Source organism: Chelon labrosus (assembly GCF_963514085.1).
Source record: "Chelon labrosus genome assembly, chromosome: 13".
In the NCBI taxonomy this organism is placed as follows: domain Eukaryota; kingdom Metazoa; phylum Chordata; class Actinopteri; order Mugiliformes; family Mugilidae; genus Chelon; species Chelon labrosus.
The window spans coordinates 23,733,534-23,966,500 of NC_140346.1; the positions used below are offsets into that span (position 1 = coordinate 23,733,534).

General features: G+C 40.8%; 10 protein-coding genes across 14 annotated transcripts in view; 7 read left to right on the plus strand and 3 right to left on the minus strand.

Moving 5' to 3' along the window:
- LOC311498231 (rho guanine nucleotide exchange factor TIAM1-like) overlaps positions 1-11,541 on the plus strand; it is a 21,872-nt gene extending 10,331 nt beyond the window's left edge. Inside the window, exons 15-26 of one of the 2 annotated variants that reach the window (XM_084558740.1) lie at positions 4,549-4,734; positions 5,707-5,775; positions 6,130-6,255; positions 6,348-6,456; positions 7,036-7,215; positions 7,318-7,436; positions 7,526-7,634; positions 8,554-8,612; positions 8,754-8,859; positions 8,977-9,064; positions 9,191-9,363; positions 9,767-11,541. In XM_084558740.1, the coding sequence (XP_084414866.1) occupies positions 4,549-4,734; positions 5,707-5,775; positions 6,130-6,255; positions 6,348-6,456; positions 7,036-7,215; positions 7,318-7,436; positions 7,526-7,634; positions 8,554-8,612; positions 8,754-8,859; positions 8,977-9,064; positions 9,191-9,363; positions 9,767-10,320 (1,878 nt within the window). In that variant the 3' untranslated portion in view covers positions 10,321-11,541. Of the gene's footprint in view, positions 1-4,548; positions 4,735-5,706; positions 5,776-6,129; positions 6,256-6,347; positions 6,457-7,035; positions 7,437-7,525; positions 7,635-8,553; positions 8,613-8,753; positions 8,860-8,976; positions 9,065-9,190; positions 9,364-9,766 lie in introns of both variants that reach the window. The other variant, XM_084558739.1, reaches the window with a different exon arrangement.
- A 3,199-nt stretch (positions 11,542-14,740) lies between these two features.
- LOC311498368 (claudin-17-like) lies at positions 14,741-16,209 on the plus strand. Its single transcript, XM_084558913.1, has one exon. The coding sequence runs from the start codon at positions 15,219-15,221 to the stop codon at positions 15,906-15,908; it is 690 nt and encodes a 229-aa protein (XP_084415039.1). The 5' UTR covers positions 14,741-15,218; the 3' UTR covers positions 15,909-16,209.
- Positions 16,210-18,829: 2,620 nt separating this feature from the next.
- Positions 18,830-20,197, plus strand: cldn8.2 (claudin 8.2). Its single transcript, XM_084558912.1, has one exon. It carries the CDS (start codon positions 18,893-18,895, stop codon positions 19,766-19,768), a length of 876 nt encoding a protein of 291 aa, XP_084415038.1. The 5' UTR covers positions 18,830-18,892; the 3' UTR covers positions 19,769-20,197.
- Positions 20,198-20,735: 538 nt separating this feature from the next.
- Positions 20,736-23,250, plus strand: cldn8.1 (claudin 8.1). Its single transcript, XM_084558437.1, has one exon. It carries the CDS (start codon positions 21,019-21,021, stop codon positions 21,796-21,798), a length of 780 nt encoding a protein of 259 aa, XP_084414563.1. The 5' UTR covers positions 20,736-21,018; the 3' UTR covers positions 21,799-23,250.
- A 127-nt stretch (positions 23,251-23,377) lies between these two features.
- On the plus strand, positions 23,378-24,750 carry LOC311498024 (claudin-8-like). Its single transcript, XM_084558457.1, has one exon. The coding sequence runs from the start codon at positions 23,601-23,603 to the stop codon at positions 24,687-24,689; it is 1,089 nt and encodes a 362-aa protein (XP_084414583.1). The 5' UTR covers positions 23,378-23,600; the 3' UTR covers positions 24,690-24,750.
- A 1,671-nt stretch (positions 24,751-26,421) lies between these two features.
- On the plus strand, positions 26,422-49,082 carry LOC311498171 (glutamate receptor ionotropic, kainate 1). Of its 2 annotated transcripts, XM_084558639.1 has the most exons (16): positions 26,422-26,938; positions 35,680-35,847; positions 35,943-36,200; positions 39,027-39,208; positions 39,763-39,816; positions 40,163-40,336; positions 40,997-41,140; positions 44,999-45,106; positions 45,695-45,736; positions 46,095-46,208; positions 46,290-46,493; positions 46,589-46,812; positions 47,320-47,438; positions 47,579-47,796; positions 48,256-48,481; positions 48,566-49,082. In XM_084558639.1, exons 1-16 carry the CDS (start codon positions 26,848-26,850, stop codon positions 48,853-48,855), a joined length of 2,616 nt encoding a protein of 871 aa, XP_084414765.1. In that variant the 5' UTR covers positions 26,422-26,847; the 3' UTR covers positions 48,856-49,082. The 2 variants fall into 2 exon arrangements, with proteins under 2 accessions (XP_084414765.1, XP_084414766.1); XM_084558640.1 differs by lacking the exon at positions 45,695-45,736.
- Positions 49,083-52,841: 3,759 nt separating this feature from the next.
- LOC311498457 (transcription regulator protein BACH1-like) lies at positions 52,842-59,342 on the minus strand. 2 transcript variants are annotated; one of them, XM_084559058.1, is made up of 6 exons: positions 59,237-59,342; positions 57,717-57,974; positions 56,209-57,375; positions 55,913-56,119; positions 55,408-55,629; positions 52,842-55,232 (listed from the first exon to the last, which is right to left on the minus strand). In XM_084559058.1, exons 2-6 carry the CDS (start codon positions 57,954-57,956, stop codon positions 55,206-55,208), a joined length of 1,863 nt encoding a protein of 620 aa, XP_084415184.1. In that variant the 5' UTR covers positions 57,957-57,974; positions 59,237-59,342; the 3' UTR covers positions 52,842-55,205. The 2 variants fall into 2 exon arrangements, with proteins under 2 accessions (XP_084415184.1, XP_084415183.1); XM_084559057.1 differs by having other exon boundaries at positions 52,842-55,629.
- An 84-nt stretch (positions 59,343-59,426) lies between these two features.
- usp16 (ubiquitin specific peptidase 16) lies at positions 59,427-64,189 on the minus strand. 2 transcript variants are annotated; one of them, XM_084559055.1, is made up of 18 exons: positions 64,001-64,189; positions 63,738-63,804; positions 63,460-63,653; positions 63,270-63,373; positions 63,061-63,173; positions 62,711-62,958; positions 62,539-62,634; positions 62,318-62,448; positions 62,126-62,213; positions 61,970-62,051; positions 61,749-61,840; positions 61,609-61,662; positions 61,352-61,519; positions 60,577-61,258; positions 60,344-60,438; positions 60,153-60,239; positions 59,912-60,059; positions 59,427-59,823 (listed from the first exon to the last, which is right to left on the minus strand). In XM_084559055.1, the coding sequence occupies exons 2-18, from the start codon at positions 63,796-63,798 to the stop codon at positions 59,705-59,707; spliced, it is 2,562 nt and encodes an 853-aa protein (XP_084415181.1). In that variant the 5' UTR covers positions 63,799-63,804; positions 64,001-64,189; the 3' UTR covers positions 59,427-59,704. The 2 variants fall into 2 exon arrangements, with proteins under 2 accessions (XP_084415181.1, XP_084415182.1); XM_084559056.1 differs by lacking the exons at positions 63,270-63,373; positions 63,460-63,653; positions 63,738-63,804; positions 64,001-64,189 and having other exon boundaries at positions 63,044-63,173.
- Positions 64,190-64,297: 108 nt separating this feature from the next.
- Positions 64,298-67,798, plus strand: rwdd2b (RWD domain containing 2B). Its single transcript, XM_084559059.1, has 4 exons — positions 64,298-64,789; positions 64,895-64,962; positions 65,683-66,051; positions 66,146-67,798. Exons 1-4 carry the CDS (start codon positions 64,577-64,579, stop codon positions 66,396-66,398), a joined length of 903 nt encoding a protein of 300 aa, XP_084415185.1. The 5' UTR covers positions 64,298-64,576; the 3' UTR covers positions 66,399-67,798.
- An 11,894-nt stretch (positions 67,799-79,692) lies between these two features.
- Positions 79,693-216,665, minus strand: cadm2b (cell adhesion molecule 2b). Its single transcript, XM_084559346.1, has 9 exons — positions 216,330-216,665; positions 108,179-108,328; positions 96,868-97,020; positions 96,075-96,212; positions 89,494-89,652; positions 89,108-89,198; positions 88,786-88,964; positions 81,744-81,866; positions 79,693-81,629 (listed from the first exon to the last, which is right to left on the minus strand). Exons 1-9 carry the CDS (start codon positions 216,388-216,390, stop codon positions 81,511-81,513), a joined length of 1,173 nt encoding a protein of 390 aa, XP_084415472.1. The 5' UTR covers positions 216,391-216,665; the 3' UTR covers positions 79,693-81,510.
- Positions 216,666-232,967: the final 16,302 nt, after the last annotated feature.

Here is a 232,967-nt window from a genome sequence, read left to right on the forward strand (position 1 = left end):
GAACATGGACACGAATTATAAAAGGAAACACAGAGGATGAAGTAAAGCAACATGAAAAAAATCAATCAATAACAAGATGGCTAAAAAAAAACAAAATCAGTGATGATTAAGGCAAGGCAAGGCAAGGCAAGTTTATTTGTATAGCACAATTCGTACACGAGGCAATTCAAAGTGCTTTACAGAAGGAAGCAGTCTTTAGTCTTCCTTCTCTAAGTGGCTTCAAAAAGACCACTGGGCTCCTGCTAATGGAATACTGAACGAATGCATGATATGTTCTTTTAGATTAGTGTATCTCTTTGGACAACGCTTGATTAATTCATTATTTCTCATTGCACTAACTTAAATTAAGGGCCCATTGGAAGTGCTCCAGAGATCAGTGTGAGATCCTCAGTCATCCCACTTGCCCTTCAGATTCCAGACGGGTCACATTACTACTTGTTTATCTGTTCTCTCTTTAATCTCTAACTCAATGGGCAGCGATTAATCAAATGTTGTAACAATTCTAGTTAATTGCTTGTGTAATTATTAATGACATGCGCCGGCTATATAATGGTAATGAGAGAAATAAGGTTATAGATGTAGGGTGTGATTAAAGGTGAAAAAGTTGTGAAGCATTGTATCACAGTGGCAGTTCAGTGCTTTGTCTTGATAAATAATTTCTTCTTTGTTGAATTTTAGTTGGTTTTGTGTACGACTGAAGGTTTTTGGTGAATCATTGTAGAAAGAGTAAAGACACGTGGTCAGGTGTACAGATTTGCTCCAGGTAATTGGTCACTAACCGATTTGCATTTTGTTTCTGCTCGACAAGAGACTTCCATTGTAGCAGAAGCTCCTGCAATCAGTGGAAACTTGAAGCAACACCGGCAATACATTGGTAGAATTTCTCATTTTTTTTTTAATTTTAGGCTTTGGCTAGCAACACTTCTACCTTGGTGGGAAACAGCTCGTTGTAACATAGTCTCCTTTCCTCAATTTCTGGTTCCCTTGGGCATATTTTGATGATGGTGTGTAGTTGTCAGGCTTTACTACCCACTACATTCACAGCAGGGTCTTTGATACTGACCATCTACAATGGAAACTTCATCACGGTAATGCAGCTGCGAGACATTTTGTGTTTGACTGATTAACAGTCACTATTTTGAGTGAAAGAAGACCCACTAGAAAAGTAAGCCATGGGATTCAGGCGTTAAATAAGTCCCAGAGTTTCCTCACAGATGGAGGACATCTAAATGTGTGATAGCATCACCAATACTGAGACATTTCTGGGCTTGTGGCCTAGTCACAGGAACCAATACCTCATTGATTTGTTTTACTTGTTGTTAAATACATTTTGGCATGCCTAAAAAAAAAAAATAATCTCCCACTCTGCATTTTCATCCTGCATTTTCCATCCTCCCGTAGTAGTTTGTTCTGTGTTCACCCTCCCTCTGTAGCCGGCTCCATTGCAGCTCTCCTCTCCCCGTTTCCTGGAATACTGCATTTATATTCTACTGCGGTGTCGCTTACACAGCCAATCCAGCTCCTACCGCAACCTTGAGGTGGAGACTCTTTTTACCCCCTGCTCATTTGCTTTCTCTCCGGTCTGGAGGATTATCAAGACTCATTTACAATGCTGCTAGAGTTGGCCAGATCTTCACCCTCGCGCCGTGTGGCTGAGTTTACCCAGCCTGTAGAGAGGAGAGAAGGGCAGGGAGAGAAAGCAGCAGAATAGCAGTGACAGAGCTGCAGCAGACTGTGAAGGCGCAAAGGAAGGAGAGTTGGAAGGCTGTAAGTGCTGGTGGGCGGAGAGGAGGAGGCTGAGCAGCTCCACTCGTCCTTTATCACAAGCACCACAGCACCTTCTCCTTTTTATTTTTTTTCTTTTACAAAAAGGGAAGACAAAAGGGCTGAGAAATGTGTTTGAGAGGCGCAGTGTAGACTTTCTTTCCAAAGCCAGGAGTCTCTTTCTCTCCGGCACTTAAACTGACGCCGACTGTCCACCTGCACTTGGCTATGTCCGTCCTGAAGTGGAGCAAAAACAGGAAGCGCTCCTCAGACTCCATCTATGACATGCTGCATCTGGTGAGATTCCTCCCGTGATTTCTTTTCTTTACGTGGATTGCTCTCGTTGCTGCTGCAGCGGTCGCGGTTGTCTTATCTATGTAAACGAGATAAAAGACCTTTGTTTCACGCCTCTTCTTGGCTGCTTCAGACAGACAACAGGAAGCTGTGAGTCACCGTCGTGTCGCAGAGTTGCCCCATAATCACTGGAGATGCCAAAATAAAACGCAGCATGTCGGAGCTCGGGTCTCTGCAGGTCTGACCCTGGACGACTTGGACTTTGCGTGACTTTGACACTCCACCGTGAGCGTTGTTGCGGTGATTGACTGTTGGGGAGTTTTCCCTCTTGGCACCTCGAGCTGTGATCTCAAGCTTATGTCAGTTTCAGAGGACAGGCATGCAATCTTCTCCCCACTCCATCAGCGGGTTCATGCTTTGAAAACGTATTTAATCTATATTTCATTGCAGAGGGAAGTGATCGTCTCTGGCATATCACAATTTTACACATGACAGCCGCGTCTCTGATTTACATAATGTTAATTTAATGTGATGCTGAAGGCTTTGATCCCCCCTTGTCTGTTCTTTCTCTCTACCATGTCATGACTGCCCATGCACCAGAAGCTGCTAAGGTGTTAATTAGCCTAGATGGTGAAGACTATGACTGGAGTGTGACTGTCTTACTGGGCTCAATTAATCTACGTGAGCTCAGGAAAGAATCGGGTTTCTTAGATTATTATTATTTGCAGTACACGCCAATCATGCCTATCTGTTTTTCTAACTTCATTGCATTTCTATGCATAAATTGCATGTATAGTATCCCATGACATCTACTAAAATTCTGCAGGGAAAGATGGGAAGTACTCATAGCAAAGAGGAAAACTTAAGCCGTGTGACATCTCGCATGTTCTTGTGGATGCTAAAGGAGCAGCTATCAACTGATCTCTCATCCGTATAATCAGCAGTAAACTAATAAACTAAAAAAAAGGGATGGTTTGGGTTGACCATACACATTTGTCCGGGTAACTTCACTTTCTAAAACTCTCGACATCCAATTGGCTTAGTTTGATTTTTGATCAGCAGAGACATCTTCAAATTTGACAAATCGCCGTATGTTCCGCCTACGGATTAAGCAGAAATCGCACCACCTGCTTTGGTGCAAAATGCTTTTGTGACATTAAATTTACAGACATTACAGCACTTCCTAGCTCATCTGTTGATCTGGGAGCTGCCTGATTATTTTGGGAACATTGTCAAGGGGGACAAATGGCTGTCGTGCCTCACATATGAATGCCAGTTTGATTAGATAACGAGGCTGATAACCACTGTCATTTGCGAGGCCGCATGAGAAGAGCTGTGGCTGCCATTTGGGTAACGAGACATTCTTGTTATATTTTGCACTAGGTTTAGTTTCTTCGTCGTGTTTTAGTGAATGATGGAAAAGAACATCAAAGCTGTGGCCATTTCTGTCATCTATTGGGGTGAATTTAGCGTTTCCAAAGAAATTAACTATGAAATTTTGTTTGTGCATTTCTTTTTATGCTTTCATATTAAAAAAAAAATAAAAGTTGTTTTGATGCCGTGTGCAGACTGACAGTGGCCCATATCATAATTAAGGAGGAGATCTTAAAATGATAGCGTTCCAACCTCTTGCAGCTGTGGGGAGGGTACAGGGGCCCAAAGGCGTGACTGAATAAGTTGTTTCTGTGTTGCTCATAAAAGTCCTTATATTGCAAACTTTGTTATTCACTCAGTGATGTCTATATCTGCAAGGGGTCACCGTTATTGTACTGTATGTGGCCATAACTGTTTGTTTTGTGTAAGTTTCTCGGTTGTGTCATGTACTTAAAAGATTTCTTACGGCACAAGATTTTGATGAATATGAATAGAGCTCTTTGTGCTTCCCGTCTGTATTGATCTAAAAAGCCAAAATGTCATTTCAGTTTTTTATCGCTGGTGAAGCCGCTTGCCTGTTGTGAGCAAAGTAACTGTATTAGTTGAGCTGTGTACGCGGTCTCTGAGTGGGGGTCTATTTTGGTCCAAAATGATAGTCCTAATGCACATCAGGGCCGGTCGCCATGGCAACCCATACTGTATGTGGACAGGCACCGTTGTGTGTATATTTTGATTCTGTGAAAGAGATGAATCATTACACCACCGATCCGTCGGTAGGAGGAAAACACCAGGGAAAAGAGGGATGTGAGTGAAAAAGAAGGAGGTGGGAAGTCATTGTTATGGCAGTCACTGAAAATAGACCAAATTAGTGCAAATGATTTTTTTTTTTTTTTTTTTTTAGAGCTCCCTCTCTGCCTCTTTCCAGGCTCACTCTGTGCACAGTCATGACTCTGTGCACATCAGGAAGGTAGCAAGTGGCATCCGCGTGATAACATTTGAGGTGCCGCTTGTGTTCCTGTTGATATTTGATTATTGCTTTTTATGACTTCAGGTTGGAGCCACAAGACTTCATCGGATTTAAACTTATCCTGCCTCGTGTCACTTTTTCTTTTGCAGAGTACGGAGCAGGTCGCCGCTTTCTGCCGCAGTCTCCATGATATGAATCCCTTGGAGTGCGTGTCCTCTTCGCCGAGCCCGGACTCACCCTTCCCGCCTCCCGCAACTCCCCGGCAGCTCTCCGACGCCGACAAGCTCCGCAAAGTCATCTGTGAACTCGTGGAGACTGAACGCACCTATGTCAAAGTCAGTATCATTCATCTTACTTGTTAGAAGCAGATGGTGTTTGTGAGTGCGTGTGTTCTCCCGTCTATCGATCAGTGTTTACGGCCCTTCTCGGGCTGCGTTAGCTCTACGCATTACCTATTCCACATGACCAATCCATATTTATATCGGCGTCCCGGGAGATATGAGGGGGACACAGCTGTGCCCTTGCCTGGATATTGCCTAATCTTTTTCTGCCTGGTATAAATACGACTCAGTGGAATAACTGGGTTAGAGATGGTATGTAATGGGATAATGTCGAGGCTATCTAAAATGTTATACCTCATTTCAGGGGGCACGGCTGTACTTGTAAGAGAAATCTTATTATGCAAGAATGATGGTGGGGTTTTGTGCAACCTTCAAAGGGAGTTTGATTTTTCGTGGGCGATTTGTTCTAATTACCCAGAGTTCACCAGACATGTGGGTGCATTTTATGTGTCTTTGTGTGCTGTAGTGGGATTTGCTGTTCAATTGCTAATGAAATAAGGCACAGGCAAAATGCTGAACTTTGACTAACTTTAACTATTGAAAGATAAATGCTGCAATGCTTAGTCATGCTGATTAGTATACTTGTTAACCCCACCTGGCCAAATATTGGAAGAACTGTTCTAACATTACTATTTACTAATGTATTTTTTTCATGCCAGTTTAGGCACAGACACTTCAGGATCTTTAAGCCAGTCATTTGTAATGTTTGTATGATTAAAGCAGCCACCATCATTTACTTAATTGGTAATTGCGCCTTCCTTTAAAATACATGCTGAAAGGCATCCATCATCTGGCTTTGATTGTGGATGTACTATTTTTTCCGCCGTCTGCTCTCGCACCTCGCCCCTGTGCATTTGCAACAAATGTGTAATCCTTACGTAAAAGAGTGTATTTTTCCATGTCTGTATTTCACACAATGACACGGGGGCAGGCCCGAATCAAACACGATTCGCTCTTATCTTGCAGGATCTTAATTGTCTCATTGGAAGATATTTAACCCCGCTGCAGAAGGAGACCTTCCTCACTCAGGATGAGGTATGTCAAACATTAGCCCGTGAGCCTTCGAGACGCAGTTTGTCTGTTAAATGCCAGCACTGTTGAAATGTTCCGAGAAAAGTGGGTTACATAATCACACGAAGAGTAGCTGTGTATGAGGGGTGGATGATGAGAGAGAGAGAGAGAGGGGAGGGGAGGTTTGCAAAGTGAAGAGATGTTTTACATGCACTTGCAATAATGAAATTCATTTGGTTGTATTATAATTTGGGAATTTTCATGTTTCAACTTGAGTAAGGCAAGTAACACGAGTAATACAGTATATTGATCCATTATAGAATGTATAGAAAGTGGTGAAGGTTTTGTTTGACATTGCTCAATCACCTTTTCCTCCAGCTGGACGTACTGTTTGGAAACTTGCCAGAAATGGTGGAGTTCCAAGTTGAGTTTCTCAAGACCCTTGAAGACGGGACCAGGCTGGTTCCAGATCTGGAGAAGTTGGAGAGAGTGGATCAGTTTAAGGTACAAGGTTCAAAAGATACAACCAGCAAAAAGCATGTGAAACACCTGTGAACACATTATAACTATGGGTTGTGCAACTCTTTTTTTCACAGAAAATCCTCTTCTCCCTGGGAGGCTCCTTCTTGTACTATGCAGACCGTTTTAAAATCTACAGCGCTTTCTGTGCCAGCCACACCAAAGTCCCTAAGGTCCTTGTAAAGGGTGAGTAAATGTCCGCCTGGGTCCGACATTCCTCCGAGGCTCAAAGGAGAGGATGTATTTATCCACCAGCCATCTGCCATAAACGGCACGGCTCCATAAATCTGCTCTGCGTAGTTGTCGGCCGCACTGTTTGACCATCTGACCCCTGCATACTTTCAAGCTGGAGGCTAAAGCTGTGCAACTTTGTGTGATGTATAATGAGCAGGGTTGAACAGTCTGTCCTCTGGCTAGTACACCCACTCCCCTTAAGACTTGAGTGGATGGCATTGTTTGCTGTATTTACATTCAGTGAGTCAACTGGTTATCTGCTATACACAGTTTGGTGAGGAGCTGTTTGTTTGTTTAAAGCAGTAAACAGATTTTTTTTCTGCCCACTGGTGATTCCCTGCTCTTAGATAAAATTACTCATCTAGAAAGACAATCCAGTCCTTTTGATGTGGCTCCAAGTCATTTCCATGGCAAGCTATGATTATTTGAAGAAACTACATAGTGCGTGCACACATATCAATTACACAAAGGACACATTTACAAAAAGCTGTGTGGATGAGTTGTATTAAGTGTTATTATTGGTCATTCCAGCCAAAACTGACCCTGACTTCAAGGCCTTCCTGGATGAGCGGAACCCCAAGCAACAGCACTCTTCAACCTTGGAATCGTACCTAATCAAACCCATACAGAGGGTGCTGAAGTATCCCCTCCTCCTGAAGGAGCTGTATTCACTCACGGACCCAGACAGCGAGGAGCACTACCACCTGGACGGTAAGATCTCTCGTCACGTGGCTCCGGCGGAGGGCAACATAGGCGGATCCGTGTACAGTCGACAACCATTCATCTCCACGTTGTTTTCTACTTCACTCGCAGTTGCCATGAAAGCCATGAACAAGGTCGCCAGTCACATCAATGAGATGCAGAAGATCCACGAGGAGTTTGGAGCGGTGTTTGATCAGCTCATCACCGAGCAGAGCAGTGAAAAGAAAGAGGTACGTTGCGAAAAAAAGGCAGCATTTTCTCTGTTCTCTCACCGAAAGAGTACACATGGAGTGACTGTTGAACTTTTGTCAATTAACAGGTTGCCGATCTGTCAATGGGTGACCTGCTACTGCACAACAGCGTGACTTGGATCAACCCACCCGCCTCCTTGGGAAAATGGAAGAAAGAACCCCAGTTGGCAACGTTTGGTATGTCAGGGATCATGACAATTATGCAATCAGTATGAGGGGGTGTGTGAAAAGAGGCCTTTCAACCTCTATGATCTGAATCAATTCGCTTCTGCTAAAACATTTTTAACATTTACGGAACAAAAAAAGTGAAATTAACTGTCGTAGCACGGCATCCGTCAGGTGTACTGCAGGACTAATCTTGCAGTTCATCTTCAAAAAAAAGGCAACCGTATGGGCTTATTTTGGATTTAATAACTTAGTAATTAGATGTGCGAGACAAAGGTATTACGTGAATCAGACTGACTAGTGGAGCTGAGCACTGAACGAAGAGACATTAACAAACAAGACCAGATGAGCAACACACAATCCAGCACTTTATAAAGCATGGAACATACAGTATGTTATTGTATATATCCTCATATATGACATACGACATTACGTTTTTGTCCATCCATGTGTACGTTGTTCTGAATGTACGTCCGTTCTTGTAAAAAGTACTATCCCAACAATTTCTTTGGCTAGTTGGAACTGGGTGGTCGGAGGTCATAGGATCTCTCAAAACACATTTTTTGCCCATAACTCAAGAATTCATACGCCCAGACATGACAAAATTTCACATAAATGTCTAATAAGTCAAGCGACGCGCTAATACTTTTTACAACCAAAAGGTCAGTGATAAAATTCCTTCAGAGTCTTTGCTAAATGAGTCTTGACAGTATTATGAGTCCAACGAGACGTGGATGTCCGCCCACTTGACAAGTTGCCAGATGCGTATAACCACAAGGTCGTCATTTTAGTTAATTTGATGCTGAACCAAATCGGGATGCCAAACCTTTCTTGGATTCGACCGCCAATTATTCACACAGTGTATTAAATTGACGAGCCATCTGAAGTCTTCAGTAATAACTGATGTTTTCTTTTCCTCCGATGATTTTAGTGTTCAAAACGGCAGTGGTCTTTGTGTGCAAGGAGGGCTCCAAACAGAAGAAGAAAATGGTAGGCTTTCACACAAGCAAAGAGCCTTCGGCAGTACTCTTTTGTTACAGCATTGTAAAAGCAACGTTAAGGGTAAAGCTCATTTGACAGGGATAGTTTTGTAGGAAAAATAACCGTAATTTCTTTGTTGACTGATTGAAGGGTGGCTCCCACCGAGCCTCAGTATCCTCAGAGGAAAAAGACCCCTTCCGGTTCCGTCACATGATTCCAACCGATGCTCTTCAAGTCAGATCTTTGGCTAATGCAGGTAATATTGAAACGCTGATGTTTTATTACTCTTTAATCCAGAAATTATGTATCAGATAATGTAACCACCTTGCTTTGTACAGGAGATAATATGTGGGTGTTGATCTGTCTCTCTCAGATGGTGAGTGCTCTGCTGTGTGTGAAATTGTCCACACAAAGTCAGAGTCAGAGGGCAGGCCAGAGAGGACGTTTCACCTGTGCTGTAGGTGAGGATCTCTTCTGTTGATTGGACCGAATTCTGCCACGGATTGGAGCTTGCGTGCCACTGATACAGTTCTGTCTGCTATCTAACTGAGTGACAAACCGATAACATGCCCTGCTATCTCCTCCAGCTCTCCAGAGAGCAGAAAAGATTTTCTGAAGACAGTCCATTCCATCCTGAGGGAAAAGCACCGCCGGCAGCTCCTGAAAACAGAGAGTTTACCCCTCAACCAGCAGTACGTGCCCTTTGGAGGAAAGAGACTCTGTGCCCTGAAGGGAGCCCGCCCCGCCATAAATAGAGCAGGTAAATGCCAGTCCGGTTGCATTCAGCCTGCAGCTCCAAGTGTCCCAATTCCTTCTTTACTGACACAGATAGAATCCTTTGGTTGAATCTGAGCTCATCATTTATGGTTCAATCAAATTGAAATAATAATAATGTAGGCATGGGGATACACTACATCCAAACTATGAAGAGAATATACTGCAAGTGCCGGGCAGTTACTGTGCTTGGTCACAATTTAGGAGGATATTCATTGAATCGTTTAAACTGATAATAACCAACAATATCGTAATAACAGACAAGATAAATTTAGTTATAACCTGTACCGCCCATGTTTGGTAAATCAGTTGGGATTATTATTCATCTAATAAAATATGAACAATTCACTTAATAATTTCTATCATTTATGATCTTCTGGTTTTTGCAGCATCTGCCCCAACCAGGACCCTAGGCAGAAGGAAGTTAGTGCGCAACCGTTTCACTATAGACACCGACATTGTTTTTGACGGAGAGCCGGAGCAGCAGGACCTCTCTTCACCACAGGATCCCGATGCAAAACGGCCACAACAAGAGCACGAGCCAGATCAACTACATCAGCCTGAGTTAGCAGGCGACACAGACCGCTGGGTGGAGGAACAGTTCGACCTGGAAGAATACGAAGACCAAGAAGAGATGAAGGAGACGGACATCCTCAGTGACGACGACGACGGCGACTTCTGCCAGACGCCAAGAGCTCCGTCCGCCGAGACTGACCTGGAGGCCCCCGTGATGGCTTTGTCTTTGGAGAGTGCAGAAACAGAAGACAGCAAAAGCTTCAAGTCCCCAACAGTCAGCGAGACGCCCGACGACGTGAAACTGTCTGATGCGGAGCAGCAGAGCGCCGCAGTCAACGACGGCGCAGACGATCAAAATCAATCGGAGAAGGATGAGATCTGGATACGAAGAGAGCAATCCAGCCCATCCCCAGACTGTGCCACGTAAACGAGAACGCACTGCGCATATCTTAGGCAACTTTACGTTGGCTCCATAAAGATAAGTTATCACGAACAATGCATGAGCATTGATGTATCATCGCACAGCTCGTAGAAGATGTATCCTCCTTTACCTTACTTATGCTGAATGCTTTTTGTACAGGCAAGATCATTAGTGGAGCAATACAAGAATCCAGAATAAGGGAGCTTCATCCCAAATCAAATGCTGTTACATAAAAGTCAAGTGTAAGCTTTGAGAGATGAACTAACGGTACAATCATGGAATCTAATCAGTCACGTTGATTGGAACGGTTTGCACATTTGGGCGGCGCTCTATAGTCCTGCCTGCTGTTGCCAAATTTGGGTATTGTGAGAACATTAATTTTTGTTTTGTCTGCGTGACCCAGATATATTATCATAGTAAAGGGCTGTATATTATTTGTCCTTGAAAAATAGAATAATGAATTGCAAAAGGACAGTCTCGTCTTGCATAGTTTACTGTACATTTTTCACATGAATATACACTGACATGTTTCGGGAACAGATTTCCTTATTAGGTGTAATGTATCATTTTGATCTCTTGTTTTACAGATATAGTTTTTAGCCTGGAAGATATTTTCTCTCGTTACACTTAACAGCAGAATTATGAAATAGCCCCATTGTCACAGAGGCGAGGGGGATTTTAATTTAATTTAACACAATCCTGTTTTACTTGAATCTGTATTTGCTGTTCCATGTGTCTTTGTTTACTGTGAAACCCTTTTGTTGAGTTTTACATTTTCGCTCCTCAGTATTGCCACATTCATTTATAACACTTCCCATGCACACTCCGTATTGTAGATAATTTACACATCAGCTTCTTAAGTGTTCAAAAAAAAGATTGTTCAAAGCAATGTTTTTATTTATTCTATGTAAAATTACTTTGTTAGCAACCACCAACACGAGTAAACATATTTTTCACTAAGAAAGTCCAAATTTGCTAAGGCAATCAAGGGGAAAGACTTCCAGTGCGCCTGAACATTTAGAGAAAGTCACAACTCATTGTGCTACTAAGACTGCATTTTTATTACTGTGTGTATATAGAAAATGTATTGATATCATAATAAATACAGTTGTTTCCTACTTATAATTCCAAACCCTCTCTGCGGTGAATCATTGGTTTGTGGGCTTTTATTCAAAAGACTAATTCACTACCTGCAGCTCTGCAAAACTATTTTATGATGTCGGGGAAAGAAAACACAAATGTGCAATGTGCTCAGACATGCCTGGGAACGACAGAACTAAGCAGCTGCACAACAAAGGGGAAAAACTGATATATTCTATTACAGAAAGGATAACTTAAGATAATCAGTCCTTTTCAGTCTGCTGTATTTAAGCCTGTTCACAACCGTACACGGATATATGAAACGAGCAAAAAAAATCCTAACCCTTCAATGAATTAAAGCAAAACTGTGGGCCGGTTTAGGCCGACTTTTGAGTATCAACTCAAAACGAGATCAGAATCTAAACACCAAACTGGTATTCACTGGAGGGCTATTGTGTTTTTAAAGTACTTCTTTTATATTTTCCACCCACTCACTTTTCTGAACAGCACTGCACTTTCTGACAATCCAACAGCTGATACCTCGCCTAGGAAGTAGGTGGTACAACCAGGACTTAGCAACTGTACTGTGTGTTAACAACAATTTTCTTTAAAAAAAAGTTCTCACACACTGTCGGTGATTAATAGCCTTTTTTTTCCCATTCACAAATCACATGCTAAGACAACAATTCGACAATAATGAGATAGCATCTCACCAGTCTTCTAATTAAAATTCAGTTTTGCGCATCATAATTACAAGTTAAGGGACAATTCACTAGTGTTTAGTGTAGGTTTTCCTCATTCTCTTGTGGCCAAATTCAGTCGAGTCAGTTCTCTATCTACAATATGCTAACACTTGTAATAAAAAACATGGCTGAAAATGTGGAGCTTAGCCTTAAAGGGGAACTACTGTTTTTTTTTTTTTTACAACCTGGACCTTATTTCTGGCATAAAATACAATCGTTTACTCACCCATATAACTTTGGTGTAATTTGTAGTCCTTCGGGAGATATTTAGATCTGTGTATATCCATATACTGGGAGTAACTGGGGCACCGAAACGCAGCCTCTAAATAACGCATTATCTGCTGCGAAACTCGTTCATTTCACCAATATTTTGTTATCGTACGCTAGTGCTGTTCACGTTGAGTCCGGAGTTACCCGTTATCATCATCCAGGGTCTGTAGGTTGACCTACTAACCTCTGACCTGGATGATGTCATCTCTGAGCGCCGTGTAATTTGCTACCGCTAGTTTTTTGCAACATGGCTGAATATTTTTCTGATTCTGAGGTTGTGGACGAACCATAGCAGTAGCAAATTACAGGTAAACAAGCCGACCGTCGTGGGTGCGCGCAGCGCTCAGAGATGACATCATCATCCAGGTCAGAAGACATCTACTGCTATGGTTCGTCCATAACCTCAGAATCGGAAAAATATTCAGCCAGTCAGTTGCAAAAAACTAGCAGTAGCAAATTACAGGTAAACACGGTGCGCGTGGCGCTCAGAGATGACATCATCCAGGTCGGAGGTTAGTAGGTCAATCTACAGACTCCGGATGATGATGACAGGTTACTCTGGACTCAACGTGAACAGCACTAGCGTACGATAACAAAATATTGGTGAAATGAACGAGTTTCGCAGCAGATATTGCGTTATTTAGAGGCTGCGTTGCGGGGCCCTAGTTACTCCCACTATATGGATATACGCGGATCTAAATATCTGATGGACTACAAATTACACAAAAGTTATATCGGTGAGTAAACGATCGTATTTTATGCCAGAAATAAGGTTCCCCTTTAAAGGTTAGTCTAAGATACGCTGTAACGCAAACCCATCTAAAAGTAGCAAACAACCTTGTCTCCCCCCCACAAACACATTTTTTGCCACCCAGTGCTGCTGCTTTGGAAAACAAGCATCTATTATGAGTAGCTAAAATCCATCCTCCTCATGCTTCCAGCTGCTGGCAAAGACTAATTACATCAGCAGTTCCAAGCCGACATGGGACCCTAGACACTATAATCAATGGTTCTCACAGCCTTATCTTCCGAACTCTGTGGACATCCAGTCACCCACCACAGCCGCCACCCTCTCATTCTTGTCAATCACCGCCCCCACCACAAAAGCTCAAGCGCCCTTTCAGATAAAGGGGAAAGATCACTTCAGACTTGATGCTATCGCACGCGAGGCAATACGACACAGATCTGGATGACGGACGGCTGCTATGGGCTAATGTCCTTGCTTTTGGAGTCACAGGCGGATATCTTGCTAGAGATAAAATGTCACAAACTTGATTTGTGGGATTCACTCTCCCTGAATAGATGTATCTCCTGAATCTTAAACCTGAAAATAAACACTGAAGGAGAATGAAATGAGAATCGAATTTAATTATCTTTCTCTGTACAATAATAATAATGCAGTATATCAGTGTTATTGTGGCACAAGAATGTGTAATCCTACTTGCATACAGCAGGTGGCACACACAGTGTTGGTGGTGTGACACAGGAAAAACCTACAAGTATTTTACATGAAAACTGCTCTGACTATCCACTACTGTGTGAACAAATGGATTAATCAAAAAGCAGGAACATAATTTCCCCTTGTGGCATTAATCAGAATCAGAATCAGAATACTTTATTAATCCTTCAAGGAAATTGTAATGCGGTATAAATTACTAATTATTTATTATTAACTGTCCCTTTACCGTGCGTTTAGTTACATACACCATGTCACATTTTCTGCTTAATAAGATATATTTTAACAAAACTTTAACTGTGCAAATTAAGACAATAGATTCACATCACAGTCTCGACACATTTGACTTCACTGCTCTGTGTTTCTCACCTTGAGTGTATCGGTTTACATTCAAAGCAGCAGAAGACGAGGCGATGGTATCACCCAGCAAACTTGTTCAACAGGCTTCCCGGTTTCTGTTCCTGTTAAGTGAACTTTAGTGTTGCTGTACCTTTCTCTCTGGTGCTCCTTCTATTTTTGTCTCATCTATTTCTCGGTAACAGAATGACCAGCAGGGGGTTTTCAGTGAAAGAGTGGTTGTGTTTAAGAACCACAACTTCCCAGATTATTCTGAAACATTTCTCTGTCTGAAATTGAAATTCGGTCATGTTTGTCGTCTTAAAGCAAGTTGAAATTGTTATTTTCAGAAAAGCTACCGTATGGTCTGTCAGACCAAAATAAACAAATGGATTATAGAGACAAAAAGAAGGAGCCAGACTTTGCAAATCGGGGAGGAAACCGTTACAAAACAACTGCTGACTCTGGGCAATAGGACTAAGAATTATCCTGACCTGTATGTAGGCTTGCTTAGAAAACGCTGAGCACACGTTGACCTCAAGAAAGACCATACAAGCAGTTTTGATGTAAGACAAATACTTATGAAAAAAAAGAAAAGACATGATTTGTCTTCATATTTTAATCTTCTCAACTTTCTGTAGGTGAACTTTGCCATTTGTTCTGTTTACATCAGGTGTAGATTGGGTACAATTAAGAAATACTGAACTTACATTTCAAAGACACCAAAACAGAAACAGCATTTTCATACTCTTGTCACGTGCGTGTCATGCATGACCAGCAACGATGACAAATGCTTAACGCCTCTTTGGTTCTCGGAGACAAATGACAGACAAATGTGTAGTTTTTTGAGCTGCAAACACTGGTGGAGATTAAGGTCAAGTCTAACCAAACCAGTAGGATGACATTACAGACAGGGTCATATGATTTAGAGCATTCTTAAACCGAATAGGTGAGTGGCTTTTTTATCAGACGAGCGAACGAGAGGACAAGAGACGAGACTGCACTTCTCCCTCTTAACCATGGAAGCAAAGTTGGAGATCTTAGCAATGATCCTGGGTTTCATCAGCCTGTTAGGGACAATAGCAGTCACAGCCATGCCCACCTGGAAGGTGTCTGCCTACATCGGCGCCAATCTGATCGTCATGGAGGATCTTTGGGAGGGCTTGTGGATGGCCTGCTACAGACAAGCCAACATCAGGATGCAGTGCAAGGAGTACGACTCGCTGCTGAGCCTCCCACCAGAGATACAGGCGGGCAGGGGGCTCATGTGCACCTCCATAGCCCTGGTGGTCATCGCGTTGCTCATCACGGCATGCGGGATGCAGAGGAGCACCTGTTACGGCGATAATATGAAGAGCAAGAACATCACGATGGCCTTAGGGGGGTGTTTCTTTCTGCTGTCCTTTCTGACCACGCTCATCCCCGTCAGCTGGGTGGGACACACCGTCATCAGAAACTTCTACAACCCGACACTGGTAGATGCTGAGAAACGAGAGCTGGGGCAGGCCCTTTTCATTGGCTGGGCCATATCTGGTATTTTGCTGGTCACCGGGATCATCGTCCTGCTCAGCTTCAACAAACGTAGAACAAATGAAGAAGTTGCCTACAGTGACGTATATCTTGTGGCTGAAAGGAAGGTACAAAATGAAGACAAAGTTAACCTGTCGAGGACGCCATCCAGCTTTCATAAGCATCAAGAATATGTGTAAATAAATGTACCGTACCACAATGTGCAAATTGCTCTTTACCTATCCTAAAACTTTAAAGATGGTGTGTCAGGAGGGTCCAAAGCAGGCGCCTAGGAGTGCAAATTCTGTCTAAATATATGTCTTTAACAAATGGTAGCTGTTTAAATGATTCATGCAATACTTTGTATTGTATTACAAATGTGCAAATCCCCTACACCTGCTACAAAATATTGTAATGGTATGTGTACATGAATCCTGACCATGAGAATGTCATCAGTGTTTTATGCAGTTGTTTTTTTTTGCAATATTGCATTGTCATGCCGTTTTTAACTGTGCCTTCATATGAACGAGTTTCTCAATGGTTAGCTGTCAACTCAACTATTCTTATTCATGATTTTGGTATTCATGGCCAAGCAGTCAACAGACTTAAGTAAATAAAAGGTTGGATTCTGTTTGCCTGCATGATTGCATTTTTTTCCTAGTACTTAATGCTTTCTGCAAACAAAAAAATGAAATACACCAACTATGATTCATACTTTAGGCCACAGGTGTCAAACATACGGCCCATGGGCCAAAACTGGCCCTTTGGGCCCGCCAGAGGGTCTAATCGGCCCAAAGCGTGGATTTGAAAATTTACATAGAACACTGCAATTTTTTTTAATGAAAATAACTGCTAGCCCTAATTTGTCCACTGTTTTAGTAAGAGAAATGGACAGAACACAGCACAGAGACCGAGGACGAAACAGTAGATGCCATTGGGCTCAAATTGCACTTATTTTTCTTACAAAATTAAAATTTTTTGAAGGGTAGTTAATTAAATGTAAACATTCTCCTAATTTATTTGATCTTCTTTGCACTAAAACAAATAACTCATAGGTTATTATTAGGGGTGGGAAAAAAAATCGATTCTCCGATTTATTTCGATTCTATCCTGAACGATTCTGTCTCGATTCAAATAAGTTCATAATCGGAATTTTAAAATTAAAAATTTTAATTAGTTCGCCCGCTGCAATATTCTGTGCGCCTGCTGCGGAGCTCAACAGAAAACTCTCCTCTCTGGCCTGCTGATTCTCTGCTATACGCGCATGCGCACACACGTGAGAGTTGTTTACATGCGGCGATAAAATGGCTGCAACAGCGAGCGGTAGACCCACCTAATTTGAGTACGTGAGGGCGTTCACACTGAAAATTCCAACGAGACGAAGTGCACTGCAAGTACCCGGATGGTGTACTCATAACGGTCAAAAAGCTGTGTGGAACGCTGCACACTTTCCACCCTAAACGGTAGCCATCTTGACTACGAAGCGGAAGGGGAGGGACTATCAACCCAATTCAAACTTGCGATAGTGGCGGCTGATATCGGCGGCAGTGATTTGGAAGCGGTGGTGGAGCAGTTTTACAGGTCCATACAGATGTAAGTTATAATATGACATTTAATGAAAATGATCTATATTGCTGTTTTACACGTAGTACTATTAAATTGCTGCTCGATATACGCTCGCGGTCAAAATCAAAATACGGCGTTAGTCATTCGTCATTTCCGGTAAGTATAGGCGTAGCACCCGATTTGAGACGATACTACCTTTTTGAAAATTACGCACTACGGACGTAAGTGCATAGTGCTCATAGTGCATGATATCGAAGTGTACTGACGAAAGTACGCCATTTGAGACACAGTCATAAGACTTGCACCGGCTTCTTTAAAAGCTGACGTATGGCAGCATTTTGGATTTTTTGAGGATGGAGGAAAGATCGACAAGACTTTCACCGTTTGTAAGGTAAATTCTAAAAAAAATTAGAGAAGGTAATTCATCTATTTTTCTTTCTCTAATGATCAACACAATAGTAGGAAATGATTTGCAAATTCTGAGTAGCAAACTCATATTTAAGAATCTGACCAAACTAAAATATGTGTGTGTGTGTATATATATATATATATATATCACAAAATTTAAAGTCACGCATGGAAATGTACATATAAAAAAAAATAAAAATAAAAAATAATAATCGATTAATCGAAAATCGATTAATCGATAATCGTTTTAGAATCGTATCGTTGACCTCTGAATCGGAATCGAATCGAATCGTGAGGTGCCAAGAGATTCCCACCCCTAGTTATTATGCTATTATCTTACTGGACCCGCCCGCTTTAGATCAAATTGGGCTGTATGTGGTCCCCGAACTTAAATGAGTTTGACACGAGTTTGTGCATAAATTCAGTTTAAGTACAGTTTATGAACAAGCACACTGTTTGCATTTAAGGAGACAGAAACCCCTCCCTGAGGCAGCGACAAGGTGAGAACTGCTGGCGAGTGGACGGTTCTGAAATCAATCCTCCTCAGGTTTCTGTGCTCAACGCCTTTTAATCAGCTCACTTTACGAACACAGGAGAGTCAGTCTGACGTCTGACCATCCTATCAACTTTCAGCTTGTGAAACCACAGATTCATTACCCACACCCATTGCTGTAGTTACATGACATGACATAAATGGACATATACGGAAACAACAATGCAGTTTGTGTTTCACATAATAAAGTTAATCCAAGCAATTCTTTTTAAAATGTTACCAATTGTTTCACAATTGTTTTAAGAAAGGACATGTATTTAATTTGATCTTAAAGTTTGAACTAGGTATAGCAATTTTATTTAAAATATTTTCAAGTTTAAAGTACATTTTCTGAAATATAAGACACTTTGATCCACTGTGACTTTACACAGTGATTTAAAGTGTCCTTAATTAAGTGTGATTGCGTTCCACATCAAAAAAAACACGACTGATTGCCACTAACAACAGTTTCTTTCAAATTCAAAACAAGCAGCACCCATTGGTGTGGCCCAATTATCTGATGGCTTTAAAGCAGCTAAACCAGTATGGCTGCATTGCATCGTTAGCATTTTTTTTGTGGGTGTAAAAGTCTCTTGACTCGGTCCTCACCTCAGATTTGCTTCTAAAGTTGTAAGAGTGCAGTCAGAGCTCCATCTTTGGCTCTCTGCGTTAGCCACGATGGCCTCTTACACTGCCTACAGCGGCTACGGCAAGCCGGTTCCATCCTACACAGGCTCTTACTATCCCGAGAAGCAGGTCCAGGCCTACGAAGATTACCAAGACTCTGTGTACGAGGAGAAAAAGAGAATTGAAAGGAAGGACCTTCGGGAAGCCATCTGCTGTGAGGTAGTGGCCCTTGTGATCGGTTTTATTGGACTAATCGGAGTGGCAGCCGTGACAGGCCTGCCGATGTGGAAGGTAACTGCTTTCATTGGGGCCGACATAATTGTGATGGAAACCCGCTGGGAGGGATTGTGGATGAACTGCTACAGACAAGCCAACATCAGAATGCAGTGCAAGGTGTACGACTCCCTGCTGTTCCTGCCTCCGGACCTCCAGGCTGCCAGGGGTTTGATGTGCAGCGCCGTGGCTCTGGCCAGCTTTGCCCTCGTCGTCTCAGCAGTGGGAATGAAGTGCACCAAAGTGGTGGACCATCGGGCCCGCACCAAGCATATTGTTCTTGTGGCTGGTGGCTGCCTGTTCCTCATGGCCTGTGTCACTACCCTAATCCCCGTGTCCTGGACTGGCCATGTTATCATCAGGGATTTCTACAACCCTCTGCTGATCGATGCCCAGCGCAGGGAGCTCGGGGAGGCTCTTTACATCGGCTGGGTGACGTCAGCTCTGCTTTTCACTGCCGGAGTGATCCTGCTGTGCCGCCACGCTCCCCGTACGCAGGACCCAGAAGAGAGGATTGTCATCAACCCAGCAGGGAGTATATACCAACCTCCATATACATACCAGCCTTACACATACCAGCCAGGGTACACCTACCAGCCTCCGTACTCGGCACCGCCGCCAGGATCTGTAGTGTACACACCCAGTCAGTACTAGACAATGTTGGACTTGTTCATTATACTTCTATCTATTGACTAGTGAGCCTAAATGTGGTCACTGGAAGTGGCCAGACACTTCCATATTTTCTCAAAAGGGGCCAAGTGTATTGCAGAAATTGAAAATCATACTGATCCAATTGTGTTTTGATCGTGTATTTTGTGTATGCTGAATGACTTTATGCTTTGTTCGCTTCCATATATTTTATATGCACCAAATTATATCTAGACAGTGCATTTTAAATCTGTAATAATACAATAGTGATGTGTTGATCTCACTGGTTTTACAGCCTCTGCTGTCATGCTCTTTTGACAAAACATTATAAGCCTTTTTCACATGATTTGTGTTCACTAGTGTTTTTTTTTTGTTTTTTTTATGTAAATGTACATGCCTTTTTCACTGATGTAATAAAGATAAAAATAATTTAAATTTTTTTTGTATAGTCTAATTAAAATAGATAAAGCTGACCGTGAAGTAAAAGCTTTCGAGTTTGTCTGAAATTTTCCGAAACTCAGCTGTTTAGCATGCAAATGCTACGTGGTTATCTTGTCTCCATTGTCCTCAGAGGAAATGCACCTGAACTGGTAAAACAGGCTGTTCACACAGTCCCACCCACAATACAAACATTACAGGAAACTTAATTTCCACAAAGCCAAAGCTACAACTACCAGTTTCCTCCTGAACACATAGAGACTGACACAAAAGACTCGTATAGTAAAAACAATACTGACATTACTCTAGTTTGTTTCTCCATTACCAAGTTAAGGCCCAGAGCTGATGGATGTCTATGATATCTGTAGTTGTAACTGGTAATACATTAACCAATTTATTTTTATGTGCACACAGCTAGTAATAAATTGGCCAACACTAAAAATTCTCCCTTGTTAATAAATACTTAATTTAAAAGAAAAAGTTTCGCTGTAAAATGAGATCTGAGAACGTAAGCCGAGACTTCTGAATAAACAAAGCGGCAGCTTAAAGCAGCTCCTGGTGTTGGTGTACAAAGAAGAAAAAAAAAAAAGACGCCTGGGGAGTCTGTTTCTTAGTAACAGGTCGCAATTCCCATCCCCTCCCATTCTAGTTTAGTGACCACAGGGAGTAGGCTGTACAGGTGAACATCCACCCGTTCCTCCTCCTGGATCTGGATGCAAAGCCATTCCATACAAGATATCCACTGCTTCCCCTCTGTAGTCACATTGTGTCCGTACACCGTTGTACCTATGAGCTTGGATAAGTAAGAGGAGGACGGGATGGCCAACTCAGCACTGGAGATAGTGGGTCTTTTATTAACCCTGATTGGGTTGGTAGGGACAGCAGCGAGCACTGGGATGCCGATGTGGCGGGTCACAGCCTTCATCGGAGAGAATATCATCGTGTTCGAGACCCGCTATGAGGGTCTGTGGATGAACTGCTTCAGGCAGGCCGACATCCGGATGCAGTGCAAGGTGTACGACTCTCTCCTGGCTCTGAGCCCTGATCTTCAGGCAGCGAGGGGGCTAATGTGCTGCGCTCTGGCACTGGCCGGCCTCGGCGTGCTGATAAGTTTGATCGGGCTGCAGTGCACATCGTGTATTCAAAACAACGATCGGGCTAAGCGACTGGTCCTCATCATCGCAGGCAGCATGATCATAATGGCTTGCATCTGCGTCCTCATCCCCGTGTCCTGGACGGGTCATGTCATCATCACCGACTTCTACAACCCCCTTCTGATCGACGCTCAGCGCCGGGAGCTTGGGGAGGCTCTTTACATCGGATGGGTGTCCGCCGCTTTCTTGTTCGCAGGAGGATGCATGTTTACTTGCTGTAACATACAGTCAGAAGAGAAAGATTCACGGAGGTATCTGTACTCCAGAAATTCAGACTACACGGCATATCCTCCTCCGCAGCAGCTACAGCCTCAGCAGCTGGTTTTTCTCCCACAACCACAACCACAACCACAACCTCAGCCAATGTTGTCAAGACAAGCATCAACTATCTACAGTTACCAAAGCAGATACCCCTCCGTACGCAGCGGGGTCGCTTATCTCTAAACGCTTGAAGTAAGGATGATATTTTAATGTAAGTGGGCATGGCAGTACAATCATTTCAAGTTAAATAAATGAATACATGCACTGTGAATGCAAATGATTCAGATTATTTCAAATAACTCTCTTTATACATAATTTGAGGGGTATTTAATATATGGTTTAAAAGATATCAGCCCAAAAATAAAATTTTGCCTGTGTGAACCAATACATAATTTCCTTTGCTTTTTTTTTTGTGTGTGAATCAAATTTTATACTGACAACCTTATTTTTTTGTAAGTATAGTACGCAACTTTGTATATGTATGTTGTATATATGGATTTATGCAACCTTTAACCAGTGAGAAATATGACATTGTACTTATGTGCCAGAAACAAATTGCGTTGTAGACATAAGACAGATCTGCGTAGTTCCCAACAGTGGTTAACGGTCATTTCAACCCAATTTTATTCAACATTAGCTGTGTGCTCAAACATGTTTCCAAGAATTATGGATCTACGGGGAAAATAACCTCTCAAAGGCACATTTATCTCCTTGGTTTTAACCGGTTTTAACCGGTTTTGCCTTCTATTAGACACACAATACACTAGCAGGTGTGTTACAAGGAGGATATCCCCATCCCAAATACGTATGCAGAGAAAAAAAACCGCAAGAAACCCAAGGAAGAACAATTGAGGAGGGGTCAAGATACCTGAATATTGTGCAGGGGAAAAGGCAACATGGTACATTTACAATATGGAATAATTGTGTGTGTAAAGTTCAAAACATTGTGTTTGTCACAACTTAGAAGAAAGAAGAATTTGAGTTTTGCATGTCATCATGTCCCGACGAAACTGAGCAGATGGCTAAATAAACAGGAACTGTTGGTTTAAGACTGCTCTTAAAGTTGTCGGACTCCATCCTAGTGTTTACGTAGAAGGCAGAGAGACAACCTGACAGCATCGTCATGTGATCCAAATTTGGAAGTTGCTTTGACTGGAAGCGCAGAGAATTTTAGGCCAAAAAAAACCCCCCTGTGGTTCATTTCCGTGTTGGCCTCCATTCAATTTCTTCGAGCAACAAAACAACATTTCTGTCTCTAGGTCACGTCATTTCTTACTTTCAGTATGATTAAAATCAAACTGTGGGTCAAATCACAAATGTAACTTCCGTTCACAACACTTTGAAAGCAATTATATACAAAAAGCCATTCTGTCTTGTAATAGCAATGGTGTCTTTGCTGGAACAGTATATAGAATTTGAACTTAGATCCAGTAAACTATTATACATGTTGTACTCAACAAACTGTAATTAATGACATAAGCTTCCTCTTGTTTCATAACTATTAAGGTCATCTATGCTCCCTTGTGGACAATACAAGAACTGCAGAAGCTATATAGTGCTTCACTGTAAAATATATTCATGTTTCCTTGTTGATTTGTATAGAGAATAAAACCATGGAAAATAATAAAAACATCCTGAAACTGCGAGCCGTTTGTCTTGTGTTGCCTTGTTTTTTTGTGTCAACTGCTGATACCACTGATATGCCACTATTGCCCAAGGAACCATAAACACAAAATAAGCACCGGTCCTCTTTACCTCCATCTCTTTGAGCCAATCAGCTGACCGCAAAGCACTTTTCCCACAACAAGCTGCCTGTAACAGAAAACAAACTGCGTCAAGATCAGAACCTCACTGCCTGGACATGTCGCCGACTCTAACTCCAGGTTTCTTTCACTAAAATTTTGGACTAACGGATCAGAATTTGTTGTGGACGTGAGTAAATCTAATCTGGATTTAGACACAGCTGGACCGTTGGATACTTAACAATGGTTCAAGGTGTTACTGAGATTGCCGCAATGTGCATTGGCCTGATTGGGCTGATAGGCGCGGCGGCTACTACAGGTATGCCCATGTGGAAGGTGACGGCTTTCATCGGAGCGGATATAATTGTGATGGAAACCCGCTGGGAGGGCCTGTGGATGAACTGCTACCGACAGGCTAACATCAGGATGCAGTGCAAGGTGTACGACTCCCTGCTGTTTTTGCCCCCGGAGCTGCAGGCTGCCAGGGGTCTCATGTGCTGCTCTCTGGCCTTGTGTGGACTCGGGCTCCTTGTGGGTCTGGCAGGGATGCGGTGCGTTTCCTGTTTTCGGGGTAATGACTGGGCTAAGACTATTATCTTGATGGTCGCAGGTGGTATGCAGTTCTTGGCCTGCATCTGTGTCTTTATCCCCGTGTCGTGGACAGGTCACGTAATCATTAGGGATTTCTACAATCCTTTGCTGATTGATGCTCAGAAGAGGGAGCTAGGAGAGGCTCTCTACATTGGTTGGGTGACGGGCGCCTTCCTTTTTGCCTCAGCCTTGTTGTTTCTCTGCCGCCGTATGCCCTCGGACAAAGGCTCATTTGACGTGTACCCCCAGGCTAACTTACTCAGCTACAAGCCAGTACAAAATACACAAACTCTGATGAGGTATCATCCCATCTCAACGGTTTCCAGCATTCGATCAACTTCATACCAGAATTCTCTGCAGAACAACGGCTCTGTTGGACAACTGTCAATGCCTCTGCAAAATGTTCCACAACTGATGACAAACGACGGGACACTATTCAACCCGCCTGTTATTTATAACTCAGGCCCTCCGGAAAATACATCGCTGCTATATCAAGGTAGCATGGCTCGCCAAGCCTCGATGCAGAGCTCTAACCCCGCTGGAAGCCTGTACACTTCAGGAAACTCCTTGTACATGAGCCAGAACCCCACACTTTATTCACTGCCTTATACCGGCAATCCCACTGCATCCTATCAGTCCAGCTTTCATCCAGTTCCACACAGTCCTATTTTCATAGGATATAAAGCATCTTTGGCTCATCCAGACTCTCACAATGGAAGCAATCGTGGCGTTTATATATAAAGAAAAATGCAGAGTGAGTTTTTGCAGCTAATCGACTTTTACAAACACAAAGCACTGCGCTTTTATACTCACGCTAATTATGAAGATGAAATTGAGTTCAACTTCTTTCTCCTATTCTTATTTGCATTGTGAAAAAAAATGCTTGTGTAACTAACAAGTGCTGTTGTTAGTATAAACAAAGGCTAACCCTGACATGAGTGTACTCTCCCACAGCCTTACATTTTGTATATTTGTAATGATCTCTTCAGTACATTTCTACAGTTATTGTAGCATGTTTTTCCCAAAATGTTTTTTTTTTTTATGTCCTTTATTATCAAGATGTCTCTGTCCAGTTGGCTCATGTGATCAAATAAATTTCTCGATATTAGTGATTTTTGTTGTCTGGATTGGTCTGGAGGATGGGTTTTACAGTTTACTCTGCAATTTTGTGTGCAAGGAATTGCTGCATTTCCCACAGATGAGGGCTACTAAACTAGACTCGTAAATATACTTTGGATCAGCTACAGCGGTGACTTTATGAACAGAAATACCTGCACAGACGCCGGTCTTTACACTAACATAATGGAGGCTTGAACCAATTACTGGCGCTGCCATTTGTCACCACTAGATGGCACCAGAGGACGTGAAGAGTGTCTTCAGGCCTGCAGAGGCTAAAGGTCAGAGGAATAAAACCCTCTTCCCATTGCGTTTCGTGTGCCAACACTTTCTTCAGATAAAAGCTTTGTATGAAACTAAATTTCATATTTGTAAATAAAAACATGAAAATTTGCATGGTGAATTTTCATTAACACCAGATGCAGGAACGGAAAATTGTACAAAACCTTAATATTGTCTCTGATGAAATGCCACTTGAGGCTATTCACTGTGTGATTGAAGAAATCATTCTTAACTATAATAGCCTCTAATTTAGCTAATCTCAAATAATAGCAAGATAATAGCAAGATTAAACTAATCTCAAGAAACCTAGGGGACAGTCCACTTACTGCTAGGAGAGGTGAGCTTTGGAGCATCAGTGCTTGTTGCCGATTCACGCAACTTAGCAGGGAAATCTTAACTTTCACACCGTTCTGCTTCAAGGAATAAAAGTAAAATGGGTTATGGTAACATTGACCACATTTTATTTAACTACAAGACTGTATCAGATAAACGGTCTGAGGTAGTTAATCTTCAAGGGAGCGTCACCGACCAGTTTGAAGATTAGATTTGCGTTTCCATCAGGACTGGAGCAAAGATTTAATCATTCCTCGGTGTACCAAAGCAAAGACGTTGTCGAGGTCGAATGTTGCCAGATTTGAAGTTAATCTCCAGGACGTATCCATGTTTGCGGATCAGCGGCTCGGCTGTGCCCTCAATTGAGCGCTTGTATGGGAGGGATGCTCGGCTGCGTTAAGTCAACCACAGGCAGAGGGAGTGATAACGGAAACAAAGCAAGCTTGGTTTCAGAATAAAAGCATTCACGTAATGGGTAATTTGTCTCCCCGCGGCTGTAAAATGATTCATTTAAACAGAATATTTGCGTGAATTATAAAATTATAAGCAATGCACACTGGGTTGAATATGGAAATTAGCTGCATCTATGAATACACTGTATACAAACTATTAGGATATACCAATGAAAAAGAAATGCACACACAACTACGACTACCTGTGTTGGCACTTTGTATGATTTATTTTAAATACATTAAAAATGTCTAAAATACATGACATAGTCTTCATTCATTGTTGATGTCCACGTACATCTGCTATCTCATGTTTTATTTTGAAAGTCTTAACCAGAAACAGTTTTCTATTTTTGCAAGCTTGACAACAGGAGCACAGTGCACGGTCCTCCTCCTCAGTTGCAGCCTACAATTCAAGTGTGCACCGGGAAAAACATGAGGAAGAAGGATGTCTGTTTTGTCTGAATATGGGAAGCAAAATCTCACTGGCACATGAAGGATCTTAGAATGGGAAAACTGGCGGTCTTTTGATCGGCGACAACCGCAAGTGGAGTGTGTGTTTTTGTTTGTTTTTCCCTCATCACAATGTGTGAGGGATGGATGTGGGTCGGATGCCAGTTTATTTTCGATACGGATACAAGAACTGGCAAGTTGTCGGCATGAACCACTGAGGAAGGCCAGGGAAATTTACCTCAAATGTTAAATTCGACTCTGGAGGAATGACCATGGTGAAAGGGAAGGGACTGTTATTTCCGCTGCTGTACTTTATGGCAGAGTTTTGGCTCACTTCGCAGCAGGTCCTGAGAATTGGTAAGTGGCAAGAGTGTCCGATTTCTCGTGTCAATGCAAGTATCTGATACTGTAGAGGCTGCTAGCGTGCACACATCAGCTTTTTTTGACGTCTGACCCACTGATTATGTAGACGGATCTTATTCCCCACTGGGATTAACATTATTGTGCATGTTTGGTTTAAAAGGATTACAAAATAAAAGCATCAATAAATAACCATTAAATTTAATTAAAGACAGCCGTGGTAATAGCCTAAATGTGGATTTGTTCAGCTCAACTGCTTCAGGTAAGTCGACGGTTAAAGAGAAAAACTTCAACGCTCGATATCGGCAACAAAATGTGCTTTTAAATTCCTTCAGTGTTACAACAGAGACTCAATAAAGTGTATAGTCAGCACCCAAAGCATAGGTTTTTGTGTTAAATGCTGTATCGTTGCTCTGGTGTACAATATCTATTATGAAAAAATATGCACCTCTTGTGATGTTTGCACGGTTTCCTTATAAGTTCCATTATTTCATTTTTTTCCCCATCAGGGGTCCACTGAGGACAGAGTGGTGTTTTGCTCAAATGAAACAACAGAATTGCTTCTTTTTTTTTAATCAACATCCTGTTAATCCACTTTGGTTGGCCAACACCGAGTCTCTCTCTCTCTCTCCCTCTCTTCCTTCCATGTTAAGAGCACAGACCAGAAGGAGATGGGTGATTAAGTTGGTCTACTGCGGTTTGCGTGTTGGCATAATGGTGTCTCTGGCAGACGGCAATGTGAAATGAATATAGCGCTAAAGAATAAAAAAAGCGGTCAAATATCTGGCTCCTTTCCGTCCTTACGTTCGCGCTGACGGCCAGCGACATCTGCGAATATGGACCCGAGTCCAAAGCTGTCCGCGAGGCCTTTGTGATTTGACGAGAACTTTGCTTTCAACTTCCCCCGTGCACTCGTAATTAAACAAACGGGAGATCTTGCTTCAACTCTTTGATCTCTGATGTAACTCTGTAACAATGAGTTGGTGTTTGGGAGCAAATTAATGCTTTGTGGCTCCCCGCTCCTCTCCCATTGGTTATCCACTGCTCCTCTCGTGAGTTACGAGATTGCATCACAAAAATGACTTTTTAAATTCAGGCCTCGGGACTCTTCTCAATACCCAAGGCAGTTCGGTGTTATTCTGAATTTCCTTTAATTGTGAAGACTTGAAAGATTTTAATAAATGTGGCGTTGCATAACTTTGTAGGCTAATAGGCCGCTGTAACCGCCCCGGTTTCAACGGTCCCGATCTGCGCTCTGTATTGTTAATCTCTCTCAATCATCTATCACTCTCAAAGGCCACCTAATCTTTGTCATTCTCTTCATGACCCGCACACATCCTAATCCCTCCCATATGGTGCATGGCTTGGCTCAATTAACATTTCTCCGGCTTGGCAAAGTGTTGGCCTCAGATTGTGAGACTGGCTTCCACTCGTTTCACTGGGGTTGGTAATAATGGTAAATCTTCTCCCCCAAGTCCTTAAACAACTAACACTAATCTTCTTTATGCAGAAAGTCTTTTCCCCAAATATGGTACTCAAGCAGCGACCAAGACTCATTATTGGGGAGAGGACAGAAGCAACAGCTTGTGACTTGGCTTTCACTAAAATTTCCTTTTTGTTAAAGTCCCTCTTGCTTGCATACTTTTTTTGCACCAAGTAATGAGAAATCGGCCACTGGAATATAGTTTGATGTCATCTTTCTCCTTGTTTAACATCCAGTGGGTCCTTTTTTACAATTAGCCGGACCTCCCTGGTGTGTATTACATAGATTTTTATTCAGTTTAAATGTTAAAGGTTGTGGGTTGCAAGCAGCTATCCAATAAACAGAGAAACCTCAGTGCCCCACATCAAACGAACATAGTAGACTGGTTAGGACCTCCTCATTCATTCACAGTCTGGCATGGGCCCAGGATGGAGTGGTGCTGTTGGGGAGGGGGGAGGGAGGTCTCATTGGGTACTGGCCCAGGATGAGGAGAGGGGAGAAGGCACAACACTACGTCATTGTGTTGCTCTGCCTTAAAAGACTCCCCTTCATGTGATAATTGCAGAGAAGTCCCACAAAAACAGAATGAAAATCTCGATCTAAAGACCAGTTTCTTCGTGTTAACTTTTAGGTTTCTGGATTTAAAACAAGGTCCATTCAGTTGCCTAAACCTGAACAGTGGTATTCTTCTTGCTCTGTGCACTGAAGTGAGGAACAGAAGTCTATAAAAAGCACAGCCTAAGGGTTTTGCCTGCAGCACGAGCAGAATCTTTTGTTTTTGTGACCTGCTAGCATGCATCACCCCACAGCATTGTCTGGCCTATTAAAGAGGAGAAGGAAGTTCACTGATCCTGAAAATTACATTGGAAATTAATTAATGGTAAATATAGCGACGTTTTTTTTTTATTTTTCCTTTCTCAATGACATTAATCAGAAAGCTGAAATATCAATTAAGGAAGGAAAATGAAGACTGGGTTGTGCAACAGGTACTCATAAATGGGTTATTTAAATGCATAAACAAGGTGCTCAAACGAAAATCTCTGACGTTCTGTCTTCATCTCTACGTTACAATTACTTTAAGTGGCAATCTTTAAGAATTTAATTTAAAAAACTGTTAATTTAATATCTATTGCCGCATGAGGGAACATAAGGATGACTGAGCATATGTCCATCTAATGAAATTATCGCAGTATTTATAGATTTTGACACACTGGGCGCCGTGGTGTCATTCCCGGGAAAAATGCTGAATTGAGTTACTGGTAATGCAATCTCTAAGAAAAACTAAAAAAACAACAGATATCTGGCTATGAAAGCAGAATTCTACACCATCATCAGATGATGATAGTCAGCGGCATCAGAGATTACTCCTGACAAATTGTCCGACTTCTTTATTACAATGACTTTTTTTTTTTCCCGTGGCCTTAAATTGTATAACCAAATAAAGCAGGAGTGAAATGTTCGTGCCACTTTAAGTATAAATTATACTCAACACCTCATACCTTCCTTGCCAATAGTCTATTGAAGGAGTGTCATCTGCAAACAGACACTCACAGATGCTTTTTCACCATTTCATTCGCTGAAAATGTGTCGGCCACTGACGGTGTTGTCCATTTCTAATCCATGAAATGTATATAAAGATGCACTGAGCCCTGATCCCATGACCTGATTTTGGAAATGAACTCAAAAAGCAACCGCACAGAACGGCTCAAAGGTTTAAGTCTGGGCAAGTTTGTTTACAGGCTGCAGAGTTTGCAGGTTTCCATAATTCTTAGACCATTCTTAGACTAATGACCCCCTCTTGACATCTCAGCAGACCACAGCTTTTAGGGTCTGGGTGAGAGAAGAATAGTTAGTAGTAGTTAATAGTCAATTAAATAGGCCTGCATTTTTTGTCGTATGTCTATAAGCTCATCTAAAACCAATTTTTCCAAAAACTGAGTGCCGTTGGTGTTTCACTCTAGATGTGCGGAAATAATAAATAATATTCTCTAGTAGCTCTAGTACTCCTCTGCACAATAGCCAGCAACCAGACTGATCGGCCATTTCCTGATCCAGAGTACAGCCGCCTCATAATGTGTTCATAATGTGCATTTTCCAGACAGCCCAGCTACTTAAACATTATAAACATTTACCCGTCATGTTTTGCAGATGTGGACCGGTATCGATCGTTTTTCTTTTACCAGCGCTCCTAATGCTAAACTGCAGACGAAAAAAAAAACAAGCCCTTCACAATGAATCCTCTGGGACCAACTCTGGAAATCAAGAAACTCATTATCCTTTAAAAAAACAACTCAGACAACTTTCATCTCAGGTGGAAATGAAGACAGAGAGATAATGTGTTATATGTCACTGTGCTGTGATTCAAATATGAATAAAATAGATATTACGTATGTCTTTTGCCAACAACGAAAGCCGTGTCTTGTAGTATTATTCATTTTAAATATAAAAGCTTTACCAAATTCTAGTTTGGACGCAGTTCACACGTTACCGACATGTGAGTGGGTGTTGTTACTGTCTGAGAGCTGCTAATAGAGGAGTTTTTATTTATGACTGGGGCTTTAGAGACCTAACGTATCAATGGGGTTACATTCAGTTGTGGCTGGAAGAGGCAGTCAATTATATAAACTGAGCTAAACTGGTATATAATTAAGAAGCTACAGATGAATTGCGAATTTCTAAGCTAACCATTTCATTGTATGGGGCAGTATAGAGCCCTTATCGTTTGTATTTACCCTTCAGCTACATTTTGAGCGCTTGCATTAGAATGTGATTAGGCGCTTAATTAGAGGTCAACTTCAAAAAAATGGAAATCAGGAAATCAGCAGCTATTTTTTGCCTCTTGCACAAAAAAAAAAAAGAAAAAAAAAAAAAGGGGACCATCTATTTTCAAAGGCTTGTTTGAACGTGAGAAAAACAAAATCGCTGATTGGAAAAGCCACCGTGCCACCGCTTGGGCCGTTTTGTTGCCGAATCCTTAATAGATCCGGTGACATTTGCCGCAGCCTCTGGACTTTAAGCAAACAAACCTCAAGACCAGCTGGAGTAAACTCGTGTTTATTTCCCGTTTTTATGGCAAAAAACTCCTCGACAGAAAAGCTCACATCACAGACTGTGAGACGAAATGCATTTTCTTGACAAATTTGGGAGATGGTTATTATATTTTTGTGAATTTTACATTCCAGTGGCTAGATTTAAGGACTTTAACAGGTCTCAGCAGCTGCTCACTGAGGCTCGGTAACCATAATTAGGATTGGCACTTTCCAGCATGCTTTTAGTGACCAGGGAGTCCAGACAAGGCTCTCTCAGTTTGGGGTTTGAGGCTATGCTACACCAAAGAAAAAGGTCATTCACAATCAAGGTCTCAAGGGGGAGCTTTTTAAAGGCCTTTTCTCCCCCCCCACCCACCCCTCCAAATCAATCACAATTTCACAGGCAATTCTTCAAAGACTGTTAGAGAGTGCAATGACCTATTGCCATCTGTAGCCTCAGTGTTGAAGTGAGGTCATTCGCAAACTTGCGTGCAGCGTCTAAATGGCATGTTTCTAATTTGCTTTCATGGTTAATATAAACATCGATTAACATATTTCAAAATGGCAGAGCTTTTAAAATGCCTTGTTGTAAGAACTTCCAAACACTTAACATTTGGCTTACTCTAACTGTACCACGTGCCCGTCGACAGTTGTGAATGTCAGCGCAGTGACAGCAAACATTTAACCCTGAGTGCATTACTGCAGAAATCCTATCGGTGGAGGCGATGTTTTAAATGATTTACATTTCAAAGGCCCGAGTGAAACCGTCACAAGCCGGGCCATTTACAGCTGGGATAAAGACACTGAAACTCACACGAGTCTCCCTGACCGCCCTAGATGCAGGTAGTGACAATCATCTGGTGACAATCCAGCATTTGTTTCTGGCCTTAATCCTTGCGCTTTATGTAACTGAAGTTATAAACGCACATTCGCAGCATTTGTGCCCGGCTGGACTAATATATATGTCCATATTGCCAGCTGTGGCATGCTAGACTCGCCGTCTTTCTGGAGCAGCATGATGGATTAAGAGTTGGATGGTTTTCAGTATGATCTTCTCAACTCTGAAACAACCACCCTCCCTCTCTCCCTCATTTCCACAAATAACCACTGTAGCTGAAAGTCACTGAATTTTAAAGAGTCACAGTCTTGGTTTAAAGGCACTTGTCAATGTTTACAGTAGGGAGAAACAAGAACACACACAAAGACGTGGAAAAGGCTGCACAAAAGTTCAGTGTTGCACGCTGGTCTATATTAAATGCACGTCTATTATTCTTCTCAGCATTAGGATACTAGCTGACGTCTGTCCAATTACTGTGAAATTTGTCGAGGTAGGGGAAAACAAATCGATACGACATAGTATTGCAATATTTTGCTGGGCAATATTGTATCGATACACAGAGGCCAAGTATTGATCTTTTATTTTGACTTTTTGGCCTTAGAAATCAAATAGTTCTTCAGATGAGGGGAGGAAGGAGTGAAAATAAAAAGGTGGAGAAATTGGTGAAAGAAAGCCAACATCTCTGTTAGCATTTCAGTTAAAACTCATTTCAGCCGTTTGAAACAAAGGAAGGGAAGGAGGAGACGTTTATCAAACATGGGATTGGAAATACTTTGGTAAAACTATGAGCATGAGGCTTAACTGTTCACGTAATACACAGCTGTGTTAAAAAAAAAAATCACATTATTTAGATTAGAATTAGATTTTTTATTTCTATTTTTCGGAAAATCTGAAATGATTAATTATGATTACTTCATTATTAAGGTCAAATGTAAACATATCTACAGTCTTACATGGAGAAAGTTGTTTCAGGTAACTGTAGGGTGCAGAAGTCTGCAGAGGAGCGAACATGCACAACTCCAAAAAAAACTCAACAGTGCGTCATACGGACCTGAGTAGCAAGCAAGCCGATTTCATTCCTGAATAGGATGTAGATTCAAAACTTGAAAACGAGTGGAAACGTCCCGCGTGACAAAATATTTGCAAAGATGTTCTGGGCCAATCAAATAGTTTGGACGGGCTTTATGTGGTTATGGATAGAAGAGTCAAACCAACGTCGGCATGCACGCAATCCGAGGGGCATCAAGTTAATTTGTTTACAACAAACGGCTCTGATTGGTCATAGGACTCCGATTGTGAGGAGAACACTTTTTTTTTTTTCCTCAGTATCGGTAGAAGAATGTTCCTTGATCAAATCCAAAGGGCATAGGCTACATCCTACAATCATGTATAAAATGAGCTACTATGTAAACACAGCAAAGCAACCCTTACACAGCTGAGTCACTGATTCGTCAAAATAACAGTTTGACAATATGTTAACTTCAAGAACTTTACCACTTTGTCCTAGCTTTTGAAATGTCAGCATAACCTTACCTAACCTTCCTACCTGGAAAATTTAAACTGGAATTTCTCAAAAGAAATTTTATCTAACAAACTAAAAAGGATGGAAACTACAGGAAGGCAAAGATGGTGGTCTCTCTGACCATCACAAGACGCATACAGTATATTGTTTAACTCTCAGACTAGCAAGCGAGTAACAACACAACTGCAACACCAGCACAGCCTGGCTCGCTTACACAGACACACATAATTGATAACAGTGTGTAGAGCATACACCCACCAGTGACCAGACTGAGTGATGTGCCTTCAGTCCACTGTTGTTGTGTATTAAATTCACTTTAAAGCACTAAAAACTTTTCTAGTTTCAGGTGCAATTGTGCAGTTAAATTACTACAAAGACAGACCAGATGATTAATAATTAAACATTCAACCATTTAAAATGAATCCACAACAGCATCACTTTGCTTTTGAGAGTCTTCCCTCTGTTCCAGTGCAGCATGAAGGAACATTTAACTATCACTGCAGATTTTGAGGTCACCCACGTGCTGTGATTTTTACATACTGTATTTTACACTTTTGCACAGAATGGACAGAAATAATACAATAAAACAGTTCTTTGCAGGAGAAAAGAGCTTTGCTGTATCTCAGATTAACGGGTGCTTGTGAAGGGTTAATGGCATAGACTGTATATAAATATGAACAATGCGTCCCCACTTCCCCACTTCCTTGAACGTCCGAGAGTGGAGCGTGGATTTTTGTTTAATTAATACTGCGCTCTGCTCTACCACCACCAATTACAAAAACTTTACTCTGTACTATTTATTTTTTTTCCCTTACATGGTACTACGGGATCGCTTTACGGAGCGGTTGGCATAGCAACTGGTATTCACCATGAGGTCACATCCTGTTTCTATAACGTGAAGTAACTAACTAAAATGAAACTTATCAGAAAAATGGACACTTGAACGTGCATCAACATTATGTTAACTACCCAAAATGACTGAAGCTATGCTTGAAAAAAATAATTGACATGTGTTCTAGAGTTTTAGTTTGGTTCAAGTCCCGCCCACTAACATGGAGGAGGTGGAGCTTATGACCTATACTGCAGCCAGCCACCAGGGGGAGCTCTACTTGCTTTGGCTTCACTTTTGAGGAGCTGTTCCACCGTCCATCTTCATAAAGTCTACGGTTAATGGCCCAAAACACCAACAACACCTATGCTGTGTTACTACTAAGGCGTGGTTGCCTTAAGAAAGACAGTCACTAAGAAAGCAGCAGGTATTAGTTTGCCTGTTTAAATGTAAGACAGGCTTTCACAGCGTGGCGGCAGCCTGAAGCAGAAACTCTCCAGTAGATGACATGATGTTTTTGATAATGTCATACTATAAATAAAACACCTGCTTGCTGCCTATTTAAGTGTAATTTCTTTGTAGGTGACAGTTGTCAAGTGCAGAAAATAAGCGTGTGAGGTGAACGAGTGCAGCCGTGTGTCTCAGCAAATGTAATGAATTATTGTTCGAGGGGAAAAGAGATTGGATGCTTTTAAACGGCTGCCTCGATAACGTATTGTTGAACACGTTAACCTGCTATGATTGAAGTGAACTTCTTAACTGAATCATCCCAAACTTTAATAAAAAAAAAACTTTCAGAACAGCTTGTGGAATCCAGGCCATGTAAATAGACTGATGTCAGTAAAGGACAAGCGTTTATCTGAATGAGATTAAATCCTGTCATCTCAACCAGGTCTCTCAGTGGCATTATGCGAGAAGCACAGAAGAAATTGGGCCGCATTATGCAACTGTGAGACTTCAGTTGTGCTGTCAAACTTGGAATAAACTGGATGTTGAATATCCGTGTGAAGTCGTCCCTCTTTCTTCTCTTCTTACAGGCGGCATCTTTGAGACGCTTGAAAATGAGCCCATCAGCGTTGAAGAACTGGCCTTTAAATTCGCCGTAACCAACATAAACAGGAACCGGACCCTAATGCCAAACACCACACTGACCTATGACATCCAGAGAATAAATCTATTTGACAGCTTTGAGGCGTCAAGAAGAGGTAAAGATCATCTAATTTAAATGTTAGATGCTGTTGACTAGATCGTCTCTCCTCATTTGTGTTTTTCTCCCCAACTTCCTGTCTCACTACTTCAGCCTGCGACCAGTTGGCCCTGGGCGTCGGGGCCGTGTTTGGCCCCTCTCACAGCTCGTCCGTCAGCGCGGTCCAGTCTATTTGCAACGCCCTGGAAGTCCCTCACATCCAGACACGCTGGAAACATCCCTCGGTGGACAACAAAGACAGCTTCTACATTAACCTCTACCCCGAATATGCCTCGATCAGCAGAGCCGTGTTGGACATAGTGCAGTTCTACAAGTGGAAGACGGTCACTGTGGTCTACGAGGACGCAACGGGTGAGTCAAGATACAAAATGAATGTGCATTCAAACTGCAGAATGAGTTGATTTCATGTAGTTTTTAAAAAGTTAAAAGAATGAGGTGATTGAATGAAACAATACTACTAGTACAGTACTACTGTAGCTTAAAATATGGTCAGAAAAATCTCAGAGGCAGCAGTAAAGGGAATAGAGGCAGCTGGAAACAGAGGCTACACTGAATGGAAGGGATGACTGTTCAGAAATAAAAATGCAAAATCAAATTCACTATCAAACTTCCTCGAATTACACCTTCTCTGCAAAGCAATGTTTGAAATATTTCCAGAAACAGTTTTACTTCTCTTGGTTTTCGCTTTCTTGGTTCCTCCTGTGTTTGTGTAGTTAAAGGTCCGAGGTGATTTAGCTTTGATTTAATATTGATGTTTACTTTTAAAGTATAGTTTTTAACTGCATGCATTTTCTTTTTTTATGTCCTAATCTTTTTTTTCCTGATTAAAATAGTATCATAATATGAATTTAACCAGAGATTAATTGATCAAATGCTGCAGCTATTTGACAATTAATCATATAATCAATACGGAAACTGAATCTTCAACCAATGCTCTGAGAAACTTGCAGATATTTTCTAAATATTTACTAAATGTTGTGCACTGGTTGGATTCTTTAAAATTTTAAAATAAAATATCTTAATCCTAGTTCAAAACATTTGGTTCTTTATCGGCAAAAGAGCAGAAAAATGAAAAATACTGCAGCCTGACTCAAAGACTCCAGGAGTCTCCAATCAAATCCCTATGGTTTACACTATAGATTTACTTGAAAACAGTATGGGATGGTTAAGCAACAGTATCACAAGGTGCTAAATAATACAACGTACAAGTTGTGTGTTAACTTGAGCAGACATAGACAACCTTGCAGCCTCCTGCAAGGACTACAACTTCAACAGCAACACATACAGGTCGTCAAACAGCAATCACAACACCCACTGAGGACCACAACACGAACCGCACAATGACAATGGAGGGGCGTCGATCCAGACAAACCACACCACACAGCAGAGAAGTAAAGGGTCCTTACCTGGAGAAGAACTTCTTCTTTGGCCTTTTAGTTGCAAAACTCACCTGCGATTCTTCTCACCTGGTCAGACAGCTGCACCTGCCCTGGGTCATTCAGTCTCCTCGTGGTTGCTGGTCCATTTCGAAGTAATCCTGCTGCGTCAAAAAAAATAAATAATAATAAATCACAAATTGTTGCATTGCAATGTCAAAAATCCCGCAATTCAGTCTGCAGATCATGGCTTCAATACGTTTAGATCACATGACAAACCTGACGCACCCCTACTACCGTCTTTTAGCGCGGCGTTGCAGTAAAATGCGCACGTGGCCCCAAACCGCCGCCTAATTGGCACCTTTTATTTTGAAAGTTTCCCGGAAATTATACTGTGCTGTCGCACTGACGTTATTTTGACCAAAATATGTATGCGATTACGTTGTGGCCACTAGAGGGCTCTAAATATGATGAGTATTATTATTATTATTTGTATATCTGGGAGATAAATAACAGTAAGCAGAGAAGAGAACATGCAGATTAATATAGATGAAAACAGGTTAAGTCAGGATATTAAGCGTTATTATCAGCCCTCTGTAAATCAGATTAAACCACTGAATGTACTCCGCCGTAAAGTGGTGGAAATTATGACTGACCTAATTTATGAACCTGCGTTATGTCGACCTCCAGTGGCCATACTTATGAACTGCACTTGTAAATGACTCAAGTTATAACTATGACCGTAAATCATTCTAAAGCCGCTAGAAACCAAAAGAAAGTAAATTCAATACTCCTATTAATCTTTCGTTTATGGTTGTTTGCAAGTGTATTATGTTCACGTGGCCAAATTAAGGTTTGGTTGCGCTTACAAGAAACAAATGTTTATATTTTTTAATTGAAAAATATTTAGTAATATTATAGAAATATAGGTTCTGCATCAGCAATATATAATGCAGCTTATTTATTATGTAAAGAGACAGTTTGTCTTAACATAGCCAAGTATCCTATATTTTATGATTGTTATTACCCTCTAGTGGTCATAATGATGAACTGCAACCTCTAATTCGTAAACACCGTCACCGCAGACACAACAGCTTCCGGCAAATACTTTCAAAATAATAATGACTGAACTGAATCAGAAACGAGCAACTCTTTTTTTTTTTTTTTTTTTTTTTAATTAAATCGTGTTGCCCATTCTTCACGGTTTGTTTCTAGTATATTTTGACTCCTACAATGCAATGTACAGTTAGTTGTTTTTAAGAAAGTCGAGCGTCGTAAAGGGGAACCAATGCTATGTAGCTAGCTAGCATCTCTTCCCTAGCGTAAGCTAACCTAAGTTAGCTTGTTTTGCTAGTTGGTGAAAAGCTGAAACATTTGCTTTTCATTTTCGGTCCACTTTACACATACATAGTTATGAAATAAAGTCAAAGTAAAAGATGAGTCCCTCTATATTTCATTGAAGATAAAAGCAATAATTTATTTGCATATATGCAAAATGGGCACCGTGAAACTGAGTGTGCCATTAGCTAGATGTTGTGCTTTTGTGGAATATAAATAAATAAATAAATGTGAAAATGGGAAGTTATTACATGCAAAGATGATGACATTCAGTTATTTAAGCATTTTTGAAAACTCAATAAAGTCAAATATCTCAAAACACATCCAAAAACTGTGGGAAATCTTTTAATTACAGACTTTAACACTTTGCACCAAAATAATCTTTTAAATAGAATAACACCAGAAGGTAGGTTTCTTGTAAACACTTGAGTCTAAGGATGGTTTCCTTGTCTTTAAATTGAAGGACTGATCCGTTTGCAAGAGTTGATCAAAGCTCCATCCAGATACAGCATTAAAATCAAGATCCGGCAGCTGCCAACAGGAAGTAAAGACGCCCGTCCTCTGCTGAAAGAGATGAAGAAAGGGAAGGAGTTCTACGTCATCTTTGACTGCTCTTACCAAACGTCAGCTGATGTCCTCAAGCAGGTGAAAAACACATAGTAATACTGGGCACAAGGTCACTGTCCTTAGGATTTCATTCATAACATGACACCTAAAATGCAATGTTCTGTCAGAAATCCAATTTGGATTATACAATGGAGAATTGACTCTGTGTTGCTTTGACTTTTCTGCATTGGTCGTTTGGTTTAATATTCACTACGTGCGAGATTAGTCAAATTCTATCCCCCTCAGAAATCCTATGTTCATTTCCAAATCCAGGCAGAGCCTATTTCTGAGCCAGACATACACATTTAGAACCAAAAGCTGCACACGAGATTAATTGGAGACACTACGCTAACATGAGCAAATGGTGACATATACTCTCTCTGTTACTTGTTAATGCAAACCAAGGCATACAATGAAAAATGAAGTAATTCAGGAAATAGATGGAGTGCATAATTTGCAAGAGCCTCAGGGTAGGGGTTGTAGATATGGTTGGTTGGTTTTAGAGGAGATTAGTTATTCTGGCTGGAACAAAACTCCAATGTACATTTGGAAGTAAAACTCTGACATACTGTGTTTTCTCTCATCCCGCATAGATCTTGTCCATGGGAATGATGACTGAATATTACCACTTTTTCTTCACCACACTGGTAAGAAGATCATTTCTCGAAATGTCTTTATGAAAAAACATACGAAAGATGCTGCTTTCCCTCACCACACTTTTCCATTACTTTAATTAAGTGTGATTTTATCCTATATAGGTTTAGCTTAACCTAGATATATTTCAGCAAAGATTATGCAGATGAACTGTTTTGTCTTATAATTAGATTGCTGGATGTTTTCGGTGTCCTTGGCATTATTCCATGACATCACACTGTATAATGTTCATCTGTTTTAATCAAGTCTACAAGTAACATCCACAATTAGTTATTTTTAAGAGGAATCTCATTAATGCTCCACTGATGATAATGATGATGATGCTGTTGTTCTTGACAGGACCTCTTCGCCCTGGACCTGGAGCCGTACCGTTACAGTGGGGTCAACATGACGGGGTTCAGGCTGCTCAACATAGACAATCCTCGGGTGGCCTCGGTGGTGGAGAGGTGGGCCATGGAGCGACTCCAAGCTCCCTCCAAAGCTGAGACTGGGATGATGGAGGGGATGATGACAGTGAGTTTACATCTTTCTTTCGTTTCAAAACGTCAGAGGGGCCCTCCGTCATCATCCATCCAAGAAGTCCATTCATTATTTTTTATCTTACTCCAATAGCTTAGATGGGAATTGTCTCGAGGGACTTCATATTGATGATATTATCCAACACCATCTAGTGTACTGTGATTCCGTTTCTATTTCTACATAAACCTGTATGGTAAAGTAAATCCACATCTTCCAGGAAAGGAGATTTGAAAACAGTTTACATAAATCAAAGCAAATTACAATCTGACATTTTTGCACATTGTTAACTTTGCCTGTCAAAATCTCTAAAAAATAGGTGAATATTTAAGAACGAGGCTATTTTAGGGAAGACAGATTTAATTGGCTCTCATTGCATGCGCTTGAGTCAGAATACACAATCTACTGTGTCATTTCCTCGTTGTGTGCACAATCAGAAAGCCACTTTCCATAAAAATTGCTCAGCATATTGTTCTCACTGCGGTTGATTGTGGTTCGCTTGTCTGATTGCTCTCCGTGAATTTTTGTAAAACATTTTTTTTTGTTATTTCATTTTTGGGTCTGCTTTGAGAAACCACGTCGTGCAGGGCAGGTGCATTAACAGGCCAGATGTGATAAGCACATGCAATATGACGATGGCCGCATTTCCCTTTTCAGACTGAAGCTGCTCTGATGTACGATGCCGTGTACATGGTGGCCGCGGCCTCGCAACGCACCTCCCAGATCACTGTCAGCTCCCTGCAGTGCCACCGGCACAAGCCTTGGCGCTTCGGATCACGCTTCATGAACATGCTCAAAGACGTGAGTTTGGTTTTTGAATATGCGAACACCTGGCGCCCTTCCTCCCATCCATCCATCCATTCATCTGTCCATCCATGGATCCATCCATTTGTTTCAAAACCTGCTGCCTCTGTTTCCTTTCCTACGGTGCAAGAGCAGAAACAAAAGAGTCAGGAGCTCAAATCTGGTTTCTCTCTCAGGAGATAGCAATTGACGTCACGTGAAGCATCCTCCTTAGATCAGTGGGTTGTCAAATGTCCACTGATGAGTGCTGTCCACCTAGAGATGCTGCTTTTTGTGTAAATATTTAATGCAGACAGATAAAAAAGACAATTACTTAAAGCTGAATACCGAAATAAAATTTTATTCAATCAAAAATTTGCTCTTGATCCTCAAAGTTGTTCGAAGTCTTAAAGATGTCATACCAAATGTCATGTAGAGTAGTGTTTGGTCCACTGAAAACTAAAAAGATATATATATTTCTGCATGAATTATTGATCTAACAGCAGATGAGACAAAAGAATAACGACACAAGCACTGCCAGTTTGAACACGCTGTCTGTCCTTTGGTAATTATCTCCACTTTAATTGTGTAAGCAGACTTTCCCATCTGCTAAGATATATTAATTTGAATTTAATAGGCTCTCTTGTTATATTGCACTCTCTAATTAGATATTTCTTTGACCAGGGAGCATTTCAATTGCGAGTGGGGGACAGAATATTGACAGACACCGGCAAAGCCAAAGAGCAGCGTGTGAATAAATGAGCTTTTCAGCTGCACAGCCTCTGCAGAGTTTGCCTGTAATTAGACTTGTGATCAGTATTTTTACATAAACACTGTGGGGTTTTGGAAATTACGGTTTTCTCACCTGTGCGTTATCAACACTTCATTGCTCTGCATTCTGTCTCCTGCTCCGTAGACATGACACCCTATACGTACTCGAGAGTTGTTCTTATTAAAGTGCAATGATTTAAAAGGGAAGTTTTTCCCACATTTAGCTCATTTACAACCAATAATGTATACATCATGCCACCAGACAATATTTCTATTCCCATACCAAATAATATTTAAATTAGCCATCAGCGGAAACAGGATGCCCACAGGGTCTTAACTGATGGGAGGTTAGAGAGCAGGCAGGCAACATATTAAACCTAAAACCACAAAAAGCAGTGTCCAACTTTAACTTTGTCCACTTTTAATCACCCTGCGTCATTGCTGTTGTTTTACGTCTCTCATTATTTCTATTTCCACTGATGCATGTATTTGTCAGGAACAGTCTTTGTTGATCAGCAGAAAAAATTACTTAACTCTGGGCTAATTTTCATCCGTTGTCCCTGGCCAATTCTTAAAACCTGAAAGTAGAATCAAATCATTTACCACTAACAGATAATACTGTACTAGGCTTATACCCGAGGGAATTAAAACGTACACCCACCACACGAGCAGAGCAGGGGAGCTACATGCGGCTTGTTAGCGCTGCATTACTGCATGGTAATTGACAGTAATCGAATCAGACACGCCGAACGTGGAGGTGGATCACGTATAGCGAGTCATTAAATAGTTTCTGTGAATTTGATAGGGGTGGCTTGCATGAAGGGATGGAAAACACATCTGGAAATCAACACAGGTTCGAGGTAGACTTTTAGAAGATTAGCACCAGTAGCATAGTACAGAATTTAAGACAAGTGATGCAGGGGTATGGTCCTTTAAGACTGTATGCTAAATCAATAGTCATAAACTTACAGTGTTATCTGAAGTGCCCTTGAGCAAGATGCTGAATCCAGGGGGCTGATCTGTAGCTGTAGCTGCACTCTGCTCTCAAGGGGCTGAGAAAATGGAATGACAAATTTGCCTGCGGGAGTCAATGCCGTGTCACATATATAATGTGGAAAGTGGAGTTCTGTAAAAAGAAATTTGAAAAAAAATAAAAATGAAAATTAGGAGAACTTTGACTTCCTGTAAAACTTTCAGCTGGACGTGCTGAACATGTGCTCCCCCTGAGGGAGGAGTGGAAATAAATCTTTTCTCACAATTTTCCTCTCTCATGTCCACGGACATTCAGGGGTGAGTTTAAGTCTCATCCCTACCCTTCACATCGTCCGAGGTCTCCAATCCGAGAAGATCCCTGTCATCGGTGCATGTACAGTAATGACTCCGACACATGGTCCAGACAGAGACACTTTTGATTGGTGAGGATTTAAAAGAAAAAGAGAGACTTAATGACAAGAATAAATCTGGATTTAGGGGCCGAGTAGATCTCGCAGATGTGAGCAATAAGGCCGTGTGAAGCGGTCTAATCAAAGGGCGACACCAGCTGATACCCTGCAACCTTCTATAGACGTTAAAGATCTTTGCATTCGTCCCCCACGATGTGATCAAGTCTAATCTTGCGTTTGCATTCGCTTTCCTCCTCTTAGTATACTTCCCTCTCTAATATGCATTTTTCTTTGCCAACGTATAAAGCCGGCGAAGCACTGCAGAATGATGACAGTAGATTAAATTCTCTCTTAATCTTGTTTTGTTTATTGCTTGTTGCACATATTAATGGCTCAGGATGCATTTGGCTCCAGTAGACGGAGAGGAATTATTTTCACCTGCAAACTCACTGATGCAACTTTCTGTCTAAAGGCTGAAAGAACAAGGTGATGAAACACTAAGGTACCTCTTATTTCACCTGTCACACGTGACACTAAATTACTAGTTAAATTAATAGGTTCTGTAAGATTTCTGTATGTTTTTGCTCTGGCAGCATTTGGGTTTGCGTCCCTCCAAATGCCCCCAATAGTTCCCATCTCCGACTGGCTCTACCTCACACTGTGAGGAGCGCCAGTGTCAAGCTTCAACGGGCTTTTAAAAATAAACAAGTCACACTGCACACTCACACTTTATTTCCCATACTTCACCCTTATATTAATTTTCCGTTCCCTGGAAAAACAGCAATGTTCCATTGCCGCTTCACTCACTCACTGACTCACCCACAGTAATTATTATGATCTGAGTGTGGCGGAAAACAGCAGCCAAACTGTTTTCTGTTGTGCAGAAGGAATGAACCGTTCACTGCGACTTGTATGGATCCTCATAAGTAACCCAGTTTTTCCTGTGATAATATGTAAATGAGGAGCGGCGCGCTTTTGTTTGAAGCCTTTCATGAATGCGAAATTGGCCGATTTCTCATTTAGATCTAATGCAGATGACTCAAATATCAGTGTGGTTGTGTTTTAAGTCCATTTGGTTCTGAGAAGACTTAATTTGGAGGTCAGCTGCATTTAATTATCCTTCCAGTACAGTTTTATTTACAGCCGGAAAAACATAAAATCACAAAATTCAACTTGCTGGACAGGATGTCTGCACATTTACAGTGGATGTATTGATTTGTCGCTGTGCCATCTTCCCCTAAAGACACTGGCTTGACAGCTTCCTCTGTCAGCGCAGAATTGAGATGCAGCTCATTTCCCGGAGCCCTCTGCAGCAGTCGAGACTCAACTTGACTGTTATTTAGCTGAGCTCACTTCATTATCAGCTGATTTTAAATATCAGTGCCCACCCGCCGCTCTCTCCTCTCGGGCGGAGGCCATGCCTGCCTGCCTGCTCCATTTACATCGCCATCCACTATGTCACAAACCCAGAGACACTTAATATTTCCACTGAGGATCCAGCCAATGCAAAAAACGTCCATTCAGATTCAGTTAGCCTTTGTCAGTGTGCTTTGCTTAATGGAGGACTTCATCAATTATTCATTTTTGTCTTTTTTTTTTTTTTTTTAGACAACTCTTTTCATTTTTTTCCAGGCCTCTGCTTAATTTTGCATTCATGTGTACGACAGCAAAAAAAACTGAAGGATTCATTGGTTGTGTTTTCTGCCTTCTCTCTTTGCTACAGGCACAATGGAACGGCTTAACGGGACAAATAATTATAAACAAGACAGACGGCCTGCGGAAAGAATTTGATTTAGATGTCATCAGCCTAAAGGAGGACGGCTTGGAGAAGGTGAACTATCTGACCCGCGTCTGCGCTGCCAGTAGAGGCTGTTAAAACAGTTCAAACAAAGCTGAGCGGAGCAGGAAGAGTAGAAGTAGACAAAGAAATAAAGCAGCCGCTGTTCACCGGAACTTGTTTTTTTTTTTTCTTCCTGAAGTTGCAGAGAGCCTGGCTCGTCTTTAAAACAATATACAGTTTTACACACTGGCAAAATACAGTCTCGACACACGGCGCCCTAATTATGCCTCAGAGAAGGAACTTTGAAATGTTTTGACGCGTTGCTCTTTCAAATAAGCTGTAACTGTCTTTTTAACCCTCACAAGTTTGCTGGTGTTCCTTTTCATCACGTTGACATTGCCGCTCTCAGCTTAGGCAGATCGTTAAGAATCCTGTGATCTGATAATGCTTTCATCGCTACAAAGAAATTAAACTAAAGTTGACACAGTTGGAAGTAAATATATATATATATAAATTAAATAAGAGCAGTTACCAGAGGAGTCATTTTCCATATTTACCCTAAAGCTAGAATTCTCCCTCACCGCTGTACTTTGGGGCTCTGTGATTCTTAAAATGCTTTCTCTTTATTATTTTTGCAAGACAATCGCGGGCAACAACCGCCTGAATAAAGTGTGGAAAAAGGTCTGTACTTTAGCTGTCTCGGCAGACTAAAGGAATATTGCCACTGATTATACTCCTACCCGATACTCTCTGTGGTGTCTCCCCTTTTCGTACAAAACAAAGTTCAGGTGCTGATGTGAAGAAATGCTCAACATTTCTGTGCTGGATATGGCATTTCAAGCTTTATAAGATATTGTGTCTCTTGTTTCTTTTCCCTCTCATCTCTGTTTACTCTTTCATTGTGGTTTGTCCGGATCCTAGTTTTTGTTTCTGTTCCCTATCCTTCCCTCTCCTTGATTGTGCTTAGATCACTTTTTCTAATAGATCTTTTAATGTCCAGTTGTTTTTATGACTATTTTGGATATTTCATTCATTACAGATTGGTGTGTGGAACTCCCAGACGGGCCTTAATTTAACAGATCTCAACAAGGACTCGTCCACAAATGTCACAGACTCCATGGCCAACAGGACTCTAATTGTCACTACTATTTTGGTATGAAAAGAAGTAAAATCATATCGTTTGACCAGACATGCCTTAATACTTAGAAGCTAAACTAATTATTTTTTTGGGCAGGAAAATCCTTATGTCATGTACAAGAAATCCGATAAGCCGCTGTATGGGAATGACCGCTTTGAGGGCTATTGCCTCGACCTGCTCAAGGAGCTCTCCAACATTTTGGGCTTCTCCTACGAGGTGAAGCTGGTGTCGGACGGCAAGTACGGCGCTCAGAACGACAAGGGGGAGTGGAACGGCATGGTGCGAGAACTCATTGATCATGTGAGTGCCGATCAATGGGTCCTGCTTTTAAAGGGAATGCCGTTCGTTCATAGTGACCCACTGTTGGGGCTGAATGTGGTTTTGTTCTGCTCCAGGTGGCCGACCTCGCCGTGGCCCCTCTGACCATCACGTATGTGAGGGAAAAGGTGATAGATTTCTCGAAGCCATTCATGACGCTGGGCATCAGCATCCTCTACCACAAGCCCAACGGCACCAATCCAGGAGTGTTTTCCTTCCTCAACCCGCTCTCTCCCGATATCTGGATGTATGTGTTGCTGGCATGCCTCGGTGTCAGCTGTGTACTGTTTGTCATTGCCAGGTAAACCTCTAAGGGAATGGAAAAAGACTTGGTCACTAAGCAGAAAAAATAGCTTTCCATTTACAATGTTAGGATATAATTCTGCTTTTTTAATATAAAAAAATCTATAAAGCCAATGCCAGTAAATATGCTTGTGAAGGTGGTTGCAGATGAAGTGGACCTGCATGCAAAAGACATTTGGATTTATGAATAGTCACCAATCTGTCTGCTACAAGCATCAATAGATTTATCCCACAACACTGTAGTAACTTGCCGCTGTGTCCTTAAGTTAGAAGGACTACAGTAGAGATAAACACAAATGACATGCTGCAAAGTTCGGACTGGCTGGGACTTGGGTGGATGGATTTTGACCACAGGGCTGCTGCAAGTCAGAATGACTTTTGATCGTGTTGTATTACATCATTAACCTTTACAAGAACTGAACAAAAATAGGGTAAACTCACATTTTAAATCAGGTTGCCACAGACCAGAGTGCATTCTGACATTTGTTTAACTCATCACCTTCAGGTTTACCCCCTATGAGTGGTACAACCCCCACCCCTGCAACCCAGACTCAGACGTGGTTGAAAACAACTTCACTCTAATAAACAGTGTCTGGTTTGGAGTTGGAGCACTTATGCAGCAAGGTACATTTTTATTTTTATGTTGTTTTCACACCTAAAGTTACTAAAGTTAGATGGCTGATTTTTTTTTTTATTGCCTACTGCACACATGGTTGTCTCTTGATATATTTGATTCAACAGTTATAACAAACTTTGTGCTACAGGATCTGAACTGATGCCCAAGGCCCTCTCTACGAGGATAGTCGGTGGGATATGGTGGTTCTTCACGCTGATCATAATCTCCTCATACACTGCCAACTTGGCCGCCTTCCTCACCGTGGAGAGGATGGACTCGCCGATTGATTCTGCCGACGACTTGGCCAAGCAAACCAAAATAGAGTACGGCGCTGTGAGGGATGGCTCCACCATGACATTTTTTAAGGTAAGCTTCTTGTTTTACAGTAAACAGAAAGGTCATGGTGCAAGAGTTGAGGGAGGGATGCAAACAAGAACACCACTTTTGAGCCATCAGTCGGTTATGTATGTGCAGCCTGGTGGGCTGGCAGGAGATTGAGTTGGGTTAAAAACAAATGTCAGTGTCTTAGAAGCTTGCTCGTACATCAGTTTAACAAGAACCTGGTGGCAATTGTTCCATAAAGATTTCAAAGATTCATTGTTGTGCCCGAAGCACATGCAGCCATTTATCCACTATCTAGACCATTTGGGATGGCTTGTCACATCCCATCCCCTGCCATGCATCAGAACAATTGCTCCGGTCAACACTGTAAACACCATTTCGCTTTAAAACATTATCTATTTCATCTAAAAAGTCTGTGTTGTGGTTTGTTGTGTGGCTCATTGAGACGTATTTTAATCTTTCATGAATTCTGATTCTCAACAGAAATCTAAGATCTCGACATATGAGAAAATGTGGGCTTTCATGAGCAGCAGGAAAAACACAGCTCTGGTGAAAAACAACCGGGAGGGGATCCAGAGGGTCCTCACCACGGATTACGCCCTTCTGATGGAGTCGACCAGCATTGAGTACATCAGCCAGCGCAACTGCAACCTCACACAGATTGGAGGCTTGATAGATTCAAAGGGCTACGGTGTGGGAACCCCAATTGGTAAGAGAGACGAATAATACGGCTTCCTATGTATCTACGAAACCACAAATGCTATATCATCTTAGTTCTGTTTTCCTGCTGCAGGCTCCCCCTACAGAGACAAGATCACCATCGCCATCTTGCAGCTTCAAGAGGAAGGGAAGCTGCACATGATGAAGGAGAAGTGGTGGAGAGGGAACGGCTGCCCAGAAGAGGACAGCAAAGAGGCCAGCGCCCTGGGCGTGGAGAACATAGGGGGAATCTTTATTGTGTTGGCAGCCGGACTAGTCCTCTCAGTTTTTGTAGCTATTGGAGAGTTTATTTACAAATCCAGAAAAAACCTGGACATTGAGGAGGTGAGTGTCGGCCAGTGCGAATGGCACAACAAGTATTAACACTCTAGCGGACTCGGTCGGAGACTGTTATGAACCCGCTGCGCGTTTGTGTCGTCATTGTCTTCACGGGACTACAGTAACCACTGGGCCGATAAAAGTCTGAATGTGTCGAACTGCATTGTTACAATCAAAGCTGTTTTTAACGCAGAGTTTTGTGTTTTCAGTAGTTTTTATGTAGAGCACACAAACATTTTAGTCTGGATCGGAGGAATACATTAGAAACCCTTTTTAACGGTGACAGATCTTTGTTGACTTCTGACATCACAACACTTGACCATCTTGGCCTTGCTGGTTTTTTTTTGGCAAAAAAAACAAACATTATAACATCGTTGTGTGAAAGAAATGTCATCGTCATGCCATGATATTGTAGGTAAGTAGTGGTATCTTCACATGAATGATTGCCATGTTAATTCCAACTTGCAATAGGTCTGAGTGGATTCTGTTATGAAGTGTTTGCCATTTTCATAATTACGGCGCGCGCAAACTTTGACATAACTGCACTCCTTGCCACTTTTGTGTGCAGTCACGCATTTCAGAACGAGCAAACAAAAAAAAATATCTTGATTTATTCAATGGCAGTTGTTTCCAATTTGTTTTTGAGTGAGTGCTCCCTCGAGGTTTTACTTATCAAGTCGCTTAATGTCTGTATTTTTTGTCGCTTTTTTTGTATCATACGAAGTATATGAACATGCATGTATAAGTTTTGTCATGTTGGAATTGTTTCAGAACGACTAAAGTTATGTGAGAACAATGCGTCTAATTTTAGTTTGTTTGGGGGGTTTGATCGCTGCTGTATCCGCACGCACAGCGTTTTCCTTTATTGAGCCGCGGCGTCACACTTTTGAGTTTGCCCATAAATCTTTGGGATCTGATGTCTTTGAAAAATAGTATGTCTCTTTCACAATTGTTTGCAATCCTTCCCTTTCAAACATTCTTTTTTTCATGCAACACTTGTCATCATAGAACAGAGGTTGTAAGTGCCGGTTTTCTTGGTGGTTTTGCATGTTGCCTGCATTTTTAAGTATTTCAGTCAAACAAACTGTTGTTATTTTTGGAACTCACTTAGCCCAAATTAATTAACCACTGGTGTAAAGAAATGCATGATCCTTTAACTAAAACCCTCAGTTAAAACGGACAACTGGGTAAAGATACGAGCCCTGGTTTCAGTGTTAAACTGGTTGATGACCTTTATCTGTGGTGGTGACACATCTCACAGGCTTCATCGGTGGCCTCTCACATCCCTGAATAACCTCACTCTCCGCCTGCTTTCCGCTCCCACCAGTCCTGTACTCACCTCACTCGGGCTTAGCTTTTTTTTTTTTTAACAATAACATCCTCATTAGGTAGTGGATTATAAACATATTACACAGTCCTGGTTTGAAATTGTCGGGGCGCTGTCACACAGATTAGAAAATCCTGCAGACGTAATGAAATTCTTTTCGCCACCAAATCTGACAGGTAGCGCTGAGCCTCGCTTGGTTTGTCTCCTCGTTGGGGGATTTGAATCGCATTCAGGATGATTCGAGCGAATTTCAGGACTGAAATAATAAGGACAAGTCGGTCCTTACCTCACCTGTTAAATAAACTCTACACTGAAACACCAGCGCCAGACTTAGCTTGGTTCTTAGCTTTTCATCAGGTTGTATACAGCTAAAATACTACAAGAGATTACAGTTTACATTTTTCAAGTGTGAAGTTTGAAATAGTTTCAAATTGCGCACAGTTGTGTGTTACTTTTTTCTAACCAGACTGTTTTAACAGCTTTATCCAGTATTTCCCCCCCCCCCCCCCCCCAACAGCTGTTTTTAGTAATTTAGTGCTGCCATTGAGGACCTGGCATGTCTTATAAATGTCACATGACAATGAAGAGAATAATCCAAGTCAAGGAGAGGGCAGGATTACACGGTGCGCTCCTCCGACATACAAAACACGGATTAAGACAAGGAACAGTCTGCACCTAGTTTTTGATTTGATTTTGCCGTTGTTAAATATAAATGTATAAATAACTACAAATCCTACATCCTTTTTAGAAGCAGTTTCAACCACCAGCATAGCGCTGAAGTGTATGAGTGACCTGGTCATCAACTGGGTTGTTGATTGTAACACTCACGCTGGCTGATTATAATACAGGCAAACACAGGAAACCTTTTTTTAGTCCTCATCACACACAGACACGTATTAAATGCATGAATAACCTACACCGTGCCACTTTGTTTGAAGGAAGACGGCTTCCTTTAAGCTTTGTGGATTTTTTTCTTTTCTGCACTGCTAAGCTGAAAAAATGATTCATTGCAGAATCTCTCACAATAGCGAAGTTAATTAAAAACCAATGTACTTGGCAGAATTGCGGGCATCGTTTGTGCTTTTCCAGTTGGCTCTCGACGCTGATAAAGTCTGACAATTTCCCCATGAATTATGAGTTAAATAATCACACTCTGATACAGTGTGACTTCGCCGAGACATCTTGTCCCGAAAGGTACTTTTCCTCGTGACTCCAGTGATCTAAACGCAAAACAAAGGGACAATTGTTAAGATAAGAAAAAAAAGTGTGAGTGTAATCTGTCACCGCACAACTAGCTGTTAATCTGACTGTTGCAGTTCAGGGTGCTAGCTAGCCGGGGTCGGCACGTATCCCCTCATGCATGCTTCCTCTCATTTCTCTGGGAGATTACAGTATTATGGTCCTCATTCATATAATCCTGTCAATAGGATACAGCCCCGTTCTCTGCACCACCCCCAAATGAAGTTCATAGTCACTTCGCCATGTAATCAGTTAGGATACTGTAGCTCAGCAGATTATAAGACTTATGTTGTGTCGCAAGAAGGTCACGGACCTTATGCTGGGATTGATTATAAGTATTGTGTCGTTCTCCAGGATTTTGACCTGTGCTGAGGGAAACGGCAAAACTATACGAGCGCCCGCTTCTTGGTCGTGCATTCACAGAATCCAGGGCAGAAGTCGGTGCATTTTTTATTTAAATATAGAAAGGCTCATTCTTGATGTAAACAGGAATGTATCTACAGGCTATAATTCAGTTTATATTGAGCCTGTACCTGTGTCACTAAAATAATTTGCCTGCAGGGAAAGTTAAGAGCGTCACATTAAATAGCGTCTATTTTATTAGCATATATAATTTTCTGCTTTAGCAATAGATGGCTTCCAGATGTTTTAATTTCTAATCCTTGGTTTGTTTTGTTTTTTTCTAGTCACCTCCTGTTTCCTAATCTCTTCTAACCAAGTATACTGGAGTCTGCCAGTCAGAGGATAATGACTGGAATCACTACACCAAACTCACACAAACACTTTACTAAAACAGAAACAAATCTAAAAAAAATAAACTAAAAGGTCTTGTTCAGGTCTTGATTTCAAACTGAGCCAGTTTATATTGATAATATTTACATGGTAGAGAAAAAAAAGAGATGTGGAAGAATACAGAACAAAGTAAGAGATCTTCATCTAGATTTTTTTTGGGGGAAAAAAGAAAATATAGGCCCTGACACACAAGATATATAAAGACAGAGTTCAAGGGGGCTTTGCATTAATCTCACGTTATGACAGTTTAAGGTTTTGGTATTCTGATGAATTCCAGGATTGGGCTTTAACTGCTTTCATTTTGTTTGCTGGTCTTTAATCTTCTAACCCTGCGTTCTTAATCAGAACTCGGAGCAGGTTTTTAATCTCGCATGAATGAGGCCGCGGATTACGAGCCCCTGACCTTGCCATGCCGCACAGCTGCTTCCTCCTCAAATCAAGTCTCTCGTCCTGTGTAGCTTGCAGAAGAGAGAGGATAATCTTACTTCTGCACCACAATGCTCCCAAGTCTGAACTGTGTATAAAAGACACACACATCAACGCACTGGGGAAGAATACTAATTTTTGAGAAGGAAATTCATAAGGAGGTCCAACTCATGGTGCTTTGTGGTGTTTTTGAAGGTGATGACAACAAGGATTTTGTCCTGATGTGTGTCATGGCAACACAGGCGGATCATATCTAATATCTGTAGCATTATCATCATCTAATCCCTTTGACTTTCACCCACTTGTCGAGTTTAGAGCCACAGCTTTGTGAGTCTAAGTATGTGTGTGAGTCTGGGTCTCAGAGACAGGTACAAGTGTTATTAGTCGCTTCAGGGTTTCTGGTGTAATTACCACTTTAACCTTGAGGATTCTGTCCCGAGGAAAAACACAATGAGATTGCTTTTTTTTTTTCTGTCAACGTCCCCAAGTGCTACACCAGCTATTTTATCGGACGCAAAAAAAACAATTCATATCAGAGGACAAAAAAAAAGAAAAAAAACATCTTGACAAAATTGCTTCTTCAGCTTTACGAGACCTTCTTAAAGCAGTTTCTCTGTTTTAATACCAGTTTGTTTGAGCAAAGTCTGATAAAAGACACTCTCTCCGCTCCAAAATGAGAAGAGGGAACTCATGACAGCGTCACAATATTGCTTTGGTGGAGTCCCAACTATTTGAAACTTAACAAATGTTTATCCCTGTTTTTCTTGACAGCTCAAGGGTGGACATCCTCAGCCTGGCATTCAGGTTATGGTCTGCAGACCCAGTAAAGAACCAACAATAGGTTTTCATGTAACGTGTAATTTACTAGGATATGCAGCAAAATAGTGGTGGTATGGTGAAGGCTGCAGTAATAAACACGTAGGAATCACGGTCATTTTTCTTTTCTTTTTTTTAAAAATAAGTTTGCGGGTCTTATGTCTTCACCTGTAATGACTTCCACACCCAGCCATGCATGAAAAGCACCGTGTACTCTGCATAAGAACTGGTGTGCTGTGATGGAAGAGAGGGGTTCAGGTGATTATAGAGAAGGCTTCCAATATAAAGTAATACAGCAGAGGAGAAGGATCTAGTTTGTTTGAGGACACACAACCCTCTTGTTACATGTGGAACTGGTTTAACAATGACTCAACAGTTTATCTTGTCTGCCCAGTCTGCAAAGTAGTAGTGTGTGCATTTATAAAGAAGCCAGTCTCTTGATGTGCACCACTTATATAAACATGAAAGCACGGTGTGAGGCTGTGTAGATAGGTCGGTTGTTGTCTAATATTGTGAAGAAAACATATTTAATTTCAAAGTGAGAAGGCTTCCGTCAGCATGACAAGCCTCACGTCTGAGTTTGGACAGACGGATTACAGGGATGGCTGTCATGTACGCCTTAATTTTTTTAATTTCCTGTCTGCAGAGTCTCTTGGCTGTTTACATAGTAAGTCACTTATCAGCCTCATCTGAGTTTGCCTTTCATTTCCACCCTTATTTAAGTCCTCTCTACGACTAATGAGTATTATCAGAACCACTGTAAAACTAATAAATCTATACACCACTGAACTTTTTTGAAGGCTGCAAAACTTTTTCTTAAGCTCAACACCTGGAGTGAAAATTAAACTTTATAAAAGAAATCTCACTAAAAGCTGCAAAGGAATAGTCTTCTTGTGGTACTGCAGTCAGTAAGTTTATGGTGAGCCTAGCTGGTGAGGTGGAGCTGTACTTCCATCTACTGGACAAACTCTGTTACTGTGCTTAAATAAAAACAGAGTTAACTTCCAGTGTGTTCAAATAAAACAATGACTGGTAACAAATGTCGTTTATTTAAATCTGTTATCCATGAAAGCATTTAATATAAAATACTCAACATGCAGACAGACCTAAATGTGAGATAATGCCATCCATATTAGCTCTGGGTTAATGTGCAACAGTGCTTAAGACAAGAATATGCAAAAAAATAAAAAATAAACACCTTTATCTTTCAGAAGTCGTACTATACTACTGCATAAGGCACGTTTTGCATCAATTAACATAACTTCTCATGTTCCGCTGTAACATTTCAGACACACTATAACCATTTCTCAATTTTCTCCACAGTTATTCCTTCAAACTATCCGTATTAAGCTAGTCTAAAAAGTTCAGTTAGTGACGTGCATATTTAATCAAAGAAACAACATGAAATCATACTGATTGTAATGGTAGGCGTTTTAGCGTAAATGAGAAAGGAATCTCTCCTTTTCATAAATGTGTGTATGAGCGGGTTGACGTAGGCGAGGATGTGCAGCGAGATTCAAAACACAGTCAGGTTGTGAGTTTCCCTGAGAAAAACTTCATTTTACGAAACATCATCCTAATTTACAGATGGAAACGCTTGGGAATTACCTGAAAATTGCCTGCACCTTAGAAATTATGAATACTGAAATCTCAGTTTACTACAGTAAAATCCAGAAAGGGAAATGTTTCACATTTCAGTGTCAATTTAAGATACCTTAATCAGGCAGAAATAATTCAGTAAAATATTAAGGAAACCTGTTTTTTTTTAATCCAAAAAGAGGAATACAGTATTCATTCATGGTCCACCATTAGCCTTGTGGTCCTGCATAATTAGAAACGAGAAAGGAGTCCAATTATAAGCTGTTGTTCATGTCCAGACAGGCGTTGAGCAAAGGAACAGGGCATCCAGCATCTTCTGTGCTGGCCTGTGGTGCGCTGGCGTGAACAGCGTCTGCAGGTGGCCCGCTTTGTTCGCAAACTGACTTATCACAACTTACCATTTCAATGGTGATCTGCGACTCTTTGTTTTTTCCCTCAGGGCCAGGGGAAGAGATGGGAAAGTCTGGTGAGGAGAGCTTGGCAAGAAGGTGCAAGTGGTCTTGATCAGAGCCAGAGTCGATGCTGACGTTTTTACATAGCCCGCGCAGGCTCTTCTGCATTTCCTCAAGATTTTGCTTGAGCTCTGTTTGCTCCTGCAGCAGCAGCTCTTTCTCGCTTTTCTGTTGAGAAGATATGAGAAGATGTTACTTCATCAGCCAAAAACATTTAATATTTGGGTCTGATCCATCTGTACACCCAAAACAATCATTCACCATTTTCCAAGTGCTAAGTGGGTGGTTTACAAACCTAGTGTTCAACATGTTTAAGGAAGACAAAAGTACTTGCACCAAATTGCACCACTAGAGGTCAATAAAAGTCTCAAAGTACTAATAGCTCAGGAAAATGAATCATGCCATGTTTGGCAACACATTGAGAAAACAGGACATATGCAAGTCAGCTTACTAATCTTTTGATTTCACATTCCAGCTGGTGTATGCTGTCTAGTTTCCTCTTTCGGCAGCGCTGCGCAGCCACGCGGTTTTTACTCCTTCGACGGACATCGTGGACAAACTCCAACTGATCCTGAGTCAGGTTGTGCTGTCTCAAAAGCTGCTGGAATGCACTTCGGCTCAGCGCAGTGATCTGCTCCACTGGGAACGGGAGCTGAATCTGTGGAGCAGAGGTTTAGAAGTTATGTTATGGCCTTTAACTACAAATAACTACTAAATAATTAAACATCAGCTTAGTATTGCAATGACCTCTGCTGCTCTTTTGTTGTTGGCCTCAGTGTCTCCATCTGTGTCCAGGTCTGAGTCATCCCCAGAGTTGAGCGAGGAGGACATGTAGGGACTCTTCTCTGCCTGGGACAAGTTGTCAGCGTGTGTAGCAGGTTCATCACCTGTCCCAAGGTCCCTGAGAAAAGGACAGTCTCCAACGCTGGAGCTCAAGTCCAGCTGCTTAAGCCAGTGAAAATCTGCTGCTTTTGCCAGATTGTTTTGGTCCACTGGATCCAGGGGCAGCGGTGGAACCTGAGATGGGCACAGGTCAGACCAAAACCCCTTTGCCAGATGTTCAGCCACTTCCCTTTCCTCGCGGCTCCTTTCCCCGAACGGCTCTTCATGACTTAGAGGAGTCAGTGTAGGGTCTGAGAGATCACCTGTCATTCCCTGTTCAAGGGGAGCCTCACTCTGCTCTAATACTGTATTGCAATCATCCACCTCTGATATCTTGAGTGGACAGGAGCTGGGGTTACAGTTGCTTTCAGCACCAAGCGTCTCAACAGTCTGTTTAATATCTGTGCCTGCTTGCTCAATGAGTTCTGGCGGATTTGCCTCCCCTGGGGTTGGAAGCTCACAGGGTAAGCCACAGTGTGCCAAACTCAACTCACTTTCATTACAAACATTCCCCATCTCTAAAATATCTCTTTCACAAAACTGAGAGGGATTACCTGCTTTGTCAGAGTCTGGGCATGGCAAAGACAACATGGGGCACACACCACTTCCTGTTAACTCCAGAGACAAGGGGGCCATTTGTGGCCCACAGTTCTCCAAACAGAAGTGTTCCTCCCCACTGTTCGTCTGACCCTGTGTGCTCTGAGGACACTGTGATGAGAAGCCTGTTTGTTCATCATCTCCTGAAGGCACTGAGCTGTGTGACGCATAAGACTCTGGTTGGCTACTCTCTACACTGGAGCCAAAACTGGCACTGGGATCCCGGCTCCGACAACAGACTCTTTGCTTGACCTCCTGTGGTGTTCTTTTGCCTTCAGAAAACTTCGGGATGAGGAAATCAAAGCATGCTGACTCCAAGTTGTGAAATCCTAAAAACTCGGCACTGCTGTGAATTGCGTGAATGTTTTCTTTGGTGAAAAGCAGCTTTGATGTGTAGGCGAACTGAAGCAGAGGCTCAAACCCCTCCGCGGTCACCTGTGGGGAAAAGACGTGCAGCAAATTGTTGAATCACAATAGAACCTTGTGCCACTATAAAATAATACAACAATACTTGACGAGCTTATAAAGGAGCAGAAGAAATAGAGTTTATTTTTACTTTAAAATGTTTTGTGGGTTACTCAAACTATATAGAATGTAATGTGGTATCATAACGTAACATTTCAGCCAATGAGAAAATTTACACGACAACGATTCATGGGCACCTTCGTTTAGGAAGCCGGAAGTCCATTAATAATAAACGCTCTTATATTCAGAAGAGAGCAACTGGATACCTTAATAGTGACACTGTAAATTCATCTTAAGCGAAGGGCACCAACCTCATCGGGCAAGGTAATAATGGGATTCTGTCTGGTGACACCGGTTAACCTGCTGTGGAAGTAGTCGCTGCAAGAGGCCAAGACGGAGCAATGGGCCCGAAAACTCCTGTTTTCCACCAGCACCGTGACATCACACAAGACGTCCCGCTGCCTCTGGTCATTGAGACACTGGAGGACGTGGGCGCTGTGCACTGCAGACTGAAAAGTGAACACTGACATGCGAGAAGCTTGGAGCGTCATGGTTCTTATGAACTCAGCCTGCGAGAGAGAGAGAGAGATAGAGAGAGAGAGAGAGAAAGCAAAACATGACGGTTAAACTATAGCGTTTGTCAAAATAGGGCACTGTGGACAATTCAGATTCAGAAAACTGAAACGGGGGACAATTTAAGGAACAAGTGAGCAGCTTAATGTGCAAGTACAGACATTTTAAGGAGCAGTCTGGCATTCTGACTCCTCTGTGATAAAATTAATATCTCCAGGTTTTGGACATGCATTTTTTAACAGCTTGCTGATATCTAACAAACCAAGACTGATTAAGTGCCACAACAACTGGTAGAAAAACTTATATTTAAATGTGAGAGGTAGCCAAACATTACTAAAATACCTCAAAAGGTGCAAAATGAGTTTTAGTAGTATGTAAAAAATTCAAATATTAACATTTTACTGTCTTATAACACTGATAAAACAGTGATTTTACTGTTTTTAATAGTTTGTCTTACCTGTGAACAGCACTTTGTTTCAGCTGTGGTTGTTTTTAAAGTGCTTTATAAATAAAAGTTGAGTTGAGTGATATTACTTGCAGCTGGAAACGTCCCACACATGCAAATAATCCACTTTCATGCAGAATAATTGACTGCAGCCCTACTCAGATTAATGCTAATTATTTATAACTGCAATGTGCAATTTATGCAATAGTATTTCATCAATTACAAAACATAATAATGTCCATGGAGTAGCATGTTATGGCATCACTAATAATAACTGGGTCACCCATCCTGGTACAACATGCTCCAGCGGGTTCCTCTGGACTTTTTTAAAATTTGATGATGTCAGCTAACTACAGTAACTTCTGCTTACACCAACCTGACAGGGTGAAGGATCAGCTAAACTGCTGCCCCTTGTAGATTTAATAAAGTTAATTTAGCGAACAGTTAACAGAGAAGATCGGTGTCCTAATGTGGGCAGCGGTGGATTAAATGTTAACTCTTGCACATCAAGTTTATCGCTAAAATGCTGACTCATGTTTAGCCAAGTTACTCAACAGCGCCTGGGGGGAAAAGCGCATAAATATCTCGCTTAAAGACCAGTACGTAACGTTACTAACCTCTAATAAAATGTTTATTACGGCACTAATAATGGTCATAAATGTCATACAAACGGAAGGGCTTTACGCTAGGCCAAACCGTTAGCTGGAACTACTGCGTCGAGTCAACACATATTCGAGTTGTTAGCTAAAAACCTTCCGAAACAGTAACTTTACGCTGTAAACACAATGTTTAAAACGTAAAATGTTCACTAACCTGCCATGTCAGCTGGATAATAATGCCATTAGTAAACGCTAGGTACACACAGATCCGGAGTCAGACCGACTTCGCTCTGGTCATGTGACAATCTGGACCAGGAAAATCATTATTAGCGCTTAGTGCGCATGCTCAGTGTAAGAAACTGACAGCCAAGCAGCACACAGAACAGTTTAACATTTTTTGAATTATTTAATTACACGACATTAATATAAAAAAGATATATTTCCAGATTATTGTTCCCAACCGTTGTCCTTGTCAGTTTCATGTCCATGTTGACTTTCATTTCGTCTCCCGTGAGAAACATGTTAGTGTCCCATTTGACGCTTGAAAAACTATGACGAAAATGTCAACAGCTCTGTAAAATCAGTAAATAATTTCATCCCTGTTTGAGATCCCTTGCATGATGGAGCTGAAGCAGCAGTTTAATTTATTTGTATTTCCTGAGTAGTGAGTGGCATGGTGCTATTAGAGGATTCTTTCGTAGAAGAGGAGGTAGGCTTGACAGCTCTGGACTTTGCTCTCGCTCACGGGCTGAACACTTGTGTCACTGATGTGGAACCAGGATCCTCTGGGTGGCTCTGCTCCTGGAGGAAAGTGATGAGTCGACAGAGATAATTTAAGGTTTAAAATCAAGTTATTTTACCATTGATTGTCGTGGCCAAGTTCACGTACCTTCTCCTGCAAGTCCATTTGATAAGAGTTTAGGACAATCAGGTCGTGCTTTCACATAGGCTGTGTAATGACCCGACCTCATTGTTCCACTGTGCTCGACGATACCGTACAAACTGTACAAAATCTGAGTGTCTCCCTCTGCCACATTCTGTTGAGAAACAATTGTTTTTAGTGCTCGGATACTTACAAACAGACCCATGAGAGTGTGATATGTAATAAAAGGCGTCCTTCCCATGCTTACCTTGCATTTAACTGCACAAAAAGGAGCTAGATCCAGTATCAGGGGGAACTGGACATGTCTGTTCACCTTACAAATACTGTATCCATTCTAGAAGACAAAGAAAAAAAATGTTATTCTCACAAAAGACAAAAAGCATTTAAACAAAACGAGGTTTTAATCCTCCTTAAATATTTGATCTTTAACTGTCTTACCTGTTGAAATCTCTTCAAATGAAGGGTAAGGACAGGTGGGGGAGACGAGATCAACATTTGCTTCAAGGCATCCGTATAGACGTTTTTCTTGGATCCTTAACACACACAAATAAATCTGATGTTTAGATCACTAAATAAAAAGCCGCTTAGATGAAAAAAAATTAAAAAAAAAGATGGACCAGATACCATTTAATTGGCCTACAAAATTATTGTTATTAAAACATTCTCCATACCTCCAGCTTTTTCTTTCTTCACCTGCCGTTTAGTACATGTGACACACAGTAAGCTGTTGTTCTGTGTGAGCGTTTCCACTTCTGTGAACTGAAAAAGGCATGACTGTACTGAACACTCCTGTTTCTCTGGGGTTGCCCTGGCAGCCAGCGTATGGAAGGCCAGCTCTGGGTCTTGGTTTATTACTGTATACTCTTTCTCTTCTAGCATCTCGTCTGCACTCTCCATGCTTTGTTCCATAGCATCGGACTCCTCAATAAAGGCATCGTCCAGGGTTACTTTCTCCATTTCATTCACAAGCTCCGTGTCCCCCTCTTCTTCGTGATCCATGCTTGAAGTTTCATCACATACGCTTTTGTCCTTTGAGTTCTGCTCATCTGACAAGACGTTAAAACGGTTGCTGACTGCTGATGAGTCACAGTCAGTCACTGAATCCTCGTCTTCTTCCTTTTCCTCTTCCTCTTCAACCGGGACTGTGTCAAGGGTCTTCTGGTCCTGTTCAGACACGCCGACTGGTGTGGGATTTTGTTCACTCACACTGGCTTCTTCATGTGCTTCAGTGTCACCGTTTTCCATGTCCTTTGCATCTGCAGTAGCATCTATCTGTTCGCTCTCTGTGTGGCTCGGAGATGTGAGGCAGTCCAAAGTCACCCTGCCATCGAGCTTCTGTTGCCTTTTCTGATGCTGTAGGTCCAAACAAGGACACAAATCAGACTATTTACTTCACATGTTTGATTAAAAAGATGAATTAAGACAAATATTCGTTCACGGAAATACCTTTGCTTGCTTCTTTGCCTGCTTCTTGGCTTTCTTCTGCTGATACTTGCTGCCGGTCCCGGTGGGAACGTCCTCATTACTGCTGGTCAAAGCAGGGCTGTTTCTGCCGTCTTGGCTCGACTCGCTGCTCTTCTGAGCTCCCTTTTTTTGGTTCTTCTTTCTGTATGCCTGTAATATGTTATCACATGAGGGCACGTAATATAAATAAAGCATGAACTGCTTGACAAATTGTTGAAAATTACTGATGACTGCTTCACCTCATCAGACACAGGAAGGGAAAGATCCAAAAACATCTCTGTGACTACAGACACCTGTAAGAGCGAAGCACAGGTAATTTTAGCATAAAACAAACGGTGCTCTTCTGTTAGATTTATTCATTTATAGCTATAATACAAACCGTGTTACACTGCTGACACATTATAGTGCTGGTCATCTCTCCACCAAAGACCTGGTCGACAAAGTTTTTTGGACATCCATTTTTTTCGTACTCTGAAATCAGAACTTAATCGTCAGAGGGCCACATTTCTCAAAAAAATACAAAAACTATTGGTATAGGAAAACTGTATACTGTACAGGAATGACACAGACTAAAAGATGTTTCATTTCTAGGTCGGTTACCTTTTACTAGTGTTTTCAGCTGCTCTTCATCTGTGCCTTTTCTAGATTGTTTCAAAGCATCCATTATCCCTGAGCTTACTCTCTGTGGAGACAAACACAGTCTTTAAATGCAAATTATTACCTCTGAAGAACCGTTGTTTTGAATTAAATACACACTTTGAGCTCCTCAGCCCGCATCCCATCCAGGAGGTAGCGCAGCAGCTCCTGACTATCTTGCTGCTGAAATCCTTTGAACCTGGCAGCCCTGTGGAGACGAGATGAAATGACGAACAACGCTTAGTGCAGCGATGCTAGGAGGCGTCTTTTATCTCAAGGCTGAGCTCTGCCTCCATCTCAAGGTTTACTCACTTTTTGCAAACTTGTGTGAACAGCTCCCGCGGCGTCACCACACTCTTCTTGGTTTCCTGGATTTCATTTAGCAGTTGACACATAGCTAAAGTCAGGGATCCAGGCTGGTCTAGCTGCACTACAACAGGCTCCTGCAATCATAACAAAAGAATGTTTTAAAGTAATAAACTCTCTATATTAGGTAGGATAAATCTAATGTCTTTACAGTTATAACAACGCACCAGATCCAAGGAGACATCAGGCTTAATGTTAAGATTCGTTTTCTCTTCTGTCACTTTGTTGAGAGTCTGTCTTAAGAGCTGAGTTTGAGAGAGGCTCTGGAAAAGACAATGACTGCAATTACTAATCATTTTCATTTAACATACGACTAGCATCCATATAGAGTGGTCTTACCTGAATGACTGCATTAAAGAAGCAGGTGTTTCCCAGGTTGCTCAGACCCTTTACTGAAACGCTACAACTTTCTTCAGGTGTGCTGTACTTTTGTGATTTTCCAACACTATCTTTCTTGGTGTTTTTCTTTTCCTTCTTTTGATCCTCGTTTTCTTTTAGCGTTTCTTTGTTCTCCTTGTTGTCACTCTCCTCTGTTTTTACAGCCTCGGTCTTCTGCTCAGCTTCCATCAAGTCATCTTCCTTCACTCCTGCACGGGCAAACACGGCGGACATGATTTTTTTTAGATGCATGTAATTCCAATAACACATTTCGATTAAAAAACAGAGTTAAACCTTCTTATAGTAACTACTTTTCTGTGGTCTCTTTGTGGGATCTGCAGAGGTTTGTTTTTTCAGGTTGGTCACCAGCTGAGCCAACTGCCCCGTTCTGGAGTACTGGACTTCATCATCGCATATGTAACACCTGCAAGGTGGATAGCACATTAAAAAAAAAAAAAAAAGGGAACCAAAAAAGGGAACTTATTTCAAATGACAATATGCCTTTGTGCCAAACACTCACCACACACTCCAGTTGTCCAAGCTGATCACGAGGCAATGTGGATCGGACCGCGGAGTTTCATAATGTTTGATGGCGTGCTGGTTCTCAGAATGTCGTCCACATCCCTGGATGAACAGGTGCATTCATTTAGGAGGAAAGTCGCTTTATACATTGTCAAACTCTGAATGATGAATTCATAGAATAAACTCACTCTATGGCCGCATTTCAAGCACATCCACAACCCCACTGTTTCTGTTTCCTCTTCAGGGTCCTCAGACAGAGTGGTGTTAATATTTTCCTTATTTTCTTCATTCTTACAATCCTGACAACTTGTCCAGTCAGAATTAGAAAGTTTCTTCAGGAGAGTTTGGTCTGTTCCCTTCTTAATATGTCTGCAGGATGGGGCTGTGAAGACAAAAGAAAGAAAGAAAAGCATTAGGCCTCCCACAGGTTGTTATATCACATGGATATGATGATTTATCTTTTTACCTATTAGGTCAATGTCATCGTCCTCTCTGGAGCTCTTGTCCTTTGCCCTTTTCTTTCCCATTTTCACCTAAGCACATTAAGAGATGAATGGAAATTACAGAAATCAGAAAACACAGACAGACATCAATGCTAGGCTACTAAATACACCGGTTTATAATGCTACACGCACATTTTAGTCTCAGTACAATCTAGGACAGAAGAAAACAGCAAATAATGTTACATTAAACCCCAAGACCATCCTCATGGTCCATTCAACTACTTACTGTCACAAACGAAGGCTAAAAACGTTCACCGTTTTCAGTTTCGTTTACTTTGTGCGGATGACTCGTCAAAGTCGGACATGATTAAATGTTGAGTTCAGACATAAAATGCAAGCTTGCAGTTGAGAAAATTGGTGTAAAAAGTTTAAAAATAGCATAAATCACACTCCGCTGATTTGGCAAAAAAAGCCCAGCTGACACATGCAGACAACAGGGGAACAAAATGAGACGGTGCCACAGTTTCTGCTGCTCGCTCCGTGTGTTTCCTGTGTGCGTCGCTTAAATGAGTCCGAGTGGAAACAAGCCTCGATTTAGCTAGGGCACGGTACGGGACACTAGTAGTTAACGTTTTCCTTTTGTTAAACTAGACTGTATTTGAAGACTATTCTTTTCGAAACTTGATGACATCTTAATGTAGAGAATTAAACGTTATGTTCAGCTGATAACTAGGTAAAATAACATGCCACTTGTTAGCCGAAATGACAGCATGTGTAATTAACGACGTGGACAGGAAGCTGTTTAACACTTAAATAGCTGCAACAGTGACATAGGTCGACCCTTTACATTGGCTTTACCAACATGTCTCACTTGGAGTGGGCTGAGTCTCAGCTTGCTGAGACTGAGCTGCTAACTAGCATGTTCCCCACTCAGGAGGAGCTGGAGCTCACTGACCAGCTGTCACTTGCTGAGCTCAGGGACTATGTGGAGGGCTCAGCTTCAGCAGACAGCCCTCCTCCCTCCAGACCCCAGTTTCTCATCAAACAGAAGCTAAACCCTGCAAGCATGGAGGAGGTAACCGACTAAGACTGCCATAATATGCCATTGTGAATCACATTATTTAATTTGCATTGTTAATAAGTTTATTTTTGTGTGCTTTTTTTTTGACTTCCCACTCAGATGGAGTTCATACTATCCTGTTCTTATCCATCTGAATATCCCAGCGTGTTACCAGAAATAACAGTCCGGTAAGCCCTTATCCACTGTTCACGTGTGTAAAAACAACATTTGTTTGTAAGATTAGCAGATTAGACTCAGCTGGGTGTATGCGTTTTCAAAAATCAAACATAGTTCTTTCCATAGTCATAACAAATTAATGACAAGGGACAGTGACTGCCTTAAAGTGCGATGTTATTTTCTATTTATATGGCCGCTTCCATGGAAGTTAAGAAATCTAAAGGACTGAGCACAGAGCGTTCACACGGTGGCATGGAAACAGACTCCCCTCTGGCAGGCGGCTGCGATCCATCGAGCACCACTCGCACGGCGAACAGTTTTTTCCCATCCGCAGTGCGTCTGCTGAACATTGCCAAGGCCCCCCCATGAACACATCAAATCCACCACCATCCCACTGTAAATGTTCCTGTTGTTGTACATACAGTGTATATATTTTTGTATTCTGAAAGGCATTTACTGTAATCGTAAATATGTGAGATGTGTATTCCAATGCAAAACTGAAAAACTAATAATTTACCACTTGTGTGAATAGTTACTTAGTCAATTATGCAACATATTAACCTGTTGAAAAGCTGTTTTTGTTTGTTTCTTGTGCCACGGTGTAGTGCATTTGACTTTATTAAGCGACATAGCAATTTTCTATGAACAATTTTTCCTCCGAAAGATAAAAATGTAATTTCCAAGTGGCCTTAAATGCTCTCTTATTACAACATGCTTTATTCATCCTCCAGGTGTTCAGGGCTCAGCAGGGCCCAGCAGACACAGCTCCAGGCGCAGCTCACTGCGTATCTCATGGAAAACTGCCAGGGGGAAGTATGTGTCCTTGCTGCTGTGGACTGGGTTAAAGACAATCTGCAGCTCTTCATTAATAAGAGCTTATTAGCAGCACCGACCCAGAAGAAAGAGTCTGCCTCTCCGCGGCCGCAGGAAGTGTTCAGCCGACTGTGGATCTACAGTCACCACATTTACAACAAGTCGAAAAGAAAGAACATTTTGGAGTGGTCAAAGGAGCTGGGCCTGTCAGGATTCAGCATGCCCGGGAAGCCTGGTGTTGTATGTGTGGAAGGACCTCAATCTGCCTGCGAGGAGTTCTGGTCCAGGTACCTTGAGTGTTGTTATTTTTAGCAGCAACTGTCAGAGCCAGAAATCTACTCTAGGTGTCGGCTTTATTAAATTCGTGTTCCCATTTCGCAGAGTGAAGGTTCTGACATGGAAGAAGATCATGATTCGACACCGGGAGGACATTCCCCTTCATCGCGAGGGCGAGGACAGCAGCATTGTTGACAGTATGGACTCCCTGCGCAAATTCACAGGCTTTGAAGAGGCAATGTTTGACCCCCATGGGAACAGGGGTAATCACATGGACCTTGGGCAGCTCTACCAGTTCTTAAATGAGAAAGGCTGCTGTGATATCTTTCAGATGTATTTTGGCATTGAAGGAAGGTAGTGGTCAGACCTAGAGAATAAATATACCGTTATTAGACTGCTGACTTGTCATTGAAGTCACTTCTCCTGAAAATAACTTTGAATTGCCTTCATTATTCATTTTTATTGCCACATGGAAGCACACCAATTGAATTTGTGGTCATACGTGCCTGATAAACCGAAATAAATTAGCAGCCTTTTATGGACGATACTCAAGCCGTTACACCTGGGGCTTCAGTGGGATAAAAGGCAGATAGAAAATTTATGTCATTTGAAAAGCAATGTTCTCACTCTTTTTAGTTAGTAGGCATATTTTTCAAAAAGAAGCATTAAAAAGATTTTTATCTGATAGTTTTCTCAAGGACCTCGGTTATATTTGCAATTGTAATACCCCTGAATGTGCAACAGATCACAGCTTGCCGTAGGTGTTTCTTTCCTCAACTGGAAGCATCACCACTGCGCTATTAGAGGATTTTCATGTCTGATACCACTTTAATAATTAGACAACATGGTCAACAGCATGCTGGATATCAGTTTTTGAAATTTTCTTCTCATGAATTATAGATAACGTGGCAAGTCTTTCTTTTAATGATTGGATGTAAGATAAATTGTGCTTTATTGTGGATTACACTCAGGCAATTAAAAATGGTTGTTATTGAACAGGAGCCTTGCTTTTAGCCCCGTAAGACTGAGATGGAAATTTTAAAAACACATTCATTAAGATTTTTATGTTAATCTTATTTCTCTGGGGTCGCACCAAATGTGTGTTATCGATGGACATTTTCCCACGTGATTCTAATAACATCTTCCAGTACAGTAATTCGCATACAGTAATGCGTCCACCATCTAATGCTGTGGAAATACCACTGAGAACGATCTCCTCAAGCTAGATTGAACCCTGAGTGTTTCAGAGTTCAGACTTTTAAAAATGAACTGATGAAAATAAACACTTTCTACGCTGCCTTCTCATGAAGACTTTGATCCTAGCCCTGTAATAGACTCTGTGAAGTGTACTTCAAGATGATATTGTGTTATGAAAGAAAAGAAGGACGGACAACATGAAGACAAGGCCAGAGTTCGGTGGCAACAGGCAGTGGATTGACTGAGAAACCAGCAGATGGCAGTATTATATAACCCAAATTATTTAAATTGCAGCCTTATATATTATCTGTGATTTCAGGATGTTAAAAACATAACCTGCAAAACTTGAATCTAAAAGCAAAAATAAAATGAAGGTATGATATGTTTGAATACAGTTTCAGCTGTTATGTGGATCAAATAGTATGAACATTATGAAAACTGTCACGAATCAACCATCGAGATTAAACTTTATGATATTAAAAGGTTAGAAAGGTTCTATGTGTGTAATTGATTGCAGCGGTTTTTGAAACTCTGAAACAATCCACAGTCCTCTACACTTTTTAAAACCATATTTATTCTGGTAATGCTAACTGTTGGAATACATGTTAGACGAGGACACGGCCACGTGGAGGGATTCCACATCCTGAACAGAAGTTTAGCCCAAGCCTCTGTTATCCCGGGAGATGCTGCCGAACTGACGGTTCTGCTGCTGGTCTCGTTCTGCTCGATACTTACTTGTCAGCGTTCTAATGGGCCGAGTGGAAGACCTTCAGACTTTAAGTCCTCCGAGGTCTTGTGTTTACTGAGAAAAGCTTGACCCCTAGGTGCATCCACATCTCTGGCTCGTCCCTTGGGATGAGTCTAATTCAGGATGAGTGACCTCTTCTAACCCTTCATTCTGCATCTCTGGGTCTAATAACCCTTCTTTAGCATTTCCACAGGAAAGCTAAGGCTTTCATCATTAGTCGGTTATTATGAATTGTATGCAGCTGCAACAACGCAGCTACTTAAACTGTCTTTATTGTTTAATTGATTAGTCTGATTGTGGACAGATTTATCACTGCCATGATGATGCACTTAACAGCTTTAATAAAGCTGATCATTGGAGTATAGATTTACATTTTTTGTAAGAAATCTGTTGTAATGTTTTTTTCAACAAAGACAGCTGGTTTTCCCTCTAAACCTTTTGTTCCATGCACAGATGACTTTCAAGGTACGTCGTATCTTTTCCATTCTTTCTCGTGAGTCGCTTCAGGCTTTAATTGTTGTGCCTCTACACCTGTATATATGACGGCAGACAAGGTGCATGTCCCAAAGACTGACTTAGAAATGCTTAGGCGCCAATTCTAAGGCAGTGTATCAAGAAATGTTAAATGTGCTCATTTGCTTGCTGCTGCACACTGAATGTCTTCTTCCTCCGTCCCCTGAGTAGGTGAACTGATGAAAAGCACTTGTGATTTTCCAGCGTATGATCCTGAAATTGCCAAAAAATGACTGCTGACTACGGTCATGATAAAATTGTTCCTTGAGATATGACTATGAAGCAGAAAATAGCGGCGTAGTGATAGCCACCTGCTCACTCCATCAGAAGTTAATTGCTGATAGCTACTTGGCAGGCGCGGCCATAGTCGACATTCTTGTAGTTTAACTTCATTGTTTGCAATAAGCAGTAAGCAGGGGGGCCATGTCATTCACCTGTACTATAGCTGAGGATGTAGGGGTAAGTCATTAACACCACCCCTGGTCACGACAAGTCAATAGTTACCACACCAGGTCAAGTCTAGACCACTCCTTAGCAGCTACACTAACTCTGTTATTGTAATTGATCTGCAGCTTTTGTAGTCTCCATCCATATGCTACATATTTACCTACCGATAGATAAACAGTACAGCACATTAAGGGTAAAACAAAGGCTTTTTTCTATCCTCTGGTGTCTCTAAACTCCAGCATTTTGTGTCTGAAATGAAAAAAAATGCATGCTGGTTTACTTAGTGGGTTAACATGACGGGACAGAGCCACCATAAATACACCTGTTTCCCTAATTCGAGAGGTCAAGATGTGCATGGGCCGCCTCCTCTGAAATGAACATCTTCTCATCTAACAGAAAAGGAACATGTATAAGGCAATACGAGGCAACTGGAATACACTTTAAAATATTTATACATTTCAATTCTTTGCACTGAAAAAAGTGAATTCTTCAGTTCATAGACATCCTTTCTCCCAGACTTGTATCACGTCCGTCATCTCTTATTGCTCCTACTGGGAACTTGTGGTGTTCAGAAAATGAATGTGATCAGCTGGACCCAGTGAGTGATCTGGCCCGGAACTTGAAATGTTTTGATGTTTGGATCTTTCCCCCTCCAGCATGGGCTTTTTTCACAGCAGGTATTTTGACTTGTAGCAGTAGGAAAAGCGCAAGAGCTTCATTGATGGCTGCATTCCGCTTAAGGAATAGTCGTGCTTTTGTACATGCTGGTTTGCTGTCGTGGCTCACTGGGCTAACGTGACGGGACAGAGCCACCATAAATGCACCTATTTCCCCTAATTTGAGAGGTCAAAATATCTGCTGCGAGCAAAGTCTGCAGCACTAACACTGGGGGCTCTTTTATAAAAATGTGCATGGACCACCTCTTCTGAAATCAACATCTTCTCCTCTAACAGAAACAGAACATGTTTACGAAAATAAAAACATTTTATTTCACACAGAAATAGTGTGTGACATTTGTGACTTACGATCAGATTCAGGAGTCTAAGTGGTTTACCTATGCTGTTTTCTTTAAGAAACACTGAAAGGGCAAATATTTTTTCAGTGTGTTCAACATGCATTAAGACTCTCTAAATTGCACGTCAGCACTTAAGCCTAAGAAATTCTTAAAAAAAACCAAAAAAACAAGGCAAATATCACTGGCACCTCCTTTTTACTTACACATTAGCAACAGTGCCAAGCTACACTGAGTTTGCTTTTTTAATACAAGCGAGGTAATTATCCTGCCTGCTTGGACACTAATTTCAGCTCCATGTCAATGAGATGGTTCACCAGATCAAGATTCTGCAGATCTGGAAATTTCCGGGGCGCTTTCCTTCCTCAGCGGACGCAGTGACCCAAACATCGTTATCACAAAACTGCAGACAGAAGATGGTGCAGGAGGTGAAGGTTGTGGCGATGGTGGCATTCATTTCCCTTTGCTTGCTTGCCTCGGAGCATTTCAGTGCCCTAATGTTTTCATTAATTGTAATTAAAAGACTTGTGCACTTAAATCTCTACTGTTGACATACTTGTGCAGACACTGAGTAGCTAGATCATGAATCAGTCAGCCTGCTCTTGGAGGCTGTTTCTCACTGACAGCATTTTTGGAGTCTCATGGTTATCGTACACACATATTGACTTTTCACAGATTTCTTCACAGCCTGCGTTGGATGCAATGAGCAATCGATCAAAACCCGAATATGTAGCCTTTATTTAATGATTCAAGCAGTTCTTATGACTGAAGGCATACGTACAGTAGATGCAGTCTGCATATACATGTGTATTTTGGACAAAAAAAAATAAAAGTTTCCGCTGCGTTGTTCTTGAATCTTTTGTGTTGTTTGACCTACTTGGCCCTCCATCATTTCCTCTCCACTGAAGGCGCAGTAGCATTGATGAAATACCTTTGAAGATTCATAATAATAGGCTCTCTAGTTGATGAAGAGTAAATAGCTTGGAAGATGACTGCAGAAATCATCCGTTATCCCTTGTTCTTAAAGCCCATTTTGGCAACTCTTCATGAAATTCATTTTTACATTACACTCCATTCGCACATGATTTACTGCTATTTTGCTTTTCTTTTTTTTTTCCCCCACCATTTCAGACAATAACCTAATTCTGTAGGTCTATTGAACTGGTCATGCATATAATTGAATTAGTTTTGAACGTCATGGTGAGGTATTTTAACATAGGGCTTTCATCATGTCTCTATAGCTGGCACTCTTTCACCGAGCCAAGCTAATATAAATGGGATTGTTGTGGATTACTTGAAGCTGCAAACACTGAACAGAAGGTTTAAGGTGATGAAGAGTTTCTAAACTTGTGCACAGAAATAATTACACGAACAAGATGTACACCGCAGTGGTTTCACATTACTTTGCTCTGTACCTAACGTGATCAATATTCATTGTTTGCTGCAAATAATAGAAACAGCCCACGCTATTTTTATCTGCATGACTCACACGGTGTATTTTTTACATATAGCACAGTTGTATCCTTCTTCTTCATGCATTCTTTTTGGAGTAGTTACAGTGATATTATAAATGTGGTGGCATAAGCAGTTAATTATGGTTCTCATAAAATATTACTTCCTAACACATTCGATCTTGTGTGCAAAGCCTTTGCTGTGTTCTTGTGTAATGCCATAAAACACGCACCCAGACATATTTAAGTTGACTGTAATGATGCAGCAGATTGATGATGCGGCGGAATACATTAATTTATATCCAGCGCTCGAGTTTCAGCGTTGATTATATTGTGATAACTCTATCGGAATGTCGCAAGCGCCGCGCGAAGAGAACCCCCTTTTCACGGCGTATCAGTTTGTCGATTCACTACGTGTCGCATTACCATTTTCAATTCAGCTAAAGCAAACTTGATAATCAAAGCAATTAAAAACACAATCAGTTGTGTTTCCAAGTGTTATGTGGAAACTTGGCCTAGCCGCTCTTTGGGATTCTGGACCTTCTTTCCCGATGACCCCTCAAGGTGAACTCTTGTATGGTTCTCCATGCCATGAATACTAAATATGGCTGAATTAAACATTTTCTCCCTTCTCACTACTATTTAATCAGTTGTCTTACTGAGCTGTCTGTCTGGAGTAATCCCCGAGGCCCGCCACTGACTGGCATCATAAAGACGGCTGGCATGCTGTTCTCGAACTCTTCAAGTCTTTGCTATCCCATCGGTCCTTCCCCTCCTTTTATGTGCGGTCTTTAGACATAGAACCCTATAAATCAAGAGAAGCTCTATTATATGTTCACAATGTGCTACGTTGCTACGGGTTTAATACAGATATAGTTTCATCATTTCAAACACATTATAGTATATAGTATTCTTGTGGGAACCTTTTTGTTAATTAAAAAGATTGTTGTGGTATCACTTGCGGCATATAGCTAACTTAAGGGGAACTACTGTTATTTACAACCCGGACCTTATTTCTGGCCTAAAATACGATCGTTTACTCACCCATATAACTTTTGTGTAATTTGTAGTCAGTCGGGAGATCTGCGTATATCCATATAGTGGGAGTGACTGGGGCACCGAAACACAGCCTCTAAATAATGCATTATCTGCCGCGAAACTCGTTCACTTCACCAATATTTTGTTATGATATGGTTACCTGTAATTTGCTACTGCTATGGTTCGTCCACAACCTCAGAATTAGAAAAATATTCAGCCATGTTGCAAAAAACTAGCAGTAGCAAATTACAGGTAAACAAGCCAACCGTCACGGGTGCGCGCACCCCTCAGAGATGACATCATCCAGGTCAGAAGACATCATCCGGGGTCTGTAGGTCAATCTACAGACCCCGGATGATGATAATAGGTAACTCCTGACTCAACGTGGAATAGCACTAGCGTACGATAACAAAATATTGGTGAAATTAACGAGTTTCATGGCAGATAATGCTTTATTTAGATGCTGCATTTCGGTGCCCCAGTCACTCCCACTATATGGATATCTAAATATCTCCCGAACGACTGCAAATTACACAAAAGTTATATGGGTGAGTAAACGATCGTATTTTATGCCAGAAATAAGGTCCAGGTTGTAAAAAACAGTAGTTCCCCTTTAAGGTCTTCAAGCATTTTTCATAATACACAACCTAAACTACAGTGAAATTAAATGACCGTTGCAGTCCATTGTCCCAGAAATTCATTATATGAGACAATGAAACTCAGCTGCACTTACATGGCTGCTGGTTTTTCAATCAACAATTGTGATCTCCACTAAAACACCACTAATACTACAGTATTAGAACATTTCCAATCAGGGAACCCATCCCGGGATTAGTGTAATGTTAGTAGACTAGAAACGGAAACCAGAAACCTTCTGCTAATAAAATCCTTGCCTTCAGACTCTGCACATTCATATGCAAATATGTTCCTACAGAGTAGAAAATGTCTGACTTAAAAGCCCAATTTCACATCTTAAAATAATTTACAACTTACAGAGCTAAGTTTAAACAACGCGGATTAAAGAAGTCCCCAGTGAAAAACAGAAAACTGTACATAAAATAATAATCATTACCCTCATTAAACTTGATGTTGTCCTATGGTATTACTCTACGGTACAGGGAGAGGAGGACCTTGATGATAATTAATCTGATTTCAACACCTGATATCCATCCACAGACAGCTGGCATCCTGCAGGCACAGCAGTTTGTCAGAACCCTTTTTAGTATGCTATTTACACATTTATATTGAGTTTGAACTTTAAAATATCTCATTTGAAAATCCAATTCTGAAAAGGGAATGCTACAATTTTGAACCATTACGGTTTTAAATATGTAATTTATTTTATAATTCCTCACCACCGTCGTGTCCATAATACAAATAACTAACTTTATTTGCTACTAAGGGCTTTAGGATATCCGCTTGTTGGCTTTAGATGGACAGACAAATTGGTGAAAACCCCATTATTTCTTGACTGACTGTCACGTCGATGCAATCAATGACTAACACTCCTTTAACGACAGCTGGTCGGTCACGGTTTCAGCTACACATTATTATGACAGTGGTTACAAATATTTGAATTACAGTTTTCAGATGAGTGACAGCTTTGATGGCTAAACAACAGCCGCACATGCAGACAAGAAAATATCTGGAATAACTGTTCAGATCCATGAAATTTGAATCAGGGACTCCAGAAAGGTATTAATGATTAGAACTTTCTCAATGAGCAGCAGGACAGGTGTGTTATTTATTGTAAATCTCTTAGCTCTGGTGTTTTTGTTGCTACTGAAGTGTCCGTTCATCATATAGATCCAAAAATTAATCCCAAGAGCTGTTTATCTGATGCAAGTCTCCAAGAACCCCAAAATTCTACCACAGTATCTGCAGGTATCTCTTGCAACTGTTTGCCTCGTGTCCAAATGCACAGGTATACAAACAGAGAGATGCAAGGGAGATGTTTGTCACAGACCAAATTAAGCTTTTTAGAAGACGAACCTCGTATAAACCGTGAAACGTGGTGGTTTGCGGCCACTTTGCCGCCTCGGGGAACGGGCAATTTGCTAACACCGATTCAAGTATCAATTCCACACCATATCAAACAGTGAACAGGCAAGATAATGCGAGGTCATCTGTTCGGCGTCGATCGTGTAAAAGAGTTTGCATGTTTTGCAAGAGGGAAAATTGGTGAGCCATTTTCCTCGCGTCGTTCAGTGTGCCTGCTTCAAAAAGGAACTATTTCCATGGGATGTGCTTTTTCGTATGGCTCTGCAATAAACGTTAGGCGCTGTTGCTTTTGAGAAAATGTTCATTTAAATTATCATCTAAATCAAACCCTCGGGAGTGCATCCACTAGATGTTTATTTAGCAGTAGTTTGTTTTTGAGAGAGACAATAAGCTAGGGGCTCATCATCTCTTGCAAAAAGTTTCTCACTGATTCACTGGTTATTTGTTAATTTAGCCACGAGCACATTCTACATATTTTTCTGTGCAAACATACAGCATATACTCTGTGTTTCATTAGATGTGCATATTAGCAGGAAAGGGCAGATTCTGCCATGAGAGATGGAAACTAGCATCATAATAAAGTATCAATGCAATATTTTGGAATTATCAATGAAGAAAACCAGTTATGAGCAACACAGTCTTTTCACTTGAAAGAAGAAACGTATCTCTGTTAAACTAATGCTACCATTTCATCTAGCTGTCATTTTATTGGAGGAACATCAGTCTCCCACTCGCTAATATTCCAACTTTAATTAAGTCTCCAGTGAGTTCCTTGGAAGAATCTCAAGTGCGCAAATTCAAACAGATGGCAAGCTATTTATTGCGTACCTTATGCCACAGGTACAGTGCTAGCCCACCTCCCAAAAGACTTACCAAGACAAGGCTTCCCTTTATGTACTCTCCAGGGCATGCGGGATTCAAAATTCACCCAAACAATTGAGTAAACTTTGTTTTAATTAGATCTGAAAATGCGATATAGAATAAATCAACTGGCAGACAGACAATCCCAGGGCAGACTATTTCAAGCTGCACCACAGAGGATGTGAGTCAGTGTGGATGAATGAGTTTAAAGTACAGTGGGTAGCCCTGTTTCAGTCATCAATCCACGGGCCCGCATGTGGCCTGATTCAAACAGTGGAGCTGCTGCCTCGCAAAGTGGAAGCCCTCATGCAGCAAACAAGGGAATTGTAACTGACTGTACACATTCATCTAGACTAATGGCACAGTGATGCATCTAAGGGGATACACAAGCTCATGTTCATTGTTCCAGATCATTTGACTCCTTCTAACTTGCACTTGGCCCCGTCACAAGTGAAAGTGTGAGTGATCTGTTTAATCTCATCAAATATGATTAGGCAGAACACATCTCAAGATAATATCCTACAGCCCTCTGTTTCCAGAGGAGATACAGATGAGGTGTGAATGGTGCGGATATAAGTCAAACGGGGCCACGCGAGGATTCAGGTGTTTATGTGAAAATGTAAATTTTTTAAAGATATATATAGAAAATGTTAAGTAGATCTAGGTGTAGGTGTTTTGACAAATGTATGATGTTTCAGGAGATTAACTGTAATTGGCATCGTCGCAAATTCTTTTTCTCTGATGAGTCTTCTTCCACAGCAGCAGCAGCAGCAGCAGCAGTGTTGTTAACATGCTGTTATTATTCTACCAAATTCTCCATTAGAATGAACTGTCAATCAAAAACAAAACCATTTACACAAACAATGCTATCCCAGGCTTCTAGGGGCAATGATAACAGACTCTCTACGCAAAGTTCTGAAAATGAAAGGAAGGATATTGAAAAATGGGAAATTTCATCTGCAGCCTGCTCTTCGCCACTCACCTTTGGGTGCAGGGCAATGCTTTTAAGTTAACTCTTCCAATATATTTTTTCCTGGCTCAAGGGCAATATGAAAGATGAGACAATATTAGTAAGATCTGGAAAAAAAAATAGGTGGATTTATTTCTAGTTGGCGTTATTGTGATCACTGTTGTCTGTCAATACAATACAGACTAAAAGGTTTGCAGGAATCACTGGGTTGCATTTCAGAATCACTAATACCTGTTAAATCTGTAATTAAATACATGATCCAGACGACAAGTATTTCTTCATCACTTCCGTTAAGCGTGCCGCGTCCCGCTCCATCTTTGAAATCCTTTTCATCCTTTTGCTTCACTCGCAAATCTCCCAGTGTAGTACACAAGGCAATTTACATGCTTGGATAGTGAAAACAAGTGGAATTACTGTTATTTTTGCACAAAAACGTGCACTCTTAATCCAAAAGAAGGACCTCTGTTTGTGTCAGGGTTGGAGGGCTTTTCGTGCACAGTCTTGATAGCTCCTCCAGTTGTCACTAATCTACAGCAGAACTGCAGGATTGAAAGGAAAAAGACAAAAACTGGCAACGGCCTGGTCCGTGTTATTGTAAAAACTTCTCTACCAGATGATGAGACTACAAAAAAAAAAGCTTTGAACGCTCGAGAAGAACTATTTAATTGTACACGGCTGCAAATGCAAGAAAACTTACAAGGACTATTAACTGAAGAATAAATGTTTAACATTTCCAAATCAGAATTGTGCTGCAGACTTAATGTGTTTAAGTGTCATAATGTTTTTTTTTTTTTTAAGATATCAATTTGTCCCTGAAGAATTTTTGTGAGGGACTTCTGTTCTGCCAAGATAAGAGCTTATTGTGTGCTCGAGGACTGATATGGAGCCTGCCTACAGGGTACAGTGGGGATCAGTTTCTTCAGTTTAGTAAGACTTACAAGGCCTCCTCAGAGGTCATGCTGCGATTGTTACATTGCCCAGGGTATGGTTCTCACATTTCAAGGGTAAAGAGAAAATCCATTTCCCAACTCACTATTTACGATTGCACATAAATGTTCCCCCTCTTGATATCCAATTACTAAATTATGATGGATTTTTAGCATTATTTTCTGCCAGGCATTATTCAAGACAGTCTATCTTAATTTACATAGCTTAACGAAGCACTGAGCTTTTAATAATGTGAAGGAGTGCGATAGTGGGAGCTGATGTTTATTTGAACTGGCTGGGCTTTCGGTGGTAATGATTATGAAGTGAGCACTGGGAGTCTGTGTGAGAGGAGAGGGGGAGCCGGGCGTTTTTTTTTTTTTGTGAAGCGGGCAGATGGTTGGCCGGACAGTGTGTTGATAATGGCGACATTAGTCTGCTGGGAAGCAACATTATGCTCAAGGTCAATGGGAGCTGAAGAATGGAGGAGCATAATGACTTGAGTCCTGTGTCCCGGAACAAGATCTCCCTTTAAGGATGCTGAGATATTTAATATGAGCTCAGTAATCCGCTGAAGGCTATCATATCCATCGTCGTATTTCAGAAAGTTCATTTGGGTCACTGAAGCAGTGATAATGGGCCAAAAAAAAGGGGGAATTTTTTACTTTTGTTCTAAAATGCTATAGATCGCTGCACATGTAGTATCCAGATAAATGTAAGATACTGTAATCAATATTTGGTTCAGTCAAATGTAAGTTTGACAAGGTCTTATATCCATATATTTGACCTTGTTTTAATAATGTAGATAAAATGTACATTTAAACATGTTATTCTTGGAAGGCTTGCAATTAAAACCTTCCCATATGGTATGTTGTTTACACTGTTTGATTTCATGTGGTCTACAAAACATATTTATCCTGCAGTTCACTAACAAGACCACGCCTATTTGACCAGATTAAAGAGGAGGGAAAGACAGGAGATCGAACGGAAGGGTCGAGGGGATGGGAAAGAGAATGGAGTAGCGACTGATGGTGATCCTTGGAAGACTGGACGTAGGAACCCAGGGAGAGAGATTCAGGGTGGGGGCATATCTCTGGAGGCGTCGGCTCCTTGACTTAACAGTTCCTGCGAAGAGATTGTAAAGGGAGAACAGAGAGGTTTGGGGTGGAAGTGTTTGAGAACTGAGTCAAACGGGCGAGGAGGAGGAGGAGGTTAGATGCGCCTATACAGGCTGGTGCTGGTAATTGTTTGAGGCGTGGTCGTGTTCCTGAACCTCAGTTATTTAACTTCATGAATAGTTCTAGAGCAGGGGTGTCAAACTCATTTTAGTTCAGGGGCCCCATACAGCCCAGTTTGATGTCAAGGGGGCCGGAACAGTAACACGATAGCGTATTTACCTATAAGTAACAACAACTCCAAATGTTTCCCTTTGTTTTAGTGCAAAGAAGAACATTATGAAAATGTTTACATTTAATGAACAACTGGACATTTCTTAAGAAAAAGAAGTGTAATTTCTGTTTAGTTCTAGGGCTCAGTTGCTATGTCCACAACTCTCACTAAATCTGTGTGAACCCTGGGTAGAACAATTACTTTTATTGGAAAAATTGCAGTTAATGTCTTCAATTCATCCCACGGGCCAGATTAGACTCTCTGGTTTTGGCCCTCGGGCCATATGTTTGAGACGTATGTTCTAGAGAATGAAATTAGTTATAACTCCTAGTGATGCCTGCGATTAAGACTACACTTCCATATTTAACACAAACATGCCATATTTCCACATCTTGTAACTTCACGAAATGTATCTTACTTCTGCATTCTTCTTTATTCTACATGATTAGTCTTTATTTTTCTGTTGATTCATGTTAATCTATCCCATTTGTCTTTTTGTTTAATTTCGAGTGAATTTCACCACAGGGTTCAATGAAATTTCCTCTTAATTGTTGTAATTTCACTTCCTTTTCATCAGCTGCATCCCAGAGTGTTCACATAACGTCGAACCACAAAGCGTTTCGCCTCCAGTTTCCCTCACCCCGGCTTCCTTCTTCTCTCTACTCTGTTAAAACAAGGGCAACGGCATCCCGCTGTGTTGACATCTGCGGGTAGCTGCAGCCACTTGAAGCATATCGAACTCCAGCGAGATGGGGAGGAATTCAGGAAGACTTGAGTCCTTCCTTTTGTCACTCTGCATTAATGCGCAAACTACGAGCAGAGCCTCGGGCAACCTTCCTGAGGAGCTTTATGGTTTTTTAATCCTTCTACAAGTTAGACACTTTGCATGTATTATTAATTCTAAAGGCTGTGTAATACTTAACAGTAGTTGGGAATAACAATTATAGTGCAGCTTTGGTCATGGCGCTGTCCGTCAACGTGCTCCTTTCTCCTAACTGTACGTGGGCAGATATTTTGACAGCGGCTAATGGCACTGTAATTCACGAGCGCAAAACATCGCTCTTGAGTTCACTTCAAAGCACAAACTTGGTCACAACAAAATGGCAGTTTTCAAGTTGTTCGTATTTTAATCCGCACTTTGTCTCTCTTTTTTTTTTCTTTTACAGTGGCATAGTTGAAAAAAATGAATATTCAATACTGAGAGGAAGAAGAAAGAAAAAAAAAAGCAAACCTCACACATCCCCCATAAAAAGCAAATTAATTACAGCAATTAAACCTTTGTACAAAATGAGTTATTTATAGCATCATACTGAACTAACAAAATAACATGTATGAGCATTGGCAATGTGGTTCAGTGTCTTTGATACGGTGATTATATACAATGAGGGGATGTCTGATTCACCAATGCCTCAACATGTCATTAATACTGTTTGCAGCAAACTCAAAGGCCATAACGGTGATACTTGTACTGTCTTTTTCATGATAAGTTATAGGATTAAAAAATGGAAAAGTTAATGTCAGACAACTACTTTAGGAATAACAGCAATAATATCAATCAATATAGTATCATATAATAAATGTCAATCAGTCATAATAATAAATACATATATTTTTTTCTTCTTTTTTTTTTTAAACATTTTAAGCAATTTATTAGAATCCCTGTTTGAAGAAATCTTCAAAAGTGTGAAAACACTCTCATCAAATTGATGGGAAACTGATATGACCTGAAGTTAAAATAACCAGTGTTTTTCTTCCTTTTACTAAAATTGAATACTTACATATTATTTACACGCCTCTTGGCAAAACAATCCATTGTTAGATAAATGGGGGAAGAAGAAAAAAAAAAGAACTCGTGGAATATTTTAAATACTGCTAATATACAAATCGTAATGTGTCAGGGATCCCAAGATTCAACAATATTGTTCACCAATATTCACGTTAGCAAAGTATTTTACAGCAATATCCACACATTGAGCATAGTTGTTCAATAAAATTCAACATAAATACTACACCCCTGGAAGGTTCCACTCATTGGATCTCACATCAAACGCCCAACCAAAATGAAAAGGTCTCCGTTCATGACGTTAACCGCGAGCGAACCGGAATCTTCATCACGCGTCTCTCCATCTAGACTCATATTGAATCCTGAGACAAGAAACAGCTGATGTGTTTTTTCTCCCCTCTCTGTGTTAGTCCTCAGACTTTGTGCTTTAATTTTTCCAACCTGTTCTGTGTCTGGACAAATCAAGAGTGTGAGCAAAAAAAAATTAAAACAAACCAGTGCATGAATTTACAGACGGCGCAGGGAGGGAGGTGATTTCATCCGCAAAGACAATCGCAAAGATTGTGCTTGTACATTTTGTTTTGTCAAAGTATCTGGTCGGTTTTTTAGGATGTTTTAAACATGTGCAGTATGGCTGTACTGGGAAACACTCCAGGCAACACCCAAGACAGTTATTTAATCCTTTGATATTAACATTTGATAAACTGACGTATTTATAACATATTCTGCCCTTAAAGGAAAAAAAAACAACAACTCTAAGTTGAGTAGAAGAACATTTGTTGTTGCTTCTGAATTTTAGAAAAACCTGCAAAAAGTTCTGTAACGTGCAAAGTAAAAGAGAGAAAAAGTGAAAGCAGGCAACGAAAGAACTGACAGGAAATGCACAGCCTTTAGGCACAGTGTAACTGAAATAAAACAACCCAATTGCCATGTTTTATATTGATTATGAAAAGGAGAAAGCTATTTTGTCAGTGAATGTTTTGAGAAACGAGCACATCCGAGCATGAGCTTTCCGGGAAAACCAAAAAGAATAATCAGTAAAACAATCAGATCATTTAGTCACACTGAGGCAGCTTAAAATTGCACGTCTGTGGTCAAAAGTTGTCATGAAATGAAAGGAAAACAGTAAAAGAAGCCTAGATGTAGTACTCTTTCTTCTCCTCGGCGTGCACGTGGTTTCCCTCAGCATTAATGATGGCTGTGTCAGCATCGGGGGCATCCTCCGCTCCTTTGGCCTCGTGTGTTAGATATGTCCCTGTAAATATGAAAAGCCAAAGCCAGTTACCCGCCTGCTGAAAAGTGCAAGACATATCCGTTTGCTCCGAGCAAGCAAATTGTTATTCAGCGCAATTCGAGTGACCTCTTTTACCTTTATGTCTCGCCAGATATCGTCCAAGGACTATTATCAAACACAGAGTGATGAAGACCACGACTGCAACGACGCCGCCGATTAAAGCGTGGTCAGGTCCGTGTTGTCCTAAAGCATTGGGATCTGAAACAAGACAGAAGCAGAAGGAGAGAAGCGTGGAGGAGCGATATTAAGATCTGGAAGATGCTTTGGCACCGTCTCACACAGCTGTAGGCATTTATTAAACAGCGCTGAAAATATTTTTTGCTCCCTGAAACAAATCCAGATGTAGCTTTTGTGCGGGGCGAACAAGCTTCTTTCATATTTGGAGCAACTTGACATTGCTTCTTTAAAGTGCCTGAGCTGTGGTGTAAAAGAAGCACTGCCACAAATCTCTGCATAATTTAAAAACGTGGCATTAGCAACAGCAATGTGCTGCAAACAAAACTGAAGCTCTGAGTGGTGTTATAGTTTCTTTTTGTTGGTTTGTATTTTGCCAGAACCTCTATCTTTTAAGTCTCTGCTCGCCACATTCAGGAGTTTTAAATAAGTGTTACTTAACGCAGGACATCCTCTGGGCAGAGAGCAAGCTGAGGGGTCATTGAGGCAAGAGCATGTCTTTGAGTATGTCGTGTAATAAACTGTGAGTGGCTGTGTCTTTACCGTGCACCTTGTGTGCTCTCATTATCTCAAGCTGATGAATGGCCGTAGCTTGTGCTCAATTTTGCAAAGTGACCCTGGGAAATGACGGCGGGGATGCTTCTACAAACCTTGTTATACTCATCTGTTAACAAAATGCAACCCTAATTTTCTACATCCCAAAGCGTGGGATGTATAAAAAAGAAAGAAAAAAAAAGATGAAGTTGTGTAACATGCAGTTAAACTCCATGCAGAATCAAGTCACCACAACTGTTTTACCAGAGACTCACAAGCACACACTTCCGACTTGAAGCAATAACTGTTTTAGTATAGCAGCTGAATTAACTCAATTTTTTTTTTGTTGCATGTCGATGGATATAATGATCTGTACAAGTGATCACAGTCAGCAAGGAGCATGAGCAATTTTCATATCACATTTGGTTGGTGCACACTGCCACAGAAATGAGACACATTAAACCGCTGCATGGCAAAACACAGCTTCCTGCTTATCCACTCGCCTCTGTGACAACAGAAGTAGCTACTGAAAGTAAAAAGCCCTTATCCAATATAAGCTTTAATTCACAATGGCTGCACTTAAGCATCTATTTAGACGCTGAAAAAAAAGCTTCAAATCAAAATGGTGAATAACACTGGAACAACTATCTAGACATAATAAGATTAAGTATACAACACACACCAGCAGCACACAGGGACATCACTAATTCACTTTGCCACATTTTGTCTCACCTGGTTTTTAAACACATAAACAAGGAATCTTGTTTAAACCCTTTACATCAATTCTCACATAGATACCAGATATTACAAATGTATTACGTGTAAATCTCACAAATAAACTAAACTGCTGCAACCACATATTGTGCACATAGATTTAATTATGCACAAAGCCTGGGAATATGGCATTTTTCTTCTACTATTCACCTATTCACATACATATACAGTAAACTGGCTTAAATACAATCTTAAACCCAGCTCCACAACCCTCAGACATAACTATATATTTCATTGTACAAAGTCAAACCAAAATAGAAACATACTGTGTGATAACTTATGCAGCCTGTGACATGGCTGTAGAGAAAGCGACTGGCGTCAGCAGAGTGAGCATCCATGCATGGTGATGATTTGGCTCATGCTGGGTGAGGCCATGATGTATCCTGACCCAGAGCCAGATCCGGCATCACACACACTCTAAATCTGGCTGGCAATGATCGTCTACTGGAATATTTACCTGTCGTAGGCCCTGGAAAGTCTTTGGCTGTTGCCATGGTTGGAGACAGTGACAGCAGAAAGGGAAGACGAGGGGAACAACACCGTGATAAAAAAGGTAGCCACAAGATACAAAAGAAAACACAAGAAAGTAGCATGGTCTTAGTGTTTACTTTAACGGTGAGCAGAGGAGACGGAAAGCAAAGCTCGCTGCAAAGCTTGCTGTCAGAGCCATGCTTAACTGGGCACACTGGAAACGTTCACTCAGAGAGCAGCACAAGATACACTGACTAGAATAAGGTGAAGAACAGAGGCGTAGTATAAACAGTATTGACAATGTCGGTGTGTACTCGGCAAAACACATCCTGAACGGGTTAGTTCAATACAAAATAACTCTCTTTCCTTTAGACATAGTTTTGGTATTTGTCTAAACTGACTGACATCTGTTAAATAATTTGTATTAAATACCGCTTTAATTATTAACATCATTATTAATTAAATAGCATAACAAATTTAATTTCATTCACCAGCATAATGTATTTGATTTTGATTATTGGGCAATCTATGACGAAAAACAGGTTGCTCAGACAACTTTTCCATTTGTTAGTCATTTAAAGGAGACTTGTTGAGTTTTCCACCACTAGTAGTGCTATAGAGCACTGTTTTTAAGAGTCGCCTGTGGATGCCTTCTTTGTGATACACGTTCCGTGTCAGAATGACAAAATAACTGTAAAATCACACATGTGGGGTTGTGCTGAAAAGAATGACACCAAACAAGTCAAGGTAAACTAGTTTTAAGATTAAATATAAAGGTAAAACCAGTCAAAAATGGCCAATTATATTAATGAACTGAAATTCTGCACTTGACAATTGATAATCTCTATTTTAAATAGAAGAAATGTTTGCAGGGCACCTTTAAGATCTTTGGTTTGATAATCAAAATGAAGCACATCCTCACTATGTTATATGTAATCTTTGTATTGTCTCCATCACTAAGCTATTTTGACTGTTAAGGCAACTATTTAGCATGTGTTTGCTAGTATGTTGAGTATTATTCCGGCTCAATTTGACAAAGTCATAAAACACAGACACTTTACCACTAACATCAGGAGAGATGTACTGAGGCATGCACACGGATTATTTAATTATAAGTGCATGAGCTATTATTTCATTGCAATGACAGAAATGATTCAAAAGTATAAACACTGGTGCTTTCTATTTTCATCTTCTCCACGTAAGTATATCTGTGCAATGAGTCTGTAAATGCATGATGTGGTAACTTGCTTCTACTGTGTCTGCATATTGTCAGCTACAAATAACAGAACTAATCGGAAACAGTAATAAAAATGCTGTGGAGGTGACAGTGCTGTGCATAAAAGCGAAGTGCGAAGGATACAGCATTGAATTCATCAGGTAAAACAATGCTGTTTTCTAGCTCTAAGCCTGGTTGTTAGCTCATCAATCATCAACTGCGTGTTCAGTGTCATGTTTGTGAGTGCATGGAGCGTTGTGGTGGGGCCATGGAGGGGTTGCAAGTGTACCTGTGAACGCAGCTGTGACTGCCTATGCCTGATGTGTCGGGAATGTCAACATAAGAAGATTGGGAGAATGGAGGCTAGAGAGGGAGGCAGGGGAGCTGGAGATGGAGGCGCTAAGGTGATGACGTCCGCTAAATGAAAATAGGAACAACGGCGAGAAAAAGCAAACCTCTCCGTGGGGAACAGGCTCAACGTTACAGCAAAATCAAAACAGCACGAATCAATTACTGGTCATGGCTTGCGTGGGTTAATTCACCTCAGTGAATACAGGAACAAAAAAATGCACAGACGATAAAAGACTCAAGCTCTGAATGAGTGAATCCTTTCTGCAGTATCTTTGGGGAAAGGATGAGTCACGCACGAAGGACTAATTTCTTACATCTGTTAAATTTTACAGTGATTGATGATACGTAAGTAAAAAGGCTGCTCACGGAGAATATGAAACTTGCTATGTGTCATGCTTGTCGAGGTGAAAATGTACGGTCAGTGACTGTGAAATGTGAGGGTAAGAGGTGAAGGCTCAGGGTGCAGCTCCATAGATGGGATGCAGACTTTTCTCAAGCTATATTTAATTAAACTACTACTATCTGTTACTACCCTTACATCTCACATACAGTGTTTCCTCACTTATTTAATACGTTGTATTAAGGAGCATAATTTCATATGGTGATAAATTGCAGCAGACTGATGACATTTATGGCTGCTCAGCTCTCCTGTCATTAGCAAATTGGGTTTAGAGGCTGAAATGATCCAAAGAGACCTGGTAAGTATTCAGCCAGACACAATGTAGCTCTGAAGAATGACTGTCATCATCAGTGGAAATGAGCTTGTCTCTCACATCTTTTATCCACTCAAGTCAATTTTTCATTCTTTCCTAGCAACCAGGACCTTTGTATTTCCTGTGAGGGAGCTGCTGAGAGTTATCCATTTTGTCATTTCCTCAGTTAATCTTACGTAGCGTGAGAAACATCTTCCCAGCACATATGAGTCAGTCTAACAACTCAGGTTAATTCACCATTTTTTCTTTAAATTTTGAAATAATAAGAAAATTTTGGCCATAGCTTTAAAGGGGAACTACTGTTTTTTACAACCTGGACCTTATTTCTGGCATAAAATACGATCGTTTACTCACCGATTTAGCTTTTGTGTCATTTGTAGGAGATATTTAGATCTGCATATATCCATATAGTGGGAGTGACTGGGGCACCGAAATGCAGCATCTAAATAATGCATTATCTGCCGTGAAACTCGTTCATTTCACCAATATTTTGATATCGTACGCAAGCGCCGTGCGAAACCGCGACGGTCGGCTTGATTACCTGTAATTTACGTACTATAACAAAATAAATTAACGAGTTTCGTGCCAGATAATGCGTTATTTAGAGGCTGCGTTTCAGTGCCCCAGTCACTCCCACTATATGGATATACACAGATCTAAATATCTATTACAAATGACACAAAACTTATATGGGTGAGTAAATTATCGTATTTTAAGCCAGAAATAAGGACCAGGTTGTAAAAAACAGTAGTTCCCCTTTAAGAGTGAGGAATGAAACCTCGGTCCAGGACGTAGTGTCTAGATGCGACAAGATGATTTAGACTATACTGACATTACTGCCCACACCTGTACAATGAGCATGCTGAAAGAGGAGACTGCCTTAACAAAAGCTGAGAGGACGAATGTGTCATTTTTCTTTCTCCTTCATTTTTCTTAGTGAAGGGCTTTCTCTTCCCCAAAGCCCCTGCCTTTAAAATCATACAAAGATGCTGCCGTGCATCCGTTAACTTCTCATAAGTTGAGTAAGTCTGGCGTCTGTGCTGTGATAAGTCGCTCCCAAACAAGCTGAACTCTCGTGTGGCACTGTTTAATTGGCAAAACTGGAAACAAATAAATCCATGTTGAATTTTAATATTCGGCCCTCGTTTCTGTATTTTTATTTTTTATTCCTGGCTGTACTCGATAAATGTTATAAACATGGGCTGCAGAGGCCTTAATGATCCATTCCCTGCACCATGTCGTCTTTATTCTCTCAGCCTCTCCACTGTCTCAGGATTAACTTATCTGTCCTCCAGGCAGTAAGCGAAAGCTAAATTCTGCATCCTTAACACTTTTTTTTTGTGTGTTTTCTCACAGGGAGAGTCCAGATGCTAAACCCATGCAGTGATATGTAGTGAGGTGAACTGGGTATACTGCGAAGTGCTAAAGCGCTAAAGCGACTTAAAAGTGGATTCTTGAGTACATGGTCCCTAAACCTTTAGGACTACAGATGTCTGTACTTTACTATAAGTGCTGGTTTTAAGATTGAATTATATATGTGAGCCTTTTGAACCAACCTCAGAATTACACATTTTTAGTAACACTTACTTCCATTGTTGTCACATTTGTGACACTTTCCTCTCTGGTTTTCCCCATCCTGGGTTCTTACTTAGCAGAAAAACAAAACCCTTTTACAGATTTTATCCAATTTTCTCCAGAAGCAAATTAGTAACTGCTAATTTTGAAAAGTGGTGTACCCATACCATGTTGAAGAATTGAAGAAATTTGAAATTGAAAGCTTCTATGGTTCTATTTATTTTTAATACAATATTAAAATCATATCAATCAGCTAGATATTTAAACTTCCTGGAGTTGTATTGTTTATTTTAATGTAAGATGCATGGTCACTGCTGAACCAATTGAACTAATGAAGCAATATTTCCATGTTGAAAAATCAGTGGACGTCAGTGGCTGCCTTAAACGGCCAAGAAAATACATTGAAAAAAATCAAAAACTGTCCAGTGTGCTTCAGTTGTCAGCCTGTTATGTTGTAATAGTATAAGTTAACCCATCCAGTGTAAATATACTGTATATTTATTCATTATGTGTACCTGCTTGTCACAGGGTTGCGTGGGGTTGGAGTCAATAACAGCTGTTAAAAGCGCCTGTGGTTCTATTTATTTAAATACAGCATATTCAAATCAGTTGGCTAACTATTTAAACTTCCTTGAGTTGTATTGTTTGTTTTAAATCAATATTTTTTTAATGTAAGCTGCATGGTTACTGCTGAATCAATTGAACTAATGAAGCAATATTTACATGTTGAAAAATCAGTGGACGCCAATGGCTGCCTTAAACGATCAAGAAAATACATTGAAAAAAATCAGTTGTCAGCCTGTTATGTTGTAACACTCGTAGTTAATCCATTCAGGATATATATACTGTATATCTGTCATTAACTGTACCTGCTTGTCACAGGGTTGTGTGGGGTTGGAGTCAATAACAGCTGGTCTTAGTTGCTGTTAAACGATTACCTCGCCCCCTTCCACGCACAACGGACATTCAAAAGTAATTTAAATGCTTCTTACAGTCATTAGTATCAGCAAATTATCTGACAGAAACATTGAAATTCAACGAAAAGCTGGATTTTTTAAAATCTTCCACTACTGTAAGTCATTTTGAACGTGAATATTATTACTTTCTTACTGTATTATTTGGAGCCTTTTTCTCGTCGTAACTTCTACCGCCTGACCATCCAGACTCTTTGGGTTGGACCGATTTTGTAACTTTTTAATGAACACCAACCGTCTCTGAGTTAGCGCACAGTGGGCTGAAAAGCCTCGACTGTGAAGCAACAGACGAACTGATCATCCGCAACAAAAGCAGCCCTTACTGAAGTACCCACCATATACAAACAGTATATATTCAGCACTGCTGGTCCCCAGGTGGTTGCTGGCCTCACAGCGGTATGTGCCATTGTCTGTTTTGTTTAGTGTGGTGATGGTGAGTTCCGTGCCCTCCACGATCATACGCTCAATGTCTGGCAGCTCTCCTCCATCTTTAGACCACAGCACTGGTTCCGGTCTGGGGAAAGAAATACAAACAACACTGTAGATAATATTTCCTCTTTATTTTTCTATGTATGAGTTCCTGAATGCTGTAATTCATCTGTAATGAAGAAGAATCACATGATTAACTACTATCCAGTTAAATAAATTCCAACTTACATTGGGTTTCCTATGGAAACGCACTCCAGTTTGAAGTATTGTCCTTCTTGTGGAATAATTAGCGAATGTGTAATCTCCAGATGGGGAGCATCTGTTAACAAGAGACAAAAATAAATCGAATGTTATGGCAGTATTATGTGCTAAAGGCTTTAAGTCACTGACAAAGTATTACAGTAGTTAGCTATACCCATTGGGTAGCACTTAGCTCTAAGCCCATATCCGTGTTCTGCTTTGGTACTAATCCCTTACCTGAAAACTAATCCTACACTAATCCAGAACAAATGCAAAGCTAAACCTGCAGACATAAATGTAATCTCAATCCTTGTATTTCCTCTCAATGCTAATCTTATACCTAATCCAGATTCAAGAGGTACGACTGCACTCACAGTGGACCTCCAGGACCTCGGTTGTCATGTAGGGGTTGGACAGAGACACGTGCTCCACGCTGCAGGTGTATGCAACGCCGTCATCCCGTCGATCCACCTGGAACTGGAGGCTACTCCTCACTGTGAATGACTTTCCTGTGGCGTTCACCTCCTTAGTGCCTGCAGAGAGTCGGAAAATGAAGTGCAATGCACCGGTAAGATTTTGAACATTTGGAGGGATTTGATACAAAAAAAAAGAAACATTTTTGACTGTGTAAAAAATGTGAGAAACTTCAAATTTTATTTCAAGATGTTGCTTTTCTGAAATATACAGCCTCAGTGTTGTTGTTGTTTTTCCTCTGCATCTCCTTTGAGCCTTTGGCCTTTGAAAGTCGAGTCAAAGTAGAGTGAATAGTGAAGGGAGAGCAATATGAGCGTTGACTCGGTTGGTTGGGTGTGTTTGCTCCTCCAGGACCATCTCTCAAACACCCCAGTCAACACAAACAGGCACACACTCTCCCCTAGCAGCATGGGGTGGATTTCTATTGTAGTCACACTTTTCTTCCTCTTCTTTGTCTTAGCTTCATGCAAAAACATTCCCCCCTTGCTCAGCTTCAGATCTTGATTTGTGTTTGGGGTTTTTCTGCCCTGTGAGGTTGTCTTCATTAAGAGGGGCCTCTTAACTTATAATTGGAAGCATTTCTTTGTAGTTTTCTGCTGCTCTCCTGTCAGCATTTAGTGTTGTACTGCTGCTTTTCTCTGGAAACAGCTATGCACAGCTATTGGATCTGAACAAAGCAAAATGGACAAAAAGCATCACCTAACAATGGTCTCACAAGGACTTTTTTTTTTTAGAGATGCCACTGTTCTCATCACAACCTCCCCTAACATCTTCCTCACGCTACATCCTCTTTCTCCCCCTGGACTATCTGCCATCCAGTGCAAGCCCAAGTCAATCGATATATGCGTATGTACTCGCCCCGCTCCTTACGAAACAAGCGCGGCCACAAAATCCCTAGGTCTATTAAATGCTAAAAGCCTCTTGCAATGAAACCCAGATCACCTATATCATCATCATTTTTGGGCTGATCTGTTCCATTTGTTCCTCTCCACCGATTCCCTTTGATTTTGTCATGTGGAAGGGGATTAATATTTTATTGGAGCTACTAAGAGTGGAAGCTCTATTACTATTTAGACTGCTACAGCTCCAGTACTGAAATGGCTTGACATAATCCCAATGCACTGCAGTTTAAGTACAAATGTACAAAGTGCAAATGATCAAAAATGGATATTTAAAGTGAACTAATGTTTCAGAAACTTCACTGTACTTTTTATTTAGTCTTTAACTTCATGTACTGTAAGTTCCCATACAGTAATCATTACATGTGAATTGTGTTATAGACATTACAGTTCAGGAAAAAACATATTTGCAAATTTTTGAGCTAAATTTGGAAATGACCACCATCAGTCTGATATTTATTAATTACTAGTACGGCATTTCCTTGCACAAAGTCAAACTTCTGAACGAAAAATCACAATTGAGCGATGTATCACAAATGACTGAGTTTGCAGAAAAATCTCACATATCATTTGAACAAACAAGAAAGTCAGAGGCCTTGCATTTGAGAGTCAAAGGCCTTGAGCTTTGCCCTCGAAGTGCAGGAGGGGAACAGGAAGTGCCTCTGCGGCATTAAACACAAATCTCTCCAGCTTTTCCTCTCATTTGTCAAGTCCCCCTGCAGCATCAGAGCTACAACAGAGAAGCTGTCAGTCTGTTTCAAGGCAGCTGCGAGCACTGCCAGAGAGCACGCACAGGCAGCTTTCGCAAGAATGGGAATGTGCCCAGGTGCACTTGCTTTGAACGAAAACCCTTAAGACGCCATCAGATCTAGATTCAGGCAACTAGGGGCACCCCTCTAATCACCACGGTGCTACCTGTGGTACTGTACCTCAGTGACAGGGTCTGATTTTAAAGGTAACAACAGGATTGGTAAGGTATTAAAATGTTGCCTTTCCTTTGATTTATTAGGCTCGAACCTTGAAGAAATTAGTTCATAACTACTAAAGGTCTAGTTCATTGTACAAAGATGTCAGAGACATTATGTAAAAACACTAATTTTACCCTTACAACATTTTAAAATGGGCCTCTTTCAATGTGAGAACCTCTCTGTCGGCACAGTTTGAAACCTGCTCCCTGCTGACCAGTAATCACAGCCTAAAATGTTTTGGGAAATTTCCCCTCATTCTTACCAGTGACTCCATTTCTCAATTCATTAGCTCCAGAATTTCCTTTAACTTTAAACTCATAAAATCTTTTTTGCTTCATTTGGCCGTCGTAAGGGCCTTTAATTTTACATCGGAACATGTTTATCCTTAATGAACAATCTAGCACACTTAGTATTTCGTTGAGGGCAAAGAGGCATAAGGAACTTACTCTGCTGGTAAATGTGTGGCCGGGTTTCCGTGGCGACAGATGCAGTGGATTTTCCATCAGTTTGAAACATGTGCTCTCACGACGCTTCAATATGTTCACACATTAAGATCTCATCGAGGCTAACAGGTGGCTTTAATCAATCCACCGGCATTAATTTTCTAGGATACTGTATAGTAGGATGGCAATTAAGCTTTAATTACACATTTGTAATGTTGTTTTTATGATATCAGTGTAACATCTGTTTAAAATTTAACATTGTGGCATAGACATTTTCTTCATAATTCACGAGTCTTGTGTTTAATCAAAGCCACCACAGAAGATGAGAAACAGCTCGGATTTGGGTTCTCCGTGAAGAACGTACCTCCTGTAGTATCCGGCCGTTAAATGAGACCTGATTGGGTTAGATCACAGGAGGAGGAATGAGACGGTGGCTGGAAATGTACCAGGAATTGGATTTTACCCTGGATAGATCCTCCGGCTGGTAGTAGACATGAGAGTTACTGGACTCTGTTGGTGCTACGCTGTACTTTTATTCCCAGCAAAAGATCAGGGATCAGTTCCCACTTTAAATTTGATCTCTGTACTGAGTGGGATAAATTAAAGGGATAACTATATCCACACGAACCTGTTTAGAAAATGTGTTTTTATTGAATTTGTTTATTCTTTTACTATTTTACTATAAAAAAAAAACTCAGTTTTTATGCTTGCTTTTGTACAATGGTTTAAACTAAAGTTTTATCTTACATCAGTCCACCAAAATCCATAATGCTTCCATAATCTTCTACAACATCCCCTATAGCTGCTAGGAATGTAAATTAACTGATTTATAACTGTTTTATGTTTAACTTCTAAAGAGTAAAGAGATTAGTTTGCATCGACTTGCAGTGCATAAGAAGCGTATAAGGAGAAACTTTGAAGCTCCCCTATGGATGCTGGTATATTACTGTAATGTGGCCCACTTGCAAAAATTCTCAGATATCATCACACTTTCGCAGAACATTTCGCACCTATCTTAAAACTCAGTTCACACTTACAACCTGTCCTTAACATAATCAGACAGTAGAGGGTTAGAGGTGCAATGGCCGCAATGGCACAGGGAGATTTGAACTGGGAAAAAAAGTGTAAATATCTGCAATAAACTGACGTCTTGTTTCTGCTCGTGTGACATTCTCTGGCAAAGCCGCGATCATCAAAGAACTAACAAATGCGTGAAGAGACCTTGGTTTTGATGGCCGTATCAAACGTGAAGAAGCGGCAGATGAGAAGGTCATTTTCTGAGGGAAGTAAGTGCGTGCAGGAATAAATGATCAAATAAAGGGAAAAAAATGAAAATGATCTGATTAACACATGATGCACATAATTAAGGCTATATATAGACCCATATTTAGAAGTTGTTTTAATAAATTAAAGCAAGGTTAGATTGTATTACAGTCATCTGGTGACACAACGCATTCATTCGCACATTGAAATATTTACCACAGCCTTTCCGTGCTAAAGAAGATGCTCTGTAAGGGGAGCACTGTGATGTCTGACATCCTCGGATTAAAGAGGAGTGCAGCGCAAACATGAATCAGCTAGACCAATTTGTTTCCATTTTCTTTGGCTGCAAACAAGACTTAAAAGGTTCTTCCACTGATTGGAGAAAGTCACAGTTGTTGCTGCTCACATTCGACAGATCACAGTTAAAAGTTGCAACAAACTCAGAAAGTTAGAAATGTTAGAAACACATACAGCTGCAAAACATCAGGGTAAAATACTGGACTTTTTGTGATATTTTAAGTTTATTTGTACTTGGAGAACAGTAGGCAAGCCTCTTCATTCAAACGTCCTGATATCGATGCTGAACAGAACCGTAAAAAGAAAATATAGGCCGCTTCATGCATGCAAAGACAGGGACAGTGGGTGGATTATTTCCTCAACAGATTACAATATGAAGCTGTCATTCAGCGACAAGTAATTTGTATTGCTCTATTCTTTGCAAACAAATTATTTGACACCGGATGACGGTTGCATTTTGAGGTTTGTAATGCCGTGTGCTTCTAATATAAATTGTCGAAAAACAAATCATCAGAGCATGAAATAAATATGACATGTTTTTTGCTATTACACCTGCTGTCGCCTTGGAGCTTTGTAGGCTGGTCCCCCAGTGGGGATAAATTTGACTGACAGCTGACACAGGCGGCAGTGATCTTCCGCAGAAGAACCAATGACAAAACATGCTGCTCCCAGCACATACTCACTAAAGAAAGCTTTAAAGCAGCACCTACAAAAGACTTGGATCCAGAGCACTGATTGACATTCCCTCCTCTTTGACACTTTGACGCGGAATAGCGTTTTTTTAAGTCAAGCCCTTCAGTCTCTGCTAAGTTCTTTATCTCTCCTCGACTTGGAAATGCATCACACCGGGTCTGTTTGCCCAAGTGGCTTAATAAAACCCTGTGTATGCAAAAAAGAACTAACAAAAGCACATTTGTATACAAGAAATCAGTCTGGAGAGACCCGGAGCACTTGATCTTTTATAGAGATATGCACTTTTCACATCATAAATAAATGCCATTTCCTACATTAAATATAGATGTTGACATTTTTTGTATTAATTTTCTTTATGCATTGCTATCGACTTGCTGACCTGCGGAGGGAATGAATCTCTTGCATTTATTTATGCAGCACCACTGAAGTCAGAATCATGTATGTATAAAACTGCAAAACCCCTGCAACGCTAAACTGCTGCATTGCATTTTGTCATTTGTCTTATGTGCATATGTCCGTATATGGTAAAAAAAAAAAATATATATATATATATATATATATATATATATTCACTTTTAAAGTTATAAAGATTTATTCTAAAGTACATTTCCAAACATAAGGAACAAAAGGAATCATCTCAGCGCCTCTTGAGATGGACAGCAAGTCGGGTTGTGATGTTGTGTACCAGCTCTCCACTGGCCTTTCAGGAAGCTACGTGCATGTCATTTCAACAAGAAAACTTCATATCCCGGCCCCTCTTCCATCAATCATCATGCCATGTTGGGCAGACACAGACAGAACCACCAAGAAAAAGCTCTCTGGTGCAAATCTTCAATAAAGAGCAACTGTCACACTGAGCCTCCACAGCGGGCTCCATTACATTAAAGAGCTCCGTGCAGCATACCTCTGCCATCAAATTGGGGAAAAACATTCCATTCCTATTTTTCAAAGTTTTTGTCTTTCTAGTGGCTTTTGAAAGCAGGGAAGAGATGGTGATAAAAGCTATAAAAACACAAAGTGCAGAGCTTCAGACAGTTTTTTAAAGAGGTTTACAAGAAAGCGAAAAAGCTTGTAAGGCACGCTGTGTAACCACCGAAAAGTTCTGCTGGTTTATTGTGATCAGCGCACGTTTACAGTGCACCATCTGCTGCCTTGCACATTGTCTCTGTCGGTGATTTTTTTTAAGCCGTGGTGAAACTAGTTATCTGGCCTTTCCGAGGTTGCATTCATGTGCGAAGAAATTTGGGATACGATGGCAGACAAGTATAAATGCGAAATCCAAAGAGAATCACATGCAAAAAAATAAATACATTTCTAGAAAGCCTGCAGGTTTTGTGCCCTTATTATTGCAAAGTGGTGGAGAATCCATGATTTAGTGAGAGTTAGTTTATTGACGAGGTCAGTTACACAATTAACAGAAAGGTGTGATGATAAAAGAGCTGTCGGCAATTGTCAGTCGATTAAAAACATCTTCTGTTTGTTTCAATATAAGAATTTTGGTATTTTTACAATCCCTAGACTTGACATTCTCATGTCTTATAATCAGCTTTAGTGTTATGTGATGGATTTGTTTTCTGATCAACCTTCTGAATACGTCATTACTTTAATGCACCTAACAATAAGTACAGTCTGCTGTGTATTACAATTTGAAGCAATCCAGGACTCTCCTCTGTGTCTTCGCTTCGGTTTCATGGCGGACACTCCAGCATTATTATGACAGCTTCCAAGGACAGCAGCAAAGCTGGCTGCGGGCCATGCGAATCATGGCACCGCTAAACCCCGGCCAGTGGAACAATGCATGAATATGGACACAAAAGAAGGCAGCCGCAGAACGGGCTTGACAGTACGGATGTCTCCCAGAGGGTGCAAGTGGTAACAGAGGATACAACGCTCTGTTAAATCAACACCACACGCTTACCTTGGACCTCCTTGTCATTTCGGAACCACCGGATGTTGGCGGCCGGTTTGCTGCCCGGTGTGGTGCACGTCAGAGTGATGGCATCCCCCTCCATGGCCGGCTTGGTGAATCCGGTGATCTCTGGTCGTCCTGGCACTCCTGTGACGCATGGAAATATAAATCTAAATAACATGCTGAGTATGTGTTAAGTTGCAGGTTGTATTCCTCTGACAGCAAAAATAACTAACTGACAATAATTCCCTGCAAAATTCTTCTTTAACAACAGCAAATTTCCGGTGTGCAGAATCAAAAAAAGGATATTAAACATGAAGCAGAGCACGGCCAACATTAAATCAAGTTTCTAAATTCTAAAATAAAATAAAAAATTACCACCAAACAAAAAAAAAAAAAAACGGCTGTGGCTTCATTCTTCCTGTTTATCTCCAAGTATGAATAAATGAACTCTGAAAGTGTTGGCAGCTTGTGGGAGGTGTCTTCTAGTTTTCTTCTATTTATTTTTGCATATCCTTCAGCACACCTGTCTGAAGCAGGTGTGAAAATAATTCTTTTTTTTTTTTTTGTGGCTGTCCTGTGGCAGAAAATGAAAAATAGAAACGCTACACGCCAGAAAGTTCAACTGTTATCTTTTGTTCTAGCAGAAAAAATGGTCACACGTTTTTTTTTGTTTTTTTCTTTTTGTTTTGTTTTTTTAACACAAGATACTAGACTGTGCAGGATTTCATGCTGCCAGAATGTGAAGAATTAGCTGCAAGTAATTGGCCTGTGGAGATTGCACCAAACCGGACATGCCTACCCAGGACGGTGAGAAAGGCTTTGGTGGTCTTGACAGGCATGGTGAACAGCGAGCAGGTGTACTGGCCCTCGTCTGACAGGCTGACGTCGCTGATTCTAATGGTGAGCTCCTGCGACGAGGCTCGCACCAGCTCGATTCTGTGGTCCCTCAGGGCTGCGAAAGAAAGGAGGTCACAAATATTCACAGAGAGCACCTAAAAAAAATAAATAATAAGATAAGAATGAATTTACTAATGTGCATATTCAACCTGAATTCAGCGACGACAGCTAACTTGTAGAGCACAACGTGCCATTCAAATGACCTTTACCAGAGCAAGGCTGAACACACTGCGCTTTCAGTTTGTTGTCAAATACTGCAAACACATACTGCGGCCAGTGGTTTGGAATATTCTCTTCATATTTGCATTCTAGGCTGACGGGCTTATTCGCAGTCAAGGAGAATACAGAAGGCATCAGTGGGGAGCACTGGAGCGTAGCAGCAGGCAAAAAAAAACCAACAACAACAAAAAAACAACTTACAGTAATCGCACAGTAATACATTTGAGGTATTGATTTACACTTTAACACTTTTGGCAACTGACTCTACTCGTTCTCACCCTCTGTGATATCACGTAGCCTATAATTGGAGGGGAAATGCTAAATAATTTCATGTTTATAAAGCGACACCTCGGTCTGCTACGTTCGCATGCTATTTTCATCAGGATAATTGTATTGTTCTAAATTTATGTTAGGGTGGTGGTTAGCACTGATGCCTCACAGCAAGAAGGTTCTGGGTTTGAATCTGTGTGGAATTTGCATGTTCTTCCTGTGTCTGCGTGGGTTCTCTCCGGGTACTCCGGCTTCCTCCCACCATCCGGAGATAATCGGTGATTCTAAATTGGCCGTAGGTGTGCATGTGAGTGTGAATCTGTCTCTCTGTGTTAGGGGTCCAGGGTGTACAGTGCCTCTCGCCCGATGACAGCTGGGATTCGACCCTTCACAGGACAAGCGGTTACAGAAGATGAGCAAAACGTCTGTAAAACACACTGCTTAATTACTTTCTGTTCACTTTTTAAATGCATTATCTTGATAATCATTATTCACAGAGCCTTACTGCAGACTTAAAAAACACAGCAGATACATACAAATTAGCAACCGCTGCTAATGTAGTAATAGACTTTTTTACAGCAGACAATTATTTGTGTCTGTAGAGGAAGCACGGGTGTCTTAATTATGGCTGCATGACACACGGGGGAGGTTTTGCTTTGGTTTACTGTCACGACTTACTGGTACGCTAAATGGAACCAAACCATCATTTATATACCTGTGCTTTCCGAACCGGGACAAGCCAAAATATCTGCCCTGAAACAAGCTAATGAGCATTCTTGCATGAGTGAGAAATAAAACCTTTTCGTGTTTTCTTAAACTGCCGGACACCTTCACCATTTCTCGGCCTGCGAAGCCGCACATCCAAGCTGAATAAAAAGTTCATCTCGTACCTGTCATCTCTTATACAGTTTTCAAATTGAGAATCACCTGCTCCTACGAGCGGCCAACCACAGAGGCCAGGAAGGAGAGTGCTCTTCATTGAATAAATTACACATTCTTAATCCTCAGTCCCTTAAGGCCTGGCCGGCTCTCTCCCTGGAACTACTTTCATCCAAAGTAATTTGAACTCCATTGAATTGCGCTGCGCCGGGAAAATCTGGCAAAATGCAGCAGCGTTAGGCGCCGATTAGGATTTAATCACTGTGGCCAAAGCAGTGTCCTTTCAGATAACGAAGAAATCTCTCTGAAAATCGCTGACGATGTCTCTGTTTGATTTTAGCGATAAACATACACAGACGTGTGGTACACAATTAAATTAGGTCGGCTGAAGTGGCTATTAGGTTTACACGGGCCTACTAGGTCATTATCAACAACGCTGTTCTTCAGCTTCAATTACACCGTATCATTTGATGATCATTATCGTATAATCACACACATGCTAAAAAAGGAAAAAAAAGACTGATGCCCCTGAGAAGTTTCTTATTAGACTCTTTGTTATCCAAGAATAAAGAGTGGTGTAAATAAAAACAATCTTCAAGCAAGAATTAAAATTTAATAACGAGCTGTGCCATCAGGCAGCCAGCTTATTATGTGCCACGGGGCTTAATACAAACATTTGATGGTCTTACTGTAGTAAACAGCATCCTGAAACAAAGCTGTCTGATGTTCTTTGTAGTTAAGCATCCTCTCCACAGAGCTCGAAAAAGGCCCAGGGGCTCAGGCAGAAAACAGCAAACCCTTTGGTGAATAGATGCATTGGAGAGGTGATGGGGTCCAAGCAAACATCGTACAGGAACTCAAAAGATATGGAAGTACAGGCTGGGAGGATCAAAGCTTTGGACAAGATGACATACTATCCTTCCCCTTGCCCACATCCCTCTATCTGTGTAACACACAGAGGAGAGACACAGAGAGAAACAGGCCATCTTTTCTTCTTCTTAACCCACTGATCCTAGAAGCACAAGCACCTCCGAGATGCTGATAAATTTTGTGTTTCTGCTTTGTAAAAGGGGATTTGTTAACGGAAAGCTGCTGATGTCTTTCGGTTGATAGTCCGCCCAAAATGCGTGGGCGTAAAACGTGTTGTAGTTTAATGCGGCTGCTGTGAATTGATGTCTGTCATCACCAATTTGATGCTGATGGGAAGGATTAAAATAATAAACTTCCAAATTTATTTCCGCATAGTCCATATCTTAGTGGTTAGTCAATTTACAGCGCTCAGAGATTGAGCCTGAATCCAGTAACTGATGGATCGTTCACGGTTTTGCACATTCAGCAGTAGTTGGAAAAAAAATAACTCTGGCCTTTTCATTTTCATTAGAACCAAATCTTGCCTTTATTTGAGGCCAAAAATAGATCGTCTCCATGTTTATATTGGACACATTCATGGCTATACTAGACTATTGAGATGGTGACATACATGCATCCATCCTCTCAATGCTTATGCCAGCTTGTGTCAAGGTTTATTACAAATTACTTACGTACCATTGCCACCTGTATGCCAGTGTCAGATGGTCTGCTTTGTTCAATGTAGACTTTTGATATACTTGTTTATAAAACTACTCTTGATGTACTTCCATCTACGCATAGGTCTAAAGCCTTTAAAACAGCAAAGGTATTTCCTTTTGCTCCCAGGATTTATCTGTCCCTGAAAACTGGCATGCACATCTGGCTGTGATTTTGTTATTTGATTGATATTGTCTCTGGCTATTATTTGCTCTGGTAACTTGTTACTGTTGGTGAATGTTTTTGTTATCCTGTAATTTGTCTGTAATATACTTAAGTAAAGCTTATTATAATCATTGCACCATCAGCCGTGAAGCACCATATTTCATATTTAAATAAACATAACAGTTTGCAACATACTAAATTTAGTGTTGTACAACATTCAAGGGAGTGCTTAAAAGAGGAACTACTGTTTTTTACAACCTGGACCTTATTTCTGGCATAAAATACGATCGTTTACTCACCCATATAACTTTGGTGTGATTTTTTTGTCATACGGACGATATTTACATCCTCGTATATCCATATAGTGGGAGTGACTGGGGCACCGAAACACAGCCTCTAAATAACGCATTATCTGCCGCGAAACTTGTTCATTTCACCAATATTTTGTTATGATACGCTAGTGCTATTCACCGTTGAGTCCGGAGTTACCTGTTATCATCATCCGGGGTCTGTAGATTGACCTACTAACTTCTGACCTGGATGATGTCATCGCTGAGCGCCGCGCGCACCCCCCGCGGCTTGTTTACCTGTAATTTGCTACTACTAGTTTTTTGCAACATGGCTGAATATTTTTCAGATTCTGTGGTTGCGGGCGACGACTTTGTTTATGATGGACGTCCTTACCGTTTTGAGCCAGAGTATACGGATGAGGAGCTCGTTGAAACGAGGATGCGGAGGCAGAGAGAGGAACAGCTGGCAAAAAACAACAAACCGATGCAAGTCCGCGAATACATAACAGGTAACTCTGGACTCAATGGGGAATAGCACTAGCGTATCATAACAAAATATTGGTGAAATGAACGAGTTTCGCGGCAGATAATGCGTTATTTAGAGGCTGCATTTCGGTGCCCCATTCACTCCCACTATATGGATGTATGTGGATGTAAAAGTTGTCCGAATGACAAAAAATTACACCAAAGTTATATGGGTTATATGAGTAAATGATCGTATTTTATGCCAGAATTAAGGTCCAGGTTGTAAAAAAACAGTAGTTCCCCTTTGAAATTTGTAAGTTCAAATAGCTTTGGACAAACTTGCAATTGCCACTGGAATGCAATGAGAATTGCGTTCATGGCTCTGCTATTGTCTGTAAAGAACAACCTTAAAAAAGCCCTTTAACAATGTCTTCGACTCAATAGATGCAGGGTATCACTTTAAATACCAAACAGTGACCGAATACAGTACAGACCACTGACAATTTACAAGTGACATTTAAAGCGCCAAGTAGCATACAGCTCATTTTCAGTATTCTCTGAACAACATCACATTACCATTTAAAATTGAAATACATCTAAATGTCAGCAGCTGAAATACTGATCCTGACAGGCCGAACCCAAGCAGAGGCCGAAAAGCAACTTATAGTTAAACAAAAGATAGGTCTGACTGATGCATTTGTGTTAGGCAGCCACTGGCACTACACAGCACATAGGTGAATGACATATTGATAGAATGAGATCTACAAAGGTTTGAATAACCCAAAGACAAGTGTTATCTATTACTCAAACAACATATGGCCAGGAAACCATACTAGTAGAATCCAATCCAGGCTAGAGGACCAGATTGTGGGCAGATCCGTCACAATCAGACCCAAATGCCAACGGCTGACAAAGCTTTTTTCCAGGTGCTTTAAGAAATCAATGTGATGAAAAGGTTCATTTCACCAAAACCCTAGATAGCTCCCGCGCTGTTCATTCTGCTTAGGCGGAAACATAAATCTGCACCCTGACCTTGTGTATGCTGCAGCCTTGCAGCATGGCAGCTTAATAGCATGGCAGCAGTACATCTCCTGTGATGGAGGCCTTACCAAGGCTGTCTCAAATCAGTAAAACTGACACTCTGCTTCTCCCTCAGTGCAAGTGATACTGTTGCTATGGCCCTTTGATGCAAAGTAATGTTTGCCTTGTGTCCCTGACAGTCCTTTGCACAACCAGCCATGTCAGTTGAAGACCAATCTGAGGTCTCCTGAGAGAACGGGAGTTTGTCAGATTAGGTTTTAACAATTCTGCCCGCTTTTGCTGAAAGTTATCTCACTGTGCTGTGTCCACGAACACAATCTTAACACACAAAACCGCTGTCAGAATAACTATAATATGGTGCACAGTTTTGACATGTCGAAGAAGAGCTGACAGTCTGGTTAGAAGCTACATTAGCTCTGTCCTCAAATAAAACTGGAAGCAGAGGAACTGGAAGTGCAATTATCACATGGCATTCACTTTTGCACTTCGCTGAGCAGCAGACAGATGTTAACCAGTGTTTCTAATCCAGAATGATGAAGTATCTTCTGACAGTCCAGATAGAAAAGGACATTTTACATCTATCCATTAGTCTTGGAAACAAGCTGATGGCTCTCTGGCTCAGCCAAAATATGTTACATCTGCAGTGTGTCCCCATTTGGCCATTTCTGCATGGCCTGTAACCACTTTGAGCTAGTCCTGAAATGTGAAAGCACTAGCTGTCCTTCAGCAAAAACACACGATCCTGGCACCCCCACCATCCCTCCACCCCTCCCCCGCTCTCCAGCCAGGGGCTCCACTCTTTGCAATTAGAGTGTGTTTGCTGCTGGCTGTGCTCGCTCAGTGACTGTGTGGGCGATTCTGGACGTGTTCCAGGTCTATAGTGGTGCAGGCAGGGGGCTCTTTCCCACCACACATGTGGCTGCAATTAAGAAAAGGAAAGAGCCTTGTTCCAGAGGGCCATTGTCACTGCCCGCACTCTCAGAGATCCCACAGAGCAGATGCTACTCAAATTGGACTCATTTTCCACGCTTGAAGACGGGAAGGAAAGAAAGAGGAATTCTCCCAGCAGCTATGTTACGTACCTTTTTAAAGCAGTGGATAATGAGACGGGATATATTCTTGTCTGTCCATTTCTCACTGACATAAGCTTGTACGCTAAGGGATTTTTTTTTCTGGCTTTAGGACCAATATTTCACGTGAATTCCCTAAATTAAAATTTTATTAAAACTAGTACTGTGTAGGGTTATGTAACACTGCTGGCCTACAGTGCAGTTCTATTATGGGTTTGTAAAGAATAATAATTTAGCCGCGGTTAAAAGCAACGTTTCTCAGGTGGCCCTCAAACTTCAAACAGAATTTAAATACAACATATTCTAATATAAATTATACATGAAGCATAGTAAATACTAGAGCAGCTCTTAACATTAGTGATAATAGCCGAGTGTACCACATTTGGTAGATTCACTTTTCAGTAAAGTTTGAGGTAAACCAGTACACTTAAAAGCCCATTAGTCCTTGAAGGGAGAAAGACATTAGCCGTGGCCATGAGACAGCTCTCTACATTTTAACACCAGCAAAAACAGTGTCTGGAAAGTAAACAACACTAAAAGAACAGAGTTGTGAAAATTCCCTTCACAAGAAATGAGGGATTATGGAATCAAGTTCTGTTTAAGTCTGGCACCGCCGCCGCCGCCACAACAATAATAATAATGTAGTTAAATTCAATTTCAAAGTGAGGATAGATTTACATACTGACATTTAAGATCAAGCCGAGGTAAGTCAGTCACTCGCTTAGCTGCAACAGACATCAAATGTTGTGTGTTTACTAGAATGGAGGTTTAAATGTGCTTTCATTGGTGCTCACTCAGTAATTGCATCCTTGGTAATTATCCTTCATTCTCTCAAGCTAATGAATGTTTTAATGCTCACATTAAAACATTCATTTAGCACATAACAGCATTTTGATTACTACAACCCAATTAAGATCAATTTTGCTTTGTGACCTTTATGATCCGGGCTGAATGCCCCAATTAAATGTCATGAATGATGAACCATGAACTTCTGAGAGATGGAACTGAAATAGGAACAAGTGATGTACAATTTGCTGCAGTGTATGTGCTGTTTATGCCTCTGTATCACTACACCCACTATAGATCAAATGAGCAATTTGTTATATGCCTTTGACATGCTACCTGCAGTAGCTATGCATTAATTGCATTATTCATATTCGCTATATCTGACAAAAGATTCCACTTCACCCTACATGCCTCTCAGAATATCATAGCCATTCTCTTCAGCCCCGTGACTTATGTTTTATCCTTTTCCTACAGAAGCCAAAAGCGAAGTAAATCATAATGAAGACAGCAAAGGACAGCTCTGTTCTCATTTGTCCTGCTCAGTAATAATAATTCAGGACACCGACTACAAATAAAACGGATAATTCCACAATAGACATATGGTCTAAATCAATTTTTTCCAACGTGGCAGCCCACCACAGAGCCGCTAGCAGTAACCGCTAATTGGCCTAATGTATGAAGGATGCACTGGCGTGGCTATTAAGGCGATCTATCTCTGTTGTCTCAGGCCCGTGGCAGTAGTGAGCAGGAATCTGCATGCGGGTCCTTTCCCGCAGTGTAGTCTGGAGCCTCTGCGGTGGCGACAATCAACCAAAACTCAGATATACATAATGGATGAGGACGACCGCGCCAAAAAGCCAGCTGGCGTGCTATAAGAAGTGGGCTGTGTTCCGCTTTGGACAAATATGTGGAGGCAGTCAAACCCATATGGATCAGTTGTGGGAATCCAGCAAGGTTAACAATCACTTGGGGATCTACAAGGTTTAATTGAGACTCTTATGGGATTGGATACCTTTTACACTCTTACCAGTAATATATAAGGCTATATCAGTCATTTCCTTCTTACATGCAACCTCATCTTTTATCATCATTGCAGGTCTGTCTTGAGACATGACATTGCTGCGTAGACAGATTATAGATCACAACTTGTTCAATGCACAATTGGAATTATCTTCTTTCTAACTAGGGGTTTACTAATTGAGCACTGTTGTGCTGCAAGTTGCAGTTAAATCAACAAAAGATCAGTTGCAGTAGTCTTATCATTAATTGGTATTATCCCAACAAATAACAGCATTGGCTGGTCGGTTAAAGTGCCTCGAATGTTCATGTGTTCATGTGGTCGAGAAAAGCAAAGACAGAAATATCGTAACAGGATTTTGGGATCAGTGGTCAAGTAATCTATCATGACAACTGTAATTCCAGACACTGCAGTTCATATTTTGTCTCCTGCCCACTGCCGATGTTTATCTCTTTAAACCTTGAGCTTGAGGCAAATTGTTTTAGTTACACCTAAAAAGAACATCTTCAATAGCTGCTCCAAAACCACAATACCAAAATTAACCGTGTTGGCCACTGTGGTTTGGACACATGTGGAGGAATTTTTAAATAGAAAAAGTCTCCTTGTCCTCATCACCAGGCCAGAGTGAGATCGTTTTTACTATGGCCAGGTCAAATCTGCAAATTAGCGAGAAAAACTTTTTGATAACGAGCCAACATATCAGCTACCAGATTTGATGCAGAAAAGAAGCACAACAACGCTACTTTAACGTTATTCACAGAAGCAATGCCAGTGAATGTGGCTTGCTCAGCAAGCTTTGGAAAAGATCGACTCCAAGGCGGCAGAGGGTTAACAATGGTCAGTACCTTTTCTGAATCTTATCCCGGTAGTTTAAGGGGCTCAGACTTCGCCAGACCTTCACCACAAACGTATTAGATCTGAAAGCACTGCATTGGAAAGCACTGAGAAATACTTATATTTAAAGATTTTATTTGTCCAGACTCCAGACATGACTGAAATGAACAATTGACACAAACCCTACATTTTACTATTATACTTTGAATGCTCTTGACAGACACGTGAATCCCTTTCGTCTTGGCTGCAATAGCTGCCCTTTCACATATTCTCATTTGTCAGAGTTGAATTAAAATAGAACAAACTATAATCAGGGCAAAGATCAGATTTTGTCATACTTTACTCAGCAGCTGTAAAACTCAGTTGGCATAATATGGAACGTTAGCTTTTTACTTTTTACACGTTTCACTTTATCTAACATAGCTTCTTGAAGGAATTTAAAAGGTCATTTTAATGCTCCCTTTCCTGCTATTTCATATCAAACGCCAAACACAGCCAGAAAAATGGCCTTATCTTTAACACCAAGCTTGAGGGAATGAGCAAGAGTAGATTTCAAAAAAACGCTTCCCGGCATTACTACTGTATGAGCTGAGCATCCAGGCTAACATATAAAAGCTTTATCTCCTTTGGATTACACATGCACAACGACAAACCCTCGTTCTCTGTGTGAACGGAGTGTAGGGGAAGCTTGCATGTGCATCAAATGCAAACATATGGCCATGCTGTCAGCGGCTCCCATGAGAACCGTGGTGGTACGCAGAGAGGTGGACAACAGAGACAACAGACAAAGACAACAAGCCAAGAGAAAAGGGACAATTTTATCTAAACAGCTGGTGCAAGAAAGGATACCTAAAATCTTAAGACAGAGAACAAGAAAATGCAAAATGGCTGAAATAAATTGATCCACTCGGTGACAGCAGTCTGCGGCCAGCTGTTCATCAGAGGGAGAGAGCAGCCCGCCTCGAGCTCAGCCAGTCTGCAGTTAGCCGCTGGACTGAAAGGTAGCATAAGGTTGAATCTAACATGTTTCACTGGCTCTACAAGAAGGCACAACAAACGGGAGAAGAAGGACAGTTGCAGCCCTCTGCCAAGCAATTAACTGGTGATTTGGCACAGCAGAGATTTCTTCCCAGGTGTCCCACCCTGTTCTTCGCATGAAGCTCGTGTTGTTCCACGCCTCTCGTTTCTCCTGATGGCCTCGCAGGCATCGTATTAGTTGTGCCAATAAAGCTTTTCATTTGGCTGTAGGAAATGGAGGGGAAGCGTTCCCACACTTAGCCCTGGCAACCTTTGCTGAGTGGACCACATTCATTTTATCATCCTTATTGCTCAGGAAAGGGATTCTGTCATGCAATATAAATGGTTACCCAAGAAGGGCAAAGTGGCTCATATGTATTGTGCTCTCCCTGCTCTCTTTACACGCTTATGGCAGAATCGTTCATTACTTACATGAGGAAACAGATTATAGCTTTATGTTGTAATGTATGTAAGAAACGGAGATAAGAAACGTGAACAACTACTGGTTATTTATGCCAAATGTCACAATCAAAAGATGCGATTTCATTCATTCAGGCTTTGCAGTTATTATTCTGAAAACCAAATATTTAAATGCTACATGTATTTTACACTAAGTAATTAAGACAAATAATCACAAAAACAATGGTTTTGGTTCAACGATTTCTGCTCAAATTCAAATCCTTTGGGCTCATTCACACAAGGAATATCTATTTAAGATTCAGTTAACTTTCATTTAATTGTATTTGCAAGTAATTTCGTCTAATAAAACACCTTAGACCTCATTACTAAATCCAATCAGTTCTGAGGGAGAAAGTATTTCTTCAAACCAGACTGCAACTCTCATTCTGCGGGTTCACTCCGGCATCTCTCTCGCCTATCAATTGTTATTCAAAGGGAAAGTTCATCTTCAATCACTGTGCCAATGATATTGTATTAACAGCTACGGCGTAAATGAAATGGGTAATATGCTGTGAGAAACACTGAAAGATGAACATCACAACCCTTACAAGACCAGTCCACCGCTACAGTCCCTTTCACCCCAATTCCAATTTATCAACTCCAGACTTTTGTCACCTTTAAATTGGATTTGGCTGCTGAGAGCACATTATAATTCATTCTCGCGCGGGCGCCCTGTTTCACAAGGTTGCAACAGTGTACTTCCCTTTCAGAGTGACATCCAAACAGCTTTACAAATGTAGGGCAGCTAAAATACTAATTAAGCCCAATCATGTCACAATCCATGGGCATTGTAAACAACACTGCCAGCGTCGCATGATTACAAAAGTGCAATTCAAAAATAAGTCTGTTTCTGTTTAGTTTCGCGCCTTGGGACATCAGCGGAGACATAAATTCATTAAAACTCTGCTTTGACATTATGAGAACGCATTTACTTCCCTTTTTATCATGTTTCTTTCCTGTATTCAGCCGAATGTGTGCTCGCAGGCACGCAGACAGGAACAATTTTGAACATTACAAATTTGAAAAATTAATGAATAAGGCTCCTTGCTATAATATAATCTGCCTCAGACATCTCTATCACATCCAATCATGTTATCAGCCATTATCCCCGGGAATATTTGGAATATTACTTACCTTTCTTGTCCCCGAAGAACAGGGTCTGTTGTGCTGGGTTTGACCACTGGAGGGAAGTGTTATCATTGTAATCCACACGACAGGTCATGTTAGCTGTGCCCCCCTCCACCACCGTCACATTCTGAGTTATGGGGAACTGACCCTGGCTACCTGTGGGATTAGAAGACGGAGTTTGAGGTCACGGCCATGGCATGAATAGATTGCTGTTTTCAAACTGGCTGTTATTGTCTTTTCACTGAATCACATTAATGCACCATTCAGACCTGACACCTCACAGAGTTAATGTTCTGTCATGATGTCTGTCCACTCGTCCAATTACATCAGTGTCTTCATAACATCGCAGTAAACCAAAGATGTCTTAATGGGAGCTTGGTTGACATGGACTCTAGCCTTCGACAGCTGTTAGAGCTAAAAAGACAGTGTGTTTTTGTTTTTTTTATGGTGGAAACAATGGTAGGTTTTACTCTCCCAGAGTGCCTTCCTTGTTGCCGGGCCCTAATTGGTAGCATGGCCTAATTAGAGGTAGTCATGTTCTGCTGTAGAGTGTAGAGCTGCAGCTGGGTGGTAAATTGACACGTAATCCTAGACACTGTGGGCCTTCGATCCGAGCGACTGCTGTGCCCTGAAACAGCCGCTCGTCACAGTGTGCAGAAGACATCCAAATGAGGCCTAATCACCCAGCCTTGCTGGATTTTACCTTCTTATTCCACATTTGTACTTGTCGTCTCAGCAAAGTCTCCTAATTACACGTTGCGGAAGCGTTTCTATCTGCCTGTGTTTTATTGAACTCCGCCAAGCTTAAGAAACACATGTCTAAAACCAATATTCCTTTGAATTAGACAAAGTGTAGGCTAATATGAGCCTGACCAGACTGGCCCTTTAAGGATGACAGTAAACAACAACTGTGTTAGGGCACTTGAGTTCATGCTTGAAGCTGAGTGTGCTGCCGTTGCTTGGAATCATTTATCTGCTCACAGGCTAATCTTTCTCATGATTTTACAGGTCTGCTGCGGGATCCATTTGTACAGTAATGTGCTTGAATCCGAAGGTGACATTGTCCCTGTCTCTCCCAGGTACAGTTCACCGCAGGGACAATTCAACTAAGGGAGCAGCTGTCTGCCTCATTAGTCCAGCTCACACAGGGGAGCAGAGGAGGCTGGGACATCCAAAGGTCTGTGGACCTTCCTTGACCTCGATTGTCCTGATGGAGACCATTGTCAGCTCGAGGTGAAGGTGAGGCTCACTATAAATAGTAATAGAAAAATTATTCCAGCAGCGCACATTACAAATACGCTCATTACTTAAGTGCTCACTGCTTTAATTTTTATTTCAGCCACAATCACACAATAACCTCTAGATGCTTTCATCATATCAATTCCAGTGTGCTTGGGTGGTAGTTCAATAAAACCAGTTATGGATGTCATTATATTAAATTTAGAAAAGGATGCTGATGTTATGTGCATGGGGTACCTTGGAGGTGTTGTTGTCAGTTCTTGCATAACTTCTTTTCATAACATCCAACCCTTCATCCCTCAGTATCTTAGCTGCCTGTCTCCTGTGTATACTGCTCACTATTCACAGAAATCCAATGAAAACAGGTGGAATCCAAACAGTAATGAATATAACTCCTGATCCTGCAGGTTTTTACCCTGGTTTGAGTATGTATGATAACCTCAACAAAAAAACTCCGGCTGAAATTTCTTTTAGTAAATGTCTGCCTGGCCATTAAGGCTGTTCACATAATCAGAGGTATGGCTGTGTCATGAGTATTGTTGTATCGATGGAGGTTTGGGCGCGCTGCCGCTAACTGGTCTTTGCCAAATACATTCATGAAATTCCACTGTCTTGACAGTCTAGAGTGTAAAAATGCAGTCCTTTCCGAGGAAACATAATCCCCAGCGCCAGCTATAGAGTGTGTTTCTTTTCTTTCTTTTTTTTTTTTGCAATGGTGATTGGAGGGTGAACGACTTTACTTCTTCAGCAGAATGCCAAACAATATCTCTAGGAAGGCGTTGGACAAGGACAAAACTAACAATGGTCAATAAAAGTTTGTCATCTTGTTACAGCAAAATAATACCGCAGTAATGACACAACAGTGACAGCAGTAACAGCCGCACAATGAGAATACAAGAGAATATATTAACAATATTAACATCTGCATTAGATCAAAACCATAATGGCAATGATAAATGAAAAATGAAAAAATATCAACGTTCTTTCAGGTATTTTGTCCAGATTAGATCAAAAATCTGTGCAGACTTGAACAGACGTGCCTCGGTCTCCTATAGTCCTGTATCACCAACAATATTTTGTAATTTCACAGAAAAGGCACAGGTCTAGATAATACAATGGATGACGGCTGAACTCCATTTAGTTGCATCAGTTCAGGGTCCTCGTATTGTGCATGCTGGCTCAGCCACACTGTCATGGCTTACTGTGACTACTGTTATCAGTAATACCTTTCCTTACCTTTCTTTCTGTTACAAGTCAGACTGTTTTAAAAGTCAGTTTTGTTGCACCAGTTTAAAAAAGTTGCAGCTTTTTCTTTTCCCAAGCGAGCAAACCGAGGCATAAATTAAACGAGGCAAAACATAGCATGCACTCTGTGTGCGGGGTCTCTATTGGCAAGTCTATTGTTGAAAAAGCTGAAGGGTACATTTGTACACCTGAACGAACATTTCGCTAAGAAGAGCGCAGGCATCTACATCAAAACAAAACACAAGCTACTTGGATTTGAGAATGCTCTGTTCACATGTGGTTGTAGTTGTACAAGCTAAAGCGATCGTTATTAAAGATGTTAAAGATAGGTCAGGGGATGCTTTGCTGTGGTTGTTTTCTTTCATGCTTTAATGGAGATGGGAACGAATGATATGATTACTTATGCATTTTAAACCTTTAAAGCGTTCCGTTGTTTCGTAAAAATGAAACAGTATGAATTGGAAAGTGAATAGGCTTTGTATGTGTCATGGTTTTCTGTCATGGTTTGATTAGTTTTCCTGGGTTTCTGTTTCCTGTTTTATTTTGTTAAGTTCTTGATTTCCTGTTTTGTGTTGCTCCATGTGTTTTTCCCCTTTTGATTAGGTCATTGGTTTCTCCTTGTGTTGTCTTGATTTGTGTCACCTGTGTCTCGTCACCCCTCTGTTCCTCGTGTGTGTATATATAGTCCAGCCTTCCCTTTGTTTTTTGTTGTATCATACTGTTTCTATGCCTCGTTCGCATATTCCATGTCATAGATTTTCATGTCTAGTTCTAGTTTTCATAGTGTTTTGAGTTTTGTTTTTTGGATATCCTGCCACGTCAGCAGCGCTTTTGGTTTTTGTTAGCTTTGTTTTTTTTTTTGTTAATTAAAAACCTTTTCGCCTACTCCTGCCTCAGTCCTCTAAGTCCTGCATTTGGGTCCAGCCACCTTACCCCACTACCTCTACTTGACAGTATGTTCTCTACTACTCATTGTTCCCTACGTCAAAAAAAGAGTCATAAAAACTATTAGCGAATAGGAATTATGAAGAATCTGAATTTGTGTAGCAGTAATGGAATACAGTATTTGTAACCTGTAACTACGAATTATTGAGTTTTCCTGTTCTACAACACCTGCCATGTTACACCTCCAGTAGCCTTGAATGGACAAACCTGAGTGTTTTGCATTTTTAGCGGCCACTGTCGGTTTTTTGATGCGTTGAAAAGGGAGGGATACTACTAAATCCCACCTGTTCAGGTATGCTGTGTATGCAAACTGAGTGCAAGGACAATTTCAGCATATGGAACAATCATAAAGATGAATTAAAATCGTATGGTGCGACTCAGGCATTTAACAGAAGGTTAAGAACATGTTGGACCAAGTTATATAAATCAGCTGTTTAACAAATAATAGAAAAAATTAAATAACTGAAGATAAGAAAAGATGCACAACTCGTATTTGAATTTAAACCAAAGAAGGAGTCACTGTGAGTGGAATTTTAACATAACTGACTTGGATTTCACATTTTTTCATTAGTCTCATTCATCTACATAAAAAAAAAAATATCAAAAAGAATAGTAAGTATGCAGTGTCTTTAAACAAACAATTACAAGTACCATACATATAGAGAGAAAGATCTGGTCAGCTTCTAGAGAAAAGAGTGTGAGACTGTGTTGAGTCATGGCTGTGTTTTCCTATAAAAGCAAACCCAGTGAAAGGGAACAAACAGTAAAAGTAATAGAGGTATGAAGGTTGTCTGCTCCACTGATGATCCAAGACGACTCAGTGAAGTGCAGTGATGAAATGAGGAATAAACCTGCACTTTTGCAATATGCCTTAGGGGAGGATAGGCCATCCCTTAAACACAAAGCATATCAGCTCTACCGGCTAAAGAACTTGGATACTGGGCATTGCTGAATCCCTTCTCTAGCACTTAGGTGTATTATACCGAAAAAAGAAAGACCTACTTATTTTCAGGCAATTGCAGCTGAAGGTTGACAGCTTGCACATATTCTCTGTAGACAGCATGCAACCTTTCTGCCATGACAGCAAATAGGTGAGGATTGAGTAACCTGAGATATCTTGATGAAAGTCTGCTGCCCTCTGAAACATGAATACCATTAATCTTTGCTTTCCATGCAGGCAACTCTCCTCTTTTAATTCATGAATATCATGAAGTGCTTTTAGTAAAAGAAAAATTCAATATGTGATGAGTGTTTCTCTCTCGCTCTCTTTCCAATTCAACCTCGGCTGCGGCTTCTACGAAAGGGAGGGTGAGATTAAAAACATAGAACCATTAAACCTGAACTGAAAATGAACCCATTCTTACATTAAAATCGCAGTTAATTGGTTAAAATTCCAGATATTATTGTTCTGTTTTTATGCCCTCGCTTTAAATTAAAACATTTCCAGCATCAGCTCACTTATGGCCCTTACTCTTAAAGCTATAATTGGTCCCTTGGCAGTGCTTTCCCCTTTAACACCGTGTTTTTTTTTTTTTTTTTTTTCTTTAACGACAATCACACAGATCTGTGGGCTGTTTTTTTTTGTTTGTTTTTTTACTGCTAAAGCAAAAAGGCCTGAAACTGGCAATATCACCCTGAGCCGGGAGATTATGGTCCACATTCAGGTGGGCCACCGGCACACTGATCATCAGTCACAATGTCAGCACACATGAGATTAGTCAAGTTGTTTGCTGTGCTTCACGCGGCCACAATGCTGCTGACACATCTCTCCACCGTGTCATTAACTTTCACACAGAATCAAGTGACGCCGCCTCATGAATCAAATATTTACCCGCGCGGCTCAAATTAGGTAGAAATGTAAATGGGGAAAGGGAGAGGACGGCGTCGTCATTGTAAACACAAATATTTGATGATTAGATTTTAAAGGGGACCTGCAGTAACAGATGTCCTGCTAAAACACAGACTCGATGCAGATGCTTGCAGGTGTGGGGGTACGAACATGAATGCAGATGCTCGGGAATGGCTGGCTGTCGAGTGTACATTAGCAATAAACTGTTTCATTTCATCTCAGCCGGCCTCTTTTTATGCCGTAATCAGAATGCAGCTCAGACCACAGCCTGATGGAATCTGAGTCTGACAATATTAGAAGCCAAGAATATGATACTTAGGTTATTGATTTTGAGAGTCTTGTGGTCTGGGTGGGTATCTAGAACATGTGAATATGGAGAAGATAAAACCATTTGTCCTGTACTTGAAGGAAGGGTTAGGTGATGAATGTAAATTAAGTGCTTTATCAGTATGCGGAAATATCTTATTCTTTTTTTATATATATAAAACATAGCATGCTGGGAAGCCAGGTCTGAAAACTGAACCATTACAGATCCGTGTTGCACACATAATTCCACTGATTCGCCTAATGACCGCTGATCCAGGGCATAAGGTGAAGAAGACGGGGGACGTCTCTGTCTAGCTGAACGGCGAGTTAGTGGAGGAAGAATGAGCCATACCACCCCAAAAGCCTTTCTCAGTTTCAGCTGACTGCACCAAATAATGGAAAGCAGTGCCTTGATGAATGACTGGAGAGCAGTCAAGCACACCGCTGCAGAATAAACTATAAACTGCAGGCAGGATAAAAAAAAGAAAACAAATAACTCAAAGATAGCTCCAGAAATGCATTCATTCATTAAGGAATAATAACAATGATTAATTTTTATATAAAATGTATAGTGGGCTGTTATCGGACCACAAGTTCACCCCTGGTGCTTGATTTTACAACAGCTCCTTCGCAAATAGAGGTGTCGACGGTGCTGAGCTCCCCTCCGCATACTGATGAGGAGTAGTATCTTCATACAGTAGCTGGCGCTGACACTGAAAGCTGAATGTTTGGAGTTGGTTATTTGAGCACTTCTTATTCTCCGTTAATCCAATCAATGACATATGGTAGACAACTTTGTATCACTGCATTTAGAAACAACATTTGAGCAACAGCTACAGCGGAAACAGTACATGCTATCACTGCACATTGTAAAGCCGGGGTTGCAGATTGGTTGGTGAGGATGCAATGATTGCGGCGGTTGTGCTGACTGAGCGCTGTGTTGGTAACACATTTATTATGAATGCGCTGCAGGGTCAAATGGAAATGGCTAATAATATCCATATGAAGAACCCCCGTACAGCCAGCTTTACCTGTCGCAGCTATTGACAAGGCAGCGACTCAGGCAGGAGATTTTTTTTAAATGATGCACTCAGGTGAAGTCGCCTTTCTATAATATCTGTCAATTTCTTTAACCCTCTGGTGCATGGTGGTCACTGCAGTGGACAGCTACTAAAAAGCAATTTCTCTTTAATGCAATGGTTTCTATGGTGGAACTGCATATCAGCCTCTAGAGTGCTCTCTGCTGCCCTACTCCATTGAGGTCTGTTCAGTGGCCAGTCGGTGTAACTGCAAGTGAACTTCCTCTGAATCCAAGGTGGCCGCTAAAGAGCCACCCGTGCCGACCACTACTGGTACATCCTGTCAAAGCTTCTATTCTAGAGGAACCCCATGGTTGTGGATTGGTTGGTGAGGATGCAATGATTGCGGCGGTTGTGCTGACTGAGCGCTGTGTTGGTAACACATTTATTATGAATGCGCTGCGGGGTCAAATGGAAATGGCTAATAATATCCATATGAACAACAGCCCCCGTACAGCCAGCTTTACCTGTCGCAGCTATACATACGCAGACAGGAGATTTTTTTTAAAGTGATGCACTCGGGTAAAGTCGCCTGTCTGTAGTATCTGCCGATTCCCTTAACAGGCAGTGTATGACAGGCCTGGACAAACAAGAAAATACAGCATAATCTGAAAGAATGGTAAAGTATTGCAAGGCAACACAAAAATACTTCTCAAGTAAATTCTTGTTGTGACCCTATGGTGGCTCCGTAAAATACATACAGTTATTCCCAGAAGGTTATTTCTTATTATTTTGAATTGTGCTTCAAAAATTTGATAGCAGGATAAATGATGAAGGAAAGAAATTACTTATTTCAAGGTGTTCCTCAAACAAGTTCTTCCTCATAAATTGACAACTAACAATAAATTTAGGATTTTCATACACATACAGTACACAAATTTCAATACTGAAATTACACTTTAACCCTAAAGAGCTGTTACGACAGAGGTGTAACACAACTACTTTCGTGGCTTTCTTTGATTCATTTTCAGCTCAACTGATTTTTTATTTATTTATTTTTTTAGATCAGGAATGAAAATTTGGAAAAGATAATCAAATGCGTTGCATTAATACCCGCTGGGGTTTTTAAACGGACAATATACTCTTGAGAACGCGGTAATTAATTAACTTGACAAAACTGTAATTAATTAGCCAACTATAAACTGTGGGGCCTATTTGCCAGCGTGTTTGGGAAAGAATGAGTAAGTTCCATATCCGCAGCGCATAAATATTCTGTTTAATTAACTAGAGACCTCTTGTGGTGCGCATTTCTTGGTGGACAGAACGAGAAAATAACAGAGCCCACTGTCTCCCATGCGAGACGTATGCAGAGAGCTCTCTGTTCCAACTTGGTGTGAAGTTTTGAAGATTTGTCGAAGCTGCGCTCATAACGTCCCGTTGGATTCCCCCTTAGCGAAGACAGAAGACGTTATATCTACTAACTTCTTCAAAGAGGTCACATAGGTCATAACGGCAGCCACGTTTTCTGTTGTGAAGATCTCCCAAGAACAATGGCTGTGTCGCGTATTTTACCGTCTAGTGTAGCGTCCTCAATAGGAACCCAGCCTTGAGTCGACCTTCCTCACTAACCTTGCTTTTGTCTCAACAGTTCAGGAGAAAATCATTTCAAGGCAACTGGTGAGATGAGAGGTGAGCTTCTTTAGGAATACTTCACCTAGAAACCATCAGAAATACCAGATATTTTGGGAGGCGGTATTATTGACTTGTCAGACACATTAGCTAACACTGTTTTCTCATTATGTTGGCAGAAAATGTAATCAGGTTGCAGTGACTTTTTCTGTATGTATCCAGCGCTGCAGTATAATTAAACAGAAATGTCATTTCTAAGAGAGTTTAAGTCTGGCAAAGCTGAATTTTCTCTCTTTTCAAATGAACGACCTTCAGCACCAGTTTAAAGGATGGATGGAACCCGGCAGCCACAACTGCTGAGAGGCATATTATTTCATACAATCTTTTCATGCCTTCTTTATCCGTTTCATCAAACAAGTGAACATGTACCGTATGGCAACCAGCAAAGCTTTTGGTCAGTGTCACTGCGAACAAACCATATTGCAGCCACGTTGGCGAGCATTCATTTTTTTAAACTGATGACAAGGTTTTATTGCCAACTTTTATGGCAAGGCCTTGCTCTCGGATATGTTTCTGACCTTTTGGCCCCTTATGAGCCTGAGTGCAGCTTTAGCACCACAAGCCAGAGCTTTTGGCAGTCGCTAAGTCCAGGCTCAAGATGAAAGATGATGAGCTTCTGCTGTCAGGACACCTAGGCTGTAAAATGTCCTGCTGCTAAATCAGTATCACCCCTTAAAAACACTTCCATTTCAAATTCACGCATGGCATTTTTATTGCTTGTTTCTCACTCGTGTTAGTATTTAACAGATAGAGCAGGATCTACCATGTTGCTTATCTGACTACAGCAGGTATGTCATATTAAAAATACACCATTAACGCATTATGCTGCTTTACCTTTATTTGGAAATGTTATTAAAGTGAACCATGACAGTGAGCAGAGGGAATGAGCATTAAACATGGGACAAATTTAAGCCTGTGAAGCCAGTTTGTCAAGTTCTCAGTTGTAAACCATGCCAGGTGAATGTGTTTCGGTCAAAAATGTCAGGGACGCTCCACAATCTTTGGAAGAAAATATAGTTTTACACATTGAACAAATTCAGTTTGAAGTTTATATTCTTAACAAATTCACAATAGGGCAAACTTATTTCCTGTCGCTCGGCACGGTTGAGCATTATTTTTTTTACTGATGCACCAGTGGTTTCAGTATCCTTGGGAATGAAAAGCTTATGGTTCTGTTTGTCTGAATTCTTTGTAAATGTACAAACAGTGCAGCTTTAAACTATGAATTCATGTTGAAATACATCATTTCCTTGTAATCATAGTGTTTATTTCTTTCTTGGTATGTAACTGGGGTGATTTGGCAGCATTTCATTGTTGCCTCTGTATATTTATATAGCATCAGCGGCATGCATATGCTGTACATTTTTCTGAACATCTCCTCCGATGATTAATTTGGCATTATATATTACTAGCTCACCTGAAAATGAGGACAAGAGAAAGTACTAAGCAAACTTTCTAAACGCTATGAGTAAAGTGAGGATGCTTTTTTATATATATATATATATATATATATATATATATATGTATATCTTATCAATTAACTTAACTGGTGTTTCAAATGTGCTGAAAAAAAAAAAACTGAACCAAATGACCTATTAATCACACATTCATTTTAAAATACAGCAATAATTTAAATTGTAAAGCAGCGCCAACCCTCGTCGGTAGCTTGCTCACAGTTCTTCAAGGAACTTGGAAGGAAGCTTGTTCTAAGCATCTCGGAGAACTTTGCAGTTCTTCTGTGGATCGGGGATGCCTCTTTGCTTCTGGCTGACACAGTGATGTTGAGATCAGAGCTCTGTGGGGGGGCCAGACTATCTGTTGAAGGACTCTTTGCTCTTTACGCAGATGGTTCTTTATGCTTCTGCTCCATGTCGTTGCCGCGCCGCAGAATGATTTCAGGCCTGAAACTTTTTACACAGAGCTTTATTTCACTTGATATGTACTTGCTAGGTCAGGCGTAGGTGTACTTTGGTCTACACCACTCATTTGTTCCTTTGAACTGCACAATCGCTCGCTGACAAGGAATTAATGAAAAGAAAAGAGAGCAAATCAAGATCCCTTGAGACTTAACACTTTGATTCAGCATCATTAATAGGGCACTGTCAGACACGTGTGGTACCACGGAGCCAAACTGGATTCAAGAGTGATAGTCTCTGCTCAGAAAGATATAATCAGGTCTGAGAGTGTCTGTCTCAGGCTGTCCAGATAATGGCTGCCTGTCACATGATTCTCCACAGTAGTATTGATATTATTGCGTAGTATACCATTTATGTCGTCTTCCTGCCAAAGCTAACAGCATGCCCCCCTCAAATTGAATGAAGTGGATTAGATTAAGGCTGACCCTTCTGTGGAGGGCTGTTGGCAATAAATATGCACAACTCTCCATTCTGAAACACTTAAACCAGTTTATGTTAAAATTCAAAACATACTAATATGAGCAAGTTCTGCTCAACTTTGGGTGTGTTGTTCAAGGGGAAAAGTGTTTAAATGACTATAATAGGCTAATATAAGCAAAATGTCAAAGCAAGAACAGCTTCTGCTATAAATGGCACCTCTGTCTCCAGCTAATCTGCTGCTTAGAAACAAATAGCAAAACTGTTAATCATCACATTTATATTCAGTTCTATACAGTATGTTAGTTGAACGAATGCTCACTTTTGCATGTAAAAGTGTAATATAATATTTTGCGTTATCATCCATCGACAATTTCAATGAGAAGCGAGATGACACATCCTCGACAGCATCCTCCTTGAAACTGCTTTACAGTAGGGGCTGTACTGACTAGTGGACTTGTTGACTTCACTGCTGTGCCCTGAGGCTTTAAGCAGGAAGTTGACTACTCGCGGATCACGTGACAATAACAACACAGACGCCTCGGCGAAGACAGGTGAGGAGCCCAGTCAGTCTTTGCAGCAAACCAGCAGCGGTGCATCAAGTGTGTGGAAATACTTCACTAAAGATGAAGCCCATTCTACCATGACAAGCAGAATATGGCTAACTAAAGTCCTACTGCAATGCACGCTCATCTGAAAAGACATCCGCTAATGCTAGCAGAGGAACGGTCCAAATCCTCTGGACAGCAGTCAATTAACAACTTCACTAAACGTAGCAGAGAGAAGGAGGCTGCACATCAACAATTTGATGGTAAATTGTCTAACGTTATTAGACCTTTAGCTGCTATACATGGAAAACGCTTTTTTTTTTTATCCCGGCTACATTATCCCATCTTACAACACACTGTGAAGTACTATTAAACGCTACTGACGGCTAAACGTATCTGCAGCGCGCAGTATTGATAAGCTCACGTGTTTATGTTCGGTTCTGTTGTGTTCTTTTGGTTGACATTGTTGCTGTGGTTGTAGATGGTGTTTATGGTGTAGATGTGGGCTACGACCTACAGCAGCCCGTGTTCAAGCTTCTGTTACCTTGCAGAAAAGCCGTTCAACCCCTACTTCACAGCCAAGTGTGCTGTTGCAGAGCTCAAATGAACCTGGTCAAAAGAGTTTCCATCCACACAACACACTGTTCCATACTGAAGTAACGTCATGCTGACTTGTGGTAAATCAGCCCAAACAGCTCAAACTGTGAGACAACCTATCAAATGTCTGACATGCCAAATATTCAACTGATCATTTAGGAGGCGAGGCAGGTTATTGATTGTTCAGGAGTTGCACAGGCATCGTAACCCCCCTCGGGCTGCATGCAGAACGACAACATTTCTCACGGAAGTGACTTTATTTGGGCCGTCGGGGGCCGTGAACCAAATTGGGAGAGCGGCTCCAGCAGATTCCAGTTACAACATCTGAGGTCCAGAAGAACTAACAGCTAAGATACTGATCTCAAACTCCCAGGCTTCTTCTAATAGAGGACTTCAGATTGAGCAAGGCACACACCGCCTGCCCCATGGAGAGGGGGGAGAGGGAGATTAAGTGTTCAGTGCAAGTTCACCAATCCATAAACTTGAGTATATACCCATGCATACAGTCGCATCAAATAGAAGTGATGCAAACATCATCACGAATAAATAAAATCACAATATAATATTGATGCGGACACTTTCATTAAGTATCTTCATCTGTAAGCGTTGATAAAGGAAATGCTTTTAAAGTGAATGGTTATGAGAGCAGATAAGACAGGCTGCTTTAATCAGTTGGCTTGTGAAGTATTGTATCTGATTATTTTCACCTATAGCGTGACCTTTCATGAACAGGAAAAACAAGGGCAAAAACATATTTCACATAATTTATTTCTGACTGAAAGGTCACATCTGTCACCAAAAACAATCATTTACACTGACAGTCTAATTTAAGCCACATTGGCTCGGCATCAACAGAAATGCATCCCATGTTTATGGCAAAGCTGCCGGTCTGAGACTCCCGGGAAGCTGTGCCATTTTAAAAGCTATCAGCCTAGTTGATTGGGGAGATTTAAGCAACTATTTAAGGGCAATGGATAATTAGCACTAAATCTTGACTGGATCCATTAACTGAGGCTAATCTGTAAATTGCCTGTCTGAGGTGATGCATGTTTGAAAACTGTACACCCACCGGTTTGAACAAAGTCAGCGTTAGGTCATGTCACAATTTAAAATCAACAGGGAACTTTTTAAAACATACTGTCCAGGCCTTCTGGGATAAAATGTTTTCAGTCAAAGAAAATCCATATATAATTATGGTAAAAGCAAAGGCTCTTATTACTTGAGCTCAGATTAGTAATGTTTTATATGTCGGTCTTTTCACACACTATTTAAAGAGGAACTACCGTTTTTTACAACCTGGACCTTATTTCTGGCATAAAATATGATCGTTTACTCACCCACCTAACTTTGGTGTCATTTGGAGTCGTTCGTCAGATATTTACATCCGTGTATATCCATATAGTGGGAGTGACTGGGGCACTGAAATGCAGCCTCTAAATAACGCATTATCTGCCGCGAAACTCGTTCATTTGGTAATTTAATTCGTTCATATGCTAGTGCTATTCCCCGTTGAGTCCGGAGTTACCTGTTATCATCATACAGGGTCTGTAGATTGACCTACTAACCTCTGACCTGGATGATGTCATCTCTGAGCACCGTGCGCACCCCAAGTGGCTTGTTTACCTGTAATTTGCTACTGTTAGTTTTTTGCAACATGGCTGAATATTTTTCGGATTCTGAGGTTGTGGACGACGACTTTGTTTATGATGGACGTCCTTACTGTTTTGAGCCAGAGTATACGGATGAGGAGCTTGTTGAAAGGAGGATGTGGAGGCAGAGAGAGGAACAGCTGGCCAAAGAACAACAAACCGTTGTCCACGAACAGATAACAGGTAACTCCGGACTCAACGGGGAATAGCACTAGCGTATCATAACAAAATATTGGTGAAATAAACAAGTTTCATGGCAGATAATGCGTTATTTAGAGGCTGTGTTTCGGTGCCCAAGTCACTCCCACTATATGGATATACGCGGATGTAAATATCGTCTGAATGACAAAAAATGACACCAAAGTTATATGGGTGAGTAAGATCATATTTTATGCCAGAAATAAGGTCCAGGTTGTAAAAACAGTAGTTCCCCTTTAAGAACAAAGAGGATGGGGGATACAATAGTGTACAAATTTAAATATAATCCTGCTGCAAATTCTATCTCAGTTGCTGACTTGTTTCCAGCTGCATTTGTTAATCAAATATCAATCATTTACTTACTTGCAATACATGTCATATCTTTATGTAGAGTAATGTCAACACAGCATGCAGCCTTTATCTGCGCTGGGTTCGCAGCGATTTTCTACAATGCCTCCAGCAGATGTAAACAAGAGCATAGACAGGCACGATGCATGTGTCGAGATAACCCGCCAGCCCACAACGGTGTATCAGCTCTGTATTGTATTCTGCCCTGATAGCGTGATCTTAAATGATGCAGTCAGCCGATTGAGCTGATGAAGTCTGTTAGAAAAAGGAAACAACCGAGGCAGAGAGAGAGAGAGAGAGCTGTCTGTCAGCTTTACCCTCCATCAAAAAGAACATTTGGTGCCTGTTACCGAGTATCACCTGAGCAAGAGGTGGTACTGAGCGTTGTCCTCCCCTGTGATTTACCACAGTGGGGGAGGTAGGAGGTGGACAATCCACAGAACTGGCAATAAATATCCCTGCTGGGGGAAACTCTTACCAGTGTTTTTTTTTTTTTTTTTTTTTTTTTTTGCTGTGCAAGAAAAAAGGACAGCGGAAAGTGGCAATACATCAGCTTCAGAAAGTGGGTCAGAAATACTGTACTGTCTCCAGGTGAGGAAAGAAATAATATGTTCAGACTGTGTAACTCAGAAGACTGTACATTTGGAGTTTTTGTCCAATCGCAGTACTCGTCAAAATCGTGCTATGCTCTAAGAAATGTACCTTGCAAAGTGGACGTTTTCATGGTGACAAACAAATAACACTGAGACATGCTACCAGTGATGATCAGCCACTCGGTGCAGGGCCGCAAACAGATGGATGAATGCTTTAAGCCTGACAGTGATTTATATGGAATATTTTCTCAATAATCTTACGTATGGATTTCCTTTAAAATGTTGAGGGGACGTGCGGTGAGTACAAATGAGCTGAGTAACTGCACTTACTTCTAATCTTCCTCTCATCAAAGCCCTGCAGAATAATGCATCCAGAAATACAGCACGTTGCTCTTTTGGGTGTTCAATAAAATCTTATCACATGGAGAATCCTCGGCCGGTCATTAATGTAACACAAGAGACGCCTTATTTGAAATGCCGTTAAACCGACAGTTGACATATGTGCTATGGATATGTCCTTCATAATAGTTTAATAATACAGTACAACTGGTAAAACAACCTCTATTATATCGACTTCCATGTTTTAATGGTTTGCTGATAGTGTGTAGCAGCGAGCCGGTGCATTTTTGTCCCATTTGGTTTAATGAAAACTTTCACTATTTGAAAGTTGCCTGGCACATTCTAGTTGAAAAACCAGGGTGACTAAGAAATCGTCTCTCATAAAAAAAATATATATATACAGTATATTCCAAGTTTTGGTCTCTAGGTGGGTCCTCAAAGAGCAAATGAATTTATTCATAAGGCGTCAGTAAAAACCCTCCAGACAAACGGTTTCCATTGTGACGACAGGTTCTATGATGATGCTTTACGTAGCTCTTCTTCTTCTTCTCCTTTAATTTTATTTAATTCATAAATTACATGGCACTTATCAGCGTGCATTAGGAAAGCTGACAGCATCCATTAATCAATACTCAGAACTGATACACGTGTTTATATTTGGCATCTTTATCATTATTAATACAAGTCATCAACCATAATTAGAGTGCAGAAAGTGCACAAGTTTAACCAGATTCCAGAGGTACCAATGCTGAATGCGTATCTTCAGCTAATTAAAACTACCCTCCTAATTACTTCTGTAATTAGAAAACACTGCATTTTCAAAAAGGGGGGAGAGAAGGACAAAAAAAAATAAATAAAACTTGCACTCACTCATGAAAACGAGCAGCATTAATCACTGGTTGGTTGAAGTCGGGTCCAAAAAAATCAAACAAAACACGCAAAATAAAACAAACGAAAAACAAATACTCTCCTAAAAATAAATGCATGATGTTTTTAAGACGTAGGGATTTCATTTCACCGTATAAAACAAGAGTGACGGCAGTAATGACGTTTCAGATTGGTCGACGGTATACCCAAAGCAAACAAGCAAACGAGGAGAAGCGACATTTTTATCGAATCCATCAATAACGACACTAACAATGGTAGCAATAACTATAGTGGCAGAGTCACTGAGGCACTGGGGTATTGATGTTAGGACGCTACAATCGTATCAACCTGCAGGAGCAGAAAAGGTACGCTATGTGGCATATAAAAGAAACCGTCTTTAGTTATTTTGCAGCTGGATTTTTTTTCTCCAAGGTGGAAGTAATTCAGGGGTGAGCAATATAAATACAAAAAACAAATGACGAATGTGAAAATTTGGAATGTGACAATTTAAGAAATAGATCAGAACCAAAACGATGAAGTAAATACTTAAAGTGCACCATCAGATATCGAGACAAAGCATTAAATAGTGGACAAGCCCTATGTAGAAATTAAAAAAAAATTTAAAAACAGCATGAAATGCAGGGTTGGGACCAGAAGGTCTCCACTTTGAATGCACAGTATGTCTGGGAAAATCTGGCTAGGAAAAGCAAATGAGAAACACTCTCCTCACTCATCTACTGCCGAGGTGTCCTTGAAACAGGAACAACCCTCCAGCTGCTCCAGTGGAGCTGCACAGTGGCCAAATACAGGAAAGCGTGACTGGGTGAAGCAGGCAGCTCCCTGGTGTGAATCTATACATATGTGAAGCAGGTTGTATCTGAGAAAGAGCAAGCAGGTTCAGCAAACCTCTCCTGCAGAAAGAAAGGTTAGAAAATTGCCCAGGAAGCTCAGACAGCGTATGTTAATGCTTGCTAGGCTCTTGGGGGAGATAAAGGGGTGATCCAAACATTGTTTATTGGGAACTGTGTGCAACATAAATCATGTAGCAAGAAAATGGAGGCAATAACTCACCTTTCGCTTTGCTTTTTGTCCCAGCCACTGATAGCATGAGGGGGTAAAGCAAGGAGACAGCAAGTTAGATAGGTAGTATGAGGGAGTAACAGTGCAAGCATGATGATTATTTGCTCTATCCATGCTGACACACATATAAGATTAAATGCTGTAAATGTGGAGGTGGGAGTACTATTCTGAGTATTAATTACCACATACATCATGAGATGTCAGGTGTTAGAACTTAACATCGACACAAACTCAGCAGGAGACACATGAATACCAACATCGCATCTTTATCAGTTTCATCTCCAAAACAAGCATTTATTCTGCATTGAAACTTCAGTGCATACAAATTATGTTTCTGTAGATTCTCTCACATCTTCTTTCCTGCTACGACCCAAACGGCACTGCTTGTTCTAGGTGTTAAAACTTCATAAATGGCAAAGCAAAGAGTGCATGATTGTTTTAATAGTTATAAGCAAATGTCATCCTCATTCATACAGTGAAATAAGACGAAACTTTAAATATTTGCTCTTTCCTTTTCAACACAATCTGCCTTTTAGGTATATTTTGCTTTATTATTATTTTTTTTTTTACGAAAATACACCTTCACTCCAGCGTTGAATAGATGTGGTCTAATGGAACACAGACAGGTTAAACAAGAACTAACTTCACCCATTTACCGAAACCAGTTATTTAACGTCATAATACGAAAGGTTAGTGTGCAATCCCTGCAATTATGTCAGCACAAACTGTAATGTGTTGTGATTAAAATGGTAAAAACTGGTCCACGTTTTTTAAAATGTCGGTCAAACAATCACTTTCAAATAAGTAATCTAGATATTCATTATTCCTCTACACTTTATTGCTCGTCAAGGTCAAGGGGGATGGAAGCTGTCCCGTGGTCTATCTGCTGTATAAAGAGTCCCGCGCCTCAGGACTAGAAGACTAAGCAAAACCTACTGAGACTAATATTAATGCATATAGGATATCATCATTAATTCATGACCTTGTTGTAAGTTCCAGGTGTATCACTTAGAAGTTGCTTTTGCTTGTGTACTGCTTTGGAAGTTATTATTTCTCTGCTTTTAGGCCCTGATGTGTAAGTGTTTGCATATGATTTTACAGAAAAAATCAATTTTTCCTGGAAAACTATTTTAAAATGTTGGTGACTCATCCTGCACTCAGGGGCATATACGAATTATGCATCCAATAAAATGCTTTCTAGTTTTAATGTCTGTCTTTCCCTCTGACGCTTCTCTTTCACCAAAAGCCCCAGTGGCTTCGGCTTGAATATGTGTGGGCGGTGCCTGCTTGGGTCAGTGGAGCTGGCCGATGGATCTGATGGCAGCCTTCCTAGCTCTGTTTTAATAAGTAACATGTAAATATGCAGAAGAAAATAACTTCTGAGCAGAAACACGAGTGAATGTCTTGGATGATGAAATAGTTCCTAAATTTGCAAGAAGTAAACGACCACCAAACGTCCATAGCATATGTTTTATGGTTGGTGAAATTTAGGGTTAACACTAAAAAACATCTATAGGGTTCAATTTGAAGCATCAAATCAGTCTAAGCGGCTCTCACTGCAAAAGAACCAACTGAAACCAGGTTCTTCCTATTCTGAGATATCAATCTTAACACAGTTCAACCAGCTGAATTTCATTTGTCCAAGCCTGTCTTAAGTTAAGATCCATTTGCATTTACATTCTACAGTGAAGCTGATAAGTGAGCATCTATCATCAAGGCATGACAAAAATACAGCTGAAGTTGTAAAATAACAGTTGAAAATATGCCTTTTTTTGGCAACATGTGCCCCCACTTTTGAAAATCTCTCTTGTATAGGATTGCTGCCTCATGGGTAATTATCTTAAATGTGACTCCTTTTTGGATCAAGAATACTTGTTATCACTGCGTAATGTGTCATAAAGGAATCGCAAGCTTGAACACATAATACAAAGGCATGCCGTAAAATCGGTGATCGCAAAAAAATCAGTAAATCGTTTTCCATTTAGTGCTAATCTGTGTGACAGTGCCTGCAAATGACTCTACTCAATAACGTTCAACTTTAACCTTCAGTGCAAATTACACGCTTCTCAATGCGACACGGCAGATTGGTAAACAACTTCCTTTCATCATCGCCCAAGAGACATGGACTTTTTTTTTTTTTTTTTTGGCTCCAGTTGTTATGTAAAAGGAAAGCGACTTTTAGGTAGAGATGCTTAGTTTTGTTTAATGAGGACAAAACATTGTCACCAAACGCTTTAGACTAGAACAGATTAAAACTAGATTTGTTTGTGAGTCACAGATTTTGAGAAGGACTCGCTGTGTAAACTCCAAAATCAGCCCTGAATGCTAATCAGGAATAGAACAGTGTGCCTAATGAAATACAAAATGCCATAGACAGAAAATGCCCAGACATCCACAAACTAACATATTGTACTGGTACTATAAAATTATACTGTTTGTCAAAGCATGTTCAAATAGATAAACAGAGCAATGATTTTGTGTGAAACCTTGTAAAAAGTGTTTAAGTATATTAAGATTTCCTCAGGTCAAACGAAAGGATGGGGCAGGGGTTGTACCGACTAGTCGACTTATGGACTTGTTGACTTTACTGCTGTGCCACAATGTTATAAGCAGGAAGTCGACTAGTCACCAATAACGTGACAATAACAGCACGGATGTCTCCTAGAAAACAGAAGAAGAGACCAGTGGGTCATTGCAGCAAACTAGCAGCGGTTCATCAAGTGTGTGGAAATACTTCACTTAAGATGAAACCCTTTCTCCGTGACATGCAGCATATGTAAGTCAGTCCTGAAATACATCTGCATAACACACTCATCTGAAAAGACATCCACTAACACCAACAGAGGAACGGCCCAAATCCTCTCAATGGCAGTCAGTTAACAACTTCACCAAACGTCCTGCGATAACAGAGAGAAGGAGGCTGCGCATCAACAATTTGCTGGTGAATCTCATTATCAAAGTTATTACACCTTTAGTTCTATACACGGAAAAGGCTTTGGAGATACACCACTTCTTTTTTTCTTACAACATGCTGTGAAGTACTATTAAACGCTACTGACGGTGCCAATTTATATAGGCTAAACATATCTGCAGCACGCAGTTTTGATAAGCTCATGTGTTTATGTTCAGTTCTATTGTTCTACTAATTGTTGCTGTAGTTGTAGAACGTGTTTTTTTTTTTTGTCCTTGATGTCAGTGAATGCACCATGCGAGATACGGAAGTTAGGGTAGAGATGAGAGTTTGTTGAGTGAGAGCCGCATATTAGAAGTGTCAGACTGATGATGTTTATGTTGTTGGCATGTGGCTTTCACCACATAAAAGTCGAAAGTCTTTAAAAATCTGATGTTATTCAACCCCTTGGATGAGGAAGACCAAACGGGCAAATACCCTTCAAAGGTGATACGTGGCATCCTTTCTTGTGTATTTACTGTGTATGTCTACAATGTGTCAACAGATTTATGTCTGCACGACATGACCCATACATGTACACAACGCATGCACGCAGACAAATGAGGTCATGGAAACACAGCAGATTTTGTGAGAAACCTTTTGAGGAATGTAAAATATTCATAGCAGACATTACTGGGCCCTAATGTTACAAATTTAAAGCACACATCACCAAGCAGAAAAGACCAACCCCGGAGGTTAACTCTCGGTTGGTCTTCTTGTAAGATCTTGCTGGTTAAAGTCTTTCAAGAATAAGGTTTAATTTAAAGCTAAAATCTGATTTCCCCGGGGACGCAGAAGCGTACTGAGCAAGAAAAATGCACCATTTACACTTTTAACATCAGTACCACACCAGCCAGTGGTAACTTTTTTATTTATTTTTTTTTACAAAGGGGCAAAGTTTATTGCTTGTCATAATTTGGCACTGTCTTTAAGTAGAATAATAAAATAAAAATCTACTATTAAAGGGATGGTGTAAAGCATTAGGTAGAACAAACATATTTTGAACCCTTTTCTTTTTTTTTAAAGAATAAAGAGTATACACAGTTATATACTGCCGGCAATCTCAACTGTTTTTTGTGTCTCAGTGCATCCCAGCTGGCCCAGGTCCATTTGGCTAGAGCCAAGACCAGTCACCAGTCCATCAAGGGGCCAACACAGAGAGACAAAGAACCACTGACATTAATACCTACAGCTGATGAAGTATCACCACATAACCTTTCCAACCAACGTGTCCTTGAACTGTGGAAGGAAGCCAGATCACCGGGAGAAAACCCAGGCAGGCACGCGAAGAACATGCAAACTCCACACAGAAAGGCCCCAGATGAGTTTGAAGACTTGCTGTGAGGTGCAAAATTGAAATTCAATCGATGAGCTACAATGACATGTGAGCATAGAATTATAGTCTCGCTTCACTGTGAACGGCGCTTTACAAAAAAGGCTACTGGAAGCAGGACAGAAGGTTTCCCTTTGAAATCTGCAGTGACCAAGACTCACAAAATCCATTGTTCCTTGTGTTGAAAATGGATGTAAAATGCACTTTTTAATTCATCGAAGTAAGAGTTACTTGTAAAATTCACCACTCTTTCACCTCAGCTCTACAAATGTACTGTGTGCAGACACATCCTGCCTATTATGGGCAGTATCCAACAGCTAATAGGCCACAGTTACTTTCCAGCTGGAGGTGCCAGTGGCATTGTTCACAGGATGCGCACCTCATTTGATTCTCTTGTTGTCAAGGATCCTTTTTGGATTCTTATCAACTTTCTGCTGCTCAAACTTGCATCTGTATTCAACATGCTCATCAACGCTGCGTTGCCCAGTGCTGGTATTTGATAACTGCTGGGCTTCCATCCTAACAATAATGACACGTTTGCACAGAAGGCTAGTTGAGAAGCCTGACTCTGTCGCCGTGTTGCATATTGGGTTATCATGCACGGCACTGTTTTTTCTCTGTAACCAACCTTCACAAGGCCAGTTTTGCACATTTTTATTTCTTTTACAGTCAGGCCAAATGTTCAATAAAAGTAGTGATCATTTTGCTCATCATGCCAATAGCTGAAGGTGGAGTGAAGCCCTGTGGGGAAAAAAGTACTATTTCTGACTTAAAATTAGGTCAGTGGTAGTGTGAAGTGTCCGGAAAGGACAAAATGTTTGTCTGCAAAAATAGGTCTTTTCTGGGTGATCCTTGAACAAACCTCTATCTGATGAGAAAACCGGGGGAAACCATACAAGTAATGTATGCCATTCTACTGTCTAATGGAAAATTCATTGTTTTTGTCACTGATTAATCTTTCCCCAAGCATCCAAGTCTGCGCCTCTTTCTATTTTCAGCTTATGTGGAAGTTATTAATCCCTTTAAATTTAGCAGTGTTGACAAAGTCAGGCACCATGATAAGAGTCTCCTTGCTGTGAACTGGAAATGTTTGCACGCACATGGCAAGCATATCAATATATTCCTTCTGAAAAGCATAGCACTTTGACATGCCTAAGAGGACTTTCACTGAAAATCAATAACAGACCACATAGCAACATACTTCTGTGTGAGAATGTCAATGTGTTTAATACACTTATAGCTTGGATAAATACACGAGGGCATTTATTAAATCCAACATCTACGGCAATTAGGAATATTGCCACCTACCCTTCACTCGTATAGCCAGAATAATTTACCGGCTTCATTGTGATATAATACGTTAAGTCTGGTTTTCACGTACTTTATCAAAAAGTAATGAGCATAATTAGCTCTCCGAAAAGCATAGTTGTAAAGAAATGAGAGAGAGAGGCTTAGGAGATGATCCAGTGTAAACAAATGGATTATCAGTTTTGCACCTCTAATTTGTTATTAGCCTTTGAGAGTGTCATCTGTCTATGACAGCTTGAATCAAAGGCAGCAATACCATTAATATGCACTGAATTTTCAATTTCAGTAGAATTAAACATTGCTGTTTTAAAGGGGAACTACTGTTTTTTACACCATACACAACCTTATTTCTGGCATAAAATGTGCTCGTTTACTCACTCATATAACTTTTGTATAATTTGTATTCCTTTGGGAGATAATTAGATCTGCGTATATCCATGTAGTGGGAGTGACTGGGGCACCGAAACGCAGCCTCTAAATAACGCATTATCTGCCGCGAAACTCGTTCATTTCACCAATATTTTGTTATTGTACACTAGTGCTATTCCCCGTTGAGTCCGGAGTTAGCTGTTATCATCGGCTTGTTTACCTGTAATTAGCTAAACAATATCCTATCCTATCAATATTAGCTAACAAACATCATCCAGGTCAGAAGACATCATCCAGGGTCTTACAAACCCTGGATGATGATAACAAGTAACTCCGGACTCAACGGGGAATAGCACTAGCGTACCATAACAAAATATTGGTGAAATGAACGAGTTTCGCGGCAGATAATGCGTTATTTAGAGGCTGCGTTTCGGTGCCCCAGTCACTCCCACTACATGGATATACGCTGATCTAATTATCTCCTGAAGGAATACGAATTACACAAAAGTTATATGGGTGAGTAAACGACCGTATTTTATGCCAGAAATAAGATCAAGGTCGTAAAAAACAGTAGTTCCCCTTTAAATCACGCCTATCATAATATTATTATAAAGAACATTGCACTTTATTAGTGACCCTGAGGCAGACTGGACATGCACCACACAGGGGGCAGATGCTAATTAACACCCCTGAACACTGTGCAGGTATGGGTTTTTCTGAGAGAACAATCAGCGCTAAATGCTTGATAAACTCTGGATGACTTTAACTGATCATTAACTAAAGACAATAAAACCTTAGGCAATGTAGGAACTGTTGCTGTTTTTCATAGCAGTAATGACCCTTTGCCCACCAACAATGTTTTAACATAAACAGGACTGTTAATTTGCTACAGATTAACATACCGTAGATTTGCTCCATGGATCATTACTAATTAATACAAACAGCATACTAATGTTCTTTTTTTTTTTTTTTAAAAAAGGTGTTCCGCTTCGCTGCCTCTTCAGCGAGATTTGAAATTGTATCTGTCCTTATGACCTAAATAGAAAAATGGCAAAATAACAATGGTTCAGAAAATAACCCTTGAAATAACATGAGAGGCTGCTTTCAAGATAAAAGCGCACTAACAAGACTCGAGCAAGTACACGCGGCACATCAAGGAGTGTTCGTACGTATGCCGATATATAACACAAACTGTGCCTAAAATAATCTTTCTTAATGATGACCAAATAAGGGCCATGCAAAACATTCTTCGAAAAAACAAAGCTTTTCTAACTTTACATAACAACTGCGGCGGAGGCATGGTGAATATGTTGGGGGGGGGAGGGGGGGGGGGGGGGGGATGGAGAATAAACAATGAACATCTACACCAGATGGATGAATGCAGTATGTGCCAGAGCGGAACAATAAAACGGATAATAGCATGATAATGACAGTGAGATAAGAAAGCATTGCGAAAAGGAGAAACATAAGGTAGAGAGATGGGACTTGGGTCAGTTTAGCCACCAGAGGCATACATTTGGAGAAGTCGGCCTCCTCGTTAGTTGCATTTGCATCGTGTGACAGAATAAAGTCTGTTCATTTACCTGTCAGACTCATTTCTGAAGTGGGGAGGCGGACTTGCAACAAAGCAGCAGCCACTGATCCCTGAGGTGATTAGTTTAACCAACCACTGAGAGGTTTGTCTTCCAGTGCAGTGAAAGCTGGCCTTTGTCCCTCAGCCAGCCATCACCGGGGTCACTGCTCTCCTTCTGCCAGTGTCACACAACAAACTCCCCCGGGACAATGTTGCCATAAGTAACCCTTTGACAAGGAAACACTTCATCATATTCAGCTCACAGCCGCACACCCACAAATGGAACCACGGGGCAGTTTTAATAGCTGTTCTGGGAAGCTGTGCTTGTTGGTGGCCCTCAAACACCAGCGACAGGTGACTGAAATTTTGGACTTCAGAGTGAATATTTTGACCGGCAGACACTTCACAGTCGAGCGATACTCATTTCGGAATGACATAAAAGCTGTGAAGTTTTGAGCAAAGAGTTTAAATAGTTCACAGATAATCTAATTGGTTGTTAATATTCTGGTGGTTTAATGCTTCACATATGTTACAGATTTAGGTATACACGGTTATACGTCACGATTAAAAAAATATGAGAGGGTTTAATGTGTAGTTGAACCAATCACAGAAAAAAAAAGATGGATTAGCACCTTCCGAGTGCAATCTATTGAACATGTCATGGTGCAGCAGGTAAAGTTCAGCAGCCACACCTCACTGGTGCCTAGAGTTTTGTGAAAAATTCATTGGATTATCGCTGCGGTTGGGGTGCAATGGTTAGCGCTTTCAGCTTTTTAGCAGTAATATCAAATGAAATACCTAATTAAAAGAGGCCCATCTTTTAACTCCTCCATAAATAGCAGCACCTTCCATCAGAGCAACACAAGCGTGCTTTTCTTTCTCGCGGCAACACATGCTCCTGCAGACCCCGCGCATCTCTGCCGCAGGTCCAATAAAAACACTACAATTTAAACACACTTCTAGGACACTGTGAAATGTAGCATTACAGGTGCACATATTGTACCTCCTAAAGACGCCCCCCAAACCAATTCCTTCTTCAATTTTCTCATCTTGTCTCTACTGTGTTTCAATTGAAGCAATTCATGTAACAAAAGCCCGGGAATGTCCCTCCAGTTAGAGGAACACAAGCATGGGAAGGAGAGGCAGAGCAATTGAGAAAACTTGATTTCGCACGGCTGTGCGAAGGTGTAGCCGCTGTGCGATGAATAAGATCTACTCATCTTTCCGTATCACACTGATATTGTAAAAGTAAATGCAACATACAATCCTGTTACGCAGCAGTGGGGGACATCGCTAAAACCTGAACTGCACCGAAAGTGACACAGTATTGTATGTGTATATTTTTCTTTAATATATTTCCTCGCATCGGAGCAGAGCCGTTTTAAAATGAGGACACACCGAGGTCACTTAATGCTCCTATTTAACAGCAATACTTACTCCAGTGTGTCTTTGGTTTTTCCGTTTCACCATTTAGAAAAAAATTAATTGCAATGCAAAATAGAGCTTAAGCAGCAACATTCATGCTAAAGTCACCAGGCTGAAATAAAGTTATTAATCCCCCATTATGCAATGAGGCTTTTCAAACAGCAGCACTGCACTAGTTATCCCAGCAGGCATTAAAAAGTGCACTTTAAGTCTAACTGCCAGTATAAATGCCACCTTAAACCATGACGACTCATTGTCAAAGCAGGCGTTTATAATCCCAGCTAAGGTAGAAATCCTGCTCTTGTTTAATTGATGACCATGGTTTTGAAATATCGGTTTGTAAGCAGCCATTAATCACACCGGCAAGAACAGGAGTCAAAGTTTTCAGACTGGAGACGGGCTGATCAAAATGAAGCTCGAAGCCTGGCATTGGGCTGCGACGTTTATCACACTGCTTTTAGTTTTGTTTTTCCTCTACACCGTTCTGTCCATAGCTGCCTCAAACTTTAGCACGGCACTTAAATCAAATCTTTGTTTTTGCTTCAGGCACAACCTTTTAAGATTGACCATTTCAATAGCCCATTCGACACAAAATTGCCTTTTTGACAGAGGTTGTAAGATGTTTTCAGCACGCCAACATAAAGGCTTGCAAATGTGCATGAAATGACGCACGCTCACTTTTTGTCTAGCAGATGTACTTACTGCCCTCTCAAAATAGACCAAAACGCTTTTTAATTTGTTTAATTGCACAAGCATGAATATTAACCAAACCCCTCATGAGGCAACCAAAAAACCCAACCACCAACCATGGTACGTAGTTCAGGATGTGATGCCATGAGGTTATGCTTTACAACAAATCAAATTTCCTTTTGTTAGAGAAAATTGCTCGACATTATGTGGCTTCACCCAACACCTTGCAGGAGCTCCATGCATGCATGCAGATGAAGGTCCCTGCTTGAGGCAATCTAAGACTCAAACCTCCAACCCCCAGGATAATGGAAGGCAAACTCATCAATACATTCCTCTGGTTCCAGTCTAACATAATGGTGACACTGTCAAACTCCATATGTTCATATAGAACACAAGGGACGTGGGTTATTACAAACCCCAACTCTACAATCGATGTGGAACAATAATGTTGGGAATGAGGTTTATCACCAGTTGAAATGAGATATACATTTTGCTGACATCTCCACTTTTGATTCCTAACAGTTCTGTGACAGGGTTGTTCCCTCTACACTAAGTTCTCAATTTAAACCCGATTTACACCATATATTTGGTGCACAGGAAGTAAAAGTTAATGTAGTCTTAAACAGACTCTAAGATCAGAGTATACTATATGCTTTATTTGCAGATTGACTACATGAACAAGGCTTATTGTAAAAATGACACTTTTTAGGGAAAAACACGTTATATATATATATAAGAATATATTTCACAGGAAACTATGTAAATTCAAAATCGAATCTAATGCTCAGGACAGGCGTCTTAAAAGAGACTTGATGAGCAGCGGGAGGGAGTGACATGTGAATAAATTTTGCACTTATAATAGGTTATATCACCAGTTTTTGCGTCAAGAAAAAAATGGCTGCTATTTCTGGAAACTGTGTGGGGTGATGTTAAATGCATAATTGACTGGAGGGTCAAGCTTCACTTTGACAAGCGAGACTTGTTGCTTCTGTTTTCACCTTTCTTGTCTCAGAATAGGAAAACCTGATAAAGAAGAAAAGATGAAGAGGAGGTGATGTTCTCAAGGTTATTTCGCGTCTGGAAAAAAGAAGAGCGCAGAGTGGCGTTTGTGTCAGACCCGTCAAAAAATGTAATTCATATAAATGCTCTTGGTGCCATTTGGTATATAACTATATGTGAGATGCGCACACTGTCTTGTTATATCAGTTCCTTATCTTTCAAAACACACTCACGGTTGTGTTCCATGTCCCAATGATGGAATCCTTAAGAAGGTCAATCTCTGGAAAGCACTTCCAACCACAAAGATAATCCACTTTGATGAATCTGTTCGCATTGACACAAGTGTCATCCTTAAAGCTTTCCACCTTGATATGCAATAGATGCTTCATAAATCACCCGGGCTTGCAACGACTGTTGTTCTTTACGACACATCAGCCAGAATTGAAAACTTGTTGAGAATGACAAGGCGATGTGATGGAGATGTTACAATGAGGGGCACTTCAGACTCTTCAGTGGTTCAAGAACAAAATGTGACCTAACATTACAGACAAATAGTGGCTTTGTTATTTGGCAAATGAAAAAAATAATTTACCATGGAATAAACTGATGATGGCAAAGACATAAAAAGTGAACACTGGCATTGGTTTAATTTACTATTGGTTTTAAGTATCGGGAGTTTGACTGCAGGGCTACAGAAGAGGATTTCCAGCTCTACTCCGCCCTGTACACTGTTTATTTCCATAATCTTATCACCACCCAACCCTTCCATATATCACTACGAAGATCCCACATGTGTTTTCGTTATTAGCAAACACATTTTGCAAGTAAGACACCATCCTCCAGGTTACAGTGATGTTTTTTAAAAAATATAAAGCAAGCTTTGCCAGTGCTAAATCTAATTCTGCTGATGTTGACTTGCCCTTGACCAAGATGGTAATTCTTGATACCCCAGTGTGAGCCTGCTTTTGCAAAGAATCTAGCAGTTACCTGGGAATTTCACCACCCTTATTATTGTGCTGGGGTCCATTCATTCATCAGTAATGAGGCTCGTCTTTTGAGGGTTAACCTGGTTGGGCCCCACTCTAAATAACAACTTCCAAGTCCTCGCTCGCTGCTTCTTAAAATACCAACTATCTAGGGCATGAGTGACTCCACTTTTGGGATTTTGGCATTTTAACGGAGTCATTTTCAAAGAGTACTTGGTCCTCACGCTTCAAAGCTGCATTGAAGCATGAAGGCCACATGTCATTCACTGTTAGTACAGGAGGATAGTCCAAGAGCCTCCCAGAAATGGGTTAAGCAATGCAAGCGGTAACCTGTCCAACACAGATACAAGCAGTATCACCATACAGTTGCTCGAGGCAGGAGAGAAGCTGACCAACTGACCGGTAGCCTTCTTTCTGCAAAGTGGAATCAAATGCCCACATTTGCTTCAGTCAGAATTTCTTCCTGCTGTTTTTATGGACCAGCCCCACTGTAACAGGGCAATTACACATTTTTATTGCTGTTACATTTTCTCTATTTGTTTTATTTCATAGGAGTGGATATAAAACTCAAGAAGAGGGAAAATATTTATCAGACAACATCAATTTCTTATCTTTCTGTCACAGTGGTAATCTTTACTCTGAGCTCTCTGCTCATTGCTTCCGAAAAGAACAAGTGTGCACAACAAATAAACAAAGAGAAAACGGCGGTGATGTGAGATATTTGAAAATAATTTGACAAATGGATCTCTTCTGTGAAATACTTCACAACAAATCACTTGACCGAACACACACACACATCAAGGATGAGAAATAATCCACTCACATGTCTTCATTTACATTCACTGTTCAGTTCTTTACCAGCAGATGCCATTTAAAACTGATAAACAGACCTTATTTCGAAGTTTTAGAATTAACTTCAGGTATAACATAATGTAATGGTATGCATAGTTGATATTTAACTGGTGGGGTGATGGTGAAGTCTGTTCTTTGAAAGTTTCACAAATGCTAGTGCCCAGCATTGTACTGGAATGACTGAACAGGATTTTTGTGTTAAGGAGCACTGTGGAGAAAAAAAAGGCATGTAAGCATCTATTGCATTAGTAGGATTACAAAGGCACATGGCCAAATCTACATCTAATGCTTTTTATGTCCTCTACTTTATTCAGTAGAACAATATTTTACTCGTAGTGGGTCAATGAAAGCAATGATTTGGTAAAACTTTGAGATAACCCTGTGTAAATTTGAATAAACTATTCCCTCAGCTCAACAGAAAATGTGAGAAAAACAAAAATTTGTAAAACTGTATTTTCAGGATAAAAGTGAAGTTATTATAAAGTCTTGGCCATAAATATTTGAGTAAACTTCAATTTTACTCTTATTTTTTTGGTGGTGAAACAGACTTGGCAGCAGACGTTTGGCAAGGAGCGCATCTCCATCATTTGCCTCATCTTGTGTCTGCTCGGAGTCCCTTTGCGGAGCCTTCCATAGCTACTGCTGGAAGAAATTAAGAGGCAGGTTGGATCCATAACACCTATTAGCTAGTCTCGTCTGGCTGCAACAAGGTTCAGGTGCAGCTGGACCAGCAGCTGGCCAGAAGACTCGGGAAGAAGAAACAGAAACAGAAATAGGCTCCATGGTGGTTGTGCTGCTTCGTCTGAGCAACACAAAGTAAAAAGAAATGAAAGTCAGAACAAGGGAAAGCACATTTTATTTATAATAGTTTATGAGACAATAATGTCTCATAAATCTCAGTTTTTGTGTTACCTCCAAAAGCAAATTATACATTTTAAGATGTAAAAATAAATAGTACTTGTATACCCTCGGTGGTTAAATAATCTTTGCTACACTCAATACATGTGCAAAACTAACGAAAGATGTTTGCAATGCTTTATTGACTGAGTGCATGCATCTGCAAGATTTGCGTGCCACCGTTAAGCTTCCATTTGCTGCAACCTTTTCTCACACTGTGTTTTTGACACGTAGCGTATAATGACAGTGTTTCTTTTAGAAAGAAGGAAAAAAGCCCATTGTGGAGATTATTTGAAACCCTTTCTCCCATCAGCGCCAGAACTGTAACTGAAAGTGCCACTGTTAAAAAATTCAAAAGAAGATCCAAAAGCTGCCATTAACCAATAGAATATTATAAGTGCCTGCTCAAAACCGGAACAGGTTCGTATTTGTTATACCGGTGTCGAGCTTCTTATATACAGCAGGTTTTTCCTTTTCATTGTGAGTTTAGGCTTTGATTTCATTGCATTTCTGTTGTTTGAGGCGATTTAATTTTAAACAAACACTGATTACTGTGCAGTGCATTCTCTTCACTTCATATTGCCAATAATGGTGTGGTCAAATGGTAAACCTTTTGCAAGACCTACTTCCTCATTTGTTTGGGGAGTGGTTCATTAGTAGTGATGGCTAACACCTGGATTGATGTGATTGCTAACCTATATCTGTAGGTGTCTGAGCAGTCTCCCTCTCTCTCTCTCTCTCTCTCTCTCTGTTTCTACTTTGGTTGGCCTTTATTGAGTTGAGGTTTAGTTTAGTCGAACTTTGGTTTATCTTGTGCATTCAGATATCTGCAGATTCTGTCCTTTCTTTCAGCCGGGTCGTGAAAAGTTTCTACGAAAGAGTCTTCTGCATTGCTGGGATAACTAACTAAAATGCAGCGCTACAATAAAATTAAAATCTAAAAGAAACTGCAAAAGTTTTGTCATCAGCTTTTCATCAAATCTTTCATGTCTATTGACTTTTCTCTTAACTATAATCTGTTTCTTTTTTTTATTACTGATGCTAGTCATTCAAATCATGATAATTGCTAAAACCAATACTTAGACCCATTAAGGCCGTGACAGTTGGCTGGTGTTGCTGAAAGTCAGCCTGGGATACATGAAATCATTCATTCAGTTTTAATCAAACTCATTATCACAATGTCTGAGAACTAATTATACCATGGCTCAGATGGTCAGTAACTGTCACTGCTCCGCGTCTCTAAATTCAGACATATCTAATAAACTGTATTTCTCCATGTTGCAGAGATGCTGCCGCTCAGCACCATCACAACAAATTAGCCTAATGAAACTAATAGCGTCATTCATGTCAATGCTTTCCAGCATTAGCTTAAGTAATGCAATTAACAGATACTGTGGCCCCAGTCTAAAATCCATTAGTCATGGTTACAGTGCAACCATCTATTTTGATATTAGTATAATTGAATAAAACTGCATAATATTTCCATAAGCTATTGGTTGGTAACAGGTCTGTCAATGTGAAAGAAGCCGGGTGAGTACAGCTGCCCTCACCTGGACGATAAAAGGTACAGCATGTACAGAAAGTCAGGGAAACTCGTCAAGATCAATTAAAACTGCACATGTATAGTTTTTTTATTTTCAGTTTTGGACATGATTCACACGATATTGTTGACGACCTGAAGTCTAATTTTAATTTGAATCTGAAGTTTCTGAATTTATATTCGTTCAATGATAAAAGTGAATCAGCATGACCAATTACAGCTTTTATGTTTTATTTTTTTTATTTTGTTTTACTCATGACAGGACTGCTCTCTGCCACCTGGTCAGAAAGTCCGTGCACTGGAAAAAAAACAAAAAAAAAACAAAACAAAATTGTGATGGCTTGGGTATGATTTGGAAATGTGCAAAAAACAATTTAAAGGGGAACTACTGTTTTTTACAACCTGGACCTTATTTCTGGCATAAAATATGATCGTTTACTCACCCATATAACTTTTGTGTAATTTGTAGTCGTTTGGGAGATATTTAGATCTGCGTATATCCATATAATGGGAGTGACTGGGGCACCAAAACGCAGCATCTAAATAACGCATTATCTGCTGTCGTGGGCACATATCAGAGACAGACCCCGTATGATGATAACAGGCAACTCCAGACTCAACGGGGAATAGCACTAGCGTACGATAACAAAATATTGGTGAATTGGACGAGTTTTATGGGAGATAATGCGTTATTTAGAGGCTGCGTTTCAGTGCCCCAGTCACTCCCACTATATGGATATACGCAGGTCTAAATATCTCCAGAACGACTACAAATTACACAAAAGTTATATGGATGAGTAAACAATCGTATTTTATGCCAGAAATAAGGTCCAGGTTGTAAAAAAAACAGTAGTTCCCCTTTAATAATTAAATGCAAACACAAGGGTTCTATAGATTTTAACTTGATTTATCACCTCCTTGTTGAAGTCGGTGTGACACTACCTTCATGAGACTAGTTAAGTATGATGGCGTGACATACTTTAGTTGGAAGAAGACATAACGTCACTGTTTTGATAACATACAGAGCAAATCTTTAACCTAATCAAGTAGCAATGACCAGTCAAGACAAGAATAATCCAGACCTTGGTGAAATTAACTTTTGGTGAGAAAGGAGGGTGGCGGGGTGGAAGAATGTGGATGAGACTATGTGTCTGCTGGAAATGAGCCAGCAGCCACATTGAGTGCCGTCCCTAGACGGGTTCTGAGGCAAGCTATGTGGGAATTCACTTTCCATGGACAACAAGCACACCATGGGTCCTGGCAACACAGCAGCCACTTGGCTGACAGAGACAAATCCAAGGAAACGTCTCTTCTCACAAACATCCATGTCACTAGGGTCATTCCCAGTTGCTCAGTTCCCAATGCCATGATTTACTCTTAATCCCCGAAAGGCTCTTTCTTTACCCTCTAAAACAATGCAAAATATCCAAGCAAAGCCATGAGAGAAAGAGAGAGAAAGAGAGAGAGAGAACACAAGCTTTGTCTTTAGCTTTACCAAGCCCGTTCTGTTTATTGTAGGATTTACTGCAATAGAGCACATGGTCTCAGAGAGAAATTGATAGGCAGAGGCAGAGATGAAAATGAACACGGCACATAAAGTGAGATAGCTCAAGGAAAGGATTGTTTGGGTTCAAACACGGCAATACTTATCCACGTTCATCCCATTGGATATGGTGGATAATTCATGACGCATTCACTGTGTCAAAGTAGATTTTCAAAGTGACAAAAGCAGAATGCAGAGCATGTAAATGCACTTAGAGGTTTCTTTACTCTGTGTATCATATGTCCCTTCATGACCCTTCACACATGGCTGTGCCTTCCCAGATACACACACCTCAGGTGAGGACTGGCCAATATTTCAGAAAGAACAGGAGGTATTTTTTTGTAATATGACTTTTTGAATTTGAAATTTCTGCTTACCAATTCTTATATAAAATTAACTATAAACGACTGTTATGTTATGACTACCACAAATTAAAGTCCATTCATCTGCACTGTACTGATGTGGTGTCTGACTATCTCTCTGAGGAAGGCTGGTTTTAGAAAACGGACTACTTGCTTTATTAACTGCTTTAAGGAGTCCTTATCTCAGGCTCCACTGCATTTCACTACCTACGAGGAATCTTCCTCTATAAGTACTGCCACATATTCTAATTACTGAATACACAAGCTGACTGGGCACTTTAAAAATAGCTTCCCTGTAGATTAGCATAGAGAAGTACAGAACAAGCACAATATACAGTGAGTAGAAAATGATATGCTATTTTTTTTTTTTTTTTTTGAAGAAGCAAAAAACTATGCCACAGCTCCACATTTACAAATGCATATATTCTTTTTGAAAACTGTCAGTGCCAATATTATCCCGGTAAAATATATATACTCTGACAGGCAACTTAAAATGGCTCCCAGGTAATAGAAACCTTGCGAACACATTTTCTCATCTGTGACAAAACTTGAGTGTGCCGCAGTTTAATGGATCAGAGTCCTGTGCATGGCAACAGATGGGGGTCTAGCTGGCATACTCCTCATTATTGAGCCTCCAAGCCCTCCTCTCTCGCATTGCCACCTGTCCAGCAGGTCTAATGTTATTCTCGCACCTGGGCAGGCCATCACGAGCTATCTTCAAAGTTGTGCTCTGAGGGCATCCAGCCTTTCTGCAACATGTCACGGCGAAAATAAAGAGAAACGACACGCATTCACCTTGAGACGGCGCCGTCCGCAGATTATGGCGACTGAAAGGCCTTTGAAGAAATCTGAGAAGCACTTCAGCAGTAGGACACTGTTGTGAATAGGCAACGGATAACGAGTGTACATTTGCTTTCGGCTAACTGCGAGGGCGCATCCTTGTTTATTCCTTCTTTCGAAATATGTATTTATTCAACCCGTGTAGTCACTCACTAACCTAACTTCCTCTAATCTCTGCTGGAGCAAAACTGTTCCAATCACGGGGAAGAGCAGCAGACAATGATTCAGATGGGCACGGAAAACGCAGATGAGCGATCCATATGTATGAAGATAACCGTGGAATCAAACAGCTGAGTCCACTTGCTTCCTTCCCTGAACAGGAAACTTACAAAGAGCCGACCGTGTCCGCCTTGTCGTCATGGTTATTCCAGCATTCTGTGTAATGAACAGTCAGGGAAATGAGTCACCTGCTAAGCCTCTCTTTTTAAAAATTTTTAGTTGCTACTTCCCGTTGTTGTCGTGTCTGTAATAAAGGTGCACCGAATATCTTTTTCATGGTATGTTCTCGTGCGATAAAAAGAGATTTACTGAATCCTGGATGCCAGCAGTGTATGTATTGAGCTTTTTGGAGCCTGCACTCAGAGCGGCACAAAACACTGCTCATTCATGATGTGTAATCTGTTGTTCTTGCCTCAGATATCCTCAGCTAAGAACAAAAACACCTCATCTGTAATCGGGGTACCATTTCAGTCCATCTCGTATAATGTCTGGGCTGAATCTTAAGAGTTCAAGACGAGACAGAAGTTGTTAAGATGATCGCTTTCTAAACAGCTTTCCCAGCGTGCTAAACCACGAGCCACTGCCTATGGACATGAAGTACGTGCGTCTTCGCCGCATTCATTAACATATCTTTAAAGCTACTTTTCACTACAAGGTCTGGAAGTTGATTAAAGGCATCTTCGCTTGGAGGCAGGAAGAACAAAGGTTTCACGGCGCCGTACGGGGAGCACAGTATCTGCGCGCTGCCATTAAAAACTGTAATATCGGTTTAGCCTCCAAGACCCCAGCCATCAATAAGAAGGTCTTCGTGACTGACAAAGGCAAACAGGCAAACAGCTCGCAGGCACAATCCCACCTGATAAGGCCCATAACCTCATTCACTCTTCACTGGAGGAGTTAATCGAGTCAGGCTGACATCATGAACTGAGATAATGCCAATAAATACCATTTTCTCACACCATGTTCGATAATTACAGCTCTCTAATCCACCAATTGCCGGGGTCTAAGGGTGAAGACACTGCTCCAAGATAAGGCTTGCTGTGTTCATTACTGCAATCCCACGGACGCGCTTCCCCTTTATCCTAAAGACAATTATCCATTGCATGTCAAAAGCAACTTCCTGTGAATTTCATTTCATATTTCCGCCAGTTCCGATCGTTGCACTGGACTCTTTTGCCTTTGTCTTATTATGTATTCACGGCTTTACTCTTTACTCCAGAGACAATAGAAAATACATAACTATTGACTGTTGTTGCCGGCGCTAGCGTCTCACATTCTCAATACAACAACTTCAGCGTGTTCCGATCTCAGCCCCTTGTACAAACAAGTGTCTCTTTCACTCGCTTCTCCGCCTCGTGCACTGTGTGTAATTTTGCACTGTCATAACTGATATCTGTGACAGCCCTGCTGAAAGTTTCTTTCATAGACTAACAATCATTAGATTTGCTCGTGTCCCCGTGTTGACGGAAAAACAAGATCTTCAATTTTATCAGCATTGTCAGTTCAGCAGTCATCCCAGTCAAGCCAGACACCGAATGCCCTTGGCGATAAAAAGCTTTTTGGTGTAGGCTATTATTCATGTGTTTGTTTACCACATGTCTCAAAGAGGAGACATGCAGGGATGTTTATCCTACAGTTAAAATAAAAATAAAACAGTTAAAATAAAACCCTGTTGCACTGATGTGCCAGGATTACTATGTTTCTTTAGTGATGGATGCACATTGTGGGGAAGGGGCTTGCTCACACACCACTGGTGAAGTATCATTTCAGCCTCTGGAGAGAGGGGAGTGCTGGGGATGGGTTCACTAAGCGTTGTCCCTGGCTGAGCCCTCCATCACACCTCTCACAAGATGGACAGCGAGAATACTCTTCTTTTGCCAAGACTGATTACCCGCAGTTGACTGTCGGGAGAGATTAACCTTGTAAGCTGGGAAATGGAAGGTTCCATCTATGTGCAGGGCAGCTTTGATATATGAGAACATCTAATATGTAGGGTAATTGGAATATTTAGGTTACTGGGGGCATAACGGGGAAGGTGTAAAATCAAAATCAATGATGTGTAAATGAAAGATTTAAAAAGTAAGCGTAGATGAACTGTTTAGTTCAGAATAATGCGTGATTAATGTCCTCTGTTATTATTTCCAACACTCCTCCCAGGGGATCCGAGGCGTTCCCAAGCCAAATGGGGATGTATAATCCTTCCAGCAAAATCTAGGTTTGCCCCATGGTGTCCTTCCAGGTTGACTCACATGGAATACCTCTCTCGGTAGGCATCCAGGAGGCATCTTGGTCACATGCCCAATCTCAGTTGTCTCTTTCAAACGCCAACGAGTGACATTCTACTCTGAGCTCTCTTGAAATGTCTGAGCTCCTCACCCCGAGTGAGTCCACAAACCCAATGGAGGAAAGTCAATTCAGCTGCCTATATTTGTAATCGTGCTCATTTGGTCGCTTTCCAGACCCCATTATCATGAGAGAGGAAAGAAACAGAAAGAGTAGATTGACTGGTAAATTGAGCGCTTGAATTAGCGGCTCAGCTCCGTCTTCACCACCACGGACGAGTACAGCAATCTGTCTGTACACCTTCTGCTCCCATCTGCCCTCACTCAAGATACTTCACTTGGGCAGCAACGTTCCGTCGACGTGCAGAGGGCAATGCACTGTTTTCTAGCAGGGCACCATGGTCTCAGATTTGAAGCTGACGATCCTCATCTCAGCTGCTTCGCAGTTGGTTGCAAACCATTCCACTGAAGCCAGCAGAACCATGTCATCTGTCAAAAATAGGGATGAAGCCCCACTCAGAGGCACACACTTCCAGATTCCTTTTCATCAGTTTAATATGATTTTGTACACAAAGTTCTAGTTTTACACTGCTTTTACAAAGACGAGCTAGACAAACTGGTCAAATATCAGGACAACAGGACGTTTTTGCTTTGATCAGTGGCTTTACAACCCAGTTCCAGATATGAGATAATGAGATAAAAGTGACGGTTCATCTTTAAGACAATGTACCTCACCAAGCTAGTTTTTTTGTTTTTTTTAATATTGTACTTCAGGTATGGTTATCATGTAAATCCCAACGAAGCAACTGCCAGTTTTCTCCTAAAAACTCAAAAGTGTCACAAAGAGACCAGCTTTGCACATCAATAATTTTTCATTCCATTTTCCCATTTTTTAACCTTACTACTGATCTCACTTCAGTCAAACAAGTTAAGCTCCATCTGTACCACATAATTAATATCAGTTCCTTGACTATGAGCTAATTTCCGATTGTCTGTTATGTTCGTAATGGATTCAGTCTGCATGGATTCACATCTTCAGCAGAGCGATCGCTGTCACAGTTCAGCATCCTGAATATTTGCTAAGAAAACACAAGAGAGGCAGAGGCAGCTACTAAATGGTCTATGTCCAAGGAATTCACAGCTTCCTCCTACATTATTGATTATACTTCATTTAGATTTTGTTCAAATTTGAGTGATAAAATGTTAAATCACTTGCTTTAACAAGTATTTTGTAGGATAGCAACAGAATTCAACTCTTAATAGAGGTTTTCAGGCCAGTTAGAAGTTTAGGATAAACTGGAAATTCATCATTTAGCATGTTTACTAAATAAGTAAACCTGTTGAGGTCTACCAAAAAGGGTCCAAGATTATTGTTCTTTAATTATTAAATGAATTTCAATAAGGGCATTAAAAGTGTACTTGTGTTTTTGTTCGTCACAAAGATGATTATCATTGGCCATAGTGTTATGTAGTATGAAAGTTTAATACTATGGGAATTTAAATTGAACTGTTGTTAGCTGGCAACCATATTTTAATTCTGTGCAGCTGCAATGACATTAATTTAACTCCGCTTTGTTGACTTATTCCTCCTGTCACCTTCAAATTTACTAACACCTTTTATCCTTGAGGTCAGTTTGACCCCCACAATTTAAACCTCCAGAAAATGATTATAATTAAAATGTCTTGGACATGGCTGACAGTATATCTGTCGGGGCCTGGAACCATTTTGATGACATTAGCAGCTACAAGTCTAGCCTGTTGTTCAAGTAGGGAGCCGGGCAATAGTATCTTTCCATTTCTGGTAGGTAGTGTATTTACTGGTGGCTGAGAGACAACCGCAGGGTTAACACTGAGGGTCTCATTCTCATCAGAGGTCTCATGATCAGGGTCCTCCTCAACAGAGTCCTCTGTTACATTCTCACATTGAGAGAGAGCAGAAAGACAGAGCACACAGAGTACAAAGAGAAATTCAAAAGGTTTAGAAGGCTGCTATGCAAGCTTTTATATGTTGCTTCACCGCTATGTTGTGTGAGCTAACAATATCTTGAGGATGATAGGTTAGGGCCCTAAGGCTTTTTCGAGTAGTAACCTCAATATCATCCAAAACAACCATAACAAAAGTGTGTAAAATGTTGATATTTGTTATATGTTTTATACTGCTAAGAGAGCCTGGGCTCGAAATTGACCCCAAAGAACACCGACGTATACAACATGGGTACGGGAAATAGAGAACGTATCATCGTTTTAATCTTATGTTTAGCCAGGTGTCCCGATTAAATTAGGAAAAATCATTAAACATGAAGCAAAAACAAATAAAAATAATAATGTTAATCCTATTTTTATTGTCATTTAACACTGAATGGCGTCAAATCGACCCCAAAGATAATAATAATAATAATAATAATACATTTTATTTAAAAGCGCTTTTCAAGATACTCAAAGACACTTTACATAAAAAGGACATCAAATTAGCAAAACAATGTGAAATATAACATCAAAAACACAATAAACTGAGCTAAACATTAAAAGCAATTTTAATAGGAGGGTTATTTGAGAGATGACTTTCCTGGACTGTGAGTAAGCTAAAATTACTAGATAAATGTTAAGAATCTACCATTGTGTATGTGTAGAGAGCAAGGGTTGTTTTTGCAGTAAACTCCTCAGCACTTCCTGTTCTTTTGTTTCACGCCAAGACAAAGTACGTATATTTATAAATCTTTTTATTTTATATGTTATATACAGAGACATTTTCTTCTTGTTACAATTAGTAGCTCCGTGTGCGCCCTCATGATTTGAAATCTAAAAACAGGCTTACTGAGTAAAGCTTCAAATCTTATAGTGAATATAAACATCCTTTGGGAAAAACTGAAATTTTATTCTGCTCTCAACAGCTAATGCGGCTACAAGACACTTCTGAGATTCGGCGACAAGAAGAGATGATGTGTAAAGCTAATGGATATGAGCAGCTACTTCAGCCAATGCCCAGTTTTAGCTTCCACTGCGCATCACATCCAGCTATGAAGATCTTAACAACATTAGAAAGTTCTCAGAATCTGCCTTTTAAAACGACTATTGTTTGTGTGTTATGTCCCTAAAACACACATCCAACCCAACTCCAACTGCAAGTCTAATAACATTTAATATCATATCAGGAATTGAACCGTGGATTCAAGATGCCCTGGTCACAGATGATATTGCTGATGAAGACTTTAAGAGGCCTCTGTTTACGCAGTGCTGGCCTTTAATACCAACATCTCTAGAATCTGGGCCACATTACTGACACATCTGTTGTGAGACGAACATCATTTAACACCGCCGCGCCGCAGAGTGATTGCTCTGGTTTTACGGGGCAGCTGATATTTGCAGCCCGAACAACATTTTACACGCGAACAGCAGTAAAAGTGAAGGTTGGAACAGCAGCAGAATCATGAAAAGTCGACCACAAATTTATGAGGTTTATAGGGATTGTTGACACGGCTGACAGAACATCACCTTGTCTGTTGGCTTGGGTGCGACAACTAAGCTCAAAGAGAAGGTGTAAGGATGAGACTCGGTAGTTGCTATACATCTCTGTTGTGACCTCACAGTTAATTCATGATTCCACGCGGTTTAGCTGACAGAGTTCAGAAATATAACACTAACCAAGGACAGCGAGCATCAAGTATTTCATGCTTTACTGTACAGACCGAACAGCTTTCTTTTCAACCTTCAGGGAATAATATTGAACTTTTTCGTGGATGCCTATTCCTTGGGCACATTTACACCTGTCATTGATGTGATGCGGATAATGTCCAATTAGGTCAGACAAAAATAGCACAGCAAATAAATCATGTTCTCTGCTCCTGAGAAAGGAATGCACATCAGACTGTCAGGTGTGGAAACAAAATTACACCTCCCGTGGGGAACGCGGACCATGTACTTCATTATTCCTCTTTTAGAGGGAAAGAAAGTGCACTCATCGCACTTTTCTTACCCGTACACCTACAGTACCATTATTTTTGACACCGGCAGCTTGGCCTGACAGAACTACTATAGCATAAGCATCTGGGCCAAAATCCGCGGCAAAGGAAGGGAAATAATGAGTGTCTAATGAACACTGTGGATGTCATAGTTCTGTTTTGTTTTTTTTTTATTATTCATCTGATTTCTGCTTTCTGTTTTCCTCTAACTCACTTGTCATTTCAAACACAGCCACACCTACCTACCGTGCAGTTACCTCTGCTTTTAAAACCACCCTTCCACCATCCAGCCAGCCATCCATCCATCCACCAGTCACGCGATTCCCCACTCACTGGTTTGCCATTCAAGGTGCCTCAAAACTGTGCAACAACCAGGACTGTGTAAATATGTCTAATGAAATCAAACTCAGTCTCCGTCAGGCTGCACGATATCACTTTAGTCAGACTGTGTGGTGGATTAAAGTGCAACTAGGCAAACTGATAAAAAAAAAAAGGTCTGTGAAAGCGGAGATACCCCACCCGTTCATACAATCTCTGCAGCTCGTACTTTGCCAATGCAACTCAGTGAGATTTTGTTCTTTTCCACTTTCACAAACATGTTTTTCATTTTACTTCAGTTCAATATTAGACCACTGTTTTGCAGTGTTGACCAGAGACTTTGCCATGTTTCTCTCTGTCTGCCTGTTTAGATAATTTTTTTTCCTTCTCTTGCACAGCCCTGGAAATGTGCTTCTGCTTGCCTGTTTTTCCACTCACTTGTTGCTAACTCTTGTCTGCCTGTGGACTGTGGAGCTCTCTGCCTGTTGTTGAAAATCTAAGTAAAGATGAGCCGCTACCCTGATTCTTCACCAAACTTGCTTAGGAACGCTACCTTTAAATGACCCCTACACTGAAGGTTGGGGGCTGAACTGAGGTCAGACTCCTGTGTGTGGCGTTCGTGTGTGTGTGTGTATTGAGGTCAAGGCAGGGTAAAAGCACAGTCTCTCGGGCCTGTTTTTCAAGAACCGACCAGCAACATTTTTTGCTGCACTTTTCGGTTTGGAAGCTGGACCTGCAGTAAAGCCACAGCGCTGCCCGGTCACACTGATGCTCTTTTATTAACAGCAACTTATTATTTTGTTTCTGCAAGCATTCTTTTCATTCAGCTTCACCAGTGCACAAGAAGGAGCAAGACTGAACAGGTTTCACATCTCTGAAAAGAGCCAACGACTCATGACAGGAGGATAGCATCCAATTTTGCAGAGGAAGCACAGGCAGAAGACAGGGGAACAAAAATTGCTGGCGTTCCAGTAGACTGTATCATCGGCTCAGCGTGAACGTTCTCTTTCACTTCAACTATCGAGCCTTGACTTTCCAGAAGTCACTGCTGCAGCTCCTCCGTCCCACCAGCCTAACACATCACTTGGAAAATGGTGGGGCCAGTAAGGCACAACCTGCAGGCCTCCTTCTCCTTGCATTTGGCAACTGCTTGTTGTTGTTTCCAGTGTACATATGCAACTTCTTATCCACATCCACTAACATGGATATTTCAACTAAGTGGATGAAGAAGCGCGTAATATAACCTTTTTCGTGATTCTTCTCCATCTTGATGACTAAACATATGGTGACAGTAGTATATTAAACACAATACAAAGAAAAACAGCTACTGTCGAGAACTAAAGCAATAGGTGTTTCAAAAAGTAATCCTGAAAAAGAAAACTTCTTGAAAAGTCGTTACAGGATTTGACAAGCCTGATCGCTCTAACAGGTCGTTCCAAAGCCTGAAGGAAAAAATCTGATAACTGGTCACAAACAAATCAATGTATGGACTGATTGAAACAAAATACCACCTAGGTTTACGAGAATCAGACTTCAGAAACACTGCGAGCCAATGTTTGAAAAAGCCACCGCGTGTACAGTCAATGTACCTTGTGTAGGCAGATCAATGTGCATCAGGAAACCCACAGTGTGTGACCCCACTTCAACTCCTCCCTATACTCAAATCCTCTGGCTTTGTCAAGAATATCCATACGGTCTCACATACACTACGCGTCCCGTCTATTGTATGAGGGTAGGGAGCCACACTCTTAAATTAACTGGTCTAGTGAAGCAGTCAGGGATAAGCTGACACTCTTAAGAATTATCATCATTATACTGCTCTGTCAGAAATGGGTATCAGATTATCAGTGATGAGAGTGAATACTAACAAATCTCCCTGCAGCCAAGTGGCTTGAAGAAAGCGGGGTGGCAGCTGTTGCCCTATAAATCTGATCATGTCTCTGCTCCCGGAGGGGCCCAGGAGGCTTCCAGAAAGAGCAACCAGAGCTGCCCAATATGTTGGCATCGAGTGTCGGTGTTCAACTGCACCAAATTCACGGCTTCCTTTCTTTTTCTCTTTGACCTAAGATTTATCTGTCGCTCTCAATGACAAATCCTCCTTTTAACTGACAATGCAAGGGATGACATGTCTATAAATGGCACAACCGCAGGGCTTCTAAAGTTATGGAAGACTATATCGACAAGTAGACAAAACCGTCTTTGAAAAACCAAAGTGAACGACTCCAGCAACTTTATTAGCATCACTGGTACTGTACATGCAATACATCTTACAACATTTGCCTGGTCTTATAAGTGCTTAGCTGAAATGAGAAGCACCTCTTACAGTTACCTCTGTATAATCCCTCACAGAGAGCTTAGACAGTCCTCTGGAGCGCTCAGTGATGTGTCCATCAAAAACATTTTTTTTTCTCTTGCCTCTATCTTATTTAAGCAGCAATGCGTTTGTCCCCGGCGAGCGAAGACGGGCCGTAAACTATAAACCTGCAAACGACCTAAATAACACTGAACGCGGCGAACGCGGTCATTACCGTGAGGAAAAAAAGCGAGCAAAATTCGCTGTGATCCATTTTGGGCTTTCATCACAATCCCGCAAAACATACAATTTGATATCAAAGAAACTGAAAGAGCTTGTGCACTTAAAAAGACATCAGTAAACCTGCGGTCCCGCGCTGTGAGACGCTAAGAGCTATTAAAGGAAGCCACACATTTACACTCATTTTGAGTTATGTACACTACATCACTGACAAACTGACCATAAAAGAAAAATAGCTCTTCTGTCTGTGAGTCACATCCCAAGGGTAAACTCTATATCACATAAGAACCACCAGCTATTTTGTAACGTCCACTGCCCAGTGGTGGTCTGCGGTGCCACGGGGTCTGCACATTGTGATCTGTGGCTGGATGACGAAGTGCTAACAGCCAAGGGCATTATTTAATCCTTTTCCACAGGCCCATAGCCGGATTCCTCTTTTCAGCTACTGTATATATCTAGCCCTAGGGATGATGTTCAGTTTCATTATGAATACATGCGACATCAGTCAGACTTATTGTTGTTCTTGTTTTACACAGCCATCCATACGACCTGCCTGTGCTACGCCGTGACCATCCCAATGAGAATTTAAATGATTGTCTCAGAAACTTAGAGCCAGGAAGTGAAGAAAGAAGCCAGGTGAATCTTTGAATAATTGATAAGGTCTAATTTTCAAACCGGAGCATGCCTCCAGCTGCTGTCATCTAATCATCATTTCACAGAGAAGACATCAGAGCTTTGTTTCAGCAACGGTTAATTTCAGCAGGATTTTCCTCTGCAAATACTTGGGAAAGCTCTATGTTGGGGTATCTCAAAGTGGTTCTTAACAGGAGCCGTGACAAATACTGCGTTCAGCCATCCTCTCTTGACAGTGGCCTCCGGCAACACTCATCCCTCCCCTGGTAGAGCTGCAGGCAATATGGCCATTACCTTCAGCCCTGTGGAGCCTCACTTCCCTGGACAGCCACACACTCAGAGATGCTGATGCTCTTTATGGAGGCTCTTCCTTATGGCGAGAATATTAAAAATGTGCCTGGTGGTGCCCACTGGGGAAGATGTCCGTCTTTATTGTGTGGGGAAGTGAGCACACTTGCAGATACTGTACTGCGCTCTGCAGGAGCTGACGGGATTAGTCTCAGTCTGCAGACCACTTGATGTTACTGTAAAACGCTGAATTAGACTGTTTCGATTGTATAATGCATCTATGTCTAAAAGCATCTATTTAATTTTTGTTTCATCAGAGTATGTGGCTCGCTTATCGCGGAGGCTCCAGGCTTTTGTGAAATAACAAGCCGTGTAGATTAATTGCAACAATTCCAGCAACAAAACCGAAACAGTTTCTCCAAAAATATGCTGCTAATGACTGTGTGTCACCCTCCCTCACTGCGTCCGTACCTACTGTATGTGTCTATGTGTGCGTGGCACATTGCAACTAGCCCGTCTGATGTGATAAAAGAACAGGGAGTTGCACAGATGTCTACGGTCATTACTTGATTGATTTGCATTGCGATTGTTCTTAAAAATGGTCCATTACACTAAATTTGTTGAACAATAACGGGGGGGAAAAAAGAGCTTTCTCCGAGAAGAGTTAATGACTACCTTTTTATCTGCTGACATATTCCCCAATTACCTCTAAGATTTCCACACGGATGATGAAGACTGTCAGGAGCGAAAATGCAAAGTAACTCCAACATCGAGACCAACACATGTTCTCCACTGCTGGAGCCAGAGACTCTTGGCTCTGAGTGAGAGCTTCCCAGCCAGCTCTTCTTGGCACTGCCGGCTCTCTGTCCTGGGCATACTGATTCTCATATCAGGGTGCATTTACATAATCCTGCCTGTGACTGGTCTCAGTTTAATGAAGGGTGGTAATGCATTTCTATAACAATGTTTCAACCCTCAACATGCCAACATAAACAGAACAGTGTGATGACATCTGGTGAAGCACTCATTGACTCTATAAAGAAGAGACGCTAGTCAGGGCTCTGGCATTTTTCGATACAAAGACACTGTCAAACTTTTCTGTGGATGCACACGGTTGGCTTTTAGTGTGGCCACTTGTGACAAGAAAGCATATTTGATATACAGTGATATAGTCGACCAAACGTTGCTGCAAGTAGCCCTGCATGCACTCTTGAACACTTTTAAGTATTGTGGAGTTAAGAAAGTAAATGTTTGGAGTGTGCATCTCACCCTCTCACACATAGCCCTGCAAAATTCAGGCTTTACCTTTCTGTCAACACTGTTTTAATGATGCTATGTGAAGCACTTGGGGCTGCATGAATGAAATGTTTGAATGAAACGTGCAAATAAAGCCAATTTGAGCAATGGTCTACTTTGATGCACAGCACAACTTAACATCCTACATAGCGCATGCTCACTTTTACCATTTCCTCGCTAAAAAAACAACAACTAATAAACTAAATGTTTTAAGTGAGCTCCCGGTCTTTTAAATCCCTTTCTTGTCTTCAGCCTGTTTGGTGATGCAGCAACAGAACTTCATTTGTTGTGTGCTGCTGCTGCTGCTGCTGCTGCTTCCTCTTATCATTCAGCGCTGGGATGCTTTTTTCACTGAATGCTGTTGAGCAGGAATCGTGTATCTCGATACCAGACTCTGCTTTATTCATCTTACCACTGCATTTTTTTATTTTTTTTTAACCACAAGCGTATGACCTTGTATGAGCTCATGTAACTTCTGTTATTGCCTTCAGCCGGGTTGAGTTTTCACCTAATCTGCTCTGGGGGTAGTTGCTAACACTATCACTGTTGTGACCTGCTCTATGCTGAGTGGGCCCACAGCTAATTTTACTGCGACAGTGTCGCTTTTGCAAGTGAGCAGCAAGGTTGGTGGTCCTCTTACTAAGCTTATTGGAGGCCCTGGATGCTCCACGCTTTGTGCACCTAGCTTCTTCTTAGTCTACTTTTAGCAGTTGGATGCCCTTCAACTGAAGAGGGTGTCCGGTTGTCTTTGTCATCCTCTAACCTGGACGACTGAGGAAGTTCCTAAGTAAATATTTAATGAATTAAAGAATCACTCGTTTCATGATCACGCAAATTTGAAAATTAAATGATCAAAGTCTAAATATTCTGAAACCGCAATGACATTCAGTTCTGTCTGAACCGGTTGTTAACACCCCAACAGGCACCTTATGTCGACCCTGTGAACTCCTGATGGGAGGCTGGGCTCACACCTCCAACCCCTCCACACAGGGTTTCTACTCAAACAATGCAGTCATGGTGGAGAGATTAAGTAGTCTGCCACAGGAGTGCATGATGCTTCATTAGGCCAAGCAAGGATGGATGTCAGTGCCCGCAGCAATCCTTCGATGCCAGTGAGGCATCGACGGACCTCTAATGCAGTCTTACATGTTACTCATCACTGCCCGCTGTATTGGCAAAGTTTAAGGCGTGCTAGAATAATTATTCAAAAGAATCAAATCCATTCTTCACATAATGCCTTCACTCGAGATCTAATCAAGGCTCACCTAATGTGTTTAAAAGTGCTAAGGCCAGCAGTGCATAAAACCATGTAGCCTGTGTGAAGGTGGTGATGTTAATGGCTTAAGTAAATTGCGACTACTACAAAAATCTTATAATAAGTTGTGTGGAATCCTATTGAGAAAAGACTGTTAATTATACTGAACAGTTAGTCACAACAACAGGTCTGATTTCAGCACCATGTGTGTCGGCGTATGTGTTAAATTAAAGGGGAACTAGTGTTTTTTTTACAACCTGGACCTTATTTGTGGCAACTTTTGTGTAATTTGTAGTCCTTCGGAATATATTTAGATCTAGCAAATTACAGGTAAACAAGCCGACTGTCGCAGGTGTGTGCGGCGCTCAGAGATGACATCATCCAGGTCAAAAGACATCATCAGGGGTCTGTAGGTCGATCTACAGACCCCGGATGATGATAACAGGTAACTCCAGACTCAACGGGGTCTAGCGTACGATAACAAAATATTGGTGAACTGAACGAGTTTTGCGGCAGATAATGCGTTATTCAGAGGTTGGGTTTCGGTGCCCCAGTCACTCTCACTATATGGATATATGCAGATCTAAATATCTCCCAAAGGACTACAAATTAGTAGTAGTTCCCCTTTAATATTAGTTGATCAAATTATATGCAATTCCCTCCTTTATCAAGGTTTCTGGCAAGATCGACATAGATTACCACTGCCACTAGTAGGGAAGAGGTAGTAGGGAAAAGCTTCCATACCAAAGTTAGACATTATAGATGAAATGTCATATAAGCATTTGCTTTGGCAAGTAACAACGGCAATCGGAGGTCTAATGAACGTGTTGAATGTATAGACCCACCTCATATTTTTCTGTTTGGAAATCTGTCAATGTTCCACCAGCAGTGTTGTTCTTTTGTGCCTTTGCCATGTTTGTTGGTGCATTACGACCACCAGTTAATTAGTGGACCAACATGAGATCACTGGCGTGAATATTTGATGCACCTTCACATGTTCGTGTGTGTGCATATTTGTGCGTATGCAAACAGTACAAACGTGACAGGGATATTTCACTGCAGCATACTATCAACAACTGCTAGCTGAAAACTGAAATATATAAATAAAGGAACTACACTAGAATCATTTTATATTTGTGGTTATTATAGTGATTGATAAAAATCCATTAATTCAGCACCACATGCAATTAAAGAAAGAAAAAAGGCGTATCCATAGTACACTGGTGTAAGTTTGAAAAAAAACGAACAAACAAGATAAATACAGTATATGAGAAAAAACAACAACAATGGAGAACACAGTGGTTCCCTTGTTTCCAGCGGTTAAAACCTAATCCAGGGGGAACAATCTCTTGGCATTTTCCAATGAAACAGTGGCCCGAGCTTTGAATTTCATTCGGGCTTTATCAGCTCTCTGTCAGTAATTTTCAAACAGCAGCGAGCAAAGCAGATTAGCCTGGCTCTACACCGGCGACACTGTTGACTCATTTGACTCACACAGATGAATACAAAATTATCTCTAATTCGTTCAGAACGAGCAAACAGATGAAACATCGTCCGGCATTAGGCTGGATGGAAGGTGCTGTTCCAGGATTGCTGTGCTTTTCACCTCTGCTTGTAGGACATGAAGGTCACAGCGCATGAGACTCGATGCGGGCCAGCTCTCGGCAGTGAGACAGGATGGAGGGGCTGAGCTCCATCTCCAGGAGGACAACAGAGTGCCACTGTCACAGGGAGTATATACCCTCTCTGCCACCGAGAGCGGTCAAGTGGAAGGGGCCAGCCCTTGAGCAGGCAGGCCTGCGTGAGTGTGTATGACTGTGCACGAATGTATACAGAGGGAGCAATCTGGAGTGTGCTGGAGGCTATGGCCTCTTTGACGTGATAGATTCCCTTTGCAGCCCGCAAAGCCAGGAGGGAGCCAGTCAACATCCTGCCACATGCCCCACTGTTTATCTTCCAAAATCTGGTGGCGGGTTGCATCCTCTGGGCGTGCCCCAGACGCTCTCTCCTTTCACCATAATCACCATAACTTATGGTGACATAAATTACCATGCTCCTTCTGATGTTTTTGCTACTGAATTAAATCTGCTGTCTTGGCCTACTGGTTATGTGCTGTTGATAGTAACCGGCAAAGTGGCATTTTGTATGAGCATGCAAATGTTCACTGTGTTTCTGTAGATTCAGGCTGAATCAGGTTTCCCTGGAAAAACAAGGTAGATAGCTGAGAGCTCTGAGATCATAACCTCTTACTGAAGAGAAAGAGAGAGCTGGGAGGGGGGAAAAAAAATTCAATTCCAAATCCGTGGCTTCAAAAGTGGATGGAAGCTGAATGCAAATAAAGTTCTGTTTCTCTGTGTTGTGATTTATCACTGTGCCGAGCGGTAGTGCCGAGGCAGGCGGTGTATTGAACGGAATGACTCTCCTCACATATTGGAAAAGCAACTCAACAACAAAGCGCAGGAAAAATAGAGCCAGACAGATGGATGACCTTCAGTCCTCCTTGATGGGGAAAGTAGGTAGAGGAATATGTTAGAGAGCTAATCGTTAAAATGATTGACCGGAAAGCCCATCTATACGTAGAATTTTATTTTCAAATCATTTAGAACAAGTCACTTTTAGTGAAGTCAAGTAATATAATGAGGAGATGAAAGTAATGAATGACGTGCCAGGAGAATGATAAATGAACCAAGAAATATGGGTATATACCATTTTGTAAGGCAATGGTTTTATCTGTAATGAAAAATTATTAATGGAGTAAAACTCACTTTACAAACTCTGTATCCACCTGAGAATAAGAATAAAAATTCCTTTCTTATCAAGAGCTATATTCCAGACGCAATATGACAAAATATTAACCGGGCATTTGACACTGGAGACATTCTAGCCATACCACACGTTGGTAAACAAGGCTGTTGAAGCCCGAATCCTTGTTTTCATCCTATTTCAGCAGATAGCAAATAGCAAACTAGCAAATCTTCTGCTGAAATGCATCACTTCAAGCCCTGCTTGTTCCTCCAGCTACTCTCTCTAACAAGGGTTTGCTATCATACAATTTCGCACAAACCGGTGAAATGTATGGGGAATTTGGGCTCATTCTGCTGTTTGTTTAAGCCATTATTTTTTTGCTCGTTTGCTTCTGAACCATCGGGATGCTGTGCGATTCAGAACATCAAGAAACATTCGGTTAAAAAAAAACAAACCAAACAAACTTTGAAGAAACGGCAGCACATTCTTCCTGTTTTACAGTACTTCAACGCTCCTTCTGTATTCCCAGTAAACAAGATTGACTGAATAGGGGCCTTGTGTTTTCCATCTCCCTTCTCTCCATATAATTCTCCGGTGATGAGTCATGTCACCGTTGCTCTGCCATGGGTGAGCCTCAATCTCCGTGCCCAATGACTGCACCAGAGAGCAATCCCTCAACGGAGCCCTGGCATCAATCTTGCTCTGGAGCAGTCGGTGATGAACCTGGACTGCCTGAACAGTTCTCGTGCTGACAGCTTCCATGATCAGCCATCACAGCTGGCTGTCCGCTTCATACCTGAACGCCACATCGGCAGAGACGGAAAGAGAGGTCACCCTTCTGTCCCGTTTCCATGCCGTGTGTTCACCACAAAGAACAACAGTGCTCTGGCTTCCCTTTTCAATTGATCCATGCAAAACAATGAATGAGAAAATCTACTGAGCTAAGGATAGAGTAGGAGAAAATAAAAACGAAAAATGTTGCAACCATTTCAATTACACATAGTTAAAAGGGAACTACTGTTTTTTACAACCTGGACCTTATTTCTGGCATAAAATAAGATAATTTACTCACCCATATAACTTTTGTGTAATTTGTATTCCTTCGGAAGATAATTAAATCAGCGTATATCCATGTAGTGGGAGTGACTGGGGCACCGAAACGCCTACTGCTAGTTTTTCACAACATGGCAATAGGTCAATCTACAGACCCCGGATGATGATAACAGCTAACTCCGGACTCAACGAGAATAGCACTAGCGTAAGATAACAAAATATTGGTGAAATGAACGAGTTTCGCGGGAGATAATACGTTATTTAGAGTCTGCGTTTCAGTGCCCCAGTCACTCCCACTATATGGATATACGCTGATCTAAATATCTCCCGAAGGAATACAAATTACACAAAAGTTATATGGGTGAGTAAACGGCCGTATTTTATGCCAGAAATAAGGTCCAGGTTGTAAAAATCAGTAGTTTCCCTTTAATTGCCTCTATGTTAAAACGTAATGAAAATAAAGTAATTAAACCTGGGTTAAATACCCTGCAGATACAGCATGGGACATCAGAATAATACGTACGCACTTTTAATATTCTAAAACAGGAGTTGCAGCAGAATTACAACTTTTATTAAAGTGCAAAACAATCACAACAATTTCAATCCCTGCATCAGAAAAGTTCCACAGCAATGCTTTTTTTTTTTTTTTTAGGCTGCAAATAACATCAGGATGGTGTCAGAGAGATTCCCCAAGTTGCCCTGTGTCTTGGTACAAGGTGCAGAAATAGGCTTTTCTCACAAACTGACACGTTGCCATCTCCATATTTGAGTGACAAGAGGGAGCTCATTGCTTGTAATTCTTGCCGACTAATTGGGGAAAAGACTGTCATTCACTGGGAGAGCTGTCTCTCACAGGTGTGCTCCATATTTCCACAATCCACACAAAGTATTTAACTGGGGAAATCTTCACGATCGTCGTAAGATCCCATTAACCCAGTTATCAACTTTTAATGGAGATGAGAGTAAGAGCAATGTTTACACACCGAACACCAAGACATACATAATTATGTAATTGCACAATTACCCTGTTTGGATAATTAACTTTGTTGTTCATTTTGTTCATTTTTATTTGAACTTTAATACAACGTGCAACGCTCGTACGTTATTATAAGGTCATAGTTGGGGTGGCTTTGGCAGCTGCAGGATAATGAGTTATTCTTTGGCCCACTTCCATTACTTGGTGTGATGTTTGAAGAGCCAACATTTGGCCAAGATATATGTGACCAATAATTACCCTTCCTCTGTATTGTCGTCCTGCGGACTCTTGCTGGCTCATTCCCAGCAGAGAAGAAAAATCAATTACTTTGACTCGTATTTGAACACGGCATTTACATACACAAACAAGACACAGAGAGAAAGAGAGAGTGATTTAGATTTTTAAAAGTAGTACTTTGAGTTTCTTTCGGTTGACTTTGTATCAGAGTCTGAAAAAGAAAAAGGGATATTAAATGTCTCTCGTGAGATCTGTCGTGCCCACGAAGGGAAGTTAGTTTGTTTGGATCCACGCACTCTAGGACGTAATGTGTATGATATATTGTCCTGAGTGCACCAATATTGTTTTCTTGTAAATGATAGTACTGATATGCTGCAGACAAACTAGATTGAAGACTCAGAGTAAAGAAATCAAAACCATGACAAGCTTGTAAAGCAGCCTTCTTGTGTCTTCAAGCTATTATGCATTCTTTTGCCAGCACTGCAGAGGGGAGATGTGCTCTAATTAAACTCACCTCCAAATATCCTTGCCGACACCTCCAGAATACTCAAAAGCTTTTAAAATGTGGCTGCGATGGGAATTTGTTATGCATGTAAGCAGCAGCGCTAATAAATTCCCTGTTTAGACTTCAGCCAAGATTAGCGTTGCAACCTGCAGAACACATCTCCAGCATGCCACTGAGTCACAAAGGTCACTATTCAAATTCTTTGACACATGAAAACCTCCTGTGATTGAACCAGTCCTCAGAGGTAACGCCAGCTGCCGGAGCAGGGCTGTGTGAACTGTTAACTACTGATTGCTACTGCAAACATCTGTGTGGATGAAAAGCTTTGCTACCCTTCAGCATTATCAGAGCTTAAACGATGAAGCAGCATTCGATCTAAAAATTACTGCAACAAAATTGCTGGATGTTCTCTAAGGTAATGCAGATTTTAGTTTTAACTGTATACTGTGGAGAAGATAAGCCCCCTGACTAAATTAAGCCTATCTTTCTTTGGAAGAAAAAGCAGGGACTATTATTTGTTGGGGGGAAAAAAATAGTTTCAGGAAGGAATTAAGAAGAAGTGATTGCCAGTCCATGACCAGTCCAGCATTATTTGTGAATTGTTGCTCCATAAACAAGCTTTTAGAGCAGGCAAGACCTTCGAATTGATGTTAAACAGTTGAACAAATGCGTCCCTGTTGTTGAAGAGAGCAATGTGTTTGTTAACACTTCCATCCCCTGCACAAGAAAAGGAACAAACCTCCTCTGTGATAAAAGCTTATTAGCTACCTGCGAGGATTATATCTAATCACTTGGGGCTATTGCAAAATGTGTAAATAGATGTGTTTCTGCTTTCTGCTGTTACGCTTTATAAATCACATGCATTTTGATGCCATTATAAGCTCAGATAAAACCTCTGCGAGGCACCAATTTTTATGTCCCCTGAAAAATGACATTGCTGTCACCTTTAGAGATATACATTCAAACATAACTGCTAATCCATTGCATTCGCTAAGTGCTTGAGGGGAAAGGGTGAGTTATTAAGATTGAAAGTAAAGACATTCTAAACGATTAAACACATAATTAACAGCTACTGCATGAAGGGCACGACTTGTCAAATCTCTGGGGATTCCTGATCTGGACCGCTTAAATCTCCCACAAGTAATTCTTCCGCCGAAAACAAATCAGCTGAAACACACAAACTGAACAGCGAGCTTGAAGAGCGAAAGAAAACTTCCCCAATCTCTGAAAAAATATGTCTGCTGTTATTCTCGTGATTAGCCAAACATCCCTGGAATCAAACCTGAATTTGTATTTATGCCGCAGCCTTCCAAGATATTTAAAACAGCACCAGCGCTACATCTGTGCTTTCTATGACAGCCAAGCTAGCAAGTAGGCCAAAGCACTGTTCCAAACAAAAATCTATGTCCTGCATTTCCCCCCCAACCAAAACAAGTTCAACAATTACATCCCTTTGAGGAGAGATAATTATTCACCAGCGTGCCAGATGAACAATTTTGTTTGTCTGACACCAAAGTATAAACCACAAGTCTTGCATGACAGTCCAGAAAATCAAGCTGAGCGTTGGCCGCTGCCCTAGAACAAGCATCTGTCAAAACAAATGGATCTTGTTTTTTTTTTTAAAATATATAATTAAACAACTAACTTATAATCCATGATGAAATTGAAAAAAAGGAACATTGACAAAGAACTGTGAAATACGCGTGACAATCATGGCAATATGACTCTGGGGGGAAAAAAGAGGAAAACATAAAGGGCTTTTGGCAGAACAAATAATGGCGTCGTCCCAAAATGCAAAATCACATTATGAAAAAAAACAAAACAACAAGTTTAAGCATGCTGATGTTTGAGTAAATCAAATAATGAACATTTCCTAATAATGTATAAAGAAATGAATTACTTATCTTTAAATAATACTAATCAAGAGCTCTATTCTTTGGGAATTTTCTGGAAACAAATCCATAATTAGCAGGAACAATACAGTGGTGAGCCGTCAGGGCCAGCAAAGCCTTTTCTAAGCCTAAACTACTTAAACCTGATCAAAATCACTGACTTACATTTTAATATTTTCCCATTAATCGTATTAAATTATTCCCAATAGCCTATGCTTTTTATTTTATGACTTCTCTCTCAACTGCGGTTCTTCTGGCAGTGTAACTTTGCATTAAAGCTTTTATCCAGTAATATTTCAGCCATCATGTGTTGCTGGAGTCAAAGAATTCTACCTGGGCCTTCACAATTAAAACTTCAGGCGGCTTAAGCGAGGATGCCAATCGCATTTCGTATTCTCTGCGTTTTCGCGTCCTCTGATTGGAGGATCAGAGAGCTGCTCCGTATATGGATATATGCGGATCTAAATGTCTGACACCAAAGTTATGTGGGTGAGTAAACGATCGTATTTTATGCCAGAAATAAGGTCCAGGTTGTAAAAAAACAGTAGTTCCCCTTTAAGTTCTTGTGTGTAAAATGAATTATATTTTCATCTTGTTTGTATATTTTTGTCATTTTATTATCATTATGTAATTTTATTGACGCTTCTGCTGTATTTGACGCCGGTGCACAGCTGTAGCGCAGCTGTAGGGCAGCTGTGGCTACAGTGAGTGAGAGGAGACTTTTTGAATTGTTTTAAGTGAGTTTCTTGCTTTAGTAATGGCATTCATCTCGTTATATGAGATACCCGTCTATGATGCAACGTCCTGTTTTATTGCGTGTCCACATGATGTTGATGGTTTCTATAGCAGTGGCGTCATAACGATCATATCAAAAGGTGTTTTGAATAAGGTTGGAGGTCATTGAAGGCCTAGGTGGAAAATGCACTGCCCGCCACTGGAACAATGTATATGATACTATAAAGGTGGATTTACTACACTCTATTAATATGACTTGGGATACTCAAGTGACCTAAGAAGGACTGTGATAACTGTCAAGGCTAAAACATCTGCGCTGCATAAGGCCGTATGTCTTGTTTTTTGGCATATGACTGAGATGTTCCATTTTATACCAAGAGCAGATGTGGCACTCTGTCCAACAGTTGATATATGACAGACTGGACATAAAATTCCAGAGACTAGCTTGCCAGCTGAAGAAACTTCAAACGTCTTTGGCTAATGAGAATGAAAGGGAAGCCACATCCTTCACTGTGAGGACAATGCACCACATCCAAAATCTGCTCTAGTCTATAGCACATAGCCCGTTCAATCAGATGAGGAAATGAACAATAAAAAATAAATAATTCATCCACCTCCTTATTGTTATTCAGGGTCACACAGACAATCCCAGCGCACATTGAGCAAAAGGCGGGGGAAACAAAACAAATGGCTCAACAGTTAATCATAGGGCTACAACAGACAATCATTCGCTTACATTTATGCCTAAGGGCAATGAATGTGACTTGCATGTGCTTCCAGTATACAAGACAAGTAAGTGAGGGAAATACCTTGACCTTGTCTGTAAAAGACAAGGTGTTCATGAGAAAGACAAAATCACTGAAATTGTCTGCTATTGTTTTAATAACGGTAATTATGAGAGCATAATTTAGTCACTCAAAAAGCAGCTCCTCTGATTTACAGACTTGTCATCCTCCGCTTAAATGCATTCGACTTCATCAGATATTCTAAGTCTCCTTTCCTAAGAAAGGACCTGAACAATAAAAAAGAAGGCATTAAAAACTAACCACCGCTAGTCTTGACCTCCTAATCCTACCTAAAGGCAAAATTTGACTAAACCTAATAGAAGTAATTTCACCTTTCAGAGTACATTTTCTCTCTTCTTTGCTCAGCGTTTCAAACCTAAAACATGAAACGTCTCTTACATTATTATTTTTTTGGCTACAGTTCCGGTATTACAAAGAAACAACAAAGGCAGCCATAAGGACACAACAGAGCCATTTCACAATGGCCACTTCAATGGGAAATGACACCTACTCTGAACGGGCAGGTGGCCCGCAAGGTCCAATATTGTCTGTTTACAGATTTTTCCATGAATGCACCCACCATTTCCCCTGCTAAACACCATTCGTTCATAACTAACGGCAGACTGTGTGAGGGGATATCAAACAAAGTTGTCGGTGGTTGTTGGTGTAAAGTTCTGCGATTCCCCCACGCTCATAAATGGGAAAGATAGCCACTGTCAGTCAGCGGCACTGTTATTGTGTGCTCCCATTTTATTAGCTGAGAATAAAAACACAGCGAGACTCATGGATAAACACACTTCCCTACTAGTTATTTTTTATCGTTATGTGTATGTGTGCTCTAAAGATTTACAGAACAGGTGCCTATAGCAACATCGGCAGCGTTATAATTGAATAACTGCATCTGAGTTATAGTTTAACTCACTTGGATGACAGCTGAGGGTAAATCAATTTACAGTGTACTTCTTGTTTCCATTAGCTTACTTCATCTTAGTTTGAGTAGAATTTTTATTGTCTGATGATGTTTCGTTAAAAGGAGCAATTAGTAAAATGGTTTGTATAGAGGGTGCAGTACAATTCTATTTTGTTAAATAGGCCCGAGACACTGAGGCAACTTTTATCATGTTGTTATGTACTCTAGTCACTAATAACTTAAAGTGAGATAAGAATAAGTACAATTACCAGCATAGCAATAGCACAATAGATCCATAACAGTGGTTTTTATGCTTTATTTTTAATATTTACACCAAATTGACATTGGAAAATCCGGTGGTGGTGTCTTCCATCACTGCACTACTTCTTCGTCATTTAATGTTGGGGGTGTCAGACTATTTTGTTTTCTTACCAATGCCCCTTTATACACAAACGGAGCCTTACTGCATTTAGACAGGGTAGTCCAAGTCTCCGTATCTCCGTATTTAATTCTTCAGAACAGAGTCCAAGACTGTGTTGTTCTTTTATCTAGTGGTCCAAAATGCATAATTACATCCAGCCAAGTACTGGGCCAGCCTCAAGTTAACCTCTGTGTCTGTAAATTCTGCATTAACCACTCCAAAGTAACTTCAGTTCATTCATTTTCTGTAACCACTTGTCCTTTGGAAGGTCGTGGGGGGCTGGAGCCTATCCCAGGTTGGGGGCTGGAGCTTATCCCATTGGGCGAGAGGCGGGGTACACCATGGACAGGTCTCCAGTCTATCGCAGGGCTAACACAGAGAGACAGACAACCATTCACACTCACACCCACGGCCAATTTAGAAACTCCTATTTGGATGGTGGGAGGAAACTGGAGTACCTGGAGAGAACCCACACAGACACAGGGAGAACATGCAAACTCCACACAGAACGGCCCCTGTCGGCCGATGGGTCTGAACCCAGAACCTTCTTGCTGTGAGGCATCAGTGCTAACCACCACATCACTGTGCTGCCCGCAATTTCAATTAAATTTTATTTATCTAGCGTCAACAACAATACAAATCATCTCAAGATAATTTATAAAATCTGGTCTGAAACCCCCAGAGCGAGCATGAAGGCGACGGTGGCAAGGAAAAACTCCCTTTTAAACAGGAAGAAACCTTGAGCAGAAGACACAGGAAAAGAGAGAAGAGAGCAGCAGGAGGAACGAGATAAACATACATCTGTCATAGATACATACATTTGACTAAAGAGTACAAGCAGAATCTTATTCGTGATACAAATAGAACATATACAACATTTCGCTCATACATTTCTTCTTCGCTGTACGTAGAGGACCTCACAACGTGGAACAGTTTACCACAAACATATGGCAATGCATTTCTAAGACAATTGTTGCTTTTCATAAATAGACGTGCTATCTGCTCTGGAGCTGCTGACTGTTGAGGTCATCACATGGGGGTGGTGCGTTTTTGTCTTTTGCCGCCCACCATGTGTCGATCCCATTATGCTGTACTTCCTGCATCGGCAGAACAGATTGTCAAAACAGACTGAATTTCAGTAAATACGAGCTAATCGGTTATATCTCAGAACAAATGGTCCATGTTACGCCGCCAGATGAGCAGAACTCCGTGATGGCACCCGCGGGGGCTTGACGTGCTTTATGGCAGAAGACGGTTTCAAAATCACTTAACAAAGAGAATGGAGGTTAACTGAGGAGGTTATCATCTATTAATCAGTCTCTCGGTATCAAAAATCCATCAGAACGTTTGAGACAGGGTTTATTTTTGAACCTTTTTATCATGTGTTGAGTTTGTCAAAGGGGTCACTGGAAAAAAAAAAATAATACCAGACAAATTAATATCAATTAGAATATTCCACTTCACTAAAAGCAATTGTATTATATTTGTGAGTATGTGGTTTGACAGGGTGTAACTGTTGCTCTGACAACCTGTCTGTTTTAATGCCATCATTAAAACACACAAGTATAATTACACTTAATAGAGAACTACTTTTTTTTTTCTTCATTGTGCGGTACGTCCTGTATTATGAAGCTAATTAGGTCATTTGCTCCATTGAAGACATTGTTTGGAGATTAAGTTGCTCTGACCCATCTGGCTAATGGCCTGGTAGGGTCTCAACTCCTATTAAAATATCTGCCACAGAGGACAAAGAAATATATTGAATCCTATTATTGTCCTAATCTAATTATTCAACATCAGTGGACTATCATCTCCCCGTAGCCCCAGACAATTCAGCCACAACCGAATAAAGAAGCCAAAATGGTTTTTAAACATACAGTCGGACGCTGATAATTTGCACATTTGAGCCGTATTATTCTATTTGTTCATTCAGTTTATCTGTATGTACGAAAACGTCTGCTCTTATCGCGCCGCGAGGATTGTACTATGGCCGTTATGTCCAATTATTGTTCACGTGAATAGAGTTTTATGAGAGAAATCGTCGCATCCAGCTGTCAGTCATTTTCTTGCTGCCCCCTCGGCTAAAAATGGTGACCTTTTTTTTTTTTTTTTTAATTTCCAAAGTGAAGAAGTACTAAAGACGATAACAGTTACACCACAAAGCTAATAGGCTGCTTTACAAGTTCCTGTCCGTCTGCCATTTTATTGACCACTGGTTGGGGTAATCTTTTCCTGTGACTCACACCCATCTGTCAAGTCTGAAGAGAGCTGCAGTGACACCCTGGCCAGCTCTAGTGCCATTGTAACTAAACTGCCAGCCACTGGCATTGACTCTAAAATAGCAGAGACAGATGCTGTCTCTGGCACACGGCGAGGACACCGGTGAAATATAGATAAAAACAGATAATAAAACATTTTATAGAGCCGAACCACGCAGGCCGAGCTGCATTGGTAGTACGTTATATAACTCAATACAAAATAAGGTGGTGTTAAGTAAAGTACTCCAACTAATGACTGCACAAACAAATGACTTCTTACGCGAGTAAGAGGGTAGTGACGAGTGTAGCGGCGGGAGAGCTCCATTTATCAGCAAATAAATATGCTGAAATGATTAAGTAAAAGGTTTCCTGATTCAGTTAAAGGCGCTACACCTGTTTTGCAGCCTGCGATCTGCATCAGCGTTGCTCATTTCATTTTTTTTTAAAAGTAGATAAGAAAATGGAGAAGCTCTGCTTGTCTGTGTGGACTCATACTTCTTTAACTTCTGTTGATAAATCTCCAAACCTCCGCCACAGCTGAAGTACCTTCCTTAAATTGCTCAAGATATTATGCAGAGTTTTCTGAGGGCCCTCCAAGCATGATTTTGGTGATTTTAAGGTCAAACTGCGCGCTTAATAGAGTTGGCTTCCGGCGTCAGCACAAATCTAAAGTTTGTTCAGTGTCCCTGATTGTAAATGGGGTCGTTTGTATAAGTCTCCCACAATCAGGTAAGACAGATATCATCTGTTGTCTGTCACCGCAGACTAATGTCAGTGTTACACTTTAATCAAGCACAATCATTTCTGCAATTAAATGACTGCACTCGCTGAAAACAAGATATGTGCAATAACTTGAGCATGTAAAGACTGTTCAAGATCATTATTTTTCTGGGATGTAATGGATCTGTCAGTGTCCATATTTGTCTAATGTCTGCTACACAAACACATAGCCATCTGAATGAGGTAATAAAATGAAAATTCCAACGGACAAAGTCATTTCAATTACGGGGCAATTGTCATTTTATAATAAATTAGTATATAATGGTCTGTTTTCACAGTTTTCATTTTCATGACAACTTTATTATGTATTTACACAAAGACTGAGTGCTGTGCGCTGATGATGCTCATGGCTGCAATATTACATTCAGAATATTTACTTGATTTGCTCGGTGAAGTGTTTAGAAATAGCCCTGAAATTGGACATCAAGACCCAGATGCCAGCTCTCTCGTCTCAATTATAAAGGCTAATATCTTTTCAAGAAAGACAAACACGGCCACAAGCGGTGCTTAAGTCGAGCAACAGGAGGCCTCGCCAAGGGCAATGTGACTGCTGATAAACCCACAAGTCAACAGCAGATTTAATCTCTGTGTCCCACTTGGCACATAATGGGAGAGTTCAAGCGGATCCAGCTTAGCGCGTCTCTGGACCTAGATTCACTCTATTTCTTTATCTCATCAAGCGAACGTGGCATTGAAGAAAGTGCGACAAGCTTCATTTCCAGTGGGTGGTCGTGACAGGCGAGCCCTAGTTCCCAGTGCAACAAACAAACTTAATTAGAAAGGAACAAGCACTGCGGCATACCTTCTGTTATGCTCGTGGGAAAACAAGGCTTCGGTATAATGTATGCTGTGGAGTTTAGCCTTGGCGTCACCTGTGTTGCCCAGGAAACAACAATTTTAAAACATTAGATTGGTGACGTTCCATTCATCAGAAGCAGTATTTAAATCATCAAAATTTCTCTTGCTAATTGAAAGCAATTAGCCACATTTTTAAATACTGGATCGTTATTTCATTATCAGTCTTATTATATTACAAGGTTGGCTGAAGAGGTGGAACTAATATGAAAAATTGGCAGCTCCGGGGTTGGCAATGCAAAATGATTGGCTTTTATCTCCTCTTTAATTCCCTTTCACAACTACAAAATGATAACAATAATAATAATAATAATAATTCTAAAACTAGCCAGATCACTGTATGGTAAATGCACAGACACTGACAGAAGTGCAGTTCAGTTAGCATGAGCTAAGTGATTGTAATTATTCAACAGTGGATTTAGAGATCATAACCTTGGATAGCATGTAAGGAAAATTATCCTTGAGCCCCCGACAGGATAACAATAACAACCCTCAACCAGGCCCTGCAACCTTTTTTTTTTACTGATAATAAATGCCATTAGCAACTCCGCAGTGAGCTTGTCGTGTGCTGCTATCTGAGGAGACCAGCCTAGCTTGCTACCAGGACGAGTTGACCTGCACCATCAATTACAGCTCCTTGTTTCCTAGCCAACCAAATACCAGGAAAACGCACCGTTGACTCACTGAGGTTGACTGTGATGCGGCATCGAAGACTGATGTTTGCTATTAGTTTGGGATTGAGAGCCTTATGATGGATACGCCCGCATTAGCATATGTTAAGCACCCGATATATTTTCTGTAATTTAAACAGATTCGTTTAATTTAAACATTTTATTCTCAGCGGCCGCCTTGAGTGAGAAACCGAGTACAGCAGAAAATCATGTCAGCGGCGTGTGCATGATGAAGGAGGCAGTTCGACTGAATAATTAAGCAGCGATCCACTGAAAGTAAGAGCTAATCAATAAAACCAGCAGTGATCTGAGAGCGTTTCCTCCGTTTGCGCACACATTTACACAGAACTGACACGCATTTACATAAACTGGTAAACTCTTGCCCTCTTCCCTCGCCTGCTTGCCAGACTTCTTTTTTCATCCCCAGCCTCTGAGCAGCCACGCCTGATTCCCGGGCTTCTGTGTTTGCTAACCATGCAGTCCTGAGGTAGACACTGAGTGGGCTGTGCAAGCTGTGGGAAACACAAGCTGATACTATCTAATCCTCGGTGTGAAGGACATATTAGTCTTTCCACCCAGCACCCAACATGCTTAATAAACCTACAGCAGCCTGCTGAAATCTGACTGCAGCACATCCTTCCAAAAGGCCTCATACATCATGTTGCAGAGAATGGAGGGGGATTACCATGAGCATTTGCATAATGCTTAAATTGTCAAATATGAATACAGTGACATGCAGTATACACGGTGTACTGTATACTATATTAAATAGACCAACCTGCTATGGATTTTACTCCATGTCAAATTCCCTCACCTTTTACTGTAGGTCAAATACAATTCTATGTGTTATTGTGCCTGAGTCTGCAAGTCGATCTCTATATCCCGGTGAGCCAGATAAGACTTCATAAGTTCATCACAGTGTGAGCCGCACAGATGAGCAGAAGCCAAGATATCACCCCATCAGCACAGGGATTGCAGGGAAAACTCTGCTGCTCTGTTTGGGTCTTGGTTAATCTGGCTAAACACAAGCTGAGAGTATTTCTGGTGGTCTTTCTTACATAATAAGAGCTCACAATGAACAGCTACTTTTCCACGTTATCGTACTGCACATTGCATTAGTAATCCCGACTGCAAGATCTCACCAACCTACTTTACGGGAGGGCCGCTGCAAACCACGGGGCATAAAGCTACAAATGCAGCCATTACTCCTCATAAACAACTTGCTTATTATCTTGTGACTTTTCCGTTCCCATTTTTTGGTGTTTGTGTGCGGAAGTGCTTACGCAAGGGAGCTGACACCCACTTTGCAAAAAGCCACATTTGAATCCCTGCGTACGCACCCATCTTTGGTGAGACACATCTGGCCGCCATCTCCTCTAAAACAATTTCACCCGGGGGAATTGCCACCTTGCAATACTTGCATTATGCAAAACAGTGAAACCAATCAGGCCAAAGCATGTACAGTATGCAAGTACCAGCTGTTGTAACAGAGATCACTCCTCATTTTCATATACACACCTGAGGACAATGGATGCTGGATTGCTTGTATCAATCAAGAATAATCGTAGCTTTCTTAGTCAAATCTGTACAGTGATCAAATAAATGTATGGTTTTTATATGATTGCCTGGTGTACTTAAGGTCTTAAAGGAGAACCTGAGTGAAATGAAAGGCTTTACCAGCTGAGAGCTGCTGAGACTCCTGATGAACAAGGTGAGCAGACAGGTCTCGCTCTCATATCAGAACATGGCAGCTTATTCAGCAGGATTTCTTATTGTTCCGACTGTAAACAATTGCGACGGCATTACTGCCAAGACATGTCACGAAGAAAGCTTTTTTCCTTTTTGTGGAGTCTGAGGCCTTGAAACGTAGCTTGCATGCATGCGCTGAATCGCAAGGGGAGAAATGTATTTTTCCAACTTCCATTGGTTTTTGTGCGCGTGTGCCGCGTGTAATTATATCTGTCGAGGCAAGCTGTGCACGGTAAATGCAAAGCAAATAGGCCTATGCGGTCTACACTGATAACAAGCGCTGTACCTTAGTTTGTCCAAGAACAAGTGAGCACAAAAAACAGTGTCGGCACAAACAAAGCTTGCAGTTGTAATAATGAAGCATACTCTGATAAGTATTTGTTCAGTTGGATCAACATGAGACTGAGAGAAACTGTTTTCACATTTATCCCTCATGACAAAATGCTGAAAAGACAAAGGGTAGGGGCACCTCTTTTATTATATTTATTCTCAGTTTTTCTGTTTTTGTTTTAATAACACTAATCTTTGAATTGTTACGTATGCATCACAGGCCTCTGACCATGGAGATATACTGTAGTGAATTGATATTAAACCAGCACACCGGGCTTATCAAGCTAACTACCACTTGATAAGTACATAAAAACATATTCCTCTCACTGCTACAGTTTAAATCAATGTGCTACTTGTAAATGTATAAAACAGGATATTATCATTTAGCTTCTTCCATGCTTTCCAACATAATCCGTTCTTAATTTATGCAACAGTTTTCAGTTCCATTCATATCTGCAATATAAGGACTGAAAAACATCACCCAGAGGAAAAGGCCAACCACAAATGCAAGCTTTGCCAGCAGCTCTATCGCTCCTGGGCTCATACAAATGAACAAGGAAACGAGATCCATTAACTTAAACAGTTTTAAGGTGATAGCCAACACGCGGTGTGATATTACGCGACATCTGAGCAATGCTGACAAAACAGATTCTAAATGAGCCGCAGAGCACGAGGTTCTCAACCATAAGGTGAGCGATATGCAGCACCTGCTCCAGGGAGGTGGAAAAGTATTGACAAGCAAGCACCACTGGAGTGCGTCCAAGCAAACTGAGCAGTTCATAATATAATGGCAATTATCGCTTTGGCTGCTTTGGCTTCGTCAAGCAGTCGAAGAAATATATTTTAGGACTGTTTGCGATTGTCACTTGACGCTTGAAGTGCTTCACATTCAGCCACTCGAGCTGCAAACTTTCAGGGTGAATACAGGGGGCTGCAGGAACTGAAGAGCTCCTAACCCATTGGAGCTACCCTGAAAAATGTGCTGTTGTGTCTAAGCGTTATCACCTTGAAAACAGAACTGCAGCAAATCAATAGCACAGGTCAAATAAACTTGGGTTATTTATCAAACAAAAATGCCGAACATTTGTTGGTTCAAGATTCTCAACTGTTTTTCTCTGTGTTCAATGGAAATTTAATATCTCTGTGCTTTAGACTGTCAGACCGAAAAACAAACAAATGAGCATGTTACCTACACCAAGGCTCTCCAGAAGTCTGAGCTCTGAGCTGAGTCTGTATTTTTTTTCATCCAACATTTACTTGTTGTTTGCCATTTATTGATTGCAAAAAAAAAAAAAAAACCTATAAAAAAACTATTCAGTAATGAATTCTGCAATCCTGAAAGACGGTCATGTACTAAACCCAAAAATGGCCTGTCAACAAAAAGATTAATGGTGTCCTTTTTTTTTTTCCACTATGGCCATTATTTCATCCCATATTTCAATGTGGCATGAAATAATCGACAAGGTACTAAAAAAAAGTAAAACCTTAACTTTTCTTAATTTTATCTGTGAATTCTATTAAATCAAACACTGAACTTGATCAGTCGAATTCCCCAGGGCAAAGGGGGTTAGAGTCCAAATTGAGTTGAAGAAGAGAAGCTATTAAGCCATCACTCTGGCTGTGAAGTGCAACGTTTTTTACTTTTGTAAAATAATGCACAGTATTAGAATTTCATGGTGTCACTGTGAGCAAATTACACTTTAAATTTTATCACTCACTTTGGCTTTCTTTTCTCCACATATTCATTTGTGCGGATTATTATCTACTGCCCCTGTTAGACTGTCAATACCAGTAAAAAATACATGTTGGTTCTGGGATGCGGCATACAGTACAGGGACAACATCCTTACTGCCTCGAAGCTCAGAGTATCAGGTGTTGTACGGCTTCACCTTAAAACAAATTGGGGTGATGTTTCTTAAAAGGCCAGTATTGCACTTTTGTTGTTTTCTGATTCCTCTACCTGCAACTCAGCAGAGTCTTTGTAAGAAGTAGTGCTCCCATGCTCTTTCCAGGCCATGGGCTGTACAGTAATCAATGTTGATGAATGAGTAGGAAGGCTCTCTTTATTCCAGCCCTCGCTGAATAGAAAGTTTCCATTATCTCTCACAATGTATTCACTCTATCAAAGTGACAGGGTTGAGGCAAGCCACACTCCATTGCCCTCTCTGTGCCCATACCCACCTTCATCCGTCTAGTCACAAAAAATATATATATAAAAAATAAAAAACAGGGAAAGCCGGAAAAGACTGCTAAAATAACACTGCAGAAACCTACAAAATCTATAAGGCTTTAACTCGTGAATCTCATCCGTCAAAGCTGTAAGGGTACGATGACATGCATGCACTGTGCAAAAAAAAACAAAAAACACAAGAGATGATGATAGTCGGCGATTCTTTCTGTCCAAAAAGTAATTTTGATATATTTTTAAAGAAAAATTACGGGAGAGAACAATTTGCCCTTCTTCTTGTCCGAGCCGGATTTGCTACAACAGATTTATTTTTCAGCACTTCTGTACCTCTTGTGAATTGGATAGCCATCAACCTTTGACACTGCTACACTAAGAAATCTGTCAAGCCTGTTTAAGTGTATGTGTATCAGGAGAATTTAAAGCAACGAGCAAACAAACAAAAAGAGTTGCATGGGTTTTTGCTCTTCTACCGCTGAAGTGGAAGGTACTGTAAGAAAGAGCTAAAATAAGGGCCGGCCCCTTTCGGAAATATTCTAACATTTTACATGTGCAATGTATTCTAAAACTCTGATCAAGTTCCAGTTGAAATGAATTAAAACCAGCTGGGTTGCAGAAAATTTGGCATGGGAATAACTTCTAACATTGATGCCAAAAGAAAATCTCATAATCAATTGTTTGATCGTGGTTAATTCATCCATTGTCAAACTTGTGTAAAAATCAAGAGGTGCATCTCTACTGGGTATTAGGGTAATTAGCGTGGACGTGTTTAAAAGACTATTTGAGCAATTTGGAAACTCAACATACTACATGTCAGGTCCTCTTAGGGCTGACAACACAGCCAACGAAGTCCGACTGTGACGTCGCCTAACAACGTCCCTGTCTGGACAAAGACTACAACCAATGGTCAGTTGTCGTCTGCGTTCTAAGCCTGTGTGAAGGGAAACAGCTTTCATACCGTCGGCATTTGTCATTCATAAGTGGAAACCTCAAAAGGGAGGTACAACCTGGCGCCTCTTGAATTTGCTGATCAGTCGGCTCACAGTTTATTCATTCTAGGTGATCATGTCACGGTGAAAATATTTCTGTATTTGAATGTTACGAGTAGATGAACATGAAAAACGACGACTGTATACACTTTGAACTTCATCACTTTATTTACTTTCATTTATCTTCTGGTGCACTGGTTTTCTCAGCTGAACAGCCAAACAGAGAGAGTCATCCCGCTGACTGACTCGTTCCAGGTGCTGATTCATCATGCTGAATCTGTTAAAAAAAAAAAAAAAAATCGCTGACAAGGGACACAGAGGCTCACCGATGACCCATTCCTGGCAAACAGCCGATCATCAGCTCGGTGTGTCGCAGGCTTTATACTGATAATGTTACCTGCAGTTAAGCAAATGATTAAACTCTGATCTCCCTCTTAAACTCATGGACTGATCTTAAATTCAACCATATTCCCCGAGTTATCAAACTTAAAATTGTATTTTGATGCCCTTATTGCTGGCGCGTGTATTGTTCCATCAGTGGGGAAACACAGTACAGTTATTTTTGGCAGTGTGCTCTAGGCCACACCAAACTGAGTTGTGAGAATTGCTCTTCAAGCATTTTACTGATCATACTCTATCTCATGGGTGTCAAAGTCACTTGACTTCAGGGGCCACATACTGCCCAATTTAATGTCAAACGGGCCGGAACAGTAGCACAATAACCTATAAATAACGAAAACTCTAAATTCCCCCCTTTGTTTTGGTGCAAAGAACTATATTATGGAAATGTTCACATTTATCCTTTTACAAAACAGTTTATGAACAACCTGAAATTTCTTTAAAAATCTCAGCACATCCTCCCTCCGTCCCAAGACATGCTAGTTAGGTTAACTGGTGATTTTAAATTGGCCGTAGCAGTGCATGTGAGTGTGAATGGTTGCTGCGACCCTTACACAAGATGAATGAATGAAATTTCGGCACATTGCTGCCATCTACTGTTTAGTTCTGCACGTTGTCTTGCGTTATGTCCGCAACTCTGACTAAAACAGTCCGAACCCTAGTGGACAAATTAGGAATAGCAGTTGCTTTTATTGAAATATTGCAGTTGATGTCTTCTGTGTACGTTTCTCGCCTTGCAAATTCATCCCACGGACCAGACTGGACCCTCGTACGGGCCGGTTTTGGCCCCCAGGCCATATGTTTAACACCCCTGCTGTATCTAATCATCGCTGACTGTTCACTTCATATGCGCCGGGCTACATTCCTCATATAACCTACTCATATGTTTAGATATGCATGATTAAAGTTTGCATTAGTATCAGTAATTATTAGTAATTCAGTGTTTGGCCACCAGATGCCATGGAGTCCTAATTTCTAATGCCATTGTGCGAAGTCCTTCTACTGCCCATGCCAGTTTTAATGTGAGCACATGTGACTGGTAAAATAAGCCTAAATGAACTCTAATCCAGTCAATACTATTTAGCACAATTTTCTGAGCCATATACCAACATCTACTGCATGTACCTAGAGAAAATGACAGCCGTACGACCGGTGGTGACATCCCGACTAAAAACACATCAAGCACAACACAATTATCAGACTTTCTCGACAAGGACTCTGTTAAATTTAAATAGCTGTCGTACATCTAGCTGATCACATCCAGGAATTGTCCATGTGTATCCGTTACATTATTATATTTTGCTCTAAACATCTGCTAATCCTTCACAGTCATTTCAATAGAGAGCTGAAGTGGGATTCGGCAGAGAAACGCTGGGCCGTAAAGAGCAACCAGAATGCACACTGGTCCTAACCTCCTTCATCATTATGTTACTGTGCTGCGGTTGCTTTTTTAGAGGCTGAATTCATTATATTTTTATGTTGTTGATCTCGGGACTTTACTGTCCCCTGAGTATAGGGTCATACTCTTCTCCATTAGTTCAGCTAAACGGCGTGCCCACTCTACCATTACGATACAAATACACCCAAAGAAAATAAGGTGGTACATAGATTAACAAGATGAAAAACAAATTTTTTTTTTAAGCTTTCACAGTTGCTACAAGAGTTGAATCCTCTGTCATGACTTCGTTCTGCAAGTAACAGCGTTTTCCTCTGTGGAAATACGGAAATGTAAAAAATCTTACATCTGTCATTCATTTGTTATTCCATTTTTTTTTTTTACAGAGCTTCCAAAGCTGGAACATTTAGTGATCTGATGTCTGTTTTGTGACAAAATCATCACCTTTTTCAGCACTGAATCTAATTATATCTGATACACAACCCTCTTCTACTTAACTTAGTGTGATCACACTACTATCTAAGCACCTGACAATTAAAGTCACAAAGAGCCATCTTTTACTGAGCTACTTTAACTGCTGGCAGCTCAACTGTGAATTATAAGCTAAGCAGATCATACACCCCAAAGTTTGATTTCGGATCTTCAAGAAGTTAAGACATTGGTTTAATTGCTGAGAAAAAATATAAAAATTCACCGTCCTGACACAGAACCAGATGGTCATGCTCAAGGTATACTGAAAAGCACAGAGAGTAAACAAGATGAAGAGGCTCTTTTTGAATGCAGACCAGTCCATTAAGTTTGTCCTTAAGCATTATGATAAAAATTTAGCCTCTACTGCATAAAGCCTGAGAAAAAAACTCCCTTCAGGATGATAAACACAAAAACACCAGAGACTGAAAGGGAACAAGAACACTTTTCATGCAGCCAGAAATTGACATCCTGCAGGAGATTGGTTTCTAAAATAAATTCTCATAAAAGTAGGAATAAGGCGAAGGGATGCCTTGACATTTACATTTTTAGTGGTTCTTCACCTGGCTCGCATCACATGATATGGAAAGGTTTTAACTTGTGTCCTTTACCTGCCATAAAGATCTTTTTTCTAGTTATTTTTTCTAAGTTATTTCTAAATGAACAAAGTGCACATTATACATTTGATGGTCTAGTCTGACCCATGTGTACAACACAAGGAGACCTGTGTGTTATTAGATGCCTGATAGGAATACATTCTGCAGTAGTGGCAGTGAGTCTCTGTCCTTTTATTTTAAATCCTGAATAGAAAAGCTGGTTTTGTTGGCATTATTCAGAAAACTGTGGCATATAACCATCTCATCTGGAATCCGTGTTGGAATCTGCATGAACTAGTATACAGAGCACTCCTTACATGTAAATACTGTCAAATAAACCTATTTGTATTCGTTTCTATCAACCAATTAGTTAAAAAAGCCTCCACAAAGCTTTAAAACTCCTCAAACCTGAAATCCATTTTCATCTTCTGCACAGCAAGATAGAGATATGGTGGACACGATAAGAGACGGGTGTCTATATCTGATCGAGACAATTCCCCCTGAACAGTCCTTAGCCATTGCAAAGGCTTTCATCATTGATCCTCAAGAGACCAATTTCCATCTGCTTCGAATATTTATGTTACCTAAAACAAACCCGATTGCTTCTGCGCCTCCTCATCAAACAAGGGTTTGCCTTAGCAGTGTCAGCGGCTTACTGGGATACAAACGGTCCTTGCGGCGGCCGTCGTTTGTGTCTAGGCGGACGGCTGAGCCAAATGACAAACAGTTATTGTGATGAGACAGGTCTTTGGCATTGAGCTCATAAGGTTGCAGGGATTATCGCTGCATGCTAATGGTCCTGATGGGCAGGACCAGAGCATTTCCAAGGTGACTGAAAAGCCTGGTGTGATGTCAAATTAAATGTTTTGTTGCAGAGAAAAAAAAAGAACAAGCTTATTATTTATGTTGTTACTGCACTGTTGGGATGCCAAGTTAAGGCTGTTACATTCTCCGAGAAGTTCATCCTCGCACCTCGTTTGGGAGTTCTCGCAGCTTGCTCTTGACACAACCTGGCAGAACTTTTTTCTCGTGTATTGTCCGACAACTATTCTGTGACTGGTCAGAAATTGGAAGTGGGTGTGGTTAATCCGGAAAAGCAGAAATGCTAGCAGCCACTCTGTGAGTTCCCAGATGCTAACATTGGCAGTGTGACCGCTAATCTCTCCTGGGTAGAGATCGGCGTACTGTGTGTGGGTGTATGCTGAATGAACGGCGTGATCCGACGGACACAGTCATCAGAACAACTGGCTAACATCCGAAAATAAGAAAAGTGCTTCTCATAAATTACCTGACCAGAACAAACCTTTCTTCTTGTTCTCGCAGCCCTAGGAGCAAGAACAAATTTCTAGAGGTGTACGTAACAAGCTTTACTCTTCATTAGTGAGTACCTTTACATAAAGATAGTTTCCCACCGCCTTAGATAAAACAAGCACTAGCTCTACCTTGGTTCTATCTTAAAATGGCTTCATCTCTGTCACTCTGCAAGCTATCCGGTAATGCCGAGACATTTTCCCCTTCCTTCTGCAGATTCGGAAACCGTCTCCCTTTGCGAGCTTTCCCCCGAGAGGAATTGTCACAGGCAATTCTGTCCAAATACACAAAACAAAATGTCATCATCCGTCAGCTATAGGTGAGCCGCGCCACACGACGGATAGAGTCCGTGTCAGTAACTGTCAATTACTGCGAGTTTACGGATTCGAGAATCTTGAAATTATTGCGTCGCTGATGAACAAACGCGGTACCTCTGCCTCAGTGAGTCTCTGAAGCACCCAAAGCTTCTGAAGCATGTTAACACAGACACCAACCAGCCAATATTTGTTTAATTTCACACAACATTTTCGTGAAGCTTGGCTCGCATTGTTACCTGCCACCTGTGCTGTTTGCGCGGAGATCAGAGGGTCTGCCGCACAATCGTATTTGTATTCTTCCAACATACTAAACAGATCTCACAGCCAACAGGTCCTTCAGATGATGTTTATCTCCTAACTGACTTCCTTATAAAGTAAAACAGCGGGGCAAGGCCACGCCGCTACACTTTAGGACCAAATTTCAAGACAACTTAAAATCCGTCGAAACTAAAATCCAAACGCTTACAAATCCTCTACCTAATCACCTCTCGCCAGCAACACACGAGAAAGCAAAAACACACACAAAGTATAATGAAGCAGGCTGAGCAAAACCCAAAATAATTAGCCAATTAAAGGTGTGAAGCAACAAAGAGGAGGCAGCGTGTGCAAAGTCTCAAGGTCAAACACATTTAAATGCAAATTTAAATAACCGATCAGCGAGGAGGATGTGTGGTTTAACGACCACATACAAATGAAACCATCTGCCACCATATAGCTGAAGTAGCTGAACAGTTTACACAGGAATACATTGCGCACTAAATTACCAAACATCGAAAGGTGATATTCACATAAAAGGGATAACAAAAGTCAGTTGAGTGGCGGTAGAAGCATTTCAGACTCCGCAAAAGAATCCTAAGAAAAGAGGAAAACACCGGCTATTGCTGCACTGTGCTCTGTTGCCTCCATGTTTGCTGATTGATAGCATGTGCCAACACATACCATTTATTGATAAGTGATTTTTCAGACCAGGCGCCAGGCCAGGCCATGCGGAAGCTGGCAGGAAAAGACGAAGCGGAGGAAAACCACATTAGAAATGCCGGGGGCGTAGAAACACGGCAACCAGAATCGATACAACTAAAACTAAGCTACACAATTTCTTTGTGTCAAACGTGTTACTGTTTTTTTTTAAAAAAAATTTGAGGACCTGTCAAACATGCAGAAGACGTATTCCACTATCAAACATAAGTTTCACATCTAAATCAGACACTGGCACTGAACAAAGGGGCATCTCTCCTGTAACTTTAATCTGCCTCTGACAGAAACAACGTTTACTTTCGCTCATCAAGTTAACTTGATCCTTGATGATGTGTTTTCGCTTGAGCGTATCACCCATTATTTTCTGCCTCCACTGTGAAGTACTACCAAATGAATTTCCATGGACGCAGCCGCCACACAGAAACACTCACAATCAGACGCGTGTGCACACAGACACACACACACACTGTCTGCACTCAAGTGTGAATTCCTCGGATTTAATTAGAAGCTAATTTTGAGTCATTATACAACGGCAAACAATATGGAAATGAGCTCATAGGTTCCTGACAGTTTAGTTGACTATGACCAGAAAGAAGCATGACGAACCGAAGAAAAAAAAAAAAATCTCCTTTATTAGCGTCTAGTTTACTAACCAATTATCTGACAGCTGAACGGTAGCATCAAAAGTTGAGTGTCAGGGCTCGACTGTGGAAACTTGTATCCAAACTGTTGCCTTTGACATTTCTGCACAATAGAGGATCCTCCAGGAATTCCTTAATAATTTGTCAACACTTATGTAGATTCAGACAACTTTATTTGTCCCCAGGGATGGGGTTTAAGGCACAAGTGAACAGCATGACAGGCTGGTACAAGACACTTTTAAGGAATAAAAAAAAGAACAATACAGTATTTACAAAAAAGAAAAAAACATGCCATAAATGTGTTAACTATCCAAACTGTCCATGGAGGATGTAAACATGGCTGTAAGAGTAAAGTGAATAAAGTGCAAATGTAAACCGGAATTACAGGGATTATACAGTATATTTGCATGTCATTGCAGAGATAGTATGAATAATAAATATAAAATAAATATAAAAAATACAAAATACAAATTTAGGGGTGGGACTTTAACGCGTTAATTCCGATTAATTACAAACAAATTAGCGCGTTAAATAAATTAACGCATTTAATTGCAGTTTGCATTCCAAACAACGCGGAACTTTTGTCAGTGCACGATTTCCTGGTACGCTGATTACACTGATGCACACGTCACAGAGCGCTAGCAGTCCTGAGTACGGACATGACGTGTCAGCAACCCAAACTTTTATTTTTATTTTTCCAATAGTCAATACTGTTCTGAAAAAGTACTTAAAGTACTTAAAATGGCACTTCAACTTTAGGTCTGTTCAGTTTTGGTCAGGGACATTTTCTTTCTTTTTCTACTGTTTTGAATTGAAATCCAATTAAATGCATTTTTCCAGACATTAAAAGAGCTTGAGTTTACAATATTCGTGTCTGTGTCTATTATTTCATTCAGTTGTCCACTAAAATCCATTTAAATTAAAAAATGTTTCTTTTTGGGGAAAATATTGTTATGCGATTAAAATGCGATTAATCAAGATTAATTAAATACAAAGAGTATTAATTAGAGTCCCACCCCCAAAAATATGTGTTAGGTAGGTTGTGTATGCCCTATTTTCCCTAGAAGTGCAATATATTTCTTCTAGTCGTACAGTGAAATATGAAATAAGTTGGTGTTTATTTTGTGGTTCCTTCATGTGGTGAGTCACTGTTTCATTTGAAATCGTCGAAAATCCCAACAGGTCGCTGTTTAATATTAAGGGGCGATGTCAAAAGTTTGCCGAAAATTTTCACAAACTCTGCGACCCGGAGAGTATCCCTCAAAACTTTACTTAAATAGTCACTTTCTTCCCCCTACTCTGTGGTACACAACTTTGAAATACTGTTCCTCTTGGACACAAAATGCTGATGTGCCATTCAAGCTCTGGAAAAACTGAAAACACAGCCATTTCCTCCTCTTGCATACTTTACACAGGAGTACAGAACAGATGTGTGTGCTATCAATATGAGAGAAAATAACAGAATCAGTGCATTTAACATCACTGGAAAATTCTCTGCAGCGAATGCCTGCCTGCAGCCTTGGGCCTATAGACACAAGTCAATACTTTTTATCTTCCTTGGTGATACTCTCACAGATCTTCACTGCAGCCCCCTTTAGCTCTGGCTTGTGGGGTTTCTCCACCTTAATGTGGTCTTAAGCAGGTGGAAGGCAGCTCAATCAGACTGAGATCAGGTGATTACGATAAGTCAAGGGTATCCCAACCCTGTGTGTGGCGGTTTCTTTTTAATATTTCCCAATATTGTGGTGAAAGTCGAGTCGACATCGACTAGTCGATGACGTCACACATAAAACACAGCAGAAAGTAATGCTTTACAACAATGAAATCTATGTTCTTGACCTGCATACATAAAATATACGTAAAAAGAAGCTTCTGAGGCTTTTCTGCAAGGTAACTGAAGCTTGAACACGGGCTACTGTCGGTTGTAGAGGTAACAGTATATCACCAAAGATTTTCCATGTATAGCAGCTAAAGGTCTAATAACTTTAGACAATGAAATTTACCAGCAAATTGTTGCTGGTTCCTTCTCTCTGTTACCGTAGGACGTTTCGCAAAGTTGTTAATTGACTGCTGTCAAGACAATTTGAACTGTTACTCGGCTAGCATTAGTTAGCGAATGCCTTTTTAGATACGTGCACATTGCAGTAGTACCTTTTAGTAGATGTTTTTCAGGATTGACTACATATTCTACATGTCACGGTAAAATGGGCTTCATCTTAAGTGAAGTATTTCCACACACTTGATGAACTGCTGCTAGTTTGCTGCACAATCCACTGGTCTCCTCACTTGTCTTCTAGGAGGCGTCCATGTTGTTATTGTCACATGATCGGCGACTAATCGACTTCCGCTTAAAGCCGACTAGTCGGTACAACCCCTGTTCACCTCAGATACCCCAGTCTCAGTCAACCCAGAGCCACGTATGAGCTCTTTTGTGTATGGACAAACACATTTAGAAGAGCCCAACTGCTTTTGAACCGCTGTAATTGAGCCAATGTTTGTAAAAAGGGTTGAATTTCTCTCTGTTCTTTCACTGTTGACCTATTCCTACCCAAATTAAAGTTGAGACTTGGCAATGTAACGCAGCATCCATCCAAATACTTACAGCTTTAACATATCCATTGTATTTGTGTTTTAAGCTATTAGTTTATCACTGATGCAGCTTTTTTTTTTTTTTTTTAATCGTCATCATCCTGAATCATTTCAGTCCTCGTTTTGAGTTAATCACTATAAATAATAAGGAGCAGGCAGACTTTGAACTAAAAAAAAAAAAAATCTGGTTTGAAATGCATAATTAAGATAGTATCAGCGGCTTTTGAAATAGTGGAAGATTATCTTGTATATTCAAAGACTTTGCTCTTGCACTAAAACATTGTACTCTCATTTAATGAAGCCAGTCACTGATTTAATGTGTGTTACACCAATAACATTGTATTTAGTGACAAAAACTTTCCTTTTAATTTAATGCCGTCAGTCATCACCAGCGCAGAAGTAAACTTATTTGATTGCATTATGATACTGTATGTATGATGCACAGCAAGCTGCAGAAATAATTCCATTTACATTAAGTCAAAATGCTAATGAGACCTAATTGCGCAGCGCAGTGGTTCCAAGCATAAACATGTCTGGAAAGCCTCCAGAGTTTCCAGCAAAGACTTACAGTACTGCTTACACACACATTCTTCACCCCAAACATGATATTAAAAATTGCCTTTGAAAAACAAATAATAAAACAAATTGATCAAGTTATCCAATCTGTAACTATGTGTGTAACACTGATGGCAAAGTACTGTAAAATTAACCCCACCCAATAGTTTTTCATAATGATCAAATTTCAGATAATCACAGCTGCTTAGACTGATGAATCCGGCTTGTATAAACTGTCTTACAGTGTGTGTGAGAGACCAACAATTAAAAGGATTTGCAAATCTGCTTCCTCTCAAACACTGACCCGTACTTAATATTCGATAATTTCTGGTTAAACGTGTCGGCTCAATGAAAGGATTTCCAGCGCGCGCCGTGACTTATATCAACTGTCAGTGCACACGTCGAGGGGGACGCTTCAATAACACGCTGTGCCACAATATTATTGTGCGGGCCCAGTTCATCTGCTCCATATTGAACTTGAAAGCAAACACGCTTACTTCCGCCGGGATTCTGACAGGCATGGATGGAGGCCGAAGTTGTGACAGCAGCAATTTTACTGTAGAGTAGAACGGTGGAAAATTTAATTTTGTGCATCCCTGAATTCCTAGATTTATGAATAACACTTATGCATAACGTCTGTCTGATCCAAAGAATATTAGAGGGGATACCAGCTTGGAAAATGTTGTTTGCTCACTTGTCGATGTAATACGTAGCGCCCTGCTTAGCTGCTTTGTGGGTTTCTCATTTTGCACATTACCTCATGCAATTTATTCACGCTTGCACACTGTGATGGCCGCATCTACAGCTTCACATTCAAAATAAAATGTCACCTCTTCCTGGTCTGAACAAAGGGTGAGCTAAAGGGGGCGGAGCTCAGTTAAACATACGGGGATATAGTGCTTCTCAGTATTCAGTTGTTAGTTATTGCCTCTGTTGTTTCCCCTTTGTCTTCGTGTTGGGTTGGCCAGTCGGTATATATGTTCCCCTTTTTGTCTTGTTCGGCAGGTCAGTCAGTTGAGTTAGGAGGTCGTATTTGTTACCTGTATTCTGAGTTTAGTTCTCTTTAGTTGACCTCTTTTATTGCTTGAGTTTGTCGATTGTTTCTGTGTTTTGGGTAAAATAAAACCCATTTTTCAAAAAGTAAACCCCGGCCCGTTTGTCCTTGGCTGCATGGCCCCTGACATGCGCACTTTTGAGACCAGCAGCTGAGAATTTCCTCCCTATGTGATGTTTCCAACCCTCCACTCGATGTCAGATGTCGTGCTTGTAAATAAAAAAGCCTGAAAGCAGTCAAAATACATTGTGTGCATATTTTAGGTCTGATTTTATCAACTGCAAGTCAGACGGTTACTCAAATGTATGTTTTCTGTAGCTTCTTTTACAGTAGTTTAACCCAACAGTAACTTCATCCAAGTGAAAATACCTGCCCTCTGCCCTGAGCCCTCTATGATCTCTATGAGTACAGGTATTTCTCACATTAAGAAGTGTGATGTGTAAATAATTTCACCCTGAGTGATTTACAGTACATCAAAAAAATAACGTTCTACAGTTTGTTACCACTAAAGCCTCTACTGCACCAGGATATTAATAGTTAAGGGATATTAATAGAGAAAGATTAGGCGTGCTCTTTCTCATCACTGAGACCCATTAAGAGTCACAGGTATTTGAAGGCTAATTAACACTTCAGAGCTAAGTCAGCCTCCATATGTCTGGAATTCAGTTTGTTTCAGAGACACATGTTTGTCAGTAGAAATAATACATAATTACCTCTCCAGTTTGTTCAGAAGCCGGCATTCGCTTGAATGTGGAAGGCACTTTATTCCAACAACCTTCAGCACCTTTCCGCGCGGGCCTGCAGAACTCGCATCCAGTGCAACACAATGGACAAACTTGCAGCTGAGCAAAATAAAAGCAGCGATTTGTCTGAGTTTGAATCCATTAAGCTTTTAACCTTGCGAGGATAAGTGCGTTCAGATGAGCGCTGAACTTGTTGAAGAAGTGTAAAGAGTAGTTAGTTTCTCAACTTCTCAGGCCTGCTGTGTCAGACGATCAGATCCCGAGTTCTCTGCAGCAGAAGCAGCGTTCCTAATTGCTGAAAATGTCACATTTGACGGGATATTGATCTTTTACAATAAGGGCCTCGACATCCAAACTGCCAAAAAAAAAATTATTATCTTTTTAAGTTCAAGTGATTCTTACAAAAAGGACTGTGCACAAGGATGCACACTCAACATATTGCTGTGATGAGTGAGCGTGGGAGATTAGATTGGTTTGATAATCCTCTCGTCTCCTCTGACACTTCCCTTTATCAGAGTAAGTGCGCTTCTTTGCAGAGTTCTTTTGCCGCATGGGAACAATTGGCTAATTTTGTTGGTTATCTTGTTTAACACGTTTAACGAGCTGGCAGAGCATGCTGAGCAAAGCACACGTACTGTACTGTAGATGCATGGATTACGAACTGTGACTGTACATTCAGGCCTTGAGTTATTTATAAATCTTTTTTTTTTTTTTTTTTTTTTTAAAACGTTCTAAATTTGTAGAGTTTTTGTTGACAAATCTACTGCCAACCCAGTACAGTGGAGGTGAACGTAATTATGTTTGGGCTAAGCAAGCTAACACTGAGAATTATACACTTTCAAATAACTGATTAACTGTGAGGTAAATGTGATCTTGGCCAACTGTCATTGTCAATTGACTGGACAATCAAGAATCAGTTTAACTTTTATAAAGATAAGTACTAAATTAGTAGCCCTTTGTCAGCGGCAGACTACGTGCAATTGCTCAAATTTTGAACAAGGTCATCTTAATGGAGACTGCTAAGTCTAAAGCACGGTTTACGCCTCTGCGGGACATACACGGCATAACCTACGTACATAGCCTACGCTGGTGTGAGATATTTATACTTAATGCGCTTGTCAGTTTGGCTTATTCTGTAAAGAATACCACCCAAATGCTAGTCGGCGCTGTGTCTTTTTTGCTAGTTCTGTTAATTTCTGTTTCTACTGCCTTCTTCTACTACATTTTTGCTTCACTTTCAACAATGGCGACTGAAGGCGAGTCATACAAATGTTTGTATCTCCAAACCTCCTCAGTAACCCTTTCCTCGATGTGTTCCATCATTATTGATCCAAAACAATCAATTGCAGAGATGGAGAAGGAGCCGGAAATACTAAAGCGCAAACACGCTTTTACTACCTCTTGCAGTCTGCGTGGTCGTGACATGTAGTTACATTTTCCGGGGAGGTGTGTGTCAGACTACGGCATTGGGGTCTGGGCTAATGCTGTAGCTATGGCGTCAACTTGGCGCAGAAGCCTAAACCGCGCATAACTTGGTTAGCGTTACCTGAATTACCCGAGTTTCCCCTTTGAGTTGGCTTCAAACTCGTTGACAGCATGTCAGAGAAACTGTCAATGTGGCTGGATTTTGCTTTAACAGATGACCGAATGATTAATGATCACTTTAAAGCTGCCCTTAAGCAAGGCGCATCACTTTCTGCTGCTCCAGAGAAGCTGCTCAGTGATCTTAGTATAAGATTATAGCTGCACTAAGCAGCCCATGGGAATGGTTTCATTTTGAGGTATGGACAGAGTCAAGATGTGTCTGTGTGGCCTGCAGTCCTCACCTGGATAAATTTAGAAGAAGAGAAAGCTGGTCTGCTTGCAGCCACCACATCAGCACTACTGTACCACAGCTAAAAGGTTTAAAGAGGCCGAATGCTAATGTCAGCACTCTGAGGCTGCAAATGGTCAGACAGATACTAGGAAAAGTTCACTTGTATGAAAGAGGTTACATGTTTTTCATTCTATGTGCAGAATAGTTTGGGGTTATTTCAAGGTGAACTGAGTGGCAAGGCTCAAAAGTGATGGCCAGTGACAAGACAACTGAAGAATGAAAAAAATAGAAAATTCGCAGAGCGGAAATAAAGTTACAGCTAATTACAGCTGCAAACAGGCTGGAGACAAAGTAGCTGTTAACATTCGTTGATGCAATTAATGCTCACATTGTTTTTTCATGAACGGGAAAGTTGCTCTTGCAGTTCTTCCCGCATAATACAAAGTTTGATGAAAAGTATTCTTTCAAGAAATTAAAATACATTAATTATACACTGTAATTAAACACTTTGAGATGTTAACTGAATAGCGTTTAGGTATGTTTGCTTTGTCTTGCATCGCAAATTGACAGATGATGCAAGAGCTGGAGACCCATTATCTGTTTGTACAAAAATAATAAGATTGAGATTTTTCATAAAGTTCTGCCAAAATGAAAGATTCTACTCAGCTGTGATTATCTTTTAATTGTTCCGATTTCAGATTACTTCAAATTGCAACCATTAGATGACTTGTCTTCATATTTTAATATCTGTCACGAGGGAATATGCTTTGCTAAATTTTATGAAATGTCAAGTTTACAAAGAAGAAATGAGAACATTTCCGCAGGCACATTTATTATTATCGTCCCAACAGATAGAAAGCAAACGGCGCATAATAAACAATACAATGCAAAGTCGCAGTGAGCCCAGACACCAAAGCTGTGCCTAAATTGGGTGTGATTTTCCTACACTCTTTTTTTTTCTTTTTTTCTTTTTTTTTGTCTTATCACCTCACCTTCCTGTAGCACATTCGCAATTACCACTCGCACACACACAAGGACGATTATTCCATCTTCACCTCACGTTTACAGCTCGAGCTTAGGTGCAAATGCTTCTCCAAAGCACTTATTACCTGCTGATCAGGAGGTCTTTGCATCACTTAAGACCAGCAGCGGGAAACTTCACACTGTAGTCGCCCCAGGTGGTAGTGGGAGATAGCCATTTCAATTTTTCAAAGTTTGAAGGTCTTTGTTGCCTGATTTATAACATGACGTCATTAAACAGTAAATTACTCGGACCTCGAGAACCTTTTTTTAAGCTGCTGTTTGGGGAGGAGTTGCCGTAAAATGAATATCTTAGTTGTAATGTCCAGCTTTTTCATTATGAGAACTGTTGTTGTGAAGAAACTGTACATTATTTCATGGCCGCTTCTTTCACTCTCTCGGGTTGCTTGACCCTTGCGGGAAAAAAAATAAAGTTTAGATGATATGATCTGACGTGCCAGGACAACTGTCTTGCATGGGTTCAACTAAATTTCCTGAGCAGCACTGAGATTAAATGTGAGCAATATGGTTGGGTGTGATCTTGTTTTAGCTCGGCTACAAGCTGCCCAACTGTGCCAGGCGCTTGTAATTGCACTGAGTGTCAGAGGGGATGGGATGTGCCCTCACAGTAGATGGTTATAGACAGATGGACTGAGGATCTGCACTAACATCTTGATGGTGACAGGCCACAATACCTCACACTATGCTGGTCTGACTGCAAAGAAACCTTTAGTGCAATAATCTGATGTTCTTCCCAGCAAGCTGTTACTGACCCGTTCAGATAGCTACAGGCTTAGAGCATAAGTAGAAAGGGGTTTGAAAAATGAATGTACAAATCTACAGGCACAACAAAAAGTTGAGAAACAGTAAAGAGGCATGGCTAAAGTTCTGTCTCTCAGGATAACTCTACTAAAGCCCTGGTCATTTTGGGATTGTTTCTCACCTTGTGAGCCAGGCCATATTAACATGCAAGGTGTGCCAAGGTCTTGGATCCACAACCTTAAAGGTATGGCAGTTAGTCGATGCAAAATACTGAATAATTTATGGGAGGACAAATAAATTCCAGGCAACAACACAACGCCACACTCTAGGGCCGATTGGTTATTAACGCAAAGTTTGTCAGGAAACTTTGGGCTGTTAAAAAGGGCAATGGCTGAATATCTTACTTGATGAATTAAAATGGGGCTAGCCGGTGCATACAGAGGCCAAATCAATGCGGGGCAGGTAATGAATTTAAGCAGCAGTGGGAATATATAACACAGAAATATTACGAATGTCAGGATGAAATTCCACATTTCTTTTATTTTAACCGTCTGGCATCCGTCATGGGTTAGGGTTGCTCTTACCAGACATTAAATCAGACATTTCTTCTAAAGTCCAGACCTTGTGAAACTTTCTACATCAGCACCATTTAGGCTCCTTCACGCAACTGTGTGATGATCGTTGGCAGGCAATTCATTTCATCAACACTGAGACACATTGGAAGAAATCAGACGACCTCACATGAATATGGGAGATTTATTTTAAGCTTATTCTGTCTCTGTTTGAACTGGATGGGAGACAGATTATCTGCAAATAAGCCGACAGAAATACTGTATTAACTAATGGCCAGAAACACAGGAAGCATTGGAGAGGTATAATAAAATTGATTAGTATGTGCACAGTGTATATCAGAGAAAACAATAAAGCAAGGAATCAAGTTGTGTTAGAGACCGGCTTTTAGTTCTGATCCCTCCTATTGTGAATTTTATCATATTTTTGTTTCTTGATAGAGTAAAATGTATTTCCACAGCAGCAGTTTCAAAGTACAACTTGATAAAAAATGTAATTCTCGGCTCTGCTTTGACTTTCCCCGTCTTGAACAGATACACAATATGAATTCACTAATTATTTCACTTCAATTTTGACGTTACTTTCGAACGTACTGGAAATATCATTTGAATTAAAAGCTGCAGTCTCTCAAAGGGCACGGCTGCACCTTTTTTCTGGAAGGCTTTTAATGTATATCCAGGAAGAAAACATGTTTCACTGATATTTCACTGGTGGTTTTATGCAAATAATTAGTCTAAAAAAAAAAAAAATCTCTCTTGGGCAAATGTAATAAGTGCTGTTGGATGTGTATTATATTGAATTTAACATTTAAACCGTGTACTGCATGCACTGCATCGTCAGCAACACACTTTGAGCCTACATCATTATCTTGATGCCATTGTGTTTCCACTTCAGTCGGGACACCTTGGATATGCAACAACAATTTTTTTTCACGGCTCTCAAAGCAGATTTGACCTTAAAGCTCCAGTTGTATCAGACAGTGGCAACGCTGATCAGACAGTGCGGCTAGTCATCAGCTAGTATAATGAGATTCAACTCGGAGCGGTGTTCAGTAACGGCTCCTGCATACGCCAGCAACTCGTGTTCTTCTTCAAAAAAAAAAAAAAAACAATTAACAGATGCCTTAAAGGGACTTTCACTTGAGGCATCTCCTTGCCATCTGCTACATCGTGGCTTTGACATTAATGCCTACTGTGAGAACACTGAACTACCACGCAGAAAGTGTATCTCCCATCGCTTTGACACAATTACACTGAAGGTAAAAATGAAAGTGAATTCAGCTGGCAAAACAGTGCGACCTTTCAAACTTCACTCGGCTGCAGAATTCTTCTTTGTTTAGGTCAATTTACATCGAGCATTCATTCATTCATTCATGTCTTCAACTCATGCATGGTGAATTTAAACTAACTTGTGCCTCCGCATCGAATGGCGACGCATTTGTTCCGTACTGACGTCATCCTGTGAGAATCCGTGCTACACAGACATACCGAGAGAGAATCTCAATTCAAATAACTGGTGAAGCAGAAAGTGTTCCCTCTGTGATAAGCTCTTTGGAATAGTGGAGTGACAGATATCCGCTGCATGTGTCTTCCCTGCAGGCTCCTGCACGAACACACGCACACACGCACACACACTAGCAGTACTCTGACGACTGGAACGCAGGACAGCAGTTACCCAATCCCACTGAAGACACTGGCGCGCCACAGTTACCTTATGTTGCAATGAACGCAATGGTAAAAATGGAAAATAGGTCAGACCATGAAATTAGCACCTTCAAACAAGTAAGTCTGCAATAATGTGTTCTCGTTCCTGGAGTGTCATCAGACTTTTCTTGTCTTAATCTAGCTTTGTCTGGAATCAGATTATAGATCTGTCTTCTTGACGGATATGAAGTGTGTTCACTGCGAGGGTTTTAAAGGATAAATTCTGGTCCACGCATGTTATTATAGAAACACGTCTTCTTGCCATCGAGTTTGGAACGCCGGCGAGGTCTGCTAGAAGTCGACTAGTCGGCAGAAGGATAGCGTGGCTCCTGGATGTATTAATACGAAGATGACAAGTGGAATTAATTCAATTAATTGCGACACTAACATTTCAACCGCTGAGAATCCTGTTGTGTAAAAAACAACAAGCGATTGTCAGAGCAGCCGCGCAATAGTTTTTATTTGGCTCCTGCTGCTAATGACTGCTGATACATGCCAATATGATTTGTAGGTTGTTTTTGTGTGTGCGCGTGTTAGACACATGCGGATAAGAAAAACAAAAAAAAGTCTTCCAGTACAATAAAAATCACTACTTCTCACTGCAGCGAGTATCTGCTGTCTAACCGCGTGTGTTACGGCTGGTTCGTTCTATAGGAATTCATCAATAAATCCAAACCTGGGATGCTGGACCGTGCCAGACATGAAAAATGAGTCACGGAGCGTCCCAACTTTTACATTCTTAAACCGTGGATGCTTTCAGTCGCTATAAAAGGACTGGAAAGAATGCAGAGACACCATAACGAGTACAGAGAACCAACAACCACGGCTGAAATGGTGAAACTAATATGGAAGTGCCTTTAAGAGCCCCGATGATTGGCTCTGAATAAAAGTGAATAGGAAATCTTCCAGCTCTTCTCCAGAGGTAGTCAACTGTTATTTGTTTGTTTCTCGTATGTTATGCTCTGAATAGCTGCGTCTTCTAATGCGGCGGCTTTTCTGTACTGAAAAATATTAACGTATAAAGAGCGGTACAGTATGTTTGCAGCTATGCCTGCTGGTGCCTCATGCTACTATACTCAGCTGAGAAGGTTGCTGGTAAAACTGTCTCCACTGAACTATAGTATAAATCAAATTCAAGGCTATTAAATATATATATATACATGTTTATTTATTTCTTTGGAACTGATCAGCTGTCCGTCCTCCCATGCAGAGCTCCAGCGTTCTCTTCTTCTCATCACCGCCACCAGTATTTAGACCCGTGACATCTCATTTGGGTCTAAAAGGACTTCCACATGTTTCCATTGTGCACATTATTAAATAAAATCTTGTTCGCTCAGAACAAAGTGTCTCCTGGGTGAAATGATGCACGCTTTGCCCAGCCCTAGGCCAACATGACATTTTGTTTGCTTCTAAAACCCGAAGGTTTAACAGAGAACGACATAACAACTGAGAAAGGCAGTCATTGTTTGTTCGAGAGGCTGGAACCAGTGAAGATTTGGCAGTGTGCTGCTTAAAACATCCCTTCAGAAACCTACACATCATGTCACATATGCTGCAATTTCTACAGACTCAACCCAAAACCATGAACACGGAAAAACAGTGCACTTTGAATCAATGGCACACACGAATCTCAAAAGCGCTCGCTCAACTCTCCCTTCACTCTACTTTCTGGTCAAGTGATTTTTCAAGCAACAGTCACGTACTTGCGGGGCTATACAGAGGATGAAACGCACAGCTGCCCCACCTCCTCTTGCTCGGCTCTGCAGTAAACATCTTAAGACGTCAAATTCGCCGGCTTGCTGCTTGCTTTACCAAAGACTGTCTGGAAACCTGTCTGAGAGCTCACTCAGGTATAGCAGAAGGCTCAGCGGTGACTCAATGCAAATCACCTCCGCACATTGGCAGCTCTTTTGTTGTTATCTCCTCTGATACAGTACGTCAAGTTCATTTAGTGATCTCAGGGAAGCCTGGCCAGGAAGCATTTACATTCCCGGGATCCCGAAAGTGCCATATTGGCATAGACTGCTCACAGCAGAGCGTTGCCTTTGAGTATTAGCCTGTGATCCGTCGCTTAAAACCCACTCCTGTTCTATTTCACGGTAAATCATTTATTTAAAAAGCCACTGTACACCCAGCCTCTATCCCGCACGGTTCTGCAAGCCTTATGACGCACTTCTACGGGATCTGTTGTCGCCAATAAAGTGTGGACAACGTAACATCAGCTGCTTAGGCCAGAGAGATTATAATATCTGGAATTGGCAAATAAACAAGCCACCCTGCACTGTATTAATAAGAGGACGGGATGGATAAATAACAGCCAGCAAGCCCAGTTTTAAAATCTTTGGCCAAGTTCCACTTTGAGCCTGAAATACAAAAGGGTCAATTACAGAGAGATAATCCATAACTAATTTACTTGATTGATGGTCTAATTATGCCTGTTTATGTCATGCTTGATAATTCACTCTTTGATAAACATAAGCACCCTCTTGAAGCTCTGAGCAGTGGAAGTAATGAGCATACAAACGTGGGTATTGCTCGGGGCTTTTCTTCAAACCCCAGTACGGCATTATATCAGCCAGGCTAATTTAGCTCTTCTATGACCGTCTGCATCTCACCGTTGACTCCACATTTGCGCGTCAACATAGTTTCCGCTTTAATGAAAACAAGTTTTATGACAGAGTCGCACAATTTGAAGGGAAAGTGTTCTGAATCGAAAGCAGGTTGATGGTAAGCAGCTTCCATCCTAAGATTAAGTTGGGATTTGTTTATGTGCAAAGTGATCTGTCAACAATGAAGCGCAGAAAAACACAAATCTTGCTCCAAAAAGACATTAAAACATTAATACATTTGTAAGAATTTCAGATCAAGATCGTTTTTTTAAGGGGGGTGGGGTTACAGAGCTGACATAGCTGAAGTTTCACTAATACTGATATACATGTAGCACGTCCACACTCCTCTTTCCCAATTAACTTTCGTATTATAACTCTGATTAACTTAAAACGATTTGACTCTAGATAATTGAGTTCACTGACCCTTTAATATAGCATACCAGTGCTAAAGTCTAATGTACGTACAGCTTAGTTAAACCCTGAAATAATAATAAAATTGTTGTAACATTTCATGTAATTTGTGTACGTTACTTGTGTGTTAAACTCGCAAGACACATACATAAAACTGATAAAAAATCTAATCTTATTCTCCATTTCTGTATCTTAAATGCGCCTTTCAACTTGGCTTCAAACTAAATAAACTGTGTGCTTGCACCTTTCCTTTGAGTTACACATTACTGAGCAAACACACATGGTGCACACACCAATAATCACTTGGTCAGCACAATAAAAATGCCAGAGGCGTGTGATCGATGTTGTCGCGGGTAACGCAGTTATGTGGTCCTGCCCAGTCCATGAGCAGCATGGAAGCATTTATAGAGATTATCCAGCACTGGCGGAGAAATCCTAAGCATTCCCAGGTTCTCATCTTGCAGCGGTTGTTATCTTTCTTTCAAGGTCAGAACCAGTCCAGACAGAACTACTAGGCCTGCAGCTAGCTGGGATAGATTTGGCCAGCAGCAATATTGCTGATTGGAGCAGGACAGCGTTGTTAGCACGTTTACACATGAACTTGACATCTTATTACACTGTAAAAAAAGTTTTTCTAACATACTCTTATTAACTAATCTTCAAGGTCAAGGTTCGAATTATCCTCTGCTGCTCTGTGGGCCTACAAGCCAGCAGCATTTACTTAGTTTATTTAGATTATAGGTTAAGCTAGCCAGCAGCATTTGATTAGCTTATATTTCACAAGGTTTGACTTAGCGTCTGCTGCTGAGCGGGCCATACAAGCCAGCAGCATTTACTTAGTTCATTTAGATTGTAGGTTAAGCGTCATATCACATGACTATAGGTTTATTAGGGTTTCTCAGTTGGACAGGGCCTCTAAATGTGTTTTCCCTGGGATTTTGGCACAAGGGATTGTAACATCTAATCCTGTGTATTAATGAATAGGCTTCTGCGTCAATTTGACGGACCCTACGTAGACCGTAACGGCGTAGCCTGACGTGCACCTCCCGTGAAATGTAACTATGTTCCACGGCAACGCAGACCGCAAGAGGTGTGATTGGTCTGCTTGGTAGTAGCGTGTTTCCGCTTTAGTATTTCGGACAATTTTTGAAAGTGAAGCAGGAAGTAGAAACAAAAATGTATCCAAATGGCAAAAGAGACATCACCTACTAGCGTTTGGGTGGCGTTTTTACAGAGCTAGCCAGACTGACGAGCGCACAAGTATAAATGGCTCGCACCAGCGTGGGCTACATGCTTAGGTTACAGCATCAATGTCCTGCAGTACCCTAGATGAGCCTATGTAGAGCTGTGTAGGGCTCACATGATTCCATGCAATGCACGAGTGAAAATCATCCGTGCAATGTGACGCTGCCATTAATTGCAACAGTGAAGCATTGAGCTCAACTAGATGAGTAATGTCTAAAGGTCTTTGATTCTCTCTGCCACACATTCCATACCGCAGCTATGAGAGGACAGGCAGTAACAATGGAATGATTAGATCCAAAAAGCACATCGGCCCAGTCTGGATCATGATGAAGAAATCCCGTCCCTTGACCTTCAGGGAATGAGCATTCCGTACATATCTCATTTATTGTGATACTTAGTCTTTCTTCATTAACATCCCGACATCTAGCTTTGACGTACATTTTTCTCTGAGCTTGAGTGAAAACCCCAAGCAACAAGCACCCCACTATAATCTCCTGTGAATGCAGGCCAATTACGTAACAGCTGAACACAAACAGGCCTATGAGGCTGATACTGTGCAGCTTTTCAGACAGAGCAAGTCTGAGCACTTAAAGACCCTGGTTTTAAGAATAATGTAACAATTGTAGAAACTATCATAGAGGCTGGTTCACCAACTTATATCAGGAAATGACTGATATTCCTTCCAATATGTTCAGGGTTACTTGCCTAACTGTGAGAATGCTCCCTAAACAAACCAATAAGAAAATCATTTGCCCTCAAGCACCATGTAGGAGGCTAATGTATAGGTGTGAAAAGACTTGTGTTAAAAACTTAATAGAAGTTTCAGTTATTAGCCCTCGCAGAGATTTTGTTTTCAGAGTCAATCTTCTACCGCGTGAAGATATGAAACAAAATTTACTCCAATGTCAGCTTTCACATCTCTGCAAATGTCTCGACTCTAAGTTGGGAATGAGCAAGCGCGAGTGACAAAGTTCCCAACAGAGTGACAGATGAATGGAACAAATGTGCGATTCGCTGGTGAGTGCATTACTGTAAATGTATTTATTTATTTATTTTAATTTTTTGTTTAAATCGTGGGGACACCTCCAGGTAAATCAGTTTAGCTTTTAAGTTTCTGATGGAGGAGAGGTGGAAGGAATGTGTCGTGATCACTCACCAAGCGAATATGAAAATAAATCCTTCTCGCCACCATCTTTAAATGTACAGTAAAGAGAACACATGCCTGATTTGATAATGTAACATGAAGGAGAATTTTACTACTCCACCATGCAGAGGTCTACTCATCTTAAAGGGGAATTACCGTTTTTTTACATCCTGGACCTTGTTTCTGTCATAAAATACCATCGTTTGCTCACCCACATAGTAATTTGGACAATATTTAGATCCGTGTATATCCATATAGTGGGAGTGACTGGGGCACCGAAATGCAGCCTCTAAAAAACGCATTATCTGACGCGAAACTCGCTCATTTCACCAATATTTTGTTATGATATGCTAGTGCTATTCCCCGTTGAGTCCGGAGATACCTCCTGCGGTTTGTTGTTCTTTGTCCAGCTGTTCCTCTCTCTGCCTCCGCATCCTCCTTTCAACGAGCTCCTCATCCGTATACTCTGGCTCAAAACAGTAAGGACGTCCATCATAAACAAAGTCGTCGTCCACAACCTCAGAATCGGAAAAATATTCAGCCATGTTGCAAAAAACTAGCAGTAGCAAATTACAGGTAAACAAGCCGACCGTTGCGGGTGCGTGCGGCGCTCAGAGATGACATCATCCAGGTCAGAGGTTGGTAGGTCAATCTACAGACCCCGGATGATGATAACAGGTAACTCTGGACTCAACGGGGAATAGCACTAGCGTGACTAGTGCCCCAGTCACTCCCACTATATGGATATACATGGCACTCCACTGGATCTAAATATCGTCCGAACGACTCCAAATGACACCAGAGTTATGGTTGAGTAAACGATCGTATTTTATGCCAGAAATAAGGTCCAGGTTGTAAAAAAACGTTAATTCTCCTTTAAGATTGTAGGAGCTATTCAGGAGGGAAAATGTTTTAGATTTACTGCAATGGCAACCTTTTAGGTATAGATTACAGACATTGTTCTGCACATAATTATAAAACAAAAATGGAAACAAAATTCTTGAATAGCAGCAAACAAAAGATTGCTGTAAGCCTCTTTAGGGCGCTACAGTATGTACACACAACAGAGGAGATGAAAGCAGCAGATTTTGCAGCTCTTACGGGGGTGGTATTTGATCCAGACAGGGGAAATAAGTGTAAATTAAAGGATAATATAATGAAGAAAAAACAAGTCAGAAAAAATAGCTTTGGGGACGAATGCGATGCCAAAAGCTGATTCATTAGCAGTTTAAAATGTTTGCTTGAACGTTTCCTGTTTGAGAGGAGAGGGTTTTTTTTTTTTCTCTTTTCTTCACTGTTTAAGAAACACATCACAGCCTACGTGCGAATGACTAAGCTTCCAAGAGGATGGCAGATTGTTCGGAGCACAAAGCCCTTCTTTAAACATCCAAAAAGTATATCGGGAAAAAAAAAAATACACAAACGAATCATCTGTAATTTAAAGCGAATTAATAACATGGTTCATTCAAGTCATGCCAAATACGGGGGTGATGTATCTTTGTGGAAGTAAGCAATGGGGTAACTGTGCATGATTTGGGGTTCTCTAGGCAGGAAGTGCATCACGTTTCCCCCACTATATTTCCAAAGACGGGACCTTAAAGTGCTGATTAATACCGTATATAAAATGAATTGTACTGATAGTAAACGAAAAGGTTGACTGCTCCCCTCCAAATTTATGTGATCAATCTAGTGTTGTATCATTATGTACAACCCAGCGCCCAGCAGACCAACCGCTGCTACATTTACCCCGGTGTGGTGTATAAATTTAGAGATCATAGTGTACTTACGAGAAATAATTTACATGAATTACACTGACTCAAGTGTACAGATACTGTCTATTAGCAAAAAAAACCTATGGTGGTTTCATGTCATCCACGGCGTTTCCAGGTAGCCCACGTCTTTTGTTTTCAAGGTGTAAGCAATGATTAAGCAATCTATCAAAGTCTCCTCCGCCGTGACTTTCATCGATGTTATAACGCCATACAGGGGAGTGACCTTTGAAGATTCGCTGCAGCCCGGTGTTTTTTGATATATTCAGCTATCGGAGTACTTCATTCGGTACGTTCAAACTTCGCTTAAAAGGTTAAAAGGTTCACTTTAAAGTCAGTTTATTAGGAGTTATTATGTCAGGAGGAATATATTCAGTTACTGAAATACCCAGAGCCCTCCACGTATATTCAACCTAACTAAAAACTATATATTGTGTGTATTAAAACAACAAGTACCTTGTGAAGGTAAGAAAACTGTTAATGTAGGGGAAAAAAAGAACAGTACAGTGATATATTAAACCAAACAATGGTATGGCGTGTTGGTTCCATCTTAAATGCGTCCGTGACTGTTCTCTGTTCTTTTTGAGAGATGTTTTTTGAATGCTTGAAGTATCGAGCCAATTATTTGAATGGATTCTAAGAGACGTGCTCTTTGACTTCGTGACAGCATATTTGCGAGCGCTGTTGCCATGGTTTCCATTAATTCACAGCAATAATGCATCAACTTATTTCCCTCTTAAAGCAAAGAAATTGAGGGCTTTTAATAATTTGCAAAGGCCAAATTACGAATGCCACGCGGCGCACCCTCTGCTACTTGACACCGCGGGTCAGAATTGGTTACTTTTTATGAAATAAAAGTAATGTGCCCCCATGAAATGTCACATCATTACCAAGCATATCAAACAGCGGGGTCCTCTGCTTACAGGAGGATCAGGTCAGTGTCATGCTGTTGTGATGTTGTGTGTAGGCATCTGCTCCGGGAAATGTTTCCCATTATTGTGTGTGCTGTATTGTAATGCAATTAATGAGAACAATAACATGAAATATTATACAGAACTGCAGATTAGACACTTGCTAAAATCACACTGTGTTTTCCACCCCGGTGCAGCCTATTTGTGCTGGGGAACAGGAACAGTTTACCATCCGTTCAGATTGAATTATGCACTGCACCAGTTACGACTCGCAAATGTAGTATAATGTGATACATGTTGAGTTTAATATGCACAACATGTAAAAAGCTTTTTTATGTATTGGACCAAATTTCTTTATATACGCTTGTCAAGAAAAACTGCAACACGATGCAAAAAGACATCCCTTATCAGCTTGAGGGAGTATGACTTGCAATCACTGTGGAAAAAGACCAGACTGATCATTATCAGTAGTAGATTTTAAACTTCCACGACCCTCAGCAACGCACAGGCAGCTGATCAAATGTGTATCAACTCAGCATCACTTTCTGTGCTAACTCTGGTCTAAAAGTGAAGAAATGACAGTATCAGTGGTACTACTGAATGTGAAAATCCCCACTGGAGCCTGTCAATCTGGGATAAATTTGACAAAGCCTTTGTAGAGCTAAGAATATCTTGAAACCCTATATTTCCTATTACTGCTCCTGTGCTGCCACTGGCAAAAGTGTAAGTAATTCAGGATCAGCCCAGTGCAGTGTTCGAGAAGAATATCTTAAAATATCCCGGTGCCTTTGCCACAGATTGTTTTGAGAAAGGAAAAAAGTAGAGCAGAGAGAAAGGTTTTTAAGTCAGACACAATTACAAGTGTCATCAGTTTCACTTGCACGGAGCACATTATTACTTTTTTCATCTAATGAAGCCCAGTGCTGAAATGTTTTGGTTTCCATTTTCTTCTTGTAGTTACATTAAAGATATGTCCTATATCATGTGATATGGTACTTTTTATCCTCATGTGGTCAGAATGATAACATTATGTTCAAGTATAATATTTATTTTTATATGTAAAAAAAATAAAATAGCAAGATTGCGTTTCTATCCAAAATATTAGGAAAAAGCTTAAGCACTTCCATAAACTCACACACACTGAACAGGAGCCAGGACATCCTTAAGTTCCTACAACTCTTCTGACACATTGTCACGAACAAACTATTATTCTAAAAGGAAGAGACTTTATCCACCCCCAGAAAATAAGTTCACTGTGTCTGCTGGGAATGCTCTGGATTCTGCAAAAAAAAAAAAAAAAAAAAAGGGGGGCAGATTTTGTTTTTGTTGAATGCGAACACGGATGAGAAGCTGATGGCAAGGATGACGAAACACAACTTACCGCATCAACCATCCCGGCAGTCAAGAGAGTCGGTCCCCACAGCCCATTCAGAACACTTTTATCTGCGTCAATCCCGACTGTTAAAAACAATTTATACAGTATATGGCACATAGAATAAGATGCGTACAGCTTTTTGTTTTTACCAGCCCGTCTTTAAAGGGGAACTACTGTTTTTTACAACCTGGACCTTATTTCTGGCATAAAATACGGTCGTTGTAATTTGTATTCCTTCAGGAGATAATTGGATCAGCGTATATCCATATAGTGGAAGTGACTGGGGCACCGAAACGCAGCCTCTAAATAACGCATTATTTGCTGCGAAACTCGTTCATTTCACCAATATTTTGTTATCGTACGCTAGTGCTATTCCCCGTTGAGTCCGAAGTTAGCTGTTATCATCATCATCATTTGTCTTCTGACCTGGATGATGTCATCTCTGAGCGCCACGCGCAACAACTCCCTCGGCTTGTTTACCTGTAATTTGATACGGCTATGGTTCATCCACAACCTCAGAATCGGAAAAATATTCAGCCATGTTGCAAAAAACTAGCAGTACCAAATTACAGGTAAACAAGCCGACTGTCGCGGGTGTGTGCTTCGCTCAAAGATGACATCATCCAGAAATGAACGAGAACAGACAATACATTATTTACAGGCTGTGTTTCGGTGCCCCAGTCACTCCCACTACATGGATATACGCTGATCTAATTATCTTCCGAAGGAATACAAATGACACAAAAGTTATATGGGTGAGTAAACGATCGTATTTTATGCCAGAAATAAGGTCCAGGTTGTAAAAAACAGTAGTTCCCCTTTAAGTTACAGTAATAATGCGGATATTGTATTTAGTGTCAAATAGCAGTAGCCTGTGCAGTTCATGTACATGAATACTAAACAAAATGCTGTTGAGACATGGTATTCTGGACAAATGTATGTAAGATTAAATAAAGTATCAGAGAATGAAACTAATATAGTAAACTGTTGACTTTCAGTCTAACTTCACTAGCTAGCGCTTATAAAGTTAAGCTAGTTCACATTACATCTAGAGTCTTTTCCTTTGGGTTTTGACCCGACTCTCTTGAAATAATTGTAAATCTCCATGGTCTAAAAGACAAGAGCACAAACATCGGGTTTTAAAATGTGGTGGTAATGTTAATTTTTGTCAGTGAACAACACAAATGGCTTCTCATGCTACATGAGTTGTCAGAGCCGTTTTCTCCGTCAGGCTAAATTGCATATCAGCAATTTAGCTAATGCTCCCAGCTTTTGGAAGCAATAGGAAAAAAAAAAACAGTGCAAGCACAATGAAGAGACCTTGGCGGAGTAAATTAGAGCCTGGTGGGCCACCGTAGTACCGACAATTTCATTTTTTTTCAATTTTTGTGCATTTTTAAGAAATAAATCTGCCCATCAAGTTAAAAGGTCACATAATTCTAGCCCAGGAAACAGGGTCTGTAGCAGACACCGCAAGAATCGTGATGAGACGTTGACTATCCAGCTCCTGTGTTCTGATCCCATGTTAAAATCGGGTGTAAATAAGGTCAGGCAGAGTTTAGCTGTAGCACAGTTGCATCTAATTTGCATTATGTTCGCCTGAGTACAAAGTTACCTCAATAATGTAAGCTTGAGTTGCTGAGATGTTATCCAGAGTGCTCACACATGAATAGATCACACACACACACACACATACACACACACATATATGTATTTATATATATATAGACATTAAAAAACCATTGCAGATGTTCAGACATGTGCTGCTTCCCCTGTCTGTCTCTCTCTGTCCGTCTCCGTCTGATGCATTTGCATATTAAATAACACAAATTCATATGAATTTTTCTTACACATCACACGGATAAATTATATTAGAATTTGAATTTTGTACTGATTGTGGAGCTGAAACCTTTATCAAATGTATGTTCTTGTTTAGTTCTGTTAATGCTGTCAATTTGTTAGATTAATTATTTGATTGTGTCAAAACAGTATTTTAACATTATTACCATTTATTATTATTGTTAAATTCAGCATTAAAAACATTTTATTGAAGTGGCACCATAACATTGAGTTCATATTTGCACAAGCTCTGTGCCTTCAGTAACATTGTGGCTACAGAGTGTACCTTCAGATTCTTTATTAGCAATCCACAGTTGAGTCATATGAATGCTTGGAGCTTGGCATTACAGAGCATTTTATTTTTTTTTATATATAATCGCCTAGCTTCTGATCTCTGCAAAATATGATTTTGCAGAGATCAGTTTGTCATTTCAAAAGCAATCCTATAATTTTCCCAAAAAGCATATTGTACAGGGCTCAGTGACCTGTGGGTAGGTCCAAACTGCTCCTTAGCTACCAAATTTGGGGTTTTAGAAAACACATTATCTGTAAATTATCTGTAAATCTGTTGTTGGAAAATAGAAAATCAACATTATCCATTACACGGTCACCCTAGTTTTGGCCCTAACAAGGCACTTATCACTGACAAGCAATCTCCCATAACTGTGGACTCAGTCAGCGCATCAGATCATATCCTCTTTCTCCAGTCGAAACCATCATTCAAAAACTGCATGACTTTTTTTTCGTGACATCTGCCATTTGTTCAGGATAACTAACTACAGCTTCCACAAAACACAGCTTTCACAAACCTGTGAACGGCAACCAAGTCTTTTTTTTTCACCGCACAAAAGCCTCCTACAAGTATGCGTCCATTTGAAAAGTGACTGTCGGCGGCTTTCCACTGAGAGTCCATATGGTCCCTATATTTATGAGGCGATGAGGACTGCTCCTGGGGTTCAGAGTGGTCATTATCTGGGGGATGCTACAGCTCCAGTGGTTGAGGTCAACAGGTACACGCCGGATGTTCTCGCACTCCAGCAGAATTGGAGGAAACTAAATGTATAATCATCTCTGAGTCCATGAAAGTCAGGGTCTGTCCAGGCTGGCCATTATAAGAGCTTATTGTATGATCTGTCCTGGCTTTATATCCTGCTATTTCAGCAGTACAATACTTTTTTTTTTTTATCTGTGGTATTTTCTAACAGATAGCAGCTGACTGTGGTGAAGGAGGGACTCATACTGGGCTCAGGTTCATACTCCTAAATGGCATCTCCAATTCTTATTGGTGCCACTGATTCCCAATATGGAAACCAATATTATTTTTGACAATTTTTTTATTTAACAAATGCTAGTTTTCTTAAAATCCAATTTTATCTGTAATAAACCAATTATTAGTTAATTGAGTGCATAATATTTGCAAATACAATGCTAGTTTGTGCAATCAATCGACAATAAGACTCAAATGAAAGCATTTTGTATTTGATGCCTCAACCAGCAGGGGGGATTTTTTAGAATCATAACCACTAGCACTAGGGTAAAATAAAAATAAAAATATTAATTTAGCATGTGCATTTACATGAAGGCTTGTAACTACAACATTAGCTGAGCAAATACATGTTGGAACAACTACATTTTCCAACTACTTTACAGGTATAATTGCAACAACAGCAATCTGTGAATGTTTTAAAAGCATAATGACCCTGCTTCAACTAGGTACGCTGGGAGTTGTTTGATTTAGATATTCAGACTCGAGGTCAGCCGCCCGGTTTTAAATTAAAGACTTCATGACTCATTGACGATAATTGCCTGTTCAACAATTATACAGCAAAGCCCCCCATGATCAAATTTAATCAGTGTGTGTACTTAAAGCCCGACATTTGTATAAACATCAACAGGTCCTGTTATGCTAACTCCCAGGGAGAGAATATGCAATTAATTGGAGTTATTTGGAGTGAACTGCAAGTAGAGTACTTAAAAATTGATCTAATATTTATGTTCTTTTATTTAAGTGCACATAGTAAAATCAATGTATCATTATGTATAAACTACTTCACGGGGGAATAAGCTCCAGAGATGTTGACGGTTACAGCTGATAAATTATATTTTGTTCCTTCTAAAAACACTGCAGGTTCGGCAGAAATATATATTTTTAACAAGCTTAAATCGATGGTTGATAATTACTAAAACATTTTTCTGAGTCTCCCTCCCGCAGGTTATTTTACCTTGACTAAATCGTCTTTGTTGTTTAATACCATAAACACAGATTTATCTTTTTATTTTTTGTTCGCATTAAGGCAAAAAGCATTAACATGGAATCACTTAAAAGTTGTAACGCTTTGTGTGTTTTTTAATACATATTTTTAAATGCTCGCGAAAATGATTTGTGTTGATTGAACGCTCTGTAATGATCATATTCTACATATACATGTGGCTCAACGCGGAGAGAAATCTCTTCAAGAAAATCCCAATTCTGATGCAGTGAACTTTGAAAAAAGGAATTTGCTCTTCTCCTGGATATGGGGATATTGTAAATATGACAACTTCAGCCTTTCTGAGGCTTTTGCAGTCAATTAAGAGCTCAATGTCTCTGGTTTTCTGATGGCAACAGTAAATACTTTTCTTAGATCTAAGCAGCTTTTTATTTCACTTACTTCTCCAATGTGGGGAAGGAATTACATTTACTATCATTAAATACTGTATGCATTTTGGGCAATGTTGGTATCTCATATATCCCTGCAGGTCCAAGAGTCTGTGAAGCTCATGCATCACATAACATGACTTGTTAATGCGTCTCCTCTATCCCCTCTGCAGCTGCTCGTATGAAGCTTATGGATTTATTGTTTTTGTGTTTTTGACTCCGAACTGACGATTCGAACTGTGTCAAAAGTTAGTCTTTGCTCAAAAAGAAAACTTCCAGAGTTGTTATTTCACTTGCATACCTGAAGACTAAGAGACACGGTTCACGCCTGCCAAAATAAACTAAAATAATGATGCTTCGGAATTCAGAATAAACTCCTCCAAACATGCCCGGTGTGAACACACCCACAGGACGGCCCACTCATGCTGCAGTCATGAACAGAAACTGTCCATCTCTCAATACAATGGAGTCAACTAGACTTACTAGTTGTGTTGATCCTCTGATAAATGGGATAAATGGGGATTTATTCCCTTTAAAACCTAACCTTTTCCACCAAAATCAGAAGTAACTCCGTGCAGCGCCTGTGTGTGACGTTATGCCAAATGCAATGGTTTAACCTTTATTTTAAAACTTTTGCATTTCCCCAGTCACAGCAGGAGAAGGAAACGGTAGATACACCTTACACAATGACACTTCTCTCCGCTTTTTACCATTCGTGTGCCTTCCTGCTTCACACCTTCCCTTCCTTTCCCCTTCTTGCTCTCAGCTTAGCAGATTTAAGTTTTTTTTTTTTTTTTTTCTCTCCGGCGAAGTATGCTCTCTGGCTCCGAGCACTGGCATCTCTTGCATCGGTATGCAGCTCCCGTTCACACTGCTGATCCCTCTTTATGAGGACATGAGTTTCAGTGCTTTTATCCCCCACCTTCACTTGCAAATATGCCTGCATTCAGTATCTACACTCCAGCTTTAGAGACCTGTGGGAAGCCTTTAAAGAGGAAGTCAATAAAACCGTATGAACATGCATGAGCTTAAGTTTGTGCTTTTTGTGTCTCTATTCTGAAGTTAGGTTTTGGTTTTTGGCATCTCATTTAAGCAGGCTCAGAGGAAAATTATTTTCGATTCGTTACGTTTAAGAAGAAGCCGATTTTTTTTATATATCTGCTCTTGTATTGCACAATTTCTTCACTAGGTGGGAGGGAAGGAAGCACTTTCCAGTAAGATGAGTTTTACATTAGCAAACTTATGAGCAGTGATGCTAATTAGTTTAAATCCACTCAATGCATTTACGCTAAATTTTAACTTTGCCATCTGTGTAAATATTAGCAGATATCTGCACACTGATTGTAAGAATAGGTAATACACTGAGTCACTGATCTTCAGGTATACATTGTGCACAAGCTCTTGACATATGTGCAACTTTATACATTTTGCAATCACTCTGATACGTGCAGATTTAAGTCCACTATGTGCAGAATTGTCTGACACCAATAAATTATCTCATGCAACTCATAAATGCAGCAATCTGTGTTTATAAATATGCATTTTGCATCTTCTCCTATCTTCAGAAAGTGTTCATTGAGGATTAGTCTTGCTCTTAAGTATCAAGTTTGCATACTAAAACTGGCAAATGTATTTGCTGCAAGGAAATAAACAGGTTGGAATGGTGCAATGTTTCCAGGATGCTCCGAGGCACATGAACAGTCACTCGAGTTTACAACAACAGCAACACCGTGGAGCTGGAAAAAGCCAAGAACACATGAGACAATGTCTTGAAATACTTCCTGACGCTTTCACAGACATGTTTAATTAGAGTCCTCTTTGTTAATTTTCAGCAGTATGTGTGCTATACGTCGGCATGTTTTTCCAAGTTTCTCTGGAGTTTTCTCACACATTTAGAGGCATAAAAGTCTGGTGAGGACCGCAACTGTAAATTGCCTTGCAGCGTGAATGGTATTGTCGGTCGGTGTCTGATAGCCTCTGTGATGGACAGGTGACCTGCCAGGTGCACCTGCCCGTACTCTCCAAAACGCAGGCTCGGATAGTCTAGAGCTCCTCGTGACCCCGAGAGGGATTCAGTGAGCCGAGAATGTGAACGGTTTTTCATTTTGCCCCGACAAATGGCTACAAGGCAGTCTCACAAGTCAACAGTCTGTTTTAAGCAGGTTCGCCTTTTCATAATTCTTATTTATTTCCCGGGTCTTTCATTTTGTTTTGTGCACAAACCATATCAAATCATAAAGCCATAAACATTACCCTGGAATAAATATTTGCAATGATTTGCTGCTTACAAGTCTGTAAAATGCATTACTTATTCCTGCAAGCTATCAAATTTCCAAAGATAGTGCAACAGAGTCTCCTTTATCCGGTGTTCAGACATCCAGCCTGACTGCTCGACTGAGGGACCTTTATGAGCACAGCAACCCAGTGATGCACAATTATATTGGCTGTGTGAAACTGATGGAGTTTCGGTGTAAACGTGTAAAAATAAAGACATTAAATCTTCAATCTTCGCTCCCGAATGCACTTACACTTACTACTGTATTTGCATGTGTTTCTGGATGTACGTTACGTTGTCCAGAAAACAATTACTTTCCAAGACATATGGGAGAACCTTACAACAAATGATCTAATAGCATCTCACAAAATAAATTCCATCTTCAAAACACCTACATGTATAACTTTCATATGCACAGAGCTCAGAATATTTCTACAATAAAGTACCATTTCTGCTACTCACCGCAAACTTACGTTCCTTAATATTAAACCTTTGCACAAACAAAACCATAGAAGGTAAAACTTGTGTGAACTCAACGCACATGTCAATAGCAATATCTGAATGAAATACCCCCACCTACGAACTTACTGTCTGCACTGTTTGTGCACTTGAAAATGATCGGGACATAGCTCAAAACAAGCACGGTCACTTCTGGTCAGGTTGCCAGGTGTTGGGTTGCAGTGTGATACCTCAGACAGTCAATCATTCTTCTTGGAAGCCTCCCAAACATTCTCAGCGGAGGCAGAAAGGGATATCTATTATAGCAACCACATAAGGAAAGTTGTTTTTTTAGCACAGGGTGGAATATTTCTGCAAGGCCGCCTTCTGCTTCTGTTTTAAGAACCAAAAAAAAATCAGGTTAAAGGAACTTGCGAGCACTGTCACACAACACCCACTACAAAAAAAACACAGCTAAATGTGATTACATGCCCATCGGGTCGTGGAATGGTACACGGCGGTCATTCCTGAACAAAAAAAATATTAACTTTGTTCATAGAGATTGTGGCAGAAGGGGAAAAAAAAAGGGAGACCATCACACAGGGTAAATGAGATTCACAGGCTCATCCACAGTCGGGCACAAAGCCCACTTCAGCTGAGATGAGGGCCAAGAGAGATTGGTAAAGGTCAACACCGCAAACGGACATAAAATGAAGTATAGGCTTCGTTTCAGGCTCAATACCATAATTTAGGGAATGCATAAACTTCTCGCAGAGCAGACACCTACCACCCTTTCAACAGCGCAGTGGAATCTCATTCATCAAAAATTCAGCAAGATTTTTTTTATTATTATTTCATTCCCCACAGATTTTATTCAAATAATGTCTGAATCATATTTAAATTTTATTAATTTTTTTTTTAGATCACACAGTTTTCTTTTGTTCTGCAACAGAATATGTAGTTCCCAGGTTAAAGCGCCAGGAGATACCATAAAAGAATAGACTATAGAGGAGTAGGAGACTCATTTCTGCTGTATGTTAATTACTTTTTACCGTTTAATTGTGCCACAGAGTACATTTGCACTACAGAAATGGCAAAAACACATTAACTTTCAGTCAAAGAGAAAGATTTAGGTCCTGAATATTGAACTTGTTTAACAGAAATATGGTTCGACAACCACAGCGTGTTGCGCGCTAGGGGCAATAACCTGCATTGCAAAAGTCAAAGTCAGTTTTTTTTCCTAACACTCATCGCGGTTTGCAGATGATAATATAAAATCCTATCCCCGACTATGAAGGGAGCTGCAGCTATAAACGTATCTGCTGTGATATGACGGGACAAGATTTCACATGCTCTCCAGGTCTCGGCTTCGGCGGCAAGCGGTTATTGTTCGGGCGTATTGACACAGCTGTCTGAGATCACGGGCGCACATGTAAATTCGGTTTTATGTGCGAATATAGGTGCCTCCTCTCCGGGAGCCCGAGATTGATGCAAGCGCTGCTTTAACCACTTTTCAGCGTGACCGATGGTGGCATTAAACTTATCATGAGTATCTTGAGACGGGCTTCTTGGCACGCAGAAAAAAATCTCTTAACCTTTTTCGTCCAAATACGGGTCAAAATAATCTTTGATAGTGTAATTGCTCTTACAGACTATCAGCGTCATTGCTAAGCTTATACCAAGTCCGAGGGGGCATGGTGTGCAGAAGTGCTATGACAAAGAGCATGGCAAAGGGAGACTGACAGCACGCTGTATATAGTTGAGGCAGCGAGCAGCTAATCTTAAAGCCCCTTCCCCACTTGTCTGAGCACATTTGCCTCTGGCTTGAGGCTTATCCCTGCAGATGTATATCTGTCAACAGAAAGCAGTCAGGGCAGCAGCGGCTCTTTTGGAGCACATTTGTCCCCTTTACTGGATTATCATTTGCAGTGGTATACAGCACACACCAGAGCCAGCACTTGGCAGCTGGGAGACATTCTGCAGGGATAAGCTAACCCTCAGCGGTGGGGGACGGGTATCCTTGAATGTAAACCACCTTCCTCCACCATACCTTGCCTTCAGCTCAGCCAGCTTATTCCTGCTGACTGATTATTCCAAGCCACAGGAGATGCGCCCATGCATACATCTCGCAGGCTCCCGGTGTCTCGCAACGTGTGACATTTTGGGGTTCACTTTTGCTCGGGTCCAATATGTATTCATTTCGAGAGACTTTCAATAGACCTAGATCTGAGCTGAAACAGAACTCAATTCTCGCAGAAGCGAAATGAGAAGTGGTGCACCGACTCCCGTCCTCACAGTACAGCCAAAATGACAAATCAGCTGTGCAGGCAGAGCAGTTATTCATGTCTGTGTCCACTACTGGAGCATTGAAAGCTGCTGCTGGAATCAAGCATTCTCATAAATAAGTCCTCCTCACTGCATTGGATTAATGAGGTTTCTGCCCCAAACAACTATAGGCACTTTGATGCTGGATTTTTATCCTGATCCTCCTGAAACTGTGCCGTGTCGATTTCTTGTTTTTATACATAATGAATATTTTACATTGTTGTTATGGCTGCGCACGTGGGAGTGTGCAAGGTGCGAGTCTCTGCCATATGCATACTGACAAAAAAAAAAAAAAACATTTATTGAGTTTATTTTGGTGTCTGTTGGACTTCCCATCTGGACGAGTGCCAGTGTAAACATGAAAATAAATCCTAAGTGTTTTATAAGATGCAAATCTTCACTGATATGCATGCATGCTTTGTGCATAATTCTTATTTGCAGGAGCTTGACGTTTCAGTGCATCCGTGGTGTTAAGTGTTGCTTTACATTACATTACAGTCATTGTGCTGTGTGTATATCTAATTATGAAATTGAAACAAAGCAGCTACAGATAATTAAAATACTGTTTCAGATGCACTGTCACACAGCAGATGTTGATTTGGGAGCCATATAAGAACCTATAGGGCAAAGGTGTGTTCATTGATCTGGTCTGGTTCTATGTAGACATATTATGAGATATTTCTAAAAGTGATTAACGTGCCTTTGATATATAACAACTTCTTGTTATATTGTCATCAAATGAGAACTATTTAAAATGGCATTTTACCATCAGAATCGGCGGGGTCTTCTCTTACACCAATATTTGAAGGAGATATCAAACACTCTACATTACGGTTTTGCATATTTAATGACTTCCCAAATCTGGGAAGACTCTTTTCATTTACATTATTCATCCTCCACCTCTGTGTCTCTTCTCGCCAGTAGTTTTGATGTCTGCGGTTCTGATACCGGATTAAATGCTCGTTGGAGAGAAAAAATAAAACAAAAAAAAAAAAAAAAAAAAAAAGCCACTTTCATTTACTCTGTGCTTTGCCCTCATTACTGCCCCCACACATTATGGCCAAACACACACCTACGCTCAAATGTCACCTGCAGGCTGTGCTCGCCAAAAAACGTCTGACGAGATAAGGAATGATGAAAAGCTCCGCGCTCAAACAAAAGAAAAGTTCCCTCGGTGGTATGGGAGCTTTTTGGGCTCCGTAAGAAGCAAAGTGATGAAACACTTGAGAAGAAGGAATGTCAGACCAAACCAGAGGAGCCGCGGCCGACAAAGAATCGCGCGGATCATAAAACTTACATCTGTGACACGAGCGGCCCGCGGGTCTGCGAAGAGGCTAAGTATAGCTGCGCCACGTGGCTCATTAGCATAACAAGCCTGCCTGCCATCTTGACTGATAACTGTCTCCGTCATGTCTGTCCCGCGTCTTCATTAGCTGCTTTTGGTGAAATACGGTGTGAAGGTTTAATAAAATGGCAACACCTCGCAAAGAGTCAAAAGTTCTCCCCGGTGCAGATACGAGGCCGACACCACCTCCCACTCAGAGCGGAAGCACATGGCAGGTCAGACAATAAAGAGGGCCGAGAGGGTGCACATTATCTCTACGTGAGAATTAACATATTCTCGCTATAAATAGAGGCCGGCGAGGCATTTAAGAGAAATACTAATAGTGTGGTTGTTCTAAGAAGAAGGATGAGTCTGCACGAAATGACTCTCAGCATTCCAGAGCGCGAACAGAGCTGCTGAGGCTAAAGTCTTGTCGACAAAATCACTGCAGTGTGTGATGCGCTGCACTGCAATTTAACTGTCGATTAGGCTGTGATCGCACAGAAGACACTGCACCTTATTACCTACGCTGTGTTCTCAGTCCCATTTGTTTGTTTGTCTGTTGCAGAGCGTGATATCTCAAACACTGCTCAAAGAGGAATTCGGCGAAAGGTTAAGCCCGCCCGCCGCAGAGCCAGATCCTCACGCTTTATTTCTTTCCTATCTTGCAAATTAGTTTTGCAAGACAAGGAATTTCTCCCACAAATTACCACTACCACCAATTAGCCGCATCTCTTAGTTTAATTCAAAAACGCCTGCACGAGGATCTAGTCAGTGCTCGCCTCTGTAATTTGTTGCAGCTGATCTTCTTCCCAAGGCAGATTAAAAATTTCCGACCATCTTCATAGAGAATTTACGGGACTTTCCGGTGCCGCGTGCTCCGTCTTCTACCTCTGTGGATTTCTTTTTTCATTGTTTGACTTCTCACGTCCGTATAAAGTAAGCGCTTTAGCGTTAGACTGGCCTGGGCACTTCATGTGTCTGAACTTAAGCTTCTAAGCATAAATATTTAAAGTAGCCCTCGTGGGCACTGTCTTAGCAGAGCTCTTGGACAAGGAGATAAAACTCTCCGTGGCTAATTTTCTCTTTCTGTTTATGAACCTAAATCTGTTGCAAAGTGGGCTAGAGTTGAACCGTTAGCACTAATGTATAGCTAATGGTCTTAATAGCTTCACTGAAAGAAAATGCTATTATATGCTAGTCTTTACATCTATGGGGCGCTTACTGTCAATGTTAAAATACTGAGCCAGAAAAAAATGGAATGACAGAAGCTTTCTGATAACACCAATTATTAGAATAACAACGTGCATCTCCACTGTAACCACTCATAACCACTCATGCAACTATTAAATATTCCAACTTTGGCATTAGATTCAAATTTTAAAGGCAAGATTTGCATCTGACATTTAAACACAAACATATATTTTCAATATTCATGAGCTGGAGCATCCAGGCTGCCCCCATACTGTACTGATGGTTTTCCATATAGCTCATTAACTGCAATTCACATGCAATTACTTCCAACCTCTCTCTTTTTTTCTTTTTTTTTAAAGCATACCATATGGTTTTAGATTGAGTCCCCGCTTCCCAACCAGGCAACTGTTTCCAATCCATTTCAGTAGAGCTTTAAAATCATTCAGCAGAAGCTCCAAATGCACTTAACAAAGGAGATCCAACACACTCACTATTGAGTCCACTTATTTGTTCTCGTGCAAAAAAAAAAAGATTGTTTAGAAAATTTGTCCTTTTGAGTGTGTTAAAAATCTGCTGGCAACAACGAGACGCCGTGAAATTCAGTTTCACGTCCTTGTAACGAGATTGAATTTTACTTTTGGTGGTATATAGACTTCCTTGCAACTTATGAATGCCTTTTGGAGGACAATTTTCTTACCCTAGATAACAGAGTATCCTTGAATGTCCCATCAAAGGAAGGTTTTCACAATGGTTTGTCGGTTACAAGCTAGTTTCATATCTGAAAGTTAACTTTCATGCACTGACTTGAACTGGTGACACTGGCAGGATTTCAAGGGCGCTACGTTACGTATTGTCTGCTAAGAAACGCTACGCAGTATTAGAATATTTATAGTGTTGTACTTTAGAACTACTAGATGTGCAAAATCATGCATCAAATAAAAAATAAAGAAATGTTTTGTAATTTAAAGAGACGGTTTCGTGGGATTCATCGCCATTGCGCTGGCTTGCGTTTGAGTTCAGCTGAGCCCAGGCTGCGCGTTGTCTCAAACACATGGTAGTCTGACACTTGGACTAAAAATATTTGATATGTGATGAGAGGTGATGCTCCTGAAAGAATCTAATGCTGAAATAGGACTCATGTTTAAACAGATTTTTAATGTCATGATGTAATGTGGAAATTACTGGAGGGGACACTGTGAGGAGCCTGTACGTTCCATGTTGTTGACCCTCTGAAAGTGGGGTGCTTGACAGGAATCCCCAATCCCCAGCCCCAATCTAATATGAGCTTTACATTTTCACTCTGATCATGTGTTACTCTCATTATTATCATCATGAGCACTGTGTACTGAATCAGCACTGAAGATGTCATCAGTGCTATCCAGGCTTTGATTTGACAGAAACCCCCAGTAGCCTACCCCCAGAACCTTCCGGTAGGCGTTATGCGCACTGGTCCCCTATAGGGCGGTGCCTGGCAAGGATGCCTAAGAGCGGGACGGTCTGTGGGGAGTTAGGAGACTTGTTATGGGGAGACACCGATGCCTCGCAGCAGAGAGGCATCGCGACCTTACCTGCGTCCCCAGCAGTTCAACTTTGAACCAGCGATTGCATGGCTTGCACGGTCTGTGCCTAATCCATACCAGCACTCCTGGAGAATGCGTCCTCGCACACCCAAGCACACACACACACATACACACAGACACTATTCTTCTTCCTACACTTAACACAGTGCGCACACTGCTGGAGACAAAAAGCTCAACTCAAAACGCAGCAATAGCTCAACTGAAGCTTCCTGATCCCCTCTGCGAATCCACAGATTTAAAGTGGTGTTTTGGAATGACTTAAAACTCCCCCAAAAAACAGCATGACTCAAACACGATCCACTCAATGACACCGGGCTCGCAGCAAACAAGACGCACCAACAGCTAGGCTACTGTAACCTCTCTTGCCTCCCCGTGTCAGCTTCAGGGGACATAACCTGGCTGGATGGATAGAGAGAGAGAGACAAGCGGGCGACAGCGCTCGTCTCACCCGCACCCTGATCTTTTATCTGTCACGGCATATCAAAAGGGAGGGCGACATCCAAGTTCTCTCCGACACAAAAAACTTGTGCAGCCGCATTCTGCTTTTCATTGCGCCGCACAATTCAACTTCCAGGCATTCCAGCACACTCCGCTCTGACAAGCAGACAGCGACAGTCCTGCGGCCAAAAACTGCTGCGCAAACACGCACCATTTTAAAAGGGAATCCAACTCTCTGCATCGCGCACTTGCACTCACGTGCGACATGATCACATACGATGTTTAGGCTTCGCAGCCGCCACCTCCCCGCACACCACCACCACCACGCCCGTCTATACGGCAACATCCGATGCTCACCTTTAAAGACGCTCGCGCAGAGGCTGTAAAGGATGAAGATCAAGTGCTGCTTGACAATCATATTCTTCTCTTTTCCTTCACAATTTCACGTCAACACTCCACTCGCGTTTGACTCTTGTCTCCTTGTTTCTCCCCCCTCTCTTTAGCTCTCCTCTTGTCAGGATGGACTTATCCAGGTGATCGGCGCAGTTTCTGACTGACCGGAGTTACATTGATGAACTCTGTCTTTTTTTTTTTTTTCTTTTCCGGAGGAGTCCCTGCGTATTTTCGCTGATCGGGGGCAGTGAACACTGTAGTGAAGCAGGACGGCAGAGATGCTCGTCGGCAAAGTGCAGCTCCTGCCTCCCTTTATTGCCTTTCTCTTTGAGTCGCTGCAGAGAGCAAGAGTCCCGCCCACGCTTTTTGACTAATGAAGACGCTTCACCAATGGAGAACATATAGAAATAGTTGAGATTTCTGGTGAACTGTCAAAACAAATGCACCGTTTACCTCTTTCTCACGTCCACTTCTAAGAAGGGACATCAGCAATCCCGTGATCAGCTCTTTTGTGATCCGGATAATGTCAGCGCAGAACAATAAGTCTCTGCAGGAATGTGACCCATCATAAAATATAATAGGATCATAAGGGGGCAATGCTGGGCACCACAGACCCTCTGCTCTAAAGGGAGGACACGATGATGATCCCTACTCCATCTTTACTGTCAGTGTGAGTCTTAATGGCGAGAGAGCAGAAATCACCATACCAGTGAATAATGTATTAAAGTATGCCCACAGCTAGCTAGAGTTAATTTAACAATTTTTGACAGTTTTAAACAGCTGCCCCAGAGCCATAACAGCTTTATGAGCAAGCAAACAAGCCTACAGTCAACACTAGACAACTCAAAATAACTTCCACTGCAACACTGGCACTCATCCCGTGGAAAATTTTACAATTCACGCTGAATGTCCTTCCTGGACGGAAAAGACCGCACGTAGTAACAAAAGGCAGGCCGGGCCCAAGTCGTGCGAAAAAAGGCTGTTGCTTTCCCGGAGGTTGTGACCTCATGTCTGGATGCGTGTCAGGAATCGGCGTGCAGGCACAGGGGAGGTTAATGGGCTCTTGGACATCCCTCTTCCTTCAAAGGTTCCTAAGAGTGGTGCAGAGAAACGAGTGTGACCATCCCTAAAGACAGAGGTGTGTGGGGGGGGACGGGAAACGGCAGCTCCAGCCAGGGATCGCTTTCTGAGCCGATCGTGAGGATTTTACACATGGTTTAACATGCTGCAGGGCGAATTTGGTCCAATTTTGCACAGTGGCCTTCCACGCCACTCCCACTTCAAATCAAATTGCTGACCTGGCCATACCACCTGAGAAAACCCGCGGCGCTACGAATATTGTCCAGGCTTTTTCATCCCCGGCTTTTTCTCCGAGCAGGAGTAAATGGAAATGACACGTGAAGCTCGCAAACTCATTATCTGCACAAGCAATCACTTGGATCGCAAATTTTCATCGCCAAACAAGAAATAAATGTAGTGTTTTTCAGAATGTCGTCAACAGTTACAGCTTTTAATCGGAATGGGAGCCTTTTACGTAAACATGTACTCATTGGGCTTTGTATGCTGATGCTGCATTTTAGCCTTTTAACTTGGAACCAGTGCACATCTCTAATCCCCGCGGAACCATTGATGCCTTTCTGAACTGTAAACCTTGAAGGACTGAGTGCTCTTGTGTGACATACATTCTCTATACGGCTCACTTATAATTCAGAGCAGAACGATACGAAGCCAATTACCATGAGGATGGTGGTAAAGAATCAATCCCATGCGTCCTGAAGGTCAATTCCTCGTCATTTCATTAGATCTTTGAGAGTGGAATTCTACTCATGCACCTTTTAAACAGCAAGAATTTATTGACCATGTGGGTTCAGCAGAAAAGCACGGGGCGCTGACACAGATCTTTAATGCAGAGGAGCATGTTCTCCTTCGCGTTTATCTCTGGGGTATTATATTGCATACAGTACTGTGTGTTGTATCATTTGAAAGGTCCGGTCAGGTGCATTGCCAGATTTAACAAGGTCACCAACTACATTTGAAAATCCTTCTGACCCCTTATGACACAATAAGAATATCAATTTCAAGTTCAAGCTTGCAAAGTCAACAAGACTAAAGGAGAGACAAATGTTTCGGCTCAGACGAATTACATTACCATGTATAAACCGGCCACTTATTGCACTTAATCCTGCCCAATGATCGGAAAACAATTAAGGATGCACGAGTGACAGCTGAATGCTTTATTTAAATGAATCCCTGAACACGGGATCAGGAAATGGACTATGTCAGTCTTTTTGTCCCTCAAGGAATAAAAGCTGCACTACACTACGAAAGATTTCAAATTTTAAATATAAAGTACAATTTCATAATCCAGTGTGTGACCCGTGCATGCTCTTATACGTTTCTGTGCTCCACTGGGAAATAACAGCTGCTCTCTCGAGCGCCGTGAAGCCTGAACTCAAACAGCGTGCTAGCACGGGGGGGGGGGGGCTTTATGTTGCATGTGCCATATTTTTATCCATACTGTGGGAGTAGTTGCTATTGATGACTGGGGGAAATACAATTCCATCAGTATTATTACCTTATTGATGGGGTGCTGTTTGAACAGCTAGATACGATAATGAGTTTCCTGTCTGCAGCCTATGAACATGTTGTTGCATGTGGCAAAATGAGAAGTAATCAGTCAAATATCTTATTTTGAGGGCTCTTGGACTTTGCTAGTTTGGCTGTCCTCATGTAAATCAGGTTAATCCGTCATTTTAGTTGTTTCTCGTCAATACCCCACTACGTTCTTCTTCACCACTTTACACAGGTTTTTGAGTCTTTTGCACTCGTCATCCGGCAGTGGGTGCTGCCTGTAGCCTGTAACAAAAAGAAAAAGGTTTAAAATAATGGTTTCACCCTAAGCAAACATTTTGTAATTGCAGAAAAATATTAGATATCTGTGATACCGCATAATACCTTGGAAGATGCAATCCACTCGTTGATGGTAGATAACATAACCCTTCAATTACTTCTCAGCGCTCAGGAATTTCAAATAACACAAGAAACACAAATGTTGCTGGGATAGCGATTGAGTTTATTTCCATTAGATGGCAGGTGGTTCTCTATTATGCTGCATTCCAGAGAACTGATTTTGAGATATTATATAATGGTGGCTCTAAATAACATCTGTAATTTAATTTGGAGTTGGAACTCAACAACCCTTTCTGCAGAAAATTGAGGTGCACTCAGTCCAGACCCCGGGTACTCAAGATCGGATCTAAGGGCGAACCTAGTTTTAGATCATTTTGTAGAGTACCCCTATAACATCTTTGACATGGGCTGACATGAAAGCACCTCTTCTGTGTGTTACTCTGAAACGTTATCCAGGTAACAGGTCCCCAGACTGCCGTGCTCTCCTTTCAAACTATTTAACCCAAGGTACACTCTGCTGCTCAAGACTGTACAAAGTACGACTGAACCAAGTAAAAGGCAAAACCTTGAACAGCGTTTTAATACATAATGAAGTCGAGATTTTTCTTAGAGCACACGAGAGTATAAACATTTACATGATATTCCCGAAAAGCTCTGTTATCTGACATGCCTTCAGATTTCTAGCAACCTGACACACATTGTGCTGGAGTTTGGGCCGTGAGAGTGTTTGCGCCTTTGTAAAATACTTCAGCACCATTTAATGAAGAAGTTCTTAGAAGGATACGCAGCACAGTAGCACAGTAGCACAGCTGTATTCCTCACATCAGAGAATGACTGGGCAGAACCCTGGCCTGGCTCATTAATTGCAAATGAAATGTTAAATAAACATTGTGACTTTGCCGACCCCCACCTTATTTTCTACTGAAATTTCTACTGAGGGATGAGTCATCTTAAGGCCAGTAGAGGTGCATGGTAATTACTGTATCATTACTGCACTGCTCCAGGAGTGTACAGCTGTAGTAATGGAATCAATACTGGCCTTTTGTCTTAACTTTACAAACCAAGGATCTTTTCAAGGGCACACACCGCGCCTCCGGGACCACTACGGAGGCATATTCAAGCAGACGCTCCCCTCCCTGTCTCTCCATCCATGCCGATACAAACAAAACCTAGTGCCCTATGCAGAGTGGAGTGCTTTGTGTTAGGGCTCACGTCCACGATAGCCCACGGCAGCTGGTGTTCTCACAGACCACTGCATGGAAAATGGGCTGATTTCAGGATTTAGCTGCCCGTAGTGGATTTCTCACTCGATGCTTATTGGGGCCAAAATCGCTTTGTGCAAGATTAACACCGAGGTTCCGAGCCCCCAGTCTCACTTTTGTTAACACGCTGGTCAGTGTTGTTATCGCTTGCCGTCATTATCCTGCTCTGACAAAAGCCGCATCATTAGTATACAGCTGTGTAATATTTGCATCGGAACTGAAGAGTCCGACACATCTGTTGTTGTGATGATGTCTGGGAGAAAAACAGCGTGTCCCTCCAAACATCATCGTATTCATCAAAGGGGGTCAACGTTTAGTGGCAACGGTGCTGATATTAAGATTAAATCTGTCAAAGATATTGATGTATTACATCTAAATATGTGGAGCCCAAACAGCTCCATCAGTCAGGAGGAGGCAAAAGAAAACATCTGGTGTTGATCAGCTTTTATTTACGATACAGCAAATGAGAAACAATGAGAGCCAAGTTTTGGAAGCGCTGCACGGCTTCCTTAGCAGGCCTCGCTAAAAGTTGTGATACTTGGATGGCTGTGTTACGCGCAGAATTATGATGCCAGCGTCTCATAGCTCATCAGCACTCCCGGCACCTCCTTTGCTTATCTTTGCATAACTACACATCCTGGTCATGTTTCCTTTCTCCTCCTGACCATCTGTTCCCTGCTGCCAATCTTCTGAATGTGCCAGTTTCTGCCTCTACATCCTCTCCCCACTGAGTAAATCTTGGTATTGATATCATATTCTCCCTCTCCACTTCTCTCCCGGTCTCTGTCATTGTTCTCTCTTTCAAACGCGCTCGCAGCCTGAAGAATGGCAGACCTAAACAAAAGTCTTGATAGTATGGCTGCACGGGACGCAGTTGAGGATTTGTGTCACATTTCTTAATTGTCTTGCACTTGCAGAGCTTCGGTCATAAATATGCAACAAACATTGTTTGGTGTCATTTAATATTATTACAACAAATTAGCATCTGCAGCAAAGTATGAAATTGTTCAGCTTTCTATTATTTATATTCTATCTTATTTATTATACAACTGAGCAGTCTAATGCAGGGGAAAGAAATGATGTCCCTAGCAGTAGTAATAAGTGCTGCTTGCTGTCAAGTGTTTTTTTTTTCTAAAGTAAATTCCACCATAACTCAAAGCCCTCTTAATCATGTTTTGCATAACTAGGCTACCAGCAATTATCAAGTCCTGATGTGACAACATCCGTTTAGAGGAGATTTTTCTCTCTCCAAGTAAAATATTCATCTTCAGCCTAATATGTATGTGCAATGAAGATTGTATGCTGCCTGATTTAAAAACACAAACTTATTTTCTCCTTCAGCACAATACTGAATACTGTACTTGTACCTTGACAGGCCTCCACACTTCCTCCTAGAGCTGGGGTCCACTCCAGTATATTAGAAAAGAACTCTGCTACTTGCCTCAGGCTTTTAAAGGAATGACTAATACACTCTTTGCAAACCATTGAAGGACTGCTGTAAAACATCTCCACCTAAACAGAGTGATGCATGTGGGTGTAGTAATATACCGCGGTCAACACACTGAATGGTGGTCCGCTTTTTTTCGCATCCTGCCGATCTGTAATGTTTGCACATCTTGTTATGGTGCGTGGAAAAGCTTTTCCTTGAGTTTGCTAAATACCAGCACCAGACATATCATAGTCACCACCAAGAGAAGCAGAAAAAAAAAAAAAAAAAACATACTTTCATAAGTTTTGTTTTGGAGAAAAAGTGGAATTCCATCATTGCATTATGCATAACTAATACATAATTCATAAATAGATGAAAATTTCATCAAGGAAACATGATGACTGAGGTACACGCAATTACAAGCTTTGCTCACATCAAAGTAAAATAAACTGAAATAAATAAGTGATGGTACGTAAGGAAACACATTCAGGCTAATAGACGCTTGTATAATGATGTTTTTGGTCGATTGAACTACCCCACCGACAATTTAATATAGTGTAAAGCAGCCGGCTGAGGTTTGAATTTTTTCCACTTAAGCAGAATTTAAAAGTGCACTCGTGTTTTTTTCGCCGGTTCAAACTTCAAGATGTGTTGCTCAAATGGGTTGTGAGTCCACGGGAGGATGATCAGAGTCTGCCGTTGTGCTGTAACCTGTGCTGTTAAAGGGGAACTACTGTTTTTTACAACCTGGACCTTATTTCTGGCATAAAATACGATTGTGTACTCACCCATATAACTTTGGTGTTATCTGGAGTCGTTCGTCAGATATTTTGATTCGCATGTATCCATATAGTGGGAGTGACTGGGGCACCGAAACACTTTAAATAATGCATTGAATGAATGAATGAGTTACATGGCAGATAATGCGTTATTTAAAGTGTTTCGTTGCCCCAGTCACTCCCATTATATGGATACATGCGGATTTAAATACCTGACGAACGACTCCAAATAACACCAAAGTTATATGGGTGAGTAAACGATCGTATTTTATGCCAGAAATAAGGTCCAGGTTGTAAAACAGTAGTTCCCCTTTAACTATTGCTCTGTTTGTGCTTGAGACAGGTGTCATGCCAAACTTAACAGGAATAAATAACCAACTGAGAGCTATTACCCAGGCTTTGGAATATGAAACTTTAACTCCAACTTCTATGTTGGTGTCAAAGATGCAAAAATGTTAAATCAGATTTTGGTGCCAAATGTATTAGACATACTAAAATAATGACTATTTAAATGGATCTGCACTTGTCTGCTATAAAAATGACTTTGCTCCAATCAATACGTCTCTTCCTCACTCCTCTCAGCGTTCCATTTACAATTTCACTTTTTTCACTTTCACAAAGACATCTGGTTTAGAGGTGAATTAGCCTTTTCAGCTAATGGCTAATTCACCTCTAGAGCCTATTAGTAGGGTGCACTACCTGCTGTTTCTCAAACTGTGCGGCTAATTTTAGATGACTCTCTTGTCGCTGAACGTGTATAACAAGGTGAAGCGCAAAAACAAAAGCATACTTAACATAAAGCCTGCACGCGGTGAGGAGAGGGATTTTAATGTCTCACACTGTCTATCAAAATAGATTTTCCCATTTAAAATTTTCATGCAGTTAATTTTTTCACATTAAAGCACCAGAAAACAAAACTAGCCTTGCAGATAATAATAATTTCTCCTGGGTATTACCACCCCCACAATGAAAGATAAAAAAAAAAAGAACTTGATTGGATCTCCTGTGATTTCTTTGGTGCTCTGATATATCACATTTACTTGATGAATATTCTAAACCCATTCCTGTAAAACTTTTGATTTCAGCAGTTTCACTTGACACATTTCATGTGCCCTTGTTGCTGGTAGATTTTGATTGATTTCTCCAAATGAAATGTCAACATGTCACGGATCAGACCAATTTTTCTATGTTCCCTATTGTTGGCTGGAAAATTGGGAAGGAATTCACCTGACAAAAAGAATGTATTTTCGTGCAGGGGTGAGGCAATACATCAAAATGCTGTGATTCCTTTGCCAGAAAGAAAGCAAACACTGATGTTACTTTCAGCATGTGCCGCATTTCGTTTCGCCACGGAATTTGTCAATTATCTCGATGCACTCTGTCTGTGCATGCAGGGTGAGACTCGTGGTCTCGACTATTATGAGGCAGAAATCTGTTGTCTTCTGTGAGGTACATAGCAATGAGCCATTTCCAACTGTGCTTAAGTTTTTTTTTTCCGACTTAGCCCAAGGAAATGAAATGCAGCCTCTATCGCTTTGAATGCATCTCTTTTGAAATGAGGAATACTTCAGGTGCCATAAACTATAATAAATCTAGCAGTCTCATACAATACCGTGGAGGGAGGGTGAGCTGGTTTCAGCAGCAAAATCTACAGCTCTTCCCCCAATCAATTAGATCTGTGAAATCCATTTCTCTTTGCATGTTTGCTCTTGTTTGCAATAATTACAACCTCCACCCCAAACAGGCATGATAAACACCCCCTGATTTAGAAGTGTTTGTTCAGATCGGCGGGACCTGCTGCTTGTCTTGCTGTTTATAAACCGTGGAAATCTACAGGGATTACACAGGCTCATCACCATCTGTGGCATTACTCCAAAACAGGTCTGCACTGAGAAGAGTCCTATCAGGGCACTGAAAGGAGGAGGCAAAGGCAGACTGACATATAATGGGCTGCTCTCACCTCATCTGCAGAACAATGTCATTGCCATTATGGGCTTTTAGTAAAGACTTAAGCACACACATAGCCACAGGCACACACAGACACGGACGTTCGCATGGCTATCTTTGTGAGGACATTCATTGACATGATGCATTGCCGAGCCCCTTACCCTAACCTTCGCAACTAAGTGCCTAACCCTAAGCCTTACCCTAATGCTAACCATAACCTTATGGCAATCTTTACCCTAAAACCGAGTCGTAACTCTCAAACAGCCTTGTGAAGAAAAAATGTCCTCAGTAGGCACAAATGTCCTCACTTCGATGGTGTACTACTCAGAAGGTCAGGACTCAGGTCCATGGGTCCTCAGAAAGATAGCTGTACAAGAACACACACACACACTCTCACATAATACATACAATATTTACCTTGTCTATCCCAATAAAGCAGACATTTTATTCATTCTCAAGAAATTCTATTGTTAGCAGGCACAGTGAATGTTTCAAAACCCTGTTGTCTATTTTATCAAAACCAATTGTTCTGTTCGAACAACTGTGACCCAGAGGAGTTCCATACACAAGAAGCTACCCAGAACAAGAAAACTGCAGGATACTTCCTGCATCGCAGTGCTTCGTATCAGAGACCGCCTTGTAGTGGTTTGTAAGAGAAGCTTCTTGAAGTCTACACAATAACTTGATTCACTTTTGAGTGACGGCTGTCACAAATCAAACTCAGTATGAGTGATAGACGCTGTCAAGACATCTGACAGTAACAACATCTGATAGTGACAACTTTGGTGAGATTTTTTAAAAACTGACAATAATAGAACATTTTGGGATGAAGTGCTCCACTCAGGTATAAAACTTAGCCATCAAATCAACTTTTACCTAATTTTGACTTTAGAAAGAGGTATACTGATAAACTGGCAAACAGATATCTATGAGTCCAACGTCACATGTGCAATAGTTTACAACCTGCAAAATAATGGATTGCAAATGTATGTTAAAATGCTGATTCTTATTGAGACCCCTGAAACACACTTACACATATATTCAGTACACCCACACCAGTGACAGCTCCTGCCAAATCTCTCAGCGAGGGCAGCTGTTGCTTTGATGTCTAAGGGCCGTGACACACCAAGGCGATGGTTGGTCTTTTTTTCTGTGTCGGTGAGTGTCTCTGATCCTAGTTTTTCTGGTGCACCCCGCACTAGTCAGACCAATGTTGGCATATCTTTTTTTTGTTGCTGAACTGGTGGCGCAACAAATCGGTCAGAGAAATCTCTCTGATTGGCTGTTCAAGACACTAAAAGAAAAATGGAAGTGATGAAAGCAAACCAGCAACAATGTTCAACGAACAAACACAGAAGGCCAACTAGACTTTGTCACTTTGAACAATTGGATTGAAATATTCAACTTAGGTAGCAATACCACCAGTAAGCACTAGATGACATACATCTGTTCAGCTCCATCGGATGTAAAGGCAAATACTTTAGTATCAATCATTCATCACTATGGTAAATAAATGGACTTCTCACAATCATCTGATTCAGTTAATCACATTTCATTTTAGGTGCAGCAAATCTGGAATAAAGTGCAGTAGTGCTGGGGTTAACAATGTTCAAATTCCAACATTTACAATTCACCTAATGCACTAAATGGACAAAGAAAAGCAACAGTACAAGTTACTGTTTAAATTGCACAACTTGCTTATTATTATTGTGAAGTGCTGGTCGTATCTCTTTGAAAGCAACAGAATCCATTATCCTTTCAATAAAATCAGACACGTTCTTGGCCAGTTCAGTCTCTGAGGAAAGAATGGTCAGTGCAGTTCACAGGAATGTTTTGATTGCTAGCCAACTGACCTGTTGGAGAGATGAAAAAAAAAATAAAAGGTTTTTCTAATATTATGTCCCTAGTTTAGACCAGGGGATTAGGAGAGTAACAATTAAAATGGTTCCTGCAATAAAAGACTCAGGGAAGCAGGACTCTGCGCCGTAAATAATGATTTTATTGGAAGTAACAATAAAACAAACGCAGCAATAGCCGTAAACACCAACAGAAAATGGAGCTATCCTCACAGTTTAACAATTCAGTCGATCACGGGATAAGGTCAAGCCAATCCCAGAAGGCAAGCGCAAACAAAATAAATATAAAGATACAAGCTAGCTAGTTAAGATACAAGTTAGACACCCTCCTTCATACCAAAAGGTGTAAAGACGCACGCACACACAGCTCAGAAGCAGCCGACTGACCAACTTGCCCTGGACTACAGTCCCTCTCCCGACTCATAGCATCCTGATGAAGAAAGTGTAGATAACTGCGCCTAATCAGCTGCTCCAAGGCAGGGAATGCCTGACACCTGTGGAGAGAGAGAGACAGAAAGTCAAAAACACATGCAATAAACAGGGCCGCAACACTTAACGATCAAAGCAGCCTCACCCGGAAGTTATTCAGACTGAACTGCAGCGTCTGCAGCCCAAAAGAAACATACAAGTGCAGCAAATCTGGAATGATCCGGATGATTTGTGAATGATCCGGATGATTTGTGACAATATTGATATCCAGCAGTACTCAGTGGTACACAGCTTGACTCTGACTGGACTATATTCACAGACACATGGAGAGTGTACATCAGTGACAGTCACTGACAGCTAGCCAAATGCTGTGATCACCCCAGTGGATTTCATTATTTGTCCCAGATCAGTATTACTTTTATGTACCTAATGCATTTTAATTCTGTTCTGTTTTTTTTTTGTCTAACTCTAAATGCAAGTCACGTCTTTGCTTTTGAGCAATAGAGCATTAACACGAATAGCTATGAGCCAGGGTTGTTACTGTTGACATTAAAATGTACCCATGGCCCTGCTTTAATATCACTTCTGCTAACAAACTTACAGCTGAATGATATTTGGGATGATCAGTGGGTGAATTTTCACTTTCCAAATGAGCCACAGTTAAATTCACAAATCCAAAAACAACGACGAAACCGACAAACATTAATTCCTGGAACAATTACACTAATGTAGATCATTTCATCTTTAAATCGCCAATCGATAATTGCATGCTATGGTTAAAAAAAAGCCTTGGAGGGAGGTAAATTACAATCCTGATGATTATCAAATGATGGTGGCATGTTCAATACTGTAATTAACATTCCCTCACAAGTGCATTGTAATTGCAGTTATATTGCTACCGTACATGTCGGTGTCTCAGAGGAGTTTAAACTTATTTAAGGAAAACTCATGAGACGGAAAATAAAGATAAATGCCATCGCGGCAAATAAGACTTCGATTTTGCCATTATCTTTTGTTGTACTGGAACATTGGAGTATTAGTTAAAAATTAAGCCTCAGATGACAGTTTTAAGCGCTCATCCTTTTGCTTCATTCGTTGTTATTGCTAAATCGAAAACACACCGGTCCTTGTTGAGTATTTATTCACCTTTTATTCAGTAATAAAAACCAAAAGGTATATCATTATGATGCCCTGTGACCTTTGATAACACGTTTTATTCTTAACTGCAACTCTTTGAATATATTGTTAAGTACTATTACAGCTGAGGCATATAACAACCACACTGAGGACGTGTATCTTACAGTATTTTGCCACCGGCAACCTTGTTTCTGTTATTTTTAAATCAAGTCAACTATGTAAGGCACTGTTACCTTTAACCTCATGTGAAGGCATTAGAAATGTTTCAAATGTTTTAGAAGGCCAAGAGGGAGTGACAACCCGTTCACCTTCTGCAAACCTGAACTTGAGACTTGTGGAGATAATCATATATTTCTTGCTGCAACAGACCTCTTTCAAAGCCGTTGAGCAAATTTGAATGGTAGGATGAGGTCACAGAAGGAGGTCTTTAAAGTGTGAGAGCAAAGATGAACATAAATGGATGGTTATTAAAATGCCTTTTATTGCATAATGAAAGGCTTGTCATAATTCCTGAGTCCTGTTGAGAGAAACAGAGCTCACAGTTAACCACTGTGCCAGTAATAACAGTGAGAGCTCATTTTTATTTTATTTTTTTAAATAAAATTTTGAAAAAAAATGTCCGAACTGAAACTTTATTACTTATTCAAAAATTCCAACTCGCATCAACTTTTAAAATGTATCATGTTGAACGTAAGGTTGACAACTTGGACAACTCCGGCTTTACAGTAAAACACTTGACCGTCCAGTTTTAAATAATTAAAAACATCCTCATTAAGATCAGATTGTCCTCATATATAATATCTATAATATGACCAATTGGCTATTGTTTCAAAAGGTTTACAGAGAGAAATTAAAAAAAAACTTCTAATCGAAACAAATGACCTTCTTTTAAAAGTATATGCTGGTGAATGTCCGATCTTAATCCTTTTAGACCTCAGTGAGGCTTTTGATACTCTAGATCATGCAATTTTAATTGACTGCCTCAAGCACTGAGTGGGCATCAGAGATACAGCACTGTGCTGGCTCAGCTACTACATTTCCCATAGAACCTTTTCTGTCATTGTAGGCGTTTATCATTCCACTCACCAGACATAACTTGCGGGGTCCCACAGGGTTCGATTTAAGGTCCTATCTTCTTTTATTATGTTCTCACTCGACCATAACATTCGTAGTTTGCTGTTTTAACTGAGAATTTCTTCTTCCTTTTTTTTTCAATATTTTATTTAATAGCTCTTCTTGTCTCTCACCTGGTGTTTTTGTAAATGTGATTTGCAACATAATCTTTAAGTTTTTTTTTTTTTTTTAAGGCACATAAGTCCAATTTGAAAAGGCATCCAAAAATTGATGACTAGCATTTGAGCGAAATTTTACAATTTACATTTTAGACGGAGAGTTCAAGATTGAAAAAAAATGTCAGACTTTAAAATCTGCATGACCGATTTGTTGGCAAAGCTTGTCCAGGCTTTTCTCTCTGGATGTAAATGTGGCACTCAACGATGACAAATCATCTTTTCCACCAAGTACCAGTTCAGCTTAACCAAGACCTTATTGATTACTTATAAAACATGGCGATGAACAGCCTCTTTGCTACATGCTGTGAGTGTCTCTTGTGTTGTGTGTGTGTCTCACATTTGGTCTCCTGTGCTCTTCCAGGACGCCCCCCCCCTCCCTTCTGAAGCAGGAGATTGAACACACCTGTTTGTACTCGCTCACCGGGGGGAGAGAGTGCAAATACTGGGAGAAAAGCTGCAGCCGGTGCCAGAGTGGGCCTTTTTTGGCAGCACTGAATGCTGCTGTATGTTTGCTTCTGTTTGCAGCTAATGTGCACAAAGTACTCACTCGTGGAGTTGATAAATTCTTGAGCATTTCTGTTTGCTCGATTTTTTCACTCACTCTTTATATTTTCTTAAAATAACGCATTCACAATAATATCGGCTGCAATGTTGCCCACTATAATATTACAAATAAAAGACCACCATTACTTACTCCCTAAAAACTTGCTGCATCAAATATATAGATTTAAAGCAACTAATCAAACCGAGGCAGCAGAATAACACCACTACTAAATAAATACACATTAAAAACTATTAAAACTATGCAGAAAGTATCTTACCTTTAAGTTGCAGCACGCAATTGCAGCTCAGTAGTTTAGATAGATAGATAGATAGATAGATAGATAGATAAAGTTTAAATAAGTTTAATATAAAATGAAGCAGTCACATTAAACTACTTCTTATGAGACCTGTATTTCTAGGGAGTGACTACTGAAGCCAGTATTAAATATGTGCATGTAAATGCTATGCTGCACGACAACAGCCATAAATAAAAAGAATCCTACTGTAACTAAAACATGAAAATGTATCGCCCTTCAATGTGTGTAATGTTTTCTGAGTTAATGAAAGAAGACCCTGACTTAACAGATTATAAAGACTTGAATGTCTTCAAAGAAATTATGGACGTTCTACTGAAGTGAGTTTAGATCTTCAAGGCATAAGTGCGTCTGGTTAGAAATGTTAATGCAGATGTTCACTGATCACTGTTTTAGGTTTAAAGACGTGTAAAAGTAACTTAAAAGGGAATGTGAAAATTTGATCACATTTCAGCTAGAATACAATTTCCCCCGCAATATTCAAATAGAAAGATCAGAGGACTGCAAAGTCTCTCCACGCCAAGATTTCTGAAGCTCATGTCTTCCTTGTAGAAAAAAAAAAAAAAAAGAGAAAGGAAAGCAAACATATTTTTGAATATTCTATTCATTTTGCTCACGACTGTTTTTCAGTGTTTGGATATGTCTTTCTGAATAGCAGCATGTCACTAAAATATAAATGATATTCTTTTATGTCCGCTCAGATTAGGTGTGAATCTACTTTGTTTCCGCTGCTCAATGAGAGTTATTGTTTTTGCTTCATGGGTTGATCTTGAAAGGCTGTGGCGGCACGAACGAACACTGTGAACGAAATGTAAACACAGAGCACAGTCACTCGCTGATTCGAAGCCTCATTCGTCTTCGCAGCAAAATGGAAATTGGACGCTTATGATAACAATGTTGTTTCAAGGCTTTTTGTCTGAGAGTCGAGTCAAAATGCAGGTTATGATTATTTTAGTTTTTTAATCTAGAATATTCCCCTGTCCCTTTCACTGTTTTCAGTAGATATACTGACTCCCTGAACTTAAACCTTTTTTTGATTCGCAACATAATCACACATCATATTACAATTCTGAAACCTAGCAAGTTTTAGACACGGTAGGATTAAGATTATCGAGGCACCGAAGCCAAGAGGGAAATGAGATTCACATTGTGTGCCACACAAGCCAATATTTACAGCACAGCACGTTCTGAATTAGTCATCAGGATATGCGTTTTCTTTAATACTGAAAGGCCAGAGTAATTATTTTTCTCTAACCTTGTTTGACAATCGCCCCCTTGTTCCGCTGAAAGAAGTCGTGACTTCCCCTCGCTGAGGCCCGACTGAAATTCGGCCTCTTCGCCCTCTTTCTTTGACGCTGTCCCCTGAGCCCTTTCTGCTTGATTTAAACCATTTGGCCCACTATATTGTGAGGTCAGGTGTTAACAATTCACTTCTTCTGAAGGCTGACTACTCTGAAATTCATAAATGAGTTTTGCCAAAAACCCTGAGTGCGCCGATACCGGACCTGCTTTCCTCTGTGTGTCCTCAGCCTACATCAGCAGCCATGACGTCAGTGGAAACCACTTTGCATCGTATAGTTTAAACTTTGTTGTGTTCATTTCCCACATCCACCATACTCTTCTTCTTATGAATAATTCAGCGAGCCTTTGCATATGACGGTCATGAGAGAGCTTCTTGACAGAAGTTTCAACTCCGCAGAGCGATTTATGTACCTGACTAGCTCCTGAAACGATCGTCGGCACACGCTTTGTGTCCCGACTCACACGCCAGTATCACTTCTTCTGCCTTTGCTAATGTCCCCCATTAAAGATCTCTATCCTTGTGTCAGTCTCCGGTCCTTTCCGTGATCCCAGTTCCTCCATCCTTGAAATTGAAGGCTTGAGTGAATCTTATCGCCTCTCATTAGCTTCATTCCCATTCTCTCTGCTTCTCTTTATTGCTCAGCGTTAACCTTCTCACTTGGTGGCAATCATGAAATAGTACCGTCCTTCATTCAAAGGAATTAAAAGGGTTGCAATATGTCACCATACGGATCCCTGACATCTAATTTGATTCCCAGCGGAACGAGCTTGTCTCTCCCATGCCTATATTGGATTGCAATGCCCTATTTTTTTTTTCATTTATTTTAATCATCATTCCTTTCCGTATCCTGTTACTGAAACCTGTTATAGTTTAGGCGTATGAGCAGTTTCATTTATATAGGCCCATTTTACAAGAAAAAAACACATTGAGAACTGCACATATTTAGGTGTTCATGGACTATAAACCCCAAAACAGTCAGACGGAACATAATTGTCTGATGAGGAATTAGGTGTATTTCCGCTCCACAGACTCTCACGTCAGCTGCAATTTGAGACACAGAAAAATGTACACTAATTATGTTGTTGGAAGAATGCAGTTGCAGAACCACTGCTTTATGCTTTTGTTTAGTTTGATTGATGTATTTTGCTTTCATGCAAATAAAGTAGCCCTACACGCTTTTTTTTTTTTTTTTTTTTTTTCGTATTCACAAACAGAAGAGCTGACTCTGCTCCTGTGTGACAGCTGGAGTTTGGAGATGTCTGTTGTTTTGAAAAACCTGCTCCCAGAAAATAAAATAAAAAATCCTTTCCTTCTGCAACGAAGCGTCCACACACTCAAATTTTGTTCCCCATCCAAAAATACATTGTCGTAATCGTTATCAAATGATGCATGCATGGTTTC

Excerpts from the sequence above, each read along its gene's own strand:
- LOC311498368 (XM_084558913.1), top strand. The coding sequence starts at position 15,219 with ATGGAAGCAAAGTTGGAGATCTTAGCAATGATCCTGGGTTTCATCAGC.
- LOC311498024 (XM_084558457.1), top strand. The coding sequence starts at position 23,601 with ATGGTTCAAGGTGTTACTGAGATTGCCGCAATGTGCATTGGCCTGATT.
- rwdd2b (XM_084559059.1), top strand. The coding sequence starts at position 64,577 with ATGTCTCACTTGGAGTGGGCTGAGTCTCAGCTTGCTGAGACTGAGCTG. Across the intron at positions 64,790-64,894 it reads ACCCTGCAAGCATGGAGGAG|ATGGAGTTCATACTATCCTG; the intron begins GTAACCGACTAA and ends CTTCCCACTCAG. Across the intron at positions 64,963-65,682 it reads TTACCAGAAATAACAGTCCG|GTGTTCAGGGCTCAGCAGGG; the intron begins GTAAGCCCTTAT and ends TTCATCCTCCAG.
- LOC311498171 (XM_084558639.1), top strand. The coding sequence starts at position 26,848 with ATGACCATGGTGAAAGGGAAGGGACTGTTATTTCCGCTGCTGTACTTT. Across the intron at positions 35,848-35,942 it reads CTTTGAGGCGTCAAGAAGAG|CCTGCGACCAGTTGGCCCTG; the intron begins GTAAAGATCATC and ends TCACTACTTCAG. Across the intron at positions 40,337-40,996 it reads TGATGGAGGGGATGATGACA|ACTGAAGCTGCTCTGATGTA; the intron begins GTGAGTTTACAT and ends TTCCCTTTTCAG.
- LOC311498457 (XM_084559057.1), bottom strand. The coding sequence starts at position 57,956 with ATGACGCTCCAAGCTTCTCGCATGTCAGTGTTCACTTTTCAGTCTGCA. Across the intron at positions 57,376-57,716 it reads TTATTACCTTGCCCGATGAG|GTGACCGCGGAGGGGTTTGA; the intron begins GTTGGTGCCCTT and ends TTTTCCCCACAG. Across the intron at positions 56,120-56,208 it reads ACAACAAAAGAGCAGCAGAG|ATTCAGCTCCCGTTCCCAGT; the intron begins GTCATTGCAATA and ends TCTGCTCCACAG.
- cldn8.2 (XM_084558912.1), top strand. The coding sequence starts at position 18,893 with ATGGCCTCTTACACTGCCTACAGCGGCTACGGCAAGCCGGTTCCATCC.
- cadm2b (XM_084559346.1), bottom strand. The coding sequence starts at position 216,390 with ATGATTGTCAAGCAGCACTTGATCTTCATCCTTTACAGCCTCTGCGCG. Across the intron at positions 89,199-89,493 it reads CGAGGTCCTGGAGGTCCACT|ATGCTCCCCATCTGGAGATT; the intron begins GTGAGTGCAGTC and ends TCTTGTTAACAG. Across the intron at positions 81,630-81,743 it reads ATATCTGGCGAGACATAAAG|GGACATATCTAACACACGAG; the intron begins GTAAAAGAGGTC and ends TCATATTTACAG.
- cldn8.1 (XM_084558437.1), top strand. The coding sequence starts at position 21,019 with ATGGCCAACTCAGCACTGGAGATAGTGGGTCTTTTATTAACCCTGATT.
- usp16 (XM_084559055.1), bottom strand. The coding sequence starts at position 63,798 with ATGGGAAAGAAAAGGGCAAAGGACAAGAGCTCCAGAGAGGACGATGAC. Across the intron at positions 61,259-61,351 it reads AGGCAAAGAAGCAAGCAAAG|CATCAGAAAAGGCAACAGAA; the intron begins GTATTTCCGTGA and ends TTGGACCTACAG. Across the intron at positions 59,824-59,911 it reads AAATGGACTTGCAGGAGAAG|GAGCAGAGCCACCCAGAGGA; the intron begins GTACGTGAACTT and ends ACTTTCCTCCAG.